Source organism: Panthera pardus, unplaced genomic scaffold, assembly GCF_024362965.1.
Source record: "Panthera pardus isolate Hobbes unplaced genomic scaffold, ASM2436296v1 HiC_scaffold_21, whole genome shotgun sequence".
Lineage (NCBI taxonomy): Eukaryota > Metazoa > Chordata > Mammalia > Carnivora > Felidae > Panthera > Panthera pardus.
Window position 1 is genome coordinate 2,029,896 of NW_026526777.1, and position 270,944 is coordinate 2,300,839.

General features: G+C 59.1%; 12 protein-coding genes, 2 long non-coding RNA genes and 1 pseudogene across 55 annotated transcripts in view; 8 read left to right on the forward strand and 7 right to left on the reverse strand.

Moving 5' to 3' along the window:
- Positions 1-5,461, reverse strand: part of CCT3 (chaperonin containing TCP1 subunit 3) — a 15,348-nt gene extending 9,887 nt beyond the window's left edge. Inside the window, exons 1-5 of one of the 2 annotated variants that reach the window (XM_019431493.2) lie at positions 5,310-5,461; positions 3,495-3,556; positions 2,411-2,461; positions 2,261-2,323; positions 1,403-1,499 (exon numbers count right to left, since the gene is read on the reverse strand). In XM_019431493.2, the coding sequence (XP_019287038.2) occupies positions 1,403-1,499; positions 2,261-2,323; positions 2,411-2,461; positions 3,495-3,556; positions 5,310-5,340 (304 nt within the window). In that variant the 5' untranslated portion in view covers positions 5,341-5,461. Of the gene's footprint in view, positions 1-1,402; positions 1,500-2,260; positions 2,324-2,410; positions 2,462-3,494; positions 3,557-4,930; positions 5,015-5,309 lie in introns of those variants that run through there. The other variant, XM_019431494.2, reaches the window with a different exon arrangement.
- Positions 5,462-5,596: 135 nt separating this feature from the next.
- On the forward strand, positions 5,597-16,437 carry TSACC (TSSK6 activating cochaperone). 10 transcript variants are annotated; one of them, XR_002075593.2, is made up of 7 exons: positions 5,705-5,761; positions 6,482-6,532; positions 10,700-10,822; positions 12,116-12,547; positions 13,726-13,778; positions 15,938-16,028; positions 16,125-16,437. XR_002075593.2 is itself a non-coding variant. In XM_053908820.1 (4 exons), exons 1-4 carry the CDS (start codon positions 5,705-5,707, stop codon positions 12,294-12,296), a joined length of 504 nt encoding a protein of 167 aa, XP_053764795.1. In that variant the 5' UTR covers positions 5,679-5,704; the 3' UTR covers positions 12,297-12,344. The 10 variants fall into 10 exon arrangements, 3 of the variants coding, with proteins under 3 accessions (XP_053764795.1, XP_053764796.1, XP_053764797.1); XR_002075594.2 differs by lacking the exon at positions 5,705-5,761 and adding an exon at positions 5,821-5,998; XR_002075595.2 differs by lacking the exon at positions 6,482-6,532 and having other exon boundaries at positions 5,597-5,723.
- Positions 8,055-8,150, forward strand: LOC128778920 (U6 spliceosomal RNA; annotated as a pseudogene).
- A 4,735-nt stretch (positions 16,438-21,172) lies between the features above and the next one.
- RHBG (Rh family B glycoprotein) lies at positions 21,173-31,830 on the forward strand. Its single transcript, XM_053908810.1, has 10 exons — positions 21,173-21,448; positions 26,758-26,944; positions 27,265-27,415; positions 27,546-27,693; positions 29,101-29,267; positions 29,536-29,673; positions 29,795-29,928; positions 30,249-30,370; positions 31,188-31,261; positions 31,455-31,830. The coding sequence occupies exons 1-10, from the start codon at positions 21,262-21,264 to the stop codon at positions 31,521-31,523; spliced, it is 1,377 nt and encodes a 458-aa protein (XP_053764785.1). The 5' UTR covers positions 21,173-21,261; the 3' UTR covers positions 31,524-31,830.
- Positions 31,831-45,508: 13,678 nt separating this feature from the next.
- Positions 45,509-68,547, reverse strand: LOC109256341 (synapsin-1-like). 18 transcript variants are annotated; one of them, XR_008424505.1, is made up of 10 exons: positions 68,283-68,547; positions 67,816-68,026; positions 65,460-65,531; positions 54,143-54,241; positions 53,683-53,821; positions 49,270-49,445; positions 48,759-48,907; positions 48,028-48,144; positions 46,287-46,487; positions 45,509-45,772 (listed from the first exon to the last, which is right to left on the reverse strand). XR_008424505.1 is itself a non-coding variant. In XM_019431551.2 (8 exons), exons 1-6 carry the CDS (start codon positions 68,209-68,211, stop codon positions 48,092-48,094), a joined length of 594 nt encoding a protein of 197 aa, XP_019287096.2. In that variant the 5' UTR covers positions 68,212-68,229; the 3' UTR covers positions 45,509-45,772; positions 46,287-46,487; positions 48,028-48,091. The 18 variants fall into 18 exon arrangements, 3 of the variants coding, with proteins under 3 accessions (XP_019287096.2, XP_053764793.1, XP_019287093.2); XR_008424504.1 differs by lacking the exon at positions 49,270-49,445 and having other exon boundaries at positions 68,283-68,527; XR_008424506.1 differs by lacking the exons at positions 49,270-49,445; positions 53,683-53,821 and adding an exon at positions 57,429-57,538 and having other exon boundaries at positions 68,283-68,522.
- A 15,263-nt stretch (positions 68,548-83,810) lies between these two features.
- On the reverse strand, positions 83,811-87,882 carry LOC128778802 (uncharacterized). The gene is made up of 2 exons (XR_008424513.1): positions 86,824-87,882; positions 83,811-86,155 (listed from the first exon to the last, which is right to left on the reverse strand). It is a non-coding gene; the product is annotated as an uncharacterized LOC128778802 (long non-coding RNA).
- Positions 87,883-93,896: 6,014 nt separating this feature from the next.
- Positions 93,897-125,348, reverse strand: MEF2D (myocyte enhancer factor 2D). 6 transcript variants are annotated; one of them, XM_053908806.1, is made up of 12 exons: positions 125,006-125,348; positions 109,005-109,196; positions 108,224-108,427; positions 106,777-106,911; positions 105,837-106,047; positions 105,601-105,657; positions 103,955-104,145; positions 103,521-103,541; positions 102,351-102,480; positions 98,499-98,736; positions 97,822-98,128; positions 93,897-97,551 (listed from the first exon to the last, which is right to left on the reverse strand). In XM_053908806.1, exons 2-12 carry the CDS (start codon positions 109,056-109,058, stop codon positions 97,540-97,542), a joined length of 1,560 nt encoding a protein of 519 aa, XP_053764781.1. In that variant the 5' UTR covers positions 109,059-109,196; positions 125,006-125,348; the 3' UTR covers positions 93,897-97,539. The 6 variants fall into 6 exon arrangements, with proteins under 6 accessions (XP_053764781.1, XP_053764780.1, XP_053764778.1 ...); XM_053908805.1 differs by lacking the exon at positions 106,777-106,911 and adding an exon at positions 106,961-107,098 and having other exon boundaries at positions 109,005-109,079; positions 125,006-125,343; XM_053908803.1 differs by lacking the exon at positions 106,777-106,911 and adding an exon at positions 106,961-107,098 and having other exon boundaries at positions 125,006-125,343.
- Positions 125,349-129,680: 4,332 nt separating this feature from the next.
- Positions 129,681-137,441, forward strand: LOC109256377 (uncharacterized). Of its 2 annotated transcripts, XR_008424512.1 has the most exons (4): positions 129,681-129,855; positions 134,403-134,607; positions 136,934-137,022; positions 137,108-137,441. It is a non-coding gene; the product is annotated as an uncharacterized LOC109256377 (long non-coding RNA). The 2 variants fall into 2 exon arrangements; XR_002075627.2 differs by having other exon boundaries at positions 129,687-129,855; positions 136,934-137,441.
- A 9,578-nt stretch (positions 137,442-147,019) lies between these two features.
- IQGAP3 (IQ motif containing GTPase activating protein 3) lies at positions 147,020-182,025 on the reverse strand. Its single transcript, XM_019431537.2, has 38 exons — positions 181,853-182,025; positions 179,332-179,419; positions 174,806-174,962; positions 174,208-174,285; positions 172,844-172,920; positions 172,119-172,186; positions 171,917-172,030; positions 171,517-171,695; positions 170,807-170,885; positions 170,100-170,263; positions 169,592-169,679; positions 167,862-168,025; positions 166,322-166,479; positions 164,937-165,055; positions 164,695-164,858; positions 163,148-163,238; positions 162,192-162,359; positions 161,967-162,106; positions 161,698-161,868; positions 158,841-158,924; positions 158,611-158,682; positions 158,447-158,516; positions 157,012-157,220; positions 156,280-156,432; positions 155,860-156,023; positions 155,306-155,530; positions 154,369-154,509; positions 153,246-153,330; positions 152,668-152,900; positions 152,245-152,377; positions 152,027-152,129; positions 151,293-151,419; positions 150,304-150,391; positions 149,435-149,647; positions 148,892-149,058; positions 148,580-148,678; positions 148,139-148,247; positions 147,020-147,274 (listed from the first exon to the last, which is right to left on the reverse strand). The coding sequence occupies exons 1-38, from the start codon at positions 181,887-181,889 to the stop codon at positions 147,161-147,163; spliced, it is 4,893 nt and encodes a 1,630-aa protein (XP_019287082.2). The 5' UTR covers positions 181,890-182,025; the 3' UTR covers positions 147,020-147,160.
- On the forward strand, positions 168,923-222,899 carry HAPLN2 (hyaluronan and proteoglycan link protein 2). 2 transcript variants are annotated; one of them, XM_053908816.1, is made up of 6 exons: positions 168,923-168,933; positions 220,063-220,177; positions 220,394-220,747; positions 220,878-220,994; positions 221,122-221,304; positions 221,502-222,899. In XM_053908816.1, exons 2-6 carry the CDS (start codon positions 220,090-220,092, stop codon positions 221,780-221,782), a joined length of 1,023 nt encoding a protein of 340 aa, XP_053764791.1. In that variant the 5' UTR covers positions 168,923-168,933; positions 220,063-220,089; the 3' UTR covers positions 221,783-222,899. The 2 variants fall into 2 exon arrangements, with proteins under 2 accessions (XP_053764791.1, XP_053764790.1); XM_053908815.1 differs by lacking the exon at positions 168,923-168,933 and adding an exon at positions 218,220-218,285 and having other exon boundaries at positions 220,066-220,177.
- Positions 182,125-190,394, forward strand: TTC24 (tetratricopeptide repeat domain 24). The gene is made up of 7 exons (XM_019431594.2): positions 182,125-182,527; positions 186,971-187,689; positions 187,881-188,084; positions 188,684-188,812; positions 188,909-189,021; positions 189,341-189,439; positions 190,316-190,394. Exons 2-7 carry the CDS (start codon positions 186,981-186,983, stop codon positions 190,385-190,387), a joined length of 1,326 nt encoding a protein of 441 aa, XP_019287139.2. The 5' UTR covers positions 182,125-182,527; positions 186,971-186,980; the 3' UTR covers positions 190,388-190,394.
- Positions 196,491-198,765, forward strand: NAXE (NAD(P)HX epimerase). Its single transcript, XM_053908817.1, has 6 exons — positions 196,491-196,716; positions 196,839-196,947; positions 197,044-197,154; positions 197,230-197,343; positions 197,945-198,092; positions 198,458-198,765. The coding sequence occupies exons 1-6, from the start codon at positions 196,535-196,537 to the stop codon at positions 198,658-198,660; spliced, it is 867 nt and encodes a 288-aa protein (XP_053764792.1). The 5' UTR covers positions 196,491-196,534; the 3' UTR covers positions 198,661-198,765.
- LOC109256325 (G patch domain-containing protein 4) lies at positions 198,967-205,083 on the reverse strand. 2 transcript variants are annotated; one of them, XM_019431500.2, is made up of 8 exons: positions 204,963-205,083; positions 203,132-203,267; positions 202,600-202,673; positions 202,404-202,496; positions 202,235-202,321; positions 200,792-200,883; positions 200,486-200,536; positions 198,967-200,072 (listed from the first exon to the last, which is right to left on the reverse strand). In XM_019431500.2, the coding sequence occupies exons 2-8, from the start codon at positions 203,208-203,210 to the stop codon at positions 199,343-199,345; spliced, it is 1,206 nt and encodes a 401-aa protein (XP_019287045.2). In that variant the 5' UTR covers positions 203,211-203,267; positions 204,963-205,083; the 3' UTR covers positions 198,967-199,342. The 2 variants fall into 2 exon arrangements, with proteins under 2 accessions (XP_019287045.2, XP_019287046.2); XM_019431501.2 differs by lacking the exon at positions 204,963-205,083 and adding an exon at positions 204,063-204,805.
- An 11,753-nt stretch (positions 222,900-234,652) lies between the features above and the next one.
- BCAN (brevican) lies at positions 234,653-250,699 on the forward strand. 7 transcript variants are annotated; one of them, XM_053908828.1, is made up of 15 exons: positions 234,653-234,820; positions 238,006-238,129; positions 238,222-238,331; positions 238,914-239,288; positions 239,616-239,790; positions 240,046-240,173; positions 240,673-240,966; positions 242,880-243,101; positions 243,575-244,198; positions 247,346-247,453; positions 247,941-248,099; positions 248,670-248,752; positions 249,148-249,292; positions 249,770-249,960; positions 250,265-250,699. In XM_053908828.1, exons 3-15 carry the CDS (start codon positions 238,241-238,243, stop codon positions 250,367-250,369), a joined length of 2,700 nt encoding a protein of 899 aa, XP_053764803.1. In that variant the 5' UTR covers positions 234,653-234,820; positions 238,006-238,129; positions 238,222-238,240; the 3' UTR covers positions 250,370-250,699. The 7 variants fall into 7 exon arrangements, with proteins under 7 accessions (XP_053764803.1, XP_053764804.1, XP_053764800.1 ...); XM_053908825.1 differs by lacking the exon at positions 238,006-238,129 and adding an exon at positions 236,674-236,841 and having other exon boundaries at positions 234,654-234,820; XM_053908824.1 differs by lacking the exon at positions 238,006-238,129 and adding an exon at positions 236,725-236,841 and having other exon boundaries at positions 234,654-234,820.
- A 7,424-nt stretch (positions 250,700-258,123) lies between these two features.
- Positions 258,124-267,306, reverse strand: NES (nestin). The gene is made up of 4 exons (XM_053908830.1): positions 266,369-267,306; positions 265,281-265,405; positions 263,463-263,536; positions 258,124-263,223 (listed from the first exon to the last, which is right to left on the reverse strand). Exons 1-4 carry the CDS (start codon positions 267,146-267,148, stop codon positions 258,605-258,607), a joined length of 5,598 nt encoding a protein of 1,865 aa, XP_053764805.1. The 5' UTR covers positions 267,149-267,306; the 3' UTR covers positions 258,124-258,604.
- Between the last annotated feature and the right edge of the window lie 3,638 nt (positions 267,307-270,944).

Here is a 270,944-nt window from a genome sequence, read left to right on the forward strand (position 1 = left end):
TGAACCTTGAGACCATGACCTGGGCCACAATCAAGAGTTGGATGCTTGAACTGACTGAGCCACCCAGGCAGCCCCGAACACCTCTATCAGAAACTTCTACCATCAACATAAAGTGTTCACGGCAAATAAAGGCAGCATATCAAGTTTTCAGAAGTGATCTTTTACAATCCTATAGAAAGGTAAAGATTGACCATTACCAACTTGTATGGTCAAGACGTGTTGTCAAAGTTCTGCATTTGTCAACCTAACCACTGGCTACAATGTTACCTGCAAGATGCAAATCAGCACTCACTTGGGGCACTTTCCTGGTCACTCACACACAGGTGCACAGGTGAAAAATTTTTGTCACCTGACTCATTAATTTTCAGATTAAGGTCAACCAAGGCAACGCTCTGCCTTGTTTCAGCTCTCATACTTCATGTGGTACATTTAATTTCACATTTTTACACATTTTGTTGGTGACTTCACTGTTTAAAATGACCCCTAGGTATGGCACTGAAGTACAGCCTAGTTTTCCTAAGCGCAGGAAGGCTGTGATGGGCCTTACAGAGAAAACACATTAGACAAGCTCCATTCTGGCCGGAGTTAATAATGCTACTTGCTGTGAATTCAACGGTAAGGAATCAGCAACACGTACCACATAAGGTGTCTTTAAAACAAACAGAAAGGAGGCACCTGGACAGCTCAGCTGATTGTGCATGCAAGTGCTGATCTCGGGGTCGTGAATTCCAGCCCCATGCTGGGGGTGGAGATTACTTGAAAAATAAACGAATAAAACAGGGGCTCCTGGGCGGCTCAGTCGGTTAAGCATCGGACTTTGGCTCAAGTCACGATGTCATGGCTCGTGAGTTTGAGTCCCACATGGGGCTCTGTGCTGATAGCTCAGAGCCCGGAGCCTGCTTCGGATTCTGTGTCTCCCTCTCTCTGCCCCTCCGCTGCTTGTGCTGTCTCCCTCTCCCAAAAGTAAATAACGAACGTTAAAAAATATATATATTAAAAAAAGACAAATGAATAACACAAAAAGCCTCATATAACAAGATATATTCATCAACTGAAGAGTATCTGGACAGAGGCTCACAGCAGCCTAACCTGTTTCCCCCAGGAGTAATGGCATTTGCTAATTCAGTGTCTGTGGTGACTTTATGGAATACAACCTACCGCGAATGACAAGAACCTGCTCTGTATCTTGTTCAAGCAGATCTTTACAGTTCACCCTATACTATGATGAGTGTTTTACACTCAATTGGAGAAAACACATAGAAAATCAGCAACAAATTATTTAAATATTTATAACCAGTGGATTGGTACCAGTTTCCTTAAAATAGGACACAAATACTATTCTGGGCAAAAATCTTCATGTTTCACTCCAGCTTTCCTTATGAACCTTCTGTTCTCCTCTTACCAAGAATAATCACTGATGTGGTCCCATCTCCAACCTCTTCATCCTGTGTCCGGCTGATTTCAATCATGGATTTGGCTGCTGGATGCTGGACTTGAATCTAAAAATAAAAATGTAGGTTGCCACTGAATCAACACTACTCAAAGACCTCTTAACCCACTTGCTTGGTCCTCTCGGGCTTCTTACTCCCATACCTCCTCCCTTATCTTTTATCTACTACAGCTTGAAAGAGTACAAGTGGCCCCCAAAATATCTAAGTAAATCCTCTTCCCAAGTCCCTTTCTTTTTGGGGAAAAACGCATTTGCCAGCTTGACTATTAAAGTTTCTTGAAGACACGGAGTGGTATTCTTTCAGCTTATTTACCGGGAGCACCACTGTTGTGGCTGGATTGTTTTCCAAAAGGATGTGTTGGTCCTACCCTCTGAAACTGTGAACATGGATGTTTTTGAAACTAGGTCTTTGCAAATATAATCAAGTTAAGACTAGATCACACAGGATATGAAAATAGGTCCTGTATCTGACCACCAGTGTCCTTATAACAAGAGACACAGAGGACAATGGCATGTAACAACTGAGGAGACAAGAGTCTAGCGAGCCAAGGAATGCCAGGGGTTGTGGTCAACCACCAGATGCCAGGAGCAGCAAAGATTCTTCCCGAGAGCCTTCAGAAGGAGTAGGGCCCTGATGACAAGTTGATTTTGGACTTCTAGTCTCCAGTTTACGAGAGAACAAATTTCTGTTCTTCACGGACACCCGCTTTGTGGTAACTTGTTATACCAGCCCTAAGAAACTAATCATCGTGTATATATGACTTACGGGCCCCTTATAAAATTATCAGAAAGCAAAACGAAAAGTCAAACCTCTCGAAGGATGGCATTGCCATCGTTGGTCATCACAATGCCTCCCATTGGGTCCAAAAGCATCTAGGAGAAAAGCAAAAGTTTTACCTAATTGTTCCAGATTACGGAAAAGGAAAATCTGTAGTCACAAAGTTTCAATGAGAGGCCTACCTTCATCATGGATTTGGGTCCCAGACATGTTCGGATGATATCTGCAATGGTCTGTCGACAGGAAAACATAAAACATGCAACCACCAATCAGGAGATGGTGCAAACACGTGTGTGAGAAGGGACACGAGGAACCTGCAGAGCCAGTGTTTAACCCTCTAAAGCCAGGCTGATAACCACATTAGACACAGGGCACCGTGTGGCTCCATTCTGCTGTCTCTCCCCTTAAGAAATGACTTCAGCATGGTGTATACAGAAATAATTTTTCCCAGGAAAAGAGGGGGACATGCCTTCCAGAATTTCAGTTTCTCAGTAGCTCAGGTAACTGGAAATCTACCCGTGAATACTTCTTTCCATGATGTTGGCCTCCACGCCACTGACTCAGGTCTAGGGCTGTTGCGTTCCTTCATCCCAAGATATTTACTGACTACCTAACCAGGCTCTACAGTGGGCACTAGGAATACAAACGGGAACACGGTCCTTCCCCTCAAGTAACTCAGTCTAGCATGCAAGACAAACACAAAAAGACTCTAAAACTTATACACGATAACAGAATTATGCACAAGTGAATATGGGAAGACTGTTAGGTCTCCCTCATTGAGGGAGGGCTTCCTTCCACCTACCACCATCAGAGACATGTACTGAAAGGGAAGTCAACATTTCCTCTGCGTATTTGCGAATAGATACAGAAATCCTAAGGAAGGCAGCTAGAGACAAAATAATACTCTAAACTACTTAAAAGACAAGCTACTTTAGGGGCACCTGGCTGGCTCAGTCAGAAGAGCATGAGACACTTGATCTTGGGGTCATGAGTTTGAGCCCCACATTGGGTGTGGAGATTTTTTTTTTCTTTAAATTTGTAACATTTATTTATTTTTGAAAGACAGCGTGAGCAGCAGAGGGGCAGAGAAAGAGGGAGACACAGAATCTGAAGCAGGTTCCAGGCTCTGAGCTGTTAGCACAGAGCCTGACTCGGGGCGTGAACTCACGAACCGCGAGATCATGACCTGAGCTGAAGTTGTCCGCTTAACCAACTAAGCCACCCAGGCGCCCCTGGGTGTAGAGATTTTAAACAAAGATATCCTACCTTGGCGGCATTGATGTTTCCAGATTGAACTTTTCTTCCAGATTCACGCTTTGTGTTCTGGCCTGGAATAGAGAAAATAAAATGCAATAGACCAGGAGTGGCCCGTTGTATAGATACTATTTATCCCCTGACCTTTGAAAGCAAACCACACACACACACACACACACACACACACCTCACAGATGTAACATACCTTCAAACCGCATCAAATTGTACACTCCAAATATGTGTAGCTTATTATATACCAATATGCCTTAAAAAACTGTTAACACAAAAAAGTACACGTACTTACAGCTATTTCTTTACGCCAACTTGATACACGTACGACCCATGACAATCCCTGGTCATCACTTTCCCACTAATCAAACATTCACGTATTTACAGAGGGACTCATAACCTGAGATCCATGAATGGGCCTCGGTGGAATGGTGAACTCGCAGAGATTATACGAGAAAATGGGAGATACTGCAGTTCTGTCTGGAAAGAAGATCTACAGATGCTCAGTGGGCTGGTGACCCTCAAAAAAAATACCCGAGGAAGGAGTTTGGGCTCCCATTTTCCTACTCGGACAGGGGGAATCACAGGAGGCAGTCCCAGCGGAATTACTGCCAGCGCCCCCACAGCGTGCTGTGCAGTGAGAAGATCCTCTCAGAGGGTCTCCGTTCTCCAGATACGGTCACTCCATGCTTGGACATAACAATGCTCGGTCAGAGCCGACCACGTATTTTAACACGCGGCCTAATGGGTTACATCCAATCAGTGCCAGGGATTAATGCAGACCTAAAAAGGGTTTCACAGTGCACAACTCACCCCTGGGGGCCTCTCGGTGAGACCGGCCCGTGGCTATAACCAAACCGACACGATGCTTATTCCGCTCCTCTCTCTGAATCACACACTCCGTACAACTTAAATCGGCAAAGTTTTCAATGCAGTCCCACCAAGTCTACACTCACAACCCTCGGAATTTAGATTCCTGTGTCGGGCAGTGGTAACTCAAATCCTGCACCGGAAGGAACGGCGCCTTTTCTCCCTTAAGTGCATTTTTTTTTTTTTTTTTTTTTTTTGGTAATAGTTATTTCCCAGGTATGAAGAAAATGGATCAAATCGCTTTACTGCATTTCGTATACAGAAAACGGTAAGGGAGGGAGAAAGGCGCCCAGGGCGGGCTCGCACATGCGGTCCAGAAGTTAAAACGGAAACAAGCCAGGGGAGGACACGGGAGGTGGTACTCCTTAGCCAGAAACCAGGGGCAACTCCGTGGGAAAGACCACCACGCGGGGGACACGGAGGGGCTCGCTGCATCTAAGCCAGGCCAGCGAGGGAACGGGGCTGCTTCACCAACCGGGGTCGCTCAAGGGAAATCCTGGAGGGCTGCTTCTGAAAAGCGACCAAGGACCCCACTGGCTGTCTGCCAGGCCCCCGTCTCAGCAGCTTACCTACTTGGGCCACTGAACCCTCCCAATCCTCCGGGGAACACTGTCAACCCCGGTACTAAAGACGGAAGCGCCATGATCCACCCCGTCGGCCGGGGACACACCGCTCCGCGACGGGCCAAACGGAAAAGCTGCTCCTCCGCACCCTGAAGCCACGCGAGGAGGGGGCGGGGCGGCGCCGCGTCCCCGCACACCAGGGGCTCGGCGGGGGCAAGGGAAGGGCTCAGGCGCACAGAGAAAAGGGGCAGAAGGGGCTTCCGAAAGGGACGAGGACTGGAAGCCTCCGCGGCCGACCAGGACGGGGCTGGGCTGGGGCAACACGGCCAAGTGTGGAGGGAAGGGGCGAGAAGGGGGCCCCTGCCTCGGCTTCCCCCCAACTCACTGAGCACGAGCACCGGACGATGGCCCATCATGGCGGCGCGATGAGGAGCCGGGTACCCACAGCTGCGGGAACCGGCAGAACCTTCTGGAGAGAGAGAACCAGAGAGAAGCCCAGAAAACGCTGCCTCCTCAGGGCTGACACCTTAACCCGCTACCCTCCGGGTCGCCGCCAATCACCGCACCCAGCTCAGTGACCGGCACCAAAACTGGCCAATCGACATTCTTAGCCCCGCTCCCTACGCAGGAACGGCAGGGCAAGCTAGATAGAGAGCGCGCGATGTTGGCAATGGGAGGGCGCCGGCGCTTGCGCAGTAGAGAGGCCGCTCCCGGCCGCGTGCGGCGCGCACGTCGGCGCAAGCGCGGAGGCTGGGGCGGTTGGCCGGCCCGCCACTGCGCATGTGTATCGACTACACGGGTGGGTGCCGGCCAGGAGGCGTTCGAGTAACAGAGAGGGTGAGGTCGCTGAGCTGGCCGGCGCCTCGGGTCTTCTGGGGCCGCGAAGGTCAGGAGAAGCGTGACCGTCTCCACCCTTTCCAGCCTGAGCTGCGGGAGGAATAGCGGCGCGGGCCGACTCGGGAGCTTGGTCCCAGGAGCTGGCCGGCTGGCCGAGCCCTCCTTGGGGCGCACTGCGAGTCGTGCTTAGCTGCCCCTGGGCTCCTGGCCGAGCGTGCCCTCTCCCTTCTCACGCAGGTGCTTTCTGCTGAGGCAGGCTGCGGCTTCCGGGTCTCCCACCCAAAGCGTGGTCCCAGGGGCTCCCCGTGGAGCCTTGCGACTTCTGTCCCCGCCCTCCGTCTAGGCCACGGTGGCCCTTTAGACGTGATGGGAGTCAGGTTTCCAACCTGCCTCCTAGGACAGGATAGGGGCTGATGCTGCCGAAGGAGACCGTGGAGAGGACGCAGACAGGAGTCGCCCGTTAGTGCGGGACTCTTTTAAGGTCTGGGTTTGGTTAAATTACTATTTTGTCCAGAAAAAAAAAAAGCAGTGATAATAATAGAACTGATTTCCACACTACTGAAGGGACCTGTAACCCAAGCGCTTATGTTGGGCCGTGAACTGGAACCATACATTTTTTCACACTTTTTCCTCCCCAAACTGGAACAGCCGGAGACGTGCCGTCAATAGTAACATAATAGCATGGGTTGTTGATCATGTAACGCTATGATTCTTCCCCAGGCGCCACACCTGTTCAGATGGAGAAGCGTGCTAGTCACCCTAACAGAAAAGGTGTGTGTCGGAGGCCTTGCTCCCCTTCCCTTAAACAGCAGACCTCCTAAATTACTCAGAAATTTGGGAAGTGATTCTAGTTGTATGTATGGTTTTGTTTTGTTTTTTCCTTTTTCTCGGTTAATTGGAAAAGATTTGTATCTGCCCTGCACTTGCCCATCAAATGGAAACATTGCTGGGACGGTGCCCGGCTGGCTCAGTCGGTGGAGCATGTGACTCTCCATCTCAGGGTCGTGAGTTCGAGCCCCATGTTCAGAGTTGAGCTTGCATAAAAAATAAATGGGAACATTGCTGTGTTCCCAGTGCCAAGAACCGGGTCTGTTAGATAATAGATGCTCAGTGACTGTATGCTGAATGAATATATTATTCTTCCTTTGTTTCCCCTCTTAATACTTAGAACAGGACTTGAAGTGCAGGGATCCCAGGAGACATCGTGTTAACTAGAGTAAACAGATACTCTGTTTAAGTGGGACGGTCCAACTAGTGGCCAGGGAAATGGCCTGGGGCCATCTGACTCCAGAGCCCATCCACTTGGCTGTGAGTGGAGTAGATGACCCTATCCGAGAGGCCTACTACGTCATAGCTTACATGTAACGGACCAGCTCTTTTCACAGAGTATGTTGTGCATTGGTGAAGAGCACGACTTTGAGCCCACAGGCCTGGATTTAACCCCAGCACTGCCACACGGCTAGTTGTGGGATGTTAAGCAAATTTCCTAACTTAGGTTTTCTCAAATAAAATGTGGCTAACGCTACCTACTTCTTAGGGTCATTGTGAGAACGACACAATGTAGGTAACACTTTTTACTATGATTTTCTATGTTCTGCTTCCTTTTACTGCTCCCCAACCTCATTCTCCGTTACTGTGTAGTCAGAAATCTGGTTCCTGTGGTATGGATTGTAAGTGCTCTCCAAACCTCACAGCCTGGTAGAAAATTTGTCCTCATGTACCTAGGAAGGGCCTGAATTATTGGGAAGTGTATTTGCATGGAAGCTGAAGTTATATTTTTCCAATGGTGAGAATAATCTTTTTTTTAACTTTTTTTTTTTTAGTTTTTATTTATTTATTTTGAGAGAGAGAGAGAGAGAGGAGAGAGAATCCCAAGCAGGCTCTGCACTGTCAATGCAGAGCCCGATGTGGGGCTCAAACCCATGAACTGTGAAATCAACACCTGAGCCAAAGTCAAGAGTCAGATGCTTAACCGACTGAGCCACCCAGGCACCCCTAAACTATTTTTTTTTAATGTTTACTCATTTTTGAGGGCATGAGCAGGGGGCAGGCAGAGAGAGAGGAGGACAAAGGATCGGAAATGAGCACTGTGCTGACAAGCCCGACGCGGGGCTCTAACTCAGAACCGTGAGATCGTGACCTGAGCCAAAGTCAGACGTTTAACCCGACTGAGCCACCAGGTGCCCCGTGGTGAGAATAATTTTGAGACCTGAATTTCAGCTTCTGTCTCCTTACCGTTCTGCATGAGCCGTCAAAGGGCTGAGGAGACCAAGGGAAAAGGAAGTGGAGGGTCATGCTCCTCAGGCAGCACATACACTAAAGCTGGAATGATACAGACTAGCATGGCCCCTGCATGAGATGACACATGAATTCATTGTTGCATATTTTTACTTCTCTTAAAAAAAAGGAGGAGAAGGAGGACCTTCAGTGGGGCTTGGAAAATCCACAAACCCAGCATCAAAAACAAAAACAAACCCCGATTTCCCTCGCCAGGAGTAATCGGGAATAAAACAGATTTCAATTTCGATAGGCTCAGTGAGCTTCCAAATAGCCTCGGCCCGGCCCCCACATGTGTGACTACCTCTTCCCCTTAGCAGGCCATTGCTCTGTTGCAGTCAGAGTTCAGGACAAGAATACATCTTCCTTCATACGACCTGCTTGCCACACCTCTGCCCCCAGGTCTGTTGTCCATGAAGAGGTCCCGTACCCTCCTCCTTCGGATCCCAGCCTAGACAGGATCGTCTCTGGGGAACACGTTCCCCAGCTGCACAGACGAGGTTATAGGTTAGGCGCCCTTCTAGCACTTACGGGATGCGATAAGGTGCGTGCTCGATCACTTAGTGACTGTCTACACTGCAATACCGTCAGTTGCGTGAGGGTCGCGAGCACGTGTGTGTTTAGCTTGCTGTGGGGTCAGCGGTGGGCGCTTCACAGGCACTCGGCTGTCTCGTAAGTATAAATGAGCGAGTGGGTGAACTTTCTCTGTCCTTTTTGACCTCAGTCTGGCGGTGAATCCTGGGCTCCTTTGGAGGGCTGGCCGCTCGCCTCCGCCTGTCGCTTCTCTGCTTTGCCGTTTCCTTCTCATCTCCCAAACTGCCGAGGAGGGGCTCCCCAGCGTCCAGTTTTCCCTCTCAGTCTTTTACTTTGGAGAGCTAATTTAGTTTTGCAGCTGCTTTATCGCCGCTTTGTGGCTAGCTTGGCAGTTTCACCTTTCACCTGGGCTCGGTGCCACCTCCGACTGTTTCTCCAGGCGTTTCTGTCTGGACTGTGTGTCCACAGTGTGGGTTGTGTTAGTCGGATGGGACCCAACTCAGACTCCCTTGAGTAAAAAAGGAAATTCAGAGGCTCGTGCAGTTGGGAGGGGTGTCGAGATGGTCACAGAATAGGAAGACGGCCTGTAAAAGCCAGAGCCTCAGGGACCGAACTGCGGAATTCTGTGCCGAGCGGTGTCCGTCCATCCACCTCCCTCCTGTACTCTTTTCTCCTGTCTTGCTTGTGTCTGCTCCTTACGGCATGCCGGCCGAATTCAGTAGCTCTCACCTGCCCCAGCTTTGCATTTTCCCAGCGTAGCAAATCACAAGAAAGCAAGCTTCTTTGACTACAGAATGCATATGTTGACCCCAGAGAATGAGCCTGGCCCAACTTGCCCATTGCACTTACCCCCGGCATCAATCACAGTTGCCACGGAGGATGAGATACCGTGGTTGGCCTGGATTGGGTCACACCGTTTTCCATTGGGCAACAGGGCCTGATGTGGTCCCACCTGTGTGGCCTGGGGTCTGGGGAAGGAATAGTTTCCCAGAGGAAGCGTTGCTCACTAGACAAAGATAACGTCCGTCCGTATAGGACTCATTACCTTCTCCCTACAAATCAATTTTTCCTTCTAACTTAACTGTTTTTGCCAAAGCTTATTTATTTATTTTCCCATTCAGAAACTTCTTTCACGTCCAGCCCATTTTAATACCTATGCATTAATAAGATACAGTTTTGGGGCGCCTGGGTGGCTTGGTTGGTTAAGCGTCCGACTTCGGCTCAGGTCATGATCTCACGGTCTGTGAGTTCAAGCCCCGCGTCGGGCTCTGTGCTGACTGCTCAGAGCCTGGAGCCTGTTTCAGATTCTGTGTCTCCCTCTCTCTCTGCCTGTCCCCTGTTCATGCTCTGTCTCTGTCTCAAAAATAAATAAACGTTAAAAAAAAAATTAAAAAAAAAAATAAGATACAGTTTTTATACAATTTTCTAATCCTAAAAGGCTCAATGGCGTTGTCCTATTCAAGAGAAAGCCTAAAGTCTCAGATTCGCTAGTGTGAAGGGTCTTCTGTGGCCCACCGTGTGCTCCTGCGCTCCTGCCCTCTTTTTTCCCATTCGAAGCATCTTTTCCACTCACCGAAAGCATCCTGTGTTCAAGGTCCAATAAGCATCCTCTACCTGCCTGGAGTTTTCTCTGACTACAGTGCTCCTACTGAGCTCTTGCACTTTTCCAGAAACATCCATTTCGACATTAATCACACACTCGGTATAGCCACGAGATGAAAGGCCTCATTTTCACCCAGACTGTCTGACGCATTGTTTACGTCCTTCGGTTGTTATGTCACATTTCATCAGTGCCCCAGTTGTCTCCCAACGAGGTAGTAAGTACCCGAGAAACCGTGTGTTAGGTATCTCATGATGCCCTGTCGCCTAGCACACTAGTAAGCGTGCGGCACGGGGCCATGAGAACTTGTCAAATGGAAGCAAACTAGATTTTAGCTGAACCCATCCCTGCTTGCTTTCCCTTAGTCCACTGTGGTTTCTTTTTTGTTTGTCTCACCTGACTTTCTCCAGAGCTATTCAGGGCAGGGCCTCGGCACTTGTGTTCATAGACCAACTGCAGGGATCTAGCTAGAAAGGCCATCCCTTGTTGGAAATAGCTCTGATTAGTTCCCTCTGATTTTGTTTCAGCCAAAGAGGAAAGTAATGCTGTGCCTCTTTGTCGAGCCAAACCCTCCCCTAGCTTTATTAATCTTCAAGCAAGTTCCCCACTGGCCACATTCCTGAACGTCCGGACAGCAAAGCTGCCCTCAGGTAAGGCTACAGGCCAGGCTTCCCAAGTGGGCTCAGTGCGGGAGGGGTTGCACGGAGGAAGGGGCCCCAGCCTTCTCCCCTGGATCTGGTGCCAGCTCTGGCTCAAGCCACTTCTAGGTTTTTCGCCCGTAGCTTGTCTACTGGTGTCATTTTCTTCCCTATTCTACAAGTTGTGTGGTTTCCTTGCATACGAGCACCTTTACTAGGGCTAGGGAGGACCGAGAGGAAAATGTTATTGCTTGCTAGGAATGTTCGTTCAAAAGGGGCCAGGGAAGGAAATGGTAGTTATTAGCTCAGTTTCTTTCTCTCTCTCTTTTTAAATGTTTATTTTTGAGAGACAGTGAGAGAGAGAGAGAGAGCACATACACAAGAAGGGGAGGGGCTGAGAGAGAGGGAGACACGGAATCCGATGCAGGATCCAGGCTGTCAGCACAGAGCCTGACATGGGGCTCGAACCCACAAACCATGAGATCATGACCTGAGCCAAAGTCAGACACTCAACCGACTGAGCCACCCAGGCGCCCGTTTCTTGAATTTCAGTTATATTCATCCTCCCATGGGGGAGATTGGTGGGTACTTAGGGTGCCTGTGGGGAGCCTACCCGGGCACTAGACAGTCATGACACCAATTTTTGAGGACCTCAGAGTTTAGCAAAGAAGTCAAGACCAATAAATACATGAACAATAGGTAAATAACCACCAAGGTTACCTAGGAGCCGACTGCATGTAACATAGTTGAAAACATTAGAAAAAACTGGGCCAATGCAGCAAGGCTGGAGGAAATGATACCACCGGAGGACCGCAGGTCACTGCTGATGAGATGCTGTGTCAGGCAAGAGAAGGAGGCTGAAAGGGGAGTTAGGCCTCACTCTCAGGTCATTTCATTCACCCATCAAATATTTTTTCATACTTATGCACCAGGTGCTGGGGATACAATAGTGAGCAAATCAGGACAAAAACCCCTGCCTTCCCGGAGCTTACGTTCTAGAGGGGAACTTAGCAATTAAATAAGTAATTACCAAATATGCTGTATGATCCTAAATATTATGGAAAAAATAAGGCAAGGGAGGAGGTTAACAAAGTCCTGTGATTGTCTGCAAATTAAAATAGGGTAGCCAGGTAGCCACACCCCCCCCCCACCCCCAGCCCTGAGAAGGTGACAGCCAAGCAAAGGTGTGTGTGGGTCGAGTTGTGCCTGGAAAGATTAGATGGTCATCCTGCTAGAGCCCTTCCTACCTCGTACAATTACAGGATCTCTTCTGTGCCCCTTGCACCTCTGTTGCTCTCCCTTCAGGAGTCGACCCCAAGCCCAAGGAATGCCTGGGACTTCTGGAACGTATGTATGCCAATCTCCATCTTCAGACCCAGCTCGCCCAACAACAGATGGCTATTTTGGAAAATTTACAAGCATCTATGACACATCTGGCTCCTGGGAGGGGAAGAAAGAACTCTGCCCTCCCGGCCTTACCCCGTAATCTGTTGCAAAATCGCTTGCCCCCATCCAGTAAATGACTTGTGGAACAAAGTTCTTGTGCATGTTTTTTCCTTTATCCCCAGCAAACTCCTGGTGGAACCTGGGCATATGCATCCCGTCCACGGTTGGTTAGTTCACATGTTCACAATAAGGGCTCACCGGGTACAAAGTGCTGGACAAGGCACTTGGGGATACATCTCACAGAAGAGTCAGTCTCGGGGGATTTACTGTCCAACAAAGCAATGAAGACAGGTAATCCATTGCAAAATGTAGTGGTACCGAAACGGGGACTGGAAGTGGGGTGAGGCCTCGAGGAGGATGCCGCTGGGTCATCCTTGGACTCTGGCTGCAGGAGGTGAGCTTATGATGGCCTGCGATGGAGGGGTGGGGTGGGTGCCATAGATAGATGAAGTCAGCTGGTTTCATGTCACTTGGGAGGCTTGGACAAAGACCTAGGCGTAGGAGAATAAGTCATTAGAAATTGAGAGAAGAGGGGCGCCTGAGTGGCTCATTCCGTTGAGCGTCCGACTTCAGCTCAGGTCATGATCTCACAGTCTGTGAGTTCGAGCCCCGCGTCGGGCTCTGTGCTGATAGCTCAGAGCCTGGAGCCTGCTTCAGATTCTTTGTCTCCCTCTCTCTCTGCCCCTCCCCTGCTCATGCTCTGTCTCTGTCTCAAAAATAAATAAAATTATTAAAAAAAAAAAAAAGAAATTGTGAGAAGAGACTCCCCCCTCCCCAAATAGGATGTGAGGTTGAATATAGAGCAGCTGAGAACTCACAAGACAGTTTTCCCTGGGCAGTTGTACAAATGTCAGCCATTAGAAGCCCTGATTTTATTTGAGGCACTAGAGAGCCATTGGAAGCTTTCAAATAGGAGCGGGGCACGCAGAAGTTCACTTACCCAAAGGAAATGAAAACAAGATTTTGAAGAGAGATCTACACTCCCATGTTGACTGCAGCACATTCACTGTAGCTAGTGCAGGGAAACAACCTAAGCGCGCCTCAAATGACAAATGGATAAAAAAGTTATGGTACATATACACCGTGGAGTTTAGCCACGAGGAGGAAGGATATCCGGCCATTTGCAAAGACATGGATGGACTTTGAGCACATTATGCCAAGTGAGGTAAGTCAGAGAAAGACAAGTACTATATATTATCACTTAATGCAGAACCTAAAAAAACAAAACAAGACAGTAAGATAGTGGTTACCAGCGGACGGGGAGTTGGGGGCAAACGTGTGTTAAATAAGCCACAGTTATCTAATCACAGTGTAATGAATATAGACAATAATATCACACTATAAGTTTGTAATGAGACATAGTTACAAAGACACTCATAATGCAGTATATAAATGTACCAAAGTAACATTGTTCGCCTTAAATTTAGACAATATTATTTGTCTAATATATTCAATAAATTTGTTTTTAGGTCATGCTCGATGGAAGATATTCCAGGTCCATGGATAGGAAGACTCAATATTGGTAAGATGTCACCAACCTGATCTAGAGGTTAAATGTAATGTCAGTCAAAATCCCAGCAAATTATTTTGTTGATATTGACAGACTGATTCTAAAGTTTCCATGGACCCAGAATAATCAACACGATATTGAAGAACGGAGTTGGAGGACTGATGCTCCCTGACTTCAAGACTTACTAATATAAAGCTACACTAGTCAAGACAGTGTGGTATCCGTGAAAGGCTAGACAAATAGACCGATGGAACAGAATGGAGAGCCCAGAAATAGACCCATATAAACATAGGCAACTCCTCTTTGACAAAGGAGTAAAGGCAATCCAACGGAGAAAGGATAGTCTTTCCTTTTTTTTTTCTTTTTTAATGTTTATTTATTTTTGACAGAGAGGGAAACAGAGCACGAGCAGGGGAGGGGCAGAGAGAGAAGGAGACACAGAATCCAAAGCAGGCTCCAGGCTCCAGGCTCCAAGCTGTCAGCACAGAGCCTGACATGGGGCTCGAACTCATGAGCCATGAGATCATGACCTGGGCCGAAGTCAACTGACTGAGCCACCCAGGCACCCCAAGGATAGTCTTTTCAACAGTGTTGGGACAACCGGACATTCACAAGCAAAAATGTGAATCTAGGCTCCTTTCTTTCTCACCACCTGTCCAATCCATCAGTAAACCCAATCAGTTCTAGCTTCCAGACAGATCCAGAGCCCGATTGCTTCTGCCTTCTCCTCTGGGACCACTACCACCGGCTCTTGCCTGGATTGTTGTGGTGGCCTCTCAACTGGCTGCCTGCTTCCACTGATCCCTACAGCTCATGCCTCCCAGGCAGCCAGAAGGATCCTTTAAAATAATAAATCAGATCATATTACTTCTCTGTTTTTAACTCCTCAGCTTTTCCCCATTATCCTCACAACAAAGCCACACTCCTTCCCAGGGCCTTGATCCCTACGTGTGCCGCCCGCCCTTCCCTGCCCTGCCCCCTTGCTCACCACCCTACCCACCCTGCCCTCCATGCTGTTCCACCTCGGAGGAATGCGAGTCTCCTGAGGCGTACCCCAGCCAGCCAGTCTCATGCCCACCCCACCCCCTTCCGTCACTCTGTCCTCTCTCTCAGCCTTGTTTACATCAAACCTCTCACGGCATTCTATATAGCTACGTGTGTGTGTTTATTGAGACACCCCCACTAGAAAAGCATCTCCTTGAGGGCAAAGTCGGTGTCTATTTGTTCACTGCCAGTGTCCTCAGGGTCAAAGCAGGGCCTGCTTGACCTTGCAATGTGCGGCTCAATCAACAACTATGAAATGAGGGGCTGAGTGGCTATGACTTTGCTTAGCAACAGTAAGAGCCGCAGATTTCACGGCCCCCCTGTGAGTCAGGGGCTCAGTACGTGGCTGGGGCTGCAGGAGGGAGACCCAGAGCACGCAGTCCTTGTCCTCAATGTGTCCTAGATGGGGCCAAGTTCTCCTGTGCCCCTGGCCCCATCCAGCCCCATCCAGCCCCTCTCTGGCCACGAGCCCTTGTCGAGACTGTAGCGCCCACCTCCCCACGTTCTCCAGGCTGCCCCCTGCCCTGGGTCAGGCGTCTCACCAGGCCCGGGGCAGAAACCTGCTTTATTACTGTTCTTTCCTGGGCCATATGCAAAGAATATTTCTACTCAGTTGCTCCCTATCCAGAGAAGAGAGGTGTTCATCCGACAGCCTCACGTTGGGGAAGACAGGCCGGGAGGATGGGGCCGGCCCAGGAGTGGGGAGCGAGGGTACGGTCCCCGGAACGGCTCCTGGCAGAGGGAAGCGGTGGGACCCGAGCCAGCTTTCCTGGCTGGTCCAGGGTGGAGTGCGGTTCTGGTTGGTTCCGTGGCGCTGGTGGAGTCCTTGGGCCAACTGAGGAAGAGCAACTGGGGTGGGGATGATGTTCTGCCCCCCGCCCCCTTTCGCTGCGGTCACATCCCCGTGAGCCGCCGCCCCGAGTGAGCCCCCTGCACCCCACGTTCCTTCTGGCTTTTCTCTTAAGAGGCCCCACCCAGGCACGTGAGAGTTCACAGAACAGCCCTCCTTTTATGTTCATCCTGTCCTTTGTAACGGGACTGAGGGCCAGTTTCCCATAAACAAATCTCCCCTAGGCCGCTAGCCTGGGGAAAAGAAATGGCCGAATGGTTTATTTACGTTTCCTTAGTAACAGCGGTAAGGACACGACTCCCGCTGCTGCAGACATACTGGGTGTCACGTGCTTTGTGGACGTCAATCCTCACCATAACCCCGGTGAGGTGAGTCCTCTCCCTGTAACGGGAGGATGCGGAGGTTCGAGGCTTGGTAAGCAGCTCGGACAGAGCCCTTTCCTTCTGCATTTTGTTGTCTTCCAGAACTTTCACTGATGGGGGGTTGACCTACAGACCTGCAACAGCACAGGCAAGGATTAAACTTCAGAATCAGGGCTGCCGTGAGGCCTTAGCAGCTGGGACAGCATCTCCTCTGACTTGGCGGAGAACAGAGTGCCGTTCTGTCCCATGCGGTGGCGATGGAGTGTGGAGGACAGTCCCCGGAGCCCGGCACAGCCCCTGGCACACAGCAGGAACGCGGAGAGAGTTTCGTGAATGAAAAAAACTGGGGGTTTGAGATCGTTGCCTCTTGACAAACTTCCAAGTACTGTCGCTTTAATTTTTTTTATATTTTTAATGCTTCTGTATTTATTTTGATAGAGAGCGCACATGTGCATGAGCAGGGGGAGGGGCACAGAGAGAGAGGGAGAGTGAGAAGCCCAAGCAGGCTCCACGCTGTCAGCGCAGAGCCCCACGTGGGGCACGAACTCACAGTGAGATCACGACCTGAGCCAAAATCCAGAGTCGGTCACTTAACTGACTGAGCCACCCAGGTGTCCCTAAAAAATCTGTCTTAAGTACACATTTTGTAAAGTTTACTTATTTTGAGAGAGAGAGAGAGAGAGAGAGCGTGCACACGTGAGAGCAGGGCAGGGGCAGAGAGAGAGGAGAGGGCAAATCCCATGCAGGCTCTGTGCTGATAGGGCAGAGCCAGACTCCGGGCTCAAACCCACTAACTATGAGGTCATGACCTGAGCCAAAATCAAGAGCGGGAGACTGAGCCACCAGGCGCCCCTGATGTTTATTTTACAAACGAAGTAACCTTAAACACGAGTGATCTGACCATCTTTCGTGTGGACACCAACACGGCGAAGTCCCGGGGGGAGAAAGCCCTGACTGTGAGCACAGTGTTCTGCATGGTGCCCACGGCGCCTGTGGCTTCAGGAGAGACTGAGGCCTGGGGCTTGCGCAGCCCCAGAACAAGGGCATCGAGGGGCCCTCTAGCACAGCCCCTTTTCTCTTCGCACCAGAGGGCTGGCCAGAAAGGGATCCTCCTCCACCCAAGCTGTGAAATCAGGCCAAATCTCAGAGAGAGCATTGCTTCCTCCGGGAAGCCCTCTCTGACCACCGCCACCACGGGTGAGCCCAGGCTCTGTCCCCATCACAGCCCTCTGCAGCCTGACCACCTATGCATATACATCCTCCTGAGGGCAGGGGCTGTCTTGTTCCGCTGGCTGTCTGGCCCAAGCACAGTGCCCAGTAGGCAGCAGGCGCTCGGCATGTCTGCTGAATGAAGGAAGGCTCTGCCTTTCCCCAAATCTCCTCGGTTCGAGAGCTGTTGTGTCGCTGGGGCTGCTGGTCTCATGGCCCTTCCCCGGTGTGCTTGTCCCAGGCCCCTGGCCCCTCCAGCTATGACAGGAGAATGCATGGAGACTATCTGCCCCTCTGCCTGGTCCTGTCCTCAGAGGCACCACGTGCCCCACAGTGTGCCAGACACGGTCATTTCTTCTCTGTGCTCAGCCATTCAGAACCATAACAATCATCACATCTGTTGACGGCTTAGAAGCTCCCAGCACTCTCTACAATCACTGTGCAGAATCCTTAAAACAGTTCATAGAGGTGAGGAAACGAACTCAAAGAGGGCTCAGTAACTTGCCCGAAGTCCCTCCATGAAGATGTAGTGAACGAACGAACGAACGAACGAACGAGAGTCTTAAAGACTCTGGCGCTTTGTCACTTCTCTCCTTTGTTCCCATAACCCTGGGGATAGCTCAGTGGAACTAAAGGAACCAGGTGGCTCTTTTGGGGATTCCTGAGGCAAGAGAGCAGGGAATAGGGAGGAGGTGACCCAGGGCCGAGCAGCTTCCAGCAACCCTGAGTTACTCAGTAACCCGAACCCCGGTCCCCACGGACAGCCTGACCACGCCGGGCCAGTGCAGGCGGCAGACTGCCGTTCCCCGTGGCCACCCTTCAGGCGGCCTGCTGATCCCAGCTGGAGACTGGACAAGGAAGGTCAGGGATTGGGCAGACCCCAAGCCAGCAGGATGGGAGCTGGTAACAGAGTCAGGAGCCTCTTGGGGGAGTCTGGGGCAGAGGGAGGAGGAAGAAAGCACCCCATTCCACCAGAGTCAGAGCCAGAGGAGGAAGAGGGAACAGACAAGGGCCCTGACATCACTTGGAGTTCCAGAAGAAAACCATGGATGGAGCCTCTTCATTCTAGGTGGTGGGCCAGAGGAGTCCTCACAGGTGGAGGCCCGCCAGGAGAGCTCTTGGAAGAGGGGGTGGGCTGGGGGGGTACCTTCAGAAGGGGAGGACTGTCAGGGTCGTGCCCTCTGCCAGACGAGGGGTGACATGAGCTGGTACCACGAAGTTGTTGAAATAGAACAATCTTTCCATGCAGGTTGGTAAATAGATGTTGCCCAAATACCTACCCTCCAGAAACTGGCCCAGGTATTCTGGCCTTTCCAGGGGCCCCCTCTCGACTTCTTGACATCCAGTAGATAAAGGGTTAACCCCTGCCTGGCCCAGGGGCCTCCAGGACCCAACTGTGTTAACACATTTTGATGAGAATCTCAGGTCACGGCCCCAGGACCTGGCCCAGAGTTGGTACTAAACAAACAGTTGTTGAATGAATGAATGAACAACAGAGGAGCAAGAAATCAGAGATCCAGAGGCATTCAGAGACTAAGAGAGACAACAGGTGAGACAGAGGTCAAAGAGGCTCCTCCTTCAGCGAGGAGGCTCCCAGAAGACGCTCTCTCTGGTTCTGCAGCTTGTGAAGGCTCTTCCCCTGGCAGAGCCTGTCCAGACCCTGCCTCCCCCTCCCAGACGGGGCCCGGGAAGCAAGCTGTGTCCTGGGGCAGAAGGCTGGGCCTAGGATACCCCAGATGAATTGTCCAAGAATCATTATCCAGAGGCTGCTGACCAGACATCTCCCACCCCCACCCCCTGCCCCTGCAGAAGGAGCTAAAAAACAGCCTTCTTGCTGACCAAGTAGTGACAGCCTCTGGGCCAGGGGCCACTGAGGGCCAGAGAGCCTGCTTCGTCGGCTGGGAGCAGTGCTATCGAGGTGACCCCTGCCCTCCCGGGCCCGCTTGGCTGGTCGCTTACTTAGGTCAGGAAGCTGGACACCTAGAATCCAGCTGTCCCGCAGGGTTCGCACTGGGCTGGAGCCTCCAGCCGACTGCGGGAGGGGAGGAGGAGGGGAGGGGCTGCAGAAAGGGCAGCCGGGGAAGCAAGGAGGAGGGTCAGGGATTCCACCATCACCCCCCACCCCCCGCCCCTTCGTGAGACCCCGGCAAGCGCCATTCCCAGGAGGAGCTCACTTCGAATCTGCTCTGGGGGAGAGGCTGGCCCCTCTGAGCCTAGACCACGTCTTCTGGGAACGGCAGGGGTCCGGGACTCCTTTGCTAACACAGACAAGCCCCTCCCACACAGTAGCCCCCTCATACTGGGCTGGGCAGCAGGGTGGACGGAGAGCCTCCCCTTCCACCAGCTCCACAGAGACCGGCCTTCGGCTTTTCTTCCTTGAAGCCCCTGTGGCACGCAGGTGTCAGAACTCATAGCAGTGGGGTCGCCCCCCTGTGAGAGTCCTCCAGCCCCCCGGCCCCCACGGGGTAGAGGCCGCGTGCCTCAGCAGGGCCTTCGAGGCCTTTCTAGACTCCCCACCCCCAGCTCCAGTCCCTGAACACACTGGACACTCACAGGGCCAGGCTTCTGTCTCCACAGGTCCCTTCTAGAAATATCCCCTCTTTCTTCTTCACTTGCCCCATTTCTAGGCGGTCCTTCTAGACCACCTGCAGACATACCTCCCAGGAAGCAGTTCTCCACGTCTGTGCCTGCGCTCACCCTCACCACAGTGGGCTCTCCTCCTGGGCCCCCAGGGCCTCTGCAACTGCTAGGGTCACACATTCACGCCGGTGGGCGTTCAGTTTCCTCCCAGGTGTCTGTCTCCCCACAGGACGGTGGCTCCTGGAGGGAGGGGTTGTGTGGTTCATCTCCAAAGCCTGGCTCACAGTAGATGTCAGTGAGTCTGTCTCCTTACTGTCTCCCAGGACCCCCACCCCCTCCGTGGATGTAGGCCTTGCCTGTGTTACCAGTGGCTCCTGACTCCTGGGGGAGAAGACCCTCCTCCATCTAGCTGTTCAGGCTGCCCCGGGCCCCTTATCCCCGTGCAAGTGTGCAGGGAACCTAGCTGTCAGCGTGGCCAGCTGCTGCTTGGCTGGGGTGCCGACCCAGCTGGGAGGCTCAGGAGGCTTGGGGCGAGGTGAGGGCTCAGAAACCCCCTCCCCCCAGTCAGGTTAATCATCGATGCCTGGACGGCACCTCCGTTTTGCATCTGGCTTGGGAAAAGATTGAGTAACCGCTCAACTCTCTGTCTCTGGTGTTTACGCTGGACGGCCAGGCCGGGGGTCTTAAAGAGCCTCTTATTTCTTGGGACACATTCTGTAAACTAACACTACGTTTGAGGGGGAGGGGGCCTCTCCTTTCCCCAACCCCGCCACCCCGGGTCCCTCGGTTGTGCCCCATCAGGGCAGAACACAGGGAGACTTTCCAGGGCCATTTCCACGGACCTGTCCCAACCCGAAGACAGCCGGGGCAGCCAGGTGAAGGGAGACAGAACAAGGGGGTCCGGACGCCCCCTCTCCGCCGGCTCTTGCCCCGCCTCAGGCCACGGGCCCACGCCCTCGGCGCCCCTGTTCCACACCCTCGGGACCGGGTTGGGGCTCCCAGCTGCGCGGGGCTGAGGGGCTGGGGGGGGTTGAGCCTCGGCGTGGGCGGGCCCTGGCGCCGGTGGGCGGGCCCTGGCGCCGGTGGGCGGGCCCTGGCGCCGGTGGGCGGGCCCTGGCGCCGGTGGGCGGGCCCTGGCGCCGGTGGGCGGGCCCTGGCGCCGGTGGGCGGGCCCTGGCGCCGGTGGGCGGGCCCTGGCGCCGGTGGGCGGGCCCTGGCGCCGGTGGGCGGGCCCTGGCGCCGGTGGGCGGGCCCTGGCGCCGGTGGGCGGGCCCTGGCGCCGGTGGGCGGGCCCTGGCGCCGGTGGGCGGGCCCTGGCGCCGGTGGGCGGGCCCTGGCGCCGGTGGGCGGGCCCTGGCGCCGGTGGAACCTGCCGACCCCGCCCGGGGGCGTGTGTCCCGCGCGCCCGGAGCCGGAGCCGGACGGAGCCAGGGAATCGAAGCCCTCGTCCATGGCCGGGTCTCCCCGCCGCGCCGCGGGCCGGCGACTGCAGCTGCCCCTGCTGTGCCTCCTCCTCCAGGGCGCCACCGCCATCCTCTTTGCGGTCTTTGTCCGCTACAACCCCGAAACCGACGCCGCCGTCTGGCACTCGGGCAACCGCAGTAGCTCGGACAATGAATTTTACTTTCGCTACCCAAGTGAGTGCGGGTGAGGGCGCGGGGAGCGAAGAGCCCAGGCTCCGCGGTGTCTTGGGTGTCCACGTTTGCTCCTAGGAGAGCAACCCTCTGGCTTTGAGAGGAAGGTGCCCCAGATTTATAATAACACCCTGTCGCTGGTGTCCGCGGTGTCCCAGGTCTCATCTCGTCTATCAGGCAGACAAAGATGGGGAAACTGAGACTCGAAGTGGCTGGTTCAGGTTCGAGCTGTCAGAATCGAGGGAGCTGGGACTCAAGCCCAGATCTGAGCTTTAATTGCTTCCTTTGTCTCACCCCCCCAGTTGGCCTCATTGGGCTTCGTAGGGCGACTGCCTTTCCTAGGGGCTCCACCCTGATCACGGCAAAGACAGTCCTCCTGGGCAGGGGAGGTAGGGAGGGCTGTGCAGGAGTGGTAGTGCAGGTATCAGCTATGAAGGCAGCCAAGGCGGGTGGGGCTCAGGCATTCCTGCCCCAGTCACTCAAAACTGGCCCTTCCAGAGTCTGAGAGAGGATCACACAACCACCCACCACAGCCCAGAGCAGCTGCCCCCAGCTCTGAGCAGGAAGCATGGCAGGGTCATTGGCCCATTTCATAGGGGAGGAAGCTGAGGCTCAGAACGCTTGTGACTTGCTCACGATCGCCCATCGGGTAAGTGGCAGAGAAGGAACTAGGACTCAGACATCCCAAGCAACACAGCTCTCCTGTCTGCTGGTGAGGCCCAGGAAGGAGAGGGCCGAGCCCCTGCCGCCTGCTGGGGGACCTTAGGCTCTCCCTCTGAGGTTGGGGGCCTACCTTGGTACTCAGGCCCTGAGCAGCTGGGACCCAGGATACTACAGCTCCTCATTTCATCACCACGGCTTGGGTAGGGCTTATGTCAGCCTCAGTTTTTCCCATCTGGGCAATGGGGAGAAGGATGCTTCAGTCTGAAGGGTGCACATTCCAACAAGACCTACAGTGTGAGAGTCTCCTATAAAATCCCAGGCTGTTATTACCCTGCTTTTCCTATACCGAGCTGGCAGCAGGCTGTCCCCAACCGACCGTCTCCCAGTCCCAACTCCAACACAGTGCTGAGGACACAGGGAGTGAGATGCAGGCTTGGGCCTGAGCAAGAAATGCTCGACCCCCAGCCCCCCAGCTGTCCTCGGCAGAGGGGCTCCAGCTCCTCCCTCTTGTGTTCCACCTCAGCCCTGTCTGCACAAGGTGAGCCCCGGGAGCTGGGACAGCAGGCCCCCGGGTCCTGCATTTGCCCAGAGAGCCAGGGAGTTGAGAGGGAATAGCCCAGAGGCTGAGGGAAGCAAGCTCTTGTCCACGGTGTGACCCGGCTGCCTGCCACGTCCTCCGTTTGCTTCTTCCAAGGGCCCCACTCAAGCCTCCGCGCCCTGCTCGTCTCCCCGCAACGCCCCCACCTGTCGCCCCTCTGCTGCGGGGGGGGGGGGGCTCTCCTTGGGCATTCAGCTCTCCCTGGGCTGTGGTAAGGGGAGGGGAGTGGGGATCCTGCCTCTCCGCTGCCCTAGGTTTCTATCCCCGTGGACTTGGGACCCTGGTGTGGGGGAAGGTTGGGGTGGAGGGAAGCGTGAGGTCTCTGGAGTCTGGGGCTTTGATGAGCCGGGTCTTCCCCTGCCCTTGTGTCCAGGGAAGGGGTCAGGGTCAGAGGGAGGCGTAGCCACTGCCCTTTGGTTTGGGAGATGAAAGGGAGCGCAGCTGGTGCCCGGGACACGGCTGCTCCCGGGGTCGGTCTGTCGTCGCTGCAGGCAGGGCCCTCAGAGCCGCTCAGATGTGGAGAGAGAGAGAGCCAGAGGGGCCACGGGGCTGCCCAAGAGCACACAGCAAGTTAGCCAGGTCTCTTGGCTGCCCAGCTGTGGCCTTTCCCCACATTACAAGCCTCCCGAGGCAAGTCATGGAAAGAAAGAAAGAGGAGAAAAGACAGGGTGACAGGGGACACAGAAGCAAGCATGAGAAAGGGTTCTAAGAAAACAGTGTGGACAGGTCCTGGGTCACATACCTCTGAGACCTTACTTTTGGTGAGAGGGATTTAGGATAGCTGGAATCAGGATCTTCTTGGAAGAAGCAGGGAAGGGGGACGTGACAGGGACCAGAGTGGTCGGTGACCTCCTCTGGGAGAATGTGGCCCACCTCCCTCATAAGGCGGGGGTGGGTAGAGTGTGGTGGGGGAGGGGGGAGGGGGGAGGGGGCCTCCTCAGCTCACCACTCTCTGCTCCTTACGTTTTATAGCCCCACTTTACAGATGAGGAAACCGAGGCTCACAGAGGCGAAATGGCTTGTCAGCCGTCACACAATCCAGCCTTAACTGTCCGCTTGCCCCGTGTTATCTTGTTCGGGAGCTAGCCAGGGGGGTTGGGGAGGCAGTAGGCGTCGCTAGAGGGCTGTTGTCTTCTCTTCAACCGAGGCTGCATGGTCGGTGGCCACAGCCAATGGAGAGTCTGTGGAATGCTCCCCAGTGAAGGAGATTTCTTAATGTTTAGCCTCCATTTGAAAGGTCAAGGGACTGAGTTGTGATGCCAAACAAACCCGGGGTGGGAGACGTAAATGTTACTGCCAGTTATGACCAGCTCTGGAGCAGTTGTGCATGTCCGGGACAGGGAGCCCTGCCACCCAGCCCCCTCTGCCACCCTGCTGCCCTTGGACAAAAGGACAGACGCGGCATCCCCTTTACTGTTGGCACGAGGAGGAAAGAAGCCAGGCAGAGAGGTCTCGAGGAACTGAGGCCGCGGGCTGAGTTAGAAGTGCTCCTCCTCCTTTTCTGTTGGGTGTTAGGATCTGAGGGAAGGGAGATCTGGGTGATTTGGGAGTGCCCAGGGCTGGAGAAATGGCACAGTGTCGGGACACTGAGCAAAGCCAGTGGACCTTTAGACCCTTACCCCCCTTTGGCAGCTGGGGCCGGCAGCTGAGGTGCCGACCCACAGTCCCAGTACCCACCCAAGCCTCTGCCAGGGGCTTGCAAACTCACCTCCTGTCAGCCAGTACCCAGCACAAAAAGGGCAAAAAACGTTTGGTCCTCTCAAAATTACTGACGGCATTCTAAAGTTCAAGAATAAATTTTTGGCTTGCTAGGTGCTTCTTCAGATTAAACAAAAAAGGCACCGTGACCTTTTTCTTTATGATCTGCCCCTTTCTACAAGAGATTTGAGGTGTGTGTGTGCAACAAGAACATGAGTCTGCAAAAATAAAAGCAGGAGGGCGGGATAGAGATAATGGACACTGGGAGTGCCTCCCCAGTTGTTTCGGTTGCGATGCCAGGGTAGCTCTGAGCTTCCAGGCAGCCAAGAAGAAAAGGGAAATGCGGCCGGTTACATGTTCTCATCAGAGGCAAGGAAGGCTCACATGAGTGATTCTCCGATTCTTTGCCGTCTGCCCGCCAGGCTCCGTGAGGGCAGGCGTGTGGCTGCTGTGGTGCCGGCACCCTCCCCAGAGCCTGGTGCCTGAGCTCTTAGTAAACCTCAGATGGGTTCCCTGGGAGAAGTGACACATGCTAGCATTAAGCTCCGAGAGAAATTTCTCACGTGGAGCTGTAAAAGGGGAGTGAATTTAGGGTCAGAGTTGACCCTGTTTCCCAATAACTTATTTGCCCTGCCCGATTTCTAACAGCACTCACGATACTCTTTCTCCAGCATTTCTGAATTAAAGCCAAAGACAGAGCATGGACTTACTCTATACATAGACCCGAGGCTGAGAGAACAGGGCCAGATGCGCTGGCTGAATTGTCACACTAGGTTATGTTTCAAGCCTTTTTTGCGAGATGGGGGGAGGCGGGGAGGCGTGTGGAACAAACTGATACTGAAGCAGGTATTTGTATGTGTCTCACTGTCAATATTACTATGTATCGTTTGTATGAGCATTAGCTTGGTCTTTTATGCATACACAATAGAAAGCAAACAGAAAGGCTCCAATCTCCCTGCCCAGAAACCTCACTGACACACAAAAAACTTCAAATAATGCATCTATAAAATTAACATATTCAAATTATAGAAAGAAACAAATGCAAAAGCGAAATCCCCCTTCCCAGAGCCGCCTTAGCGCGCAACTCCAGGGGGCGTGGTTTGCGGCTCAGCTGTGCCCCTGCAGCCCTGCGCCTCCCTTCGGCTCCTTTCCCGGAGGTAATCTCTGTTAACAATTAAAGCTATTTAAGACAAAATTAGGGGCGTCTGGGTGGCTCAGTGGGTTGAATGGCCGACTCTTGATTTAGGCTCAGGTCATGATCCCAGGATCATGGGATGGAGCCCCACATTGGGCCTTGTGCTGGGCGTGGAGCCTGCTTAAGATTCTGTCTCTCGGGACTCCTGGGTGGCTCAGTCGGTTAAACTTCTGACTTCTGCTCAGGTCATGATCTCCCGGTTCGTGGGTTTGAGCCCCGCATCCGGCTCTGTGCTGACAGCTCAGAGCCTGGATCCTGCTTCGGATTCTGTGTCTCCCTCTCTCTCTGCCCCTCCCCTGCTCATGTTCTGTCTCTCTGTCTCTGTCTCTCTCTCTCAAAAATAAATAAATGTTAAAAAAAAAAGATTCTCTCTCCTTCTACCCCTCTCCTAGTTTGTGTGCTCACTCTCTCTCCCTTTCTAAAAATAAAGAAAAAGTTTTGATAAAAAAATTAAGGCTATTTCATAAATTATTTTTAAAAACCTTAAAATTCTCGGGGCACCTGGGCGGCTCAATTGGTTAAGCGTCTGACTTCCGCTCAGCTCATGATCTCGCGGTTCGTGAGTTCGAGCCCCACATCAGACTCTGTGCTGACAGCTTGGAGCCTGGAGTCTGCTTTGGATTCTCTCTCTCTCTCTCTCTCTCTCTCTCTCTCTCTCTCTCTCTCCTGCCCCTCTCCTGCTCATGCACTGTTTCTTTCTCTCTCAAAAATAAACATAACAAAAAAAAAACCCAAACCCTTAAAATCCTCAAAACGGAGAGGTGTAGATTCTGAAGTATGAGGGATGGAGGTTAGACATCAGGAAGGACTTCCCAGCAGAAAGGGAAACTGGAAAGGAGCCCGAAGAAGATGATTTTGAGCACGGAGGGGCAGGGACTGCAGCCGGAGGGAGCGCGGGCAGGACGTCCCGCCGATTGGTTGTAGGAGACCCAAGGACAGGGCGGGAGACACGGGGACAGCGGGACCGGCGTGGGTCCCGCTGCCCCCAGCCGGCCAGCTCTGCCCGGGCGCCCCAGGCTGGGGGGCCCCGCCACACCTGGGGAGTTTCCCAGGCCCGGCTCCAGCCCGGAGGCGGCGGCCCTGGCTGGCGAGAACCAGGGGCACCGGCCGGACGGCTGCTTGGACGGCGGTGGCCGAGCGGCCCGGATGCCCCTGCAGGTTTCCAGGACGTGCATGTCATGGTGTGTGTGGGCTTCGGCTTCCTCATGGCCTTCCTGCAGCGGTACGGCTTCAGCAGCGTCGGCTTCACCTTCCTCCTGGCCGCCTTTGCCCTGCAGTGGTCCACACTCATCCAGGGCTTCTTTCACTCCTTGCACGGCGGCCACATCCATGTTGGCGTGCAGAGGTGGGCAGCGGCGGCCTCCCCGCTCCCCCCTCCCCGCCCCATCCCCTGCCCCCGGGGGAGCCAGCCCTCCAGCCCCGGGCCTGCCTCCCGTCTGCTGCCTGACCCGCAGTAGACTCGCGTCCAGCGCCCTGCCCGTCCGCACTGCCACCCCCAGGGCAGGGCTCGGGATCTGGTTCTTGCACCCCTCGCGGGCCGTGCGGTCCACGGCACAGAACCTCCCCAGGCTGCGTCGAGACCCCTTCCCCCCCCAACACCCCGCCCCGGCCGTGGGGCTGCCCTCCCCACCCCTCTCACCCTTGCATCACACCCCCGGTCCCCAGCATGATCAACGCGGACTTCTGTGCCGCTGCCGTGCTCATCTCCTTCGGTGCCGTCCTGGGCAAGACGGGACCGGCCCAGCTGCTGCTCATGGCCCTGCTGGAGGTGCTGCTATTTGGCGTCAACGAGTTTGTGCTCCTTAGTCTCCTGGGGGTGAGTCGGGTGGGGCAGGGGTGAGGGGTGGCGAGGGCCAGGGCCAGGCCCCGGGCAGGGAGAGCGCGGGTCAGTGGGGGGGGCGGGGGGCGCAGAGGGCCGGCCGCCCACCTCCGCGTCCCCTCCCCAGGTGAAGGATGCAGGAGGGTCCATGACCATCCACACCTTTGGGGCCTACTTCGGGCTGGTCCTGTCCCGGGTCCTCTACAGGCCCCAGCTGGAGAAGAGCCAGCATCGTCTGGGCTCCGTCTACCATTCGGACCTCTTTGCCATGATTGGTGAGGTCTGCCGGGGTGGGCCGGGGTGGGGGGCCAGGGAGGACCCCGGGCAAGATGTCAGGCCGCCTACGGTCCTTGGGGTCCCTGCTGGGAAGTCCCTGGCGAGAGCCCGGGATCTGGGCTCATCATTCCCAACAGTTTCTTTGACAGGTTCTTAGAACTCAGCCCCGGAGTACGCGCCTGCCCCAGACCCATTCCCGGGGGCCTTTCTAAATCGAGTCTGACTGCACGGATCCCTGCTTAAAACTCTGGGGCCGCCCCCTTCCCCCTTCAGAAGCCAGGCCAGCCTGGCACAGCAAGGTCTTGCCCCCCTGCAGTCTCTCCACCTGCTGCCTCCAAGACTCTGCCCTTCACATGCCTCCCAGGCGATTTCCCAGAGGCCCCTGCACGCCCAGGAGCAGGGGGAGAGGTAGCGGGTCAGCCCTGGGCGCCGTAGGGTCTGACTTTCGAGCACCATCACCACCACCTGTTTCCTCCAAGCACCTACCTCTACCTTGGCCTCAGCTCCTCTCTCTGCCTTCGCAAATGAGGCAGGAAAGGAGATTGATACCTTCTTTTGCCGTGGGTCCATGCCTCTTCCCACGCTAAAAAGAGAGGCTGGCTTTGTATTGTATTTGTATTGCTCACCTCTGTGATTGTTGTGAAATGAGGTGGATGCTTTGGCTAGAAGTCCAGGGGCTTCCCCAAGAAGGCGTGCTTCCCCGGGAGCCTGACACACCAGCTCTCCTCTGTCCCCTCCTTCCAGGCAGGGAGCCCTGCCTCTTCCTGGGTCCCCCTGCTCTGCCCTCTGAGGACACACGTGTGAGCGTGCTGGGTTCCACAGCAGACTGCGGGGTTGCAGGGAGAAGTCACAACGCACCCTGAGACCGCTCAGGACGAGGGGCAGTCCCTCAAGCCTCCTTGCCTTGGTGGCCCGAGCCTACAGGGTCCCCAGCCTTCCCCTCACCTTGTCCCTCTGCCCCTCCCCACCCTCCAGGACTGGCCGGGAGCCCATCAGGTGCCCGGGAGGCGGAGGCCTCACCTGCACCTTGCAGGGCCCAGGTCTCCAGGAGGCGGTTGAGGTTTTAAAGCATATTGTTTCCCTGATGCAAATACCGAGCTCAGTTCAGTGCCTGACATGCAGGGCCCTTTGCCTGTTTTTCTTTCCTTTTCTGATGCTTAAAAATACCCCGATCTGAACCGTCTGTGGTTCTCAGTCGAGTGGCTCTGTGTCCGTGCCCTTTGGTAGCCGGCCCTTGGCTGTGCACCACCCAGTGGCTGCTAGGCCTGGGCTGCCCGCTCCTTCCGAGCCACCACGCACGGCCCGCGCTCTGGAGGTGCTCTGGCCCCCGCTTTGTGAGCGAGGACACCCAGGCTACCCAGGGGCTACTTGCTTCCTCTCACTCTGCCGGCCTGCCCGTCATTTAGGGACCATCTTCCTGTGGACCTTCTGGCCCAGCTTCAACTCTGCGCCCACGATGCTGGGGGATGGGCAGCACCGAACAACCCTGAACACGTACTACTCCCTGACCGCGAGCACCCTCAGCACCTTTGCCTTGTCAGCCCTCGTCGGGGAGCACGGCCGGCTGGACATGGTGCGGGAGAGGGCGCTGGGGGGGCAGAGGGACGGGCGGGGGGAGGAAGGGGCCGAGACCCTTCGAGGCCCGGTCTGCAGGGGAACAGGACAGGGCGCAGGCACGGGGCAGGGGCAAGAGGCGACCACACAACAGCAGGAGAGTTTGCCATCAGACGGCAGAGGGACTTCCAGAAGCCCTAGATGCCACCGCGGTGGACGGGGTGGGGTTGGATGGGGGCGTCGACCTGGACCGGCCCCCGATGCCCCGCTCCCCTGTGCTTCCCCAGGTTCACATCCAGAACGCAGCGCTGGCCGGAGGGGTCGTAGTGGGGACATCAGGTGAAATGATGCTGACGCCCTTTGGGGCCCTGGCAGCCGGCTTCCTGGCTGGGACGGTCTCCACGCTGGGGTACAAGTTCTTCACGGTATAGATGCTTCTCGGGCCCCGGGCAGAACAGGGGGTCCCCCAGCACCTGTTCCCCCGTGTCTCCAGCAGCCTGGCGGGGGGGGGTGCACAGGACTCATTATTGGTGTCCCATCCTCCAGCCCGTCCTCGAGGCGAAATTCAAACTCCAAGACACGTGTGGCGTCCACAACCTCCACGGGATGCCTGGGGTCCTGGGAGCCCTCCTGGGGGTCCTTGTGGCCGGGCTGGCCACCCACGAAGCTTATGGAGATGGGTGAGTCCTCCCCACCCCTGACCCTCACCCAGGTCATTACCCCCCTGGGGTGACCTCCCTCACTCTCTTCCTCCTCCTGTGGACCAGCACAAAAAGCTGTGTCTATTTTCATGCATTCATTCGTGAATAACGACAGAAGGATGTAATGACCCTTAGGCTCAATTCTTGCACCGTCAGGGGTCAGAGGACAGAGCAAGCAAAAGTGATCCTAAACTGAGTCTTGAAAAGTGTGTGGGTGTCCCAGGCTCCCGCGAGGCCCTTTTGGCCGCTGCGTGACGCACTGAGGAGCCCTGTCTCCCCCCGACCTCCTCTCCCTGCAGCCTAGGCAGTGTGTTTCCGCTCGTAGCCGAGGGCCAGCGCTCCGCCACGTCTCAGGCCATGTACCAACTCTTCGGGCTGCTTGTCACACTGACGTTTGCCTCTGTGGGCGGGGGCCTTGGAGGTGAGTGACCTTGGCTGGGGGTGGGGGGTGTGGTTGCAGAATTCAAGGGTAACCTTCCCCAGAAGTGGGTACTTGCTCCCTCCTGGGGCTAAGAGAAGATGGGGAGTGGGCTAGGGGCAGAGGGAGGTCCCTCTCCAGTTTTCTGGCTTCCCTGTACTGCTTATTCTACCCACCAGAGGGCAGCCCGACCTCAGGCTGAGGCCCTGAAGGGGGAAGCTGAGCAGTCTTTCCTGGGCAGGGGCAGGGGCAGGGGCAGGGGCAGGGGCAGGGGCAGGTCCTGGAGCAGAGGCAGGGGCAGGGAGGGGCCGGAACACCAAACCTCCACAGAGAACGACTGCCCGCCGATGCCCATCAGACAGTCCTCCCTGATGTCTGGCTTTACTCCTTCTGATTCAGTATCATCTTGAGATTTTCATTCTCGAACTGGTTCGATTCCGTCCCCTCGTTTATTTACTTATTTGCTCAATAAACTCGTGCAGCACCCCTCCCGGACTGGGGGCCCCAGGAAGCTCAGGAGCCGTGTTCGGGACAGAATCACGATCCGGCCCATTGCCAACTGTCCGAACGAGTGAGGTGCCCAGGACTTCTCTGAGGCTCGCTGCCTTCACTGTACCGTGAGGGTCGCGCCCAGCAGGGCTGCTGTGGTGACGAGCACCCGTGGGGGCCTGGCTACAGTAGGGGCTCCCCAAATATAGCTGCAGTTCGTCTGGGACAGGCGTGTCAGGCCGCTCAGCCCCCCGGTGCCCTCGGGCCTGGGGTGGCCACCTCCCCCACAGGAGTGCCAGGAACCCCACCCACCCTCCCCTCCCACCACCAGGGCTCCTGCTGAGGCTGCCCTTCCTGGACCCCCCTCCAGACTCCCAGTGCTACGAGGACCGGATTTACTGGGAGGTGAGCGTGTCCCCAGCCCCTTGGACCGATGGCCATCTCATCCTCCAAAGCTCCCACCCTGCCGCACCTCCTATGATCCCACCTGCCTCTTTCCTTCTTGGCTGGCTCTTCTCTGCTGGGGGACACCCTCCCCCCAGCTCCGGTCTCCAGCCCCCTGGAGCTTCCCCTTCACCTGCCCCCCCCAACCCCTCAGGTGCCTGGGGAACGCGAGGACGAAGCCCAGGGATCTCTGAGGGCAGAGGAGACAGACACCCGGGCCTAACTTGCTTCCAGCCCATGAGAGGACACTCTCCTTTTAGAAGATGGTGACCGCAGGGAAGGTCTTTTCTGGGTCCATTCTCCTGCTGCAGGAATGAAGCTGGCACTGGGGACAGGGCCGCGGAAGGTGGGGGTATGGGGGAGCCTGCTGCACCCGGCGGGGGGAGACCCCTCAGCACCCCCAGCCCCACCCCGTGGCCCGTGAGCGAGGTGCCCAACCCACTGCCAGCCCACCGCCCAAGGCCACACGGTCACAGAGAGGTGTGCGCCAGCCCGGCTGACCTGGTGATAAACACCACTGGCACCAAGGATTCAGACGCCTTGTTTTTGTGCGCTGGGAATGTGGGGAGCTCGTCTCTCGCTCTCTCGCTCTAACGCACCATGTTGGAGACTCGGGTGGGGAGGACCTCAGTGCCAGCAAGGTCCTGTCCCCCTGGGCCCACGGAGCCCCCTCTAGGATGCCAGCTTCTACGAGGTGGGTGCCCAGCCTGGGCTTGCCTGCCAGCAGGGACAGGCAGCTCGTTCTCTCCCAGAAAATCGGGCTGGAGAGGTCTTCCTGCTGAACGGCCGCCACTCCCATCCTGACTTGGGCGGTCTCTGAACGAAGGCAAACAGGGACTTCTTTGCCACCGAGTCTTCAGAAGCTGGAAGCAGCCAGCACCCAGGAACCCCTTCTTCCCCCACTCCCACCCCGCCCCCCCCCCAGAGTCTCAGGAGAGGGGCTGCAGAGAACAGGGAAAGCAGGCCGCGCCTCGGCCGCCTGAGGTCTTCTGGCCACCAGAGGGCGCTCCAGACCCAGCACAGGCCTCTGTGGCCTCCCAGCCTCCACCCTGCACCCTCCACCCTCCACGGATCCCACGTCCTTCCTGCAGCCTGACGGCCTTCCTGCCTTCCTGCCTTCCTGTCTGCTTCTGCTCTGTTCCTCACCGTTCTGGGAGACAGTGCTTCCCAGTTCTTAGTCCCCACTATATGTCAGGCTGGTTCTAGGGCTTTCTGATCTCACGCATCAGAGACACCACCCCTGCAGCAGACCGGAGGGCCTCTCCCCTCCCGGAAGAGCTGGGACCCCGTGGCCCTGTCCTGCCCTCCCTCCAGGCTTCTGGTGGGAGCCGGGCCTGTCTGTCCACGGACCTCTCCCTCAAGACCAAGCCCGTTGGGACCTAGGGAGCCAGCCACTGGGGAGAGGTTCCTGGGGCCTGACCCTGGAACAGGCTTCATCCTCACTGTGGTTGGAGGCCCTGAGTTTGGCTGGGGAAGGAGGCCAAGCACGGAGCTGAGGGGAAGGGGAGGAACGAAGAGGGCCACTAAGGCACAGGCGCTCCCTGGGACCCATCCCTGCCCCTAGGGCCCCACTATGCCCCAGCCCATCGGCTTCCTCCTCCTGCTGCGGCGCCCCCCCATTGCTGGCTGGGACGGGAGCGCTATGGGGAGACCCTGTGCCCAGCAGAGGATGACCGCCCAGATTGCAACAGGGCCCCCTGTCCTGTCAGCCCCTGTGGGGAGGGAGGGGGCTTGGGAGAGCCGAGGCTACCTCCCCCGCCCCCTCTGGGGCCTCAGCTCCCAGCCCCTGTGCTGAACTAGAGTCCCCAGCAGTCCTTACAGGGATCTGAAAGGCTGCCAGGAAAGGGAGACCCCGCGGTGGGAGGAGACCCTCCCTGCCCTGGCCAGGTCTGGGGAGTCATTGATGCCGGCTCCTCTCCTCTGCTTCCTGTTCCTCCTTGACTGACCACAGCCAGATCTCCTCCCGGCGCGAGCACATGAACAGCTCCAGCCCAGGCTGGCCACTGCTCCCACCTCAGCGGAGAGGGGACATGCTTCCAAGGGAGGAGACGTGGGACGCCCACCCCAGGCCCCTGAGAAAGGAGGGCAGGGCGTGGGCTGCCCCACAACACACGGCCTTACAGTTCCTGCAACTCGTTCCAAGCTCCATCATCCCCACAAAGTCCCCTGTGGCCTGGAGACTGTGCTGAGCTCTGCTACAGGACCCAACACCTAGGCTCAGGGGACTCTGTCCCGGGGCCGAGATTTCCTGAACCTGCTGTCTGGTTTGTCACACATTCCCTCCTCTCCCTTCCCCACCGGTGCCTGGGTGCCAGCAAGCTGGTGGGCACCCCAGAGACCACGCCCTGATTGAAGCAAGCCGTCCCTTGTGGTTTGGGGATGGGGGGACGGGGATCACGGTCTCATCACTGCTTTCAGGGAGGGAGCTCAGAGGGCCGGAAATACAGGTGTCCCTGGAGCCCCTCTGCTGAACCAACATGGAGCCCCTCCCCCATCTTCCCTACAGCCGGCTCAGCCCCATTGGTCCTCTGCACGGTGGCCCATCCATTCAGGCTGGGTCAACAGGGTGACAATGAGCAGGTCAAGGAGATGGCAGGGACAGGGGCCAAGGGGGCACCTTCCTTACCCCTTGAGGACAATGAGGCCCCTGCCCCTCAGGGACAGCCCCTCTGATCACCATCATTATTACTCTCAATGCAGGACAATCAGACACTTGTCCACTCATGAACTCTGTCCGGCCCCAGTGCCTGAGCTCTGGGGACAATGATGGACGAGGACACTGGGGCCTCGCTCTCCTCCAGGGCCCCACTGATGGGAGAGACGGGCCGCACTGGGGTCAGCGTGGAAGACAGCAGAGCCGGGGCATTGAGGGACGGGCTTTGGGAAGTGGCCACTGTTCTGGCTTCGGGTAACTGTGTGTCTGTGACAAAGGGGTCTGCAAGATCCCCCTCTGCCCCATGCTTCTGTGTCTGTGGGGCTGGAACCCTTTGGCCACAGTGGCTCCTCTGACCTCTGGAGGACCTGGCCTGAACCACGCAGCCTGGGAAAGGCCTGAGCTGCGCCATTGGGATTCACATCACGGCGCGAGGCACCGGCTCAGGGAGGAATTAGACACGGCCTGGGTGTCCAAAGTGGGGGCCGGTGGCCGTACCGGGGCAGACGGGCTCGGCGGGCGCCCCGCCTCACCCCGATATTTCTCTCCCACCGTCAGGACCCCTACCCGCCGCCTCCCGGCTCTGCGCCCCGGCCCCTTTGTCTGGCCCTGCCGCCCGCGCCCTGCGCGTCCCGGGCCCGTGCGCCACCACCGCCGGTGGGAACAATGCGGGCCAATGTCTCCGGCAGGCGGGCGAGCCGGCTATGCAAATGCCACCGGCCTGTGAGAATTCCCCTCCGCCGCCGGCTTCCACCGCCTGAAAGGGGCCGGCAGTCACTGCATAGGGATGAGCTGGCGTCCCCAGCGCCCTGGGACAGAGCGCCATTGTCTCCACGGCACTGTCTGATCACCAGCCTTGGCCAAAACGGTCCCGTCCATACCTACCCCTTGCCCCAAAGAGGCTTGACTTAGGGGTCAGACCGCGGTGGGCACCTAGCTGACCTCCCCCTCTCACTAGCTCCGCGGTCTGCAGGAGTCCGTCCCTGTCTCTGAACCTGTCTCTGGGGGGTTAACCTGGCTGCGGTCGCTGTCCTTCCTACCCTCCCTACGTGTTAGCCAAACCCCAGTCCCCATCTGCGTCCATTTCCTCACACTGAATTGACCCAGTGGACTCTTACAGGTGTTCCTGGAGCCCGTTCCCGTCCAGAGCCATGGGGGAAGTGCTCATGGTTTCCCCAAAGCAGCTTACTGGACAGAGACGCCCCAAGGGATCCTCTCTGCCCAGGGAGCCCCAGGCCTAGTGCAGGCCTCCCTTCCTGCCTCTTTCTGCTGTCTGTCGCCACAGTTAGGGGCCCCGCCTCTGCCTGGGAGAAGGGCTCACCAAGGCAGGACTAAAATAGCTTCTCCAGGGATGTAGGCATAGGGGTCCCACATAAAGTCCCCTCCTACAAGTGAAAGCGGTACGACCCTCCACCCCAGCCCAGGGGCCTGTGTCGGGCTAACAGATGGAACCGGTCAAACCCTGGACTGAAATGCTCAGTGAGGATGGCTGGCTGGCTTTGACGGTAGAGCATGTGACTCCTGATCACAGGGTCCTGCGTTCGAGCCCCATGATGGGTACAGAGTTCACTTAAAAAAAAAAAAATAGTGGGCACGGGAGCTCTGTTAGGAGCAGAGTCCATCCTGGCGAGGAGCCTGGAGCCCTGCTCTTGGGCGCGCGCAGTACCTGGGCTTGAGCCTGGCAAGGTGCAGGGCCTCCTGAGTTCGTCTTCCCCAAACTTCTACGAAGATTCCTGACCAGGGGCTGACGCCGCTCAGGTGAGAAGCTGTATAGAGATGGTGTTTGGGCCCTTGAAACAGCGACGCTTCCGCGACTCATCATGTTCTCAGGGCACGATCTATCGGGCAACACCCAAAAGAACTGTCCCAGGAAGCCCAGATCCCCGTCCCAGTAAGGAGGAGGAGGGAGAGGAGGCTGGTGGAAACGCTGGTATTCCTGGAGGCGGGGGTCCTACCGCCATGTCATAGGCCTGTTCCTCTGGGGGTGGGGGCGGCCCCCCATCTCAGATGGAGCTCTTCCCTTCCAGCCCCCTGGCTCCCCTGGGGATGCAGGTGCAGTAACCCCGTCGTGAGGGGGGAGGGAGGGAGCCTGGCCTCTGGAAAGTCAGGCTCGGGGGACCAGGGCTGGGAGCCGAGGTGCCTGCCCCCAGACCCCCACCTCTGGACATGGGCCCTGCTGCAACTCCTCAGCCAGCCGCTCTTCCGTCCAGGCCTCCGGCCCCCCCCAGAACCCCTCTAGAATATTCTGACCCGGGCTGCCCAGCCCCAGGGAAACTCCTCTGGCCCCACATCCTCAACACAAGTCCACACGTGGCCGGAGCGTCCACCCCCCGAACCCCGGGTACACCCTCCCTCCGCGTGGGCACCTGCAGGAGGCACCCTTGGGGCGGGCGGTCCCCGGAAGAGGCGTGACCGGAGCTCCTCGCCCCCCCAAGCGGCCCTCTCTCTTTGGCTTGGGCCTCCAGGGCTCTCGGGGCCGCTCGCTGGTCTTTGGGGCCCCAAGCGGGCCCAGCTTGGCTCGGGGGCTGAGAGAGGAAGTGGCCTTGTTGTGCCAGGACATCGTCTAGATTCTTCAACTCGCCTTTCCCACCCTGCTCCTCTTGGCAGGAGAGGGCTCAGCTGGAGAGGCGGCCCCCCCAGTGTCCCTGCTCGCATCAACCATCTCCGCCTCCCCAGAGCGAGGAATGTGGCTCCAGGACACTGTGGGGCTTGTTCCCAATCGCCTTCTAGCTCATTTCACTCAGGCTTTTATAGACTTGCCTTCATCCCACGGGCTGTTGTCTGGTTCTGGCCCTGGAGGCGCAGACAGAGGTCTCCCCTCCCCCCACCCCCATTCCTCACGCTTCATTTTGTCCCAACACCATCTGAGGAGGCTCCGCCACGGGGGGCTACGGACCCCTGGTGTGGGAGGTGGTGGGGGGCAGGGTCCCCCTTCCTCCCCGTCCCTCTCGCCTCTCAGGCAGGCTCCGCCGTAGCCGGACCGACCGTACGCGGTGGCCGCCTGCCATCCATCCTGCACCCGCCCTTCTGTCCACGCCCCGCGAGCCTAGATTATTGGTGGAATTAGCACCGGGCTTCTTGTCGGCAGTTGCTAATTAAGACCATTAATAAACGCGATTATTGATGTTGCGGCAGGCTACAGCCGCCAGCGTCTACCCCCCGCACCCCTGGCAAGGCGCTGGCTGCGGGAGGCTTCTGGCCGCCCCCGTCTTGGGCCGCTCGGCTTCGCGGCCGCCCTGCCTGGCCCCAGGCCCTTCCAGGCAAGTGTCAGTGGGCACAGAGGCTGGGGGTGGGGGGGAGGGCGGGTAGCTTCCTGAGAAGTGGAGGGAGCCCCAGAACTGGAACCAGGGAGGCCGCTGTGTGTATCGGGGGAGGGAGCTGTGGGAGCCACGTGAGGCCTGTATCTTTCTTCTCTGGAACATTCTGGGGGGGGGGATGGCTTGGGTTGGAGGCAGAAAGACTCTAGCGAGCTTGGGTGTCCACCTGACACGTGCCTCCGCACCCCAGCAACCCTTAGGCCTCAGCGTCCCTGTTTGCCTTAAGCCAGGTGGTGTGGGATTTGAATTCCTCCTCCTGTGGCCGGGGGACACAGGGACCCTTTCAGGCAGACAGTGACACACGGTGAAAGCGGATGATGTGTTCGAGTAGAACACCTACCTCACAGTGACCGAATGCCCATAAATAAATACAGCCACCTCTTCCAGGGGATTGTCCCTAACCCCTCCAGACTGCACGGGGTCTGCCTCCTCTGTAGACCCCCCGCCCCCCTTTACATCTCAGTCCCCCTCACAGCGTGCTGTAAGGAGCCGTCTATCTGCTGGCCCCAACTGGATCGTGGGCCGCCCGAGGATAGCGCTGCGTGGTGCTTACAGCCCGATCTTCCTGCCTCACTGTCTCCCCCTGGACCTCCAGCCTCAGGCCACCAGAGCAGGACGGACCCAGTGGGGGGCAGGGGGGCCTGCTGAACCCTCAGCCAGCACTCGGGGCAGGTGGAAGGTGGCCCACAGGCAGGGCTGGGCGCTCCTCCATGGGGGGTGGCGCTGAGAGGCAGACCCGCAAACATGACCTCAGCACCCCCTCCCCGACCACTCAGGCCCTGAGAAGGGGCCCAAGGCGGCCCAGGAGAGCTTGGGGAGGACCCTTCCCCAGACACCTGCCTCCCCCATTCTTCCCCCCCGGGACTTCAATGTCTTGACTTTTTCCTATGGCTTTTGAAGGAAGGGTCCACCGAGACTCCAGTCTGCCCCAACTCAGAAGAAAAGAGGAAAAAGAAAGTCCTGAAAACAAAACCCCTACAACAACCTTAAAGTAGGAGAGATTGGCTGCAAGGCTTTTAATCCCTTAATCCCTCTCAGATGGGCCTTGAGACGCTAATGATTTTCCTAATTATTCCCTCCCATTTTCCCATCACTCTGTAAGGGCTTTCGAGAGCAGTGAAATTCCGAGTGGGGGGGGTGTGATGAATGGCAGGCCCACCTCCCCCAAATCGAGCCCAGAGTCCAGGCGGCTGGAGAGGTGGGGGAAGGGCCAGGGTGGCTCCAGCTGGGGACTCGGGCTCCCCCTGCCACTGACGCCCATGTGTGCGTGCGAGGCAGCCGGGGACAATGGGGCGGTCGAGGAGGGCTGCCCGAGAGGGCCAGGTGTGGGGCTGGGGTCCCCTCTGAGTGAATGGCCCATTATCCTGCCTAACCGATGGGAGTTGAGGGTCTCTTTATGTCCCCTAGGAAAGGCCCCTCTGGGTGATAATCACCCTGGGAGGGAGGTGGAGGTGGTGATAAGGGTCTTTAAAGGGGACGAAGCCTCTTCAGAGAACAGTGGCCATTCAGGCCTTCCGGCCCTCCTTGTCTCCAGCAGCCTGGAATCCTGTGGCCCATCCATGGGGGGTGGGGCTGAAAGGCAGACCAGCACACATGGCCAAGCTTGGGCTCAGCCCCCTCCCCTTCACCCTTCGCGGAGGCCTGCTGAACTGAGTTCCCTTCAGGGGTAACCTCCTGCAGAAGACTTCCCAGCCCCCACCTGGTCTTGGGTACCCTGGGGCCTTGTCTCACCTCCAAGTCACTGAGTCTCTCTGGGGCCAGACCCTGGCTCTGCCGTGTTGCTGTACTTTTATGAAACACACACGGGGATACTCATTCCCCTCCTACAAACTCCCTGTGGGATAAAGGATCAGCCTCATTTCACAGACGGCAAGCCTGAGGTTCAGAGCAGTTAGGAGACTCGTGAAATGTCACACGGCCAGTTATAAAGATGAGACTAGAGGCCACCCGTCCACATACCGTAGCAGTCTGTCTGCCTGGGAGCCCGCCTCCCAAGTGACCAAGTGCTGCCTTGCCCGTCTGTCCCTCTGTCCCCGCTCAGACCGCACCCTCTGCCAAAGGAGAGGTGTGGGATTTGCTGAAAACAACTCTGGGCCTACCAAAGGAGGCAGGTGGCGGGGAGGGAGTAGGGGAGGCTGTGGCCAGGAGCCTCCAGGAGCCATGGAGGCCGAGGCTCGCTCTACTGTCCTGACCGGTGTTGTGTCTATTTACAATTTTTCACAAGAAGCCGTTGAACAAAATCTGGCTGTCCCTAAGCACCTTATCTGATACTGCAACTCACTTTTTTTTTAAATTTTTTTAACATTTATTTATTTTTGAGAGACAGAGTGTGAGCAGGGGTGGGGGGGATGCGGGAAGCAGAGAGAGAGGGAGACACAGACTGTGAAGCAGGCTCCAGGCTCCGAGCTGTCGGCACAGAGCCCGACGCGGGGCTCGAACTCATGAACCGTGAGATCGTGACCTGAGCCGAAGTCAGATGCTCCACCGACTGAGCCACCCAGGCGCCCCTGCAACTCACCTTCTGACCCCTGCCCTTCCTGTCCGCTTTTCCTGTTCTATTTCTCTCCAGATCACTCGTGACCAGCTGACCTCAGGTGCACTTCACTTATTCGTTTGGGTTCTTGTCGGTCTCCCAGGCTAGCCTCGAGAGGTCAGGGGTGCTGGGGTGCACACCCCGCTCAGCCAAGGCCCCGATGGTGAGCCGACCTGGGTCAGAGAAGGGGCGGCCTGTCGGCAGGGTCTCTGGCCTGCGGGGTTCTTCGGCACCTGGAGGTGCAGCCAGAGGGTCCTTCCCGACGCCCCCCAGCCCTGGGCGGAGCCCCCAAGGGTCCCATTAGGCATTCACTTCCCACTTTGTTGGGCCTTTTGTCAGTGGGCCTGGGAGTGTGAGGGGCCATTACCACAGGCCTCATTACCCCCAGCCAGAGCAGTAATGAGGAGCCCTTGCCGCAGGCTCGGGCCGTTTGCGGGGCCCTCCCATTTAATAACTGTAAGAACAGCTACCATTTATGAGCCCCGCTTCACGCCCGTGGGGTGCCAGGCACCCCACAGACGTCATCGCAGCCGATCCCCCCGCAGCTCCGGCAAATCGTTACCGTTTGTAGCCCCATGTCCCAGGTGAGATGCTAAGACCCCACCGCCAGACCTCCTTTACGCTCAGCGCGGACGTGCAGGGGGAGGACGGGCAGGGAGGCACCCGGGGCCCGATGCACAGAGAGGGCAAGTGGGCACACAGCAGGTTGGCAGACCCACGCGGGCCGGGCAGCAAGAGTCCCTTGGGCACGTGCCCTCAGTAGGGGAGCGACCAGGCCACCATTGGCCCCTCACAGGGGCGGCAGCCGGCCCGCGTGCGCGGAGACGCTGCTTCTGCTCCGGGCCGGTCTCGAAAGGCCTGGGCAGAGCGTGGGGCACAAGGACCAGACCCAGATGGCCTGGGTGGGGAAGCAAGGGCGGGCCAAAGGAAGGAAGAGGGGGACAGGAGGAACTGAAATCCCAGTCTTTCCTGCCAAATGAGGAGTCTTGAGGTTTGCTCTTGCCCTGGCCTTTGGGGTAAAAGACGCCAAAACGTTTTTCCCCAGCCTTGAAAAACGATGCAATAGTTGGGGTGCCTGGTGGCTCAGTCGGCTAAGGGTCCGGCTCCTGAGTGTGGCTCGGGTCATGATCTCGAGGTTCCGTGAGTTCGAGCCCCGCGTCGGGCTCCACACTGATGGCGCGGCGTGTGCTTGGGATCCTGTCTCTCCTCCTCTCTGCCCCTCCCCTCTTGTGCTCTCTCTCTGTCTCAAAATAAATAAACCTTTTAAAAAGCTGCAATCATTACTATTTTAAATTAAATGTAATTGTTTCTGAATAAGTAATCTCTTCACCACACTCGGGAGCCACGGCGCACAGTAGGCAGTCCCCCCTCGTGCCTCAGGGTCCAGGTCCCTGCCAGAGACAGTTCACATCCCGGTTGCTTGGGGATCCCCCCCAGAGCTGCTCTCCATCAGGGCCTTTAGTGTCTAAAGGTGAAGGGCCGCCGGCCTGCGGGCCACTCATGTAATTCCTAAATGCGTGCTAGGCACCCCCTCGCCAGAGATAACCCTCAAGAGCGGGGAGCCCCGGATGGCGGGGAGCAGAAGGCTTCTCCGAGGGGCAGGACAGGAGCGGAAGGGGTGGCCCTCGCGGAACCGGGCGTGCTTGGAGCCTCAGCCCGGGGCCTTTCAGAGTCTGGGGAGGGTTTGTCCATCTGTCCCTTCCTGGCAAGGGTGGGTGTGAAGGAAGCCGCCCCTGGCCAGCGGGACCCCCGCAGAGGCGCAGACAGGCTCTACTGTGGTCGCGGGGATTACCTACGCTTACAGAGTATTTAGCACAGTGCTTGACAGAGTCCGCCCTAACCATCCCCCGTGTTAAGGGCGCCTCTGGTCGGGAGCTCAGCACCCTCTTTGCTCATTTCTGGCCCGAAAACCCTTCTCCAGCCCGGGAAGCCCCGTCAGGCTGCTTCCTCTTGAGTCCTCAGGGAGGGCAGCAGGGGAGCCTGTGGGCGTGACCCCCGTGAGCCGAGGTGTGTTCGAGGTGAGGCCCCACCCCCCAGGCCCCGCCCTCCCCTCCCCGAAAAGCCCACCCCCACTCATTAGAGCCCAGGCCCAGCAATTGCGCAATTAGATCGTTAGCACAGCCCCAACCCACCTGCTCGTCTGCAAACGCCTTTTAATTGTAATCCCTTAATCTCCCTCAGATGGCTAGCGGGGCGGCTCTAGGGGCGTTTGCCCCAGCAGCCCTTCCCTCCCCCTCGTCCCCCAATTAAGGGGTCCCGTAGGCAGAGAGAGCGCCTTTCCCAGGCCTCGGAGAGCAACACCACGCCCTACCTCCCTCTCTGTGACAAGTGGCCCCAGATGGCCCTAGGCCCACCTGAAGTTCCCATGGATGCGGCTGAGCCCCCTTGGGCTGCGTGCCTCCTGCTTCAGCCTCCTCTTGTCCTGGTGTCTCTGTGCTCAGGGAAGATCCCCCCCCACCCCCGCCGCCTTTTCACAATGACGTCCACTTTCCTGTCAACCCACCCACGTCACCCTGTCCAGGCAGGTGGACCCTGACAGGACGCCTCCCTGCGGCAGCCCTCGAGTGACCTCCAGCTGCCCTCCAGCCTCCTGCCCACTTGGGCTCTGGCACCCTCGGCCGCAGAGGGGCGGCCTCTCTCCCTGAGCTTTGAGCAGGGCAGAGACAGGAGGAGGGACAAGATGACCCAGCATGTGGCCCTGTCTGAAGCTGAGCCTGGACGAAACTCTTTCCTGGGAAAGTTCTGTCACTAATTGACTTGCAAATGCCTTGTTTGTCCCCAGATTCATAATTAGTGCGAAGGATTTCTAGGGCCCGTCCTGAAGGGGCTGTTTGGGGCAGCCTGCCTGCCGCTCTGCTCTCCCCTCTCCGAGGTCGGCTGGGCTGGGGGTGGGCAGAGCTGGGCACCGGTGCCCAGCTGCCGCCCGGCGTTCCCACGGCTCTGGTGCCAGCGTGTGAAAGGGGAGACGCGGGAGGCGCTGGGGCCGGGGCACCCGCCATCCTTCAGCCGGGCCCGGGGCCAAAGCCCTGAGGCTCCAGGAAACGGCAGGGCTGGGGAGCGGGCAGTGGCAGCGGGCGGGGGGCGGCTGGCACCCCCAGGAAGGAGAGCCCAGCGGTGCCGGGGGGCTGGCATCGGCGGAACCTCCGGCGAGATGAAGGGCCGACAAGGGGCCTCTCTTCCCTGCCGCTTCCCCACAAAGGCCTTGGCTACCCTGTTGGGTGGGAGTGGAGGGGCCGGGGGCCGCCGGAGGAAGAGGAGAGGCCGTTCTCAAAGACACCCCCACTCTGGGCCTCTGCACCCCCAGGAAGGGGCCCTGGGTCCAGGCCCAGCTCGGGCTTGGATCTGCTTGCTCAGTGAGGAGGGCAACCCTCCCAATCTCTCTGGCCTCAGTTTCCCCCACTGGGTTATCCCTGGCATCTTTCCTCAACCTGCTGTCCCCTTCCTGGTATCTGCCCTCAGCTACCCCCTCCAGACCCCCACAGGCCCTCCCTGGGCCCGAGACCCAGCCAGCGCCCCTGGGCTGGGCCGGGCACAGCCCCCTAACCCTGAGCACTGTCCCCTTCCCCTGGGGCAGAGGGAACCGTCCGAGTGCCTGCCTGCCAGCCCGGAAGGAGTAGGAGGGTTCCAGGCTGTGGCTGCCCGCCACGGAGCTGGACGGGCCAGGGCCCCGCCATTGCAAACTGTGTCCTAGACGCGTCCGTCAGCCTGTCGGGGCCTCTCTGTCTGTGAAAGGCTCACAGGAGCATCGCCAGGACCCCAGGAGACCCAGCGGACCTGGCATGGAGTGGAAGATCAGCCCAGGGTCCTTCCTTCCTGTCCTGCTCGCAGCTGTCTGCCGGGTTCTGTCATGGCTTGCCCCATCATCTCAGCCCGGCTCTCCCAGCCGTCCCTCTTGCATTCTCAGTTCTATCACCAGCTCCTTCCCCAGAACAGCCCATTTTCCTTGGGTCAGTCCTTCCCGAAGTCTAACCTACCACAGGTTGTCTCTCCCCAGCCTGGCCTCTTCCCAGGCTGCCCTGCAGCTGGGGCCCGGAGGGCCGGGGGTGGGCTGGGCTCTATGGTAACCCTGAGAAGAGAATGCCCTTTCTCCTCATCTGCATACAGACGGTCTCATCTGCATACAGACAGGCCTCATCTGCATAGCTCGGTGGGACTCTGAGAGCACATTCCAAAGTGTCCCGCCTGGACCCTCCCACCCCAGTGCTGGCATCCCTGTCGAAGGAGAGCCCCCACCCACTCTGCCCCTGTCTGGGTCTGGGTCTTTCTGTTTCCAAAAGGCAGCCCACCCGGTCTGTCCCAGCGCCTTGCCTTCACCGGGAACCTCCTTTGCGAGCCGGGAAGCCACTGGCTGCCTCTCCCCGCACAGGGTCCCCAATACCCAGAGGAGAAGGAGGCTGTGAAGACTGGTGCTCAGGCCGGAACTGGGCACATCATGCTGACCCCAGGCCAAACTCTGTCCCTGTTCACCCCTCCTCCCCAGAGACTGACCCGGTGCGGGGTGGGGGTGGGGGGCTGCAGGGGATCCTTGCAAGGCTGGACAGCATGGAGGGTCTCAAAGGGAGGGTTGGGAGCCTCAGAAGCACTAGCCAGGCCTGGGGGGCCCAAGCTCAGTCTCTTAAATAAGCCACATTTATGATACAAATGGAAATGCCTCTTCCTGGCTGCATCCTGGGCCTGAGTCAGCCCTCAGAGACCCTGTCCTGGCAGGAGACCCTGGGGCTCTTAGGTGCGCAGGTGCAGGGAGCCTGGCATTCTTCCGACGGGCCCCCACCATGCTGAGGACCCTGGACGTAGCCCTTCTCCTCCCCGACGTCAGTTTCCTCTGTAAAATGGAGAGCTGGACTAGACCAGGTGGCTTTAATGTGTCCCTTCTTCCAAGAAACAGGGTACAGGTGCCTAGCCAGCATTCTGGATGCAATTTCAGCAGATGCCAGCCTCCTCTGAGGTTCACCTTGACCTCAGGCTAGGAGTCCTGGCCTAGGGGGCTAAAAATGCTGTGGTCAGTGTTTAAATGAAAGCGGTGGGGGAGGTTGTAGACATATGTGCTTAGATGCATATGGACTGTCTCCGGGAGGACAGGGGACCAGTGGTTGCTTCTGGGGACAGGAGGTGGGTGGCCGGGGACGGGGGTGGGAAGGAGACATACTTTCCCTTTTGTGCTGTTGAGAGTGTGCCATGCACACGGTCTTAAGCCTTTTTATTTAGAAAAATTCCAGGTTTGGGGGCGCCTGCCTGGCTCAGTCGGTTAAGCATTCAACTCCTGATTCTGGCTCAGATCATGATCTTACGGTTTGTGAATTCGGGCCACACGTAGGACTCCGCTCACAGCACGGAGCCCGCTTGGGATTCTCTCTCTCCCTCTCTCTCTGTCCCTCCCTCCCCCAAAAATAAATAAATAAGCTTTAAAAAAAAAATCCAGGTTTCAAACTGCAATTTGGGGAGCTGCTGGGAGCATCTGCCCAGCACTCTGAGCTGGGACTGACCAGAGCCTCGATGGCATTGCCAGGAGCCCTGGGACGGCTGAGAGAGGTGGAAGGAGCTGAGGAGGTCTTCACTCCCCCCGCCCACACCCACAGCGGGGAGTTCTGTCTTAGTGAGGCTCCCCTCCCCCTTCTGCTGCAACAGGGGCTCCCCCAGCAAGGGTCTCTCCGAGGGAGCCCTCCCCTCCCAACCCTGCCCAGGTACATCACCACCACCCGGACTGGTTCAACATTCAGGAGTCTTTATTAGATCTGAGACGGGACCGCCATCTCAGAGGACTCTCAGCTCGGACGCCACAGGAACTGGGATGGACCAGGGTGGAGAGCGGTGGCCACGGGAGCAAGGGTGGGACGAAGTCCTCTCCCGGGTGGCTCCGGGTGTAACGGGCAGCCCAGGCTGGAGCTGGGGTCTTGCCACTTCGATCAATCCAGGAGGGCTTCTCAGAGGGAACCCATGCCAGCTGGGTACAATAAGTCCTTCTTTTCGGTCTGAAAAGAAAAAAATGGCAAGAGTGAAAAAGGTTCTCTTTGGATGGAGACCTTAGCAGGAAGCAGAGGACAGAATTCCAGGGAGAGTGTCCAGCGGCCCTCGGGGCTCCCCTCCACCAGAAAGGCAGGGGGCTGGGGAGGGCTGAGCCTGGGCATGTCTTCCAGGAGCTCTGCCCAAGGCCATGACAGGGCGAGGGACTCAGGTCCCCAGCAGGGGAGAGGTAAAGGCCCAAGGGACTCGGCACCAGGTGGGGAACATGCTTCTGTTGGCCAAGGACAAACCTGGGAAGGTTTGGGTGATTTCTGCAGCAACTGTGGTCTCTTCTCCAGTCCCGTCTTCACCCCCAAAGACAGCCGTAGCATCCTGTGGCTTCCCACCTGCCGCGGGGTCCCTGCCCACAGGCTCTGCCCCTCAGTCACTCAGAGTGTGTTAGGAGGTGTTCTGCTGGAGGCACAGGGGAGGGACGCAGCCTGTGCGGGGGACCCACCAGGCCCCATCTGAAGCCCAACTTACCAGCCCCGTGACGCGGGGTGACCCACACATCCTTCGTGGGGCCCTGACTGCAGCTTTGCCAAGCAGGGGACAGAGCCACTCCAGGCCTGTCAGCAGATTGACAGAGAAGACGGCTGCGAGAGGGCTCGCGTGAGCAAGTGGTTGTGGAATCGAGGTCAGCCCCTTCCTTCCTGGGGTGGGGAGACCTAGGAGCCTCAGCACCTAGGAATGAACAGGACGAGCAGGGGCCACACAGAAACCTGCGTTAGGGACACAACCGTGGCCACGGCCTCCCTCCCCTGCCCCGGCCGGAGTCAGGAGCCAGCAGCTTCGGGAGTCCCTGGGGTGCACCCCATCTGACTTCTCCAAGGGCTTTAAAATCTGAAAAGAGAATCTCCAGAAGAGGAGGGGGGTCCGAGCCCCTGCGCTGCCCAGCTCCGCTCAGACCAGAAGGCCCAGCCTTACGTCCCTGCCTGCCCTACCTCCATTCTCGCTCCCACCCCTGCCCCTAAACATGGTCTTTACAGGCCCCCGACCTTGACTGGGGCGGTACCGTGGAGGGGTGTGGATGGGGTCTGCCTCACCCATTGTACTGGTAGCTCCCCAAAGGGAAAGACTTGTCTCCCTCGAACTTGGGCTCCTCGAGGCCTCCGACTTCTCCTGGCGCTCGTCCTGACCCGGGCTGGCTCCCAGAGGCCCTGACGTGAGCCGGCCAGTCCTAAGCACCCCCGCTGAGTCTACCAGCCTCCCCCTCCACTGCTCACTGTCCCATTCCTTGCCCCAGATCCTCAGGCCGCCCGGGGGGCCCCACGAGCCCCACGAGCCCCAGGCTGGCTAGATTTGGGGGACAACAGAAGAGAAGGTGCGTGTGGGGGCCTGGGGAGGGGTGGTGGGTGAAGCTCAGAGCAGGCCCTCCCCCGCAGGGGGGGAGGAGGAGTCCAGACGGAGCAGGGTCTGTCGGCTCCGCCCTCCCAGCCCAGACACGGACAGCCAGCATCTCCTAGCAACAGTACAGTAGCAGGGGGCTGGGAAGGGGGGCTGGGAAAGCGGGGCGGGGAAACAATGATATCATAAATTATCCCCAGCCCCTCCCTGCCAGCCCACCCTGCCTCAGTTGAGAATGGCCTCCTTTCTCTCCCCACCTGCCCCTCATTGGAGATTCCCTCAGCAAAGCTGGCCCCTGCTCAGTGCCCCTTAGAGATGCCCCTCTAGGTCAAGGTGACCATTCTCTGCCTTGTGCTGGAGCTCCAGAGGGAGGGAATTCTCACCATCTCAGGATCTCTCAGGGACCCTGTTGGAACCTCCCCAGTGGCAGGAGCAGGGAGCCTGCCTTCCTAGGGGACTCCCCCCCTGCTGAGGGCCTGAGAGACCAGCCCTTTCCGATGGCCTCTGGTTCTGGCTTTTCTCTTTGGGTGGGGATGGGGGCAAGGAAGGGAAATTTCGAAGCGTTTTGTGACACTGACTCCCCTTCTCTCAACAAGATTTTATTCATTCATTCATTATTATTATCATTGTTTTATTGTAAGTAGCCTCCACACCCAATGTGGGGCTTGAACTCATGATCCTGAGATCAAGAGTCGCATGCTCTACTGACTGGGCCAGCCAGGTGCCCCTCTGAACAAAAGATTGCAGACTTGTGTCTCCAAGTCTTTAAGGGGCACTCAGACCTCACCAAGGTACCCATGTGTGTTTCCCTAGGCCATCAGTTGGAGTCCACGAAGCCCAATAAAGTGACTAAAGCAGGTGACAGTCCATTCCTTACCTCTCAAATTCGCCACGTCAAGCCCAGGGTCAGAGAACTGGTACTTCAGCAGAACAGGTCTCATTTAGACACTGGGAAGGACCTTGCAAGACAGAATAAGCAAGATCGTGGTGTTTCCTGGTTGGAGAGAGGAAAGGTCTGTCATAGAAACGAGAAACTGGGAACCTTTTAAATTGATCACATGGATGCTTTCTCTGCCGTATTAAATAACACACAGGGAGTACTTAGCATAGAGCCTGACATGTCGTTGGCCCCCATCGTGGCCATTCTTATTGGATGGCTATCAGGAGGAAGGGATACATCGCTGGAGACCTACGTCCCATCCTCCAGGAACCCCATGGGAAAATCCAGATAGGAGATAGTGCCCTGAGTACAAGATGGCAGCCAGTTGCTATGGCAACAGAAGCAGAAGGAGTCCGGTTGGCTGTGGGGGCCGCGCTGGAAAGCCAGCTGGTGCCAGATGGACAAACCCGGCAGAAGGTAGCCCTGGCCGGGTGAGGCTCATGCCCCTGTGCCCAGGGCTCTCCCTCCATATGCCAGCCTCAGCCTGGTCCTTCCCTGCAGGCCTACAGGCTCCACTGCTACCAGTGGGGGATGATGCCCAAACCATCCTTCCTCCCAGCTCTTGCTTGTACAACAAGGAATGACCGCTTGGAGACAAAAGCCCCTGTTGCTCAAAGTCTCCCTGGCCCATAGGCTGAGGGACCTCAGTAAGTCTGAATTCAGCTCACTCCTGACAATGCTGAGGAGCATAAGATCATCGGGGACTTGAGAGAGTCCTGGGCTGGACGGCAGGGCTTGGAGGGACCACTTTGGGCTCATTCCCTGCAGCGTCACGATGTCCGGCTAGCGCTCCCTCTGGAGAACGACGAGATGCGGGCTGCGGGGAGCAAGCAGGGTTAGGACACTGTGGGGGACCCTCACCCCACCCTCGCTCTTCCCAGGGCTGCTGGACGGTGTCTACACCGGCCCTAAGGGGAAGCTCTTCCTGAGGAGGATGGCCACCAAGACACCTGCCTGCTTGAGCCCACGAGAGCCCTGGGCAGCGCCCAGAGCCCAGCCCCGCCCTCAGACAGGCCTTCATCACGGACTGCACCGAGTCCCTCCTGGCCCCCTCCTCCCCAGCGATCCGTGCCCTCATTTCCAAGCCGCGGAAGCCCTTCCAGACTGTCCCCACCTCAGTGGCCCCTCTAACTCTGTGTCCCTCTAGAATTAGCACTGTCCACCTGCACATGGCCTCACCCTCATTCACACCGACCCAACTGATCCCTCGGAGTAACCGTGGAAGGAAGTTAGGGTCCAAAGACAGTAAGTGACTTGCCTAAGGTCACCTAGCTGGCAAGGGAGGGAAGCCAGGGTCTCCTGACCGGCCTGTCTGATTCAGAGTCGACAACCAAAACCTCCTTCTGTCGTCCGTCCTGTGGACGGAGCCCCGCTATCCAATCTGTGAGCAGCCTGCAGCCCGACGAGGTGCCCGCTGCCCTTCTGCTGCTCCCGGGGCCCAAAGCCACACACTTATTACAAGGAACAGTGTATGCAACAAGGCTTTGGGGGTGGGGCAGGGGTCTATCCACATGCTGGTTGACAGCAGGCAGCACTCAGGTCAGGCGACGAGAGAAACCTTCCCGGGGGAGGACGAGACTGGGTGTGGAGTCTAAGGCAGCCTCGAGCCTCTTTTTGGGCCCTGGCTTCTCTCTACCTTCCCAACACAGCCCTCCCGGAGCGAGCGAGCGAGCGAGCGAGCGAGCGAGCGGGAAGCCCCGTGCAGGAGCTGGGGAGCCCCGTGAAAGGGCGGGAAGGGAGGTAGAGGGGCCGGGGTGGAGGGAGTTACAGCAAGGAAGGAGGCGGGCAGCAGGACCCTGCTGCTGGGGGCCCTCGGGGCCTGACAGGACCGTGGAGAGGAGCCTGTCCTGGGAAGGTTCGGACAGGGCCTCACTGTGAGGCTCTGGCTAGGTGTCAGCTTCTCCATTTCCTTCCCAGATCTGGTTAAAGCCTGAGGCTGCCCCTCAGCCCTCCCCTCCTCCAATCCCCTTCCACCCACCCCTTAGCCCCGGGAGCTAAGCCCCCTCACCTGACAAGGCCACTTCCGTGGCCACTCACAGAGAAGCCTTTGTGCAAAGGCTGGGCCTGGGGGAGGGGCGGGGGCCGGCCCCCCCACTTCCCTCTCCCCCTCCCCCCCCCCCCCCCCCCCCCGGTGGCCACAGCAGCTCCTCAGATGCCTCTCCAGCCTTCCGCCACCTTCCCCAGGAAGGATCTCCCCGCCTGATAGCCCGCACCCCTTCCCGCACCCAGTCTCCCAGGGACTTTCCAGGGCTGAGCCCCCTCTCTGATCTTCATTCCCCAGCTGCCCATCTCCTGTGCTGCTCTCGGGGCACCCGTGCTTCTCCCAGGGAGCCCCCACTGGCCTACCCACTGTGTAAGCGGGGGCACGCATGTGGACGGTGGGGTGAGTCTGGGGGAGGGGCAGAGACTCTTCCTGGGGGGCTCCCAGGCCTCCGTTCCCTCATTTGCAGAACTAAGCAGGAGCCAGTGAAACCTCCGGCTGGGCACTGGGCTAAGCAGGCAGCTGGATGCCGTGTCCTTGTCCCTCCTGGGAGGGGCTGTGTGCTGCTCGCCGTCCAACCCCCCCCCCCCCCCATACATGGCATCTCTGAGGCTGTCAGCTAAGCACTCTGCAAGTCCAGCCCCCCTGCTGGGGCACATGAGGCTCTCTCGGTAACCAACTTCAGCCTCCGTGCCCCATCTCCTCCCAGCCCAGAGTCCCTGTGATGACAGCCCCGTCCCCTATCTTTCCTCCCTCCCCTCACATCAGCTGGCCCCGCACCACTGCCCACTCCCTCACACCTTGGACTTGACGACCTCCTGCTCACCTGTCACCACTTCCATCCGATTGATTGCCATACCACTTGCCCCTTGGCCCCTCCAGGAGGCCCTCCCTGCCTGCCCAGCCCCATGCTCCCCGGAGCCTGGCTCAGGTCTTCAGGACAACGGTCCTCCCGGTATCCCGTGGTGCCTGTCTGCCCTCCCTGCCAGACTGCTGGTTCCGCAGAGCAGCCCCGAACCCCACCTCCGCCTTCACCCAGCGGCACTCGGCACACGCCTGTTGACGGAATGAGCCACGGAGGCAGGAGCCAAGCGAAAGGAAGGTGTGGGTGCGAGAGGCGCTGCCCGGGAGGAAGGGATGGTCCTCACGTGGGTGATGTGGAGGGGGAGGGACCCGAGGGCCTAGCAGTTTGGTGACACCGCAGGTGGAGGGGGGAGGCGGGAGCACATGCTGAGCCAGTGAGCACCGGGACCCTGTACCGCATCTGGGGAGTGGCCACCTTGCAGTTTGGGAGGGAGGCTGGCTTCTTCGCCACCAGGGAAGCCAAAAGCACAGGATGCTCCCCGCCCTCCTTGCTGCTCGGGCCTGGGTGGAACCCAAGCAGGGGCACCTCTCCAGCCTCTGCCCCAGGAGCTAAGGGCAGGAGCACACACAGATCTGGAGTTCAGAGAGGCCAGAACCTGTGAAGCGGGCAGGTTTCTAGAAGTCTAGAGCCCACGATGGCTGACGCGATAAACGTAGCAGGACCGTGGAGCCCTGGGGAGCACTCACAAATGAAGACCTAGAAGACTGAATGAGCAGAACCCAGGACGCATGAGCGAGGATGTAACAGGAGGGCCAAAGGCCACAGGAGGAGGCAGGACCGGGGCCAGCGGGGACTGCTCTGCAGAGGTCTCCTGGCCTGAGGTGGGGGTGGGCGGTGGGCCCTTGGCGGGGCCGTGGGTGGTCTCCCAAGGGCCAAGCTTCACAAGGGCCGTGAGGAGGGAAGCCAGACCGCCAGGCTGAGCACGGAAAACCTGGAGCTCCACCTCGAGGACACGACAGTCCTTCAAGGCCCCAGAGAGACCCTCAAACTGACAGGAGGTCCTGCCTGCCTACACCTTACCCTCCCCCCAGTTCTCACCCCCCCCCAGTCTTTGTGCATCACCCACAGTCCATAAGATCCCCCGTCAAGTCCTCTGACCACCGGGTGCTCACGGGGTCTGTGAGTGAACGGGAGGCCGCCCCATCGGCCCTGCTCCTGTGCCAGCCTCACTCTCCTCTGGGACTGCCATGCCTCATCCCTCCCGTCCGCTCTCCCCAGTTCTACTAGCAAGGAGACTCAGCCATGTTCCCGGCCAGCCAGCAAGTCCTTCCTGGGTTCCCGGGGCCTCAGCCCCCGCCACGTCCATCCACCTGTCAGAGGCCGCCATCGTAGGGGTGCCAGCTGCCTAACATGGCGCCCTCACCCGCCCTCCGCTTCCGTTCCCACAGCATTGCCTCCTACCCCTGCCTCTCTCTCTCTCTCTCTCTGAAGCCCGAGCCCAACAAGGTGGGGGGCCAGGCTGGGGAGCCAAGGCCGGAGGAAGCAAGACAAAAAAGGACAGAAAAGCCGGCCCCTTGGCATCTCTCTTTGGCATCTGAGTCCAGCTCAGGGAGGGACGGCAGAAGGGAAGAAAGAAAGTAGTGTGAGTTTTTATTTCTGTCCTCTTCCTGCCACCTCCCCCCCCACACACACTTTGATGAAAACAAAATCTCTCCCCTTTTCTCTCTTCTCCAACCCCCTCCCCTTTTTTTCTGGCTCCTACCATGAGCCTCCTGGAATGCAAATGAGTTGTATTATGCAAATGTATGCAAATCAGGTTTAACGAGCGGAAGGAGGGGGCAGAATGCCTAATGAGTAATGGCGGAGGGTGGCAGGAATGACCCCCCCTCCTCTTCTCCCGTTCCCACAGCCTGGAGGCTGGCTGGGGGTAGCAGGGTGTCCCTCGCTTCTGGGAAAGAGCAGAAGGTCAAGGCCCCATCACCTTAGAAGGCTGAGGATGGCCTCGGCTGTAGGTGAGGGACAGGAGAGCTTGAGGGTGGAGAGGGTTAAGTACAGGGGACTCCGGCTCCCTCGCACAACCTTCTCAGAGTCTCTGGATGCACCAGCCTCCCTGCCTGTGCGGCTCCAGTGCTGAAAGGAGGCTGATGCTCATGCATGCCAAGGCTTGTGATTCAGAAAGGAGGATTCCCAAGGGAAGATTCCCAACCAGACCCAGGTTCTTCCTGGGGGTGGGGGTGAAAGCTGTCTCTCTTTGTGCTTTGGAAGGTGGGGGCTGGGGCGGTTGCCATGGCAACATAGCATGGAACACCCACCTCCCCAACATCCAGCCCCAGAGGACCTAAGAGTTGGGGGGGGGCATAATAGACTGACACCCCCTGATGCCCCCACCACCTGGCACTGCCAGCCGGAGATGGCGGCATCACATCCTAGCGAGAATAGCCCCTTTGTTTCTGGGCTCCCGGTGTCGGAGGAGCAGGCCTGGGCACACAGAAGGGCCTTTCCCAGGCCCCGTTCCAGTTTGCGTGGCTCTTGCTGGCCTCTGGAGACTCCTTGTGGCCATCCGCTGGCCTCTGTGCCCTGGCAGATGGCTGCCCCTTTCCCCGTGGGCTTGCCAGCCACTGCTAGGTATGCCTTCCCCTGTGCTTCTCTCTGAGGCCTCCCCTGCAAACCTCTGACAGAGAGAGCAGTTGGGCCCACCTCTTCCCGGCCTGTGTGGACACCTCACACGCCCAGACACGTGCTCTGTCCCCTTCCGTGCAAGGACAACCTGTGACCCTCCCGACCAGCATTAGGCCTGCGCACGCACGCGAGTCAGGCAGGGAGGTTCCTACAGGACACATCAGACACAGTGGGCAGGGCCGGGCTGGACTTGAGGAGGCTGCCTCTTGGCATTTCCACCACCCAGCTGAGTGACCTTGGGCATGACTCTTCCACTCTCTTGGGATCTGTAAAATGAGGGATATAGGGCGGAGGCTCATCCTGGCTCTGCCTGACCTTACATGAGTTTAGGGTACACACTTCCCGCATCCACCTCTCATCCTTCCCACCGCTGCAACAGCACCCCACCCCCACACCGTTCAGTTCCCACTCCCCGAAGAGGACAGACCCAATTTCCTGGAGATGGAATGCCAACTGCCCTCAGCTTTTCCCTCTTCCTGAGACCCCGCAGCTGCCTGCAAACAGTCCCCACAGATTACAAAATCTAGAGACCGAGAGAAGACCCCCTCGTAAGCCTCCCAAAGGGGGCCTGCAGGCCGGCTACTCACCGCCCGGGAGCTGTCCGTGGTGCTGGACGCGGCTCTGGCCCAGGAATGGAGGAAAGCGGGCGGGAGGGTGACGAGCACCCACCCGCCCCAGGTGAGAAGCTAAAAGGAAGAGAAGAAGCGGAAACATTGGGAAACAGTAAGCAAGGGCGCAGACACCCCCGAGGAAAGTCTCTCCTCTGGGAAGATGTCCAAATTGCCAGTGCTGCTTGGGGGGAGGAGGAGCCCAAGGGTCCCTGCAACTCTGAACCTCACACCCCTTCATCCCTAACGACTTAAGGGTCATAGGTTAACTCAGTCTCCATCTGGATCCTATTTGGAAATCCACAGGGAGATACAGTCATCGTTCCTGCTCTTGGGGAAGAGCTCGGGTTGAGGTAGTTGACAGGGTACCGACCTCTAAATTCCATCCTAAATTCTAAGGTTCCTACAAGGAGTTTAGAAATAAGGTTGGGAAAGATGCATAGTTGAAGATACACAATCTGCTCAGTTGTATTATAACCATCAAGAGCTCGAGAGGAAAGGCAGGGAAATAGGAAAGGGCATGTGTGTGCCTGTGTATGTGTGCACAGGTGCGTGCGTGCGTGTGTGTGTGTGTGTGTGTGTGTGTGTGTGTCCCAGGGCAGAGAGGTAAGCCTACATCAGTGGTTCTTAACCCTAGCTGCACATTAGAAACACGGAGAGAACTTTTAAATGATACCAATGTCTAGGCCTCAGTCCCAGAAACTCTGATTTCATTGGCCTGGAGCTGGACCCCAACATGTTTTTTTTTTTCTAACGCTCCCCAGGTGGTTTTAGTGCATAACCAAGTTGAGAATCACTGGCCTGGAAGAAAGCACATACGAAAAAGTACAGGGGTTAAGCCTGATGAGCCGGAGGGAGAGGGAAAGCCAGGGCCCCTGAAGAGGAAGGAAATAAGCAGGAAGGAAAGATCTCCTGGGACCTCCTGGTGGCCCCAGGCCTGATCTGGATTGGAGACCGACTAAGGCATCGAGCTTGTCTCTTTGGTGCTGTGGAAGCTCAAACCGTCCCAATGAGACGAGGCAGGGAGACGAACTGTGTCCCCATCCCAGGCCCTTGTGCAGAGACAGGGCATGGGTGCAATGACCCTGGGGGCATGCTGCTCCCCTTCACCCAGAAGGTCCCCAGGGAGGCAGTTGTAGAAGGTAAACAGCAACAATGGTCTCTTTCAGTGTCCAGATTCCAACCCTTCAGTCCAATTAGCAGACACAGCAAACAGCAATTCAGCTGCCTTCAGCCGCTGTCATAACAAACTCAGAGCAGCCTTAATGGGGGGATTAGGGCAGGAGGAGGGGGGTGTCACTCAGAGCCTTGGGAGAGCCTGGGTGGCAATGAAGGGCTCCCCTGTTTCTCCCAGCTCTCTCCCACCTGAATATGCAGCTACTCACCTTTACCTTCTATAACCCTGCTTCTCATTTTCCTCAAAGCTCCAAGAATGGTTTTCATACTTTTGTCTACTCTTTCCCTCCAATGATTTTTAAAACGTTAACCTAAATTCATTTATCCTGCAGGGAAGTTGGCACACCTGCCCCTGGATGAGCCAGTGCCATAACCCCCCATGATCTCTGAGGTCTTGATGGCAAAGGAAGGAAGGCGGAAAGGTCAATCTGTCCCCAGAGCATTGGGGTGGGAAGGTGGGGAAGAAATAAATATCAGAATATTCCAATTCCCAAACCTTGGGTATTGCAGACTTCAAGAAGGACTTCCAGACCCAGAAGAACACAGAGGGGCCTATGCTTCTCTGGTGGGTTACTAGCCTTGGGAATTGACTTGGGGGTTGGGGTAGGGGTGGGGGCTGGGAGGCAAGAGGAGAGAAAACACCTCTTCTTAAAGTTGCTCAGTCTGTATGCTGGTAGGCGGGTCTCTATTTGGTTGGTTAATTCTACCCACTACCTAACCGGTCCTTCAATTTAACACCTGTGTTTTTTGTCACTCTGGAAACTTAATGGAATACACTTGGAGTTATCATTTACCCGTGCCACATTCTCTATCTCCATAACTCAGTTTACCAGTTGTAAGTTCTCTACGTGGTAAGATCCGTAAAGAACAGAAAACACAATGGCCCTTCTGCCGTTGTGGACTCTAGCCTCTTGACAGGCTTCTCGAAGGCTGTTCCTTCTCCCCACGCTTCAGACACTGCCTACCCAGGTCCCCAGGAGTCCCTCCTCAACTCCGAAGCTGGAAAAGGAGGAACTTCCTCAAGTTTAAATGTTGTGAGACCCTCGGTCAAGAACATACTGAAGAGCTACCCTGTTTGCATTCTGAGATCAACCGTATGCTTTCCAATCCTTGTTCCAAACTGTGGCCTTTAACCCTGCTGTACCCTGAGAATTACTCTCTGCGCATGGACACCATAACATATTACAAGATCTTTTACACACAATTCCTTGTCTGCTCCACGTAACAATCCCGAGCGCACATCTTCTTCTCCCCCTTCTGTGAACATCCCACTGAAGCTCAGAGATATCAGCTGGTGAATGACACACAGAAGCACAGACCCCCATTCAGTCACATAGGCTGTTTCCATTTCTGTCCCTCCCGAGGCTTGCTGATGGTGATGATGCTTATGACTGGAGAGACCTTGCAATGCCTCGAATTGGGGAAAAATTGACCCAGGTGAGGGTGTGAGTGATGAGGTAAAACTTGAGTCAGATACTGAGGAGAAAATTGCCTTTGAACTCTGGGACTCAGAATTCAATAGGAGGGTGCTGGAATGAGGGCAGGGGACCGAAATGGGTAAAGAAACCAGCCTAGAACTTGGTTCCCAGTAGGAATGGGTGGATGTTGCAAGATCTGAAGAATAAAACTAAAAACTCATGGACACAGACAGAAGTGTGTTGATAGCCAGAAAGAAATTTTCTAACCGGTAACCGGTGAGGCCCTTGTGAACCCCTTTCAAGCGAGGCCCCTGCACCCCCACTCCACCAGTGCTCCTAGCGGGTTCAGCTGCCATAAAGGTTGGGGGAGGCAGGCAGCAGGACTCCGTGGTGTCACGGCGATGTCTGCATTTCGAGGAGCCTCCCGGATCCCAGAGTGTCTGTTCCTCCGGTGGACGTAAACCTATGTGCAGCCAGGCATCCGTGATCTGACAGCCCAGCCTCCTGCCCACGGGGGTCGCACACACCCAGCCTCACAGCAGTTACTGAGTTTGTCACCCTCGTGAGCAGACACAGCCCCCGGCACAGCCACCCACCCCTCTCCCGAAGCCCTGCCCACACACCCACGCGCACCACCACATGTACCCGTAAGGCAGGCAGCACGCACTCACCCCCACGTCCCTCCCAGCCTCTGTCCCCTCTCCCCGGAGATCCTTGTTCTGCAGGGTGTAAGCCCTCCACCCGCCAGCTTCCTCAGGCCTCCCGTCCTCCTTCGGAGACCCTGTGGTCAGACGTGCTAATGAGGCCCTACGATAACAATATAAACCCACTGTGGTTAGAACAGAAGTTGGAAGTCTTGTGCGCATGAGTCTCAGCAGATCCAAATACGCATTTCCAACCAGCTGCAAGAAGAGTTTAAAAAAAAAAAAAAAAGCACCTGTCTTTCTCGTGCTTCACCTTCCTCCTCTTCCTCCTTCCCCTCCTCCCCCGGTCACAACCAGGCCCGAGGCTCTCTCCTTTCTCCTCTCTCCCTGGCCTTCCCTTTCCCTGCCGCGCTAATCCCCTCTCTTCTGATACATCCCCACCTTACCTTCCAGTCCTTCCCCCGGGGTTTGAAACTACGGAGCGACATTAGCAACGCACGGGGGTCTATGGTTCCTCATCTGTGAAATGGGGTTAGTGACAGCTACCTTACGGCATCTGAGGGTCCAAGAGAGGCTCGTAGACGGAGGCTGTTACCGGGAGGTGCGGTGTGGTGTTAGGGACTCCCGGTCCCTGCCTGAACCCGCTCTCTTCTCCCTAATCCTGTCTCCGCTGCCCCCCTCCGAAAACACCAAATTTCAAACAGCTGAAAAAGGGAGAGGCGAGAGGCGGTTCATCTCTCCTTCCTCCAGATCTCTGAAGGGAGGAAACGTGTGCCCAGGCTCTCTGAAGCCTGACTGTTTCCGTTCGGATTCCCCAATATTTCTCCCACATAATATGTAATTGAATCATAATCTCCGAGCTGTAAAATCATTTCCTGGAGGAAGCTGTAAATTTACACCGGGAACTGGACAGTACAAGGTCATTTTGTCCAGTTGTCCCGCGTTCTGGAAGGCCAGGTGGTGGGGGGTGGAAGGGGGGGATAAATGCAGCAAGGCATTTATCTAGTTTTATCTAGTTTTGTTTGTTCACTTTTGTTCTACCAAGTCACTCTGGACCACTCTCCTCTCAGCTGCACCAAAACACTTTTGCTTAAAATATTTAGGTCAGGCCAGATAAATGGATTCTTTGAGGAAAGGCCCTGATTAATCTCTCTAATTCTTTGCTTTCTCTGGGCAGCATAAATACTAAGCTACAAATTCCTTTGTGTTCGAGCTCCTCCAGGCTATGTGCTCTTGGAGATGATTTCTAAGAGCCAGGATGGCGTGGGAAGGTGGGGTGTCCTGAAAGACCCCAACTCAAGCCATTTGGTCAGTGAAGACAATGCTGGCACGAGAAGCTTTTCAAGACACCAGACTCAGGTCCTGGGTGGGAAGGAGTAACGAATGCAGAAACGAGGAGGCTGAGACACAGCGTGCACCCCACCGGACCAGAACCCAGGCTGTACCTCCCGTTCAACCTCCCCTGGTCTCCACCTCGCCATTCTCAGCTCCCAGCCCAGCTGGGTAGACCTATGTGGCTTCAAGGAACCGATTTAAGCAAAGACCCTGTTCTTTCCTTTTCTCCTTGAGGGGGGGCGCTCCCCCAAAGCTCCCACCCCAGCAAGAGCTGTGGATAAGCCAGCGCCCCCGGGAGAGGCCTGGGCCCGGAGCCTGAGGCACTGTCCCAAATAACCCTGCAACCAGATTTCAACAGATCCCTCCCTTGGAGCGGCTTCCCCCCTCCCCCCCCCCCCCCCCCCGCACTGACCCACTCCGCAGACGGCTGGCCGGGCGTGGGGGGGAGACGCCCCATCCTGAGTAACCACCCCGCCCCTTTCTCGCCTTCCCCCCCCCCAGAGCACCCGGCTAACGTGAGATCGCGCGGCGCCTCTGCGCCGCCCGGGGTTGGGGTGCGGTCTTGAGGCCCGCGGGCCACCGGTTCCTCCTCTCGCCCGCGCGGCCCGGGGGTCCTCGCGCCCCCAGCCCCTCGTTTAGCCCGCCCCCCGCCCGTCCGTGCGGCCAGCTTTCCCGGGGCCCTCTGCGCAGTGTATGGGGTTATTTTTACTTTCGGTTATCTAGCTTTATGAAGACTCCACACCACTCATACAGCTAGATAACCAAAGATAACAACCAACCCCGCCTCCTGGCTGCTGCCGCCGCCTCTTCCACGCAGCCTCCCGGCCGCCGCCGCCGCCGCCGCCGCCGCCCCCGCCCCCGGACGCCCGCCGGTGGAGGTGGGAGAGGGCACTGGGGTGGAGGTGGGGGCGGAGAGAGAAACGGAGCCCAAGACGGAAAGGGACCCGGAGTACAGGACACAGGCACCACGGACTCCGAAAAGGGCGTGGGAAGGACGCGGCGCCGGCGGCGTGGAGGCCCAGGGATCGCCCCCGGACCCGAGAAGCTTCGAACGCCCGATTTCCCCAGCCGAGCCAGAAGCGCGAGTTCGGCGGGTCCTTCCGCACGAAGAGGGACTCGCGGGCTTTCGCGCCACCCGGGAAGACCGCAGGGACCGCGGCGGAGGCCTCGGCCAGCCCACGGGGTCCCCGCCGCCCTCCCTTGGAGGCTGCGGGGCGCGCCCCACAGCCCAAGTCTCTGCGTGGGAGCCGCGGGGACCCCCAGCTCGCCAAGGGCTGGAACCCCGCTGCCCGCTGAAACGGGGGGGGGGGGGAGTGGGGAGAGCAGCGAATCATGGGGGAAGCCCCGGCAGCGTCCCGGCAGGGAACAGGAAATCCCGGCAACCGGGAGGGAGGCAGGCTGGTGCGGGGTGGGCGCCCCCAGAGCCTCCCAAGCGCGCCTCGGGGAGAGAAGAAAAGGGCAGAGACCCCACCCGGGAGGGGTTCCGGGAGAGCACCCACGAGATGGGGCAGGCGGTGCAGGTGAGCGAGCCCCAGGCCCCACCTCACCCCCACCCCCCCGAGAAATGGCTTTGCACAAAGAGGTCCACAAAGCCCCCAAGGCTGTGAAAATGGCCGGGGGCCCGAGGCGGGAGGTGCCCCTGGGGCTTGGCGGGGATTCCGATCGAGAACGGGAATCGTCACGGAGGTCCCGGCGGGCAGCCCGGAGGAGGGTGTGGGGCTCGGCCGGCCCCTCGGGGCGGGCGCGCCGGCACGCTGGACGCTGGCGCTCGCCCACCTGCGGCCCCGAGCCGGCCAGGCCACTTACATGGAGCCCAGGGCGCCCATCGAGCTCTCCCGCGCCGTCCTCCCGGCGCGTTCCCGCCACGGAGAGCCGCGGCCCGGGTCCGGGGCGCCAGGGCTCATCGGGCGCGGGGTGCAGGCTCCCGCGGGTCTCAGCCTCCGCCGAGCCGCGGCCGGCACGGCCGGGCGGGCCTCGCCTCCCCAGCTCCCGCCTCCTCGGCGGCCGCTGCTCTGGCCCGGGCGCGCTCCGGCTCCGGACTTTTCATTCATCCTTTCACGCTCCCTCCCCAGGCCAGCCTCCGATTGGCTCCGCCACGTCTGACGTCACCACCTCGTCTCCCCGCCGGCCCCGCCCCTCCCCTGCCTTGGAAGAGCTGGAGCGCGCAATTGGGGCGCCCCTCCCCCCCCAGAACGGGGTGGGGGAGGAACTACTACCTCTGTGTGCGGATTCCCAGCCTCCTGCGGCCTCACCCACCCCGAGACCCGCCTGCCGTCTCCCATCCGCTGCCATTTGGGGCTTTGATCTCAATCCTCCCTCTTTCTGGAGGTCCTACATTTTCCACTCGGGCCCCAGACACGTTGCACCAGGTCCGGGGGTGGGGGTGGGGGCAGAGACGGGAAAAGAGATCGGTGAAATGTCAAAAGGAGCCAGATAACTGGAGATTCTACCCCCACCTGCCGCCTCCGCTCAGGATATCCTTTGTGCTTGTGTTCTGATCCCTTCCAGACTGGGATCCTAACCTTTTAGGACGGGCGGAAACCTGTCTTGTTGGTTTTCGACCCCAAACAGGGAGGGAGAGATTCTGGAAGTTAGTCTGAGCGAGACCGGGCCTCCCTCTTTGCTGTGCGGGGACGGGCATCTCTCGGAACCTGCTCGCTGCACCAAGGTTCCGGGTGGAGGAGGCTGGAGGGTCCCAGCTGGCATTAACCCGGGCAGCACCCACAGATCTGACCCAGCCACGGAGGCCCTTGCCACCGCCTTCTCTCCCTTGCCCTTCCTGGTGCGCCTCCAACGGCGAGCCCCGCGCCCCCACCTCCGCTCCAGCTCCGGGTGTCTGGAGAGCTGGGGTTTGAAGTTCCGGGCTTCCCTGACCTGGCTCCCCATCTGGCCCAGAGAATCAGAAAACGCAGCGTCCCAACCCCGGGCAGCTCTCGTCTCCCCGCAGGGGGAGTCCGGATTCTCCCTGCCTGGCGGAGCTCTCTGGGGCTGCGGGGCCCTAGCTGAGTCGCGTTGGTCCTCGGCTCTGCGAACTCCCTTCCGGAGTTGTCACGCCCCTCCAACCACGTTACTCTCGGTCCCTTTGCTAAAAACTCCTACGACTTACATACCTAGAGCCTGTGTGTCTGCTTGGTAAGGGCCGATCCCTATCACCTGCCGTCCTTGAACACTATGCCAACAGAGGAGCGCTCCAGGGGACCTGGGGTCTCCCCAGCAGGCCCAGCCAGACTGTTTTATCCACTCTAGGGCCTCGCCTCTCTGCACAGTCTAGGACAAAGCCGAGCCTGAACACCTTTCGCCTTGGTTAGATGCAAGCCAGTGGCCAATGGGTTTCATTTTATGCACCCCTCAAAGGTTGGAGAATGTCTGAATAATCACTACATTACTGTGAGGTGGGGGACATTTCGAAATAGGATAAAGGCCAGGGGCCTGAGTTTCCCTACCCAAGCGGCAGTATGGGGCTGAAGCAGACGGCCTGACTTCCCCAGGTCTCGGGACTGTGCTTGGCACAGCTTTTTTTTTTTTTTTTTTTTTTTTTTTTCCCCTCTGTCAGCCTCCAGAGGGTCTCAGGACCCTTACCTAAGGGAAAGGCTTTCTAGAAGCTTCCACAGCATCAATTCTTTACCCTCTCAGAACTGGGAGCACAGCAGCCAACAGTGGGGAAAGAAGAAAAGAGATCAAGTGCCCACTGCCTGCTTTCTTTCTGCCTGCCCCTCCCAGGTGCCCCTCGAACTCAAAATGGAGCATGGGGGGGGGGGCGTGCACTGGGGTCTCTGTTGCCCCAGTTCAGTGGCAGAAAAGTGGAACCTTCCCCAAACACTCACAGATAAACCTACCCTACTGGCGTGCTGCTAGACGCACTCCTTAAATGCACCCTCCAAAACAGGCCCCAGAGAAACTATAGGCCCCTCCAGCCTTCCAGCTTCCCACCTACAGACCTCCCCCAATATTTCTAGGTACCCGACCTCACACCCCCTTATAAGATACCCAATACCCTCCAGACGTTCCAGTAACCCTAAATAGGGCCTACACTTCGCACACACACACCAGCTTGCCCTACAGATATTTCCGCATTTGCCCCCACCCTCCCCGCAAGGTCCCTTAAAAGCACCTTAGGGCGAACTTTCTCAGCCTCCCAGCCCCCTCGCCCAGTGCCTGCGAGGCCGGGCGGCAGGTGGGAAAGAGCTGGCTCTCCCGCTAGCCAACAGGCTCTGCTCCCTTCTCTTCTGTCACCAATGCCAGCGGGGCCCCTCCCCTCCGTGGGCCCAGGCTTAGCCCCACCCCACCCCCCACCCCAGAGCCACCCAGCAGCGCTGTGAGCTCAGAGTGGGGATCAGCACGAACCTTCCTTCTCTTTCAGCCACTGCTATAATTTTGTGGGGGTGGGGGAGGTAGACACAGAAAGGTTTCTTTGCCCCGTGGAGAGCCCCCACCCCCACCCCTACTGGCCAACATCAGACTCAGCTGGACCTTCTGAAAAACTGAGGTCTGGGAAGAAATGGGTACGTTTCCCAATCTCCCCCCAAATAGCTAGATAAAGAGCTAGGTCCTCTGCCTCTTGCCGTGGGTTCTACAGAAGCACCTCAACCCCGACAGCGTCCACATTTAAGGAGTCCCCCACAAAAGAAAATGGAGATTAGTTTAAGTCGGAATCACCCTATCTGTCCAGATTCCGGATGAAGCAACATTCTGTTCGGTTTTGTGTGGGCAGACTCGAACTCCCAGGGCTCCCGCTCAGGGGTGGCGGCGAGTGGGGTCCCCTCGGGCTCATTCCCAGGGACACGGGGCTGTAAGCCTTGAGGGAAGCAGAGACACCCCCCCCCCCACCTCCACTGGCACCTTAGCCGGGCTTGGTTTGCACAGCCAGCGCCCGCATTCCAGCTTCCGAAAGGAAACCACTTGAAGGGGAGCAGAGGAGACCGCCCTCTGGGACAGAGGCGACGTCACACCCATTCATTGGGGTCTCGGGGGTCTGACACGGGGTGGGCGCCCAGGAGTGACGGCCTGCACCTGTGGGTGCGCCTGCCAGTCTGGGTTTGCTCTCATGCGCTGTGGGTGGAGAGGGAGGGTGCTGCCAAAATGCGTGTCCCGAGTGGGATCCGCGTGGGAGGGGAGGGGTGGGGCCACCTCGCTGCGTGTGTCGGCTCCTCTGGCCGCAGGGGACCCTTCCGCCATCTCGGACCGGATGCAGCAGGCCTGAGGGAGACGGCCGCTAGGGCAAGAGGGGGCCTGAGGTCCCCTTTTGCTTGGCCTGTCAGCCTCAGTGTCCCCAAAAAGGCCTCCACCCGACCCCACAGCACTCTCCGCGGCGGTCGCTCTTCTCTAGAGCCATGGCCTGCAGACCCCATCCCCGTCCTTCCAGGGAGATTCTGGGGGTGCTGCGGGGAGAGTCCCCCAAGTCCCCGGCGTTGATCTGAGTCTGGAAGTGTCTCAGTCAGCTTGGAGCCTGTCCCTTGCCAGTGCCTGCCCCACCCCCATCGCCACGGTCCCCATCCTGATGCCCACCCATTGTCTGTGCCTGAAGAGCCCACGTAGAGAAAAACATGGCCTCAATTGTGCTCTCTGGATGCAGCTTTGGGACAGATTTTTGTACTTTGGGTCCAGAATACATTTTGGCGTTAGGCCACGCTCGTGAAATATTCAGGTAATTAAATAAAAAGCATATTTTTTCTTTGTCTCGGTCACCAGAGGAGTTTGCCTTGAGGACACAGATAGAAGCGGCGGTTGGAGGAGGTGGGTTCAGGTATTTATTTCTGCCTTTTAAGTGCATCCTTATTATGAACATTGTCGCCCATTATCCTTTTGCTATGGAATATTTGCATTGTCTGTGGGATAGCGACTCGGAAAGCAAGAATTGGCAGGAAAAGAAATGCTGATGCTCTGGGGGACACCAATCCGTCTACCTCCATAAGGGCAGAGGAGGTTTGAGGGCTTGGGGACACAATCTGCAGGATCCTGTCGCTGGGGCTGCCGCCCTTCCCTGCCCCCAAGACAGTGTTTTTCTCGTGGTGAGAGCCCAGCCTGAGAATTCCTCCGGCCTCTGTGAGGGCTGCCCCCTCCTGCCCCCGGTCCCCCCTTAAACCCACAGGCGGTGCGCTCGCCCGCTCGCCTCCGAGCCCTATGGAGCCGGGGAGGTGAGGACAAGGAGACAGAGGTGGCAGAGGGTCCAACATCAGCAAATGGCCTCCTTGAGGGGCAAAAGTGTGGGTGTGTAAGGGCGCTGTGCCTGCACACACACGCACAGAAGCCTGTGCACACGCACAGGCAAATGCCAGGGTATGTCCTCGGCCCTCCCAGCAGGAGCGTCGGATGCTCCCAGAGGCTTACACCCTCACGTGCCTGCTTCCCGGATCCCGCTCAGCAAAACCCACACCGCTCTCCTCTCTCACCTGTCACCAGGTACAGACATCTCCGGGCCTCCCCGGGGTCCCCCGGCTGCCGCCCTTAGGAGCCGCTGAGAGAAGGGGAAGGGCCCCCTGAATCCCCAGGGCCTCTCCTCCCTCTCGCGGAACTGGGCGCAGGGGGGCCCCTCATTCCCTCGCTCCCACCCATCATCAAGGCTCCACAGGTCTTACTGCCATCAGAGTGGAGCAAAGTCAGAGCCCACAGCTGGAAGAGGCAGGGTGACCTGACGAGGTGGGGAGAACGAGAGGACACAGAGGCCATACAGGGCCAGCTCCCCCGCCTGCCCCTCCATTGAAAGCAAACAAATAAGATAAATACCCTAAAAGCCAAGGTGGTCGCCCACGACGATGATGACACAGGACCGAGGCCGCTGCTTCCGGACGCCCAGCCCTGTCAAGGAGGAGAATGCGAAGGTTACAGTCCCGGAGTGGCTCGGTTCTCTCCGTCCCCCCCCCCCCCATCTCCCTGCCACCCTCCCCCCTCCCATCTCTCCCTCCTCCACAGTCCTGCCCTCGTCCATCACCAGCCCTCCGGGCAGCACAGGGCGGCAGCTGGGAGAGAAATGCCTAGATGTGCAGGAGGGCAGGGCCCTGGGCAGCCCGGGGACCCTCCAGCCCCAAGCTGCCTGGACCCCGTGTCCTCAGCCCCCACTCACAGCCTGCTGTGCCTCGGTCCGAAGCGAAGCAAGGGCCCTCGCTTGCTCGCTCGTCCCGGAGGAGGAGCCCCTCGCCCAGCCGGACACTCTCTCCTCGCAGCCCCCTCTGCTCAGGACAGAAGGGAAGACCCAGGGGCAAGCCTCTGTTTTTCCATCCAGATCCGACTGCATTGCAAGCTGTAAAGCGCCCTGCCCTCAGGATATCGCGGGGGAGCTTTCTAGAGCTCCTATCCGCAGGAGCAGATCCTGGAGCTGGCCTCCCCTCTCCTCCTCTGCTCCCCCCGGCTCACACACACAAGAGGTGAGAATACAAAGCAGCTTTTTCATTTCGATGTTGGGTGTGGAACCTACTCTCCCGGCCCAGTATTTTGCTTTCAGGCTGAATTTTTATTTAGGGGAATGACTTGGGTGACCCGGCTCCTAAAACACTAAGGGAAGTGTATTTGTGTGTACGTGTGGGTGTGTGTGCGCGCATGTGTGTGTGTGTGTGTGGGGGGGGGGGGTAAGGTGGTGAATCCTTCTGCCTCAAACTCAATTCCACAACTTCCTCACCTTCCTTTTTTTAATCAGGAAGATAATCTACCTTAATGCAGAGGAAATCATAAAAAGGAAGGCAAGGGGTCAGGAGTAAGTCTTACCTCCAAGCCTGATTTCTAGAAGGAGTGCTTGGAATGCCCCCCCCACCTTGCTCCCAGCCTCAGCTCTGCCAGCCCACCCATGCATAAAGGGATGTTTCCTCTGAAATGATCCTCAAGCCAAAGAGGCGCCAACCCTCCAGCTTGCAGACCCCCTGGAAAATGGACACAGACACAGCTGGGGGCCTCCGGCTCCTTCCGCCCTCATCAGAGAGAGTCGTGGGGTCCCTGTGTGTGCCTCTCCCTGCTGCGCCCTGCCCTGCACCCCACCCCACCCCCAAAACATACACACAGTGCCCAGGGAAACACGGTGACAAGGTCCGTGCTCGGGGGTCATGGAGCGTGTGTATGTTTGGTGACCCACAGCCTCGGCTTCTCCCAGAAATCTGGCCTCTGGGGGACCAGAAGTGGTCTGGGGGCCTCCCGCCCCCACTGCCACACAGTGGTCCCGGCCTGCCCCCAGGAAGCCCCGTGCAGGTGGGGACACCAGTGCCTTCTGTCTACATCCCCTGGCCCTTCTGAAAAAAACAAGAGATTACGGATGGCATCAGATGGGCAGGGGAGGGGAGGGGGAGGGCTGTTACCCCTTCCTTCCCCACAGCTCGGGCCCCAACACCTCACTTGCCTTTCAGCTCCCCTCAGCCCCTTTCCCACCTGCCAGCTCTTGGGAAAAGCGGGGACGAAGGGGGAATTGAATTAATCTAAATCCTACAAAACGCTCTTGGATTTTTTTCCTAATTCTGGTCTCCCCCTGTGTGGGAACGTGGCTCCTTTTCCCCCTCGTGCCCCCAGCCCCTCAGACTTTGTCCTTTCCTAAGAGCTGAGGTCTGTAAGGGCGGAGAGGCCCAGAGTCAGGAAAGGAAAGGTCAGGAGTCCAGATACAGAACCATTTTCTCTTCCCTCCCATCCGCACTCCTCTCCCCTCCCGCCCCTCCTCTGGTACCAGCATTAAGATGTTGGCCGTCTGCTGGAGAGAGGGAGGGGCAGATTAATGGGATCAGTAGCACCGTGACCCTAAAGCTCCCCTGAATCCCATTGACAAACTTGGTGAGCTGTCTCGTGGTCGCCCGGGGCGAGCGGAAGGAGGGCCCCCCCCCACCCCAGGCTCTGGAGGCGGGGCAGGGCCGCTGCCTCGGCTCGCTGCCCTGGGCGCCCCGGACCCAAGAGGGGAGACCCCGCTCTGCCAACCACCCCTGCACGCACCCGCCCCACCCCTTCTGGTCCCCCCCTTAAATCTTTCATCAGCCTTTCCTTTCTCTGATGATCGCGCCCGCCTCCATTAGCCATTGGGCCAGGTGGGGCGCCCCGACTGATTTCAGGGGATCCCATCCCACCCCAGCCCGCATGGCCGAGGCAGCAAGGACCCTCTCCCATGGCCACTCACCCGGCTTCTGGGAGGAGGAGAGGCGGCTCGGTGGCCCCTGCCGCCCGCCCGACTGCCTCTCTCGCGGCTCCCAGCCTCCCGTGGCGCGGGGGTGCGGCCCGGTGACGGTGACGTAGCATCGGTCCGTCCATTCAGGAATTCCGCTCGCCTCGCTCTTTCTTTCTCCTGCTGCTCTCCCTGGAAGGCAGCAAAGAGGGGGTGCTGCCCCTGTCTGGAGACACCACGGCCACCGAAATGACAGCCCGCCCGGAGGACGCCCCCTCCTCTCCGGCTCCCATGCCTGTGTGGGAAGGGGTCTTTGTCACTCGTCCGTCCCCACCTCCTCCCGCCGCCTTTTCTAACCTGAGGCAGGAAGAAGGGGCGAGGGAAGCTATTGTTCCTCCCGGCCACCCTCATCCCCAGAGGAAGAGAGAGACAAGCTGGGACAGGAGCGCGCGGTCCCCAGTCTCCCGCCAGGTCGAACTGACCTCCGGACTCGGGAGCGTCCCGGATTGGGGGGTGAGGAGTGACGGCAGAAGGACACTTTGCCGTTTCAGGGTGTCCCCCGACCCCCGTCTCCGTCAGCTGGACGAATCACAAGTCCACATCTTAGTTGTGAAGGACAAAGTGACACTTGGGGGCTGAGGGAGGGGGAGCAGGGTGGGGGCGGCGAAGGCCAGCGCTCGGAAGTCTAGACGGGAGACGGGAGGGGTGGGACCACAGATTCAAAGTGGGAGATAAATTATCTTGTTCTCAGAGCAGGGAGAGCCACTCGAGGGCTGGTTTCCAGGGCCGGGGTCCCAATATCTGCTGGACGCGGAGGGGGGGCGCCCAGGATGGCACAATGGCCGCGTCTTCTCTGTCACCCCCACCCCGCCCCTCCCTCCCCTCCCTCCCACTCTCCCGGCCCGGCCTGGGAACTCAGTCTGAGCTCGACGTGACAGACAGCAGGCCTGCATGCTAATGAAGTTTGTCTCAAGTTCATTGTCAAAACCCCCCCTTCCCCAAGGCCCCCTCCCCTCCTCTCTCATACACAAATCTCCCTCCAACTTTTGTCCCACAGACCTGGAGGCCACTCGAGTCCCTGCCCGCTCCCCTCTCTCACCCTCCCCCACTGCTTTCAGTGTCCCCCCTGCCCACTGCCTCCCTGAGCCGGGGCGGGGGCCTCTCTCCTGCCCGGTGCCTTCCCAGCCACCTTCCGGCCTGCGTCCCTGAGCTCTGAAGGCGGGATTCCGAGGGCTTAGGTCAGAGCCCGCAGGCCCGGAGCTTCCTTCCGCGCCCCGAGCAGGGAGCAGGGAGACCGAGCGGGCGGGTGGGGGAAGGCCAGACTGCCCCCCACTCCAGCCTCGGCCCCCCTCCCCCCATTCCTCCCATTATGATTATTTTGCTCTCCCCTTGATTACATCTGCTTCACTAGCTCAGAAATAAAGATCCTTTGAGACTAATTTTGCGCCCCCAGCTCCCCACCCCTTCCCTCCTCCTTCCCTCCAGGCCTGGGCTCCCTTCAGCTCCTTTCTCACCGGCTGGAAGACATTGAGTTCCTTGTCTAGGGGGCTGGGGGGCTGGCGGGAGGGTGCCAGTGGGGCGGAGGGGGTCTCTCCAACTCAGGGACGTGTCCAGCAATCCAAACCTGTCCTCCCTTTGTTCCGCAAATCTCTTCACACTATCCCCACGCTCTGGAGTCTGCCTTTCTCCCAGTAAGCAGGGGGGGGGGGGCTGGGGGGCGGGGAGGAGGACCCTGAACTCACTCCACCCCTCAATTCCAGGAAAAGGAGGGAGGGGGAGAAAAGGGAGAAAAAGATCGAATCCCCCCCCTCATTAGCCAGAAAGGAAGCGAAAGGGGATAATTATAATTAAAAGCAGACAGCTGTGGATCTCGTCGTTTATGTTCCCCACGCCTCCTCCCACCTCTGCCGTCCCCCAAACATCTGCACGGCTCCGTGAGCACCGTCCCCCTGACGTGCGGGGGGGGGGGGGGGATGGGGGTGGGGGGTGGGGTGGGGTGGGGGGGCTGAGGTGCGGGGGCACCCAGTAGCCGGCACTTTCCTAAACATCTCAACAGACCCAAGGGTAGGGAGGTGTCGTCTTCCTGTGCCCCAACCTGCACCCCAAAGTACGGCCCCCCCCCAGGAGGTGAGGGCATCCGGGTAATAAGGACTAATTCAACAACTGGGTGTGGGGGGGGGGGAGATCTTCGATATTCCTAAAACTGGTCACACCTGATTCATAACATCAGTACATACAAATCACATGTGATCTAGAATATTTTCTCATCCAGGCCGGTCTCCCCTCCTCCGAACACAGGAGGGGCCGGGAGCCAGGACCTCCGAGGGCTGTGTTGTAACAAAGAGAGGCTTGTGGATTTAGGGGACACATACTTTATAATTTGGGGTGGTGTTGCTGGGCCTAACTCTGCTACCCATGTATTTATAGAACTTGATCCTAGGCCAGAACAGCAGGGTAATTATAGCATTATTAGCATATATGCAAATCAAGTAACCTATATACGCTGAATGGAAGCAAATTATTATTTATTTCTCTCCCCCCTCTCCTTCCAGCTCTGGCATCAGAGCCGCACGCCAGCAATTATCTGACACTGGGAGAGGGGCCGCAGGCCTGGAGGAGGGGGCTGAGGGAGGGGGACATTTTGCTCAGCTTTCTTCTGGGAAGAGTAGGGAGGGGCTGGGAAGAAGTCTTTGAATTAACAAAGGTAGGGTGGGGTGAGGGTGGAGAGACAGAGACCTGGGACCGAGGGGGGCGGACGAAGCCAGGGAAGCTGTGAAGAGTGACAGAGGTGGAGAGACGGACGCACGGCTCAAGGGAGTGGGGGAGCGGGGACACATTCGGGAGGGCACACGGAGGGGGCGTCCTGACTGGGGGAGAAAACGAGGGCCTGCCTATCTGGAGGGGGGGGGCATGGGCTCATCCCGGACGTTCTGGTCGTAGGCCTGGGGCTGGGCGCTCTCGCAGCTGCTGCCAAAGCCCACCCCATTCCCAGGCCCTGTGCCCGCCCTGTTTGCCCCACCTAGTAAATAGTCAAGGGCACTAAGCACGGGGTGTTGGCACCTGCTTCGGTCCAGCTGCTGGGTGAGCGCCCACGGGGAGGATAGAGTCCCACTGGAGCCCCTCCCCTCCCCCAGGGTGTCCGGCCTCCGTGGGGCTCCCCACCTAGATGTCCCCTGCTGCCTCGGGTTCTAAAGACCCACATCAGTGTCTCCCTTCCCCAGCTCCGGCCCTGTCTCACTCAGGCCTCCTGTACACCGCCTCTCGGGCTGGGAAGCGGGACCGGAGGGGTTTCTCCTTTTTCTACAATTGTTCCCAGGACTCGCCCCACCGACTCGGGGTCCCCCTTCCTCTGCCTGGCCGGGCAGGAGCCACGGACTTCATAGCCTCACCGACGTCCTTTCCTCCGTTCCCCTCGGAAGAGCCCTTCCACCCCCGAGTGGATCAAGGGGACTTCTCCATTTGAGTGGCCACAAAGGCCTTTTCACGTCCCCAGAGATACCCGCAGCCCCAGCAATTCCAAATGTCCCCCTCTAGGTACTGCTAAAGTGGCCATCTAGCTCCCCCCCGTCTCAACAGAACCTTTGCCCACCTGAGGCCGACTTCAAAGAAGGCCATACTGGGGAGATGACCTAAGCTGTGGTGGAATGAAGAAGGGGAAGGATCTTTGAAAGAAGCGGGCAGAGACAGACACCCAAAGAGACAGTAGCCAGAAGCCTGCAGGGAAACAAGATGTCGAGGCTGCACTTAGATTTTTACACAAACACGAAAATGTGTGATCACATCAAGTATATAGAGACCAGCACGATGGACGGGCTTTATGGCCAATGACCTCCACGTCTACGAAATGCATTTGTCTCTGTGTGTCCTCCTGGGTCTGTTTGCTCTTCTGGCGTATAATACACAACAGTGAAGGAGCCGAAGAGGGACTGAAAGAAAGACACACACACACACACACACACACACACACACCCAGCAGAGAGAGGAGCCCAGAGAGGCAGAGACCAACACCTACAAGAAAGGCACCAAGGAGCTAGTCAAAGGCAGGGCAGACCAGGAGGCTGACAGCCAGCCGGCCCCAGGGGCCCAGCTTGCCTTTCTCTGTCCCACGTTAGCGACCTGGGACGTGGCCCTTACATCTGCCTGTTCAGGCTCAGTCCAGAAACTGGCGAATGGATCGGCGGCTTCAGCAGGCATATCCCCCTGCCTGGATCTGGAGTCTTTGGACGGTGGCTGGACCCCCTCCCAGGGCTGTCCCGTGGAGACCCGGCCTCCAGCCACCCAGCATTCCAGACAGGGACTCACTAGCATTTCCCTTTTGAGCTATGCACTTGCCCACGTCTGTGGCTCTCACATACAATGACTGACCTCCAAACCTATGGAGTTGTGTGTGTGCACGTGAACATCTCTTCTCTCCTCTTCTCTCCTGCAAAATGCATGTCCCTGGCAATCCAGTTGGACATCTGTAACCTTGCCTGCCCCTTGCCTGGTATGGTTCTCAGGGGCCATGGGTGGAGCAGGTCTGGAGAGGGCACGCACAGCTTTGTGTTTTCGCCCAGCAGGGTCTGTGTGTCCCGACGCCTGCCTGGGGTCAGGGTCCGCCATCGCCATTGGCCACATATCTGGCCACCACTCGTGTGCTGCTATACCCGAGGGTCCCTTCCAGACCAGGACTTCTGGGACCCGGTCCAGCTGGTCTTTTACCCCACAGTTCATCCCCGAGGCTGCCAAAATATCCCTTTTTGTTGATTTGATAATGTATTGTCAAACACAGTTGATAATTGTGGGTTTTCCCCACAAACCAGCCTTTCCCCACGCAGCTCCCAAGGCACCAGTCACCCCAGACCTCGCCACAGAGGTCCGGCTAGCGTGCCCGCTTGGTCACAACACCCATGGGCTGGAGAGAGATTTTCTGTTGACATCTCCCTGGGTGTCTACTTGGTAACTATATCTGTACTTTTATTCCTAGAACCGCACACATCTTTTCTGCTCCTTTTCACGGAAATCACGGTCCCTCTGTGGGCACCTGACCAAACGGCAGCACCGTGATCCGCGAGGCGGGAATACGAACGAACGGGCACACGGGTCCCACGCCCGCCACTCTAACACAGTGCCTTTTCCGGATGCCGTGCTGGCCCCTGTCTGCTTCACAGAAGGGTCTCCAGGTCCGATGCTCACCTCTGGGGCTGGGGCTCCCGGATTTGGGCCGGAACCCTGGGCCAAACAGGCGGCCAGTATTCCCCACCTTTGGAGCCCCTACCACCTCAGTCGAGGCAGAGGTAATGAACTCTGGGCGGCTGTGTATGCGGCCGCGGTGCCTGCGCGGAGACCGGCAGGTTCCCTCTGCACCCCGAGGCTGCGGGGGGGTCACACTGTGATGGTTTGTTAGCGCTGAAACCCCCCTGGGCTGCCCAGGGTGTGCACGCAGGTTTAAGTGCGTCTGAGTCCTGTCTCCACGGCGCGCAGTGATGTGTGTGCTGTGTCCATTTCGCCCCGGCTCCGGCTCTGCTTCTGCCAGGGCGGCTTGTTTGCGTGGCTTGAGGCTGCGTGTCTGACATTTGTCGATCTCGGTGTTTGCGGGTGTGTCTGGGGGTCCCTGAGTCCCAGGGTGAACCGTGCGCCTGTGCCTCTGTCTGCCTGGGGCCAGGCCCCGCGCCCCCTGCCCTCCGACTCCAGCCGTGCTTTCCAGGTGGCTGGCTGCCCGCTTCCCACAAAGTCCCCGCTGGGGGCGGGGGTCCTTCTAGGCTCTGCCAGCTCCGGGGACGCGACGGCCCAGGCGACCAGTAAACAGAGAAAGAAAGAAAAAGAAAACAGGGAAAGGGAAACAGAGGAGGAGGAGGAGAACAAAAACTATGTGAAATGAGGTAAAACGTTAAAACCAAAGGGATAAAATGACCCTAAATGAAATAAAAGGGAAACATAACAAGGATATTAAAAACGTTAAATTAAATGATAAAGGCAAGGTAACAAAATGGAAAAGAAAAGGCTCCAAGGCGCCCGAGGGGAGGGGCGGAGACGGGGCGATGTGGCGTTGGAGTTGGGGGTCCGTGGGAATGTGGGGGACGGGTCCTGGCGGGGGGGGGGGCGTGCTGCAGGATCCAGGGGGCGCGGGAACTGCCGCGGGAAGCGGGGGAGGGGGGCACGGGATGGGAAGACTGCAGGAAAGGGGGGGCTCGGGAAGTCTGGGGGGACTGCAGGATCCGGGCGGGCCCAGGCTTTCAGGGGTGCGGGGAGCGGGGGTCGGGTGCTGCGGGAAGCAGGCAACACTGGAACCGAGGGGCTGCAGGATGGGGGGGGTTGCCCGCGGGATCCGGGGCCGCGGGGAGGGGGCGGCGCAGGATGGGGGGCCGAGGGAAGCAGGAGGCGCGGGATCCAAGGGGCTGCAGGAACCAGAGCCGCGGGGTCTCCGGAGCGGGGAAGCGGGGGCCGCGGGGTCTCCTCTGGCCGCCCGCTCCCCCGACCCGGGTCAGGCGAAAAGCGGGCTCGAGGCTGTGCGGGTCCCCACCCCCCTCCCCCCATTGCCGCCGCGGAGCCCGTCCCGGGGGAATAAAGCCGAGAACTACCTCCCCCCCGCCGCCCCCCCCCCCCCCCCGCCACCGCCGTCCCCCCGGTCTTCCCTCGAGTCTGAGTTTTTGGCCGCCAGGCCTTTGCAGACGCCGTCTCGGGATTCGCGGCGCCAGGCTTTGGCTCGCGAAGCCAGAACCGTGGAGAGCGTAGGGACCCGGGTCCGCGGCCGCCGCGCTCCCCGCTCGTCCCCGCTCGTCCCGGCCTCGGGGTCCGGAGAAGCTGGGGCAACGGGGGCAGCCTGGGGAGCCCCGGGAGCCCGGGACGAGGAAGATGAGACACACAGAGGCTGGGGACAAGAGGGGCCAAGACCGAGGGGACAGGAGGGGAAGAGATACGGAGGCGAGAGAGATACGGAGAAATAACGGAGGACACAGGGACCGGACAGGGCGCTGGAAGGGAGGGGGGGGCTCACGGAGTTTGGCGGAGGCCTTGCTACCCTCCCTTCCTCCCGCGGCGCCGGGTGTCCCTTCCCGTCCCTTCCCTTCCGAAGCTGCGTAGTTCCTAGACCCAGGTTTCCAGGGGCTGAGGGAGCCCGGCTCCAGAGAGTTAGGGCCGTGTAGACCTCGCGGACCTTGTCTGTGCTTCTCCCGGGCAGGGAAAGGGGATGGAGAGCCGCGCTCCCCGGGGAGCTCTAACATTCCAGGGCACAGAGCAGATAGCCAAGAGGGGGACCCAGCCTGCCCAAGCCCTCCAGATCCAGGTGGGATCCTGGCATCACTGCCACCTGAGAGCAAGTCCCGGCCGCCTGGGGGAGGGGGGCATTTCACTCTCAGAACACCTGAATAGACGCCCCCCGCCAGCCTCTTCCACCCCCGTGTCTGTGGCCACCACCAACCTTGGGGCCTTGGCCTCGTCGTTTCCTCCACCCCTTCCGTCCTCCATAAAAGAAGCGTCCTTCCAGTGCGAAGGTGACCAGAGCCGGGAGGGAACCAGACCGACCCGGATTTGGTGGCTCAATCTCACCCCAGAACGTGTTGGACTTGGTCAGTAAGTGTCTCCGGCATTAATCCGGGGCAGGGTGCGCACAGACTTGAGAGGACACCACGAGCTGTGGGAATGAGGCTGAAGAGCGGGTACTTCCGCGAGAACCCAGGAGAACGGGGAGCAGGACGGCTGCCCAGGAGGGTCCCTGCCCCGAGGTGAATGTCCAGGCGGGCTGTTCCTGGCAGAGGGTTGATGTGAAGGCCCGAGGGCCCGTGGAGGGTGCGGGTGCTGGGAAGGACACAGTCTACAATGGTCGCCCCACCACTTAACTGGCTGTGTGAGTCTAAGCCAGTTGCCTACCCTCTCTGAGCCTCTCTTCTGAACAGGGAAAATGGACGAGAGGAAACTTACTTCCTGGGGCCGTGAACTCAGTAAATTAACGTGCCCAGTGTGTGCCTGTGTGCCAGCTTGGCCATCCACAGAAATTCACGAGATTGTACTTTCTTCCCATTCAGGGTTGTCCGGTCAACTTTGTGAGTTTTTCACTGGGGGGGGGGGGGGCAGTGGGAAAGGTGGTTGGGGGGGGGGGGCTGTAGCTCGATGGGCCTCCACTCTGCCTTCCTGTGTCAGCCAGTCTGCAAATCCCCGTCGGCTCAAGCTATCTCAAAAAAATACATACATTAGGGGCTCCCGCCTGGCTCAGTGGTCGGAGCGGGTGACTCTTGGTCTACTCTTGATCTCAGGGTCCTGAGTTCGAGCTCCAGGTGGGGCATAGAGATTATTAAAAAAAAAAAAAAAAGTAAAGTAAAAAAAAGAATATTTAAAAAATACATACATTACAAAGTGTCCCTCTTTCAAAAAATGCTAAAATAAAGTAAACTATATCTTAATACATTGAAATAGCCTGAAACAAAATATTGTACAAGTGTAATTCCTCCTGGAACCCCCACCAGTCACCTGCTACACCTCTTGCAGCTAAAGTTAATACACTGAGAAACGTTGCATTTCTATTCTGTTCCAGGTAACTCCTGCTGCCTCTCTGTCTGTCCCCCTCCAGCTTCCCTTATCTGTGTATTTAGTTTTAAAGAATTGTGGAGATTCTACGTGCGGAAAACTGCGTACTTTGGTTGTTTCTGCTTTGGCTTTTAATTCCCCCAAATTAAATGCATACATGTGATACGATTACGACCAGACACCCGTTCAAGGATGGCTGTAACCAGGCGAGGTCTCGGACAAGACTCCCCAAAAACAGATCGCGCGGCGGGTTAACAGACCCATTGCGCGCGTTGACCGACACCGACGGGTCTGCTAGTGAAGCGAAGGCAGCCGGGACCCCCGGAGCGGGGCCCGTCTCGCAAGCCGCCGGCCCCCTCCCGACCTGCCTCCCAAGTTTTCCGATGCCCTCCTCATTCCGCGGTGAGGAGATCCACATGACTTTCCGAACGTCCAAGTTTCTCTATAAACTACAGGCTACTGCGCAGATGCACACCGCAGAGAGCTCCGGGACCTACTGCGCCGCACCTGACGCGGAGCGGTCCCCCAGGCGCCCCGCCCCCGCCCAGGTCCCCCAGACGCAGGGGCTCCCGCTCCTGGAGGCGCCGGGGCTCTGGGGGACGGAGGTGAGCGAAGAGGGCGGAGGGCTGGGCGGAGTGGTTCATTAGCACCTCATCTCCCCTTCCGCATGCCTTCCCCGCCCCCGTCCCTCCTGGGGGAGGGGGGAGGGTCTGCCCCTCCCCCTCTCCCTGGCCCAGCCTCTGCCCCGCTTCCCGCGGCGTGGCGCGGCGGGGGTCCTCTGGGCCAGTCCCGTCCGGTCGGGAGCGGGGTGGGGGACAGACTGGGAAGTACAGTTCGAGGGTTACAAATTGGAGCCTGAGAAGGATGTTCTGCCCCTCCAAGGCGAGAGACCCAATACCATTCTCTCCACAAAGAAGAGTCCCCGGACACCCTGGGAATGGAAAGGGTTGGGGGCAGGGGCGGTGGTGCGGACACCTCAACACTCTCAAAAGAGGGGGGAGGGCGACGGGGAAGGAGGAGGCTCTGAGAGCCCTGGGAGGAGAGGGGCCGGGGTGGCGCAGCTAACGAGCCCCTTCCCAAATTCTCTGGGCGGGACTGGGCTGCTCCCAGAGGGGGGTCTTTTCTAACAAGGTGCCCCTGGGCCCTGCCCCTCCCTCCCCAGGAGCCCAAGCCGCCAAAGGTTCGTGGAATATAATGGATCATTTTCCAATTTACCAGGGTCTTAGAGATTACGCCGCTAATCCCATCAAAGACCATCTGCTTACATTGTCCCTCCTGAGCCAAAATAAATAGATCCTTTACTCCCTCCACTTCAACCCCTCTGGGGTATTGTAGCGGGAGAAAGTTCGACAAGGCCCAGCCCGTTCCCCCCTCCCTCCTGCTGTGGGCTGGACAGAAAAGGAGAAAACAAACTTGGCTTGTCTGAGGTGTGAAAGGTCACTTATGCTCCTGAGCCGTATTCTTCTCGGGAGCCCGCGGCGCTGGGAATCGGGGAGAGGGGCGGCCGGCCCCGTGGAGGTGTGGGGCTGGCTGCCCGGGGGCACCCCCAGCCCCGGCCCGCCGGGCCCTGGCCTGGCCTCTTTGAGTCTCTCCCACCTGGGTCCCTGGGGAGATCTAGCTTCCGAGCCGACCCGGCACATGAAAATGCACAGGAGCACCAACTTGTTTCCATCTAAGTCATTTGTTTTATAGACTTTTATTCTCTTCTTTGTGATTGCTCTGTCGACGACAGGGGCCTCATACTTGGGGGGAGAGGGGCTTCAGGGGAGCCTGGAGGGGGTTTCATGGCTGGAACCCGTGGGGGGGGGGGGTGGGCAGGTGCAACCCAGGCCCCAGGAGTCACACGGGAAGGGAAGTACATGAGGCCTGAAACGGGGCGGGGGGAGCTCCTTGAAAAGGTGGCTTGTGAACAAGGACTTCTAGGTGAGAGGGGTACTCAGGGGTATTCCACAGGTTTGTCCATGTGCCGACTTCTTCCCCACCCTGGCCCTCAACCAACCTTTTAGCTGTTTTCTAACCCACTCAAGAAACTAAAGGGGCTATTACTTGAAAAAAAATTTGTTTCTTTTTTATTCTCTCCTTTTTGGGGCCCAGTCTCCTTTTTGGGGCTCAGTCAGTAGAGCCTACGGCTCTTGATCTCAGGGTGGCGAATTCAAGCCCCACGATGGGTGTAGAGCTTACCTGAAAAAAATAAAAAGAGCTGAAGTGACTCCCAGCAGCCTGTCCCAACCACCGCAAGACAGCCTGCCTGTCTGGGGCAGTCGCCCCAGACACACTTGGTCCCCCAAAAGGCACATGTTTTGCTTCTGAAAAGCAGCAGGCGGCAGAAACAAGTCACGGGAGTCGGGAGGACCTCAGCCTGAACCAGCCCCAGCGCGTCGGCTTCTCACTGGCAGGGTGACCCCGGGTGCGGATCCTCCACCCCCTCCCTGTAAAAGGTCATGCCCGCCTCGCAGGGCGGCTGTGGACATTCAGTGAGGTACCACACAGTGTGCTAGTCCCAGGACCGCAGGAAGCTTTGAAAGCATTTGCTCAAGAAGTTCCACAGGGATGGGCAAAGTATTGGCACATGTTGGGACGGAATATCAATTCCCGAGTTATAAGATTTGCCCGTTTGGCAGACGTGTGCTCAGGACCTGGATGCACAAAGCTCTGAGGGCCACCAAGAGCACTGAGGCACGTGCCCCGATTAAAGAGGGCAGACGAGGACACGAACTGCTGGCGTACGTTGTGGGACATGACGTGTGCGCAGAAAATAAGACCGCAATTCTCTGGAGAGAGAAAGAGAGCACCGCGTATGGGGTACTGTGGGATCGGGAAAGCTTTCCTCAGGGAAGCGTGGAGGGCCGGTCCTTGAAGGATGCTAGGCCCCGGAGGTGCAGCATGTGGGGAAGACATCGCCTGGCAATGATGTGTACCAGTAAGCCCTGGACGTTCGGGTAAACACGAGCTCGTTATGAGCCAGCAACATCACGGACCTGGGAAGCCGATGCCAGGGGGAATCCCTGAGGAAGCCCTCTGTTAGGGGGGAATCACATCCGGATCAAGAAAGATGAAAAACCCGTCACGATACTTTGGAGCAGGCTCACCTCAAGTGAGCTGCTGGCATACAAGCCGCGAGAAGAGGGTCAGCCAGAGCCTGGAGGGTCCGCCTGAGTGAGCGGTGCGACCTTGGGAGTCGTTCTCCTGCTCAGTGGAGTGCGGGGGTGGGGTGGGGGGTGGGGGGATGCTCACCTGTTTCCGCACAGCAAGCCAGGGGCAGGTCAGATGATATGTAAGCATCTGCGGAAGCGGGAGACACCCCACGTGATTCCTGAAAAAGAGGATCTAACTCCTCAAAAGAGAAGCTTCACGAAGAAACTGCTGGAGACGGGCTGTGGTCTCTCGCTGCTCGCCCTGGGGGTCCCCGCCGAAGGGGGGCAACTTAGTTAAGGGTGCAGGAAGGATCAGAGATGCCAGGGAGGAAGCCAATTAGGTTTGGCATGAGGAAGACTGTCCAAATAGCTGGAAAAGACCAAATCTAGAGAATGATTGGTCAAGAATGGCCACCCGTGAATGATGTGGAAGGAATTTCTGTCCGGGGCAAGTGACTGGATTAGCCAGTTTCTAACATTCTTCCCAACTCCGCCAATACTCTGCAGGTGTCAGCTGACGTTGAAAACCACAAGCTTCCTTGGAGGTTCCGTGAAGGCAGGGATCATGCCCATTGGGTTCTTTTCTCTCTCGAGCGCCCAGAAGAGCGACAGGCATTTAGCGGGTGTTTGATAAAATTTGTTGAATGGATGCACGAGTGGACGGGTGAGTTCGACAGTGCATGTGGAAGTTCTTATAAACCGAGTTCTTGTAAAGTTAGAATTAGCAATGACAATCATTGACATTTGCTGAATGGCGTCTCAGGTGCTTTCTGTGCATTACTGTAGAGACAGTAAGTGTTACAGGGGTTCAGTCACAGGAAGAGCATGGGAAGAAGCAGGGGGTCATAGCCCGTAGGCAAAGGAGACAGGATGAGAGGCGGGGCTGGGTCTGCGTGTCCGAGGCTGGCTGCTAAAACAGGAGGTTGAACTGGGCAAGCAGGGGAGGGGAAATGATCCAGAAAGGGAGATTTTGTCTCACAATTACAAACGCAAGCAGAGTGAGGCCACGGCGGAGGCGGCATCTTCCGCTGGGGCCATATTCGAGACACAGGACACCTGCATGGTGGTGGCTCGGCGGCCAACCCGCAGCTCTGTGCCACGCTGAGCTTTTCAGGGCTTCCTGGCTGAGGGGGGGTGTCCTCAGTGGTCCCTGGGTTCGGGCGGAGCCTTCTATCCTGTAGCAAAGAACCCAAACTCGATGGAAAGGTAGGATGGAGAGCTTCTGTGAGCTACATGCCTGATTTCTGTTTTGCTTTTGCTCTGCGGAGAAAGGTTAGGGGCTCTCCGTCTATGAGGAAACTGGAGGAGAGGGGTCTGAGGTGTCCGAGGGCAGGAATGGATGAGGTAGGACCATTCCTACATTAAAAAGAAAAGAAAAGAAAAGATTCCTGCAACAGTTCTTTTCCCAGCCAGTTGGGTCGGGGAATCCTATCCCAACCCCCTGACCCTAATCCAGATTCCCCATACCTTGTTCCAAACTCCCCCTCTTTTTGGTATCCTTTTGAAAGTTGGGAACTCTAATCCTCGGGGGCCCTTTGAAAACAACCCCAGACGACAGACGAACACCTGGCTCCCCCCGGGGCCTCTCCTCCCCGCCCGCCTCGGTGTCCTCGCCACGGAGGGTGTCCTCATTCGCAAGAACACCTGTGGAGAAGGGGCCGCGGTGCCTAAAGTGGGGAGCTCCGGCTCCCGCGGCCGGAAGGCACTCGCCCCTGGTTTGCTGCCCTGTGCTGCCACCTAGTGTCCCCAAGCCTTCCAATCCCTCCCCCGGGGGGAGGGGCATTTCATTCACTTGCTCAGATTCGTGCATACGTTCCCTTTAATTCACTTAGTGTTTTAGCAAAACTACGAGGAGCCTTCCCTCTGGCTCTGGACCTGGCCACCGCCTCCCCAGCTCCTTTCCGCGCCTGTCCTTTCCTGCGGCTCCCGCTCTGCCCCTTTCTCCAGATGTTCCGGGTCACGTCCATTCCAGCCCCCTCGCTGCGCCTCCTCCAGCTCATCCCTTTCTGTTAGCAGAGGTGGGAGGGAGGCGGGAACCCCTCACGGATGCTGAGCTCCCAGCCGGAGGCCCAGGGTGCCCGGGAGGGGGGAATGACACCATCTGAGATCAGACGAAGGTATAACCTTGGAGCACTTGGTAGCTGGTAAATAGCGTCAGGCCGGTTCTTGTTAGGCTCACAGGGCGGGGCTTAGCGCCCCTGATTCACAGGTGACAAAAGTCGAGCTGTTAGCCAACCGGTGGCCAAGCTGGGCCGGCGGTCTTGGGCCCCCTGGCTCCCATCCAGGGTCCGCTCGTCTAGAGCAGGCTGTCTGGAAGAAGAGCATGGAAACGGAGACGCAGAGGGCCCCGTGCTTGCTGGGCGGGGAGGGACGGGGACGGTGGTGGCCTCGCCAGACAGTAGCACGCAGTCGCACAGCTCTGTCCTGCGGGCGCGCCTGTGGCACAAGGGCTCCTCCCAGTGGCCATGCTGGGCAGTGTCCTCCTCACCGGAGGGTGAGGACAGGATGGGAAGGAGAGGGTCGGAGGGGCTGGGCTGGGCGGCAGGGTGGGGGGCACGTCCAGGGCTCGCGCTCTCGGCCGGGCGGAGCACACGCGCACGACGGGCCCCCAGAGGGCGAAAAGCTGGCACGGGAGTGGGGGCCTTGCAGGCGAGAACCGTGTCCGGCACCAAAACTATTTAGGCTCTTTGCTTGTGGCGGTTTATTTAAAATTGTGCTTTAGAATGAAGTCTGTCAGGGACAGTGGAAGAGGGTTTTGCTGGTTTCAGGCAAAAGGGAGGCACATTTGCGTGGAGTGGGTCGGCATGTACTGGGTGGGCACACAGGGAACACTCCCAGGGACGGTGGCGGGGGGGGACTGGAGAGCGGCCGCCGCTGGCACAGGGGAGCAGGAAGAGATTACGTGGGCAAACACCACACCGTGGCTCTAGCACGAGCCAGGCTCATTGAACACCACCACCGTCTACTAGAGACCTCACAGCCGGGACGGGAATAGTCAGGCAGCCTCGCGTGGTTGTGGGAGAGCCTGATTCGATGCCTACGGAAAGCACCTGGCACGCTGCAGGGATGTGCCACAGGGCAGCTCTCGGATGGCGGGGGAGCAGTGGGCAGGGCCTGGTGGCTAACCTGTGGGATCCTTGCAGTCACATCCAGGTGGAGCGGCCTAGCAGGTGACTATAAAACCCGGGGTCTGGCATCCCGGAGAGCCTGTGAGTCATCGGTGCAAAGGAGACCCCTGGTACCCCAGAAAGAGGCGAGAAAACCCAAAAGAGAAGGAGAGCGAGGGAGGGGAGACGGGGTGAGGGCCTGCAGACCTCTGGAGGGCACGCAGCATCACAGGCACTGTCCCGAGAGGGGAGAGCGGGGACAGGGGAGACAGCCTCCCAGGGCATCGAGGGCGTGGCCTGTGTCACCAGCTGACTGAAGGGAGGGGGGCGACTTGGCCTTCCAGCCAGCTTTGAGGTCACTGGGGACCCTGAAGACTGCGGTTTCAGCAGAGAAGAAGGGGCTGGAACCGAGAGAGGCAAATGAGGACGAACACTCTTCCTAATTACTCTCGGGACCTCGGGAGAAGTTTGATGGCAAAGGAAGGCGGAGGCAAAGTGGCAGTTTGAGAGGGTAACGGGGTGACGGAACTGTCTTCCCCTGTACAGGACAGATTTGAGTAGGTTTGCTGGCTGGGCAATGGAAGGCAGAAACACTGTTCCTGGGAGCCGGTGCTGATGGGAGACGAAGCTTCCAGAGATGGGGGGAGGACAGCTGTGCCCCTGGGGGATCAGCCCCAACGCGCAGGGAGAAAACCACCACCTCCGGAGGCAGGAAGTTAGGAAAAGAGGGAGATTAGGGAAGATACTGAAGGGTGGCCGGAAAGCTAGCTCTGTGCACAAGAGCAGAAGAAGTGGGGCCAGAGCCTAAGACTGAGACCTGTCCCCGTGGGAAATCTGGCGTCACCTTCCCCTCCGCCTCCCAAGTGACGTGTGTCCCAAGTGACATGTGAGTTGGGGAGCTACCCAGAAGGACACGGGGTGGGGGTGGTTGGGGAGAGGGATGGGGGCTGGGCTCGGAGGCTCAGATGGCATTTATTAAATCGGCAAAAATGAAATCTATCATCCAATCCTAGCAAAGGCACAGGCAATGAGTGGACCGTATACTGCTGGTACGATTTTTCCGGAAGGCCAACGTGGCAATAGGTATTAAAAGCTTTTCAAATGTCCCACTCCTCGGTCCTCCTCTCAGTTCTGAGTGGTAAATCTAAGGAAATAAAAAGTATACGCACAGACATGTTCAGTGCTGTGCGCAACAGAAAGAAGGAAACGGTTTTCAACAAGGCGGCAGACCAGAGTGGGCGCGTACGAGGGAACACCAGGCGGCAGCTAAGAATGTAAAAAGGCATTTATTGACATGCACAAGTGATCATGACGGTAGTAAGTGAAAAAGAAAACCCAACACACGAAATATAAATATGTTCCTGTTCTTTTAAGTATCTACTATACACATGCACACTTGCGGGGGGAGGGGGGAGGGAGGGGAAACCTGGATCTGGCTTGACAACTGCAAAATGACTGCGACCATTAGCTAGGATATGGAACCGGGGCGCCTGGGCGGCTCAGTCGGTTGAGCGTCCGACTTCGGCTCAGGTCATGATCTCACGGCTTGTGAGTTTGAGCCCCGCCTCAAGCTCTGTACTAACGGCTCAGAACCCGGATCCTGCTTCCGATTCTGTGTCTCCCTCTCTCTCTCTCTGCCCCTCCCCTGCTCGTGTTCAGTGGCTCCTGTCTCAAAAATAAACATCAAAAAAAAATTTTTTTTAATCAAATAAAAAATTAGAATAAAGCATTAAGGAGAAATGACCAGTTCTAGTCATAAAGATACTGGGCACATAGATGGGAGGCTCAGGAGAGAGATCTAGGTCACAGGAGAGAAATCTATGTCACAGACACAGATTGGGAGTCACTAGCATTGAGGTGGCTGCTTAAACCTCAGGTGTGGGGACGACACTTCCCTGACGAGGAGAGGGGGGCAGCCAAGGCCCGAGCCCCCCGGAATCAGTGCAGAGGGAGCGGAAGGGACACAGCCAGTGCAGAGTGATGTCGCTAAGGCGGCCAACAATCCTGGATCCGCTACGCCTCCCTCTGACTGGAGACGGGACGTCGCTTCCGTGTCATGGATGAAACGCACACCGGGGCTCTCCTGCGTCACCGCTGCCCCCACGAGAGTCCGGATAGAATGACGACTCATGCCTTTAACCGTTCTGCCTACTTCAGAGACTCCTCGCTTCCTCGTCGAGGCGGACCAGTCCTTTCAACTGGCTGACTTCTCGATTCTTCCCGGCCCCTGGCGGCCGGCTCTCAGGTAGTCCTTCCCCAGCATTTCCAGTATCTCCCGTGCCACCGGCTTGCCCGCTTTACCTGCAGACATGCCGGGATTTCCTCAACCTCAGGGACTCTGACGGGCACGCGTGTCTCCAATACCTCCTGCTTGATGTCACTTCCCGTGGTGCCAAACTTGTCCAAGGCGCCACCTCTGGGCACCGTCTGTCATCACGTCACCACCCTTTTCTTCGCAGACTACAGCAGCGTACCTTCCAGCTGCCTCTGCCGAAACTGTCCTCTCAAAAGCTAGTGGCAATCTCCTTTTCTTACAACCCAGTGGGCTTCGTGTGGCCGACACAGACTTTGATCTGTCTGCAAATCCCATGGTGCCGACTGTCCTTCTTTCTCGAGGACACTTTCCCGTTTGGTTCCATAAACACCGATGCGACATTTCTCAGGTAATAGATTAAAGCAAAGGACACCACTTGGGTCTCTGAGTGTGAGTTTAGCCCAGTTGGAGCAGTCTCACGAATTCAGCAACAGAGACCTCTGCCCTGGTCAGAAAACCTTCAGTGGAATCACGGAGGCAGACCTTAAACTACAGCGAGCTGAGCAGCAAAGCCGGCTTACAATAGGAAGACAGGGAGAATGCAGTGGATTCTGCTAGGAAATCTGTGGAAGGGAAAAAGAAAGAACTTTCTAGAAAGGCCCTGGCAGGGACCGTAGGAGAACGAAGCAGCGTCTTCAGGATGTGGAAAGACGCTGGCATGTTTCGAGACTGAAGGAGACACAAGCACAAAGGGGGATGCTGAAAACAGAAGGCAGGGAGGGGATAAATGATCAAAGTCCAGGGAGTATCGGGAAGGGTTGGCCTATCGGAGAACCGGCGTGAACAGAAACGGGAAACTTCCAGCAACATCGTCCCGGGGCATGCGCGGATTGAGGGCACCATGCCAGCGAGGGTAGAGACCAGCAGGCCAAGAGGCGCGGAGGGCTTTTTTGTTCGTTTGTTGTTGTTTTTTAACCTGCGCGGGGTTTTAAAATAATCTGAGTTGGTTGTCAGTACTTAAAAATCACGGGATTTCAAATAAAACGCTGGGAGTCCAGCTTCATCTCAAAAACTGGAAGAGACCGGGGACTTCCTTGGGTGGGCACGGCCTCCCTCCCACGGCGGGGCCACGTCCCACATTCACATCCTCCGCCTGGCTCCTCTGGGCGTCTCAGTTTGACACTCTGCCATTCGTATTCCTCCTGCTTCCCAGCCTGGTCATTCTGTGCCACTCTGGTTGGGGACAACCGGGTGCTGTCTCTGTCCTCAACCTTCTCCACGCTTTCCCTCTGAGAACCCGCCCGACCGCGGCTTCTGTGAGATTACCTGCCACTCGGTATTACAACGGAACACTGGAGCTGGAAAGGAATTCAGCAATCAGCTAGTTCAACCCTCTCAATCAATAGAACGTGGTCGGATAACAGAAGTCCAGAACTCAAAAGAATTTTAAAGGGCAACTAGTCTCATTTACAAATAAGGAAACCTAGGTCTTGGGGAAATGAATGTTCTTTCTAGTTCACACAATTCTGTGCGGGGCAACACACATCTACCGAGCTCCGGCTCTGTGCCAGGCACGGTGGGGGGAACAGAAACTCGGGTAAGACGGCACTTCCAGCACAAATGTGGCAGTCCCAGAATGAAGGACGTAACATCATGGGACAACGGAGGCAAGCACAGTTCCAGGGGCGGGTATCTGCATATTTAAGTACAGGAGTCGATTTAACTGGATCTGGACAAGGGGCTCAGGCACATTCTTCTTTTCAGTTCTTGTTGCGCGTATACGTTCTGTACCAAACACTCAGATGAAGTGACGTGTCCCGGGTGACAGGCCTAGGGATCGGGTCTCCTAACTCAAACTGAGGTGCTGTTTCCCTGGCGCGTCGGCGTGTCGTCAGCCCTCACCCGTCCTGAGCGCTATCCTCAGTCGCAAACCACCTGCTAGGCACGAATCCACGTTCCTCTACGCCCTTGTGAAGTCAGCGGCACAGCATCCGGGAGCCACAGACAACACACAACAACACCACACCTCATACCCGTTCCGGCAACGAGTCCTATGAACTTTCCCTTCAACATGTCTCTTTTGCCCCGGCCCTTCTCTGGGGACCGCTGCAGGCGAGAACCTTATTATCGTAACATGGTCTTGTCTTCGGCCTCTGATATACAGACTCACATGAACAGTCACAGAGGGGGCTTCTCTCCGAAGTTTGCCCCAAGTGGCCTCTCTCGTCCTCCTGGTCCCCACGGTGGTCAGCCAGCTGCTGAGCAGGGCACCTGCCTTCGGGGCAGCTCCTGTCACTCCTGGACACCCACATGGTCAGAAAGTTCCGTCACTCACCCGCTGAACGAGTGCTTGCCGACCACGTTCTCTGTTCCAGGCACAGTGCTCGGCACCCTGGAGATTTAACTGCCCAGGGCTCCCGGCTGACCTTCTGCACGCTCACCTTTCCTGTCTTTGTGCCACCGGCCTCATGAATCTTTGGTCTCCTTTCTTCACCTTGCACATGGAGACAATACCTTGAAGGGCTGGCGTGAGAATCAACTGACAGAACATGTGCAGAAATGCTCTGGAAATCGAGTGCAATACAGGGAAGACCTTCTCCTTCTCCAACCGCGTCTTTTGTTTTGTTTTGGGAGGCGAGGTGATTCCACTTATTTCTAAATCATATTCTATACAAATGAGTAACGGTCCTATGCGTTATGTATAAACCATAAGGAAATACCCTTCCATGTACCATTTAGCCCGATAACTAGAACGTTACCACTAGCACCCGCCTGGTTTTCCGCATCCCACCCCCAACCCCTCTCCAACATAACTACTGATGAACTTTGTGTTTATCATTCCTCTGCCTTTTTAAAGTTTTACCACACACACCTAGACACTATACTGCTTCATTGTGCGTATTTTGCAGTTTAGGAACACGGTTCCGAATGTCTGCCGTGTTCCGGGGCTTCTCTGTTGGTCTGTCCAGTGCAGCAACGCCCCACGGGGCGGGCAGTCCTCTCAAGGGCCGGGGTCTCGGCCTCCAGGATTGAGGGTCTTGGCCTGCGCGGGTGGGGGTCGCGGCCTCCTGGATTGGGGGTCACGGTGTGCGCGGTCAGGGGTTGTGGTCTCCAGAGATCGGGGGCCCTCGGCTCCCAGGAGGGGGCCCCCGCCGAAGGCCGGGCGCGCGGGGCCAGCGGGGCGTCGTCCACCGGCGGCCTCGCGCGAGATCGCGGCCCGCGCGCACGCGTGGGGCCGAGGTCTCTCCCTGCGGGGCGCGCCCCCGGAGACCCCGGCCGGCCACGTTGCGTACGCTCGCGTCTCGCAGCGAGAGGGTGGTGTCGGGCTCACGCATGCGCACTCGCTGCCCCGGGCCCTGGCCAGACGCAGCCACAGCGGTGCGCCCGCGGCTTTTTTTCCCCATCTAGGGCTGAAGCTTCTGTGGACGCATGCGTCGTGCTCGGGCTGCGGTTGGCTGATGACCCCGTCCGTCACTGGAATAGCCAACGGGGGCGTGGGGGGATTCTCAAGATCCACTACCCCGCCCCACGGTGGGGGCGCTGGGCGTGGCCTCGGGTCTTTGTCCGCTCCCGCGCTGGGGGGAGAGCGAGTGACCTGCTGCTTAACCATTAACGTTTGCTTTATTTGCCGCGTCGCGGCGGAGAGGGGCAGTGGACGGCTGACGGGCCGACGTAAAGGGTCCTGGGCTCAGTGACGACGGGCAGTTGCCAGTCGGCCATTTATTGAGCGCTTGCTGTATGCCTGGCGCTGTCAGGTGTTCCTTTGCACCCCCCCCCCCTTTCGCCCTGCACGGAGTCGTCCTCCGGGCCGGCGGCGGGGGGGGGGCCGGGGTCGCCAGGGGTTGGGGCCTCCGGCTCCTGAGCGGCACGTGGCGGGGACGCAGCCAGGGCGGGGGCGGGGCGGCCCGGTCGTCGTGCGGGGCCGGAGAGCGGCGGCTGCGGGAAAGCGAGCCCACATCGCGGGAGGGCAAAATGCAGCCGAGTCCCAGCGGCCGTAAACTCTGGCCCCCAGGCTCCTCCGCGCTAGACCTCCCAGCCGGGACCTGCCAGACGCGCAGGGGACAGACCCGGGAGCCGCCGGTTGCTTGGGGCCCTCGGGTTTACCAGCTGTGGAGGAAGGCAGTGACACGGGGTGATGGAAGTCTGCAAACAAATAAGCCGTCTGTACCGACTCCAGCAGGAGCCACCTTGGAGCCTGGGGTGGGGTCGCCCGTGTCCTCTTCCCATCCGCTCGCTGTTCCTGAAACACGTTTCCACAATCACAAGGCTGGAAAAGTTACTCAGCCCATGGGACTGTGGAATGAGTCAGAAGAACATGAGCTACAGCGAACTGGCCTGGCCGCCTCCTCGGCTGGACGACCAGATACCACCCTTTGCTTCCCGTCTCCCCAGGGCCGCCTCTTTGGGGACAGGAGCCCAGTGGGTGCTCGTTCTCCAGTGGACCCAGGAAACTGGAAGCCACACCCCTCTTCCGCCCTGTTGGATCAGGAGCTGGAAAGTAGAGAAGCTGCAGAAAGTCGCCCCACCCTGGGGGGGAAAAAAAGCGTCGTCACGTTTGTAGGGCTCCGCAGTTTACAAAGCCCAGTGTCCCGTTTAGTCCGACGGAACACGCTGTGTGCCAGGCACTGAGCCAGACACGAAAAAGGGGAGCGCTTTCGGTCCAGTTGTAGAGAAAAAAAAATAGGAAACTAGGGCCCGCACTTCGGGGCAGGATGAGCTGGGCGCTATGAAGGAGGCCTCCCAAGACCCCTGGCATGAACCAGTGGGGCAAGACAGGAAAACCAGGACAAGTTTTTCTAGGAAGGGAGCCTTGAATGGCAGGAAAAGTTTCAAAGGTAGAAACAGGTGTAGAGCAGGTTGGGTGCACAGGCCTCTTCTTACCCTAGGAAGTCATCCATCCAGTTTCTTGTCTTTGACAAGTAGCAGTAACAAAATTAGTGACTCACACTGAGCCCATATTATGGATCAAGAATGGTTTTTGTTCCTCTGGAATATTCTTCAGGTGCCTGAGAAGTGTCTTCTTCCCTCATCAAAAGAAAACCAAGAGGGGCGCCTGGGTGGCTCCGTGGGTTAAGCGTCTGACTTCAGCTCAGGTCATGATCTCACGGTTCGTGGGTTCGAGCTCTGCATCGGGCTCTGTGCTGACAGCTCGGAGCCTGGAGCCTGCTTCGGATTCTGTGTCTCCCTGTCTCTCTGTTCCTCCCCTGCTCTCACTCTGTCTCTTTCTCTCTCAAAAATAAATAAAGATTTAAAAAAAATTAAAAAGTAAAAAACCAAGAACCTCTGAGGGTGCACTGGGTGTCCTTATGAAGAAGCAGTGGGGCCTTTGGAACCAGATCTTCCTGAGGTTCCCCCATTCTCCTACCACCCCTGATGTACCCCCCGCAGCCACCCCTGGGGAGCAGAGCACCTGTACCCACCCACCCCCCTTTGATGCCTCAAAGAATTCATCATTGAGTTTTCCCTTGTTTGAGATTAGCACAAGGCTAGTGAGTCAAGCAAGGCTTTAGTAAAGACAGGAGACCACAGATAGGAAATACATGTCTGGTTAATCGCACCTACACAACACTGCTACCCTTCGGTGGCTCAGGGCCTCTACATGACTCTTCTCGCCAGGCCCCCCAGCCTTCCTTCATGGTCCTTGGAGCTCCCGTGTCCTGAGGTTGATGTCTTCATGGGTGACCAACACCATGAATGGCTTCCCTCTTCAGAAAAACCTCCCTGCCCACATGGTGATCTCACCCTCCAGGCCTGAACAGCATGACCATCTATCAACAGTGGGCAATGGCTTCCACGTGTACCCGGGACTCGGTTCATCTGAAACAAAACTTCCCTTCTCCAGACACACCTGGGGCTGCAGCCCGACCACCCCGTCAGAATTCCAAGGCTCAGTTTGGGAGCCACTGGTGCTCCTCCGTTTCCTTCCTCCTGTACCTTCACCAGGCGGTTTCCAAGCCCTGTTATTCTCCCTTTTTAATATTTACTAAGGGGCACCTGGCCGGCCCAGTGGAATGTGTGACTCTTGATCTCAGGGTTGCGAGTTCAAGTGCCACTCTGAGTGTAGAGATTTCTTAAAAATAAAATCTTGAAAAATAGTATTTACTAAATTGACCCTCTCTCACTTGTAAAGGACCCCATCTGGGCCTCGGTTCTGCTGTCAGGAGGAGCTTACACAGGCTGGAGCTTTCTGAAATGCAAATCTGACCAAGTCCCTCTTTTACTTAAAACCCTTTGAGGAGGGCGCCTGGGTGGCTCAGTCGGTTGAACATCCGACTTCAGCTCGTTTCATGATCTCACGGCTCATGAGTTCGAGACCCGCGTCGGGCTCTGTGCTGACAGCTCAGAGCCTGGAGCCTGCTTCGGATTCTGGGTCTCCCTCTCTCTCTGCTCCTCTCCTGCTCATGCTCCGTCTCTCTGTGTCTCAAAAATAAATAAAACATTAAAAAAAAAATTAAACAAAAAAACCCTTTGATGGCCTGACCGGGGCACCTGCGTGGCTCAGTTGGTTAAGCATCTGGTCTGACTTCGGCTCAGGTCATGATCTCACGGTTCGTGGGTTCGAGCCCCACATCGGGCTCTGTTGACAGCTGGGAGCCTGGAGTCCACTTTGGATTCTGTGTCTCCCTCTCTCCCTGCCCCTCCCCCACCCTGCCCCTGCTTGTGCTCTCTTTCTCAAAAATAAACATTAAAAAAAAAACAACCTTCGATGATCACACATCTCCAGAATAAAGTGCAAATTTTGGCAATCACAGCCCTTCGCAGTGAGGCTTCAGCTTTATATGCTGTTCCCTCGACCTGCCCCACGCTCTTCCTGAGCACACCGCTCTCCTTCCCCACCCCACATGCTCTCCCTGCCAGCAGGAATGCCTTCCTTGTACATGTTTGCCCAGGAACTCCGGATGCCTTCAGACCCAGCCCGGACACCTCCAAAGAGACTCTCCTGATCTCTAACTGGCTTGGATTTGGGTGTGCCTCAAGTCTGACCCCACAGCCCACTCACACCCTTCCTATGTGACATTTAGTACAGACTGCTGAGTCAGGTGGTAAGTGTTGCGTCACTTGGCCCTTGTCCCCACTGAGCTGTGAGTTGCCTGGAATCGGGATCTCGATGCGTCTGGTCCGTCTCTCCGTCTCCGGGGCCTAACAGACGGGCTCACGCAGAGTAGGCGCTCAATACACGCTTGTCGCATTCCAGACGGAAAGATGGCGGGAGCAAAGATACGAACGATCTGTCAGGGCCCGGAGCGGGCCTCCTGGTCGGCCTCTACTCTGAGGGGTGTGCAGCTGGGACACACGGGGACTAAGCCTGAACAAGAGTTTGGGTTGGCTCTTTGAGGGGGCTGGGAGCCAAGCGGTGGGGTTTGGACTTGGCCCCAAAGCCCCCTGCGATGTTAGAGGACCGGAACGGCACAACGGGGGTGGGTGGGGGTGGCCGGGGAAGGGGAGGCAGGGGTTCGAGACAATAGGCGGCTATGAAATAGGCATCTTCCAGCTGATGAAACAGCAGCGTGGAGAGGGGGACCGCCCAAGGCCGCACGACCGCGAGGCGGTGGGACCAGCAGGCAAGCCAGCTGCGGACTGCGAGTTCAGAGACGTTTGGGCCCCGCCACAGGGGGTACCGCGGTCCGTGGGGCTTCGGGGCTGTGCAGGTGTGAGTGGATGCCCCATCAGTCAGGATAGGAGAGGTCATGGTGCAGACACGGCACTAACATCTCTGTGGCCCGACACGCTTATTTCCTAGTCACACAAAGTCCCTGTCCTACTGGACAGCACCGGAGACCCCTTAGCGACCCAGGCCACTCGGATGGCTCCCGCCGCTCCCCCAACAGGGACAGAGCGCTTGGAGCACAAGCGCCAGTGCCATTTCGGGAGCGACGCGGGTCTTGGCCAGAACCAGTCCGATGACCGCGCCTGACTTACGGTGACTGGGAAATACAGTCTTCTACACGTCCAGGAAGGAGAGCAGGGCGGGAGATGCCTGTGGGCTGTGGTGATGCAGGCCACACGGTCTGAGGAACAGAGGTGCCAGGGACAAAGGACAGGGGTTTTGCTCGGGGATCCGGGTGATACTTCAGGGCACCTCGCGGGCGCAGGTGGGTGTCCCCAGCAGCAGTGTCTGCGGAAGCTCGGACACGGTGAGGACAGGGGAGACAGGGACCGCTCGCAAAGGCTGTTGATGGGAGGCCCGGGTTCCCGGTCGCGGGGGCCTCTCCCCGGGGCTGCGGTCGTGCCCACAGCGTGGCATCTGGCTTCCCCAGGGGCAAAGGACGAGACGGAGAGAGAGACGGAAGTCACGACTTGGCCTCGGCAGTCTCAGGCCTTCCCCTCTGCGGCGTTCGCGGTCACGCACGCCCACCACGAGTCGGGGCGACGGGCCGGCTGCGCGAGGGCACGAGGGCCAGGTTGGGGCAGCTGGCGGCCAAGGGGAAGTGGAGTCACATCTGGAGGACAGCGGGCCCTTCCTGCTTGGCTCCTCCTTTTTGTCTGCCGCGGCAGGGGGGCCCAGTGAGGTGCGGCCCCACGGCGGCCCTGGGGAGGCAGGGCCAGAACGGATGAAGAACCCGAGGCCCAGAGCGTCAACCATGCGATGTGGACTCCCTCCACCTCCGTCTTCGCACCCAGGTGGGCCTCTGCGGACACTCAGCAGGTGTGGGGGCGGGAATAGGGGTCCCTGCCCCTGCTGGAGGGCACCAGCTTGGGGGGCCCGTGGGGACGCCCCAGGACCGCAGGGGGAGGCTCCCCGGCACTGTCAGAGGGAGAAGAGGGCAGACACGCCCGTGCACTGTGCCCGCGCACTGTGACCATGGGATCCACGGCAAGTTGTTGCCACAGAAAGGGTTTGCAGTAGTGAAGCCTCCCCCCGGCCACCCCCTTGTTCCTGACCTGGCCTTGGGTGCTCTTACGGGTGTTCCCGTGTCCCGAGATCCTTTGGGGGACTTCCTGCGGGACAACCCTCTCCTCCTGGGGCTGCCTCTGCTTTTGACCCCGCACCTGGAGGAAACTGTCACCGGAGAGCACCCCCTCCTGCTGAGGGGACACCCCCCACAGTCACCCTCTCCTCTGCCGGCCGCACCAAAGAAACCAGAACCCAAGCCCGAGTATCAGAAACGTGTATTCTTTTTCTTTTAATAGTAAACCTCTTTACAACAAATATAGTGAAAGAGTTTTCAAACAAAACTCATAAGAATCCCGAGGACTTTGTCTTCTTATTGTGTAGAATACTAAGAAAGCATCACCATACAGCACGAAAAGAAATATTGAAAACAAATCAACAGTCACACACTTGGACGCGCCCTGCCCGGGACCCAGGAGCGGCCCCAGGAGTGTGGGTGATTGTCGGGTTCCGGGGGCGGGGGGCGCCTCCATGCCTCCCCTCCCTCTCCCCCCTCCCCTCTGGGACCTGAATGGGGAAGACAAAGAGAATCCAGATTCTCCACAGAACATTCCAGCCCCCTGCCCCCACACAAACCCCACGCCTTCCACCACCGCTCAGGGGGTGGAGAGAGGCAGCGGAGGAGAGAACCAGAGTTCCCAGGCTGCAGGCCTCTCTCTTCCATGAAAGCCTAGACTCACCCCCACCCCTCCCCGGGAGATTCCAAAGAAGTCAGTTAAAAATATATAGATATAGATATTTCTAGATACACTTTTACAGCATTTCTGTCTCTCCAAACAAATAAATAATCATCAAGAGAAGGTGCTTTACTTCCTTCCTGTCCAAGGTGGGGAGGGCTGGGTCAGGGTCAGGGTCAGGGGTCGGTCTCGCCGTGCCGAGTGCATTGCTGGGCGGGAGGGAAAATGGCGTGCTCCAACGGCATGGGAGGCTCCTCTTGCCCACTGTCCCCGCGAGCTTGGGAAAGCTGGGGAGGGAGGGGCAGTGGGGGACTCCAGTGAGTACTTTGGCAAATGCCCAGTTCTTAGGAGGAAGGAGTAGGTGGAGGCAAATTTGGCTTGTGAGAGGAAGAAATGAAGTCCTCGCTTGAGGTCCGGGTTCCCAGGGACCCATTCATCTGGCCAGCCAGGAGCCCCTACCCCCAAGAGAAAGCCCGGGGTACCGCATCACAGAAATGTCACATAGCCATTCACGGACCAGCCCCCGCCCCCAGGGGGAGAGAAGACAGACAGACACACATCCACACGGGGGAATCGGAAGCCAGGTTTGCCATTACAAGGCAGAGGGCAAAACTGGTGAATATTGCACCGCGAGCCTCAGGGGCTCCCGTCCCCGCCCCGTGTCTGGTGGTGGCCAAGCCCGGCTTCCAAAGGTGGGCAGACTGGCGGCAGGAACAGCCTGAGGAGGGACGGCCAGGCACCCAAGGTTTACTGAGCGCCGATCATTCACCCATTCGGCATCTATTGAGCACTACCTACGGCAGACACGGGGCAGGGCTCTGGGAATGCATGCACAAGGCTACACCCTGAACTGTCTTTCCAGGCCCTGATCAAGTCTCGTCGACTGCTGAAAGTCCCTCTAGGAACCTGCAGGAAGACCGGACGCGCTGTGTGCCCAGCCAGCAGGTGGGGGTTAAACTCTGAGTAAGGAAGAAATCACTGCCCGGGCGAGGAAAATGCTTCCAGAAGGAAGGGGAACATGAGTGTCACCCTGAAGGCAGGGCCGGGGTGGGGGAAGAGTGTACAGCCGGAAAGAGAGCTGTGTGTATGCAAAGGGCCGGGGGCCAGGGGGGCCGCCTGTGCGTGGAGCCCAGGAGAGGTAGGGCCGCAAGGACAAGCAAATGGGGCGACTGTCGGATCCCCCCCCCAACTGCAGTGCAAGCCTGTCAGAGCTCAGGGTAGAACAGGGCCGGGAATGGGGATCGGGGTGGAGGGGCACGTGTGGCACACAGCCACCTGTCTCCCCCCTCTCCCCTCCCCTCCCAGGCACGTGCACCCCCAGAGATGCCCTCAGAGCTCAATCCACACAAATATCCGTGTATATGCCCAGACAGGCTCAGAGACACACAAAGGTACGCCCGTGCACACACAAATACCAGATGCCCTCGTGAACACGCTCAGGTGCTCGTGTGGTCACACACACCCCTTGATCTGGTTCCTTCCCTGCGTCAGGTGTCAGAATACTGCAAGCGGCTGGGTCACAGAGGCAGGCACAGTTTCCTGCCACAGATTGGGCCTTGTCTAGTCTACTTTCCCGCTGGGCTGGGATGAAACCCCCAGGGAGCGCTGCACCCCCAGGGCAGAGGAGCGAGGCTTCTGTGAGACATGGGGGCGCCCCCCCCCCCAGTCGCCTGCACACACTACCTCAGGCCAGGCCCCTTAGATGGGGCGGGGACGGGGGGGGGTGGATCGCAGGCTGGGGGCCTGCCCCCTCCGCTTCGATCTGTGATCGAGCCTGAGGTCTCAGGACCCCGTGCTGAGGCTGCCCCCACTGGGGCGGCAGCAGGGAGGGGTGGGCTGGGGGGGAGGGGGGCAAGAACAACAGCAGAAGAATCCCATCTGTACAGTACGGGCCGTTTGAGTCATTATTATTACAATATACTTTGACAAAAATAGAATCTCATTTCATATCAATACAACAACAACAGAAAAAAAACAGTTTCCTGGACTGTTACACTGCTAACGTTTTCCAAAGGTTGCTATTTACAATTACAGTAGCCAAGAGGGAAGGCGGGATGCGGCCTGGGGGTGGGGGGACAGGAGGTAGCAGACCAGGAGGACGCCCGGAGCGGGGGTGGCAGGGGCCCGGAGGGGGCCGGGGAGGGAGGGCCCAGGCGGGAAGGAGGGAGGCGGGCCTTCTGCGGGCCTCCTCCCCCATCTCCCTTCTCCCACCCTCTCGCCACCCCGGCGTCCCTCCTACGGGGGTGTGGGGACGTGTCCGTGCAAGGAAGAGCGAGCCCCACTCACACCTGCCGCTGGACGCGAGGGTTCCGACCCTGCTGAGCAGCCTCACTGCAGCTTCCCTCCCCTCCCTGCGCTCTGGGGCCGCTTCCTGGGGCTGGTGTCGGCTGAGGGATGGGGCTATTGCACTGTGTGTCTTAGAGAAACCGCTAGGGAAGGAAGGGGGCCCCGATCCGCCCCTCACCCCAGCTCTCTGCCCCCAGCCTCAGATTCCCGGGCGGCCTTCCCAGCCCACAAGCTCGGCCGGCGCTCCCACACCTGGGGGGTGCAGCTCGCTCGAGAATCAGTGAGAGTGTGTCGTGTGGGGGGGGGAGGGGCATGAAGGGGCTGGGCTTGGATACTCCGCCCCACGTGCCTGTGGCCGCAGGAACAGCCCAGAAGCAGAGACCCCTTCCAGAACCTCTGCCTCACCTCCCCCCCGAAACACAAACCCACCCGTCCAGCCGACTTTGGGGCTCAGTCTATTGTAAGGGGGTTTGCTGTTTGGTAGTTTTTTTGGTTATCTCCCTCTCTCTGGGGGACGGGGCGGGAGGGCTCGGCACCTGTCCTGTCCCAAAGGCCTATCGGGCTCCCCACCCCCTCCTGCAGCATATGTGAACAACGTGCAAAGTGTCCCCCCCCTTCCCGCAAAAACAGCACCCCTCGCCAGTAAAATGGTGGGGGTGCAGAAAGAGGGGACGGGAGCATCCCCTCTCCAAAGCGAGAATCCAAATTAAAAAAAATATAATAATAATAATAATAATATAATAATTATACACAAATGTAACCGTCAACAGGACACGGGGCACAAAAGGAAGTGGGGTCGAGCGGGAGGAGCCCGGGGCGGGGAGGGGTGGGCGGTGAGATTGTCAACTCTTCATCAGGGAGGCTGAGAGGAGGGGGGTGGGAATCGTCACTTTAATGTCTGCGAAGAGAGGAGATGGAGAAGGGGTGTGAGGGCCCAGGCTGTGGGGGTCTGCGCCCCCCACTCCCCTCTCCCTGCAGGGCCAGGGCACTGGAGGCAGCCGGCGGACACAGGTGCGGGCCTGGTGCTGGAGGGACGGACGGACGGGCCCGTGGGGGTGGGCAGAGGTGGCGGTGCTGCCCCACGAGGGCGACGCGGGGCGGGGGGGGGCGGGGAGGGGGCCCCGGGGTGCAGCGGACACTGGCGGGCAGGAGGGTGACGCTACAGTACCCAGGTGTCGAGCCGCATCCTCTTTACAGCAGAGCCGTCGGCCTCGGGCTCGGGGGCCGGGCGCAGCAGGCCCAGCGTGGGCCCGAAGTCCCCCCGGCCGTCGTCCCGGTCCCCGGTCTCGTAGGAGCCACCGGCGGGGCTGCTGAGGCCATCGCCAGGCTCAGGGCGGGTGGCCGGGAACACAGCTGGAGGGGGCGGCGCAGGGCTGCGCTCACGGCTGGGGGACACCGGCTCTGACTTGATGCTGATGTGCGGGTGGGTGGTGACCGTGAGGGCGGCCCCCACGTGGGGCAGGGGGCTGCCCGGGCTGGGCACCGGGGGGCAGAAGCAGAGGAGGTGCGGAACACAGGGTGATGGGGGGGCAAGGGAGGGAGAAGGAGGTGGTGGGGGTGGGGAGGGATGAGCGGACAGAGAGGAGACAAGAGAAGAGGGGCCACGGGAGGGAAAGAAGGAAGAAGCCACATTAGTTCTTTCTGGCCGGTGTCAGCCACGGCCCCTTGGTACTCTGGGCTGGCAGGGGAGGGGCTCCGGCTGGGTCTCCGGGGCCGCTCGGCGTTCAGTGTTCTGTGCTGTCCGCCGGTGACAGGGCCCTCGAAGGGGCCCCAGCTCCCCCAGAGGACCCCGTCTTCCCGCCCTCGGCTCTGTCCCCAACCCTCCCACGGAGCCCCGGGACTCACATCAGGCTGCTGAGAGACACGGGGACCAGGTGGGGCTGCGCCTGGGGTGGCTGCTGGGGCTGCTGGGGCTGCTGGGGCGGCTGGGGCGGCTGCGGCTGCTGCGGCGGCTGGGGCGGCTGCGGCTGGGGCGGCTGGGGCTGCTGCGGCTGCGGCCAGGCGGTGACGCTGCTGAGCGACAGCCCCCCTGGCGAGCTGAAGGCTGGGAGGGAGGAGAGCTCTGCGCTGGTCAGCTGGTAATCTGCAGGGGCGGGGGAGAAAGGGACAGGTCAGCGGGCACACCCCCGTGCGGCGTCCGTCACCGCGCCGGGCATCGGCACCCAAAGCTGAAGCGAATCGTAACCACCACCAGGGGCTGGGTTTTTAAAATGGCCTTGAAGACGTTTCTTTTTAACCCACCCGTAAGTATCGCTTTCAGAATGTTGACTGGAAAAGAAGAGGAAAACGTCAGGAAGGCCCAATATACGTCTAAGTGTCACCTCTTCCACTGCCAGGACTTCCGGGGCCTTTCCCAGACAGAGGGGCATCGCGGGGACACCCGGGGAATGGCGTTCTGGGGCAGACCACCGTCGCCGCCCTTCCACCCGCGGCCTCGAGACCGCCAACACCAGCCAGGGAGAGGAGGGCGGCGAGGCTCCGCTCGCCTGCCCTGATGGGCCCCTGCGGAACAGGGGGGCGGGGAGGGGAGCCTGCCCTCAGCATAGCCGGCCAAGCCTCCCCTGCTTCTCACTTTCTAAATTCCTGTCTTCGTGAAGAAGCTGCGGAATCTCCACCAGAGACTAAACCAACGCGAGGGGGTTCACAATTTACACGCGCTGGTGTATTTCACGCTGCAGCCTGTTTGGGGTGGTTTAGCAGCGTCCCCCTCGGGGCCCAAGGTGACAACGGCAGTGGCAGTGGGCACGGGCACACCCCGCGTGCTGTCGCCACCACATCACCATGCTCTTCCTCGAGGAGTCGCATACCGTGGCCCCAGCTCCGCGCAGGGAAGACACCGCCGGGCACAGAGCAAGGGGAAGGGCCAGAGCGACGTGGTCAGACGTCCCGGTGGCCTCCACGGAGGTCCGTGAGCGGGGACAAGTGCCTTGCTCCCTGTTCATGGACCGGACACATGAGAGCCAAACGCACCGCACGGCGGTTGTGAGGACCGAGCTCTCACACGTGGGGCGCACACAACAGACTCTGGCACTCAGGAAATATTCCAGAATCCACAAACGAGGCAACTGCAGCCTCTCATTTGGGGAGCCTCTATGAGAAGCGTGGGCTTCTCACAGAGAAAGCCAACGGCTGAGCTGAGGCAAGACCCCAGAGCTTCCGATTACCCGTAAATCCCCCCTAGGGATATCCGCTCCACACTTGCCTCTGATCTTCTAACATCAGCCAGCAGCTTCGAGACGCCTGCTTAAAAACCAGAGCCAGGGCAGGAGGAGCCCCTAGGACCAGCTCCTTGCCACACTCATCTTACAAAAAGGAAGCCCAGCCTAGAAAGGCGCACTGCGTCGTCGCCCGCCGCCCTGGGCAGGAGGAACACGGCCCACAGGCCCACTCGATCTGCTCCCGGAGCAAACAGAGCCAGACCTCCGCAGCCAGGGTCAACAAGGGGCCAGGCCTGTCCCTTACCCAGGACATTACCGGAGCCAGATCAACCTCAGCCGGAACTTGAACGGGGGGCCAAGGACTATGAACGGGGAATAACTAAACAGCGGTGTGTTTGCCGGGGTTTTGTTTAGATACCTAGGGTCACCTGAAAACACGTGCTGTTTAAACCGAGGCCTGCTCACCTATTCCTGCAGCAAGAGAGCCGGGGCCCCTGGTTTCTGGGACAACGTGAAGAAGCCCACACTTCCCGGCGGGGCCGCAGGGCCAGGCTCAGGGTCACAATCTGCCCTCACACCAGACTGACAAACGGAGTCTAAAGTCTGGCCCTGCTGGGCGCCTGTCCCTGGTTCATGGACACCCACTAAGCTCCCCTCCTGCTTGAGGAGACCTGCAAGGGCCACAGAAGGCGGCAGGAAGGCACCACCACGTGTTTCGGGAGCCCCCCGGACAACAGCTCCTGGAGAGTGGCCTGCACTGCCCTCTGCCAAACGCCCTGCCAGCCCCCAGGGAGCCTGAGAGACCCCTTGCGGGCCCACGACTCTTCCAGATGAGGAGACCGGGGCCCAGGAGGACGGCCGCCTGAGGCTGCCCCAGGACAGCGTAACCGGGCAGTGGGTCCACGTACAGGAACACACACAGGGACAGGGGACTCATTAGACACCTGGGTGATAAGATCTGGACACAGACACACGTCAGGGTCTGGCCCCTCAACATGAGGTGCTTCCCCAGGTCTCTTACCTGCCCCAAGGGACATCCCTATGGACGCTGCTGGGTTCTAGATTTTTGCCCAGGGGGAAGAGATAGGATCTTGTATTTGGTTTTGTTTTTTTTTAATTTTTGAGCAATCTCTACACCCAATGTGGGGCTCGAACTCACAACCCTGAGATTGAGAGTTGTACGTTCTACCAACGGAGCCAGCTGGACACCTCGATTCTGTATTTGTACAGGCGTCATGGTGTGATTCTGGAACCAGGATGTGGGGTGGCTGGAGAAGCGTAGGGGTCTTTTGGTCTAGTTTGATCTGATCACAAAACAGCCCTCACGCAAGCTGTTCCCGAGCGAGGGAACTGGCAGTGGGGGGTGGGGGCTGCAGAGGTCTCTTCGCGGGGAAACAAGTGCTCTGAAAGGAGGTGACAAGGAACGTCCCCACCGAGAAGTCCTTCCTGATGCAACAACAGAGTGCAGGCCAGGATGGCTGAGTGTCACAGGCTGTTGCTGGGAGGGGACAGTGGGTGACACAGGCCAGGACAGCCCCGGGGACCCAGCACAGCCTGGGCACTGGGTGGCCTGATTTCTTCTACCCAGAGGCCTCTCCTGCGCCCCCCAAGCGGCTCTCCACCTTCACACCCCTCTCTGACCTTCCCTTTGTCAGGGCCCTCCTCTCCCCTCCCCATCACCCCCCACAGCAGAGCCACCTCCTGGGTGAGAGGCCGTCTCCTCCCTCCTCCCCCTGCCCGAAGCCCCCAGCTGGCCTTCCCGACAGGCTGGGCAAACCCTCTTGATGGGCCTCCCTCTCTCTGGCCTCCTCCACCTGTGGCTTCTCCAGGAAGCCTGCCCTGCCTCCCCAAGGGCAGCCTGAGTCATGTGCTCAGCCCCCCACCCCCACCCCTGCCGCTGGCCTGGCCCCTCCTCAGACAAGGAGGTTCCTCAAGGACAGGAACTCCTCTTCCATTAGGTCCTGTATTAAAACGAGGAATCCGGGGCGCCTGGGTGGCTCAGTCAGTTAAGCGGCCGACTTCGGCCCAGGTCATGATCTCGCGGTCCGTGAGTTCGAGCCCCGCGTCGGGCTCTGTGCTGACGGCTCAGAGCCTGGAGCCTGTTTCGGATTCTATGTCTCCCTCTCTCTGACCCTCCCCTGTTCATGCTCTGTCTCTCCCTGTCTCAAAAATAAATAAAATGTTAAAAAAAAAAAAATAAATAAAATAAAATAAAATAAAATAAAACGAGGAATCCCCAGTTAGCAAATTTGAATTTCAGACAAAACAATGAACAGTTTTTTTAATACGAGTACGTCTTTGGGACATACTGTAGCAGAAAAAAGTCTTTGACACGTATTTATACTGCAAGATTACTCGCGGTTTCATCTGAAATTCAAATTTCAGGGGGCATCCTCTCTCTTTCTATTTGCTGAGTCTGGCACCGGCAGCCAGGTGGGGTCTCCCCGCTGGGGCTGGAGCACCCCCCTTCCCCCTCCCCACCCCCCTCCCCCCTCCGGGGAACAGTGCCCCAAGGCCAAGGGCACGCGCAGCCACTCACCTGTGTTGTAGGCAGTGGGCATGGAGGAGAAAGGGAGGCCCTGGCTGAGTAAACTCGGTGTTGCCACGGAAACCACCGGGGTGGTGAGCGAGTGGGTCGACTGGGAGGCCCCAAGGCGCTGGGCGTTGTTCTGCGGGAGAGAAGCGGGTGTCAACGGGTTGCGGGGGGCGGGCCCGCCTGGCGGGGACGCCTCGGCGCGGACACGCACGCCGACGCCGTCACGGGGACGCCGGGGCCCAGCGAGGGGCGCATGCACGCGTGCAGGGAGGAAGGCGCGCCCGCATCTGCCAGGCGTGGCGTGTGCCTGCGTGTGAGCACACACGCGTGTGGGGCTGTCAGCTCCATCTGCCGCTGAGTCACTTGTTTATTCCAGCTCCACGCTGGGGCCGAAACTGCCGCCGTGTTGGCCGCCAAAGCCCGCCTGCCTTTTCCAGCCTCTCTGGCCTCCCGTCAGGGAGCTGGGGAGGGAGGAGCCCCCGCCCCGCTCCTGGCTCGGGGCCGGGAGGGAAGCGTGAGCGCGCGTGCGCGGCTGCGAGCGCCTGGGAGCGCAGGTGAGGCGGGCTGCGAGCGGGCCTGAGCTCGAGGAGGCCGAGAGGAGGCAGGGAGTTACCAAGGACACCCCCGGCCTGGCCCTGGGCCGCAGCTGCCTCTGGGAAAGTGCTGCCACGGTCTGGCTGGCACCCCTCCCAAGGAGGTCCCTGTCCTGGGTTCCAAGAGTGCTCAGTGGGACTGAGTCAGAGGGCAAGTATGGTCCAGCCCCGCCAATGCAGGCGTCCTGGGGCACATCCAGACGGGCCCTCCAAGGCCAGAGGCCGCCCCACCCCATTGCGCGTGCGCGCGCGCGCGCGCGCGCGCACACACACACACACACACACACACACACACACACACACAGGATTAAGGGGTGTCTGTGTGAACGCATCACATAAAGACGTCCACGTCCACACAGGTACAAACACATGCATGCCTAACCCTGACCCCTGCCCCATTCACCTCTATACCCCGCTTGGCACTGAGCACAGCTCCTGGCAAACAACCGAGTAAACAAACAACACACACGACACACGCAGGCGGGAGGCAGGGGGCACACGCACACTCCATGCTGGGGCACGAGCCACGGGTGGACCCGGAGTTCAAAGCCACAGCACACACCTCACAGCCTCAACTTACCAGATCTAAATGGTCCTCAGTCTGGCAGCGGAAATAAAACCAAGGGGCTGGTTCAGTCTCTGACCTCTGCACACCCCCCAGACCCCTGTCCCCACGGCCACCCCATCTACCTCTTCACACAGGAGCGGGACGGCTCTCCAGCCTCGGACTCCGGAAAATGCTATATCCCAACGACCACCAGGTACGAAACCTTCACAATCCAGTCCTCATGCTTCCACAGGGATGTCAAATCCCTTCCTTCTCTCCCACCTCCTGTCCCTTACTGCCCTTGTGGGTGGCGCTTCCACATTCCAACCTCTCGCAGGGCCCTCGCGAGAGAAAGCTCAGGAGAAGTCCCGCCTCTACAGTCTCTCTCCGGAGGTCCCACCTGCTGGCTAGCCTCACGCTCTTCCCCCTTCCCCAGCCCCTACCCCTCGGTGCAGACACCCACTCACCAGGTGATGCATCAAGCCCTTTCCTCCCTGGGAAGTGATGACCCTCAGGTCGGGCTTGCGGCTGGGGGCTCCAAGCTGGGCGCTGTGGGCGGGCGGGGGCGGAGACTTGGCAGGGATGCCCTTGTTTAGACTGTTGCCATTGGCCACAGGGAGGAGGCCGGGGGAAGCCCGGGCACTGACGTAGCCATTCCCTGAGAGAAAGAGATGGGGGTAAAAGGAGAGACGCGGACCCAGCCCTCAGCCCCGCTAACTCCCCCCGCACCAGGACTCCACGCTCAGGCTGCCGGTGGGTGCCGAGCTCTCGGTTTTCCCCTAAAACCGCCCTGACTCCGGCATCGCCGGGCTCATTCCTCTGCCTCTAAGTGATGTGCGATGGAGCTCGCGGGGTCGGGAGCCCTAAGGCCGGTAGGAAGGAGCGGCCACGCCCTGCGCCAGCCCTTCCCACCTTTCCTCCTCTTGGTCTCAGACGGGAAGTCCTGCCAATCCCCCCACCTGCCCCGACTGGCTCACGGTGGCCCCAGCTGGAGAAGGGGTGGGCAGCCCGGAGCTGCCCTCGGTGAGGATCCCGGCCCCCGAGGCCAACTGACGCAAGACAGCGCCTCTGGCCAGGAGACGGGTGCCTTGATTTGGGTGGGTGCACGACAACACGCCCGCGGCTCTGGGGCACACGAGCCATCGCTGGCGGCGGTGGCGTCACTGGTAATGGGGAACGGACGACACGGCCACCACCATAATTACACTGGCAACAACAGGCATAATAACTACCTCTTACGTCTGCCCCACGCTCAACACCGCACGGGACTTTCACGTGCACACGATCTCATTTAATCCTCACGCCCGCCGTGCGAGGCAGACCGGACGTGGCCCATCACCCCTATTCACGAAAGACCAGACTCGAGGCCTGGTTGCCAGAGGTGTGAGGACTGGCCCGGGGCAGCACGGCCGGGCGGAGGCCAAGCCAGGGCTCGCACCCGCACCCCACACGCTGGGCCTGGGCACCTGCAAGGACCACCGGGGGTGCCCGGGAGTCTGCGGGCGCTTCTCTGGCCCTCTCCTCGAGAGGAAAAGGAAGTCACCATCCCCGCCTCTGACCCCAACACACAATCACTGCCACCAAGGTGTTTCTGTGGTGCCTGGGGCTAAGCTGGGGGATTCTAAGGCCCAGAGAAGTGGCGATGACCACAGTCAGACGTGTCACCTTGCTCTGTCCCCTGAGAGCACACTGTTCCCCAGGAAGTGTGGGGCTGCCTTCATCCCAATTCCCGGATCACTCTGGGAATGGCAAGAATGTCAGGGTGACGTCAATGGTGACATTCGAAGTCACAGTCACCAGTCGGACAACAGCACAGGGCGGGAGAGGCTGTCGGCTGCCGGGGGTCTGGGTGGGAGTCCATCGCCAACACCGTATGCTCCAGATCCCACCCAGGTGCCCCCACTCAACTGAAAGGACTTGGATATTCTCATCCAACTAGAAACTTGCCCAGAACGCCCCGGGCCTGCGTCTCTGATGATCGTCCACACCAGTCACTGCTACGGACAAAAGAGACCCACCCAACTCAGGCCCCGGCATCTTCCTCTCATCTAACGGGGGTCCCTCTTGGTCCCCGGGCCCGCGAGGCCGCGAGCAGGCAGGCAGCTGCACTCACCGACAGGGCTGGGGCAGGCTCCGTTAGCACTGGTGAGGTCTCCCCCCAGCATGGCCCCTGGGGGACAAGCAGAACCGTGATGAGTCGGCAGGACGCCCCCTTCCACGGTGTGTCCCGAGGGACCCCGCAAGCGGGAGGAGCCACACAAACGGCAGAATGCTGCACTGGGTGCAGGGAAATACCCAGTGCTAGAGACGGAATCCTGAGGTCCCCGGCACGGCTCGGTCCCACCTCACCTGCGCTGGCCGGCCGCTGGGGCAGGCCCGGAGACACGCTGTTCCTCTGCAGCGCTGGCTGCTGGGGGGACAGGAGCCGGGGGTCCGTGAGGGATGATGTCACCAGGGAGGGGGTGACCAAAGAGCCGCTGGGATTGCTGAACTGCAGTGAGCTCTGGTTGGACACGGGCACCGTGACGGGCATAGCAAAGTTGGGGGCCGGCACGGCTGACTAGACACAAAACGGAGAGGCAGGGTCAGGCCAGGTGACCCCTCGCCCCGGACCCACTCTGCCTGAGGGGGGCAGGCAAGGCTTCCTCTTGTCTCTGGGCTGTGTGTCCGAGGGCCAGCAGCTCGACCTCTCTGCCCTGGGCCCTCTCGGGGGAAGTACGCGGGCGGGGTGCCGTGGGGTGGAGCTGCGCTCACCACAGACAGGCCCAGGGATGCCCCGAGGCCCCCCGAGGAGGTGGTTAGTCCTCAGCCAGGCGGGACACACAGGGAGCAGGTTAGAGGCCCTGAGTACAGCCCCGAACGCACCCGCACAGCCGGGAAGGGCCCGCAACCACCGGCCAGGCCACCACGTCCCTTGTCGTCTCCCGGCACCCCGCTCGCCGCCCTCCCTGCTTGGAGGGGGTGTCGGCGCAGGCCCGACAGGGTCCCTGCCCTCCGGCGCCGTGGACAAGGAGCGCGGTCCCTACTTCCTGTCGGCTGAAGCCCTCACGTCATCTACACACGCCTCGCCGGGGAGAGGGACGCTCCAGGCCTCTCCCGCTTGTGCTGCGTCCGACACGACGCGCGTCTCGGCCAGGGTCACGGGGTTTTCACAAGCAAGGTCGGCGGCTGCTCGGGGGCGACCGACGCCCCCCACGGCGCAGGGCGGGCGTCCGTCGGGGGCAGCCGAGGGCCGGCGCGAAGCCACACCATGCAGCACGGGCAGGCGTTCCTCCACGCGACTACTCACGGCCAGTCTATAACTCTGCATCATTTTATCAAACTCCTCGTCTATCTTTTTATACTTCTCCTCCGTCTGGGGGGTCAGGGCAAACACCTCGTCCACCTCAGGGCTCTCACATTCCCTGTGTTTCTTGTGCAGCGCCTGGGGGGGGGCCGGAGGGGCCGACAGGGAGACAGTGAGTGGGGCTCACCCCGTAGCGCCGGAAGAGCCCGTCCAGCTCCTCGCTGGCGCGTCGGTACTTGTCCTCCAGCAGGGGGCTCTGCTCCAGCGAGTCCTCCCCGTCGGGCTCCGGGCTGTCACAGCCGTTGAAGCCCTTCTTCCTCAGGGTCTGCAAGCGCACCACTGTGTCAGCTGGGGGGAGGGGGGGCGGCCAACCCCACCCCGGGGTGGGGGGGGGGGGTGAACGCGTGCTGGGGGGGGGGCCCTACCCCAGAATTCGGCATGCACTTGGCACAGACCCCTCCCTCCAGGGTGGCAGGTGGGGAGGGGCCCTAAGGAAGCGCCACGGGGGGGGGGGGACGGCAGCCAGGGCTGGTGGTGCCCCGCGTGGCCCCTGGGCTCTGGGAGAGAAGCAGAGAGGGAGACGGAGGGAGAGGAAGGAGGGGGAGAAAGGCCAAGGGGACAGCAGCGTCTCTTGAGCCCCTACGACGCGACGCCCCGTGTGCTGTCCTTGCCCAGAGGCCGGGGGCTCCCCGCACATGCCCACACGAGGTCGGGGCACGCCCGGTAGGCCTGGAGTAGACCCCAGGGCTGCCGCCTTCCTGTCAGAACATCTTCACAGATGTGGTTTGTCTTTAAAGTCAATAGCGAGTGTAAATGTTCCATCCTAGACCAAACCTGTTTTCTCGAACAGAAAACTAAGGCAATTTCCTCCCCGTCTCGGAATTAAAGTCCCTCTCGGGGAAGGCAAGCCCGTGGCTTCCGGGCACCTCTTCACTGGCAGTTCTGTGCCCTGGGAGGGCACCTGAGCGGGGCAGGCTCCGAGGCCCTGGGAGGCTGACCCAGCCAAGGCCGTGTGGCCAGTCAGGGCCACAGCTGGATCCCAAAGCCCGTGTCCTTGGCCGGCTCGCAACACTGGCTCTTTGTGAAACGGAAAATTGCGCCACAGGGACCCACAAAGGGGCTGCGGCGGAGCAGGGGAGACAGAAACAAGGAAGGAGACAAAGGCAGAAGAGTGGGAAGCAGGAGTAGCCCAAAAGACGGAGCAGGAGAGAGCGAGCGAGCGAGAGAAGCCAGAGCAGAGACGTCAGGCGAGCCGAGCCGGCCGAGCATGAACTCGGCCGAGCATGAACTCGGAGAGGCCGGGCGGGCGACCCCCACCCGCCCTCGACCTCGACCTCCCGGTCCCGCCCGCCTCCCCCGGCCTGGGCTCGAGCGAGCGCGAGAGAGGATGTGGGTCCCTACGGCGTGCCCACGGGCGAGGGGCTGCCAGGGGCGGGACAGGCGGGCCCACCTCGATGATGTCGGCGTTGGTGCGGCTCTCGTGCGGCTCGTTGTACTCGGTGTACTTGAGCAGCACCTTGTCCATGTCGGTGCTGGCATACTGGAACAGCTTGTTGGAGTGGTTGAAGATGATGAGCGCGATCTCGCAGTCACAGAGCACGCTCAGCTCGTACGCCTTCTTCATCAGCCCGAACTTGCGCTTGGTGAACGTCACCTGCAGGTGGCGGGGAGGGGGTGGCCAGGTCTGGCTCAGTCAAAGCCCGCCCGGGAGCCCCTGGCCCCGGGGAAGAAACAGGCCAGCGCCTCTCTGCCCACACAGGGCCGAGACGGAGCCTAGAGCTGACTCGCTGAAGGGAGAGGGTGTGGACGCACAGAACGCCACACCTCTGTGCTGGGGGCTACAAGGAGGTCAGGGAAGGAGAAGAGAAGGGCTTCCCAGCTCCTCCCCTGGAGTAGGAAGAGGGGAAGAATTCCTCTGGGGGAAGAGAGGGTGTGTCCAGGGATGGCCTGAGGCGTGGGTATGGCTCCTGGGTGGGCAGCGGGGGGGGGGGGGGGGCACAGGTCCACGTGCTTGCAGCAACAGAGGAGCCTCAGAGTTCTGAGACACGGGGTTCCAAGAGCTGCGGGAGGTGGGGGCTCCTCTCCTCCTAACTCAGTCCTTCCCCTTCCATGATGGCCTCCAGAGGCCCCCTCCTCCAGGAAGCCCTCTTGGACTGGCGGGAAGGAGTGGAGGCAGAGGCCAGCTCCCTGCCCTCCTCATCCCACTCTACGTGGCTCCAAGACCTCCTCACCTGTCGGTTCCGCTCATCAGTGATTCGCTGGATCTGAATCTTTTTCCTCCCCATCTTCTCCGGGGATCCTCAGTGCTAGGGAGGGGAGGGGATCGCTGGGTGGCGGGTCTCGGCACGCCTTACACTGTGCTCATGAACGGCCTGGGACCAGGGCTCAGTTCATGGTCTGCAGGACACCTTCTGCACAGCCTCCTGGGAGAGGAGGGCCAGGAGACGGCTGTCAGCCCGGCGAGTGCCAGCACACAGGCGCGCAGGCCAGGCTCACAGCACCCCCGGGGGAGGCTGGGCAGCGCCCAGACCCATCCTCAGAATGAGGAAATGGTGATGTCCTGAGGGGACGACGGCAGGCCGCGGCCAGGCACCAGCTGGAACTCGCACCCAGGGCCCAGGCTCCGGTCCAGGCTCTGTCCACACCAGCCCTGCCACGCTCCGGTTCGAGATCACACAGAGCCGGTGTCCAGGGCTCTGGGTCTTGGAGGACGCCCCGCACCCCTTCCTCTCCCCGGACCCTGCCCAGAACAGAGACATCGGGGTTCGCCGGCTGCCCCTCTGGCCGAGAACGGCACTTGCAGTCCTGGAGCCCGGTGGGCAGAGGGCACCTGCTGAGGCCGTGAGCGGCTACCACGGTGCACCTGCCAAGATGGCAGGGCCCTGGGGCCCCCGGTCCGGAGCACAGCAGAGCTGGGCTAGAGCGCTGGTCCTCGCACCAGCCTCACGGAACCCCGGAGCCTGGAGTCCCCGACGGGGCTGGGGCGGCTGGGAGGGCTGTCTCCCCCCCGCCAGGGGTTGCTCCACACCCATCGGCACTACTCGGTGGGCCTCGGCCTACGGTTTCGTTAGAAGAAAGGGCTCTGCTGCTTAAAATGAGTCAATACGTGACCACCGCCCCCCGATTAGAGCAGAGGTCTGCAAACTTTTTCTGTAAAGGGACAGATAACAACTACTTTAGGCCTCACAGGCCACATGGCTCTGTTGTAACTACTTGACCGCCATTGTGGCGGGAAAGCAGCAGCAGACGACACATAAACAAGTAAGCGTGGCTGAGCTCCAGCAAAACCAGATTTATAACAACAGGCACGGGTCAGATAGGGCCCAGAGGTCACAGTGTGCCGAGTCCCGCTCTGGAGGAGCGGGCCACGTCTAGAACCCAGGTTCACAGCCGCGGGTGTGCATGGGGGAGGCCGGGGCAGGCACCGGGAAGAGGGCGCCCCATCTCACACACCCATAAACCAGTCATGGCCCACGGGCGAGGAGCCCCAGTTCCACAGCCAGGACGGAGGACGGGACACGGAGCCCTTCCAGAACGGGAGGGGGCGCGGGGATGGAAACCCAGCCTGACCCAGAAAAGCTACGTGCTCTCAGGTGTGGGAGAGGCTGGTGCCCTAACAGGCTGGGTGAGCCCTTGGGGCCTGGAAGGGCCCTGGGTGGGGTGGAGGCAGTTGACGACCCCTGGACCCCTTCAGCTCTGTGATTCCAGGAGAACTGGGGGCGGAGCCTTCCAGGACACCGAGCAAGCGGGCAGTGAGCACGAGGCCCGTGCGTCCTGAGGCCACTCTGATTAGGTCCTAGGAATCCAGGCCTCCCCTCCAGAGATTCCCCCCCATAGAGCCCCAGGCAGAGACCCCACTGCAGAGTCCAGGGAGGTGGGTTCTCAATTCCCCCCGGCCTGGGCACAGGTGATGGACATGCCTGTAGTTAGGAACCCCCTCCCCAACCCCCATTTCCAACGGCTGCTGAGTTTTCCTGGAGCCTTTCCAGCCCCTCTCAACCGTGGCCCCCAAGGTGCCAGAGCAGAAACCAAAGTTCACCCCTGCCGGCGTCTCGGCCACGGAGGGCAGAGAAGGAGGGGATCGGAGGACTCGGGAGGAGCCAGGGATACCTCTTCCCATCCTTCTCCAGCCCAGCCTCAAAGACAGTTTCTGCTCTGTCCTGAGACCTTCAGGAAACAGCTAGAGGGGTCCTGTACCCCTCTCTCGCCCCAGAGATGGATCCCAGAACCTCTTCCTCTCTTCCTTGCCCTCAAGGTGCTCCACGGGCCCTGGGCCTCCTACTGCCCCCCTTCTTGCCCCCCTTGGACAACACCCACACGGCCCAAGGGGCCCAACAGACACCCCATTCTTTGCCTCTGACGCCCATCTCAGCCAAAGCCCCACCTCAAAGGCCCCTGCCCAAGGGTTACAGCTAGGCTGCTTCCCCGTGCGACCCCGAGGCTGTGTCTTCCGGAGCCGGAGATCTGGGCTTGGCAGGAGGGTGGGGAGGGAACGCGGAGGACAAGGGGGCGAAGACGACGGCTTTTTCAACTGGATTCTGGGGCCTGGCCATGAAAACCCCAGTCTAGACTGGTTAATGCTGTCACTGCTGCACTTCTGTGGCTCAGAGCACCCACCTTCCCTCCAACACCCCTGTTCCCATCTCCCTCTCACCACCTTTTGTGCGTAAGCAGGTTCTCGCGGAGACGCGGCCTCTATCAGCTTATGGCCAATTCTGCCTCCTCCTCCAAGTGGAGAGAGAACCCTGTGTTTGCTCTCACGACCCCCTGCAGCCTGACCTTGTTCCCGTGGTCCTCGGGGCGCCCCGTTCCTTCCCTTCTAGCGCTCGTCACGACCGTCCGTTAGTTCCAAGTCTGAGCTTCCGTTTCATGCCTGGCTCCCAAGTTGCTGGGGCTTCGTGAGGGCAGGACCCACATCTGCCCTTTCCACTACTCCACCCCTGGAAGGAGCAGCTCAGGAAATGTCTGCTGAAAGGGCAGACTGTGTCACTGCTGTGACCCTGTGAGAAGTGCTCCTCGTGGTCTAACTTCGGTCAGTCCTATTGCGGGACCAGCTCCTTTCCCTCTGTCCTCCGTGGGGGCGGAACCCCTCTTCCCCCAACCGCCCCGAACTCGTCCATTTGGATACCATCTACCCTCCAACCACGCCGGCCTCTCCAGGCCTCAACTCTCCCGGCCCTCCGGCTGGTGCAGAGGGTGAGACTCTAAAGTCTTCTAAGAAGCAGCCCTGAGCACATGGATGGGGTTGCTTAGGCAACTGTCGCCTGGCAACCAGCTCCCTGGCTGATCTCCTACACCACCCCCCCACCCCCGCTTCATGCTGGGGGAGCTGGGATGTGAGAGGGATCAGGGCTGAGAAGACAGGGAAGCCAGAGACCCCCTGAGCATCCTCCGGCAGAGGGGAGTCAGGGATGAACAGACCAGGCTCCATCCATCCCCGGTCTCTGCCAAGGGACCCCAAGCACCTCTATAACCAACCGCCCATGTCCCCAGGGCCCCGTGCCCACTGCCGCCCCTACCTCTGTGCCAACAACACCTGCCAGAGCACGAGATGCCCCTGAATCGGCAGTCCTTCCTCCTATCTAACCAGGAGCCCTCCTACAGAGCAGGCTGTCTGTAATAATGTCTCTCCCCTTCCATCCTTTCTATCCCTTCTATGCTGCCGCAGTCTGAAAGCCCTGGGGCGAGGAGAGGAACTGGGCACACACTTTGGAAGAAGGGCGCTGGGGCCCGGGTGGGCACAAAGGACCCTATACAGACCCTTCCCGAGGTACGGAGACCCATCCTGTCCTGCTTCCCTCCTACTCAATTAGGAAGAGCCTAATGAACACCTGGACCTCCTTAATGAGCCCTCTGCCTGATTACCTCACCAACTGCCAGGAGCCAGAGGCCTGGGCATCTGTTCTCCAGATGTGTACCTTTTCTCCCTGGCCCGGCCTGCCCCCATTCCTCTTCTCCTCTCTGGCCTCCTCCTCTACGAAGCCCTCCCAGACCTGGCTTTTGGCTGTTTCTCCTGGAGCCCAGAGCTTGAGGGGGCTTAGCAAGACGCCAAGGAGACAAGAGGTTGGCCAGGGTGGCTTTCGGGCTCCAGCGGCCCCAGGGCCCGCCTGACCTCAGGCCACAGCTAGGACTCCTCAGGCTGGCAGCATCTGGGTCACCAAAAGCAGCCCTTGGAAGGCTCCGGCCGCTGCTGCTTCTGCTTCTCCCACTCGAGGCAGTGCTGGCAGGACCGAGCTGGGCAGGGTGGGCCTCCTGGGGGTGGGGAGCGAGGATGGAAAGAGCAGAGGGGGAGGATGGCAGCTGGGCTGATCCCTGGGGAGACAGGCACAGACCCACCTTCTTTGGGGAAGGGTGGCTGCAGAGAAGCCTTAGCAAATGGAGAACAGAGAGGGACGCAGGGCAGGAGCTCATCTGACAACACCCCAGACAAGAAGGAGGGGCTAAGGGAACCAGAGATGGTAGGAAATCCAGAAGGACCCCACAGACAGACATGTGTCCAGGCCCAAGCCGGGATCCAGACCCAATGGGAAGCCAGAGGGTTGTATCTACATGCAAACGAGGTGCGAACAATATGCAAAACGCACCCCAAAGGGGGTCTCAGTCTGGAAGGGGCAAGGGAGAAAAAACAGGCCCCTGCCTCCCCCAATTTAACACCTCTTGGTACCTGAGCAATGTTCAAACCATTCTCGGGTTTCAGAATGATGCTATCTCAGTTCCTGTGTGAGGGTGGCCTGGGGCCAGTGGGGAGAGTTGCGGGGAGTGGTCAGGGCAGCTGTGGCAGGGCTGGCCTTCCTGGGGAGCCCAGAAGTACCTTCCAGCAGACAGCCTCCAGCCCCTCTCCTGCCTCCTCGCGTCCCCCATAGCCTCCCGCCCACATCTGCCTGCCCTTGGCCCCTATCTGCCTCCAGAGCTGCCGTACCGGTGCAGGTCAAAACGGAGCAGAGGCCCAGAGAGGCTGAGCGAGCGGCCTCCCATCACAGAGCACTGGGCTTCGCACGGCAAGGAAGGCAGCTCTCATTAGGCAGGCCCTCCAACCCTTCCTCCCAGGCTGCTCCAGGCTGCAGGCTGTGGACTGGAAGGGAAGGCAGGAGGCGCTGGAGACAGCTGTCATCCCTCCTCCCGCCCCTTCCCCGTGGCTGGGCTGCAGGGCATGAAATAAGCAGCAGGCGCTGGGGGAGGGGGTGACAATCCAATCCACCTGTCACCCCCACAGTCAGGCGGCCTCAAGCAGCCTGCTCACTAACGAGGGAGGAGGCGTGGGTGAGGCAGACACAGAGGGGGGTGGGAGAAGGGGACAGACACACAGATGCGAAAAAAGAGGCAGAGAGGCCAAGAGGAAGGCCAAGTGTGGGGCAGAGGCAGGAGGCAGCGACAGGCCAGAGGGCCAGAGGACGGAGGGCGAGGCTGGAGCCCAGACTCAGAGAAGCGGGCAGACAACAGAAGCAGGCTCAACAGCGCCCCGGAGCTGCGCTGGGTGCGTGGGCACAAGGGGATGGGCCGCCAGGCCTGCCCTCCGAATACTTGCAGTCCAGCCAAGAGACAGGCCAGGGAAGGGCAGGTCCCACCCAGGGCAAGGGCAGGGCGAGGCAAGCAGGCCCTAGGGGCCTGGACTGGGCCCAGACCCCGCTGGGATGGGGCATCTGGGCTCCTGAGGGCGGGCAGGCCTCCACGGCGGGCAGAGGTGAACACGAGGCCCAGGAGCCCTGTGGGTCCCCCTGGGTGCCATCTCTGTTCCCACCCCAACCTGGAGCTTACAGCCCTCCTGGCCACCCTCTTGGCCCTGCAGCCCTCTTCCCCCCAAGCAGGGACATGTGGAAGTGCCCTCTGGAAGGTACGGTGGGCAGGTGAGCCCAGTGACGGCCCCAAACAGCGAGAGGGTGCAGGGGCTCGGGGCCCCTGGGGGACACACAGGGAGCCTTCCTCCGCAAACTCCAAAGTTGCCAGCAGCGGGGGGCAGTGCCCAGTTCTCACGCCCCCAGCCAGCTCCCCTACCGCTCCCCTGCTCCTCTCTGGTGTCCCTCTCCGGTCCCGCCCCTCCCCCAGCCAGGGCAGCCTCTTCGTCCAACCCAGGGCTCCAGCGTCTGCTTTCAAAGGCACAGGCGATGCCCGTCCAGTCCCTAGCCTCCTCCCCTCAAAGTTCTGTTTGGCAGGCTCGATTCCCAAACCCCGGGTTCCCACCATCTTCCCCTCCCTCGGGATCTCCCCTCCCCCAGCCCGGCAGCCTCAGGGTTGGGCAGGGGCTATTTTTAGCCTGGGCACTGAGCTAATTTTAACTCACCGACAGGGACCTGGGGGCGGGCTGGCAGGCTGGGGGGAGGGGGAGCAGCGGTCCGGGAAAGCTGGACCCCCGGCACGGGTGGTCTCGGGTCCTAGGCGCCCCAGGAGGGCAAGTGGAGGCAGGCTCTGCAGCTCGGGCCGAAGGGACAGGAATGGACTCGCCAGAGGAGCACCGACCGGAGTGGCCGCTCCCCGGGCGCCCTCCCCGCGGCTTCCGCTGGACACCTCTCCCGCGCCCCACCCCAGGCTTTCCCTCTGGGCAAATCTCCCGGGATGGGGTCATCCTGTTCTCTGCCCAGGAGATGCCTCTCCAGTGAGGGTCCGTCTCCCGAGCCTCCTCCGCTGCTCCCCCCAGCCTGTCCTTCCTGTAGTCTAGCTCCCATCCTTCCTGCGGCAGCTGTCGGTGTCCAGCTCCCACACAGGCAGCGGCCAGCCCACCCCCCAGGCTCCAGCACCGCCCACCGCAGCTCTGGCCTTCCCCGGAGGCCTCTGGGCTGGCTCCGAGGACCCAGTTCCTCACCAGTTTCTGGAGCCACCCAGTCCGATCTCAGGAAGAAGTTGGGGGTCACAGGAGACTGAATCTTAGCAGAACAGGGGTGGGTGCAGTTGGGCAATCAACAGCCCAGGGAGGCGTGGGGTCTCTGGACACAGGGATTCTGGATGCCTGGGTTCTAGTCCCTGCTCTGACCCTAAATCGCAGCGTGACCTTGAAGAAGTCACCGCCCCCTCCAGGCTTTATACCGCTGGCCAGTACAATGGGTGGGTGGCAGGGACTAGGCACCTGAGTGCCCTTCCAGCCAGGACATTTGGTTCCCGTGCCCTTTGGAGAGGCCCAAAAGGGAGGTCGGAGTGGCTTATTCCATGGGGAGGTAACAGAAGAGACGGCCCGGTTGGGTCCACTGTCCTCCAGCTTAGAGGGAAGGACAGCGTAGAGGCCAGAAGAGAGTAGGGATGGGGCTGATAAAGGGGGAAGGTGTTTTCTGAACAGTCATCCTCACAACAGATGGCGAGGGTCGATGGAGGCCCAGGGTCAGCCAGGGCGGGTACGAGGAGGGCACGCCAGGAGGGGACACCAGGGCCCTGGCAGCCGAGAGTCAGCTACCGCACTGCCCAAGCACACCTGGAATGCCTATCGGACCCAGGGCTTGGGGTCCTACTGCTGATTACTAAGTAATGACTGGCCCAAGGTCACGGTCATGGTCATAAGTGGGGTCAGTTCTGGAACCCGAGCCTGAGCCTTGCTTCACACTCTACCGGGCGGACTGATCAGGAATGACTCACTACCACTCATTTGCATGAGGATTTGCATAGTGTCTCTGACCTTATTCCATCTGGGCTCAACTTCCCATTCCAGGAACTGCCCCCCCCCCCCCCGCCCCCAGCATCCCTAGGCACTTCGGATGGCGTTCCTGGTACCTCAGACCTCCAGTGCCATCTTTCTCCTCCAGAAGGCACTCCTGGATTGATCAATAATCCTGGTGGTCCTGTCTAAGTTCTCAGGCAACAGGGTCCCCCACTTGTGCCCAGGTGCCTGTCCAGGTGAGGACAAGGGAGCAGGTGTAGTGAGGAGTGAGGGCTGCAGCAGGAGAGACTCGGGCAGTGAAGCGTGCCCGCCGCACGGCTGCCCGGGGCTCCCCAGGAGAAAAGCCCTGCCCCACGGCTGAGCACCAAGGCCCCAAGGCTGGGGCAGCAGAAGGATGCGGCGGGCTGTCCTTTACTTCCGCCCCTGTCCTTATTTCTAAAATCCATTTCCAACACTCCAAACGAGAGGGGGCGGCCCAGCGCAGCAGGCAAGACAGATGCAAAGCTACCGAGAGGACTTCCCAGGGCTGAAGTTTTGGCCTCAAAATAGTCTCTGGGGCTCAAGTTTGCTTTGTTAGAAGTCACCCAGGGGCACCTGGGTGGCTCAGTCGGTTAAACGTCTGGCTTTGGCTCGGGTCATGGTCTTACAGTTCATGGGTTTGAGCCCCACACTGTGCTCTGCACGGACAGCACTGAGCCTGCTTGGGACTCTCTCTCTCTCTCCCTCCCTCTCTCTGCCCTTCCCCACCTGTGTTCCCTCTCTCTCTCTCTCTCTCTCTCTCTCTCTCTCTCTCTCCTGCTCACTCGCTCAAAATAAATAAGCTTAAAAAAAAAAGTCATCCAGCCAAGCACGGGCAGTGGGTAAACGTACGGGAGAGCATGGGGACCTAGTACACCACTCCAACCGATGGGCACCCCAGGGCCACCGGTCCCCTGCCTGCCCTGAGGAGGTCGGACAAGCTGACCTCTGCCTGTCCAGTTACAGTGCCGACGCTTCCAGCCCTGCCCTCTGAAACACGGGAAGCCCAGCAGTGGCCTCCTATCCTGGGCCAGTCCTTCCTGCTATCTAACCTCCTTCCCTCCCACAGCGGCCGATCCTTCCACTGGAACCTAAAGCCGCTCCAGTCGCCTAGAGGAGAGTGGTGGACAAGGGCCCCTGGCCAGATGAAGCGGTTGGGACGGTTAGTGTGTCACCTTCCACCTCCCCACCCAACTTCCCTCTGGGGTCTCAGGAGACAGAAGTGAAAGTGGCAGCTGGGGCCTTGGGGGCGGGTCAGCTTGGGAGCCGTTGGGTGAGCATAACGCCACCGGTGCCGTGTCTGGGCCGCCTGCCATAGCAAACGGGTGGGCTGATGGTTAGACCAGGGGAGGGACTTCCCGTGGAAATGAGGGCATGGGGTAACTATGGACTGGAGGCCCCCGACCAAAGGGAGAGCAGGCTAAAAAGGAAACAATGGAGGAAAGCGAGCGGTGGACGGTCTCGGAAGGGCAGTCTCTTCCAGGGCGGCGCCTGGTCCCTTGTTTAAAGCGGTTAGATCTTTCCTTCCCAACCACAGGGCAGGGGCCCGGCTGAAGAAGACGGAGGGGGCCTGGGCCCTGACTGCCAGAACCCGGGGGCCAGAAGAGAGGAAGAGAAGGCCCGAGGCCTGGGCCCTCCCTCACACCGGGTGGGACCCATGCTGATGACGGGCGAGGTGGGGGGTCAGAATGTGACCGTCCACCCACAGTCACAGTACACACCGGGCCGAAAGAGGCCAATCCAATCAGAGAAGGCAAATCCTCCTAGAGACATCATGACCTCAGGGAGCCACAGGGGATTTAAAGGGGCCGCTCAGGGCGGCGGCTGGGTCTCCTCCGGACTGGAAGGACAGTCCTCTAAGCCCCTGGCAGGGGAGGGCGGGCAGTGCGGCTGCGTGGGCCTGCTGAGGCGGCCAGCCAGGCAGCTCTTACAGGATTAGCTTGCTGCTTTCAGGAAAGGTGCCAGGTGGGGCTAAGATGCCCAGCCAGATGGAGGGGGCCCGGCGGGTGGAGGGGGGTACCTCCACACAGCTATGCGAACACTTGACCCCACATTCAAGTCGCACCCCTCCTGCTACCCCGCATCCCGCCCTCGCGTGAAGGTTCTGGGCAAAGACCCTCTGCTCGCCGGCCGGGACCCCTGGCTGTCGACCAGCTTTCTCTGCCTGTGATCTGGTGCAATCCTTCCTCTGAGCGGGGGGAAGTCCGGCCAGTTGTCCACTCTCAACCCTTCTGCCACACTTTACCACTGGGACCCACCCCCACCCAGGGGGCAGAGGGGTTCCTACCCTCCCCTGCCGGCCAGCCCCTCACCCCTTCCCCCACCCCGGGCTGACAGGTGGGAGAAACAAGAGGGAACAGCTGGGCCAGGACACCTGTCTCCACCCAGTCAGTCCGGGCCCCACAGGCCTGCCATGGGGGGGTGCACCGGGGAGTCAGCAAAGGCGGGGTGGGGGGGGCGCAACTGTGCTGGCTGGAGGAAAGGGGCTCAAAGGTCAAGAAGAGATGTGAGGGGGGAGGCCAAAGTCCCCCCCCACCCCGTTCAAAATCAGCCCTTCCTCCTGGTCCACCCCAACCGTGACCCTTCACCAAACGCAGAACACAGACACGCTTTAAAGGAGAAAACTCGAGGTTTGAGGTCATCAGCTCCATTCTCTAGGCCTCCAGGTTACTTGATTGTCTGCAGCCTGGACCAGGAAGTCTCCAGAAAGGAGACAGACCCCTCTTCTCCCCCCCGACCCCCACCGACTGTTTCCTCTTGAGGTTGGGGATGAGCTCTCTTACGCCGTATTCTCCCAAACCCGAACCCCAAGTATCAGCTGGGAGGGGGCGGGGCGGGGGGCAATCCTGAGGACTGAGGGAGCATGCGGCCAGAGGGATCTGCTCGACTCACGGCGAGGTGGAGGTGGAGGGGCCGGTTCTGAGGCAGGGAGGCAGCTGGCTGGGGAGGCAGGGCTCCGCTCAGTGTCCCCAGCCCATCCCAGAGTCAGACTGAGCCCTAGGCCCGGAGGCCCCCGCAGGGCCCCCTCAGTACCTCCCACACAACCAAGCCCCTGCCAGGACACCGCCTGCCCCCACCCTGTCTTCAGGGCGGCCGCCCAGGGCCGGCAGGTCCAGGCCAGGCTGCAACTGGGGTCCAGAAGAAAAGAGGCACACCGTCTAAGCCCCCGCTCTCCGGACCGCCTCGCGTCTCCCCGCGGAAGTCAACTCAGAGCCGGGCAGGGACAGGCCCCCCGGTCAGCAGGTCAGCGGTGCAGCGGAGCGACAGAGGTGGGCCCACCGCACCTCCCTCCCCCTGGGGGTTCTAGCAACCCCTCCCAGGGCACAGGCCCCACCAGCCAGGCCTCCCGCCTTCCCACAAGCCAGAGCTCTGGCCCGGCCCGCCTTCCCGCACTGGTGTCTCGCTGTGCCCAGCTCGAGGGGGCACAAGCAGGGGGTCACTGGGGCCTGCCCTCACACTCCTTGCCTGGGGCCCTCCTCCCGTGGCACTCCATCGGGGGACAACACCTCCTCAGGGAACCGAAGCAACATGTCCCTCAGTGTGCCACCAAACGCACCTCTGACCTCTGCCAGGGAGTCCTTCCACTCGTCCTCTTCCTCCTCCCAGGCCTCCCCGGGTCCCCGGCTACATGGCCCCGGCTGCAGGGCAGGAACCCTTCCCTTCGCCTCAGACAAGACCCCTGACACTTGCCAACTGGGAAGAGGGGCCTGTGAGGTCTCCCTACTCCAGCTGGATCGAGTGATGTGGAGACAGGGGTGGAGCAGACGAGCCCCGAAGCAAGTGGCTTCAACCTCCAACTCGGCTCCCCAACTGGGAAGAAGTCGTGCAGACAAACGCAAGTCTCCGTGTCACCATGCCCAGCACAGAGCTTGGCACACAGGGACACGACAAATGGAAGTTTCCTTCCTCCAGTCCCCAGGGATCTCAAAACTTTCAGTTTTAGGTCTCCAAAGTATACTGGAAAGTAGAGCAAAGGGGTACTGCCGACGGTGAAGTTCCCTTGACCAGAGGACAAGAACGCCTCCTTTTCTATATGCTTCCCTGGTCTGCCCAACTCCTAGGGGAGTGGCCGGAGCACCCGGCCAGGGGCACCAAGCCAAGGTCAGTGACCAGGCCTAGAGCCCGGAGCCTCCCGGGAGGCTGACTTTAAATGAGTAAATATGGTCCCGCCTGGGTGTGGCCAGCAACAGGCCAAGCTCTGGACAAGTCCCTCCCTTCACAGCCTGCAGCAGAGGGAGACAGCCCAGACAGCAGGCACTTCCCATCCCTGCAAAGGCTGTTGGGGTCCCGCGCAGAGTCCGTGAACACGTCCTCAGGTCTCCACGCCAACCAGGACCAGCCAGAAGCATAGCTAGGCTCCCAGGAATGGGGGGGGGGGGGGGGGGGGGGCGGGGGGGGGTTGCGGCCACAGCCTCAGGAAAAGGAAAAATCAGACGCAAAGGGGCTTGGGGACCAGCCAGGCTGAGGATCTACCCCCACGATGCCTGAGGACTCAGACGCCACCCTGCTCATCAGAGTGAGTGGGGAGGGTGACAGGGACCACAGCCAGAGCAGGACTCCCGGGTGCTCTGATCCCAAGGCTAGTGACACTCCTGGATCCCTGGAGGGCTGACTTACCCCAGGGCACAGGTCAGCATGAGGGGCAGAGGCGGTGCGAGCCAGGGCCTCGGGGAGGGGCACGTGGGGATGCTGCAGGGGTGGTGACAGAGGTCAGCCAGGGGGGCTGCCCAGCTGTGGTCTAACCTCCGTGCCTCCTGCTCCGGTCAGCCCTCCCTCTTGCACGTTCTCGCCCCTCGTCCCCCACCCGTCCTGGGCCTCCGAGCCTTTAATCATCTTTCCATTTGCTGCCCTCCCCCGCCCCCCTCGGACCGGCAGCGGCTCCGTGGGTGTCCACACGCTCGTGTGCGCGCGTGTGTACTTGCACACCTTCATGCGTGTGCACCACTGAACTCTGGGGACGTGCCAGGTGCGTCTGGGCACAGCAGTCTGTAGGGGACCCTCCTTCCCCAGCACCCCTGCCGGGGGGAAGGGGCCGAAAGACTCCAGGACAAACTCTCCTCGGCTTCAGGCAGGGGAGCAGGAGAGAAAATGAATACCCCGTCCTCACAAGGCCGCCGTGCGAGGCCTTCCAGCAGAGCCGCCTAGAACCGCCCGAGAAGCAAGTGCTTGGAGATCCCCGTCTCTCCCAGGCCAGGCTAGAGCCACCTCTGTGCCCTGAGCCAGCTCCGCCCACGGGTCCCTCCCCGCATGCTGCCGGGGTGGACAGGCCGGGCAGCATCAGCCACAGCACGGCCAGGTGTCCTGCGTCCCGCGCACAGCGGCTAGCGCCTCACACCTCCCCCTCCCGCCATGAGTAAGCCACCAAACTGGGACAGAAGGACGGTCGGTTGGCCGGACTCCGGCCCCATGACTGGCTCATAAAAGCCACCAGCAATTACAGTGATGCTGAGGCTCTGCCGGCTCGCCACCTCCTCCTCCTCCTCCTCCTCCCTGTAAAAAGGGAGACAACTGCCTCAGACCAGGTGGCCTCAGAGAGCCCGGAGAGGCCCAGCCGTGGTCCCCAGGGATGGGGAGAACCCACCACCACCACCGTACCACAAGACCCAGGATCTGGCCCTCGACGGCGACTCCAGGCCCACGTCCGATCCTCACGTCCGCCACGGAAACTGAACGGACGCCAGCTACGACCCGTGCCCCGGAGGTCGGGCCTCCACGACCCACCCCCCATCAGCTCCCCTTCTCTGGTAAGGCCACGGCCGCCCGCACTAGAAGGGCAGAGAAACGGGGGCCTTGGCTCCAAAGGCAAGTAGGGAAATGCCGGCCCCACCCGTCTGTCCCTGCCTCCTCTTGCTCCCACACAGGCAGAGAAGGGGCTGGCAAGGTGTCCCGCACGGGGCCCACCCACGCCAGGCCAGCGTGAGCGCCGAGATTCTGGACGCAGTGCCAGCCTCGGGAAGGCTGATGAAGGTGGGCACAAGTGCAGGCCCAGGTGGCCAGGAGAAGGTCAGCAAGATGAGCGGAGGACCAGGCCTCTCTGGGGGCACGAGGGCTCAGGATGCTCAGAGACACCTTCCCAGGGCAGGCTCAGAGGAGGAACAGTGGGAAGGGTTAGGTCACAATCAGTGAGGGTCTAACCTCAGGCTTCCTCTCCCCGGGACCCCTAAGGGGCCAGTGGGCCTCCCCCCACCCCGCCTCCTTGCTCTGATACTCTAGACCCCACCTAAGTGTATCCTCCACGCACCCCCCCCACCCCAGCACACACCTCCCAGGAAAGACCAGGGAAGATTAAAAAAAAAAAAAAAAAAAAAACCTGCTGGAGAAAGATTATATAACAGCAGCCAGAAAGACTATCATATCTCCCAGCCTGTGAGAAGAGCCAGGAGCCAGGGCAGAGCTGGGAAGCCCAGGCCCCTCCAGCCCCGAAGCAGAAGGGACAGAGTGGGGTGGGCAATGGGCAGTAACAGCCACCCTTCTAAATCCCCCACCACTCTGCTCCAGCCAATGGGTCCAGGGCACAGAAGCCCCGGAGGAACCTCTCATGCCCATCCCCCAACACAAGGGTTATGATGCTCTCTGACCGGGTCCCACTTCTTCCCTTGGACCAGGGGTTCCAAGAGCAAGAATTGTGGCTTCCTTCTTATGGCCTCTCCCTACTACGAAGCCATGCCTGAAACAGCGCAGTGAGACTGAAGCTCTGACACAGACTTGCTGTGTGATCTCAGGCAAAAGGCTCAACCTCTCTGGTCTCAGAGGAGTGTGAGTGAAAACTCTTCTTTTTCCAGGGAAACCAGAGACCCCTCCCTTACAAATCTATACACACGAATACACACACACACAAGCACATACAGAGTAGGTGGGGGGTGGGGGAGAGACAACAAAGAGAATATGACCACTGACACCGAAGGGTCCAAACGCCTGTGCTAGGACAAAGTGGGAAAGAGCCACACATCAGCTCTAGTGTCCCCCCAGTCACCCCACATAAACGGGTCCTCAGCCACCCTCACGCTGATCCCACCCCGCCCCCACCTCCTGCCCAACACACTGGGAAACCACAGGAAGGAAATTCATTCCCAGGCAGGCCGTGGGAGCTGGGACAGCCAGGCTAAGTCCTGGGGCGGGTGTGACCCAGCGGCCACAGGCGGGCTGGACAGCTGTGAACACTGACATGTGCCTTTTCAATGCTCTCCTTGGCTACCAGGACCTCCCTGTCCGGGGTTTGAGGACAAGTGGGAGGCGGACAGCTCCCTAACTTCAATACACCCAATCTCCAGCTGGCCTGGGCTCCCCTCCTACTTTGAGGCCAGAGCAGCCCAAGGTCACCGCCCCAGACGGCAAACTTCCCATAGTCCAGGCTGGCCCCCGAATTGCCTAGGAGACCCGCGGAGGGGCTAAGGGAGGGGGGGAGGGCCACCCCCCAAACCAAAGAAACCAGGCCAACTGGGAACCCTCACAAAGGGGACTGGGCACAGGGAAGGGGGACACAGGATCCACCCACTGTACCCTCCCCCAACCCACCAACAATGCACCGTTTAGGAGGAGGTACAGAGAGCCTCCCACTCGGAAGGACAAACCCGAGGTAACCCAGTCGTGGTGCAAAGTGTGCCCCCAACCGGGACCCTCCCCGCACAGGGACAGACCTCCGGAGGCTGCTGAGAGGTCGGCTGGAATCACGAAGAAGGAGCCTTCTGCTCATCCCCCTAAGACCCCAACCTGACAGGAGGGGGCTGGCGTGGGCGCGAGACACAAGATGCATCCCAGTCTCCTTTGGCCCTCCCTCCCCGGAAGCCCCCCAAACTCTCCGTCGACCCCCACTCCCAGACCAGTCCAGCCTGCCATTGGTGGAGAGAGGGACTGGAGAACTCGTGCCCAGATGTTGAACAGCTGCAAACTTCTGGCCAGGGTTTCTCCGACTGGGGCTGCTGCCGAACCAGATCAGGGGTCTCGGAACGGGGGCAGGAGGTCCCCGGGAAGGGTCGAGCGTGCCCACGCCCGCGGCGGCCCCGCGTCCCAACTCCACAGGCACCCGGCAAACCCGGGCCCCGGACACACACACACTCACACACCCCAACCCACCACCCCGGTGTCATCTGAACGACGTCCCCCCTCCCTCCCCCGCTTCCCAAACAGCTGCGGCTCCCCCCGCCCCCACCCTCCCGCCGCCCTCCCAGGCCCCCTTCTGCACCATTTCGGGCCAAGGAGGAGTGAACAGGCGGCGCGAGGAGGGAGAGGGAGGGAGGGCCGCCTGTTAAAATGTCAGTCGCTCCCGGCTGTCACCGGAGACCCCCTCTGAGGATGGCGCCCCTTCGGCAGACCACTCGGAGGCCGTCGTAACCCCGGACACCCGCAGCCGGGCGCGTCCCCAAGCGCGGGTCCCCACCCCGACCCCGACGCGCAGGGGAATGAGCCCCCTGCACTTGTCCCCCGGCCGCGTCCCCCACACAAACAAGCAGCCCCCCACGTAGTCTCCCACCGGCGCCGCCCGGAAACAGCCAGCTCCGCGAGTTCCTCCCACCCGGGGGCCACCCCATCCCACCCCTCAGGGGGACGGTCCCGACCACCCTCCACCCCAAACCCAGGACGGGGTGGGGGAGGGGGCCTCTTAAAGCGGCAGGCGCATTATTTTCCCCTACTCACCGGCCCCGCTGGGGGAAGGGGGTGTCACGGCTGGGACGGGTGGCCCTCGCCCCCGGTCCGGGGGATCTTCAACACCGGGCAGCCGCAGCTCCGGGCGGGGGGAATAACAAATGAGGCCGGCGTCCGCGCGGGCCCTGGGCGGCGCCGGGGGGCCTGGGCCCCCGCCGGGGGCGCGGGGGCGGACAGGCGCGCGGCGGGCAGGGGGAACCGGGGCCGAGCGCCCGAGCCGCCTCGGCGTTGTTGATATTTTGCTTCCTTCCTCCTTTCGGGCTCCAAAGGTAACTCCTCCAGCCCCCGGGAGTCGAGGCCGACGTAGGCACAGCTCAGCCTAGCTTGAGGGGTGGGGCCCGGGGCTGACGGGCAGGCAGGGGGGCCAATGGGAGGAGCCCGCGGCGGCGGGGCGGGGCCGGAGGGGGCGGATCTGGCCGCGGCCCCGCCTCGCGCCTCCCGCGGCCGGCCGGGCGGGCCGGGCGCCCCACCCACCGCCCTCCAGGCTAGGCTGCGGCGCCGGGAGCGGCGGATCCCTCCGCCGGCCGCGAGGGGAGGGGAGGGGTGGCGAGGCGAGGCGAGGCGAGGCGAGGCGAAGGGAGGGATGGGGAGGGGGCCGGGCTGGCGGCGCGGGGAGGCGAGGCTAGCCGATCGCGGAGGGCCGGCCGGCGCGGGGCGCCCCTCGGCGCTGCTGCCCCCGTGCGCTTGCCGCGGTCCTCCCCGCAGGCGCGGCAGCCGCCGCGCACACGAGCGGCCCCCCTCGGCCCCCAAGCCCCGGGAGAGTTGGAGGTGGCGGTCTAAGTAGACAAATTCAGGGTGGACGCCAAATGGCGACAAGGTTCCGGCTCCCCCACTAAGTGTGCGCCGAAGCCGCGCGCAGAGGAGCACGTTCTCTGCCGGGGGTTACCTGGGGAGCTCGCCCGCCCCTCTACCTGTGACGGGCGCCTCCCTCCCCGGGCCCGGTTCGGCAGACGCCCAGCAATTTAAAGCGACAGCTCATAGTTCTTGGGTGACCTAATCCCCAGTGCCTGCGGTCCCAGAGCACTTACAGCCGAGGGGGGCAATTTAAAGGGGCGGGACCTTAATTTCCCCCAGCACAGGAAACGCCCGAAAGCATCTTATTAAAGAAGCAGTAGTAGCTCTTAAAAAAAAAATAAAATAAAATAAAAAAATCCCTAGTTGCCCCAGGGCGTGGTGAATCTTCACGTGCCCTACAACAGGAGTGTGGGTGCCATGCCTGCCTACCCCACTGACCCGGGCAGACTTCTTCTCCAGCAAACCTATTACCTCCAGATCCTGCTGCTTTCTACCTGCAGCCTTAGGAAATGATGGAATCCGGCTTCGATCTCTAAGAACCTTGCAGAACAGAGGGGCGCTCAGTTCTTCACACACCCTGATTTCTATCTGGCTGGGTCTGATTTACTGAACAAAGACGAGATTCTGCGTGAAGTGTTGGGTTAAGTTCTGGGTGAAGAGACTAATACATACGAGAGAGACAGCTAGTCGTGGTGATTGAAAGCATCAACAGTGGAGCAGTGGAGCTGCCTGGGTTCGAGTCCTCACCTTACCCTGCGTTACCTTCCCCTATGTATGTTACCTGTGAACACGGGTACATGGTTAACCTCCCTGAGCCTCGTGATCCTCATGGCTAAAATGGAGATGGTGATAACAGTGCCTAACTCCCACGTTTGGTGTGGAGATTAAGTGAGCGTATGCAAGCAGACTGCTTAGAACAGTGCCTCACGCTACATTATAATAACTTAAGGGTTGGACTCCCAAGACAACTTTAGGTCCATTATCCCATACGAGCCTCAAAGGAGGCAAGATCAGTGGAACTGCTTTGCCAATAGGTTGGAGGTTTATCTTGTATGTCCTAAAAATGTCCTAAAACAGGAAGCCAGCAGGCTCCTATTTCCTTGGCCTCAGTTTCCAACCCTTCCACCTGGCCCCTCCTTCGGGAAACCTGATTTAAACAGTGTCCTGCTTTGTCCCCAAATGTAGCTTCTCAGTTCTCCATCAGATCTGGGAGATGGGGCCCCAGCACCAGAAGATGTCAGTCTTCCCTGCGAGGCAGGGCTAGCTTGCCCCAAAGACCACACTCAGGGGAGGCTAGGGGAGCCCATCTGTCCCGTCCCAGAGGACCGTGAGAGGAGCAGAGCCTCGTGCCAGGGCTGGGGCTGTGGCAGTAGCAAGATGGGAAAGTGCCTCCCCCCTCAAGTGGGGAACCTCCCCTCACTTGTGGCCTCTATTTTTAGTGCTTCCCCAGGCTCTCGCTGGAGAAACCGTTTAGTCATCAGGGTGTTTATTTTCCGGCTGTTTCCGACGTCGGGAAAGCAGAATGTTGAGACTGGAGAGATCCAGGGCTGCTGGAAAAGACTTCTTAGGAACAGGCCTGGGAACTCAGCCTTCAGACCTTTGGGTCCCAAGATCGTAGTTAAAAACCAAAGTGGGCACGGGGCAGCCAAGCCCCCAGGAGACCGAGAGATGGGTTCTCAGCCTGCCTCCAGTTTGGAGTCTCTCCAAGCCAGAGACCCCTATGGCCCCAGCTCTACTTGAAGGATTTTCTCCAAGAACATAAGCAGCCCCCAGAACAAATTCTCCCTGACCGCTGATTCCCAGAAACCCCCTCCCCAACCTCTGATAGATCTGCGCGGTGAGCCTCCCGCCAACCACAGCTCCAGCCAATCTCAAGCCGGAGGCCGGCTTGCCAGGGCTGTGATTGGCTGGCTAGTCCTCCTGCCTTGGAATGTTGGGTCCTTAACAAAGGAATGAGGAAGGAAGGTGAGTCACCTGGGAGGGTGTTAAAGGGCCAGGAGCTGGAGAGAGAAAGGAGCGAGGGAACAGTTCAGTGACGGAGATGGAGTGTCCCGAACCCTGCGATGCTGAGTGATAATTCGCTAGAGAACAGAGTAGGAGAGAGTCGCAGAGACTGACGTTACAAGCGGGGTAGAATTTACATATATTTATTGGGAGAAATTCATGGAAAAGAACAGTAACAAATACAAGGTCTTCATTTCCGAGAAAGACTAAGAAAGGATCTAGGGAGAAATGTTGCTGGGAGTTAGATTATAATAAAGACTTCCTGAAACTGACTCACCGCATCTTTGCCTTCTAGCCCCTGCACTACCCATCCCAGGATCCTTTAGGGGGAAGAATACCCTGGCAGCCTCAGGGGCCTGGGTTTTCATTCTTCCTTCTCCCCCTCTGGCTCCCAACCCATCTTTTGTAGAGAAAAGTCATCTTACAGCCCAAAGTTGCTATAAAACCCCCGAGGAGGCAGACAAGTGCCCACCAAAGGCCTATAAAGTGTGTGACTCCTCTGTACAGCGTGGCCCTCGCAGTTTCTACAACAAAGGGACACCCTTTATTCACAACCGCCATCGTAATTGGGAAAGGTCTTCCCACCCCCAAGGGCTGCTTCCCTTCTTGCCTGTTGTTCCAGAACCCTAGGAAGCCACTGCTGCTGTTCCAGCCTTCTTCTGGCTGCTTGGTTTGACCCCTTTCTCCTTCCTCACTGCCATTTGGAGGATCCCCGCCCCCCACCTCCCTCCATTTCATCCCTTCTACTGGGCTGATCATTCTTCCTCCCCATTTTTCAATCTCTCCCCACACCTTCCACCTTGTTTGTGGGGGCAGGGGCCATCAGCGGGGGCCTGGGGGCCCTCCTGTGCGCACATTCTCCGCCAGGGCCTGTGTATCATCTGCTTGTGTAGAGTGCTCTGTAAGCCACGTGGCTACCTCGCCAGTACACATCGGGCTGGACTGACATTTTTGGTTTCCAATTTACTCTTCTGCACCAGGTCCTGATCTTGAGGGCAGCAGTTAAATAAGCTTTGGTTTTGCAGGGCCTGGAGTGGAACGCATTCAGCCAATGTCTGTTACATGAATCTGTGCATATCTGTGTACGTAGCCGTGTATCTCAGTTAAGATTACAAAAACTTTAATGGATATCTCCTCTATTTGTCCATTGATTACTCTGTGCTGGCCCAGGGATGGGGCTCTGATCTGGGGCCCAGACAAGTCCAGCTCTAGGCCAGAAAGGGGGGCGGGAGGGGGGGGGGAGGAGTTAAGCAGAGAGTTGTCCCAGGCTGTGCTGGCAAAGCTGTGCCCCAAGCTCAGTGCCAGGGTGCCCTGTCTGGGGCCAGGCCCGGGGCAAAGGGCAGAGGCCCCACCCTGGATCTGAAGGGGGCAGGAAAGGGGTGCCAAAGCCGGGTCCTCGGTCCGTGCCCCCCCTACAAGCGTTCCCTGCCCCGGGCTGGGCAGGATGTGGTGGCAGCTGCAAGAGGGTGGGCAGGATGTGGGGGTGGGGGCAGCTGAAACGAAGCCTGACATTCGCCTCCCCAGCTCCTCCCTCCTTCCCTCCCCCCCCAGCCCGCCCCCTCCAGGTCACGTGCTTCTAGCCCGGGCACCGACGGACTATTTCTCCCTTTCTGCGGAAGGACATAATTGACATGGCAAACTCAAGTCACCTTCGACTTCAGCGGTACCACGCCTTTTTCTTGCCTCGTAGCCCAGGACAGAAAGTTTGCCAGATACACATTTCTTTAAAGCCCTGCTCACCAATTCGGGAGTGGCCCCTTTAAATGCAAATGAACTGCCTTCTCGCTCTCGCCCCCCGCCCCCATCCCAACTTCGCTCCTCGTGCCCAGACTCCGCCAGCTGCCATTGACGTCACGCGTGCGTCAGCGTCGCCAGCCCAACCAGACGGCACGTGGGGGGAAGAAGGTGGCCTTAAAGGGCCAGCCGCCTTCGGACGGCAGGGTCGCAGCTGTGAGTTTGGCCTTGGAAAGGAGGCATGAAATGAGAGGTGGGGAAATCTATTGGAGCGAGAGGACATGCAGGATAGACGTTAGGAAGGACAGGTAGGAGTTGTGCTCCTTCCCAGAGTAGGAGGGCCAGGCGTTTCCTCTAGACTCCCCAGAAGGTTGGGGTTTGCGCCCGGGAGAGCAGCGCTGGAGGAGAACAGCTCTGAGGGTAGAGGAGGCTGGCACTTAAGACTCGCCCAGTTATAATGTCAGTCCTTCCTTCATCCCTGCCCCGCATGTCCGCAACGCAAGGAACTCGTTCTCCCCGGCATCTCCAGCACGGAGAGCAAAGCTCCTGGTAGGCAGGTATTCGGTATTTGTAGAACCAATGGGATCCAGTGCAAAGTCGCCTCCTTCAGGAGGCTCTCCCTGAATGCCCCACCGGCGGGCTAGCGCGTCCCAGCTGCTAAGGACGGACCGCCCACAGCATTCAACGAACCTGCGTCTTCCTTCCTTGCATTAGCGACCACGAGGCAGTGCTGAAGCGCTCAGATCTTGGAGTGATGTAGGCACGGGGGTTCGAATCCCCTTTATACTGTTTACTAGCTGAGGGACTTTGGAACAAGTGTGTTCATCTTACCTCTGCTAAGTGTGAAATGGGGCTAACGCTGCTTGGACCACATACTTGTCAGCGGGATTGAAGGAGGCCGCCCCTCTTGCATGGTATCTGTTTCATTGTAAGCCGCTCAGTGATGGTGGGGAGTGCGTTTTAGGATGCTTCCCTCCCCCACTAAACTGTGTGCTTATTGAGAGCGAGGACCGTGCCCACTAATTTATTCCCAGAACCCACACCATGCAGGGTTTAGGGTTGGTGATTTAAAAATGTTTGCTGAGTGAATAAACATGAGTGAATGAGTGATTTCAGTATTTCCTGAAATCTGACCTCCAAACCCACCCCTGAAGCTGTTACCCAAAGGGAGAAAACATTACAAATGCCCCCCCTCTGTGCCCCAGCTTTTCAGCTCTGTGGCAGAGGTTGGGGTGAGGCCCTCATCACTGTGGTTGAACCAAAAGTATTATGCAAACAAGCCAGAAATGATGGGTCTGCAGTGGAGAGTTGAGGGGGCCTCCCCACCCCAGCTCTGCTGCTTAGAACCCTGACCCGGGACCCCCAGGCTGGGCTGCCAGGGGCAGAGGACACTAAATGGAGCTGGACGAGGGGAGTTTCTTGCCCCTTCAGAGTCTCTTAGCCCAGACACGGGTCCATCTTTGGCCTCTCCTTCTCCGGAGCCCTGTCTGTCCTGTGCCCGGCTCTGCCTCCCATCCCCCACCCCCAACCTTCATTCCTTCTACAGCTTCCCTGCCGTTATAGTGGGGGGTGAGGGGGGCACAAGGCCTCCTACCACCTGATTCCAGCTCGCTGGCCACAGGAGCAAGAGCCACCTCATCCTGGTTCGGCCTGGCTCGTAGCTGCTTATCGATCTGATTTTCAATATCTGTCACCATCTCTGAAGTAGAAGGGCGTTCAGACAACAGAAGGAACTTCTTGCCAGGGGAGGAGCTCTGAGAGCCCTCTCCTTCCCTGAAGACCAGGAGGAAGTGGGGTGACCCTCCTCTGGGAGAGAGCAACCCTGTCAGCTCAGGAACCGCGAGGGGCACGGATGGGTCCCCACAGGACTCTCCCCGCTGCCTGGGTGCCGGCTCCACCCTCTGCCGGGGTAGGGTGCTGTCCAGGAGCATTCTGTGTTCCAGAAAACCCCAAAATAACCCAACTTGGCTGTCCAGCTGCTATTTCTGTCCATCTTGTTTAATTATTCAAACCCAAGTTGGGGAGTGAACTATAAAAAGCTCTCCTACTTGGGGACCCAGGAGAGCTGGGAGGCTCGCCAGGCTGCATTACCAACAGGGCCACATGGTTTGGGTGAGGTCACTTGGTCCGGTCTCCTGCCTGAAAGTTCCATCTGCTGTTTGCCTGCTTCCTCTGCTAGAAGGCAGAGGCCAGGCCTCCCTCCCTGCATCTCCGGCTCTGTGGCAGCCCGTCCTGCCGGGGAGCCGGGCTCCAGCCCGCACTCTGGAAGCGTGCGCTCACGGCTTCCTAGCCCCGGTTCTTATCCCACAGATCCTATTATCAGACCCAAGCATCCAGGACTGAGGGGGTGGGGTGGCAGGAAGTGCAGGTAAAGAGGTCAAGTCAGGTGGACAGTGGGCCCTTGGAGGGCACTCTGTCGGTGGGGGGGCAGGGGGACGCTTTTCTGGGTGGGGCAGGTTCCTGTCACAGGTGCTGAGCTTCTTCAGGGGCTTCTCTTGGGGACTCTGATATTGTAGCTGAAGGGACAGAGGGAAAGCCGCAGGGACTTTGTTTTTCTGGGCCTAATCCTCTTCTGGTCGCCCAGAAGTTCAATGTCAGTTTCCATTGAAACTGAAGCCCAGGTGGCAGGTGGCGGTGGGAGGTGCGGAAAGCAGGGTACCCCTGGGGGTCTGTTCTGGGATCCCCCCTCCCCCCTTAGGCCTTTCCTAGAGAGGTGATAACAAAGGGTGTGGCCACAGTTGCTATGGCAACTTGGGGAGCGTAGTGCGGGGGGGGGGGGGGGGGGGGCGGTGTTAGGAGTGGGCCTCCCTCCGTCTGAGCAGGAGGGGCCGAAGGAGAGGCCGGGCCTGCCCTTGGGACAGATGCAGTTGGAGGCAGACTTACAAGATGGACAAGAGGACTAGGGCTTTGAGCCCCAAGAGAGGAAGGGACCACAGGGACAGACCCGGAGACCCAGGACACAAGTTGGGGGGGGGGGGGCGGCGGGAGGTCCAGTGTGGGAGGGGAGGCGGCAGCCTGCCAGAAGCTGGGGGCGGGGGCGGCGGGGCCCGGCAGGACTTTCCAAGAGACCATGTGGGACCCAAGTGTTAAAGAGGGCCCTGGGCTTTACCCTCGGCCTGTCTGGGGGCTTGTTCCCACACATTCCCTGGCAGCGGTTCCTGTGAAGTCCAACCTGCCCCCACCCCTGCCTCGGCTCTACTGGAGCTGCAGGGGAAGGTGCTGAGGTAGGGGAAGAGGCTGGCCGTTGCTAAGCAACCAGAGGCTGTGTACCTGGAGGGCATGGGAGGGGGCCCCCCCCGGCAAGGATCGCGGGCGCCAGGGAGGTGGGGAGACCGCGGAAGGCCTGGGTGGGTGGACAAAGCTCAAGGCTCCCTCTGCCATCGTCCTCCTGACAGCGGCAGAGGAGGGACGCCCTTGTCACCCAGTAAGTGTGTTAATGAATGTGTGCGCGTGTGGCCCCTCTCCGGGGGGCTGCCGCTGCACATGGCCCCCGTGGGACTCTCTCTGAGGGCAGGCGGGGCCCGGGCTGGGGGTAGGGGCCGAAAGCCAGTGTAAGCCTCTCTCGCTGGTTAGGGGAGGGGGGAGGGCTTGCCTGTCTGTTGAAGGTAGCGGCCCTGTGGAGACGCTGCGGCTGGAGGGGGGCAGCTTGGGTGAGACAGGCTGCACAGGAGAGGCCGCCTGAAGTCCAAGTGCCCTCAAGGCCCGTGTGGTCCACCGTATTTCATCGTTTCTAATCTATCATTTTCAGCATATTTGGGGGCGGGCTGGAGACTGACAGAGGTAACCACCGAAGGGAGCCCTGTGGCCCACACACCTGCATCCCTGCCAGGCTAAGGAAGCCGCTCAGGCCATCCGCAGTGTGGACACACGACCGCCCCCCGCGCGTGGCTGGTGGCTCCCCACGGACTCAGCTCCCATCCAGAAAGCGCACCTTCATGGGGCGAGCATTCGCTGTGCACCTGTGCCGGGGTCCTGGGGAAGCGGCGAGAGGTGGGCCCGGTGGACTCTCCCCCCGCACCTGCGGTCTCTCCCGGGATGGTCCCCAAACCCCGCGGGGGACCGCCTGTGCTTCGCCCCCTCTGCATAAGTGCTGCCAAGTCGCGAGACCCCCTCCACCCCGCCATTGCACGTGCTCCGGACTGACCCCCGAGGGCCGTGTTGCTGGGAGGACACAGGGGCCTCCTGGTTGCTGACCCACGAGAAAGAGAAAAACCTGGGAATAAAAGGGTACAGGCTCATTTTGTTTTCATGCCCGCCTCACGGGGGCACCCCGGAAGGCATGAGGCGTATGTTCTCAGCATGGCACCACAAGCCCACGGATGTCTGAATCCTCATCCCCCTTGTACAGATGACCAAACAGAAGCTCAGAGAGGTTGAGGAGCCATGTTCATGGTCACACAGCAGGAAATGGCTCTGGGATTCCAAGCCAGGCCTGTCTGTTGCCCCGTAAATGATCAAGGGAGAAAACGCTTTCCCTGTTGCCCTGACTACGTGGTCACAGGGACACTGGAGGGGCCCAGGACCCCAGAGGGAGGGGAGACCTCAGAGCACAGTTAGGCAGTACCCCCATCAACTAATAAAGAAGCAGCGGGCACTCAGAAATCCTGCGTGGTCACACGGGGACCTCGGAATCGCTCAGGTTTAGAGAAAGCCAGTGCAGAAGGCTGGGTCGGGCAGACCGGAGATTGAGTTCCAGCTCGGCCGTTTCTAGCTGTGTGGCCTTAGGCACGCCACTGACCCTCTCTGAGCTTCACTTTCCTCAGCGTGAAGGTGACACTCCTGGAAAACTGCAGAGATTAGATAGGGCTATGTGTGGTGCCTTGCAATAATTCTCCTCTCCTTCCTTTCCCTGCAGGAGGAGATCGCGGGTGACCAAGGGCACATTGAAAGGCCCACGCAAACCTGGTGGCCGAGTGACAACAGTATTTTGGGGGAGCCTCGCAGAGGTTTGTGGAAGGTCTCTGAGATGTCTCCCCCTCTCGTGGCGGGGGCAGCAGGGAAGCGACGTATGAAGCAAGAGTTATCAAGAAAGGGCCCGAAAGCTGTCCTCTGCTGGAGGGGTGAGTAATGACCACAGGTGACAGAGGGGACACAATGTCCATTCCTGTTTCTCACCTTTAAGACAGATTTTTTTTAAGTTTATTTATTTTGAGAGAGAGTGAGAGAGCAGGGAAGGGGCAGAGAGAGAGGGAGAGAGAGAATCCCAAGCAGGCTCCACACTGTCAGCAGAGAGCCTGACGTGGGGCTCGAACTCATGCACCACAAGATCATGACCTGAGCTGAAGTCGGATGCTTAACCAATTGGGCCACCCAGGCGCCCCCCAAGACAGATATTTAAAGTGGAGACAAGAGGGGCGCCTGGGTGGCTCAGTGGGTTAGGCATCCGACTTCAGCTCAGGTCACGATCTCGCGGTCCGTGAGTTCGAGCCCCGCATCGGGCTCTGGGTTGATGGCTCAGAGCCTGGAGCCTGCTTCTGATTCTGTGTCTCCCTCTCTCTCTGCCCCTCCCCCGTTCATGCTCTGTCTCTCTCTGTCTCAAAAATAAATAAACTTAAAAAAAAAAAAAAAAGAAAGCCCATATGACTTTGGGCAAATCATTTAAAATAAATAAATAAATAAATAAATAAATAAATAAATAAAGTGGAGACAAGAGAATGGAAGTTCTAGAAAGGATGACAATAGACTCCCCAGCCCAGTCATCCGTGACTTCCTGTGTGCAGCATGGGGATCAGCCGCTGTGCCCCGAACCCACAGGCGGCCTCGCCTGGTCTGGGAGGCGTTTTGGAGAAAGATGTGCTAAGACTGGAGGGGAGAGGAGGCTCCAGGGAAACGGGGGAAGCCAGACCCTCGCAGCTGCAGGCCTGAGCCACAGGTTGGGAAGGTCAGAGAAGAAATCAGAGCGGGCCGGGCTTCTCCAGCCCCCGGACCGACCGGCCGACCGCTCAGGCCTGTGGACGCCAGCTGGCAGGTGCGGGAACCACCCGGAAACAAAGCCCTCCGCTCACCCGCCAGTCGCTGCTCGCATCTCACGAGTGCACAGGTGAGTGGAGCGTGTGTCTGAGACTGAGAAACACTTCTCGCCACAAGAAGAACAGTTAGCGACTGTGCGGTAACGGGCGTTCGCTGGGCAGTCGCGGTGGTCATGCCACGGCACGTGCAGACACCCGGTCCTTCCGTCGTGCGCCTGAAGCAGATGTACCGTTATAGGGTAGTGGACTCGCAGGGAAAGAGGAAAGACGGAGCATCACTGCTGTGCCCGGGGCTTGGACTCTGTGCACAGGGCAGGGGTCTTTAAGGGTGGCCTCGAAGGCTCGGGGCTCGTCAAGGGCCCTCCCGGAGCTCCACGCAGGGCCCAGCGGCTTCCTTCGTTCGTTTGGCACAGCGGGCCCCCAAGTAGGCCTTCCTTTGAAGCCCCCTCCCCAGACCAAAGCAACCCCCCTTCCCCGCCGTGCTGCGTTGTGGAATGTCTCTGCCGCGGAAGGAAGGCCGCACGGCCGCACGGGGCGAGGAGCCGAGCCGGACCCGCTGAATGGCAACTGTCGTTACAGTGACTTACGGTTTCCGGGATCGATTGGGTTCAGCTGGGTGGTTTTCACTCAGCGGCTCGTGTTCTGACCGGGTTGCGGGTGAAGGCGTCCTCTTGGCCTCACGTGTCTGGACTCGGGCTGGGAACACTGAGACGGGCGGGCTCCAGAAAAGCTCTGCTGATTTCTCAGTCTAGCCCGTCCTTGTGGTCTTTCCAGCACGGGGCCTTCAGAATCCTTCCAGGGGGGGCTCAGGGCTCCAGAATTGACGTGTCTGAGCACAGAGAGCCACGGCGGCGGGGGGGGGGGGGGGGGGGGGGGGGGTCGGTCCTGCTTCTTAGGACCTGGCCTTGGGAGTGACCTAGTGTCACTTCTGGGCCACGGTAGTGAGGCGGTCACGGGCCCCTCCCGGGTGGGGACAGAGCCTCCACCGGTGGACAGGGCAAGGTTTTGGAAGAGCGGTGGGATAGGAAGTGGCCTGCCCGTTTCTGGAAACCGCACTCTGCCACAGTATGTTTGCACACGTGGATGCAAATATATAGAAAAAAGGCCCCAGAGGGTCTGTACGAAAATATCAGCAAGGCTTACCTGTGGAGGGGGTGGGGTGCTGGTGTCTTCTGTCTACCTTCGTATGCATTACTCGAGTTTTTTACTTTGAGATGATATGTACGTTATTTTGTTGAATGGAAAGGGAAGAAAAAAGGGAGAGACACCAGGTAAAAGTTGGCTGTAAGCCCTTCATCATAACAGGTTTGATAGATTGGTGTTTCTGGAGACTGTGGCACCAGGCATCTGAATTTCATGAACGCATTTCATTAGGTTGGTTATGTTTTATTTATTTTTTTAAGTTTATTTTTGTTAGTAATCTCCGCACCCGATGTGGGGCTCAAACTCACGACCCCGAGATCAAGGGCTGGAGGCTCTTCCGACCGAGCCGGCCAGTAGCCTCAGGTTGGTTATATTTTATTTTGTTTTGTTTGTTATTTATTATATTTTATTTTAATTTTTTAAATGTTTATTTATTTTGGGGAGACAGAGAGACAGAGCGTGAGCAGGGGAGGGGCAGAGAGAGAGGGAGACACAGAATCCGAAGCAAGCTCCAGGCTCCGAGCCGTCAGTGCAGAGCCCGAGGCGGGATTTGAACTCACTGACTGCGAGATCGTGACCTGAGCTGAAGTGGGACACTTAACCGACTGAGCCACCCCGGAGCCCCAGGTTGGTTACATTTTAAGTAAGATGCAGAAATGCGGACAGAGTTATTATTATTTTTCAGCGTTATTGAGATATCATTGACATATAATACATTATATCAATTTCAGGTGTGCGATGTAGCAATTCGATGCGAATTCCTATTGAGAAAGGATCACCACAGAAGGTTAGTTAATACTCCACCACCATCGTGTGCCCACGGGTGTGCGTGGGGAGGACATTTAGGACCTGTTCTCAGCAACTATCACGTGTCGCTAACTGTAGTCACCACGCTGTGAGTTACACGCTCAGCACTGGCTCCTCTCCTGACCGGAAGGTTGTGCCCTTTGACTAACATCCGCCGTTTCTACCCCTGCCCCCGAGAACAGTGTGATTCAGTCCTTTAACATTTATTGCTTGCTGCAGCCGTACCCGGGACATCTTGTTAGCAGGTCTGAGTTAGCTTTGAGGGACATCTCTCTAGGTCCCTCCGTGGCCGGGTCCCGCTCCCCACGTTTACGTGGAAAGAGAAAAGCGTGTCCTGTCGAGGAGATGGTGTCAGGATGTAAAAAGACTTCAACGTATTAGATAAAAATCGGGGCGCCTGGCTGGCGGTGGAGCGAGCGACTCTCGATCTCCGGTTGTGAGTTCGAGCCCCACGCCGGGGGCACAGACTACTTTAAAAAATCTTTAAACGTGTGTCCGTACATATGAGATAAAAGGAGTGAAGATATTCCTCTCCACCCTTGGCGATCGTGTATTGCTATGTAACGAACCGCCTTAAAACGTAGTGGCTCAGAACAACAATAACAGCGTGATGGGTATGATTATGGTTCTGGGCCTGACCGAGCTCAGCCGGGCGGCTCTCTCCCAGGGCCGCTCCGGTGGCTGGAGGGCCCCCAGAGGCTTCCGCTCACGCTCAGTTGCCAGCTGGGGCGTCCACCGCCAACGTCCCTGGACACTGACGCTTCTGCACGAGACCTCGGCTTCTTCACCGCGTGACCGGAGGCTTCCAAAAGAGGATGTCCCCCAGGACCAGACGGAAGTCACCACATTTCTTACGACGTTGCCGTAGAAGTCAACAACCTCGCTCTCAGGGTGAATATAGATTCGAGGGGAGGGAGCACCGATGTCGCCTCTCCGTGGCAGCCGTGCTGCTGTCACAGCAAGAGCACGGGCACGGGGATTCTGTCCTGTCCACCTTAGAAGATACAGTCCGTTGGAGCGCCCGGGTGGCTCAGTCGGTTGAGCGTCCGAATTCGGCTCAGGTCATGATCTCACGGTCCATGAGTTCGAGCCCCGCGTCGGGCTCTGGGCTGATGGCTCAGAGCCCGGAGCCTGCTTCGGATTCTGTGTCTCCCTCTCTCTCTGCCCCTCCCCGACTCATGCTCTGTCTCTCTCTGTCTCAGAAATAAATAAACATTAAAAAAAAAAATTTTTTTTTTTAAAGACAGAAAATACAGTCTCTTACGTTCAGTAATTATCAAGGAAATTAAAGGTAAACAGCGATGCTTGTGTTTTTCAAACGAACAGTGGACTCAGTTAATGCAGTAAAAGCTGGGCCTTCTGTGTCAGGCCATGAGCTAAGCTGTGCTCCGGTGAGAGGCGCCCGAATCCCAGAGCAAGAGCCTCAGTGCCCGGGGGCACCCGGCTGACCCAGGCAGGGGACTGTGCGACTCTTTTTTTTTTTTTTTTTTAATGTTTTTGTTATATTTTTGAGAGAGAGAGAGAGACCATGTGATCAGGGGAGGGGCAGAGAGAGAGGGAGACACAGAATCCGAAGCGGGCTCCGGGCTCCGAGCTGTCCACACACAGCCCGACGCCGGGCTTGAACTCACAGACCGTGAGATCATGACCGGAGCCGAAGTCGGATGCTTAACCTGCTGAGCGCCCCGGGAGTGTGCGACTCTTAATCTCAGGGTCGTGGGTTTGAGCCAGAGATTACTGGGCACAGAGATTACTATTAATTAATTAGTTGATTAATTAATACACAAACGAAAAGAAAAAAAAGTCTCAGTGCCAGACAGTGGCTGTCTCTGTAGGGTGCTATCGGCCGGTGACTGGGCTCAGGACACAGGTCACAAGGCGGGTCCCAGGCTGATGGAGGCTCCAGGGCTGTCGTCGCTGCTCCCCCTGGAGCACAGATCCCACACCAGGGAAAGGAAGGCTAGAGAATCACAAGCGGGACTTTTATTCCTGAGCCCGAAGGTAACTTGCTGCGTTTCCACTCCCGTTTCCGTGGCCGGGCCGGTGGCACGGCCCCACCTAACTGCACCAGGCTGGGAGACGAAGCAGAGTAGGCGGGGGGAGGGGGGGCCTCTGCCCCAACCTGTTTGGCACCTGGAAGGCCACACGTGGTCTGTGTCACCACCTTTCCTCCAGGCGTCCCCACGGCTTACCTCTCCCTCCTTGTCAGTGCTGAGATGTCTTTTCCGCGGGGAAGCCCCTCCTGATCACGCTATTTCAAATTGCAGCCCCCCCCCATTCCCGTGCGTCACCCGGGATGTCCCTTGTTCTGCTCTTTCCGTTTTCCTAAGCACTTACTGCTTTGGACATACCGGAGTACCTGTCCCCCCCCCGCCCCCCCCCGCCACCGTCCGCCCCGTGAGGACACTGATTCAGGTTGGCTTTGTTTACTGTGCGTCCCAAGTGCCTGAGATCGCGAGGCCACGGAGCGCGTGGCAGTGTAGCGTGCTACGTGGCCTCGCCGTCTCAGGCACTTACTAAATATTTGTTGAAGGACTGAATTTCTTAAACATGCTTGCCGCTGGCAAGGCTGCGGTAAGACTAGCACTTCTGTGCCCTTTCGGCAGGACTACAAATCGGTGCAAACTGTCGTTTTAAGTCAACTTTCAATTTGGGCGCGGCGTCACATTTACAGAAAGGTTGCAAAAGCAGGACAGAGAGTTCCCGGACAGCGCTCCCCGGTCTCCCCGAGGTTAGCGCCCGCGTTCCTGCGGTCCGTCTGTCCACACGAAGAAACCAGTATTGACCAACTCAACTCCAGTGCTCGGTGTCACCGGTGTTCCCGTTAACGGCCCTTTTTTCCGTCCCAGGATCCAGTCCAGGGTCCCACAGTGCATCTGGCAAGCCGCCCTTCTTAGACGTGTGTGTCCCCCGCAGAGAAAGGAGTCCTCTTATGCCTCCCTGGCGGAAAGGCAGTGGACGGGTTTCACAAGACCCGGCGAGGGCGGGTTCTGTCGATTCGCGGGAGTCAGGCTGGGCTCCTTTCCGGACTCTGGACAGCTGACCGCGGCGCGCACCCCTTCCTCTCACCTCCTGTGCCCTCTTTCCGTGAGTTGGTGCAGGTTTTCTGGACGCTTGGCCGCAGGTAAGAAGATCCTTTATAAAGCGCACACCCTGCGAAGCAGAAACAGTCCAAGGAGATACGCACGGGCACGCGGATCTAGGTGCCAGGACGAATCGGGAAAGCAGTCTCGGTTAGCAGCAAGAGAGGAACGTCAAGCAAGAGGTGACGACAGGCTTCCAGGCTTGTCTGGAGCGGAGCGACTTGACCCGGGAGAGGGGACGGTCTGACCCCCCGCCCCCCGCCGGGGACCCCGGTGCCAGAAGCTGGTGGCCGTCTCTGCAGGGTGCTGCCAGCGGGTGACTCAGCCCCATCCGGCTTCGCTTCCTGGGTGCCGCCCTCAGAGTTCAGAATTCAAGTTCCCACGGCCGAGGGGAAGGAAGTCTGAGTGTCTGCTCTGGAGTCCTGAGCCCAACGTCCTGGTGGGAGGCAGTTCCGCTGACTGTTAGCCCCACGGCTGCGTGGAGGGAGGGGGATCAGCTCCCCGAAGGAGGAGACCCAGAGAGACTGACGCCGACAGGCAAAGGGTTTGTAACACAGCGTTCGTCTGCCAGAACAGAAAGCATCTAGATAGTTGTTTCTTTTTAAGTAATCTCTGCACCCAGTGTGGGGCTTGAACGCACGACCCTGAGATACAGAGTCACACGCTCCACCTAGTGAACCAGCCGGGCACCCCTGGTTTGTCTCAGTTAATGTGGGAGGCGCGGGGGCACCTGGCTGGCTCCGTGGGTTAAGTGCCCGACTTCGGCTCAGGTCATGATCTCTCGGTTCGTGGGTTCGAGCCCCGCGTCAGGCTCTGTGCAGACAGCTCGGAGCCTGGAGCCTGTTTCAGATTCTGTGCCTCCCTCTCTCTCTGCCCCTCCCCTGCTTGCGCTCTGTCTCTCTCTCTGTCTCAAAAATAAACATTAAAAAAAATATATGGGAGGCTGTTTACAATGTAAATAGAAAAAGCAGGTTATAAAATGAGATGCATGGCGTGGTTCTAACTGCAAATACGATTGGGAGAAAAGACATCAAAATGTTACGAGTGGTTATCATTTTGTGACAGTGTCATGAATTGTTATGGCCCCTTTTTTGCTTTGTAAATATTTCCCAAACTTTCTACAGTGAATATGTAATTGGGAAAAAGCGACAATCATTTTATTTATTTATTTTTAAATGTTTATTTCTTTTCGAGACAGAGAGACACAGAGCGTGAGCAGGGGAGGGGCAGAGAGAGAGGGAGACACAGAATCCGAAGCAGGCTCTCCAGGCTCCGAGCTGTCCGCACAGAGCCCGACGCGGGGCTCGACCTCAGGAACCGTGAGATCCTGACCTGAGCCTCTAGATCTGAAGTCGGAGGCCCCACCGACTGAGCCCCTCAGGCGCCCATATATTTTTTTTTTTAACTTTTTGATTTATTTTTATTTTTCTTATTTAAGCAGGCTCCACACCCACGTGGGGCTCAAACTCACAACCCCGAGACCAAGAGCCGCCCCTCCACCGGCTGAGCCAGCCCGGCGCCGCCGGGCCGACATTTTTGTGAAATACCACAAACGCTAGTTACTAGAAAAATGCAGCGAAGAAGTCCTGTGAAATACAAGCTCCATCTTCTCTCTGTAGATTCGGGGGTTAGGCCCCTGCCAGCTGGCTGTGAGTTTCCGAGCGCTCGGTCTCAGGTTCCGCGTGCGGCTGGGGGCCAAGAAGGAACGGCTCGTGGGGCCCGCGGGGAGCTGCCGCTCTGGAACGAGGGACGCTCGTCCTCAGCGTGTGCTGGCTCTCCCCTTCCTGAGAGTGACGGAAGCTCATCAAAGTAGCGGCACAGACACTCCCCCCCCCCCCCCCATTCTAGTCCCCGAAGGCGGCCGCCGCCGAGTCCCCGGGCATCGTCCGGAACAGCACACACGGCGGGCCGCTTTTCACACCAGTCCGCTCGTGTGTGCTCATCGTCGCCGTTGGCCGTGCCATGTCCCATCGTGGGGCTGCTCTGCCCCCACGCACAATCCTTGCCCCATCCAGGTGCGTTCACAGGAAGCATCCCCTGCTGGGCGTGTGCAATTACAGCCTTAAAAAGTAACCGCTTGGGGGCGCCTGGGTGCCTCCATTGGTTCAGTGACGTTAGCTCAGGCCGGCTCACGGTTGAGGGGTTCGAGCCCCACATCAGGCTTTGCGCTGTCAGCTCAGAGCCTGCTTTGGATTCTCTGTCTCCTTCTCTCTCTGCCCCTCCCCTACTCCTGCTCTCTCTCTCTCTCTCTCTCAAAAATAAGTAAACATTAAAAAAAAAAAGTACAGCGTTATTGAAATATAACTCACATACCATAAAATGTACCCTTTGAAGATATGAAATCGAGCGGTTTCACCATGGTCAGAATTGCAGCCTTTAGGGGCGTCTGGGTGGCTCAGTCAGTTGAGCGTCCGACTTTGGCTCAGGTCACGATCTCACGGTTCGTGAGTTCGAGCCCTGCGTCAGGCTCTGTGCTGACAGCTCAGAGCCTGGATCCTGCTTCGGATTCTGTGTCTCCCTCTCTCTGCCCCTCCCCTGCTCATGCTCTCTCTCTGTCTTTCAAAAATGAATAAATGTAAAAAAAAAAAAAAAAAGAAAAAGGAATTTCAGCCTTACTACTTAATTACGGAGCATTTTCACCACCCCTAAAAGAAACCCCACACCCACCAGCACTCGCTCTGTTCTCCCTTTTCGCCAGACCCTGGCGCATGGATCGACTTTCTGTTCCTGTGGATTGGCCTGTCCTGGACCCTCATACAAATGGAGTCAGACATACGCGACCTTTCGTGTCTTTCACCTTGCGTGTTCTCAAGTGCCCTCTGTGCGGTAGCGTGTGTCGTGACTTCATCCCCTTCGACGGCCAAACGGTACTCCCTTCGTATATATCACCCTCTCTTCATCCGCTCATCAGCTGGTGAGCATTTGTGCCCAGACTTTCCCGGACACGTCGGCTTCCAGTTCTCTCGGGTACGTGCTCAGGAGGGCGAGTTGCTGGCTGGTATGTTTGACATTTCGAGGAAACGCCAAATTGTTTTCCAAAGTGGCTCCACCGTTTTCCAACCACCCGGGCCCTATAGCAATCAGTTTCTCCCCATCCTCAGCAACCCTTGTTGTTAGCTGTTTTACTTCAGCCATCCTAGTTGGGGATGAAGTGGCATCTCATTAAGATTTCATTTGCGGGGGCGCCTGGGTGGCTCAGTCGGTGGAGTGTCCCTCTTGGGCTCAGGTCATGATCTCGTGGTCCGTGGGTTCGAGCCCCGCGTCGGGCTCTGTGCTGACGGCTTGGAGCCTGGAGCCCGCTTCGCGTTCTGTGTGTCTCTCTCTGCTCCTTCCCTGCTCAGCTCACACACTGTCTTTCTCTCGAGGATAAATAATAAAAGATTAAAAAAAATCCATTTGCATTATGCTAATACTAACGATGCTGAGCATCTTTTCAGGTGCTTATTAACTAATTGTGTATCTTTTTTAGAGAAATGGCCACCAAAATTGCCCATGTAATTGGGTTGTCTTTTTATTTTTGAAATAAGTCCTTTACAAGATAACACAATCTGTGGGGTGCCTGGGTGGCTGCCGGTGAAGCGTCTGACTTTGGCTCAGGTCGTGATATCGTGGTTTGTGGGTTGGAGCCCCGTGTCAGGTTCTCTGCTGTCAGCACAGAGCCTGGAGCCTGCTTCAGATTCTGTGTCTCCCCTTCTCTCTGCCCCTCCCCCACCGGTGCTTCTATCAAAAATACGCATTAAAAAAAAAAAGACAAATGATTTGCAAACATCTCTCCCTTTCTGTGGGTTGTCCTTTCATTTTTTTCAACTTTTTTAAAGTTTATTTTACTATTTTTTAGCGTTTATGTTTTTTTGAGAGACACAGTGTGAGTGGGGGAGGGGCAGAGAGAGAGGGAGACACGGAATCCGAAGCAGGCTCCAGGCTCCGAGCTGTCAGCGTAGGGCCCCAACGCAGGGCTCGAACTCACAAACTGCATGATCATCACCTGAGCCGGAGTCTGATGCTTAACCGAATGAGTCACCCAGGCACCCCTAAGATAATTTATTTTGAGAGCAAGAGAAAGCATAAGCAGGGGAGGGGTAGAGAGAGAATCCCAAGCGGGCTCAGTGCTGTCCGCACAGAGCGCAACGCGGGGTTCCATGCCACGAACCGTGAGATCATGACCTGAACCGATCTCAACCAACTGAGCCACCCAGGTGCCCCTGTCTGCATTTTCCCGAAGGTGTCCTTTACAGCACAAGTTTTTGACTTTGCCGAGGCTCCAGTGTATCTAATTCTTGCCGCTGGTGCTGGTGGTTCTGGTGTCTTCAGAAACCATCGCCCGATCAATGTCATGCAAATTTACGTTTCCTTCTAAGAATGCTATAGTTTTAGCTGTTAGTTTTGGTTTATGATCTGTTTCAATGTTGGTATACGGTATGAGGTAGGGGTCCGGCTTCATTCTTTTGTACGTGGATATTCAGCTGCCCCAACAACATTTGGTAGAAAGACCTCTCTTTCCCCATTTCTGATGTTGTCAAATTGTCCCTGAAGAGAGTGCCCTCCCCCATAGGACCTACGTGCCTCTGTGTCACATTGGCCATTGACAGGAAGACAGTGATGAACCGGGGCGTGTCAGGGGCCACCGGGAGGGTTGAGCAGTGGGCTCGAAAGAGGGCGGCACGAGAGGGTGGGCTGAAGGAAGTGGAAATGTTTCTCTCAGATAAGACACGAGGTGGGGGAAGGTGAGCCCGGAGGGGGTGGGCCCGAGTTTAGAGCCCTGCTCTGCCCCTTGCCGGCTGTGACCCAGAGCTCCGAGCCTCGCCCGCCTCGGTTCTGTCACCTGCCCTGCAGAGGGCGGGGGTGGGGCGCTCCCCTCTGCGGAGTTGCCGTGAGAAGTGCCTGCAAAGAGCCCAGCCACACAGGCCCTAGTGACAGTAGCCACGGTGACGAGCCAGCGCGTGCTCCACGTGGCTGAGCCCACGCGGCTGCCGGGGAGCATCACGGTGGTACCCGGTGCTGGAGCCGTCGGGCGAGTGTGAGCTTTTCAGCGACGGCTGATGGTGTGTGGGACCCCGAATCCACTGTGTGTGTCACTGTCACTCAGAGTGAGGCAGTACCGTAAGTCTCTGCTGTGACATGTTATGGGAAGGAGACGATGTGACAGCGAGACAGATCCTGAGTGACGGAGCGGAAGACAGACCCGCCAGGCAAACCGGGGGTGCCCAGCGGGGGCTTCTGGGCGGGATGTCAGGGCGGGTGCCTCTGTACCGTTCCCTCGTCCCCAGGCTTTGTCCCTGTTCCCGGACAGCAGGGAGGAAAGGAGGGGGGCTCTTGTCGCGGAAAGGGGGTTTTGCTCAGAGCACAGAGGCCGCAACACACCTAAGCAGCTGTGGCCAGAGCACACGAGGAGAAGCTGCTGGAAGTGTGTGCGGAGCGGGTGGGGCGCAACTGGGCCTGGTCCCTCCTCCTCTTGGCTTTAGCCTCCAGAGCTGCGATAAAAACAGCACCAAAACCTAAGCACTCCTTCCCCGTCCCCGTGCCCGTGCCCCGGGGCAGGCGGGAGAGGAACCAACCCTCGTCTAATTAAGCTTTTACGAGCTCGGCCAGGCGGGCGCTTCGGGGGCTGCAGCAAGGACCCCCCCCCCCCCCCCCCCGGCTCTCCTCTCCCGGGCAAGAGCCGTCTCAGAAGCCGGAGACCTGCTCTGCAGGAAATGAAGCCGGGGTGAACTGCACATGTGCGGGTGACGGCTGCTTTTATTCAAGTGACATCAGGGGCAGACGGACAGGAAGTTGGGTGGACGTGGGGGAGAGACAGTGTCAGGGACAAGAATGCAGGGACTGGGACTGCCCGGAAGGGTGAGCGAACAGAGGGAAAGACGCTCTTCGTGCCGTAGGAAGGGGACAGGACGAGTCTGAAACACGAACGGGGACCTTCCTGCCCCCCCCCCCCCCCAAGGCGTCCTGCGCACACGGCGGGAGGGGCGGGCGGGACTGTTGGGACATGGGAGATGGCAACGCCTTCTCTGAGCTCAAAGAGATGAAGGGGTACACCCAGGGGGAGGGCCACACGGTGACCCCCAGTGCCGGGGGGGGGAGAATAAATATCCTCGGAGCGGGACTTGAGGTAACGGGGGGGGGGGGGTGGGGGGTGGGGGGGGGGTGGTTTTCACCCGCTGCTGCCGAAGAGGGAGGAGGGAGCGGGAGCCTGGCTTTGGGGCCTGCAGGGAGCAGGGAGGCAGAGGCGGCGGGGCAGTGCTTGCAAATATCGGGGTGACCGCGGGAGGGCAGCAGCGGGCAAAGAGCAAGGGCCTCGGTGGGCCAGGGTGCAGGGCCCAGGTCCCCGCGCTGCGGTCCGGTAGGGACACCGAGGGGCTCTGGGGCTTATCGGCCACACGGCCAGCCTCTGGGCAAGGCTCACTGTCGCCAGGGAGACTTCGTGTGGCCCGGTGGGCCAGCTGCTCCAGCCGGGGCGGGGGCGGGGGCGGGGGCGGGGGGGTGGTGGTGGTGATGCTCCCGGAGCTCGGCCCAGCCCTGAGCCCTGGGCGTCCGCAGGGCTGTGAGCTAGTGTTAGTGTTGAGACCCCGCAACCTGGCAGGGAAGAGGGGCTCGCGGAGCGGCCCCTGCCTCCGTCACTTCCGCAGCAGTTTCTTGTTGAGGAGGAAGATGAGAAGGTTGACGTTGACCTTGGCCTTGTTGAAGAGCTTCATAACAGCTACACCTTCGTACTGGAGCTGCAGGAGGTCCTGGGGAGAGGGCAGGGGTGGGGTGCGCGAGGGCTCCTGGTGGTGGCCCGGCCAGTCTACACAACGCTCATGCCCCCGAGCCTCCCTCGCCCACCCAGGGGCACTGGCCGTCAAAACCCCAGTCACAGATGAGGACATCAAGGCCAAGAGAGGCACAGGGACTTGACCAAATGTCAATTCGAGCAGAGTCAGGGCTTCAAACCCCTTCTCTCATTCAAAAGGCCAAAGGGCAGAACAAAAAGACGTGGGTTTAAAGTCACTGCTTCCTGGGGCGCCTGGGTGGCTCAGTCGGTTGAGCGTCCGACTTCGGCACAGGTCATGATCTCACGGCTTGTGAGTTCAAGCCCCACGTTGGGCTCTGTGCTGACAGCGCGGAGGCTGCTTGGGATCCCCCCCCCCCCCCCCACACCTCTGCCCCTCTACAGCTCGTGCTCTCTCTCTCAAAATAAATAAACCTAAACAAACAAAATCACAGCTGTCCTGAACACTGGCCTGTGTCTCAGGCTGCGTCTTGAGTCAGCCTCAGAGCCCGGAGAACAGGGGTCACGCTTCAGGGCTGTGCAGAGGGCCGCAGGGCGGCGTGTGCGAGGTCCCAGACACGTGCTGGGACATCAGGACTCATCCGCTCTGACAGTGCCCGCCAGCTGCACGCTCTGTGCTTGGCGGTGGGGTCTGGGCCAGGGCCTGGGGACAGAGGCGCTCGGGCTGCAAGACCCTCACCCTTCTGTTCAGGAACGGACGGTGCTGACGGGCGGGGTGGGGAGCTGACGTCCCCCACGGCTGAGAGGAGCGAGGCGGGCCCACTGTCCTCAGGCGGGCACCCGAGCCAGGCCGGCGGCTTGGGGCCCCTGGGGGGCCTCTCACCTGGTAGTGAAGCTGGAACCACTCCACGTCCACACCCAGGAACCGGGCATTGACTTCGAACTTCCCTGCCTCGTCTCCAGGGCTGATGTCAAAGATCACATTTCTGAAGCTTTCAGGGACAGGATTCAAAACGCGGACTCAGTGCCTCCTTCCAGGGCCCCGGCCCCCCTCCTCCGGAGCCCAGACTTCCCGTCAGGGCTCGCGGGGCCCCGGCTGCCTCTGTCTTCGGCGTGCCTGGCCCTTACGGCCGTCCCCTCCTCCAGGACGGGTCCCCGGTGCCCTCCCCCTTGGGTGTGTCCGGGGCTGTGCCGGACCACGTGCGCTGCCCTCGGCTTTCTGTCTGGAGGTGTCCCGTCTCCCCATCACCCCGCAGCCCCTCCAAGGCGGGGCCACGCTGGGGCCCGGTGGGGGTCTGACACTGTGCCCTCCGAAGACACGTACTGAGAGGTGGGAAGGCCCTCGATCTCCAGCAGGACCCCCTTGTCCAGGAGCTGGGCAGCAGTGTAACGGAGCGACGGCTTCTTCCCTTTCCCGGAGCTCCTGGTTTAAAAAAGGGCCCAGGGAATTCATGGAGCCGGGTCTTCAACACCAAAGACCCCAGTTCTCCCTGTGGCGGCCGACTCGGACCCCGAGGTTCTGTGAGGGGACCGAAGGCCAGAATCGGAAAGGGACCCTGCCGTCCCGGGCGACCTCCCTTTCAGGGGTCACGTGGGCAGAGGTGAGAGGTCACGGGGAGCGGGAGGGGGCACCCACTTGGGGCGGGGGGCCAGCTGGTCCAGGCAGGCCCGGATGTACTGGCTGTAGTAGTCGCCCTGCTCCTCGAAGAAGGTGGCCTTACTGTCCAGGCCGCGGAGCGTGGCCCCCAGCCTCACCAGCTCTGCCTTCCGCCTCTGCCGGCAACGGCGCTGGTTGCGGATGTCCTGGGGTTGGGGGACAAGGGAGGGGGAGTTGCCCCCTGCGACGGGAGCGCCTTGGGGCCAGGCCGGGCCCACAACAACTCCCTGTGAGGGTCTCCGGGAAAAGCAGGAAGAGGGAGGTTTCCCAGCTGCTTTTCCGACGAGGAGGAGGGTCTCGAGGATTCCAGCCCGAACCCTCAGGGCCGGGGCCTCGCCCCCACCGAGGAGTCACGGTTTCAAGGCTCCTGGTCTTTCAGTACAAGAGCGCCCTGAGTAACGTTCAGACCTCGCCTTCAAAACGGACCCTCTGGCCGTGCCTTGGCCTCCCCCGGCTGGTGAGGATCTGGGCGGACACGTGCCGGTGGGGGGGGGCATGTCCCGAGGCGCCCCGGGTCGCTACCTTGGCCAGTTCGTCCACCAGCCCCTGGTAGCCGTCGCTGGCGCTGACCAGCCCCAGGCCCTCCAGCCGGCGCAGGTTGCGCAGGACGCGCCGACGCTTGTCCGCCAGCGGCAGGAGGGAGTGCGCGGTCAGCGAGCGGTGCCGTCGCAGGGGCTCCGGGGTCTGGCTCTCACGGGCCCGGCGCCAGCTCATCAGCCGCTCGTGGGCCGCTTCCTGAGGGACAAAAGAGCTGCAGGGATCCGTCGGCCCCGCGCCACTCCGCCCCCAGGCCGGGGCGGACCCCGGCTCATCTGGGGCAGGGGTGGGTGCGGTGGGGAGGTCAGAGACGGGCGAGGGCCTCGGGGGTCCCCACAGTGGGGCAGTGGCCCAAGGAGACCGGGGCGGAAGCCGCAGCGGAAGGGGTTCTGGACACACACCTCCCAACACCGCGATGTCTCCAGGGTATCTGGGGCGCCCCTCTCCTCCATCCTGTGCTTTGGGACCTGCCCCTACGGGCCATCCTCACCTTCTCTGCAAGGCCCTCGGCTTAGTCTTTGCTGCCGGGGGCCCAACTGAACCTCCACCCAGTACCTTCTCTGCCTCCAGGCCTCAGGCGGCCTCTCTCCCTGCAGGATGCCTGCCCTCCAGCGCCCATTGGGGTAGCTGCGCGATGCCCCTGAGCCGCCCTCCCCACAGCACGGACATCAGGGGCTTTGGGGTCCCTACAGAGCTCACTCTCGCTGCAAGGGGAGCCGGGACGGGGGTGCTGTTCTCATTCCTGGGGGGCACATCTGTCTGCTTGTGGAGCCTGGGTGGGTCTAGGGGAGGAAATGGGCGGTGCCAGGAGGGGGGGATGAACAGACCAGACTCGGAGCTACCCGGCCACTCACCTGCTCTCTAGACGCCGGGAGGGACAGCATCTCCTCGAGGGAGTCCCCAGGCTGGAACTGCATGATGTCCACCAGCATCTGCTTGGTGCTGCAGGAGGAGGGGAGGGACAGGGAAGGGTCTGGGCCCGGGGCTGGCCAGGAGCTGAGGGTGGGTGCACCCTGCCCCACGTCATGGCTGCCAGGGACCTCGGGAGGTCAGGAGAACAAACAAGGAGGGAGACCCCAGGGTGAGATGCAGGGCCTGAGTACAGAACCCCCTGTGTGCACACACACCGGGCCGCCTCACCTCTGCCCTCACCCCCGGCCCCCTGCCAACAATGCCCTCCCACAAACTGTCGTCCTGAGTCCACGAGCTAAAGGATGTGCCTCCTCCTGTGGGAGACCTTCCCCAGCTCAGGTGTCCCTTCTCTGAGCTCTCAGGGTGCCTGACGGCCACCTTCCTCTTGGTGGCTCTGGCTGTGTGCTCACGCCTGGCCCCGCCCTGCTAGAAGTGCGATGGCAAGACAAGGCCAAGGGCCCAGCTCACTGGTTCACTGGGCAAGTGGGTGGGGAGGGGCCGCCCTGCCAGCGCGGGACCGAGGCGGCGACTTGGCTTCTCTTCTGCCCAGATGGCCAGCCAGCCCTGCGGGGCGCCCCCCTCGCTTTCACAGGATCGGGGGCGGAAAGCTCCTGACCTTCTCTCTCAGCAGGACACCCACCCCGGGTCTCTACACTAAAGCAGGGAGACCATCCCCGACCTCACGGTTGTCCCTCGGGTCAAACGGTAACAGCGCAGAAACACACAAACGTCAGGTGTTACCAACACCCCCGCTCTCCCTCGGCCTCAGCTCGGCACAGAACAGAGGCCGAGGTGGACAGCGGAGGCCCGGCGAGGGCAGTGCCGGTGAGCCTCAGGGGGACCCGCCCGAAGGACAGGAGCCCAGGAAGACAGTGGAATGGCCTCGCCCCCCATCTGAGCAGGGGCCGGGGCTGGGGCCACCTTCACCCACCTCAGAAGCAGGCTCCGGGCACTGGCATCGCCGGGGTCCGTCTCCAGCCCTTCAAACTTGTTGGCGAGCGTCAGGGACACCTCTAGCTTGCTCGGGTCCAGGCTCCTGTCCGCGGCCACGCCCTCCCCTGAAGTGGGGGGAGGGATGAGACGAGCGTGCCCCACGTGCAGACAGCCGTGCTACGTGCCCGCTCCAGGCACCTCTATGCCAGGAGAGGCGGGTCCACCGGGGGCAGCACCCACAGGACGGCTCTCGTCCATAGAGCTCAGCCTCCCGGTTCCTGCGGATGAACCTCTGACCGACGCCCTCTGCCCAGGCGTTGGGGCTCCCAGCTTTCGATGTGTCACCACCCCCACCCTGAACTTCCACCCCTGCAGGGCCACATCCTGTCACTCCATGGACTCAAGGCCCTGTCAGAGAAACCCTTGGAGACTCCAAACGGACCCGTATTCATCCACACCGCTCTCCCACGATTCGATTGGCCGTTCGCACGCTGGCACTGGGTCCCTCTACTGTCTGTCCCCTTTCTTCCTATCAGTCCAGGTCCCTGTGTCCATCTTGGACCAGAGGGAAAGGAGAGGTGCTGTGCGGACTGGCTTTCCGGCACGCGTCCCTGACTATGTAACTCCGGAGAGAGCCTGCCGGCCCGCCATTCAGTCTGTCCGTCCCTCCCTCCCTGCAGGCCCCCCCTCCCCCCTCCGCTGCGGGGCCCCCTCGCCAAGGACGGCGCGCACCGATGAGGTCAGGGATGGTGGGCAGCTCCCCCAGGTCCTCCAGGAGCTCGTGCAGGGGGTCGCAGTGATCGGGGGCGACCGAGTCCTGGTGCTCCAGCAACAGCTGCAGGTGGGAGGAGAGAGCAGCTACAGATCAAGCCAGACCTTCCTCCGAGGGCCGCCCACGCCGCCCCCCCCCGCCCCCCCGCCCCGCTGCGACCCCCGGCCGCGCCCCTCACCCTGTGCGTGTTGACCAGCTCCCCCACGGTGATGTACACCACGGGTTTGGCCACAGCCACCATGTCCGAGTACTCGTCCATCGCAAAGCGCTCTTCCGGCTCCGGCACCTGGCAGGCTCGGCAGACGAACCTCCTGTCTCCAGAGGAAGGGTGTAGGAGAGGGCGGGCGGCACCCCCACCTGTTCCGTGCGCCCCCGCGGGGCCGCCCGGCCCCCCTCCCGGAGTCCCCTCAAGCCCACTGCCCTGGACGGCCCTCCTTTGCCTCCGCCGGGCGATGCTTCCAACAACCCACGCTCCGGCTCCCTGACCGCCGCGCCCCGGCCGTGCCGCGCTTCCCCCATGGCCCAGAGGGGGGAGGGGGGGCACGGCAGAGGACGAGAGCAGGAGAAGGGGACAGGAGGGACAGGGTGCTGGGACGGAGACCTGAACTTGAGGTGCGTCTCCTCCAGGTAGTCGTTCAAGACCCGCAGGTGTCGGCTCTCCCCGCGGAAGGCCTTGCCGGCAGCGGCCTGCTGCAGGACTTGGGCCACGGCCCCGAGCGCGTGGCGCTGGGGGGCGGCCAGGGCACCGCCCGCCGCCACGGCCACGATGTCGAAGGCGTCAGGGGCCACGATGGCCGGGTTCAGGAAGCGGTAGTACAGGAGGTTCCCTACCACCTGAGGGGCAGAGGAAACCGTCCCAGAAGCGTCCGGGGGTCCGCCCTGGCAGCCCCTGCCCCGCCCCCCAGCTCCCAGGCTGGCGACCCGCTCGAGGTCACGCGGCGAAAGCTGGGCAGGGGCTGGGACCGGAACCCAGATCCCCTGGGCCCGTGCGGGGCTGTCCGGCCTCTTAGCTCACGACCATGCGCCTTTCCGCCCGCCGGCAGAGGCCCTGCTGGTGAGCCAGCGTGGAGATTTCCCCGCTTGATTTTTACAGCGTCGGGTCTTCTCTCCATTTGTCTCAGTCGGGGGTTCACCAGCAGGGCAAAAGGGAGCTCGCGAGTCTGGGGAGGGGACACTCGCCTTGTAGACCTCGTTCTCTGGGGCGTCGGGGAACTTCTCCGCCAGGGTTGTCTTCAGGACCTTAGCAACGTACCGCATCCCATACCTGCGGATGAAGTGTGCGTGAGCCGCGGTCCGCCCGTCTCTGCCGGAGCTCCAGGCAGTGACCCCTGCTACTCACGGCCCGCTCCCTGCCGCCCCCTCCCCTGCCCTAGTGTCAGTGCCCAGGACCAGGGCCCTGCCGCCCCCTCCCCTGCCCTAGTGTCAGTGCCCAAGGATCAGGGCCCTGCCGCCCCCTCCCCTGCCTCAGTGTCAGTGCCCAAGGACCAGGGCCCTGCCGCCCCCTCCCCTGCCTCAGTGTCAGTGCCCAAGGACCAGGGCCCTGCCGCCCCCTCCCCTGCCCTAGTGTCAGTGCCCAGGACCAGGGCCCTGCTGCCCCCTCCCCTGCCTTAGTGTCAGTGCCCAAGGACCAGGGCCCTGCCGCCCCCTCCCCTGCCTTAGTGTCAGTGCCCAAGGACCAGGGTCCTGCCGCCCCCTCCCCTGCCCCAGTGTCAGTGCCCAGCCGCCCACTCAGTTTGCATGTGGCCTTCAGCCTGGCCCGAGACCCTCTTCTTTGCTCCAGTCTCCCCTGGGGAGCAGCCCAGGTCCCGATATTCACTTTGCCTCCCCCCACAGAAGCACCTTCAGCGTGGACCTGGGGTGTGGGGCACTCCCAGCCAGAACCCTGTCCCAGGACAGCCTGGGAGGCTCTGGGAAGGCCAACCTTGTCTGTCATCACCGAGCACCCGGGAGGGGCTGGATTGGAGGCGGGGCCCGAGGAGAACAACAGATGGGGGCTTACACCACCCCCTCCCCCTCGCCGACTCCTTCCCTGGTCTGGAAGATGGAGATGGCCATTCGTGCCCTCCCTCTAGCTCAGGGATTTTGTGAGGATCAAGTGAAACTATGTCGTGGAAGTAACGTACGATGACAGAACAGTGTTCAAATGTGTTAGATTCTGTTATCGTCACTGTTCCTACCACAGATGTGCCACCTACTGATTTAACCTATTCCCGCCTCCTAGAGCGCTGGACAGAGGTTTACAGCTCGCCTGGCCTGGCCCTCTTGAGGTCCCGTGCCCGGGCTGGGGCGCGGCTGATCTTACGGAATCTGGTCCACAGAGGAGATGATGGCTGCAAGGAACTTGTCCGTCACGGCGAGGAGGCTGCGGAGGGAGATGTCCAGCCGTCTCTGGACCTCGGGGTGGCTCAAGGCCTGCTCCGGAGTGACGTCATAGGGGAGGCGGCTGTGGGCAGAGAGAGACAAGGTATCGGCCAGAGCCCCTCCCCCACGGCCTCCCCTCCCGAGTTCCACCCTTTGAACCCTCCATCTAAGGGCGGCCCCGCGTGCTGGAGGGGACCAGGCCGGAATAAGAGAAAGGACTCAGAGGAAAGGGAGCGAGGTGGGTGGAAGGCGAAGGAGGAGAAGCTGAGGGCCCACGGGGTGGACGCGGAGGGACGAGCGGACGACCACGGTCTGCGTGGACTCCTCAGCGGGGCTGGAGGCAGGGTCATCCCTCAGCTAGTCTTTGGCGGTTGGGGCGATCGGGAAGACGGCCTCGGCCTTGCAGCCCCAACACGCAGGCCCGTGTGCCACCGGAGAGGCCGCCAGCGCGGGCGGCTCCTCGGCGGCCCCCTTCCCAAGGACCGTGCCCCCGAGTAGCACCCCCAGTCTACAAGGCCGACCCAGCTCTCCTGCCACCTCACTTGTCTATCCGCCTGCAAATCTGGGTGCTCAGCTATCCCCCATCAAGGAGGCGTCCGTATCCCGACTCCCGGCAGGTCGGACGGGCCACTCTCAAGCAAGCACCGACCCGCCAATTAAACACGTTTGCACGTTCACCTGTGTTCCTTCTACACCCAGGTCCGCGTCATTGACATCAGTTCCACGTTAACCACCAGAGGGGGCGCTAAAAGCTACTTTATTTCATCCCGCAGGGCCGGGGTCGTATCCGCATAAATCAGCAGCTCATTTCTATGCCACCTTCGGAGCTGGTCAAAGGAGATCTCCCTCTGCTGCTGCTCACCTGCACCGCCCCTCACCTGCGCTGGCCGGTCTGGGCCTCGCTCTGGTTGATCCAGCTCTTGTAGAGGTGAATGGGGTCGATGTGGACACTCAGCGTCTTGTCCTCCAGCACGTCCTGGACGACTCTGCCCAGGATCTCGCGCAGGGCGCTCTGGCCCCGCCCATTGCGGTAGAACCTCACCACGAGCCCCACTACCGCGGGGTTGCCTGTCACCATGTCCTGGGGCTGCTCCACCTTTGACCTGTAGTTCGAGAGGTCACCGGAGCTGGTCTCCTGTCTCTGTGTAGGACAAAGAGCTGCTCCTCTCCGAGACTGTGGCCCTTCACAGCCTGCTCTGCTATGGCCCCTCTCAAGGCCTGTCCCGACAGCCTGTGCGCTAACTTGCCCGCCCACACCCTCCCTCCGTACTGTCCCCGGAGGCTCTTACAGACGCTCCACGTGAGGCTGAGAAGAGGTCTCGTGATTCCATTTGTGCCCTCAAACCTCAACAAACCGCCCCCTTGTGAAGGGGCCGACGGTGGCGTCTCTCAGCCCGTTCCCTTCCCGCTCGTCTGGGCGCGGGAAGCCTACCTGATCTCCTCCCGGAGCGCTGTCTTGAAGAGCTGGAGCAGGAGGTAGGCCTCGCGGCGGTTGGAGGCATAGTTGTACAGGCTGAAAATCACGGACTCCATGAACTTGGTGGTTCTGTTCTGTGGCATGCGAAGGATCAGCTTGGCCAGGTAGAGAGGCTGAGTCTGCAAGCAACGGGGGAAACAGGAAGCGTGTGATGTGCCTCGAGGGCCGGCGGTGCATTAGAGGCTCTCCCGGTGGGGCCCGGAGAGGAGGCGGCGGCGGCCCGCTGCCTGGGAGGCGCGAGGAACCTTCCAGACAAGCAGCAGTGGGGGGCAGTCTCCGGGGTCAAGGCATTAGGGTTACAGGCACAGAGAGGCCTCCAGGCCCCAGGCCCTTAGGGGACGGTGGGGTCCTCTCGTCCCAAAGGCTCCTGCTCACCTGGAGCAGGTACAGGAGGTGCTGGTAAGCCTCTAGTTTCTGCCTTTTCTCTTTGCTCAGCGACTTCAGGCCCTTCTGCTGGTCCAGAACCATCATACCCGACAGCTGTTCTTTGTTCTTATTGGTCAGCTTCTTGCAGTGGGAGATCACCTCCTGCAGGTGCCGGGGGGCACGGCGCAGGGTCAGAATCAGGCCTCGAGGAACCGGGCCTTTCTGCGGTTCCAGGCGCCCCCGCACACGGTTCTAGGGTGCGCGCCCCCCCCCGCCCCCCGCCCCGCCACTCCGTCTGGCACCTCTGCTTCCACAGGGTGCGTCCCTCCCCCAGGGAGGGCCGGCTAGCAGCCCGGGCGTCGCGTCTGTGGGATTCTGCTCATTTCTCACGGCGCGCGCCCGGGCTGGGGCCACCACTGCCGCTTCTACCCACACGGCGCGGCCTCGTAATTTGCGGTTTGAGGAAATTTCCTGTCTGTCTACACGGGCCTGGTGAGGTGGGCGCCCTGATTATTCCCGCCTCCGAGGAGGAAACAGACTCAGAGATTAAAGAGGCGGCTGGCGGCCCCCTCACTGGGGAGCGGCAGAAGCAGGCATTCTAATTCCACCGTCACCTGCCCCCCGAAGCGCCGCGGGAGCGAGGACCTGAGCCAGCTGACGAAATCCGACACGTAACACGTACTCGGGTAGCCACCTCCCTGGAAGCAGCTGGGTCTGGCGGTGGGCGGCCCGGCCCCTCACCTGCAGGGTGATCTGGTTCTTCACCAGCAGGCCGATCTTGATGTCCATGAGGTTGAGGTCCTGCTGCAGCTGCTGGTTGGACCGGATCTTCCTGACCACCTCTTCCTGAAGCTTCAGCAGCTCTGCCTCGGCCAGGAAGTCCTCCTGGCTTTGATTCAAGAGGTGGGCAAATCTGCACACCACGCTGAGAGGGGGATGGGGCACGTGCACTGGCGGGAAGGGAAGAGGCGTCAGGACGAGCCGGGCCCTCGCGGGGGCTTCCTCAGCAGCTCCCTGCCTCTTACCACCTCCTGGTCGCCAGCCTGCTTGAGGCCAGCAGGCCGCCTCCAGGCCCGCCCTGTCCCCGAGCTGCTTGTCTCTTATGGGCGGCTATGACAGAAGAACCGTCCTTCCCTTGCTCTCCTCGCCCCTGGGCCCAGGCCAGGGACCTCTCCCGCCCCCAAGTCAGAGCCCTAGCTGCCTCCACGAACCCCCTACTCCAATTTGTTCTTCTCATCGGCTGAGTGCCCAGAGTCAGAGATGGGCAGGCGGCACCCCTGCGGGCAGGACGGGCAGAGTGGGGTAAGAGGGATGTCCCAGGGCAGTGCAGGCCACCTGATGCCCAGGAATGCTGCCTCAGGCCTGGAAGGGAAAGGGGCCCACCTGTTCCAGAACCTAAGGACTGGAGGAAACTTGGAAATGGACCCTGGGTCTACTTCCCAAAGAGCAGGGCATCCAAGGCTGGGCTTCTGGACTTTCAGGACAGGAGCCAAGAACGGCCCAGAAGGACCCCTTTGAGGCTTTAGGTGCGTGCCCCGCTGAGGGGACAAGGGGCAGGATGACAGAGCACCCCTAGGTGCTGGCACTCAGTCCTGACACTGCAGAAGGCTTCATGCACGGCCCAGAAGCCAGAGCTGGGGGAGCCACGGGTCACGCAAGAGTGTGGGGAGAAGCCCTTTCCCTTGATTACTTTGCTGGTAGCGACGGGGAGATAGTGGAGGCCTGGTACAGAAAGAACATGCTCGAGGGAGTCCTCCAGGGGACCGGGCCATGTTACCTGGCGGGCAGGAGCTTCTGCTACAACCCCTATCGGACGTTCTGCACAGACGTCTCCTATTCTCTCCCTGCTGTGTGGCCCCAGGAGGGACATCTGGACCTGTCTGAGCCTGGGGGATTTCCTGTCTCTACCACCAGACTGGGGGATCCCCAAAGGCAGAGCACATGTCTTCACTCCCACACGCACCCCGGGTCCTGAGCCATATGCTCAAGGTCGGGGACATCAGCTGTCGACGAGGGCAGGGGCTCAAGAAGGGCCAACGACGTCTCCAGAGCCCAGGCTGCAAGCTTGGGGGGGGGCGTGACCCTCTGCCTTGCTGACTCTCGGGGGCCATGGGCTCGCGCGGACAGGGGAGGGCAGGCCGTGTACTCACGACAGAGAGGAGACCAAGCCGCGTACCTAGCATTCTGTAGTCATCCCGGGCTTTCCGGGCTCGGAAAAACGCCTGGATCTTCACAATGGAGTTAACCTGCGGTGAACACAGGTGTGAAAGGGCTGCTGGCCGCCCCTGCCCTGGTCTCATGCATGAAGGCCGGGCACGGGGACAGCAGGAGGACACTCACATTCTTCTGGAAGTATCCCAGACGCCTCCGGTACCGCCTCCGAGCTGCCCACATCCGGACCCAGGCCTGGATCTGAGGACGCGCACTGCGTCAGAGCTCCAGGCTCGGGGGCCACCCTCCGGCCCGGGGCCAGTCCAGCTGTCCCCAGAGGCCACGAGGCAAGAGGACTAAACAATTGTTCTCAGAGGGCCCTTCAAGAGACAGGAACCCACCCAAACCGTGACAGCTACCTTGATTACGGCGTCCGAGTTTGCTTTTAAATACTGCAGCCGTCCCAGGTAGGTCTTCCGCTGCCTGTAACCCCGCCAGTGAGCCTGGGCGTCAGGACGGGAAAGGAGAAGAGCCCGGCTGGTCCCCGCTAGCCTGAGAGGCCCTCCAGGGAAGCAGGAGGGAGGCAGGCAAGGGGAGGGGGAGGGGGAGGGGGGGGAGGGAAAGCCAGCCCTGGTGTCAGAGAACTTCCATCCACACGGGGAGACCAGACACCTGCCGCCCTCCCTGGTCCCGGCACACGCGTATGCACACACACGCACCCAGGCCAACCAACACCTCCTCGCAGGGACTCTACTGTAAGGCAACGAGCTTAAAAGACAGTAGTCATACAGTCTACACCCTGTCACCAGAGCATGCGCCGTGTCCCCCCAAACACACGCACGTGCTCCGCCATCCCCCACGCCCAGTCTGGGGAGGCGCACAGAGACACAGGCAGAGCCGTGGGGGCCGCGGGCCGCCCACGCTCCCCTAGTCACACTCCTGTTCCAACGACCCCACCCCGCTCGCGCCCAACCCTGTGCCAGCCTCCCCTGCACAGAGCACAGCGATTCAGGGCACCCGGCCCTCTTTGGTCTCTAAAACCAAACCTCACGGCCCCCTTCCCTCTCAGGGGCCTCTCCCCTTTCGTGCCAAGCCTGTGTAGATTAGTTTCCTAACGTACTTCTCGGACTGTGTCTCTCTCCGCCTCAAATTTCCAGAAGTTCTCGACCATCTGACACACACACGTCCCCCCACCGGCTCCTTCCTCCGTGATTGCAGCCACACCAGACGATTCACTTTCCTCTCAACGTGCCTGCTGACTTTCTGCCCGACCCTTCGTTTACGCCCCCGATCCCGACCCCCAGCCCCACCTGCCCCCAAAACCCTTCGTGTCTTTTAGGGCCTACATGGAGCACGCCCTGGGCGCTCAGGCCCTGGGCGACACCCCGGCGCTGACACTGGGGCTGGTGCGTTTGGAGTATCCCTTCTCGACCAACTGCCCTCCCAGCCCTCCCCAGAGCCAGTCCTCCGGGCCGGGCTCCCTCCTGAGGCTGACCGTGTCACCCTGTTGGGACGGGGTGTAAAAGAGGCAGGGCGGCCCCAGGACGGCAGCCGTCCACCCTGGAGCCTGCGGGCCCAGGAAGCCCCCAGCCCAGGCCTTTTCCAGGTGCTACATCCTCTCCTTCTGCAGGTACAGACTGTCCCTCTGGATACCTGCTGCGGTGAAAAGCAGAGGGGACCCCTCTCCTCTCTTCCTCCACCCACCCACACACAGCTCCTTCCTAAAGAGCCCCCCCCCCCCCCCCCAGTCTGGATTGGTCGAAAGACAGGACAGGGACTGGCTCTCAGCCAGGCTCAGAGCCTTCGGGAGACAGGGAGGTCTCCGTACGCCCCACCAACACCATTGCTGACCCTTGCTACTTCTCTACGGCTGGAGGACAGGTGGCCCGAGAGGCTCTGGGCCACCTCTCCCTTCCCCCGCCTCCCAGGACCTAGGCCGGAACCCGCACAGCTCCAGGGCTGGTGGCAAATGCGCCCTGACCCCATCCCCTCTGCCACTGCTGCCGTGGCTTCTCAGCTCTGTAGTTTTGGGGTCAAATTCCAGTCCAGGCTCAGGCGGGGGGAATCCCTGCGATCAGACCACTCGGTGCTAACTGCTAAGTCATCTGCATTGACTTCTGGGACCAGCGCCCTGCCAGGTAACCTGGTATCACGGCCAGCACCTGTGGAGTGCTCACCAGCTCAGCGCTACGTGAAACTGTCCTGCTCAACCCTCACAATCCACACGTGAGGTCAGGACCATCGTCGTGAATGAGGGGACGGTGCCGGAGAGGGCTTAGGGAAGGCGCCCAAGGTCCTCGTACGACCCAGAAATGGCAGGACCAGGAGGCGAACTCCAGCCTCTAACTCTAAAGCCCAAGCCCTCCGTTACCAGCCCCTACACGGGCTAGCGCATACTCAGGGACCACTCGCCCCCCCCTGCCCCGGGGGACTCTTCTGGGTTGCTCTGCGTCCCTATCAGCACAGCATCTAATGTCAGCTGTGTTCCTGGCCCCGCCAGGGGAGATGTGGTCGCTCCTCTGTGTGTCTCCCGTCCGTCTCCTGCCCTTGCCCCGGGCCAGCGGGCATCCTTGCAGATACCGGGTGTGCACACGTTCGTTACGTAAAGTATCTTCACGGTGCACACGTGCCCGTGACACCTACAGGTCACATCTACCTGGGGAGTCTCTGTGTGCTCGACTCCCATCTTTCCTGGCTCGTAGGGTGGTCGGGCCCGAGGCCCACCTTCCGAGTTGCCCCTGCCCCCAGTTACTCGTGGGACCATCTGCAGGTCGGAAGGATACAAGCAGAAAGGGCTGGCTGGAGACAAAAGTTCCCCTTGGGGCTGGTCCACCCTTTCCTGTTTACCCCCGACCCGGGACGCCCCCCTCACGTCCGAACCCCAATGGCTCACTAAACCTCACTCCCTCTTCCCCACGGGAAGGCAACGAAGCAGCTCATGCCCTGGGGACAGTGACGGTGATGACAGTGACTGGCACTGTTCAGATGCCCGTTGGATGTCACCTCGCTTAGCCCTCACGACAGCCCTGCTACGACATTCACGTTTCCATTCTGCAGACGGGGAAGCTGGTCCAGAGTACGTGCCTGGCAGGGTCACGTGGTGACTAAGTGGCGGAGACGGGACCCAAACCCAGGCTCTGGAACACATGCTCCTCTCAAACCCCACCGCTCGGGGGCCGGAAGATCATCCCCCTCCCACTCAGCAGAGAGCAGGCAGGAAGGAAACCCCAAAGCCCAGACCCCAGGCCCTGGACTTCCAAGGCCAGTGCCCGCCACCTGGATCTTGATGACCGCTGGCAGCCAGGTCCTCAGAAAGCGGGAGCGCTCAGCGAACTTCTGCCGAACCAGGAAGCCGCGCATGCGGGCCTGGAGCTGGATGACTAAGCCGACGTTGGCCTTCCAGAGCTGTTGGCGGTCACGGGCAGCCGTGACCTTGGTGATGGCGGACTGTGGAGGCAGGAGAGAGCCTGTGGTACCCTGGCAGGCGGAGCCTCAGCTACAGGGAAGGCCCTCCCCGGCCCCTCCTGCACAGGGGCTCTGCCGACCTGGATCTCCTCCCGAGTCAGGTGGGACGTGTTCAGGCGGCAGCCGGTGGGCGGCTCCCAAGTTCCCCGGAAGGTCTGCAGGTGCAAGTAGTAGGCGGAGCCATCCTTCATGTCGTGTTGGACCCAGAGAGCCGCGTCCCCTGAGCAGAAGCCAGGTAAGGACGAGAGGCTCCGAGGAGGCGGCGGGCGGCTGGGACAGGCGGAGGGAGGGGCTGGGGCCATTACCTGGGCGCCGCTTCTTTGCCATGGCTCCTTCCAGGACTCGCTGGTAGCTGTCGGCGCAGTTGGGAACCACCCCTCGGAGGGCCACGGAGGGGTTCCTTAACACCCGCTCTGTCTGGGCCGCCTTGCCCTCCTTGATGGCCTGGTTGATGGCGGCCACACCGAGAGCCACTGACAGGGGCATCAGGAGGCAGGGGTTGGTCCTTACCCCTCCCCCAAGTCCCTCCCAAGCGCCCTGTCCTGCCTACGGGGGTGGGATTCACAGGACACAAAAGGCCCATCTAAAGGAGGGGACAGGGAACCTCCCAGCATGGATGCAGACATAGATGAAAACAGAGCATGCAGCTGTGCCTGGAGGAAAAGGTAGCAGTCAAGGAAGGCTTCCTGGAGGGAGGCAGCATGGGGCTGGCTGGGGCGGGGTAAGAAGACAGCTCCAATCTCTCTCGTACAGAAGCTCAAGGGCAGGATACGGGCAGAGAAGCTCAGGACAGTTTCTTAGGGAGAGAATAAAGTCCGAGAAGTGCAGCACCTGCCTTCCGTCACGCAGACAGACAGACAGACAGACAGAGGGACTCCAGACAGTACAGACCGACACCACCAGCACGCGCTCTGCAACGCAAGTGTCTCTGTGTACTGACCCCCGCCGCCCACGCCTGAACACCCCCCAGCCAGAGCGGGCGGTATGGGACGGACCTTCAGCCACCATCCAATTTCACACGCTCAGGCTTCGGGGTCAAGTACCCACTGGAAGGCATGGACGGAGGCACGGGTGGGCTGTGGGCTCTCAACCCTGAGACTTGCCAGCCCGGCTGCTGGAAGCCCACCCTCTAGTCCAAGCAGCAAGGCCCTGCTGTGGTTCTGGTCCATCTCCCTGGGTGGGGAGCCACACCTCTTTCCCTCCCCCAGCCCCCACCCCACCCCAGCCACCAGACTCCTGCAGGGCCCCCAGGCCCACGTACTCTGCTGTGCGGCGTTCGTGTCCTGGTTGGCTCGAACCACCTCCCGGCGGATCTCTTCCAGCCACAGCACCGCTCCGGGGTCCCCCGTTGCCTGGGATGTCAAGAGATGTGGGAGAGACGAGAGCCGGGCCAGGCAGGCCCCAAGCTCAGCTGTGCGAGGACCCGCGTGCAGGCATGGCCTTGTCACCTGCTCCGGTGGGCTGCTGCCAGGCTCAGAAGGCTCGGTCCGGGCCTGTTCTCAGCTTGGCCGCAGCACCCCCAGAGCCTCCGCCCTCCGGGCAGCTCACCTCCCTGCCCTTGTGCCTCAGCCACGTCCCAGGAGAGCCCGGACCAAAGTCTCCCTGCACCTGCCCTGCTCCTGCGCCCCTGTGCCTCATCGCGCACCTTCTCGGGCCGATCCTGACCCTGGCCTCCCCTCTGTCCTTCCCATCCCTGCTCCGAACCTTCTACGCCACCAGGCGTGGCAGGCTACGTGTGACCACAGGCTGAGAGAGTCTGTGCAGGCCACAGGGTCAGGCTGGTTCCCCGCTGCCCCACCCCCCTTCACCCAGCCCCAACCCCAGACTCCGCTCCCTGCCAACCCTCCTCACAGACAGGAGGAACTTTCTTTTTTTTTTTTTTTTAAATTTTTTAATGTGTTTATTTTTGAGAGAGAGACGGAGCGTGAGCGGGGGAGGGGCGGGGTGGGGTGGGGTGGACACAGAATCCGAAGCAGGCTCCAGGTTCTGAGCTGTCAGCACAGAGCCCGATGCGGGGCTCGAACCCACGAACTGTGGGATCATGACCTGAGGCGAAGTCGGATGCTTAACCGACTGAGCCACCCAGACGCCCCACGGGACAAACTTTCTAAACAAAACGTGACGGGCCGCTGTGCTCCAGGCAGCGCTCTAAAGCACTTTCTTTGGAACCGGCTTTTGCAAAGCCCACAAACGATGCTCAGCCCAGGAAGAACCCAGGCAGCTTTACCAGCACGCCATGTCACCGAACCCCTGACCGCGAGACACGTCGACTGTCATGTCGTGTCTGCAGGTGAGGAAACAGCAGGACGTGGGCAGGGTCAGCCCACCAGGATGCACACTGAGGCGTCTGGCCCAGCAGGTCTAGCCCTCAACCCCCCGCGCCACCGTGGGCTCAGGGCGCTACAGGCTTAGGACCCCACCACGCTCTCCGATCGTGTGATTTCCCCCATTCCAGAAGGCACGTAGAACCAGCGCGTGCAGTACGTTACGGACGCGTTGGCAGAGCTCAGAGACACGGGATTTGCTGGAGGTCACAACGTCGCCGAGTGTCAGAGCAGGAAGTGCGGCCCCGTTCTCTGGCCCCCAGGCCTGGGCTCTACCCACGCACAAGCCCCCACCACCCTCTGCATGCTGGCATCCGGAGCTCGGTCCAGCGCCCTGGCCGGGGGCCACCTCCCCCCACGGCCCCTCCTGCCCTCCACCCCCAGAGCGGACTCTCATCAGACTGGGCTGGCCCCAGGTGCATCCTGGGACAGCCCTGCCCACGGCGGACGCTCTTTCTGCTCCAGCGACCGACGCAGACCTCACCTGGGCCTTCCGCCTTTTGGCCGCCACAAGGAGGAAATGGTACCGAGGGGCCACAGGCAGGTGGACGTCGTCCAGGCCAGCCGAGGGGAGCAGGAGGGCCGACAGGGTCTTCTCGGGGCTGCCCTGGTCCAGAGCCTCGTTGATGAGGCTGACCGCCAGCACCTCTGGGCAAGACACACGTCGGTGGGCAGAGGGACCGGGTAAGGGATGGGCTGCCTCCGCCCGCCCTGGACTCCACTCACGATCGGTTTCTTCCTGCACCTGAGCGTTGACCTGGTTCACGGTGGCCTGCAGGTCATTCCAGCTCAAGACGCCGTCTGGCGCACGCCCCCGCCGCAGCGCCACCAGCGCATCAAAGTAACTGGCAGCAGAGGGAGAGAGGGCGGGCAGCGGGGGCCCCGCCAGCGGGAAGTCAGGGGGCTCGCCGCGCTCTCCTCCTTCTCTTCTCCCTTGTCCACTGTTCTTCCGAGGCCCCTGTGCTGGCTCCCCACCCGGCCCGAGCCCTGCGTGCCCCAGCCTCCCACCGCTCGGTCTCCGGACTCGTTCCCCGACCCCACGGCTCGGGACGCCGAAACCTTAAGGTCTCCCCAACCCGCCACCCGTGCGTGAACGCCAGCGGCCTCCTCGCTCATTCCACGGATGCCGGATGTGATCCCACGCCTGCCGCTCACGCCTGAGCTCTGCACCTCCGTTTGGCCTGTGTGCCCCAGTCCTTCCCACTCCTGTCAACACACACTCCAATCTCTAAGGGAGGAAATCTTGGAGCCACAGGTGACCACGCTCTCCCCCTCACAGCCACATCCACACGCAACCAGGTCCCGTCAGGTCCACTTGGGGAACGGACCCAGGACCAGACTCCCCTCCGCCACCATCCACGTCTGCTGCCCTCGGCCATGACTTCCTCGCGCCTGGCCTGGAGGCTGCCTGCCCGTCCTGATCAACCCTGGAGCCATCCCCAGTGCAGCAGCCACAGAGAGCCTGGCAAAAGGTCACATCACCCCCTCCTCACCGAAACCCTCCTGTGGCTCCCTTCCCAAGCTATGGCGTGGCCCCCACTGCTTCACAGCCACCACTCTGCCCTCTCTGCCTGGCCACGCCGGCTTCCTGGCACTCCCTGCACACACCAAGCAATGTCCTGCTCTGCGCCTGTGCCCCACGCAGCTCCCCGCAACCACAGATGCCCCGAGGTCCCTCTCAACGCCCCCTTACGGACGGGGCCTTCCCTAACCCCCCGCCTGTCCCCAGCCTTTACCCCCTCGGCCCCTTCTGGTTCTGCCATGGCTCTTCCTCCCTGCCAGTCATCCGGCACGTTGGCTTTGCCTGTCCCCTCTACGAGCACGTGGGTTGGATGAGAGCCGGAACTTGGCTTTGTTCACTGCCATTTCCCACCACCCAGGATAGTATCTGGCACGGGGCGGGACTCAAACCTCTACGAAAGCACAAGGAATGGAGGAAGGGGGGATGCTTGAGCCCCACTCCCAGGACGAGTCACGGGCCAGGGGCTGCGAACAGCCCCAGAGAGGGGCCTGGGCCCAGGAGCAGGGAACCGCGCAGAAGGCTGGGTCCCTAGCAGAGGGTGGAGTCCTGGCTCCGCCCCCTCCCACTCACACCTGCTAAACCTTCTCACCGCTGAGCGTTCTCTCCTTGCACCTCGGCCAGGCCCGTGGCGGGGTTCACCAGACTGCTCCAGAAGCCGCCGACATCCCTGGCCTCCAGGGCCTGGTCAATCAGGACCACGGCCGACAGCATCTCCACGGCCACAAAGAGCTCCTCGTGGCCGAGCTCCTACAACAGGGGAGCACCGATTCCGTGGGGCGGGTCAAGGGCTTGGGGCCACTGCTATCCTGCCCCCAAGGCCCTCCCACATCCCAGTCTCTATCCCAAGCCCCAACTCATTCGCTAATTCACTGTGCCCAACACTGAGTGTGCTCACCGTGTGCTCAGGGGGTAAATGCCCCCCACACACTCACTCTGTTCTCGTAACAAACCAGCGAGGGAGGTACCATTAATGTCCCCACTTTGCAGATGAGCACACCGCACAAGTTGAAGCTAGCCGCCTGGTTCCAGAGCCCACGCTCAACCAGAGACTCCTTTCTGATTCCTGGCACACGCCAGGGAGGGCGCAAGGCCCCGGGAGACAGAGAGGGGGACACAGGGCCCCTGCACACGGCACCACACGGCACCACACGCCCCACTTCCCGGCCCAGCTTTCTCCTCCCTTCCAAACACCTGCGCGTACTGTTCCCTCCTTCTAGAGCACCTCCCTGTCCCGTACAGAAGGAGTACCGCAGATAAGGGTCACAGCAGCGGAGCTCACATACCGGGCCCACTTCTAAGCGCGCGCGGTGACGCGTGTAGCCCTCACAACAATCCTGTAGGGAATTATGTTCTTGTTCCCGTTTCACACATGAACCGAGGGGCAGACAAGGAACTAACGCCCAAGGTCGCACAGTGAGGACACAGCAGAGCCAGAAGCTGACTCCCGCTCTGCCGTCCGTGGCCCGGGTCACCGTGCGTCACCTCCTAGGGCTCGTCTTCTCCGCCTCGTACTGCAGTCACCGGTATGGAGACCGTGCCCTTCCTGAAGGCCATGACTGGGGTCATGCTCTAAACTTCCCTCTGTGGGTATGATTGTCCACGGGGCTCCTCTCTTCCAGGAAGCCTTCCCGGACTTCCCCCAGCTCTGCTCCCTCCATTTCCTCGTCTGAAGTCCTCTGCCACTGACACCATCCGTTTCTCCCTCCCTGTGACTATCTGGACCCTCAGGTGTGTTCCACCTCCTGCAGGGACTGGGACTTCCCTGCAGGGGGGCTCTGTCACCTCCACATCTCGGGAGCCGTCTGGACAGGGGTGAGGGGGCACACAGAGAGGTGACGGGCACAGACTTCCACGCAGCCGGCTTAGCATGCCCTCTCAGCACTGCCGGCCACGGCCGTCAGGGACCGTATCCACCTCTGCGCCTCAGTTCCCTCACCTCTACATGGAAATCTTCCTCACCCGCCAGGGTTCTAGCAAGGATCAATGACCGCGTAGAGCAGCGTCCGCTCAAGAGTGCTAGCTACTATGAGAGCTCAGGATCCCTCCGAGGGTGCTCTGCACAGACCACCCCGGGCCCCCCCCCCCACTGCTTAGGACGTGGGGGCAGGACCCTCATTTCTGGGGCTCACCCCTCCCTGCTGCTGCTGGAGCACTGCCAGCTCCTGCTGGTACACAGCCGGGGCGCGGGGGCACACTGGAGGCAGCCGGGCTTCTGGGCACATCAGCTCCGCCACCGTGTCAGCCGCCACTCCCCTCCGGATGGCTCCGTTGATCCTGCACACGGCCTGGAGCACTGCAGGGGAGGAGGGAGAGGGCTGTACGGGCCGGGCGTCCAGGGCCCGTCCTAGTCTCCTGGCTAACTGGCTTCTGCTGGGGTATCCGAGGGGGAAACGCCTCTTCAAAACCGTTCTGCCTTCTGCTAGGTCCAGAATGAGCTTCTAAGTGTTTGTGAGGGAGGGGTGCTGAGTCACTTTGCGGGGCACTGAAAGAAGCAGTGCGTCAGGCCCAGAGATGGAGCAGCTTGGCCGGTGGCAGAGCGGCCGCCTTGGCGGGGGGAGGTGCAGGGGCGGTGGACGCAGGACTGGCAGGAGGCTACGGGGCACGGCTAAGAAGAGGTCAGTCAAGGGCTCTAGGGGCCACATCTCGCCGACAGCACAGAGGGGTAAGTGGAGCCGCTTGGGCCACAAGGGGCAGGAGCGAGCTTGGAGGGGCCACGGGGCCCCAGGGGGGTTTCCGATTTCAAACCCCGGGGCTTGGGAAGTGCCGAGCAGATGCGGGCCCTGGTGTCAGGATGCATCCCCTGGGGAGAAGTAAGGGTCCAAAGACACCGGCCACTCCATGCCAGCGCTGCCTCCCGCCCCCAGAGCTCTGGCAGCCGGGGAAGGAGGGGTCCTGGTGGGAGACGGGGGACGGAAGGGGCAGAGGCGGCGCTGACGGATGCCACCACCCGCTTTCCCCGGGTGAAAGTGCACAAGGAAAGCAGCCCGGACGACCGAAGGGCTGGCAGCGGGAGAGCGAGGGAAGGACAGGCTGTCCGGCCGGGCGGAATGGGCGTGTGACAAGAGGAGGGGGCACCGGAGGCCTCATCTGCCTCACGGAGCATATGGGACCGAAGTCCAGGCCGAGTCAGGGAAGAGGCCAGGAAGCCCCGAAGACACGCGACACAGAGGTGAGCGTCTCACACCCGTACGCGACTTCTAACGGCAGGTCAGGACGGAGTTACACGGCTGAAACGGGGCTGGTGGCCACAGGCTGTGGCACCCCCCCCCCCCCCCAACTCTGCTTCACTTCACTCCTGCCACACGCTGACCTCCCGGGAGGGACACAATCACCAGGCCACACTCCTCTAATAAAAAATTGTGTTTGTATATGATGTTTTGTTTTTCAGTTGGCTTCACGCCCAGCGTGGGGCCCAGTGGGGGGCTTGAACTCACGACCCCAAGATCAAGACCTGAGCTGAGATCAGGAGCTGGACACTTAACCGACTGAGTCACCTAGGTGTCCCTGTAGATAATGTTTTTAAGGGAAAGTGAGCTGATCATGAGTTTCTCACTACAGTCGAGAGGCAAGGACTCAAGCAGGTTGAAACCGTCCAGATACAGGGCAAGTGCCCTGAAGAAAACTGTCTGCCCCAGGAGCCGGCCTGATGTGACTGTCGTTACCCCTAAGGCCTTAAGGAACCCGTCTGTAGTGTGCACGCAGGCAGCCTGGGCCCGGGCACACCAGGGAGGGGAGAGGTCCCGCTGGAAACGTGGGCAGCAGTTTGCATCGCCCTACACACTCCTACACAGAAGCCAGGCGAGGGTTAGATGCCGCAGTGATGGGCCCGGGGCCAGGCCTCGGCCTGGAAGTGACTTACTGGCTTGCTCCTGATAACCCTTCACGTTGGCTGCAGCCACACCAGCTTGGACCTCCTCCTTTTCCAGAAGATCCACCAGGCCCAACTCCTGGGGAGGGGAAGAGGTGACGTAGGAGAGAGCTCTCACGGGAGCTGCCCTCACGGGCTCCCAGGCCCACCCACCCCCACCTCCCTGCCTCTAAGTCTGGCTCTTTCTTACGCAGCAGGCACTGAACTAACAACACAGGCAGCATGAAGAGAGTGTCATGGAGAAAGCCAATGGCAACGAGGACGAGATCTCTTGTCGCTGAGGTCCCCATTCAGCCATGGGGGAGCACGTCACTGCTCGCCGGCTGCCCCCGGGGACCCCTTGGTCAGTCTGGGCCATTAGGCTTTGGGGTGATGTAACCATTTACACACATAGTCAGCACTTACTGAATACAAGGAGGGGACGGAGGGGATGCCTAAGGAAGAGGCGGTCCCCATCCCACAGCAGACAGACAGAGCAGGGAGCAGGTAATCAGCTGACCTGTGCCTTCTGTTCTCTGTCTGAGCTCAGCTGTTCCAGGTACCAGTCAGCAAAGTCTCTCCTCACTCCGCGCAGGGCCAGGGCAGGGTCATGAAGGGCCTCGAGCAAGGCCCCAGGGCTCTGTCTCTCCAGGGCATCATCAACAACTTCTAGAGCCCCATGGACTGCAAAGACCAAGACCCCCCAATGAACGATGTGCAGAAGCCCAGCCGGTACCACCCCAGACCTGCCCTGTTCTTCCTGCCCAGCATGACCCCCCGCCCTAAACCTTGATCTTGGCAGCCTCCCCTCCTCCCCATCCCAGACCGGGAGGACATCCTGACCCCAACAGGCAGCTGCCCACTCCATCCTGGGTCTCCAAACAGCCCCTCCTGCCCTCGTGTCCGCCCCACCCCGTCCATTCCTCGCAGCTCCTTCTCCCAGGACCCCGGGCCAGCTGCCCTTCTAGCAGCAAGAGCTGCAAGGCCTATCCTTTGCCTCTGCCCTGTCCATGGATCTCCATTCAAACAGAAACCCCCCGGACAGGGTCACTTCTCTGGACAGCGAGAGCCGAAAAGCAGCACACACCCTGCTGTTTGACTTTGGTCTTTCCCTGAGACCAGGGTTGGCCCAAGTGAGGCTACAGGGCCTCTGGCCTGAGAGCTATCCCTGAACCTCCCGGCTTGCCCTGGGAGCACCCCGAAGCCCTCCTGGCCCAGGTCTCTTACCGTTGACGTGGTTGATGTGCCCCTGGATTTCAGCCTGAGTCAGGTAGCAGTCATATATGTCCCAGCTTTCTCCACCATCCTGCAAAGACCATGCCGAAAGGGAGACCCGGGAAACAAGCTCAGTCCTCTCCTGCTCCCCCCTCCCTGTCTCTAATTCTTCCCTCCCCTGGGCGCCTTCCCAGGCCAAAGGTCAGTCTGGTCAGGAGGAATCTGGGGCTGCCTGGAGGGCTCAGGTCATGATCTCACAGTTCATGAGTTCGAGCCCCATGTCGGGCTCTGTGCTGACAGCTCAGAGCCTGGAGCCTGCTTCGGATTCGGTGTCTCCCTCTCTCTCTGTCCCTCCCCTGCTTGCACTCTGTCTCTCAAAAATATATAAACATTAAAAAAAAAAAGAAGAAGAAGGAATCTGGAGAACCCCTGGGTTCACGCCCTCGGCATGGACACGGTTAAGTCAAATCTCCTGTCCAGTCTCGGCCAGTTCTACGTCCCCACCTCAGCCCGGCCAGAAGATCGAGTCCCCAGAACCCGTCTCCCGCCTTCTCTCCTGAATCCTCATCCCTGGGTGCCTCCTCTGCTTCTCTACAACAACCAACAAGCGTTTCTCTCAGCAACTCTGGGCCGTGGAGACAGGATGTGCCGGAGTCCTGTCCGCCGGAGGCCTTCTGGGCCACCCCACTCTCCACGCCTGCACAGCAAAGGCTCCTCCTTACTCGGGTCTGGGCGCTGGCAGTCTTCTCTGCCTTGGCCTGGGCCAGCAGCTCCTGGTAGATGGCTGCCAGAGGCTCTCGAAGATTCTCCAGCAGAGCGCTGGGATTCCGCAAGGCAGCCAGGGTGTCCTCGACCACCCCTCGCTCCACCGCCTCATTGATGGCGAGGACCGCCGCGTGGACTGGGAGGGGCGTGGAGACAAGGTCAGAGGCCGGAACAAACCCCAGACCGCCGCAGCGCGACCAGCCACAGGCCACCCTGACACCATTCCCTTTTTCCATCCAGAGGGCCAGGCAAACCAGGTCACCTCACAGATGACAGGTCACCAGAATGCATTGGAGGCTTGGAGTCTGCCCTTTCACACGGAGCCCACCCCCCAGCAGGGCAGAGCCACACCCCTACCTGCGGCTTCATCCACTGACAGCTCATTGGCCAGAATGCCCCCGATCTTGCTGAAGGCCGGCAGCTGGAGGCCGTATTTGGCCAGTTCAGAGGCCATGTTGCTAAGTTCCTCGGCTGCAATGACACCACAGGTGCCTTTCCTCAGGGCCAGAGCCCCCAAGACCCTGCCCGCACGAGCGGCTGGGGAAGGAGCTGGGCTCACCTGAGAATTTCACTTTCCCGTAGAGATCGTGTATCTGAGGGGCCAGTCCCAGCCGGAAGAGGAAGAGACTGGAAAAGAATGGAAGGCGTTGGGGCCTATTTGTTTTGACACGGTCTGCAGGAGATGCCACAGGGACCTGGACAGGGAGCCCACCACACCTGCTCCCAAGTCCCCCCAGTCCACGGGGAGCGATGTTACTGGAAGTCAGGCCGAGGCAAGCGCTACAGAAGGTAAGTACGATGCTCGAGAGGCCAGGGGGCATCGGGACTTCACAGAGAAGGGCACACTGCGGTTACCAGGTGGACACAGAGGGTAAGGCAAGCAGAGACCCGCAGAGCCGGGCGGGCCTGAAAGGACGTGGGAAATGAAGTCCGGACGAGACGACGCGGCAGACGCGGGAACTGGTCGGCCACTTTAAGCTCTAGCCAGCTGGATGCTGATGGCCGGTTCTGAGAAGAACCAAACAGCCTGAACGTTCCCGCTAGGTGAGCCGCATGGGACGCTCTTGAGGGCTCGTTTTGATTGCTTTGGGCCCCAGGCACAAACGGAAGACCCTTCCCTCCTGCCCTTTTCCTTCACCCCTGCAGGTCACACACAAACGTGCGCATAAATCTACGCACGACGGCAAAACTCTGAAGTCTCACGCTCCTGAGAAGTGCCTGCCTTCCTTCCTGCTGCCATGTTTCCCGTATCCACCCGGAGGACGGAAGTCTGGGGCCTCTCACCTGAGGGCATGGATGCAGTAGACCACCCGGGGCATGTTCTTCTTGTCGTAGATGTCTGTGGTCTCCGGGAAGAAGGTCTGGAGGGGAAAGCAGCTGGTTACTGCCGCTGGAAACGTGAAGCAGCACCAGCTACGGAGAGAGGGGCTGAGGAATGGGTCTTCCTCTCTGACCCGGGGAGATACTCCTTTGTTGCCTGGGGCTTCGAAGTCAGCCTCCCCAACCTCTGACAGCCAGCACTGTGGCCACACACACCAAGTGTTAAAGAAAGTGAGCCGAGGCCCAGGCGCAGACGCACATCGCCAGATTCACGGGACACAGGCAAGACTGTTGCGGTTAGAGGATGCAGGCCGTGTCCTCCAGGAGAAAGAGGCCCCCTATGCATCCCGTAGACACAGCGAGCCTGTGCCCCTGTGGACTCTCGCCAGGCAGGCGGCATGCTGGGGGGCCGGCCGTGCTCCTTCGGAAGGCCCAAAGAGGCACACGCTGTCCAGGACCACCGAGGGCACAGGGCGTTCATCCCTGTCTCTGGGCCACAGGCCTCTGATCAGTGGGGTCCCCTCGAAGAACCGAGTCCTCCCTCCAAGACACGGCGTCCCATTCCGCCTGGCGACTCCCATGAGGTCGAAGCTCAAAACCTCTTGGTTACTTCAGATTCACAGGAAGGACCCAATCTAGAGACTTGACAGCGTTCCAGCCTCACTGAGGACAGCTGGCCCCTATTACTCCTGCCTCCCACCAAAGTCCCCTTACTGCTGCTTCCTTGTTGCACAGTTGCCTGTAGGAAGAACCCTGCAGAGTCCTATCATGCCTTAACTGGTACAGTTCCTTAGGATTCATAAAGGCAACTCACGCACATCATCCGGTCCTCCTGACAGCCTCACGGGGTACACAGGGCAGGGATCACCATCCCCATTTTACAGTCAAGTAACACGCTGAGATCCAAAGGGCAAGGGGACGTGCCATGTACGGCCAACAGGGGACCCGGGCCCGGGCCTCCAAGTCCACCACCAAGGGATATGGCCCGTAGCAAGCCCACATCACGCCACGAAATTCTGGTGGAAGGCTGGCTAAATATGCATCCACTGCGTTGCACGGGGGCCTCGCTCACTAATGGGGACAGTGCAGCTTAGGTCAGGGGGCCTTCACCTCCCTCCACTTCCCTCACCCACAGGAAGTAGAGGCAGAGACCAAGCAACGTGGTTCAAAGACAGACACCTGCAGGCAATTTAAACCCTCAGGTTACGTTAGCTAAGGAGACACATTTTGACGAGGGCTGAAGGATCCGGGGAGACAAAGTGTGCGTGGTGGGGGTGGGGGGCCGGTGGAGAGTAAAGATGCTCCCCAGTCTCGAGGCCCAGCGTTACCGAAGGCAGGCCGATGTGGGCTATGGCCGACAGCCAGAAGTTGATGTTGTCTGTGTGGCGGAAATGCAAGCCAGTTGCCTGAAAGGGAAGGAAAGAGAAGAGAATCTATTTCTACAGTTCTCAGAGCTCCCCATGGGCACAGCCCAGACCGCGGCTTGGAGATCTGAAGGGCGGGGTGGGGGGTGGGGAGCCAGCGGACCCTGCCCTGCAGATTTCCCATACTCCGTCCCCTGACCCTCCAGGAGAGAGTCACAGACGGAAGTCACCAGGAATGGATGACCCAGCAGGACATTTGGGAAGGACGGCAGATGGGAGATCGACAACCTAGTAAGGCTTCCTAGTAAAGGGGAGTCCAGAGGTGAGGCGGGAAGGAGACAGGGCTGTGCCGGCCAGAGCGTGGCGAAGGGGCAGCGCGTCCAGGAAGTAGCTTCACGGCGGCAAAGCCCCCAGGCCTCTGAGCGTAGACTTGGGTAGACCCGTTTGCTCAGAAGCCTCATAGCAGGGGCAGCCCAGGGCCCACCTAGCAAGAGTCCCTTGTTGCTAAGGAGAAGGGCAAGCTAAGAGGAAGCAGGTAGAAGGGAGAGGCCTCCCGCCCCACCTGGTACCGCAGCTGCTCCGCATCATAGATCTTCTTCAAGGGGACCACGGCGGGTGCAAAACAGTGGCCCAGCTTGGCCAGCAGCACCCCGTTCCGGAGGCTCTCCTCCAGCTCCACGGGGGAAGGAAGCTCCTCCTTCAGGCAGGCCTCCATCCAGCTGAAAGCACCAGAGCCGGACTGTGCCTGCCACCCACCCTGGCCCAGCTCCCGCCCCTCCCCCAGCTCCCCTCTCTGCCCACTGTCTGGGTGCTCCCACCTCACCCCAAGCCGCCCCAGACACTGGGATGGCCAGTCCTCAGCCCCCTCCACCCCTGAAACTCCTCCCGGTCAGATCCTGAACCCGCGCATCCCCGGTGTGGTTCAAACGGGCCAGAACCTCCCACTCGGTCCGGTCACGCAGGCCTGCTGGCCACACCGAACCTGCTCGCATCTGTCATTCTGCATGTTTTCTGGGAACCCAGGTACTGAAGGGTTCTGTCCGCCCCAGTGACCTACACAGCTCATAGCCCAGCTTGGAGGACGATGAGGGTAGTGGGGAACCCCCAGGCTTGGTGGGAGGGGAGCAGCACACAGGGCCAGGAAGGCCACAGCCCTCCGAGTCAGAAGTCCTGCTTTCCACACCATCCCCCACTTCGCCTTCGGAGCCTCACTCGTACAACTTGCAAAATGAAGAGAACGCGACCTGTACTGTCTCTGCCTCGGCAGCAAGTGAGCTAACGAGAGCGAACGTGCTGGGGACAGAAACGTAAAGCATCATTATCACTGATGGTCGCGCGACGGGCACAAGGGAGAGCGTAAGCGTTCTTCAGATGGGCTTTCCAGGCTTCTCCCTGTACGACGTCTACAGGAAAGTGTCTGTTTCCAGAGCGAGCCAGTCACACTGCGCTGCACTCCGTGCCTTCCCTGCCACAGACGCCTGCTTTCCTGTCCACTCATGCTATCTGTTTTCCTGGAGAAGATTAAAAATACGCTATTGATCAAAAGGACAGAATGAAGCATTTTCTGCCGCCTTAGAGCCCACATCCATTTACAGGAAACACAGGTACAGAGGAACAAGCTGGCTGAAGCAAGGAAGAAAACAGACAAATCCGGGAGGGGAGATGAGCTACGGGGCACATGAGCCGGTTTCTTCACCAAGTCCGTGACGTAAAGAACTGAAAAGGGGAGGTGGGTCATCCTGGATTAAAGAAGATGTAAGAGACACCAACGTCGGATACAATATGTGAGCGTTTTCAGATCCTTATTTGAATAAGCCAGCTGAAAAATAGGCTATTTTTTTCAGACCATCAGGAAAATTTGAAAATGGCCTGGGTATGGACCTTCCCAGGATCGATGGATGACTTATTTGGCTATTATAATGGCATCGTGGTTAGTATGTAAGCAGATGTCCACACACTTTAGAGATAGGCAAGGACGTGTGTAGGGGGATAAGAGGACGGGGTGTTGTCTTTGTCCGCAGTGTGACCGTCTCCGTGGAAAATCGGAAAGAAGGCGACACAAAGCCTCCGGGACCCAGTAAGGAGCGCAGCAAAGCTGCGGGACGCGGGCTTAATACGCCGAAGTCAACCACTGTCCCATATACTGCAGCGAACAGTGGGATTTGAAAAACACACACGGTTCCCATTCGCACCCCCAAAATGAAATACTTAGGTCTAAGTCTAACAAAATACGTACAAGATCTCTGAGGAAAACTACGAAACCCTGATGAACAAAATCAACGGAAAACCAAACTACGTGGAAGACGCCCCACGCCCTGCACTGTAAGGACGCCAGCTCTTCCCAGCTGGATCCACAGGCTCGGAGCCATCCCGAACGAACTGCCAGAAAGTTACGCTGCGGATAGCAAGACCCTGATCCTAAAGCCTGTATGCGGAGCCTGAAGGACCAGGAGAGCCAACACGACATTGCAGCAGAAGAACAGAGTTGGAAGACTGACGAGACCCAACTTAGCCACAGGAATCAAGGCAGTGTGAAAGAACAGACAGACCAACGGGACAGGATGCAGAGCCCAGAAACAGACCCACATAAACACAGCCAGCCGATCTTTGACAGAGGAGCAAAGGCGATCCGATGGAGCAGAGATCATCTCCTCAACAAATGGCACTGGAACAGCGGGACGTCCACACGCAAAAGAAATCCATCCAGAGGCTGACTTCACACCCTTCACAAAAATCAACTCAAAAGGGATCATCAGCTTAAATGTAAAATGCAGAACTATAAAACCCCTCGAAGATAACACGGGGGAAACCTAGGTGACCTTGGGTGTGGCGATAACTTTTTTTTTTTTAAGTAATCTTCGTACCCGACGTGGGGCTCAAACTCACGACCCCGAGATCAAAGGTCGCATGCTCCACCGACTGAGCCAGCCAGGCACCCCTGGCAATGACTTCTTAAATATAATGCCAAAGGCACAGTCGTTGAAAAAAAAAATTGGCCAGCTGGACTTAATTAAAATGAAAAACTTCTGCTCCAGAAAAGACAATGTCAAGAGAATAAGACGAGACACACTCTGGGAGAAAATATTTGCAAAACACACATCTGATAAAAGACCAGTGTCCGAAATACACAAAGAACGGGACGCCTGGCTGGCTCAGTCAGTAGAACATGGGGCTCTTGATCTCAGGGTTGTGAGTTTGAGCCCTGTGTTGGATGTGGAGCTTATTAAGAATGAATGAATGAATGAATGAAAGGAAGGAAGGAAGGAAGGACTCTTAAAACTCAACAATAAAAGAACAGCTGATTAAAATATGGGCCACAGATACCCATTAACGAACACCTCACCAAAGACACACAGATGGGAAAAAAGCACAGGAGAGTTGCCCCACACCGTATGTCATCCGGGAAAAAATGAAATAGAAGCAATGAGACACCACTGCACCTGTTGGAATGACCACAGTCTGCACACCGTCTACACCCGGTGCCGCAAGGAGGTGCAGCACCAGGAGCCCTCGCTCACTGCTGCTGGGAAAGCAAAATGGTGCAGCCGCCTTGGAACACGGCTTGGTGCTTTCTTACAAACCCAGAATTTTCCTACCATGCAACCCAGCTCCCTCACCCTGGGTAATTGCCCACAGGAGTTGAAACATATGACCACAGAACAACCTGCATGCAGGGGTGCCTAGGTGGCTCAGTTGGTTGAGCATCCAACTCTCAATCTTGGCTCAGGTCATGATCCCAGGGGTCCTGGGGTCAAACCCTGCGTTGGGCTCCGTGCTGAGCATGGAGCCTGCTTAAGATTCTCTATCTTCCTCTGCCCCTCCCCTGCTTGTGCTCTCTATAGAGGGATGGATGGATGGATGGATGGATAGATAGATAAAAACCCTGCAGGCAGATGTTTATAGCAGCTTTGATGGTAAATGGCATAGCTTGGAACCAACCAAGAATTCCTTCAGTAGGTGATCCCTCTCTGCCTTTCCCCTGATCACGCTTTCTCTGTGTCTCTCTTGCTCTCAAAAATAAACTTAAAGGGGCGCCTGGGTGGCTCAGTCGGTTAAGCGTCTGACTTCAGCTCAGGTCATGATCTCACGGTCCGTGAGTTCGAGCCCCACGTCGGGCTCTGTGCTGACAGCTCAGAGCCTGGAGCCTGCTTCGGATTCTGTGTCTCCCTCTTTCTCTGCCCCTCCCCTGCTCGTGCTCTGTCTCTCTCTGTGTCAAAAATAAATAAAAACATTAAAAAAAAAAAAAAGGAATGAGCAGTCAAGCCCTGAAAAGACACGGAGGAATCTCAAACGCACATCACTAAGTGAAAGAAGCTAGTCTGCAAAGGCCATGTACCTTATGGTTCCAACTATGGAGAAACGATGGAGACCGTAAAAAAGATAAGTGGTTGCCAGGGGGCGGGATGCGGGGACACAGAGGCAAAGCACAGAGGATGTTTAGGGCAGTGAACTTACTCCAACACACCACACTGACGGATAACGTCATTCTACGTTTGTGACGCACTTCACAGGGTGTGCGATACCAAGAGTGAACTCCGAGGTAAGCTGCGGGCTTTGGGGGATCATGTGTCAAGGTGAGTTCATCACGTGCAACAAACGTACCACTCTTGGAGATGCCGATAGTGGAGGAGGCTGTGTATGTGTGGGAGCAGGGGGCATATGGGAAATCTCTATCCCCCTCTTAACTTTGAGCCTGAAACTGCTCTAGCAAGATAAAGTCTTAAAACAAGAAGAAAAAAAAAAAAAAGATGGGGTGCCTGGGGGGCTCGTCCATGAAGCATCTGACTCTTGATCTTGGCTCAGGTCATGATCTCACGGGTTTGTGAAGTCAATCCCTGTGTCGGGCTGCGAACTGTCAGTGAGTAGCCTGCTTGAGATCCTCTCTCTCTGTTCCTCCCCCGCTAACCTGCTCTCTCTCTAAATAAAAAAATAAACTTAAAAAAAAAAGAGAGAGAGAGAGAGAGAGAGGTGCTATGTCAACTCTCCCTCTCCCACAGAATGGACTCCTTTTGCATTGGCTAGGGGGCAGGTGCCTGGGGCGGGCAGGGAGGGGATGGGGCTCCAGAAGGAGGCAGCCCCTCCGCTTACCGCTTGGCTTCCTCCAGCCGGCACAGGTACTGATAGGCCACGTTCTGCCGCCTCTGCTCGTCCATTTCCTCGGCTGTGAGGCGTTCATCTGAGGAGTCAGGGGGATAAGGTCAAGGCGGGGAGTATAGGACAAAGGGCCATAGCACTGAAGCTGCTTCTTAACAGACTTTCTTAGGCAACTCTGCCCAGTGACCTGGAGAACCTCACACGTCGGTGCCCCTCTTCCCGACAGCCCTGGCTCCCGTCTCCAGCCCCCTCCCCGTAAAGCCGCTCTGGTCAGCACCTGCAACAGGGGGCTCCCCTGTGTCAGAGGTGTTCCCTCCTGTTCCTCTCCAGCCGGCTCCTGACCCCTCCTTCCCCTCCATTTCAAGGCCTTCCCTCGAGGTCTCCCCACACGGATGTCCAGACCCCTCCGTGGCTGGGAACTTAGCTCCTTATTCTATCCCTAATAGCCTCTGAGTTCTCTAAGACCTGGGCCCGTGTCATCCTCCCCAAGGCCCCTCCCAGAGACTTAGGCTAACAGGACCAACGGGGCTCACCATCCCACAGCCACTCATTCACGCCCTACCTTCTGCACGTCAGGCCCTGGGCTAGCAGACCCTCACTCTCAAGAAACAGATTCTCAGGGTGCCTGGGTGGCTCAGTAGGTTAAGAGTCCCACTCTTGATTTCGGCTCAGGTCATGATCTCACTGTTTGTGAGATCGAGGCCCTCCAGGCTGATAGTGAGGAGCCTGCTTGGGATTCTCTCTCTTCCTCTCTCCTACCCCTCCCCTGCTCATATACATGCATGCTCACATGCTCTCTCTCTCTCTCTCTCTCTCTCAAAATAAATAAATAAACTGAAAAAAAAAAACCACAAAGAAACAGGGGCACCTGGATGGCTCAGTCGGTTAAGTGTCCAACTTCGACTCAGCTCATGATCTCATGCTTCATGAGTTCAAGCCCCACATCAGGCTCTGTGCTGACAGCTGGGAGCCTGGAGCCTGCTTCGGATTCTGTGTGTCCCTCTCTCTCTGCCCCTCCTCTGCTCTCTCTCTCTCTCTCTCAAAAAATAAACATTAAAAAAAAATTTTTAAGAACAAACAGGCAGAAAGGGGCAGAGGGGGAGGTAGTTCAACAAAGGGAATCATGTGGAAAAGGGCAATCACTTAGGATTAAGTGGAAAGAGAGAGAGTCTTAAAAGATCACAAAGCTATCTCTACTCTCCTTTTTGCTTTAAGTCACTTGAGGAGGAGAATAATCTCCAAGCTCAATAAAATGTAGACAATACTCTGACCCCAAACTTGAGAACTGGGGTCCCTTAAGTGAGAGAGCACACGTATTGTGCCCTCCCACAGCCCCCCTCCTCCTGTCCCCCACCTCTGGAGTCTCCTTAGGGAAGACAATACAAAACCAGACGCGGTGAGACAAAGTTGCACGCACACACACACAAGAAATAAACACAGAGGGCCTGAAAAGAGACAGAGCTGGATCAGTCTGTCTTTGACTCAACACTTCATGCCAATCCTACTCTTTACCTCATTTCCTTATCGTGCATATCCTGCAACTTGATTTGGAGGAGGGACAGGGCTTATTGGAATCGACAGTTGAGCAAGTTAAAACACACACACGCACGCACGCACAAAACCTCCACGTTCAGATCCGAAAGGCCCAGCCAATCATAGGAAATCCATCGGTTCCCTCCAGGGAGTGTACAAGGAACAAGTGTTGGCTGCTAAGCACGGAAAATCAACCAGTAAGCGAATGACATCACCTCAGAGCCCCGAGCTGAGGGCTGTGTGAGATGGGCGGGGTTTTGTACACTCATGGGTCTTAAAAACAGTCTTCCTGCCCTTCCAAGGTCTGAAACTAGCTTCCCTTCAACAGAACGGAGAACGGGGACTTTGTTTTTTAAACGCTAACGGCAAGGAAGGGGAAGAGGCGGAAGAAGGAGATTTCGCCTTTCATTCGGAAGGTCAAACAGAAACCTTTCTGCCACCAAACCTCCTGACCCCGGTCTCTTTCTCAAGCAGTGTTATTTGCAAGCGCGGCCCACGGACTACCTGCCTGATTACGTGGGGTGCGGGAAGCAGCGCAGCGGGCTTGCTACAAACGCAGGGAAGGGCCCCAGTCCAGACCTGCTGGAGCTGAAGCTCTGGGAGAGGGCTGCGGAATGCGGATTCGAAACAAGCCTCCTGGGTAATTCTGACCCTAACCTTTGAGAGGCCTGATCTCAAAGCGGCATCAAAAGCCGAGGTCTCTGGGCGTCCCGCCCCCCCTTCCCCGCGTAGCGCTGGGCGTGCAAGCCTGCCATCCGTAACTGCTGCCTTTCTACGCGGCCACCCAGGCCACCTACACCCGCTCAGCCCCAGGGCCCCGGAACGTGGGGATGCGGCAGAAAGGTCGGTAAGCTTGGAAGCGCGGCGGGGTCCGGCGTTTCGCCGCTCCCGGTGCCACTGCGGCCCGCCGGAGACGCGACTGGGGGCTCCCTCCCCGCGCAGCGCAGGCCCGCCGCCCTCCTCGGTCCCCCTCCGCACTCACACGGCGCCGGGCCCGCGCCCGCTCTCCGCCGCTCCATGTTCCTCCTCTTTCCAGGTTTGAATCTCCCGCCGCCCGGCCACCGCCCTCACCGACGCCGCGGCCGGAGCGCACTTCCGGCCAGGCCGCGGGGGGCGCTGGGATTTGTAGTTCCAGGCCGCGCGCGCGCAGGCGCAGGAGCGCCGCCAGGTGCGGAGGCGGAGGCCGCCGCGGGTGGGGGCAGGGCGGGGGGAGCTGCCCTCCCTTCTCCGCCCGGCCGTGGGCGCCTTGTTCCTCTAGGGCTCCTCCGCTGTTAAGGTAGCCTCCGCCCTTGCCGCCGTCATTTCTCCCCGGTGTCCCCACGGACCCCGCTCCGCTTCCTGTAGCATTCTTGGTTCCCGCCAACTTGCGGGCCAGCTTGTACTGAACTGGATGGTGCGGATGCAGAGGTAAATCAACATGATTAATGCCTTAAAAGCCGCTGTTCTGGAATCGGTGACAGACCTAAAGTCAAATAAATTAGAGGTCAGTGATACGCAGAGGGACGAGGTCACTGCTGCCGCGAAGCTAAGGGCAGGGAAGGTCAGGAAGACTTCCTAGTGGAGGCGGCAGCTGATCTGGGTTGGAAAGGGAACAAGAATTCATCAGGCTGAAAGAGGAATTTCAGTCCGTGGAAACAGCATGTGCAAGAGCCCGGAGGTGAGTTCAGGAAATAAGAAGCGGTTCGGTTTTATCGGAGAACGACGCTCGGTCCGGGAGACGCGGGAAGAGAGCCTGGAGGGGCACGGCGGGCGCTGACGTGCCTGGAGGTGCTCTGGGGGGCGGTCACGAGCCGAGGAACACCTCGGACCCAGGGCAGCGCCAGATTCCGAGTTTATAAAGACTCCTTCTGCAGCAGGGCGTGGAGCCGGGGAGGCTCGGGGCAGAGGCCAGTGGAGACTGCAAGGCAGTAGCACAGGTGGGAGATAGTCAAGTCTGAACTCATAAAAATAATTCTGACACCTGTCCTGAATTTTATTTTATTTTTTTACTATATTAACTAGCAGGCTTCCCCATCTGGTGTTTCTCCTTTTGCCCCCCCCCCCCCCACTCCCATGCCTCATTCAAGCAAGGAGGCAGCCTAGGATCGTAGCCTCAGGGGAGGGATTTGAAGGGGTAGGAAACAGGAAACATCCAAACCTTCAGAGGGACAGAAGAGACTCAGGGCGGAGACAAAACTGGGAGATGTGGGGTTTGAAGACAGGGGGTGCTCCCTGAGATCAGAAGGGATCCCCTTTGCTCTCCACCAGCAGGAAAGCACAGAGAATCTAGGCTCCTGGGGATGGAGGTCGCACTCCCTGCTTTCCGGGCAGCACAGGACCCTGACCAGGAGCAGTTGCATAATGAGGTTGTGCAGAAACTCCCCAGCTGAGCCAGAAAGGAAGTACCCGGGTGGGTTACCCTCACTTCTGCTTTGGGACGAGGGCCCCTGGCCCCGTCAGGGCCAGGTCCGTGAGATGAAAGGAGGTGTCGGTGGATAGTAAGTAAATGGCTGAGGACCCAACGGGCCTTCCCTCTCGAGTCTTAGCGTCCCCTACTCCCTGCATCCTGGGAGAAAGGAGGGGACAGAGATCCCGACTCATATTGTCTCCACCATCCCAGTGCAACAGGGGCTTGAAACAGGGGCTGAGCAGAGAGGTATTTCTCGCATACCAGGGTTAGGGACCAACACACAAGAATGACACGCATCCGGTGTTCTTGCCTACTGGTACTGTATTTAGCATTATCTTGTTGAATCTTCACAAGAGGGACGAGGGAACCGAGGCTTAGAAATGTCACACAGCTAAAAACTGGTGGCACCAAGACACGAGTGCAGCCCCAAGCTTGACTTCTCCACCGCTGTGCGCTAAGCCGCCTCCACGGCCGTGGCTATGAAACAGCGGAGGAGGGCGCGCTGGGGAGAGGTTTCAGAGGTAGAACCGTATGACCCAGAGCGGAGGAGAGGGGTCACGGATGCCCCCCGCGTTTCCAGCTCACGGACTGGGTTGGTGGTGGAACATGGGGTCAGTAGATGGGAGGAAACAGGAATTTTGCTTGGACGAAGTAAGTCTGGAGATGTGCATGTAGAAATTATTGGCGGGGGGCGGGGGCACGCCTGGGTGGCTCAGTCGGTTAAGCTTAAGCGGCTGAGTCTTGATTTCCCCTCAGGTCATGATCTCATAGTGATGAGATCAAGCCCTGCATGGGGCTTTGCGCTGACATTGCAAAGTCTGCCTGGGATTCTCTCTCTCCTCTCTCTCTGCCCCTCCCCAGCTGATGCGCTCGCTCTCTCTCTCTCTCTCTCTCTCTCTCTCAAAATAAATAAATAAACAATAAAAGAAATTATTGGCTTACCAGTGGTGTGAAAATCAGAGGCGTGGATGCAGTGTTCGTGGAAGTGTGCGTAAGGTAAGAAAAGGGCAGAGGGCAGAGCACTGGGGACCGTTAACATTTAAGGGGTGGACAGAGGGCCCAGCAAAGGAGACAGAGAAGGAACTGTCCGAAGAAGAGAAAGAGCCAGGACACGCGTCCTGGAAGCCCTAGTGAGGAGACGGAGTTGCAAGGGGATGTCGGATAAAGTGGGGGATCAAACAAGAAAATGATTCGGAAATGATCGCTGGGTCATTGAGAGGTCGTTGGAACCTCGGTGAGAGTAGTTTGAGTCCCCGTACCTCCCTAAAACCTCTCCCCTTAAGGGAAGGCTGCTGACTGGGCACAGAGGAGCTGCCTGGCAGGCCCTGGCCGGGCTGTGGGAGCGTCCTGGAGGCCGGCCCACGGGTGGGAGCTGCAGGCAGCTGGGAAAGCCTGCGGGCACGGGCCCCGTCTGTGGCACGAGGCGCTGTGTCTGCACACCGCAGGCGTTCAGCAAACACTGTCCAGCCGTTTCGGGGGAGCCCGACTACTTCCTGGTAACTTGGTTTCTGGCGAAGGCCTCTCTACTTTAAAAGAGGGTTCTGGGGGCGCCTGGGTGGCTCAGTCGGTTAAGCGTCCGACTTCGGCTCAGGTCACGATCTCACTGTCCGTGAGTTCGAGCCCCGCGTCGGGCTCTGTGCTGACAGCTCAGAGCCTGAAGCCTGCTTCGGATTCTGTGTCTCCCTCCCTCTGCCCCTTCCCTGCTCATGCTCTTTCTCTCTCAAAAATAAATAAGCATTAAAAATTTAAAAAAATATATAAAATACAAATAAAAAGTCTTCTGCCCCAGGTAAATGAGGACACTTGCCTTCTAATGCCAGCCACCCTCAGCGAGTTAGCACAGTAGGGGCCGCTGTCACAGGCCTGCTGTCCTCTCATTAAGCAGAACATGGATGTTGCAGATCAGAGCGGGGGCAGAGAGACTCTTCTGATCTCCAGGCCTTTCCTGACCATCACCTTTCCCCTCGTTCCCAAATGTGGAATATACCCACACAGGAGCACGGTGTGTGTGTGTGTGTGTGTGTGTGTGTGTGTGTGTGTGTGTGAAAGGGCTCACTTCTAGGACAGCCCAGGCCTCATTAAAGCTTGCAATCCCAGTGCAGTGGAAGGGACCCTGGGCTAATCAGCCCAGAATCAGAAAACCTGGGCTCTAACCCCAGCTGCATGGTTCTGTGACCTCAGGCACGTCCTACCTGCTTTCTGAGCCTGGTCCCCTCCTCTGCGGAATGAGAGTTTGGCACAGATGATCTCTGAGGTTGTAACCAGGCACAGGCCCGTCATGCTTTGGCTCCTTGCTTAAAGTGAGGGACTTGAGGAGTGTGTGCAGAGGTGGGCAGTGGTGGGGCAGGAAGGGCGATGGGATCCAGGTAACTGCCCAAGTGCCATCAGTGATCCAGCACTGGGATAGGTCGTCTGAACTGTCCATCAAAAAATTCCCTAGGAGTGGAGGGCGGTGCCTGGTTGTCTGGTAACCCCGGGGCTTTGAGCTAAGGGCTTGGGGAGGTAACCCAAGCCAGAGGGACCATTCCAGAAAGCCGGCCGCAGAGAGGATCGAGGGAGGTAAGGTATCCTGTGGCTGGGGCCCCGAGACCTGGTGGGGTTAGCGCGGAATGTCCCAGGGATGAGGGCCTTGAAGGCAGGATTCCTAGGTGTTCTTAGTTGCAGGGGGAATTTCTTTGAAAAGAGAGACATCTCTGCCTGCCTCTTCCAAGAAAGAGGGGAAACAAGGAAAGAAATGGGGGGGAGAGGGCGCTGAGCGTGCAGGCCCCAGTCTTTACCACCCTGGGAAGAGAGTTCAGGAAAAGGCTTTGCCTTTCTAGGAGAGAGATCCTAACAGGGAAGCACATGTGATGACTGGAGCAGGGGGCTGGGGGCCCAGAACCAGCCAGTTGTGGAACAAGAGGCCCCAAAGTGGGGCGTGGGCTTGAATGGCCGGCCGGCACCCTCCGTCCTGAAAGCTGACTCCTTGCCGATTCAATAGCCCTCTCAGCTCCACGTCCCCGGCGCCCTGTATGGCTCCCGGGGTGTAGCATCTGTTGAGCTGACCCGACCCACACCTAGGAGCCCCTAGATTGTGAGTGCGAGGGTGTCCGTGGGGAACAGTGATGGTGGAAGAAAACAGATGATGGAGGGGAGGCCCTGCGTGTGCTCCGTTCAGCTGCCCTTTCGTTTGCTCGTTCAGTGAATGTTTTTTGTGTTGTGGTAAGGTACACATACCTTTTTATCCCATCAAGCCGTTTCTAAGCGCACAGCCCAGTGGCAGCGGGTACACACGCATTAATGCATTAAACATCGCCTCCAGCCACCTCCATCTCATTCGATGGACGTTTATTGAGGACCTACTACGTGCCAGACCCTAACGTCATTCCGAATCTGGTAGGAGAGGTAGACAAGAAAGTCAGCAACTTTCACCCGGTGTGATAAACGCTGGAAAAGACACGGGCACAAGGTGCCGTGGGGTCCGGAAGGACCCACATGGCTGAGGGAGGAGGCTTTCTGTTACTTGAACTGGGTCCTGAAGGAGGACAGAGAACGAGTTGGGACGTTGGAGTAAGGGCTGATGTGGCGCCCAGGAGGGGTGCGGAAGCGGAGTGCGGTGGTGGCAGTGAGAAGTCCTTACGGCCCTGGGGGCGGGGTTAGAGCTGAATCACCCGAGAGGGAGCCTGCTTTGGAGGAAGCCCAGGGTGACATATTGACCCCCCTGCTCCCCAGTGTCAGCACGATGTCTTCCTCCAACCCTGAGGATACCCCCCGAGAGCCTGAGTCTGAGCCTGAACCCTCAACCTCCAAGCAGAAACAGAGGGGAAAGCGGCCACAGCAAGAGACCAGCGTCCACGCCCTCACCAGGGCTGGCCACGGGGCGCTCCTGGCTGGCCGGAACCACGAAGCCCTGACCAGCTTCCAGAGGGCCTTCGTCCTGGCCTCGGAGGCCCCGCAAACTCGCGACACCCCTGTTCTCCGGGCCTGTGCCTTCAACCTGGGGGCTGCCTACGTGGAGACCGGGGACCCAGCCCGGGGCCTCGAGCTGCTCCTGAGAGCCCGACCTGAGGAGAAGGCGCAGGGCAGGTGTCATGGCGACCAGTGTTTCAATGTGGCTTTGGCCTACCACGCCCTGGGCGACCTGCCTCAAGCTTTGGCCTGGTACCACAGGGCCCTGGGTCACTACCAGCCACTAGGCGACCACGGGCAAGTCCAGGCAAAAATGGGAGCCTGCTACCAGGCTCTGGGACAGCCTGAGCTGGCAGCCCACTGTCTGCAGGAGGCAAGCCGGGCCTATGCCCAAGCAGGGCAGCCCCAGGCTGCGGCCTTGGCCTTGGGGGCTGCGGCGGGGTGTATGCTGAAGAGCGGGCGGCATGGGGTGGGCGCGGTGACGCGGGTGCTGGAGGAGAGCCGGAGGCTTGCTGAGAGGAGCCCTGAGCACAGACTGCTGGGTGAGGCCTGCGGGCAGAGAAGTGGGGTCTGGGGAGATCAGACCAGGCGATGCTCTGAGACGTGGGGTGCAAGCGGAGGCTTTTCCGAGGGCTGGGGAAAGGGCCGGAGGACCCCAGGAGAGGGGGACAGGGGCCGCACCAGGACAGCTGCAGCTGACCTGGCTGCCCGTGACCCTGGCCACGCCCTCCAGGGCATCTCTATAACGACCTAGGCCTGAGCTACTGCCAGCTCCAGCTGTTTCCGCTTGCAGCGGAGGCCTTCCTGCGGGCCCTGCCCCTGTGTCGCGGGCCGGGAGAGGAGGCCACGGTGCTGAGGAACCTCGGGACGGCCCACAGTGCCCTCGGCAACTACCGGCAAGCCCGGGAGTGTCACCAGAAGGCTGCTGACCTGCATGGTGGGCACCAGGGGCTGGGGGCTGCGTTGGGACCGAAGGACTAAAGGGGGGGGGGGCTCCAGCCGGGGCCCGAGGCTGGAGCGTGGACGGACCTTTGGGACTGGTTATGGGGCCAGGAAGTCCAGAGCCAGGAGGTGAGGGTTGGGGGAGCAGGAGATGGGATGGCCAGACAGGACAGTGGGTTGAGGGCCCGGAGACGAGGCCTGGGGCTGGGGGGACACGGTGGGGGGTGGGCAGAGGGCAGAGCCCCGGGCGGGAGAGGAGCCTGATGTGGAAGCCAGTGCCTCTCTGGTTAAGTGGTTGTGTGCAAGTGAGTCCCTGTCGCTCTCCGAGCTTCGGTTGCTGCACGTGCAGGAAGGGAACTTTGCCGCTTCGCAGGGTCAGGTCGCCGGGTCGTTGCCCAGCTCAAGGTGGCCAGCGGGGGTGGGGGGTGGGGTGCGTTCAGGCCGAAAAGCAGGCCTGAGGAGAGGCCTCCGCGGTGCAGCTGGAGGCGCGCTGGGGCTGAGCGCCGGGACTCCCGGGGGCCCGGCCTTGGCCGCCAGGGGATACGCCTCAGAGGCCAAGGCCCCCCGCTTACGACGGGGTGGCTCTGTCGTCAGGCTCTGGGGGGCAGCGGCGGGAGCAGGGCCGGAGCTTTGGCAGCCTGGCATTTGTACTGAGCCAGCTGGGGGACCACAGGGCAGCCAGAGACAACTACCTACACGCCCTGCAGGCGGCCCGGGACACTGGTGAGTGGCAGGGGGACGGGCGGAGGGTCCCCGGGGCAGGTGGGGAGGGTCCGTCGCGTGGGGAGCCGCCAGAGGACCCCCGGGCTCTCTCCCCAGGGGACACGAAGGGCCAATGGCAGGCCTGCGAGGGGCTGGGGGCTGCCGCAGCCAGACTGGGGCAGCACGACCAGGCCTTGACGTACTATAAGGAGGCGCTGGCTCGGAGTCAGGTGAGACCCCGCGCCCCAGAATCTAACTCTCCCTGCTCCCCTCCTCTGCTGACACTCCTGCCTTCGCCTTGTCTCCCCCACCACTCGTCACCCACCAGACAGACACACTGGGCACAGTGTGCTGGGCCCCGGGACACTGCTGGCACGAGGGGTTCGTCTGTCCACAACTGTGCACAGGCGGTGACAGGATCCTGGCAAAGGCCCGGGGCTGCGGTAGAAGAGAAGCAAGACGAAGCCCCCTTCCCTCCTCCGCCTCCTGTCTCTTTCCTCCCGATCCCCAGAGGACCCCCACCACCCCCGTTATCCACCCTCCCTCCAGAAGGAGCCAGACTCTGTGCGGGACCGGCTGGTGGCCAAGCTGGCGGACGCCATGAGGACCCACCTGGCCCGGGCCGGGCTCGTCCCCACGCACGCCCTGGTGAGGTGACACCTGAGACAAGGAGTGGGGGTGGGGACAGGTGGCCCAGAGAAGGGGTGGTGGCAAAGCAGGGCTGCTGCCCCGGGCTGCTCGTGTGTGTTCACCTGCCCCAGAGCCCGAAGAGTGGACACGTGTCGCTTTTCCGAGGACACCTGCTGGTAGGGAGTTGGGCGGGGGGGGGGGGTGGCCCGTCTCCCAGCGCTGGGCAGTGCCAGGCCTTTGCCCGGGTGGTCACTAGCCCGGAGGCTGAGCCCTACCCAGAGGAGCTGGAAACCAAGTCCCGGGCTGCAGTTCTCCAACAGGCCACACGGTGGGGGCGGTGCTGCGGTTCCCAGTCGGGGCGGCTCTCCCTGCGTCTCCACCACCCCCTGGCTCTCTGGCTCCCCCGACCCTCTCTCGGCCTCCCTGCCTCTCACCCCTCCAGATAACCTCGGGGAACCTCCCACCCAGGAATTAAAATTATACTCGACTATTTATTATATTTATTTAATGGGATTCATGTCTTCTCTTAAAGACTAGGACACTGTATTTATAATTTGCAAGTGAAACTAAATTAGCCTGGTCCGGGCAGAGGACTGGACTGGGGAAGAGCTGGGGTCCGTCTGAAGGCAGCCACCGACTTCCTGTGACTTTGCCCCTGGAGGCCCCAGGCAGGATGAGGTGGAGGCCAGGCTCTGGCCATGTCTGATCGTCCGTGAGCCCGAGTTCTAACTTGAGCGTTACTAGCACGGACCTCATCGCGGATTTCCGCTCTCAGAGGCATGGCCCATCCCAGTTAGCGTCTAGCACCGCTCTGTGTGGGGCCGCTGCGTGTGGAGGGAACATACGCTCGCGGCTATGTCACAGCGGGTTCCCTTTACTCCCCGCCATCCCCAGACTTGGGCTCCAGGGAGGCCCCAGGCTCCAGGAGGGCCGGGAAGGGGCAGAGTGGAAGTGAGGCACAGGTGAGTGGGGTGGGGCCGGGGCTCCGGGGCTCCACGGGGGTGCGGACGCTGGTGGGGTTGGGGCCGCGGCCACGCAGGCACCCCAGGGAGGGGTGGGGGACGTGTCCCTGGTGCTGCTCTGCCTCCTGTTCCCCACCCCTCCAGGTCTTCGGGTGGGTGGGAGGAAGAGGAATTGGAGGAGGGCCAGGAGGAGAGAGAGGACCAGGCCCCACCGGATGTCCCCCCGGCGTCTTGGGCGCAGAGGCTGGAGTGTGAGTGGCAGCAGGCTGTCCCTAGCTGTGCATCTCCTACCTGGACACGGGAGCACTCTCTCCCCCACGTTGGTTTCCTGGATGCCCCGCCTCCCCCTGGGTCTGCCGCTGACGCCTGACCAGCCCCCTCCCCTTCCTGCTCACCTCTCAAGGCCCCGTACGGAGGGTAGTCTTTCGTGCGCCCCGTGCCAGCGCCCGGTGAACGCACCCCGACACGCACCCTCCTTGTTCTTCTCCCAAAGTTTTCTCTTTGCACCATGTGGTTCTTGGCGCAGAGAGGCCTGTGATGAGTGTGCCCGTCCCTCTCCATCCAGGTCCAGGATCCGGGGCCCATCTCCCGCTTGGAGGCCAAGGCCCCCTCCGAATGGAGCATCCTGGCATTCTGGTCCCCAGTGGCCCCCAAGTCAATAGGTGGGTCCCTGGGGGAGGGGAAGAGGCCTGGGGAACGGATGAAAGGAGTAGGAGAGGATGTGGCTTTGGATGGTTTTAAGGGGGGTGGGGGAGATACGGCCCAGTACTTGGGGGCATAGTGCTTGGACCCTCTCTGTCTGCCCTCGAGCAATCTTTTTTTTGTTTTTTTAAATATAATTTACTGTCGAATTGGCTAACATACAGTCTTGGTTTTGGGGGTAGATTCCCATGGTTCATCACCTACATACAACACCCAGTGCTCATCCCAACAGGTGCCCTCCTCCATGCCCATCACCCGCTTTCCCCTCTCCCCCACCCCACCCCGTCCACCCTCAGTTTGTTCTCTGTAAGCCCTCGAACACTCTTAACAACACTCACCCAACTCTGGAGCCCTGGGGGTCCCCTGTCTCCTGCACAGCCTGACCGTAGGCCTCCCAGAGAGGGAGAGTCCCACTGAATGGGGGGGCGTGCAGCTCCAGCTTGCCCCCTCCTGCCCTGGGGCCCAGTGGCCAAGGTGAAGGCTGCCCTCTGCTCTGTCCCCGGCCGCTGCCCCTGGCAAGCCCTCCCTGACTCCCGCAGGTCGCCCGGATGGCCCAGGGAAACCCCAAGCAGGAACCCTCAGAGGAGACTCGCCAAGTCTGGGTTCTGTACGATCATGTGACTCCACTCTGCTGGCCCGGAACGCGGCCTCTGTGCTTCCTCCGCAACACTCAAACGTTCCGGGTTTCTGGGACCAAGCCTCTTCCCGGGGGTTCAGCGCTGCATGGACACGTGATGTGCCACCAACGACAGATGGGCCGTTGTGCGCATTGAACAAGGGCTTGGCGGTCTCGGCACTGAGATGTTCAGTTTGCTCTTCGCTGGAAGTTTGGGGCTCAGGGAGCTAAAGGAAAGAGGAACATGGACAGTGAATTTCCTTCTGGATCCAAACCTCATGATTGCTAAGGCCCTTGCCAGTTCCAAAAGCTGTGACATGTTGGCCAAGAGGCTTTGCAGTCACTGACGTCACCAGACGTCTATTTTCTCGAATGGGAAACGGGGATATAGCCCGAGAGAGGACACCTCTGAACGCACTGCTGTACCGTTGGGGGTTTGGGAGGCAGCCCCGCAGGCCTGTGGGACAGCCGCGATGAGCGGTCACACGGCGGTCACACAGGGCACAAACCACACGGTGCTTCCTCCTGCAGTCCTCACAGTGGATGACCCCCTTTCCCAGATGCGGAAAAGACAGCACCAGGGTTAATGAGTTTGTGCTCTCAGGCTACACCACTAGGCAGTGGGGAAGCCGGGACTCAAACCCAGGCCGTCAACACCTTCTAGAACGCGGGGCAGTTCCGCGCCTCCACCCCCGCCCCGGTCATGCTGGTGCTTACCAAGAGCTGACCGTGTCGGTACCAAATGTGCTTACGCTGGCGTATGTGTTATTGCAATTTGTCATTTAATTAAATATCATGCAAACTGGTAAACCAAGTGTGAAAACAAGCACCGTTTCTATGAAAACTAAGTCGAATCCTTAGAAGTCTTGATTAAGGTGACTCAATTCAAAAACTACTATTGAATTAGATGGGACCAAGACAATTATCACGTTTGGCTGCAAAATAATAAAAGTCTAGATGAATTTTGCTCTTAGATTGCTTCAACCACGCCACTCGCTGTTCGCCCCCCCGTGAGCAAACTGGAAATCGCAGGTGGTCCATTTATGTGCGAAGGATGAAGAAGTCAGTCGCGGCCTGTTCTCCAAGAAGAGACCCTGGCCACACTTTGACAGATGGCAGGTGAATGTATTTTTTTTTGTTTTAAGTTGAAATAAAAGAACCCATTCCAGGTCGTGTCCGAGAAGAGGGTTTCCACTACACCGGGAACTCCTCACCGTGAGATTTTGAGGATTCATTAAAATCTCTGCCGAGGGCCTACCATATGCCCGGCATGCCACGAGCGGCTGAGGACACTGGGGACACGGCCGCTCACCTTTCTTATTCCCTCGTCAGGTGTTGGGGGTGTCTTGATTTGGATGCAGGTTCACCAGCTGTAACAGAGTCCAATGTAATCTACCATTTATTTATTTATTTATTTATTTTCTTTAAAGTTTATTTATTTGGAGAGAGAGGGAGGGGCAGAGAGAGATGGGGGGGGGGGGAGAGAGAAGAGAGAGAGAGAGAGAGAGAGAGAATCCCAAGCAGGCTCTGCAAGGCCAGCCACGGGGCTCGACCCACGAACGGTGAGATCGTGACCTGAGCTGAAATCGAGAGCGGGACGCTTAACCGACCGAGCCACCCAGGAGCCCCGTAACTGTGCCTTTAAACAGAGAGAACTTTGCTCCTGTCTCACGTGAGCAGTCCCCATGGAGGCGGTGGCTTCCTGGAGCTCAGGGAGTCAGGCAGGACGCGCTGCCGTCCCCAACACAGCATTCCCATGCCATGTCCTAACCTGGCTGCCCCACCTGCGGCATAGCACCTTCATTCCTGCCGGTGAGAAGGAAAAAGGAAGTGGAGGAAAACCTGCGTTTTTTAGAAGGTGCCATCTGGCAGTTTGAAGTCATTTCTGCTCGGACCTCATTGGTCAGAGTTTAGTCACGTGTACGTGCCCGGCTGCTGCAAGGGAGACTGGAAAATGTAGTGTGAAGCCGGGCAGCCGTGTGGCCACATAAAACTCCGGGGTTCTGTTGCCGAAGGAAGAAAGGAGAGTGGATTTTGAGGGACAAGCAGCGGCAGCGGCCACACGGGAGTATACCACGGGGTCAGGCCAACCCCGTGTCAACCGTCACTGACTCTACTACTGAATAGCTGTATTATCTTAGGCAAATGACTTCTCTCTGTGCTAGTCAATGTCCTCATCTATAACACGAGGATAAAAATGCATCGTAGGATCGACAGGGTGAAATGTGTAAGCATCCGGAACTCAGGAGTGCTCGATCCATGAGCCTTTAATAAATTGGTTTTGAAGGCATTTCTCAAAGAAAACTCTAGAAGCCTGGAAGCAGAAATAGGATGGAGTAGGTCTTCGGCTCCACTTCCTGGGGACATGTGGTGAGATATGCTTGTGTCACTGTCCTGTACTTAACATCTCATCAGAATGAAGACAGCAATGACAACCCTTTCATTGTCATTCAGGCTGTTTGGACCCTAGCTCCCCCTCCACCAACAGCTACCGCTGTGTCATCGGGCATGTGGTTCAACACCTTGAAGCCTCAGTTTGCTCTTCTGTAAAATGGGAACGATAACAGGGTTGCTGCAAGGGTAAAATGAGCTGATTCGTGTTAGCGTGTGGCACATGTAAGTATTCAAATGTTATCTGTCAAAAAAGCACGCTTCATATTGTGTTTTAGAAATAAATCTTCAGGGGGCACCTGGCTGGCTCAGTTGGTGGAGCGTGTGACTCTTGATCTCGGGGTCATGAGCTCGAGCCCCATGTTGGGTGTAGAGATTACTTAAAAACAAAAAAAGAGAGCCTAACAAAAAGGGGAAGGACTTATACATACTGGTGATGGTATAAAATGAATGAGGTCTTGGATAAGATTATCCAATTGTAAGGGACATTACAATTTAGATGTACAATTTCCAGCCACAAACACAGTCTAACAAAAACAATTTTCCACCACAAATGCAGTCTGATAAATTCTATTTCTTTTAAATTTTTTTTTTCAACATTTTTTATTTATTTTTGGGACAGAGAGAGACAGAGCATGAACGGGGGAGGGGCAGAGAGAGAGGGAGACACAGAAAATTCTATTTCATACAACAAACATGTAAAACAAGCATGGCTGGGGGACAAGGGTACATCTTACAGGAGACGATAAATCTTTTATAATTCAAAAGGAGAATAGCAGGAGAGTAATTAAAAGCAGGGGGAGTTCTTGCCTTTCTCAGTGAACTAGCCAGGATACAATTCATGGCACAGAAAAATAACATAAAAACAGGACCTTCACCTGGTTAATTACTTTATCGTAGTGTCTTAGTGGTAACTGGTGTGTTATTCCCAAGACTTCCCCCCCCACACTCCGCCGCTTAAGTATGTGAGAGTGTGTGTTTGCATTCTATTTATTTAGTTATTTTATTTATTATTTTTGAGGGGGGGTGCAGAGAGAGAGGGGAACAGAGGATCTGAAGAGGACAGCGGCAAACTCACCAAATTTGAGATCACAATCTGAGCCGAAGGCATATGCTTAACTGACTCAGCCACCCTGGCACCCCTCTTTTTAGTTTTTATTTTTGTATTTTTGTATTTGCGTTCTTAAAACCTCTTGGGTAAAAATTGCAGTCTTCCCCTCCAGGTGTTTCTTGATATGTTTTTGGAATCTGGAGCCTATGGTTTCAACTACATTTTTAACCATGACACTCTCAACCTATTTAAGGTTTATAACTTTGTATTTCCATAGCTATTATGTTGATGACAGGGAACAAGTATTATGTATGATTAGAGAAATGAAGCATGCTATCCTGGTAAGCAGAGGTAGGGGCAGCTAATGTATTTGGGGGAGGGGTCTTAAATTATACTGTAAACAGCACTGCAACCACTCTTAAGGGTTAACTTACTTCAAGTTTAGGGGCTCCTTGCTTGCTTGACCTAAGTCCCTTGGTCTGTAGCAGAACACCTACTTTCCTAGGGATTAGACCACTGGCCTTGAGAAATGAGGGATCAGGCTCTCCGGGAGGTAAGGCCTGCCCAAGATCATGACCACAAACGACTAAGGGCCCAGGCACCAGCTTCCCTTGCACAAGCCCCCACGTTTCTGGCACCGCCCTCCCGTTTAAAACCCTCTGGCTTGGGGGCGCCTGGGTGGCTCAGTCGGTTAAGCCTCCGACCTCAGCTCAGGTCATGATCTCATGGTTTGTGGGTTCGAGCCCCGTGTTGGGCTCTGTGCTCACAGCTTGGAGCCTGGAGCCTGCTCCGGATTCTGCGTCTCCCTCTCTCTCTGTTCCTCCCCTGCTCTCACTCTGTCTCTCTCTCAAAAATAAAAGATTTAAAAAAAAATTTTTTTTTTAAACCCTCAGCTTGGCCGGATGGGGAAGATGGCCTTTGGGGTGTTAGTGCATTCTCTCCCTGAATAAAGGAAACTTTCGTTTCCCCCCATCACTTGTCTCTCGAGTACTGCTCTTCCAGCCTGAGCAGTCCATCCCGCGTTGGGAACCGCTTGCAGTGTAAGCGACAACATTAGCCCGATTTACCGAGCGCCGCGTCGCGGGCGCGGTGGCCGGCTCTGCAAGCGCTGGCGCCCGTGGAGCGCGTACTCGCAGGGCACTGACACCAGGGGTGCCACATGCACTCGCAGCTGGTACGTGCCCGGGCCGCCCTCTGGGCAGGACCCGCAAGGCGACCAGCCACCGCCCACGCCGCTGCGAGCGAGGCGCTCCGCCCCCAGGGAACGCGAGGCCAGGCGGCCGCGCCCTCGCGAGGGGGCGGGACGAGCCGAGGCCCCGCCTCCAGGGGGGGCGGGACGAGGGCCGCGCCTGCGCCGGACGAGGGGGGGAGGGGCGCGCGCCGCGAGCTCCATGAGGGCCCTGCGGGCGCTGCTGGGGTTTGGTCTGCTGGCCGCCGGTTCGCACCTGCAGCGCGTCCGGGGCCCGGCCGGGGTCTGCCGCGCGAGGCCAGCCTGGTGGGGGACGCGGCGGCCGCAGTCGGGCGGCCGCGGGGACCCGGCGCTCATGGCGAGCCCGGCGGTGAAGTACTTGAGGTAGGCGAGGCTCGGGCGGGCTCGCTCCGGGGCGGGGGCGGGGGCGGGGGCCGGGACTGGGGCGGCAGCGCGCCCGCGCTCCGAGCGCCCTGGGGCGGGACTCAGGCGGTGGGTGTCCGCAGCCAGGAGGAGGCCCAGGCCGTGGACGAGGAGCTGTTCAACGAGTACCAGTTCAGCGTGGACCAGCTGATGGAGCTGGCGGGGCTGAGCTGTGCCACAGCCATAGCCAAGGTCGGTGGCGCCGGTCAAGCCCGGGGGGTGGGGGTGGGGCCGGGGCGGCCTGGGGCCGCCCAGGGCCCCTGTGACGCCCCCTGACTCCGCCTCCAGGCCTATCCCCCCAAGTCTATGTCCCGGAGCCCCCCCACGGTCCTGGTCATCTGCGGGCCCGGGAATAACGGAGGAGACGGCCTGGTCTGTGCCCGGCACCTCAAGCTCTTTGTGAGTATCGGGGAAGGGCTGGGCGGCGGGGGGCTCCGAGGTCTGGCCTTGAATGACCCCTCTCCTTCCCCCTAGGGCTACCAGCCAACCATCTATTACCCCAAAAGGCCTAACAAGCCACTCTTCGGTGCACTGGTGACCCAGTGCCAGAAAATGGACATCCCCTTCCTTGGTGAAATGCCCCCGGAGGTAGGTGGCTGAGCTCCCCCGCCCATCTCTCTGGAGGACAGACTCCGGGCAGGTGGGGAAGTGCCCCGCACAGGTGCCTAAGTGTACCGTTTGACCAGGAACAGTGTGAAGAGCCTGCCCCCGCTCCAGCAGTGCCCGAGGCCGCCTCTCACATCCATGGCCACACCTTTCCCTCTGACTTCTGAGGTCAGGGCCTGCTCGGCAGGCAGTAACCCCCTGAGAAGGGGCTGATGTGACTGCCTCATCCTAAGCCCTTTCTGCAGGGACATGGACCTAAGGATGGGAAATAAGAACTTTGCTTTTTAAGTTTCTTAACGCATTTCACAGGTGAAGAGACTGAGGTGTTGCAGAGAAAGCAAGGGGTCTGTCCTGCCTCCAGCTGCAGGTGGCCTCACCCTGTACCCGCCCCAACGGCAGGCAGGCAGACAGGCACTCAGAACAGAAACCACGTGTGGACTCCGCTTGGTCTAAATCACTGACCAGTTTGCACTGAAGTCTCTGAGGGAGATAAAATGACCCGTGTGCCCGAGTGGTGTGTGCCGGGGACAGCCCTGTCCGGTCAGGGGCTCCCACACCCTCTCCTCTCCCTACTCCACCACAGCCCATGCTGATCGACGAACTGTACGAGCTGGTAGTGGATGCAATCTTCGGCTTCAGCTTCAAAGGGGACGTCCGGGAGCCATTCCGAAGCATCCTGAGCGTCCTGAGCGGGCTCACCGTGCCCATCGCGAGTATCGACATTCCCTCAGGTGCCGGGTCCGAGGAGCCTGGGTGGGATGGGGGCCTGGGTCCTGCCCTGTCTTAAGATAGGTACCCAGGAGTCCTCATTCTTCCAAGGCTCAGACCAAGCTCTAAACAAGCTGAGTGTAAAGGGGCAGAACACAGCTTTTGGGAGTCCACAAAAGGGCCAGGGGGCAGGCCGGGAGCACCTTTTGTGTGCTGGACCCAAGAGACCAAAGCCTAGGAGGCCATGGCCATGGCCATGGAGCTCCAAGGATGCGGGTTCCCCAGGCAGAGACACGGGGCCCCCGCTCGTTCAGGACAGGGGCAGAACAAGGTATGGAAGAATGGACACCTGCTCTCTTCTCTCTCCCTGAATACACCCTCTTTTCAGGATGGGATGTGGAGAAGGGAAATTCTGGAGGGATCCAGCCAGACTTGCTCATCTCCCTGACTGCACCCAAAAAGTCTGCGAGCCACTTCACCGGTCGCTATCACTACCTGGGAGGTCGTTTCGTGCCTCCTGCTCTGGAAAAGAAGTACCAGCTGAACTTGCCGCCCTACCCTGACACGGAGTGTGTCTACCGTCTGCAGTGAGGGAAGACGGGCGGGCGTCCTTCCCAATAAAGACTTAGCGCCCCCCTCCTACCGCCATGGGGTCCTGGGAGCTGTTCTGGCAATAAAAGTTACTGGGTGGCAGGAGCTGGACAGCAAACTGAATGAGACATGGCGCCCCCTTTCTGGGAGAACAGAGCAGGCAAGGGAGGTGGCCGTGGCATTTGAGGGCAATGAAAATGGACTTTCAGATGCTGAAAAAAAACCCAAGTGAGGTTCTCTGAGCTTTCTCCGTCCACTAACAGGGTAGCAAGACGGAGGTGAACAGAAGAAATCCCTTCAGAGGCATCCCAGGAAACGAATTTGTATTTAGGATGTTAGCAGGCGGGGCGTGGAGAGGCCAGTCAGGACTTCCACCCGGCCTGGAGCCCAAGCTAACCATTTTTTCTAGTGCTGACACTGGCAGGCTATGGGCTGGAGTCCATTCTGCCTACACCTGCATCTGCCTTCAGCAAGGGTGCCCCTCCAGAGGGCCTCTGCCTTCCTGTCCCCACAGTCCCCAGCGCTGTGCCCACACTGTCCTGTGAGCAGCTGGCGCTCTGGCACTCGGCTTCCTCCTTGGGAGGGACTCCTCACGGGGAGGGCGCAGGAGCCCTTGTCCACTGGGGGTCTCAGACTTCAAGTCCTGAAAAGGAATCTGTAGAGCCCCGCCTTGACCTGCCCTTCAGTCTTTCTTCTGTTTCTCCTTCCTTGTTCTCCCATCGGGGCTGACTCCAGCTCTGCCCCCCTCCCCCTCCCCCACATCCTCCTCCTCCTGGGGCCGCTGCCTTTTCTTCTTCCTTCTCCTGCTTTTCCCGTCACCGTGCCTTCTGCTCGCTGCCTCCTGGGCCCCACCGTCTTCGGCAGCTCGGGCTGTGGCTTCTGCGCCCAAGTCTTGCTGCCGCCGCCTCTGCTCGCGTCTGCTGCCCGGCTCCGCGTGTGCCCCGCTCTCCGCCTGCTCCGGCCCAATGCCTCCTGTTCCACCCGACACCCCCACCTTCTCTGCTCGGTGCCGCCGCTTCTTCCTTTTCCCGAAGGGCTCATCCGTTTGCTCCCCGTTCTTCCACTCTCCCAGCTCACTCGTTCCTGTGGCCTCCCCGTCCCCGCCTCCGACAGCTGTGCCCCCTGTCTCGTCTGCAACCGCCTTTTCTCGCCGTTGCCCTTTCTTCTTCTGGCTTCTCCTGGTGCTCTGGCCTGGGTCCTCTGGGCACTCCTCTTCTGCATCCCCATCAGTTGCCGTAGCCTCTTCCTCCCCTTCCTGCTTTCTTTTCTTTTTCTTCTTTTTGCGGGGCTTGCTCTCAGACTGTAGTTGAGAGGTCCCGGGGTCCTGGCCTTTGAGATGAGCCAGGAAGGCCTGTTCTTGGGCCTCCAACCGAGCGAGCTTAGCCTTCATCGTGATCCCAAGACGAGCAGCCCTGGAACACATGGAGGCCCGGGTCGGAGTGAGGTATGGGGGAGCAGGCCTAGTCCCGAGATTGTGTGCAGAACTGGCAGGGGAGGACCTGCCTCTGTCTCTTTCCAACGTTTATTGTTTTGAGAGAAGGCGCACGTGAGCAGGGGAAGGACAGAGAGAGAATGAGGTTCCACACTGTTGGCACAGAGCCCGACGTGAGACTCGATCTCATGAACCGTGAGATCGTGACCTGAGCCACGATGAAGAGCTGGACACTTAAGCGACTGAGCCCCCCAGGTGCCGCGGAGCTGCCTGCGGGCAGCTGGAACCCTTCCCCCTGGGGTGGGAAGAGTACAGGGTGGCGCAGACCATCCTCTAGGGTGGGCTTGCGACAGGGAGGAAGGCAGGGAGCCCGGGGAGCCGAACGCTACTCACTTGTGTGCTGTTCGCCCCTCACAGGCTTGGAGCAGCATCTCATCGGTCAGACTGTGGGGTGGGGGGATCAAGAATTACACACAGAGCTCGTGGAAAGGCCTGCCCTCTCCTGCCCTCTAAGGCATTCCTTCAACACTGACTTCCTGTTCGGGACCTGGCACTTTCTAGGTGCCGGCGATGCAAAGATCAGTACAACGCGGCTCCACCCGAAGCAGCCCAGTCAGGCACGAGACTTGGTGCCTTCTCTGGAGGTTCAAAGGTCTCTCCTCCCGCACCCCCCCCACCACCACTGAAATGAGGTCTCACATCTTTGGAGGCTTGGACCCCTGGCTGTCATCATCACTGTGGCTCTCCACGTCTTTGTCTGGCTGTTCACCACCTGACGTCAGCGTGGCCGTCTAGAAGGAGTGATCATGGGGGTGGACAGAGCCCGCTCAACACTACTGCCAATCCCTCTCCCCTCCTGGAACCCCCCAGGAATTGGTAGCCATAGGCACAAACCTGCCAGTCCCCGATACGGCTCCCTGAGACCCCCAGGGAGGTGTGCCGAGCTGCGTACTTCCAACTCGGGCAGGGGGTGGGCTGCAGCTGTGGGGGGTGGGGGGCAGTGGGCACAAGGGAGGAGGGAGTGCTCCGGACCAGCAGGTCCTCATGGTGCTGACTGTAAAGAGGGTGCTTCTCACCCCTCCCCCACACCTACACACAGGGCTTTATTTAACCGGACTGAAAACCTACCACGGGCCAAGGGTTGGGGTACACAGTGGAACAGGATCGAGCGATCCAGCCCACGTGAAATCTACGTGTGGGGCGAAGGGAGGATGGCAGAACACAGGCCATCGTGGTGAAAGCGCTGCCTGTGCCAGAGGAGGGGTACCCAAGCTGACTTCAGGGTTTAGGGAAGCTTCAGGACCTTGGTGAGCTCCGGAAGACAAACAAAAGTTGGCAGGCAGAGGGGGAAAGGCAGCGGGAGGAGCGCGTGCAAAGCCCTGAAGGTGAAAGAAGATGGAACATTCCTGAGAACTGATTCTATCCGCCTAACAGTGCAGAGGTCTCAACAAGGGTGAGTACAGGACCAGGCTGCAGGGGCACACGAGCCAGTGTGACACATCAGGACTGTCGTCCTAGGTCAGGGACGAGCCAGAGCCCCAGTGAACTCTGTTACAGAGAGCACTCTGGACGCTCTGTGGCACTGAACTAACGGGGTGAGGAGTCTGCGTGTAAGGCTGAGACAAAACCCAGCAGAAAGGACAATGGCCACAGTGATGAGGACCAGGGGAAAGGGCTGCTACATGACACAGAGCCCACAGCACATAACAGATGCTCCCTTCTATCAGTATGCTGGAAAGCAGGAGTCTGCAGACCTGGGTTCTAGTCCTGTCTACAAGCCACTGTCCCCACTCTGGGCCACAACTGCACAATACAGAGGATGGGTCAGATCCTCTCTCAGGTCCCCTCTGGATTTGGAGTCCTTCGCACTGGACATCCCCTCTCACCCTGCTCTGGCAGCATCTCTGTCCCCCCACCCTCTATCGCCGCCCCTCAGCAGATGGTAGGATCCACGGGACCTGCAGACCTCAGTCCTGGCCGAGGGCCAGGCGGTCTAGACAAGCAATGGCAAGGTTGGTCACAGAATGCGACGTTAGGGTGGTCCCCAGAACAGGTAAGGCATGCAAAGCAACTGTTCAGGCCCCGGGGGAGGCCAGGGACGGGGGAAAAAGGATGGACCCTCTCACACCCACCCCCTGGTACCTTTACAAACTTCTGATACAGCAAGTTGGGCTTGGGACGATTACGACGGGTAGTCTCCTTAGAAAGATGCCTTATCCGGACTCCATCCTGGGGGAAGGTGTCAGTCAATGGGTGGCACAGGCGTGTCCCAGGCCCCCACGGTCCAATGGCCATCTGTCAGCACTCCTACCTGCCCAGTCTCCACAACCAAGCCGGCTGCAGTCTTGTTGAAGAGCTCATTCCACCAGTGGTCCGTGAACTCCTTGGCAGGGTCATGTCCCACCTGCCAGAGGAAGAAGTGTGAACCCTGAGGACCTGTCCCCGCCCTGTCCCCAGAGTCCCCCTCTCCCATCCACACTGCCCTCCCTCAGCCTGCCCAGTCTTACCCCATGAGTGTCCTGCTTCAGCGTCACCCTGAGGGCCTGGGTGATGCCATTCTCCTTCCGGCCCAGACCTTTGCCTGCAGGACGGGGAGCGACCCGTTTATTCTGCCGCCTGCCCTGAGCCCCCACTGGGAGGGCCACTCTGCCCTCCCACACGGAGCGCTGGGTACACTCCGTCCCGGGCGGATGCCCTCCAGTCCCGCTGTTCCTGGCATTTCTGCACACAGTGTCCCTGCCTTTGTCTGAGCTCAAGCTGTCTTTTCCTTCATGCTTCCTCCAGGACAGAGGTTGTGCCCCTTCCCCCCTCTCCCAGTCCTCCCAACCACTTCTTTCTCACGGACCCACTGTAAAATTTCTTCCACTCTTCCATTTTTTGGAAAAGCTGGGAATTTTCACCTGTAAATTTCCCTTTAAACTAGCTTTTCCTCCTCCAGCTGCACGGATTACAAATGGGTAGCCCAGGACGCCGCCGCTCCCCTGGGCAGAAAGTGGCCAGAAAGTTGGGAGGATGTGGAAGGGGCGCCACGGAGATGACCTTGGGTCCATCCATGCTTCAGCAGCTGCTCCTCGGCAAACTTCATCCCACGGCTCTTGATCTCTGGCGTGACACTCATGGTGACGGGAGGGTCACTAAGCTCAGGCCCTCAGCAGAGTAGACATCATTCTCATCCCTTCAAGAGAAAAGGGGAAAGTGCTCAAATCACCCATCAAATCCATCCCGGCTGCTCTCATAAAAATTCTTTTCCGAACCTGGGGCAGAGACAGAGAAAGGAGGCCCAGTCTTTGGGGAGCTAGCTCCCTGTCTGACCACAGAGAGGTCAGCAAGTCGAAAAGTCAAATCCTAGTGTCAATAATAATACCGAAATGTACCGAGAGCTCGCCACATGATGAGTTCACTCAATCTTCCCAGCCCGGGAAGAGTACTCTGCATTCAGAAAGGTATTACTCTCCCTACTTTAGAAATGAGGAGATTAAGGCCTAAGGAGGTTAGACAACTTGCTCCAGGTTACAGAGCTGATGTGTAGACGGCCACCAGACATCTTGTCTGCAGACTCCCTGCTCTTCACCACTGCCCGACAACATCCCCCGCCGTTTATTACCATGTAAAAACAAAGCTGAGAGGCTTTTAACCTGAGCTATAAGAATACTCAACAAAGGGACGCCTGGATGGCTCAGTTGGTTGAGCGTCCGGCTTCAGCTTGGGTCATGATCTCGCAGTTCACGGGCTCGAGGCCCGCTCTGTGCCGACAGCTCGGAACCTGGAGCCTGCTTCAGATTCTAGATCTCCCACTCTCTCTGCCCCTCCCCCGCTCGCTCTCTGTCTCTCAAAAAATAAAATAAACATTAAAAAAAAACAACAAAAAAAAAACAATGATGACCAGTCTGGTTAGGTATGAAAACAAACCCAGAATGACTTCCATTTCTGTTCACGTTCTTACCCTGAAGGACGATTAAAGGACGATTACCTGAAAACCTGATACTCCGAGAATCCCAACAAAAAAGCGCTGAATGAAGAAATGGCTCTCTGTTGCTTCTTGAATTTTTAAGAATGGTAAAAAAACACTGGGGCCTTTAAGGCTACCTCAAAACTCTGCCTCCTCCCAGAAGTTATCGCTGATGTATCAGCCCCCAAATTTCAATAATAAAAACATCTAACACTAACACATTTACTCGATGCCAGCATGCTGCTAATTGCTTTACACAGATTATCCTATTTCCTCCTCCCAACAATCCTACTAGCAAGTGTTGCCATCATTTGCAAACGAAGAAATGGCACTGAGGAGTTTAGCTACCCGCCCAAATCAGAGAGCTGGCAAGTCGTGGATCCGGGATCTCAGACATCCCAGAACTGGTGTTAATACCCTCTCGGTCTCTTACGGCTCTCTGTGCTTCCCGACGAAAGGTTTACCGCAGCCTCTCCCTCGTGGCAGAAACCATTCGCCCTGGAAATCGGAGTCGGACTTTGTTCTCCAACCCCAGTGCACTTAACGCAGCGCCCGGAGTGAGAATGCGTCCAGCCGGTATGGCACAGGTGGGGGCTGCTTTAGCCCGCTGCCCATGGATAACCGTGGACAGAAGCAACCAGATCCCAGGCTGCGCGCCGCAGGCTCTGAGAAGTCTGCGAGCGCGCCTTCACGAACTATCTCCTCTCCTGTCAACCTGAGTTTTTTGGGAAAGTGGCCTAGGCCAGTCTCCTGACAGCAGTTCCAAAGGGCCGCTACCCTCTCCCTAGCCTCCTTCCTCGTGAGGTTTAAATCCCAGCCCTCCCGCCGCGGTCCCGCCGGGCAAAGCTACTCTCCTGCTCTAGCCTTTGTCCCGAGCCCGGGCTCCGAATGCCACCGTCGCGGAGGGCGGTAGCCCCTTACCGTCACCGCGGGGCCCTCTCCGCAGGAACACGTGCCTCCTCCGACCAGGGCGCCGCCATCTTCCCGGAAGTGCCGGGGGGCTCGGCCCCTCTAGGCTGCCGAAACCATAGAGACCATCACGGGCCCCGGAAGCCCGGGTCCTTGGGGCCTTGTGGGTGTTGCGGAGGCGCCCTGGCGGGTATGGTTGCCATGGAAACTCGCGCGCCCGTTTCCGGAGGTTCGGGGGTGTTCTACTCGCCGCCAGCCTACAGCCCCGGAGCGGCCGAGGGACTTGTCCTAACTGGCCCCGGGAACGCCGAGAACAGCTTTGGCTGCGACGCTGAGCTAGTCCCGCCACAGACGTGGGGAAGGAGTCTCCGGGGAGCGCGCAGGGGTCGGGAGGGGGCCCGTCGGGAGTGGTTTCGGCGGGACCAGTGCTCAGCTTGCGGGAACAGGCGTTTGGAGGTTTGAGTAGGCTCATCAAACGCTGTGCCGGGACCTGCCTCTTTGGTACTGGTGATGCCCTGACTCGGGAGCCTCTGGCCTGGCCGGGGTCGTTGACACCGTGAGTGGGGCTGGAGGAGGTGGGGGTGGGGCCCGGAGCGAGACGTCGGGCCCCGGGGTCCCGGAATGCGCGCCAAGCTGGGGACTCTGCACTTGCAAGGTGGCTCCACTGAGCGAACTGTGCAGTTCGCTGCACTTGGCTAACAAGTTAGCAGGAGAAGTTGCACATGCCCCCAGCCACAGCCACTGTGCCCGGGCCCCGCCAAGCCCCCCGCAGAACTAAAACCTGAAAAAATCCGCCCATCGGCCTCCCTATATCAGTATTTACGGGAAGTTAAGGGTGCACCTGCTCCAGAAACTGGAAGAGAAAAAACCGGCGGTAAGGTTTGTCAAAATTGCTCACTTTGTCACACTCCTCTTCATCACATTTTCTCCGTAAAATTAACTTTACTTTTAAAATATGCTAAATGTGGTGCGGAGGTGGGGGGGCGCCTGGGTGGCTCAGTCAGTTAAACGTTGGACTCTTGGTTTCAGCTCAGATCATGATGTCACGGTTAGTGAGTTCGAGCCCCACGTTGGGCTCTGCACTGACAGGGCAGAGCTTGCTTGGGATTCTCTGTCTCCCCCTCTCTCTGCCTCTCCCTCTCTCTCTCAAAAATAAATACACATTTTTTTTTTTTTTTTTTTTTTAAACATGCTACATGGAGGGGCGCCTGGGTGGCTCAGTCAGTTACGCCTCTGACTTCGGCTCAGGTCATGATCTCAGGGTTGGTGGGTTGGAGCCCCGCATCTGGCTCTGTGCTGACAGCTCGGAGCCTGGAGCCTGCTTCCGAGTCTGTGTCTCCTTCTCTCTGCCCCTTCCCCGTTAGCGCTCTGTCTCCTCCTCTCTCAAAAATAAACATTTTTAAAAATGCTACATGGGAACACTAGTTTAAACAATGGCGCTCGGTTAGTGGAATTCTAGATGCTTGCCTAGTGAAATTCTTCGTGATTGCTACGAAGATGCTCCTCAGACACTGGATTCAGTTTTGGAATCTTCTGTGAATGGGAGTCACTTCTGAGTCCTTTTCTCTGCCACTAACTGTGGGACCTCGAACAAGCCACTTCTGCTCAAGAGCACCCTTTCCCTGTCTGGAAAATTAGAATGTTGGACTAGCTAAATCACCTTTACAGACTTGGTTCTTTTGTGGTCTCTCGGGGACCACTGAGGGAATCCCCAGACCGGGCTTCAGCTTCCACCACCTCCCTCTCCATTTCTTCTCTCTCCTCTCCCTATCCAATGTCTTACATCATATTGTGGTGATAAAAGAGGTTTGAAAACTCCGGAATGAGGGAACCGCAGGGGCCCTTCCCAGCCCACAATACTCTGTGGGTCACTCTAAAAACCGAGTGGCCCTAATTCCCTGACCCAGGGCCCCTATTCTGGTCTAAGGCCTTGAGCTCTGTGTTCTGCCTGACTCATTTATTCAATAAACATTTATTAAGGGTCTTTTTTTTTTTAATACTTTTAAACATATTTTTTAGTTTATTTATTTTGAGAGAGAGAAAGCATGGGAGGGGCAGAAAGAGAGAGAGAGAGAGAGAGAGATTGAGAGAGAGAGAGAATCCCAAGCAGGCTCCATGCTGTCAGCACAGAACACGATGCGGGGCTCAAACTCACTAACTGTGAGATCATGACCTGAGCCAAAAGCAAGTCGGACCCTCAACTGATGAGCTACCCAGGTGCCCCCATTAAGGGCTTTCTAGAGACCAAGGGCTGGAGGTATAAAAGTGTCCAGCCCTGTCTTGTTGGCCCTCACGGTCTTGCTGAGATACAACAAGTTGCCAAGCATTTATATCACAGGAACAAGAGCTCTGGTGAGGTTAGGACACAGTACTGGGGTGGGGGTGGGGAGTAAGATGGCTGCACCTGCCCGTGTTCGGGGGCCCCCGGGCGAAGCTTTCTGAAGGAGCCTCCCTTGAAGGTGCAGGCCTGGCCCTGGGGACGGTGTGGGATTGCAAGGGAAGTGGGCCTCAAGGAGTTCCAAGTGACGTGGAGTCTCACGCCTCCTCACAAGAGTAGAAACAAAGGCTGTTAGAACAAGAATACGCGAGTACTTTGAAGGAGGAAATCTGGCTTGCAGACATAGCACGGTACATAGAAATACTTATTACGGTAATATCTAAAAATGGAAAAATTGTAAAGAACCTAAATAGCCCACAACAGAATGGCCAAATAAGTTAGTGTGACCACACGGTGGGCTAACATGCAGCCTTAAAATATGATGTTGAAGAAGGATTCTTAATAACTTGGGGGAAGTGTCTATGATGTAATTGAAGTGAAAAGAGCAGATACAAGATGGCGCCCATAGTAAGGGCTCATCCTTGTTAAACATCCATAGGTAAGGGCTCATTCCTGTTGTTGTTTTTTTTAACATAATTTATTGTCAAATTGGTTTCCATACAACACCCAGTGCTCATCCCAACAGGTGCCCTCTTCAATGCCCATCACCCACTTTCCCCTCTCCCCCACCCCCCATCAACCCTCAGTTTGGTCTTAGTATCCAAGAGTCTCTTATGGTTTGCCTCCCTCCCTCTCTGTAACTTTTTTCCCCCTTCCCCTCCCCCATGGTCTTCTGTTACGTTTCTCAAGATCCACGTAGGTTTTCACTCATATGTGGATCTTGAGGAACTTAACAGAAGGGCTCATTCTTGTTAGGCATCCATAGGTAAGGGCTCCTCCTTGTTAAACATCCATAAGTAACGGCATCAGAAGGAATAAGACAGTTAAGCATTAAAGTAATATAGCAAAAGAAGTACAAGACTTGTACCTGAAAACAAAATGTTACTGAAAGAAAATAAGGAAGATCTAAATAAATGGAAAGATGCCCATGTTCATGAATGGGAAGACTTAATGTCACAATCCTCTCCAAATTCAACACAATGAATCTGCAGATTCAACACAGTCTCTATCAAAATCCCAGTCAGCTTTTTGGCATGAATTGACAAGCTGATCCAAACATTCATATGGAAATCCAAGGAGCCCAGAATAGCCAAAACATTCTCGAGAAGGAACAAAGTTGAAGGACTAATGCTTTTCTATTTCAAAATTTACTACAAAGCTACAGCAATCAAGAGTGTTGTTCTGGTATAGGATAGATGTACAGGTCAATGGAATAGAATCCAGAGTCCGGGAATAAACCCATAAATTTATGGACAATTTTTTGGCAACAAGAATGCCAGGATTCAACGGGGAGAGAATAGTCTTTTCAACAATGGTGATGAAACAATGGATAGCCAGATGCAAAAAAAAAAAAAGAAAAAAAAAGAATTTGGACCCTTCCCTCATATCATGCAAAAACTAACTCCAAATGGATCAGAGAACTCAATGTAGGAGCTAAATCTCTAAGGCTCTTTTTTTTTTTAATTAAAAATGTTTTTTTTATTTATTTATTTTGAGAGAGACAGAGAGGGCACAAGCCTGGGAAAGGCAGAGAAGGGGAGTACAGAGGATCCAAAGCAGGCTCTGTGCTGACAGCAGAGAGCCCAACGCCAGGCTTGAACTCACAAACGGTGAGATCGTGACCTAAGCCAAAGTCAGACGCTTAGCCAACTAAGCCACCCAGGCACCCCTCTCTAAATCTCTTAAAATTAAAACTTTTGTGGTCCAAAGGACATTATCGGGAAATTCAAGAGACAATCCACAGAATGGGAGAAAATATTTGCAAATCATGTATCGGTTGAGGTTCTAATATCCAGAATATATAAAGAATTCTTACAACTCAACAATAAAAAGACAACAGAATTTTACAGTGGACAGAGGATCTGAATGCACATTTCTCCAAAGAAGATCTACGCGTGGCAAATAAGCTCATGAAAAGATGCCCAACTTTATTAGTCATCAGGGAAATGCAAATGAAAATCATAAGGGATACCATTTCACACCTACTGAGATAACTAATTTTTTTTTTTTTTTTTTTTTTTTTAAGGATAACAACATGGAGAGGATGTGGAAAAATTGGAGCCCTCGTGTAATTGCTGGTGGGAATGTAAAATGGGGCAGCTGCCTTGGAAAACAGTTTGAAAGTTCCTGAGAAAGTTAAACATAGAATTACCATAGGACACGACCGTCCCACATCCTGGGTGTGCGCCCAAGAGAACTGAAAGCCTATGTCTGTATGGAAACTTGTATGTGAATGTTAATAGAAGCATCATTTATAATATTCAAGAAGTGAAAACAGCCCAAACATCTATCAACTGCTGGATGGATAAATGAAACATGATAGACCCACGCAGTGCAATATTACTTGACCATCAAAAGGAGTGAAGGGCCGGTGCTCCCCACAATGTGGAGAAACCTTGGCAATGTGCCAGGCGAAAGAAACCGGAGACAGAGGCCCCATCCTGTGTGGTTCCGTCTACACACAATGTCCAGAACAGGCAAATCTGTAGACACAAGTCAGTTTGGGAGAGGGCAATGAAGAGTGACTGATCTGGGTACAGGGCTTCTTTTTAGATTGGTGAATTGTTCTGGAATTACATAGTGGCGGCAGCTAAACTCGTGAATATCCTAAAAACAACTGAATTGCATTTTACAGCATGTGAATTATACCTTTAAAAAATGCACAGGCACACTAGAACAAAGGAAGAACACGAACATGTTATAAGCAGCCGTTCCTAGGTGAAGGGATTATGGGTAAGAGTTTCCTCCTCTTTGTACCTTTTCCCCGAATTTCAAATTTTCTGGAGTTAGCATATATTATTTTATCAGAACATAACTTAAAAAATTTTGTTTAATGTTTATTCATTTTTTGATAGAGACAGAGCGTGAGTGCGGGAGGGGCAGAGAGAGAGGGAGACACAGAATCCGAAGCAGGTTCCAGGCTCTGAACTGACAGCACAGAGCCCAACGCGGGGCTCAAACTCACAGACTATGAGATCATGACCTGAGCTGAAGTCGGACGCCTAACTGACTGAGCCACCCAGGCGCCCCTTGGAAAATAACTTTAAAGCAGCAAATGGGTACAGCCCAGAGTCAGTGCTGAGGGATTTGGCACAGAGAAGAGAAACATAGAGGAAGTGAGCGTGACGCTGGGATTACCGACTCGAATTCCTTTCTGCGTTTCTGGACTCGAGTGAAATCCTCAAGGTATTGGGTTAATTTTCTGTACTGCGTTTAAAGCCCCCCCCCCCAACAAAGCCCAAGGGCCCATGAACGCCTGAGTCACTTCTCTTCCCCAGCTCTTGTCGCCCCCCCCCCCTTTTTTTCCCCTGCAGATAAAACCTGAAACTGGGGTGTCTGGGTGGCTCAGCAGGCTAAGCGTCCAACTCTTGGTTTCGGCTCAGGTCATGATCTCAGGGTTCGTTTGCAGAACCTGCTTGGGATTCTCTCCTCCTCCTCTTTCTGCCCCTCCCTGCTTGCGTTCTTGCTCTCTCTCAAAAATGAGTAAGTAAATAAATAAATGAAACAAAACCTGAGAGCGAGCTTAGACAAAACAGCTTGCGGTCGCAAGTACAATGCGGGGCTTTGAAAAGCCTGTATCACAAGAACTGGCATGTTTACAGAACAGCCTGTGTTTACTTTTGTTTCCGGGTGGAAAAGAAGGCGCCCAGGTCTCGGTTTTCCTTAGACCGAGATGACTTCCTAATCCCTCGCCTAGGCAGTCTCTCGTTTTTCTACCTCATTGACCCAGTTCGCGATAATAAACACATTACAACCCTCTTCGTACAGTGCTTTGTTATTGAAAACTAATGGTTTTTATAATGGTGGTTTACAGTTTAAAATGCCATTTTCCCAAACATTATCATATTTGATCCCCACCGTGACCCCGCGTTGGATGTAGTTGTCCCTATTTGCAGGCAAGTCAGCGGAAGGCCAGAGGGCACACAAAACGGGGATGAAGAGAGAGGACCGCGGTCTCAAGGGGAGACAGGTGTGTCCCAGAAACGCCACTGCCACCTGCGCTTGGTACCATCCTCCTGTCCCTTCGGGGTCAAGGCCTGAACTCCAATCGCAGTCTCCCCAAGTGCTTCTGTGGACCTATTCCTGGCCTCATGTCCCCCCTGAAGGGGCCTGAACCCCGAAAGCAGAAATGCTGGCCTTGGGGTGGGGTGAGCCCGGAGGGCGGGAGGGGGCAGGCGCCAAGGGGGCCTCTGTCCTCCGCAGCTCTGGGCCACCTCTAGAGTCACCCTGGAGAAGCACAGTGTTCAGGGGAGCGGATGCATCCACATTTGGGTTGCTTGTTTCCTATTTGTTTTATTTATTTTTAGGTGCAAAAGGTGATTTTATTAAAGCACAGGGAGGACCCTGGGCAGGGAGAGCTGCCCTTTTTTCTATTTTTAAAGTGCAGTCCTTCCAGAGACCTCAGTGGAAAAGCAGTGGGACCGGTCCTGCAACGGATGGCGTGGGCGACCCCGCAAGCCCCCACCCCCAACTCCCCACCTCGGAACCAGACTTTGAGAAATCGGGACTCCGCCCCCTGCGCCCCGGGCTCGCGAGAGGGCGAGGGTCGTCCCAAGGGCGAGCGGACACCTGCGCGCGCCCCCTGCTGGCCCTCGGGCGCCCTGCACGCCAGCACCGCAGCCCAGACTCCCGACTCAACTCACGTGATCCCGGTCCTGGAAGTTGGGAAGGACAAACAAGAAAATGTTCAATTTACTCTATGTGGTGGGATTGAGGGAGATTTTCATTTTTAATGTTTTGATGTTAAGTTGTATACAATTAAGTGTATCATCGCGTGATCGTGTTTTTAAAAAGCAATAAAAGTTGCCTTCCAATGGAAAAATTGATTAGTCTGGGATTCATTTTGGCTTCACCGTTACATTTAAGTCTCTAAGATTCCTGGAATTGATTTCGTTTATGGAGAGGGTTGTGGCTCATATACATCTATATTTTTTCCCTCACGACGTCTAACTAGTTGTCCCAACCTGTGGCACCGTGAATGTCCACCAGGGGGCGTCAGGGTAAATATGCTGCAGTCTCCCACTGGGACACCATTCAGACCCAGAACCAGAGGAAGCTTTATGTCCCATGTTGATGGGACACATGCCATACACTATTAGGCGAAAAGAGCAAGGCAGGGAACAGCTCCTAGGATATGATCTCAAGTAGATTTAAAAAGAACATGCAGGGCACCTGGGTGGCTCAGCAGGTTAAGCATCCGACTTCTGCTCAGGTCATGATCTCACGGTTGGTGGGTTCGAGCCCCCCGTCGGGCTCTGTGCTGAGGGCTCAGAGCCTGGAGACAGCCTGCTTCCGCTTCTGATTCTGTCTCCCTCTCTCTGCCCCTCCCCCACTCACACTCCATCTCTCTCAAAAATAAAAAAAGAAAAATAAGAACATGCAGGGGCACCGGGGTGGCTCAGTCGCTTGAGGGTCCAACTCTTGGTTTTGGCTCAGGTCAGGTCTTGATCTCACTGTTTGTGAGTTCAAGCCCTGCATTGGGCTCTATGCTGGCAGCATGGAGCCTGCTTGGGATTCTCTCTCTCCCTCTCTGCCCCTTCCCTGCTCTCTCTCTCTCTCTCTCTCTCAAATAAACTTAAAAATAACTTTAAAAACAAACATTGATTTAACTCATGAATGAGGGAACAAGGCAAAAAAGGAATCTCAAAGTAAGATTACTAATTTACATACGAGACTGGTCGACTTTCTAAGGCAACCAAACTGAAACACTTTTATGGTTAACTTCTGTATTGGGCAACAACAGCCGATTACTTTATCCGCTTCTGCGGGTTAACCACCAATAGGACGGAACTGTAAATGTCTGGTTGTGGACTATTTATCAAGTAGACTAACAACAAAGGTACATTCTCCAGGCGAGTCCGGTGGCTGTCAAGCAAGCTTTTGACGATGCTCCAGAGTGATACCAAAAAACCACCCGGAACAAGCACTTGTCCGTTTACCTTTTCCAAGTTTGGAGGAATTATTCTGTCACAGAAGGGAGGAACTCCTCTAGCTTTGGACATAAGCTACCTGGGTTACCTAGTGGCTAGATGACCTTGAACAAGTTACTAACCTTCTCTGGACACTGGTTTTTGTGTCCACGAGACGGGAATGATGCTGTGACAGTATCTCTCCCGTGGGAAAAGATGGGAGCTCTGGGATGGGGCTCACTCTGCAAATTATCCAAATTCTGGTCTGAGAATGGTAGATGGGTACGTCCTTCTGGGTTTCAGTTTGATCCACGGGAGCCTGGGAGTGGGGGTCTGCACACAGTGCGGTGGGACCTAGCCTCGACCAGCTGGGCGGAGAGCACAAGCAGGGGTGTGGGAGAGCCCCAGGCCCCGCCCCATGAGAACGGCTGATGAATTGGGAGTCGGGGTCTCAAGGTACTTGCAGGAGGTAGTTGAACAGAAATACAGTTTCAATGGTCCACTCGTGGGGCGCCTGGGTGGCTCAGTCGGCTGAGCGTTTGACTCTTGATGTCGGCTCGGGTCATGATCTCACGGTTCGTGGGATCGAGCCCTGTGTCGGGCTCTGTGATGACAGCGTGGAGCCTGCTTGGGATTCTCCCTCTCTCTGCCCCTCCCCCTCTCAAAAATAAACAAATAAACATAATAAATAAATAAATGCCCCCCTTGAACACAATGGCGAACAGACTATTAACAAACAGAATGACAGGTGACATGACTATTAAAAAGTAAAATATAATTGTAGGGGGCACCTGGGTGGCTCAGCCAGTTAAGCGTCCGACTTCGGCTCAGGTCACGGCCTCATGGTTTGTGAGTTCAAGCTCCGTGTCGGGCTCTGCTGACAGCTCGGAGCCTGGAGCCTGGAGCCTGCTTTGGAGTCTGTGTCTCCCTCCCTCTCTGCCCCTCCCCAACTTGTGCTCTGTCTCTCTATGTCTCTCAAAAAATAAAAACTAAATGTAAAAATAAAAAGTAAAATATAATTGTCAAATCTTTGCCACCAAGAAAATAGCTTCTAGATGTTTGTCTCTTACTGTTCTCTGTGCTTCCTGCCATTTGACCTTACCCTCACCTCCACCAAACATCACCCCCAGACTGGGAACTTCCATCCGTTAGCGTTCTCTGCACACCGAGGCCCTTCAGAAAATTGTCATTTTATTTTTAACGTTTGTTTATTCGTTTTGAGAGAAAGACACAGAGAGAGAGAGAGAGCTGGGGAGGAGCAGAGAGAGAGGAAGGGAGAGAATCCCAAGCAGGTTCCACGCTGTGAGCTTGAAGCCCGACACGGGGCTCGATCCCACAAACCATGAGATCGTGACCTGAGCCGAAATCGAGTCAGACGCTGAACCGACTGAGCCCCCCGGGCGCCCCCAGAAAATAGTTTAAATGGATCGCAGTCCCGTTGTTCAGGTGAGGACACAGGCCCAGTGAAGAGGCTGCGCCCCGGGGACACACAGCCTGCAGCAGAATCACGACCGGTACCCAAGGCCGGCTCAGAGGCAGGCTCAACCATGCCCCGCGGCTGTAACGTTCGGACCCTGGAGCTCTGTCCTGCACACACAGGGCAGGTGTCTGTCTAGCTGGTGGGTACATCCGTGGCCAGGAGCGGAATCCAGGTGAGGGGCCGAATTGAGCAGAATGCTGAGTTGAGCACTGCTGCCTTTCGTCCCTCAGGGAAAGGCCAGGGACAGCCATGCCTTCTAAGGCTCTGTCCGCTCTCCTCTGACAGCCCTCTGGTGCCGTGAGAAGGTTCCCGCACAGGAGGAGCTCCCCCTGCCCCCCAGCAGGCCCTCAGAATAGACAGGGTTGATGGACCGGAACACTGGCCAGGTTGGGTGAGCAGCAGGTGACACCCCCATTCCATTCCCTTGAGACTTTGCCGAGCCAGGCAGGAGCTGGCCACGCGGCCAGCCAAGTCCTCCCCCTGGACACGGTCAGTCCCAGTTTCGAGGTCCCGGTCCTACTGAAGTGGGCACCGGGACGCCCACTTCTCAGGAGCCCCAAGCTTTAAAAGGGCTCAAGAGACTGAGCTCCGTCCAGGACGTCCAGGTGGGGCCGGGCCACCGAGATGAGGAACAGTCTCCTGCCCAGGCTCCGTGGGGCCTCTGAGGCACGGAGGTGACGTCCTCACGCTCCGCAGACAGACAGAAGTATAGAGAGTGGGAGGCAGCGGTCCTGAGTGGAAAAAGCGCCTTTTCCTGAAGACTGATGCGTCCCCAGCCTCCCCCCTACGTCCTCCCACGGGGATGCAGGGATCCAGCCCCCCAGGAGGCTCCGCCTGGGCCAGAGAGAAGCGTGGCCTGGGGCTCGCAGGGTGGAGGAGGGAGGCGGCTGTGTGTGAACCTCGCTGGAAGGAGAGGGGGTCCTGCCAGTCACCCACAGCCTCTCCCTGCAACCGCCTAAAGGCCTGCCTTGCCAACTGTCCTCATCCCTCATGCCACAGTCCAGCGGGACCTGCTCGTGCGCAGCAGGGATCAAGAAGCCGGTCGGCCGGCTGCCTGACGCCAGGTGTGGGCGCTCGAGGAAGAGAAGTCAGGGCTTGTGCGGGCTCGTTCCCGTCACCTTGCTGAGTCTGCAGCAGCGGGTGGCAAAGACCTCCACCCAGAAGAGCGAGCCCAGCAGCCAACCCTCCCGGTCTGCTGAGTGTCTGGCAGACTGAGGACCGGGGGTGAGAGGACCTCGGGCAAAGGGAGTGCAGTCTGGCTCACCGCACATTTCTTCCTGGGCCCTCCCTTCCCCAGCTCCGTCCTCAAAGGGCTCTTTCCGCCTCCATCAACTGTTTCCAGGCCTTCCTCCCTGCCAAATTCAGCCTCTCGTGGGTCCACACACCTGAGACTTCCAAACCACGGTTCAGAAGCGATCTGGAGAGGCGGGAGGGCAGGCCGGGGGGCCCGGGCGGTGGCAGAGCCGCCGTGTCCCCCTCCGAGCCGCTGCAGGGGGCTGTTTGTCTGAGTTGGGTGTTGGCCAGCCAGATGCGCGGGATCGGATCCGGGTGTCCTCGGCCCGAGACAGGGGCCGTTTGTCCTTTTCCTCTGGGAGGAGGAGGGAAGGGCTCGGGACGGGGATGGTGATGCAGGACGGTGGAGACTGTCCTCCAAAGCCCTGAAGGGAGCAGGTGGCGTGGGCTCCCTGTTAGGAGACGCGGCCCCAGCGGAAAAGCCCGCAGCCCGCGGACTCGGAGAATCCGACTGAGGCTCCGAAGAGGGATTGGCGGGAACAGCAAGTCCCAGGCTCCACAGCTGCCTTCCGTGCGGGCTTGGGCAAGGCCCTCTCTCACCAGGTCCTCTTGGTCGGTGGCTGAAGAAGCTGGGCGTCCTGAGGTCCCCTCCGGTTCCAAAAAGCGCACGATCTCAATAACCCAAAGCTACTGATGTGGGGTTGCCGGACAGACAGAAAGTAAGGCTAAGAGGGACCGGAAGCTGGAACCTTCCTAAATGGCTATTTCCGGAGAGAGTCCTCCCTCTGCCCTGACAGCAAACAAAAAAGAAACAGGCTTATCCTGGGCGTTGAAACGTTCTATGTGCTGATCCGGGGGTTAGTTCCGTGGCGTGTATACTGGTAAGTGCAGTGAGCTGTCCACTGGAGGTCTCTGCGGCTTGTCGGAGGCAGATTGTACCTCGACAGAAAGGTCCGGACTGGGCGCGTGAACTCCAGCCGCTTAGACTCTAGGGGGCGCTGTGGAGAAGCGTATGTCCTCCCAGGGAGGTCGAGGACCTCCCTTCTCCGGAGCACTGGCACTAGGAGGAGGCGGGACAAATAAACCGACCCCTCTTTTGGAGAGCTCTCCGAAGTCCTTCTCGGAAACTCCCGTTGCCCTCCCGGGCCCAGAAAGCCCTCCTGCCTTCGCTCCCCGTGCTATTCCCACCACGCGTTCTGCCCTCCACGGGGCCCCGCCACCCCTGGCCTCACACCACATCTCTCCCGAGGCTTGAAGCCTGGCGTGGAGGGGACCCCCCCCCCTCTCAACCTTCTCACCAACCGCTCTCCCCGCCCCCACTCCCCTCTCCCTGGGGATGTCCAGTCCTGTTCTGAGCCTGCCCCTACCCCGGCCCTTTTTCCGGTGCTGTGTGCCAGCCGGTCCCGCATCCCACATCCCCAGCTGTTGACATTTCGTTGCCCTTGCCCACAGGATAAAGAAAGGGCCCCTGTTATTCAACAATAGGGGGAAAGACAGAGACAATGGGAACTTGTGCTTCCGATGGGGTGGGGACGGAGCGGGAAAGAACAGACAGACGGACAGACAGGGGGCTGGACAGAAGGGGTCAGGTTTCTTGAAGCAGCTGGAGGTCCTGGAAGTCTGGGTCCCACCCCGAGAGCCTCCTCCCACAGGCAATGCGCACCCAGGCTCCGGAGGACAGAGGTGAGGACTGGTTGGGGGAGGGGAGGGTGCTGCTTGGAGGAGGCCCTCGGGGGGAAAACCCGAGACAGCGGGGGCTTGGCCACAGGTCCTCGAGCTCACCTGTAGCTCCTCCGCACACCCAGCGGCCAGCATCATACCCATCAGGCAGTCTGCTCCTTCTCCGGCCCTCGAGCATCAGGAAGAAACGAGGCGCCACCCCCTCCACGTTCTTCCAGGTAATCCTTCCCGAGTGCCTCCTTTACTGCATCCCTTTGGGGGTCCCCACCCCTGGCCCCAAGCGCCGCAGCTTCCCCAGGCCCAGGACAGTGAGCAGTGCGCATACAGTGCCGGGTCACGGGCTGGACACAGGTCACTTAGCCTGGCCTAGTGGAGTGGCGAGGGGGAAAAAAGCTCTCGGCACCTTGGCTGCTTCTGCGAGCTCAGGGCAGAAGCCTTTCCTCAAAGGTGCAAGAGGAGGGACCCCGCTGATCAGGCGCCCAAGTCCCAGGGCCCTGAAGTGCTTGGATCTCGCAGGGGCCCAGGCAGCGCCTTCACCGGAACCCGCCGCCAGTCCCTGTCGCTCCCGTCCCTGAGAAGAGAGCGGCTTCTAACAGGTAGGCAACTGGGGCTGTCGGCTCTCTGGTTCTCTGTAAGGGCTACGAAGAGGGTATGTGTGCGCCTGCTTTCAAGGACAGAAGTACAGACCGGTGGGCTTGAGCCTGACCTCAAATCCGCGTTCAAATCCCAGCAAACCCTCCTCTTACCAGCTGTGCGACCTCCCTCAAGTCTCCTAGAATTTGTGCCCTTTGTCTGAGCATGCGTAAAAGGGGATTCGTACGTACGAGGGGAGGGCCGGGCGCGCTCTCACGCAGGTGCGTCGGCGTGGCTTCCCACCCGCCCTCGGCCCACGCGGCCCTCCCGCCCTGGGCGCGTCCCCGGCCCACGCACTTGCCCTCCAACCACCGCGAGGCCCTGCGTGCCCGGCCCCCCGTTTCTCCCGCGGCCCAGGCCTTCGTTTGCGGGAGGAGGAGGGGCTCGGCTCCACCTCTTCCGACTCCAGCTCTGTCTCCTCCTTCTCCCTCCCCGGCCGGCTCTCCTTCCCAGAATCCTTCGTGTGGGCTCATTCACAAACACACACACTTATTTAGCACCCACTGTGTGCCAGAAGCGATGCTGGATGCTGCGGATAATAGCTAACACATACATGGCGCTTACTGCATACCAGACACGATTTTGAGCACTGTGCACGTTACTTCAGTGAGGTCGATGGGAATTACTACCCGCATTTTACTGATGAGGACTTTGAGGCCGAGAGAAGTTAAAGAACTCGTTCAGAGTCACGCAGTCAGCACTTAGAGGAATCAGGTTTAGAAAATGAGTGAAGCTAGGCTAAGGGGTCCTTAGTCCAACTTCTAAAAAATGGTCAAGGTGATAAAGAACAGATAGAATAAGGCAGGGGGAAAACTGGGGCGCCTGGCTGGCTCAGTTGGCCGAGCATTAACACTTGGTCTCAGGGTCGTGAGGGCTAGCCCCATGTTGGGGGTAAAGCCTACTTACTAAAGTCAAATAAATTTTTTTTAAAAAGAAGGGGAAAATCAACTATTGAAATAGACAATTGTGTTTGGAATTAGTTTTTATAATTTTGTAATTGCCAGAAACCTCACTGATACGGCCTACACGCGCATATGTATTAAAATTCACACTGTTAATTCAGTGGCTAATCAAAGTCCTTCTAAGAACAAGTGTCCAGGCCAGTGTGGTAGGCCACAGTGCACTGCCGCGGGCCGGGGAAGAGGAAGGTTTTCCCAGAGGCGGTTTGGCCCGCAGTGACGCCTGGGAGAACCAGGTGAGAGTGAATCTGGACACTTTTGGAGCCAGAAGTGCAACGTGTCTGGAAGACTGTGCAGAGGGCACAGCGGGTGGGAGGCGACATTGAAGGCACGGTGAGAGGCTCGATCCCAGAGGGCCTTGGAAGCCCTGGCTAGGAGACCAAACTTTATCCTTAGGGCAAAGGGAGCGACTGCTTTAAGCAGGAGAGTGACAAGGTTTCGTTGGTCACTCTGGCTCCGCTGGCGGGTAGCGTTGGGAGAGGAGAGAGACGGCGGCCGGCGGCAATCCGGCCAGGCAATCTGGGTTTCGGGACCCAGATGGGATGGCCCCTGGGATGGGAGGGGGAAGGGAGGCGGCGCCAAGTCTGGCCCTGCGGTCTGAGAGGGGCGGCCCAGCAGGCCTGGGGGAAGGGAGTGTGTTACTGCCCCTTCCCCCCATCACCTTTTGCCCCCAACAGCCCCCTTCTCTGCCCTCACGCCTTCCAGCTGGACAGTCCCCTCAGGGATCCCTGATAGATGGGAGCTCATCTCCAACCCCACTGCCTCCCCGCTTTGTGCCCCGCAGACGGCGCTGGGCTGACTCTCCATCATGCCAGGCCTGCTTAGTCTCCCAACATTCTGCCACTTCCTTCTCCCCTGGGCCCTCGCCATCTTCCACAAAGCGCTGGGGGACCTAGGTAAGACCTCAGCCCCGCCCAGACTCTGGGGAAGGTGGGGGAGCGGCTCCAGGGGTGGGTAAAGTGGATAGGGCAGCCGTCGGAGGTGTTCAGGGAGTGAGAGCCTTTGCTGAGTGCGCAGTGGAGGGGGGGGGGGGGGGTCTGGGGAGCAGCGTCTGGACGGGCACCTGCAGTGGGGGTCAGGGGGTTCCTGCCACTGTGGCCCCCTCTGCTCAGCACCCCACCCCGGCCCCCACTACCTCCTGCCCCCCATCCACGAGGTCATTCACTCTCGTCGTGGGGCCACGGCCACGCTGCCTTGCGTCCTGGGCGCCCCGCCTCCCAGCTACAAGGTCCGCTGGAGCAAAGTGGAACCGGGGGAGCTCCGGGAAACGCTGATCCTCATCACCAACGGCCTGCACGCCCGGGGCTACGGGCCCCTGGGGGGGCGCGCCAGGATGCGGAGGGGGCATCGGCTGGACGCCTCCCTGGTCATCGCGGACGTGCGTCTGGAGGACGAGGGCAGGTACCGCTGTGAACTCATCAACGGCATCGAGGACGAGAGCGTGGCGCTGACCCTGCGCCTGGAGGGTGAGGCCCTTGGGTTCCCGCCCCCCTCTTCTCCTGTGGGGCTTTGGCCGCCCCAGCTCGGGTCTCCCGGGGTCCCCCAGCCCTCTCCCCCGTCTGCCGGCCCTCCTCAGGCTGTCGGCGTCCCCCCCAGGTGTGGTGTTCCCGTACCAGCCCAGCCGGGGCCGGTACCAGTTCAATTACTACGAGGCGAAACAGGCGTGCGAGGAGCAGGACGGGCGTCTGGCCACCTACGCCCAGCTGTACCAGGGTGAGCGCCCGACCTGGGCACCGCCCGGGCCTGTCGGGGCTGTCACCCGGCTCCGCGGGGGGCGAGCTCGGGTCAGGTTCCTGCCGGGACCCCTCTGACCCCCGCCCCGTCTCCCCCTGCCCGCCAGCGTGGACCGAGGGCCTGGACTGGTGCAACGCGGGCTGGCTGCTCGAGGGCTCCGTGCGCTACCCCGTGCTCACCGCGCGCGCCCCGTGCGGTGGCCCGGGGCGGCCCGGGATCCGCAGCTACGGGCCCCGCGACCGGAAGCGCGACCGCTACGACGCCTTCTGCTTCACTTCGGTGACTGCAGGTGAGCGCGCGGGCGGGGGGGGGGGGGGGGGGAGTGACGGGGGGCGGGACCTGGACCCGCGTGGTCCCTGCGTCACTGCGCGGGCCAGGCTCCCGCCCCCGCCTCCCGCGCGCCTGCCTCGGCACCCCCACCGCTGCCCGGCCTCGGTCCCGGGGAGGCTTCGGCCGCGGCGGGGGGTGACGCGCCCCGCTCCCCAGGCCACGTGTTCTTCGTGCCCGGGCGGCTGACGCTGTCTGAAGCGCACGCGGCGTGCCGGCGGCGCGGGGCCACGGTGGCCAAGGTCGGGCACCTCTACGCCGCCTGGAAGTTCTCGGGGCTGGACCAGTGCGACGGCGGCTGGCTGGCGGACGGCAGCGTGCGCTTCCCCATCACTTCGCCGCGGCCGCGCTGCGGGGGCCTCCCCGACCCCGGCGTGCGCAGCTTCGGCTTCCCGCGGGCGCAGCAGGCGGCCTTCGGGACGTACTGCTACTCGGAGTAGGGCCGCCGCGGCCCCCGTCCCGCAGCCTGCCACGGTCGGGGTCCCGGGGTCCCAGGGTCCCGCCCGGGTGGGGGAGGGGAGGTGGCGGCGCCCTGCGAGAGGGGGGACACCCCCCCCCCCGGACGCTCGCACCCGGACCGGCGGCCGTTCGCGCGCTCCCGCGGCCGCTGCTGGGGGAGGGCGAGCGCCCGGGGCATTAACCCACTTCTGTACACAGCAGTTAAGTAACTTGAGGACTTTGTGTGTCGAGGCGGGGCGGGGGTGGGGGTGGGCACGGGGTGGCCTTGGGCCCATCCGGCCGACCACGCTCCCGGGGAGACGGTCAGAGGTGGGGCCCCTGCCGCTGGGAGCGAGCCTGCCGGACGGCGGGGGTCGCGAGGAGGGGGCCCCAGAGGTCGAGGGGGACTGCGAGCACCGCGGGCGGCAGAACCCGGGGACGACGCGGGAGAACGCGGGGTGCTGTTGCGCCGGGCGCCACGCGGGGGCGCCACGCACCCACCGGAGACTGTGGTTCAGCTCGGCCCGAGCGCTCCAAACCCTCAGGCCTGCCCGCTGGGCACCACGGAACGAGCAAAGATGAGCCTACGCATATTTCACAATGTGTTTGTATCCTGCCAGTCTCCTACCCTGTGTAGGAAACTCGTAGCGTTGTTCCGCCGACGGGAAGCTGACCCGTGCTCGGGGAGGAGGCGGCCAACACCAGCACCAGCTAAGGCCACCAGCCACCTGCCGGGCTGAGCCTTGAGGGGACTGTGTGTCCGGCAGCCGCGAGGCGAAGCGGGGAGCTGGACCGGGAGCATTCTTAACATCCGGCTGCGGGAAACAGACCGGGAACTCAAGACACAAGCTCAATTCTCATTAATTCGTTTTTCTTTAATATGTATACTATTTTAATTAATTGACTAATTGGTTTGTTTATTCATTTTACTGTTCAAGCAATCTAACTGCACCGCAACAAGCTTGGGCTAGTGACTAACCACTGGAGCAAAGGGTATGAACTTTCTCATGGTGCTTGATATATATGTTGTAAAACTGCTTTCCGTGAGGGTTCTTGGCTGTAATTGTTAAAGGGAAGTCATCTCATGGGGTTTTATATAAAGGACAACGAATGATCAAATGAACGGCATCTTCGATGACTCTCAGACAGCAAGTGGAATGTTTGTGGCAGTTCCTAAGCTTTGCTTTTCTGATCTTGGTCACGGGGCAGGAAGATCTGCCTCCAGGGCCTGCCGGGATCGGTAATTGAGACGATGGGTGGCACGTCCTGGGGGCACATAGAGGTGCTCAGTAAATGGTACCTGTGATGATGGACGGTTGTTATTACAAGAATACTAACAGTAACAGAACAACCGCAGCAATTATTCAGGTTCTTACCAGGTAGCCTGTAGGACTGGTTGCTGTATGGTGCTGTGTTCACCAGGAGGAGCTCGGTTATGCTGCGGTAACAAACGACCTCCGAGTATCAGGGACTTAAGACAAGATCATTTCTCCCTTAGGCTACCTGTGCATGGTGGTCAAACAAGGGGGCCCTTCTCATTTTCTTATTCAGGGACCCAGGCTGCTAGAGCCGCCGCTATCTCAAATGCCGCCAGTCCCCACACCAGGAGGAGAAGATAAAAAGAGCTCTGGAGGGTCTTGTCTCTGCAATTAGCCACCGCCGCCCAGAGAGACACCTGTCTCTTTCTGTTCACAGCTGTTTGTCTAGAACTAGTTACAGACCTCGCTCAACCACAAGGGGGCAGGAGAGAGCAACCCTACTCGGGCCTAGAAGTAACATTGCAACTAATTAATCGTTCAGCACCTGGCAGCAGCCTCACCACAGGCACCCGGGAGGGCAGCCTAGATTCTGGAACATGCTAGCAGTCATCCACTCCTCCAGGGCCCTTCTGGCTTTTCTAAGTTCTGGCCTGTCATGGAGTCAGAAAGCCAAGACGCTGGGCCCAGCACCGCTTTGTTCTTTCCCGCGCGGAAAACGCATGCACATGACCGCTCATTTCTACAACCACTCTCCGTGCCGCTGTTACTTTTTTTTTTTTTTTTTTTGAGAACTTCAAACAGACACACAAAATAGAACATTGGAACCCTTCATCATCTGGCTTGACCATCCCCAAATTCTTTCCTGTTCCATGAATTCCCTCACTTGTGTTCATGTCTGCTGGAGTATTTCAAAGCAAATCACCTGTACGTGTTCACTATGTATTTCTAACGTATGATGACTTTGAAAAAGAACCATACTTAGGACACTGGGGTGGCTCGGTTAGTTAAGCGTCCGACTTCGGCTCAGGTCAGGATCTCACAGTTCATAAGTTCGAGCCCGCGTCAGGCTCTGTGCTGACAGCTCGGAGCCTGGAACCTGCTTCGGATTCTGTGTCTCTCTCTCTCTCTGCCCCTCCCCCACTCATGCTCTGTCTCTCTCTCTCTCTCTCTCTCTCTCTCTCAAAAATAAATAAATATTAAACAAAATAAAAATAACCATAATGCCATTATCACACTCCACCCCCCCAATTGATGTTCTCTAATACAGATTTCATGATTGATTTCCCCTGAACGTCTAAAAAATATCATTTTATTGTTGACTTGCCCAAACCAGGATCCAAGTAAGGTCTATACATTGCATGTGGTTAATTTTTCTTGGTTAGTTTTTTAAAAAATATCTTTTAGATGGTGATATTTCTTCCTCCTTCATTTCTTCTATGCCATTTTGTTTATTTGTTTAAAAGAAACTGGGTTGGGACGCCTGGGTGGCTCAGTCAGTTGGGCGTCCGACTTTGGCTCAGGTCATGATCTCGTGGTCTGTGGGTTCGAGCCCCGAGTCAGGCTCTGTGCCGACAGCTCGGAGCCCGGAGCCTGCTTCGGATTCTGTGTCTCCCTCTCTCTCTGCCCCTCCCCCACTCATGCTCTGTCTCTCTCTCTCTCTCTGTCAAAAAAATAAATAAGCATTAAAAAAATATATATTAAAAGAAACTGGGTTATTTCCCTGTCAGGTTTCCCATGTTCTAGATTCAGTTGAGTGTGTCCCTGTAGTGACAATTCATGTGGTCCTCTGTCCCCTCTAATTATATTTAGAAGTTTGATTAAACATACATTTATTTTTAGGGGCACCTGGGTGGCTCAGTTAGTTGAGCATATGACTCTTGGTTCCGATTCAGATCATGATCTCACGGTTTCGTGGGTTTGGGCCCCGCATGGGGCTCTGCACTGACAGTGTAGAGCCTGCTTGGGGTTCTCTCTCTCTCTCTCTCTCTCTCTCTCTCTCTGCCCCTCCCCCCCCTTGTGCTGTCTCTGTCTCTCTCAAACAAAATATTCTTTAAAAATATTTAAACATACATTCTTTTTTTCCCCAGGAATATTTCATAAGTAGTACCGTGTATCCCATCAGGAGGCACGCGGTGTCTGATTGTCGATGCCGTGGTTGATCAGGAAGTTCTAGTAATTTCAGCCTGGTCCATTCATTATAAAGCTCCTTGCTGTGTTAGGTGCCTACGGCCGCTGTAACAAATTACCACAAACGTGGTGGCTTAAGACAACAGAAATGTATTCTTTATTTTTTAATATTTATTTTGAGAGAAAGAGAGAATGTGCAGGGGAGGGGCAGAGAAAGAGGGAGACAGAATCCCAAGAGGGTTCCACAATGCCAGTGCAGAACCTGATGTGGGGCTCGAACCCACACACCGTGAGATCATGACCTGAGCCGAGATTAAGAGTCGGACACTTAACGGACTGAGCCACCCAAGCGCCCCAGGAATATGTTCTACGGTTCTGGAGGCCGGACGTCCACACCGGAGGAGACGTCCTCCCTCTGCAGACTCTGGGGAGAATTTTCTTGCTCCTTCCATCTCCTGGTGGCAGGCGACCCTCGTTGGCTTCTCCGGCTGCACGACTCCAGTCTCTGCCCCTGAGGTCACGTTGCCTCATCCTTCTCAAGTGTCTGTCTCCTCTTCATCTGTCTCTCACGAGGACACTTGTCACTGGATTTACCCCACCTGCTAATCCAGGGTGATCTCATCTCAAAACCGTCAACTGAATTTCGGGAATGAATTCATGTAATGAGTTACATCCACACAGACCCGTTTCCAAACAAGTTAACATTCTTGGGGCTTCAGGGGTTAGGATGCGGACATATCTTTTCGTGGCCGCCATGCAGCCCTCTAGGTCCATCGCCTTCTAATCTAATGGCTGCTGATGACCATTGTCTAGACCTATCAATCGATAGGAGCCCCAAACAGACCCTCCAGTTGTGTCATTTCTCCTTCCTTTATTATTAGCTGTGAATTGTCTCTAAAGAAAAGTTTCCCTTGTTGATTATTGTTACCCTGGCTTAGAAGCACTCAGGGAAGGTAGGATTAATGGGACAGGTGCTACGGCGTGAATGTTTGCACCCCCTCCCCGAGTCCTGTGTTAAAGCCCAGTCCCCAGGGTGATGGTTTTGGACACGGCGCCTTTAGGAGGTAGTCCCAGGATGAACCTGGTGCCCTTATCAGAGAGGTCTGGGGCAGCTGGCTTCTCTCCTGGCACCACCCCGCCCCCCCAGCCCCTCCCCCCGCCAAAACAATGAGGAAGTGAGGGACCCTCACCAGACACAGATCTGCCGGCCTCCAGTGCTGACAGGAGCAAAATGTTTGTTGTTGAAACCATCCAGTCTGTGGTGATTGGTTTATTTTATGTTTTTATTTTAGAGAGAGAGCACGAGCCGGGGAGAAGGGCAGAGGGAGAGAGAGACAGAATCCTGAGCAGACTCCACACTCAGCACGGAGCCCGAGGCGGGACTCGATCCCACGACCCTGGGATCATGACCTGAGCTGAAATCAAGAGTCGGATGCTCAACCGACTGGGCCACCCAGGTGCCCCTGTGGTGACGTGTTACAGCAGCCTGAACTAAGACCAGAGGGCTTCCCCAAGCCAGATGTTGAGGCAAGGCTTTGAGTAGGAGCAGTTTATTGGGGGGAGGGTCATGCTGAGAGGTAGAGAACTGGAGAGGAGGGGGGGGGGGGAGGCAGGGAAGGGTGTGAAGGAGAACAGGGCAAAGACAGTAGGGTCATACTCGTCACCGTCCTGTCTGAAAGTCAATGGCCGCTTCTGGGAGCCCTGAGCACAGACACGCCCTCGGGCAGAGTCGCAGAGGCTATGGAGAAGCCTCCTGGCTGTGGAGATGACAGCGGAGGATGGGGTCACAGCCTCTGTCCACCCTGTGTCCCCATATTCGCTCTGTCCTGTCACCGACTCTTCAAGGCGGTGGCTGGGCGCAATTTCTAGTTCTAGGAAGGAAAGTCACGGCAGGAGGGTGAGCGGGGCATCTTGGGGAGGCCGCAGCTGGCGTCGGCTCCGGGGCTGTCCCCAGCAGCCCGCCTCGACTTCCTCCACGGTTGTCCGTTGGTCTGTGGGGCTTTCACAGGAGAACCCAGACCCTCACCCCCCAGGGCCTTTCATCACCACGCCCCTGACGGGCCAACGTTGTGGCAACTGCCTGCTCACGATGACCACCGGACAGGGGACGGTCAGGAGCAAATGTCGTTGGCACTAGAATTCTCTTCTTGGCCCGTTGGTCAGTTGGCAGTGAGCTGCCCAAAGGGACCAGAGGCTGCTGGCAGACCCACCTCCCACCCTAGGACCTAGGGCTTCTGATCCCTCAGGGCCTAAATGTACGGGAACAGAAGCACAGACCCCCCCCCCCCCCCGCCGGGCCACCGGGGCTGATGCTGACAGGATTGTTCCTGCTTCCTTCTCGTTTCCCACGATTCCCAGCTGTCTGGCATATGGCGCCATAGAATGGCCATTGGCTCAAAACGGATACTGCGTGTCGACGTCCGGGACCCAATCCCAGAGGATGTCTTCCCGGAGCTGGTACTTCGACGTGCTGTAAAGAGGCCATACGGACGTCCCCTGCCACCTCACCTGGCTGGTACGCTGAGGGGCAAACGGATGCCGTGCTCTTGTGTCCTTGTCACTTTTCCTTCACTATAAAGTGGATCCCCCTGGTTAGAGGTGATACTATGGGATCTCATAGGGATAAATCGTTTCCTTTATGTCCTTGGATACAGGTGCTGGCCAAGGCACTTGGGCAGGGAGGCAAATCCGTATCCAGGATGTGCATAATCCGGGGCGCCTGGGGGGCTCAGTCGGTCAAGTATTCGACTTCGGATCAGGTGCTGATCTCACAGCTCCTGAGTTCAAGCCCCACATCGGGCTCTGTGCTGACAGCTAGGAGCCTGGAGCCTGCTTTGGATTCTGTGTCTCCCTCTCTCTGCCCCTCCCCTGAGCCACCTCTCCCCCCTGCAAACCAGCGTGGCCAGCGTGCGGAGCCTCCTCCCTATCAGCTCCCATCAGGGCATCAAAGCGACCCATCCAGGAAGCAGGCCTGGACTTCTTCCCCCTCTGAAGCCTGGTCACAGAGATGCCCCGCGACGCTCTGGGTGAGCTGAGAGAGAGTCACGGGTACGACACAGACCGGGCACGTGGGAGGCGGGCTTGCTTGTGCTCTCTGAATGCACTCACGCCCCAGCACAAACGTTCACCCACGCGTGCTCACGACTTGGTGGCTCTGAATTCCCAGATCTTTTTTTTTTCTTTTCATGTGTATTTACTTTTTGAAAGGCAGCTATGCTCACCACTATACCACCAACGCTGGCTGTATTTACTTTTTGAGAGAGAGAGAGCAAAAGAGACAAAGTGCGAGCGGGCAAGGGACACACAGGATCCGAAGCAGGTTCCAGGCTCCGAGCTGTCAGCACAGAGCCGGACGCGGAGCTTGAACCAATGAACTGTGAGATCGTGACCTGAGCCGAGGTCGGACGCTTCACCGACTGAGCCACCCGGGCGCCCTGAATTCCCAGATCTAATAGGACAGTGAGACAGGGAAGGGAAGGAATCCCATAAATTGAGTAAATGACCCAAAAAACAGGAGCAGGTGATGACTGTGGACAGCTGGAGCCCAAAGCTGCTGGGAGTGAGGGGGGACGGGGGGACTTGCCTCACGGTGTCCCCACCTGAGGGGGACCAGGGTTCTAGTCTACCAACTCTCTCTCTGTCACTGGCTGAGGCCTGTTTCCAGGGCACCAACTCCCACGCACGCATGACTTGGACCAAACGTACCCGCACGCTCAGAAAAAGTCCTCGGGCAATCAGCAGCCTTTGTCTTGTCAGGGTGGCCAGTAAGGGGACACAGGTGGACACTGACAGGACCCACTAGACCCTATTAATTCTCACAACTGTGAGTTGCTGCCCCATCAATGCCCAGGGGTGACCAGGGATTTTATTTTGTTTATTTCATGTTTATTTTTTTTTATTTTAGAGTGAGAGAGGGTGCACACAAGCAGGGGAGGGGCAGAGAGAGAGAGAATCCCAAGCAGGCTTCATGCTCAGCACAGAGCCCAATGTGGGGCTCAATCCCATGACCCTGGGATCATGACTTGAGCCAAAATCAACAGTCGGACGGACGCTCAACCGACCGAGGCCACCCAGGTGCCCATGGATTTTTTAAAAAATGTTTATTCATTTTTGAGAGAGAGAGAGAGAGACAGAGCATGAGCAGGGGAGGGGCAGAGAGAGAGGGAGACACAGAATCCAAAGCAAGCTCCAGGCTCTGAGCTGTCAGCACAGAGCCTGACGCGGGGCTCGAACTCACAGACTGTGAGATCATGACCTGAGCTGAAGTCAGACGCTCAACTGACTGATCCACCCACGTGCCCCTTAAAAATTAAAAAAAAAAAAAAAAATTGTTTTAATGTTTATTTATTTATGAGAGAGAGAGAGACAAGGTGCAAGCGGGGGAGGGGCAGAGAGAAAGGGAGACACAGAATCCAAAGCAGGCTCCAGGCTCCGAGCTGTCAGCACAGAGCCCGACGCGGGGCTCGAACTCACGGACCGCGAGATCGTGACCTGAGCCGAAGTCAGACGCTTAACCGACTGAGCCACCCAGGCGCCCCTCGATATTCATTTTAAAGCTGACATTTCATCGTGGCTAACAGGAATCTTCACAAATTGGCTCATGGGTCCCTTTGACATGAGCCTGGCCTGAGTCTCAAAACTTCCTTTATTCTCAAGTACGACAAGCTATCCTGTCCCTGACTGGAATGCGTCCAGGAGGCCTGGTTCCTGTGAGTGGAGAGTACTCTTTAGAGACCACAGTCTGGCCACCGGGGCCACGCAGTGTTACTGGGTGGTCACTGTTGCTCAGCCTTTTCAGCAGACGGGAGCTGTCCGTACAAATCGCGAGTTCATGCTGTTATTTCCAATTCACAGAAAACACTGGCAGTTTTGCTTGACTTTCCTCTTCTCGCACTGAAACTCCTAGTTCCGAACACCGTTACCATAATTACTTATTTGCTTTCTTAAAAGAAATAATGCATTTTGAAACAACAATGCCAACATTATGATTTCTTCGTGGTTCTTTTTGTCCCGAGGGATGAATAGTCAAAATGGTGCGTTTTATAATCACTTGAAAGAAAAGTCCCCCATGTGGCTTTGCCTCCAATGTCATCTTTTATGCACAATTATGCACACTTGTTTCACTTTGTTTTCTTTATTTTTTAAGTTTATTTATTTGTTTTGGGGCAGGGAGGGGCAGAAAGAAGGAGAGAGAATCCGAAGCAGGCTCCACGCTGTCAGCACCGGACTGGATCCCATGAGCCATGAGATCATAACCTGAGTCAAACCAGCTTGGGTCCGACAAGAGTCGGACGCTTAACCAACTGAGTCACCCAGGCGCCCCCACTTTGTTTCAGATTTATAGGGATTGCATCCCTGTGTTCCTTTTAATTTAATCCAAAATTAATTTAATTATTTCAAATTTAATTTTATGTGTTTTTAAAGTTTATTTATTTTGACAGACTGTGGGGCCGGGGAGGGGGGGGAAACACAGAGAGAGAGGGAGAGAGAATCCCAAGCAGGTTCCATGCTGTCAGCACAGAGCCCAGATCGGGGCTCGATCCCAACACACCATGAGATCATGACATGAGCCAAAATCACGAGTCAGATGCTTAACTGACTGCGCCACCCAGGTGCCCTGCTTTTATGTTTTGATTGTATAAACTGTTTATGTGGCACCAATGTCAAAACCACAAACAGGATGCTGTTACCATTTTACAGGTGAAGAAACTGAGGCCCACAGACACGAGCGTTGCCCCAGCACCACAGAAAAGTGAACAATCTCTCGCCTGCAGGAGCAGGGAGAGGGGCTACGAGGACTCTCCCTACGGGACCCCTTTCTCTAGAAGGAGCTCTGGATGGTCTCAGGGTCCAACTCTCCAGTCCCTTCCGCTGCTCTTTGGGGAACAGTCTGGTGGTCCCCTCTGAACACAGGACTTTGCTCCCCTCCAGGCGGAGATCTGTCCGCTCCTGCTCAAGGGCTCTCCCAAGATGCTGTTCAGCCTGTAGGTCCCACTGCTGCCCCCTCGCCACCCGGCCTGCCCTGGCACCCCGCCCCCCGGCCCTCAGCTGCAGGAACCATCAGAACATTGCTGGCCGCTCCCCCGTCTGGGCTGGGGTCCCGTGCTTCCTGGCCCCTTTCAGAAGTTATCAAAGCCCCCATTCTCCTAGCACAGCTGTGCCAGCGTCCGGAGTGCGTGTGCACAGCCCCTGTCCCGCGTCCCCACGGCAGAGGGCCCAGGTGCCTCTAAGACTTGCAGGGCCTGGGGAGGAACTGAGCTGCCCGGGCCCCACCTCCAAGTCTGGGAAAGTGGGGCCAGGTGCCCAAGGGGCTGCAGGGGCCACCGTGGCCGGGAGTCCACTGAGGAAGGCTGGGGGCTAATACTGGGGGGAACCAGGCTGCAAGAACCTGGGAGGGGGCTCTGTTTCTTCAACTTGGGTCAGGGCTTCAGCATTGGCCTGGGGGGGGGGGAGGGGAGGGGATGTCAGGGGAGGGGGAGGGGGAGAGGCAGGAGATGGATTGTTCTCATCCAGAGAGACTGGAAAAGTCCCCAGGGCCCAGGAGGCTGGGAGGCCGGCCAGCTGGGCTGCCCTCGCTCTCCCTCCCTCTCTCTTTCTGTCTCTCTGCCTGCACCATTTCTGTCCCCTGAGAGACAGCTGGGGCCCGGGCGAGAACCCTGGCCTGGACGTCCGTCAGAAGACTTGCATTTGGCCATGGTCAGCCAATCGCATGCTGTGTGACCCGAGGCAGTCGCTTCACCTCTGGGTGTGTTTCCTTGTCCAGAAGGTACGAGGACTTCTGACACCTTCTCCTTCTGTTACTGGGGCAGGAAGTTCTCCCTGAAATCTCACTTTAATTCCTCCTGCCTCTGTCGACCCTCCTGCTCTCAGCCGGTCCCTGAGGGTCCCTTTCGGAGACCTCGAGGGGGTCTTGGTTCTTGCCTCTTCTCAGAAAGGGACAGAAGTCCGGGGGTGGGGGGGATCGTGTGGCCAGGGACAAGATGCTAGTTAAGATAGTAAAGAAAGCCCCTGATCAGCAGGTGCTGGTTAGACTTCAGCGCAGATCTTCAGCGCTGGAAATGTGGGGAGGCCTTCATCTCCTCCCCTGGGCAATCCTCAGGAAGGACTCCTTTCTCAGATAACGATGAGCCCTCCGTCCCATCCACAGGGGAGTGGCCTGCCGACCTCCTGGCCAGTAGATCGGTGCAGATTACGGGGTGTGTGTGTGTGTGTGTGTGCATGCACGTGTGTGGCTAGCAAAGGAAAGGAACTAGATTTTGCTGAGCTCACCCGTGGCCAGGGGCGGTAGTCTTTACCGAGTGCCATAGATGCGGCCCGTTCAGAACAGGAAACGGTTTGAGGAACGAAGCCCATCCCGAGGTCTGGCCGCCGCAGATGGCCAGCCAGGGGTCTGACCTCAGTGCCCACGCCTGCGGAGGCCTGGCCCTCGTCAGTCTGCTCAGCAGCGGCTGCCTGTTCTCGCACCGCGTCTGGTTTCCCACCAGGGCTCTGCCTCTTGGAACAGACTGTCTGCTACCAGCCCTGGTCCAGACCCAGAGGCTGCTGGCCTCGGTCAAGGTTGGACTCCCCCAGGAGACACCAAAACGTGTGTCCACACTTCTAGTCATGAGGGGAGATGGCAAGAAAGGTCACTTTCTCTCTTCCTCCATCACAGCCAGGTTTCCCCGCGGCAAAGAGCTGTAGTTACGGGCAAACCACCACTGAGATTGAATTTCAGCCCCTTGGCTGCCTGGCCCTGGCCCCGCCCGGCTGGACTCAAGCCCCATGTGGAGCTGAGCAGGCACTTGTGGGGACAGGCTGGATGCGTGCCCCCGTGCTGAGGCTGCCCTGGGGGAGGCGGGATATCTTTCGGCTCGGGCTTGCAAGGCCTGAGGGGGGCAGAGGGAGCCTAGGGCTGCCTGGCGCTGCCCGGATCTGCCCCAAGGCCAGATCCCCCCTCTCCACTGGAGGACTTGGTCCTAAAATGGTACGTGGTCCATAGTGGACATTCAGTTAACATTTATTTAATGAAATGAATAAACGGAGGTCTCTCCCTCCCCAGACTCTGTCAGGCACCTATTCTGTCCTCTCCAGACCCACATCCCTGCCTGGGTCATTTCTCTTCCTAAAGGACCCTCCCACTCACCACCCCCAGGTGTTCCTGTCCTGTCTCTACAGTAGATGGGCGTCCAGGGAGGGGCCCGGATTCTACCTTTAGATCCTCAAGGATTCAGGGAGCAGTTTTTTGTGAGCTTCTCGAAAGCCCTTTGGAACCAAGTCTACGGCACTGGGCGTAGAATCCAGGCGGTGGTGACTGGGGCAGCTGGGGCATCAGCAGAGGGCAGTCCAGATTCCAGCACAGGAAGGAGGGACTTGGGTGCAGTCTAATGGAAGGACAGACACCTGTCCTGAGGCTGATTCGCATTGCAAGCACCCCACGTTACTGGGGATATTTTGGGGGTGCTGCTGGAGATGATGGGGATAAACCCCTCCCCCCCCCCCCAACAAGCTATCCCTGGTGCCACCACCGGTGTCCAGGAGAAGGAATCCAGGCATCTGGCTGTCCTGCCCACGGTCCGTGCCAGGGGCTCTGCTTCTAGTCCCGGGAGGGAGGGGGCAAGAGAGAGGGAGGAGCAGAGAGAGCCTGGGAAAGCAGAGGAAAGAGGAGGCCCTGGAGACGGGGAGGGGGCATCATTGGTATTCCGAGGAGTCCCCCACGGCTGGCTGGGCAGCACTCGAGGCCCACCCCCTGGCACCAGGCTGCACATTCATCAGCCACAGCCCCGCTCAGGGGGCCCTGTGGGCTCCCGGCAACGCCGGGGGTTCGCACATTGGTTGGCATGACCTGTATGTCCACGCACCGTGCTGTCGCTCCCCCACAGCCCGTCTAGAGAGCCCCTGACTTGCCCGGCTTAACCCACGAGTCTGCTGTCTAACCTCCGTCCCTCCAGCTGCAAAGTCAGCCCCTCCTCCGCGCAGGCAGTGGGAGCACCCCGTAGACGGGACCCAATCAGAGCTTCCGACAGGGAGGTGGCCTTGGTCGTGGTCGTTTGCACCCTCTTCCTGCCTCCGAATGGGCGCCCCTCCCCCTTTTACGCTCCCGTCATCCTTTCCCTTACTGTGCAGGTCTGAGTCCCTCCTCCTCGCCCCTTGCCCGCGGGAAGTCCCGCCGGCAGTCTAACGCCCATCCCTCCCGCTGCAACATCCTGCTCCAGCTCCGCGAGCCCTCCCTCCCCGCCCCTCTGCCCTCCCCCCCCCCCCCCCCCCCGACTCCAAGTCCCCGGCCTCTCCTCCCCAGAACCATGTCCTACTTCGCACGTCCTTGCTCTCGCTGCCGCCGCCGGGAACGGACGCAGAGGAAGCAGCGGGTCGCGTGACCTGCCCGAGCCCCCCGCGTCCCCGGCCAGGGGGCGGGGGCGGCCCCGGGGAGGGGAGGGGAGGGGCGGGACGGGGGCGGGGGGAAGAAAGGGGGTTTTGTGCGGCGCCCGGCGGCCCGGCGCCCTCTCCCGAGCGCCCTGCGGGCCCGGCCTCTCCTCGCGCCCGCGCAGTCCCCGCCGCAGTCGGCTGCAGCCGCAGGACCGAGCGTGGACCCGGAGGAGAGCCCGGAGGAGAGCCCGGAGGAGGCGGCAAACTTGGCGGTGCCGCACCCTAGCCCCGGCCCTCGGCCGCCTGCCGGTAGGTGAGCGCGAGCGCCGCCGGGCCGCCCGGACCCTGGAGGGGAGGCGGCGGGTCCGCGCCCCCAGCCCCGCCGCCCTTGCCTCCCGAGGCTCCGGCGCCCCCGGCCCGCTGACCCCGCCGCCCCCCCCCCCCGCCCCCACCCCCCACCGGGGTCCGCCGCGGGCCAGCCCCCGAGCGCCTGCTGCCAGCCCCAGCCCTGCGGCCCGCGGCCCCCCGACTCTGATGGGAACGCCCCCCCTCCCCGGGTCCCCGCCGCCTCCCTACGGCGCGCCCCGCTGCCAGCGCCCCCGCCCAGATTTCCGACCTTGTCCGGGGCGGGCGGGCGGCGGGAGGAGCCGGGAATCGGCCCTCCTTCTGGGGGCCCCCCTCCCCAGAGCCGTAGCTGGGGGTCCGGGCGCCCGCCGGAGCTGGAGTCCCAACTCTGCCACTTACTTGCTGTGTGACCTTGGACAAGTTAGTTGACCTCCCTGAACCTGGGGTTCCTCATCGGTGTAACAGCATTTTTCTCAAAGTTAAGGCTGTGCACCGGAAGCCTTTTTAAGAGGCCTGGCTCAGGTGGACGGAATTCTGTTTACCACTCCTGCTTTCCTTTCTAGCACTGCCTTGGGCTGGGGGACCCCACCCCCCGTCCTTTCACGTCCCTCTCCGCTTGGAATAGCTCTGCCCACGTGCTTCCAGTGGGACCCAGAGATTTGCCATCAGTTTTGTTAGTGCTGTTAGTATCTGCGTGATTTCTATTCCAGATAACAGCAGTGAGGTCAAGGGACACTGTTACCCACGGACCCCCCCCCCCACACTGCCCCCCACACCCCCCGGAGCATTACCAGCGCCTGTGTTTTCGTGGCTGACTTAGCACCGTCCACCTTTCGGATTCTGAACTACGAGCAGCTGCGGTGGCTGGGCAGTGATGTTCCTAACAGTGTCTGTCACTCGCTGCTTATGTGACTTCTCTAGCTGGTCCCGCGGGGCCTGCGAACGCCCGGCCGCCGTTGTGCACTCGGGTTGCTGCTCACACCGTGGCTAAGGGGACAGTTCGGAGCTTCCCTCCTGCTGACCCCGCTGAGAACTGGAACCTAGTTCCTATGGGGCCGACCTTGGACTGCCAGCGGGGGGCAGGCGGGCAGCACCCCCTCACCACTCAGCACGGAGGTGGTGGGTGTCGGGCGTGTGTACGCATGAACACACACACACACACACACACACACACACACACACACAGGCTGGTCTTGGGAAACTCAAGGCAAGGGCCGAAATCCCAGAGCTGGAGCAGGAAAGAATGAGCTGGAGAGAGGGATGGTGTGGCACGAGGGGAAGGGACAGGAAGACGGCTGAGCTCTCGGGGACAGAAACAGAGGACAGCAGAGGGGGTGCAGAGGCCAATGCCCGCACCGAGGCTGGCGCCCGAAGAGGGGATAGCTAAGTTTTCTCAGGACTCCTAGCTGCACAGGATGGGGCTGAAGCCCAAGCTTGGGGCGGATTGGCAGTGGGGTGGGGACAGTGCAGAGGTCGCCAACTGTGACAACCACAGAATCCAGGCCTCTCTGGTCAGTGACCCCCGTTCCCGGAGGTGGGGGTGGGCTCACCTCCATAGTCCGGGGTGGCCAGGTCTTTATCGGTCTCAGACCTTCTCCCTCTATCCCCTCACCTTCAAAACAGAGGTGAGAGGGGGGTCCAGGATGCCGGTCCCAGAGTGGCTCCAGATATATGGGTTTCTGGCCACCTGTCAGAGAGCTGGGACCCGGTCTGTGAGCAGTTCCGGCTCCAGCCCAGAGAGAGGGGAGGGAAGGCGCCAGAAAGGGGCCTGGCCCGGGGCCTGGCCCACTCAGATGGATGGCGAACCGTCTGCCCAGCACCCGGCAGGCACTGGCTGCTCACGCCAAACGGTCCGCCCTCATCCCCAGAAAGCAGTCCTCCCAAGTGCTCCCGCACCCAGAGCTGGTCTCCGCGTCCTCTGATCTGGCCCCATCGAGAGAGACCCTGGACATCTGGCTCCTGTCACTCCTTCCCCAAGTCTGACTGTGAGGAAATGAAGCCCACCGTAGTGGCAGAATGGAGGTTACAGTGGTGGTGGGGGGGCTTTGAGATTCCCTGGGGGGATTTGGGGGAGACATTTCCCAGCAGCTCAGGCTCAGGAAGGGGGAGACATGCGTGAGGGCAGAGCCTGAGAGGGCACAGAAGATGAAGGCTGAACAGTGGGCCTGGAGTGGGAATGAGCCTGATCGGTAGGAAGTCTTGCCTGGAGTCTAACCTGCATCCCTCCTACTGCAGGTCGACCTGCCCCATGGCGGGGTCTTCAAGGTCTCCTAAGTGTAGCCCGGCCCTTAAGGGTGACGTTGGACACTAGCCCTGCAGCCTTTGCTCCTGGAGGCTCATTGGGCTGGTACCTGACTTGGCCTGGCTGGGGACTCTGGGTCAGCCCTGTCCCTCTCTGCCTCTCTGGGTTCCATTTCTCAATGTCACCCCCCCTCCCCATCCCTCCATTATGAGAGTGTAAGTGCTTTGAGATCTTCAGAGGAATATTCCGGGTTGTCACAGTGTCTGATAGCCAAGAGAGCAAGAGGGAGATGGCCCCTCCCATTTATTCTCACCCTCCCTTAGCCCACCCCCCAGCCTGGGACTGGGCGGGGGGAAGGGAGAGGCTGGATGGAAGCCAGACTGGCAGAGACAGGGGCTTTGTCCCAGCTGGTTTCTGAGCCAGGGGATCCGGTGGGAAAGCCCGTGCCAGGCAGAAAGGAAGGCTGGGAAGAAGAAGGGAGAAGGCAGCCAAGGAGGGGGTGGAGGGTGCTAGGAGTAAAGAGAAGAGTTTCCTTATAAGTAACGGTGGGGTAGGGAGAGGTCAAGGAGGGGTTGGGCTACAGAGAAGTTGTGCAATGCCCAGGGTCAGTCTAGGAGGCCCTCCTGGAAGAGGCCAGGGGGGTGTGGTACTCAGGGAGGAAGGGACAGGAAGGGAATGTTCAAGGGGTGCTGGGGCAGGAGGAGGCTCTGGGTTCGAGGAAGGAGTCTGGCACTGGGAAAAGCAGAGGGAATTGTTAAGTATAACAGCACCCACCACTCATGCTGGGGGCATTTATTGAGCTCCTGCTGTATGCCTGCCACTGTGCATCTGTACAGGGGTCCTAGGGTGGAAAGCACATAGCCTCATTTCACCCTGCGAGGTGGTTATGATGCTGGTCTTTTACAAGGAAGAAAACAAAGGCCCTGAGAGCTTAAGGAACTTGCAGCAAGTTGACTAGCGCCCAGGTCTTGGTTCCGAGGAAGAATCCCTGGTGGGGAGACAGGATCGGAAACGAGGGTGTTAACAGTGAGGTGGGGACGCTGGGCTTCTTGGGCCAGGATATGCGTGCTCGGGTGCCGGGGGAAGTCCATCTTGAAGTCTAACCCCATCTCTCCTCCTCAAGTCCCTCCAGCAGCCTGAGCATGGCCCCACTGTTCCTGCCCCTGCTGATAGCCCTGGCCCTGGCCCCGGGCCCCACGGCCTCAACTGATGCCCTGGAAGGGGACAGCTCAGGTAAGCGACCCCACTCAGGGTCACTGTCTGTCTTCTCCATCTCCCCTATGGAAGGGAATGGCCTCGCTTTTCGTCCCACCAAAGTGTTCCAGCCTTGGGGGACCCAGGGAGGAGATAAGATGGGGGGGGGGGCACTGTGGGGAAAGGTCTGGCCTGGGACACTTGGAGATAAGGAAGGGATGAGCTGTGGGCTCTGGGGAGGGGAGGGGGAACTTGGGGGTAGGGCTGGGGAGGGGCAGGAGTGCCAGGCTGCCCGTCTCTAGGGTGCGGGAGGGATGAATAGAGCTGGGAGGCAGGACAGGGGGAGAAATCCTGCAGGTGACTCTGAGGGAAGCTCTGAGGACTGGAGGACCCAGGGGGTGAGGTTAGAAAGCTGGGGTGCAGCCTGGGAATCGTGGGGTGGCGCTGGCCACTCTGGGGGCGGAGCCAACCCGGAGACTTTGGGGGCAGATCTGGAGAGGGTGCGGGGGTGGCGATGCAGGACTCTGGGGGTGGGGGGGGGGGGGCGCATGGAAACCTGGGCGGGGGGACCCTTCGGACCCAGGCGCTGAGTCCCAGCCGGCCCCGCCCGCCCACCCGCAGAGGACCGGGCCTTCCGCGTGCGCATCTCGGGCGACGCGCCGCTGCAGGGCGTGCTGGGCGGCGCCCTCACCATCCCGTGCCACGTTCACTACCTGCGGCCGCCGCCGGGCCGCCGGGCCGTGCTGGGCTCCCCGCGGGTCAAGTGGACCTTCCTGTCCGGGGGCCGGGAGGCCGAGGTGCTGGTGGCGCGGGGGCTGCGCGTCAAGGTGAGCGAGGCCTACCGGTTCCGCGTGGCGCTGCCCGCCTACCCGGCGTCACTCACCGACGTCTCCCTGGCGCTGAGCGAGCTGCGGCCCAACGACTCTGGCATCTACCGCTGCGAGGTCCAGCACGGCATAGACGACAGCAGCGATGCCGTGGAGGTCAAGGTCAAAGGTGAGGGGCAGGGGGGAGGAGGGGAGGGGAGGGCAGGGTAGCACTCCCCGGCCCCCACCCCCACCCCGGAGCCCACAGTCTGAGGGGGAAGCAAACATACGTGGAAGGCACAGACTGAGCTGGAAAAGGAGTGCGTAGACACAGGCCTCTGTTACCTCCTTTCTGTCTTCAGGTGGAGGAAATCCTGCACAGTCTAACTTAAGCCCCTCGTGCTGTAGAGTGAGCGGGATGTGGACTTCCCCCCTTGTGTCCAGGGGAGTGGCAAGGAGGGCGAGGGGAGGCCGGTGTGGGGGTGACCACGCCTCACGGCTCCTGTCTGCCCCTCAGGGGTCGTCTTTCTCTACCGGGAGGGCTCTGCCCGCTACGCTTTCTCCTTCGCCCGGGCCCAGGAGGCCTGTGCCCGCATCGGAGCCCGCATCGCCACCCCGGAGCAGCTCTACGCCGCCTACCTCGGGGGCTATGAGCAGTGCGATGCTGGCTGGCTGTCCGACCAGACCGTGAGGTGGGCTGGGGCCGCGGACCGGGGGTTTCTAGTTGTGTCTGGGGTGGCGGGTGGCCCGGCCTCTGCGGGGGGCTGCCCACCGCCTCGGGCCAGCCACACGGCGCTCCCTGCCTCCTGGAAGGAGGGAGGTGAGGACCCTGCCCTGGGGGGTGTCCCTGCAGAACTGGGAAGACAGCTGGCTACCTTGAGGGCAGTGTGGTTCGGCGGGGGGGTTGGGGGGGCATCCCTGGTGAAGGCGTCTGTACTCGCTCCCAGGTATCCCATCCAGACCCCACGGGAGGCCTGTTATGGAGACATGGATGGCTTCCCTGGGGTCCGGAACTATGGCGTGGTGGACCCAGATGACCTCTATGATGTCTACTGCTACGCTGAAGACCTAAATGGTGATTGGGGGTGAGGCGTTCCCAGGCCTGAGCCCGTTCTCCGGTGCTGCCTGTAGGTCCTTCAGGGGCCTGTGCTGGACCCGTCGCCCCTCGTGTGTTCACTCGGGCATCCAGGGGGGTTGTTTCCAAGGAAATGACCGGTGTCCCTCCCGCCAAACACAGTCATAGACGCAAGTCTATGGCCGAGGCCTCCGCCAGGTGGGACGAGACTGAGTTTGAGTTTGACTCTGCAGCCACCCGCTGTGTATGTCTCTGCCTCTTAGCATCTCTGGGCCTCGCCTACCTTCTTTGCGGAATGAGGACGTCGAGCCGGGCTCCTCTGAGTAATAACATCTCTGCTGAGGCTCTACCCGAACTTTGACCTTGAAATAGGACGTTTGACTCCATGTCACAGATGAGGAGACTGAGGCCCAGAGAAGCCCGCCTAGGGTCTCTGCAGGAGCCCAGGGTCAAAGGGGCTCCCAACTTCCTGGTGACCCGGCCCCCTCTTCCCTACCAGGAGAGCTGTTCCTGGGCGCCCCTCCAGACAAGCTGACGCTGGAGGAGGCACGGGCATACTGCCGCGAGCGGGGTGCAGAGATCGCTACCACGGGCCAGCTGTATGCAGCCTGGGATGGCGGCCTGGACCGCTGCAGCCCCGGCTGGCTGGCCGATGGCAGCGTGCGCTACCCCATCGTCACGCCCAGCCAGCGCTGCGGTGGGGGCCTGCCTGGCGTCAAGACTCTCTTCCTCTTCCCCAACCAGACCGGCTTCCCCAACAAGTACAGCCGCTTCAACGTCTACTGCTTCCGAGGTGAGCCAGCCCCCCTGCAGACGCCGCGCCCCCCCCCTCTCTCTGTGGGTCAGACAGCCTTGAGCCCTCTGGTCCCACCCAGCTCGTCCGGGTTTGCTCAGGTCTTTGCCGCTCGCCTGGAGGAGCCTGGGCACCGAGGGTCCTCATTCTGGTTGTGCCCTCTGGCTTGGGTTGTGTGGCCCCGGGGAGCGCCTGTCTCTCCAGGGTCAAAGCTGCCTCTTCCCTACCGCGCGGCTGGATAGGTTTCCATTTCTGGTCAGCGCATGAGTGGAGAGAGATGATGGACATTCTCTGAACCCAACGAATGGTCTGTTCCAGTTAACCTGATGCCCTCAAGAGCCCTCGCGGGGCGGGGGGGGGGGGGGCGGATTCCAGAACCTTCAGCTTGAGGGTGTCAGATCTTTAACCACTGAGTATTGATGGACAGACACAATTCCCCCCCACAGGGAGCAGGTCCTCAAGGACAGTTGGGGGCAGAGATGGCTTCCTGATCACATCTTATATTGGGGGCTGAAGGGAAGGCAGTGCCTGGGACCCCCAGAGGCACCCCCAGTGACTGACAATCAGGGAGGCAGTGCCATGGGGTGCGTGGGTCCTGGCCTGAAGTGTGAGCCCGCGGGACTGCGACAAGGGCCGGAGGCAAAAATGAAGGGAGAATACACAGCCTCTCCCTTCAGGGAGCTCCTACTCTGAAGGGAGAAGGCCTGCTTCTGCCCTGGGAGCCCCCAGTCTGAGGGAGGACAAGATGCCTTGCTCCCAGCACGAAGAGAGACTAAGAGAAAAGCATCACTTCTATTGGACAGATCTCCAAGTATCTTCCGCCTGGGGCTAGGGAGCGGTGGGGAAGTGGAGTCTAGAGGAAGGCAGGTCCCTGTGGAAAGGCCAACCGAAAGGCGGATGATGATGATTATAGTAATTATGAACATGTCTATACACTGATCACGCGCCAAGCACTGTTCCAGGAAGCCACAGAAAGAGGGGCTGGATGGAGAGGTTGGGAACAGGTGGAGGACAGAGGCAGGCAAGGACACAGGTTTGCTTGTCTGGCATGAGTGAGGCTCACTGGAGCAGGTGACGCGGGGAGGGGAGGGGCAGGACTGTGCTGTGCTTGCACGTCTGGCTAAGCACAGACAGCCCTCGGGGCTTTTCTTAGCCCAGTTCCGCGGCCGCTTCATTGGTTTTCTGATCTTGGCTCTCTTCTCCAAAGACGAGGTAATCCATTCGAAAGCTCCTGTTGTTGGAAGGGAGCAGCTTTTGGAAGGATGGGGCGACCACTTCCTTTGCCCTCTTGCCCCGATGCTGAGACCCTCGGGTGGTGACTGTTGAATGTCCTTCCTGCACTCCAGCCATCAGCTCTCCTGGGCAATGCCCCCTGGCCCCTTCCATTTCAAAAGTCTCAGGAGCCCTGGGAGCCCTCACACCTTGCTCCCAAGGTGTCCCAAGGTCCTGAGGCCACCTGTCCATCCTTCTGCCTCCGTGTCCTTTCTCAAGGGAATCTCTCTCCCCGAGCCTTTCCTGACCACTGTATCTAAAGTAGTACTTCCCACCGTTCTGTTTCCTTATTCTACCCAAGTGTTCTTTATATGGTAACGTTATATGTGTGTTTGTTTATTACGTAGCTAAGTTATAAACTCCCTTAGGGCAGGAGGCTTGGTGCTTTTTTCTCTACTGTATCCTCAGTGCCCAGAAGAATGCTTGGCATGACACAGAGTGGGCACTTGATTAATGCCTGAGGAACAAGTGATAAAGTCCTGCAGTGCTTCCTGGGTCTTCATGGGTCCTCCGCAGGAAAGATGAGTGAGAACTGGGAGAATTTCATGGTCTCTGAGTCTAACCCAGAGCCCTCGAGTTCAGGCTGTGACTGAGTGCAAAGCCACCTGTTTAACCTCCCACTGACACTTTCCTCTTCACAGACTCTGGCCAGCCCTCCACCACGCCTGAGGCCTCTGACCCAGCCTCTGATGGGCTGGAGGCCATTGTCACAGTGACAGAGACCCTAGAGGAGCTCCAGCTGCCGCGGGAAGCCGTGGAGAGCGAGTCCCGGGGAGCCATCTACTCCGTCCCCATTGTGGAGGATGGGGGAGGTGCAAGGTCCCCTCCAGAAGACCCGGCGGAGGCCCCTAGGACCCTCCTCGGTAACTGGAGTCCCTTAGTAAGAGAAGCGGGGGTGAAGCCGCCTGTCCTGGGCTTACGGCCCCCTGACGGCCCTGACCCTTCTCAGCATCTCGGTGATGCAGGGCATCTCTCCAGTACGCTCCCACCCCTTGCCTTTCTGGCACATTCTACTCCAAACTCTCTGGGTCTGGGAAGCAGGGTGCTCCCTCCTTTGTTCCCTCCTCCTCCTTGCCTACCCAAAATAGACTAGAGAATTTTAAGACAAGGAGAGGGAGACGCGGTGACGATGTTTTTGTACCGGGCTAATGACAGTTCAGCTCAAGTTGAAGGTCTTCTGGTGGCAAGCAGGGGCAGCCTCCTCCCGGCCTCCCCCGACCCGCCGCGGGCCTCCCTTCCCATTCCCCCTCCCCAGCCCCGCCTTTCTTCCCCTCCGTTTCCGTCTTCCGTTCGGCCGGTGCTGTCCCTGGTGCTGAACCACCTATGCTTTGTCTAGAATTCGAAACCCAATCCATCGTCCCTCCCCCGGGGTCCTCAGAAGAGGAAGGCAAGGCTTTGGAGGAAGAAGATGAAGAGGAGGAAGAGGAGGAGGCAGAGGAGGAGGCCCTGTGGGCCTGGCCCAGCGAGCTCAGCAGCCCAGACCCAGAGGCCTCTCTCCCCACTGAGCCAACCCCAGAGGAGTCACTCTTGCATGCCTCCCCACCGCCAGCGAGGCCAGTGCTACAGCCTGGTGCCTCACCACCTCCCGATGGAGAGCCAGAGGCTCCCAGGCCTCCCAGGGTCCTTGGACCACCCACTGAGACTCTGCCCACTCCCACGAATGGGAAACTGGCCTCCCCACCACCTCCCACTCCGGTTGGGGAGAGAGAGGTGGGGGAGGAGGCCGGGGGTCCTGAGCTGTCTGGGGTCCCTCGAGGAGAGAGTGAGGAGACAGGGAGCTCTGAGGATACCCCTGCCCTGTTTCCAGCCACACGGGCCCCTGAGGGTGCCAGGGAACTGGAGGCCCCCTCTGAAGAGAATTCTGGAAGAACTGTCCCAGCAGGGACCTCAGTGCGGGTTCAGCCAGTGCTGCCCACTGACAGCGCCAGCCAAGGTGGAGTGGCCGTGGCCCCCTCATCAGGTAACTTCGCCCAAGGCTCAACCTCCCTCTTCCTCCTCCTCCCCTTTCTCCCCCTGAAGCTCTGGGTCACATGATCCATGATCCTTTAACCGCCATTGCCCCGGCCTCTCCTGTCCTTCGTCTTCATTCTCCTGTACACCTCTGCCTGTGGGTTTCCAACCTTGGACACCAGCTCTCTGATTTCTCACCTCACGACCCCCAGTGCCATGGCCCTACCCCGTGATTCCAGCCCCACCACTGACCACCTGGGACTCCTTCCTGCCTTTGGCTTTCCACTGGTGACTTACTGGCCCCACAGAGCACCCTCCTTCCTCTTGTGATAGGGGTTCCTGGGTCCCTATTCTACTCTTCGGGGCTCAGGCCCCTCCCCTACTGCCCCCTTCCCTCCCCTTCAGACACCCCACTGATGTCAGGAAGGCCTGGGGTCAGCTGCTGGGGTCTAGGAGAGCCCTTACCCCCACAGAGCCTTAAGCGACTACTTCTGTGAAGTATTTTTCGACTGTTTCACGGAAAACAAGCCTTGGAAATAAATCTCTATTAAACCACTTTATAACCAAAACTCTGGCACCCTCTGTCTGCACCCCAGCTGTCTGCCCTTTTCATTCCCTGGATTTGTGTTGGAGGCAGCTCTCTGATGCTTCCCTTTGTGCTGTGTCTCTCCCTTGCTCGCCCGTGTCCCTTGCTCTCCACGCCTCTCTGCCTCCTCCTTTTCATCCTCAGCCAGCGCCCTTTCCTGCCCTCCTGTCTAACATCGCTCCCTGTTCCCTTGTCCTCCCCTTAGCTCTCCTCTGCCTTTCTTCCCGGCTGCTGAGAGTCCAAAGCTGAAGTCGCTGTCCATCGGTCTATGGGACTGCGAGGGGTTGTCCCTCACTCCTGATGGGGAGAAACCCCCACCAGCCTGAATGTGTGTGTGTGTGTGTGTGTGTGTGCGTGCGTGCGCACACGTGCACACACACACACACACACACACACACGTGCTTGTATTCATTTCTGATCCATCTTGATGGCTCCCATCTAGAGCCATACATACAGACTCGTGATAGAGAAAGTCCATCTCAGCACAGAGGCCCAAACTGGCATCCAGGCACCCCAGCCCCCCGTCAGCACAACTCAGCAGGGAGACGGCATCTAACAAGCATCCCCCTGCCCACAGCCTCCCCCTTCTTCACTAACCCCTGCACTAAAGCCCACCTTACCCTTAGGAAGAATGGTCTCACCCTCCCTGAACCAAAGGATCTCCAAGTCCCTAATGCTGGCGAAGACACAAATCAGGAGGCGAGGAAGAAGGAATGTAGAGGTGGGGGGAGGAGTGGGGAGTTAGATTCTGGGGTCTGAGAGCCGCCCTACCCATTCAGGGAAGGCTGAGCTTCCCAGTGGGGATCCCTGGAGACGGCTGGGATCCGCCCAGTCCCAGGACCGACAGCCCTTCCTGCATGGTCCAGGGCTGGCTAGGGGCCCCTGCATCACGCCCAGCCTCCCCCATTTCAACTATTGGCTCCCTGCCCAGCTGGCCTTGGAGTTCAGTGCCGTGTGGGTTAGGAGGGGGTCTGGTGGGAAGAGATGCATCAGTGGAAGTCTCTGCAGGACCTTAGTTACCCCACCTCGTGGGTGAGGGATGTCCTCTGGCCCTGCTGTTACAGCAGGAGTGAAGAACTCTGTGGTTGTATGTAGCAGTTGGCCCCAAGAAGGGGGAGGAAGGAAGAGCAGAAAGTTCCTTCAAGAGGAGTTCCTTTGCCCCCACTCTGTCGGTCCTGGTTCAGGGGAGGGACCTCTGGCCTGGGGTGGACAACCAGGGACCGAGTGTGGAAGTCTCTGTTCCCCAGGGCTGGCTGGCTGAACGCAGAGGTGCAGGCAAGCGTGAGGAACAGAAGGGGCTGCAGGACTCCTGCCCTCCGCGGGGCCTGGTGCTAAATAAAACACCCCCCCTCCCCCTTTGCCCAGGGAGCTGGTGCTACCAGCCTGGAAGAAACTGTTGGCAGGAGGAGAGGTGACAGGGTGGTGGTGCTGGAACAGCTGATTCATTTCACCCCAAACAGCGAGGTCATCCCAGCAAAATTCTTGGAATCGACTCCAGCGTCTCCTCCCCCTGCCTCTGCTCTCACCCCCACCAGGCGGAGGGAAGCACAGTGGGCCTCGCCCTTGGCTGCTGGGGGTATGGCGTGGTCTGAAGAGTCCCGCCCAGGGGTGGTTTTACCTCCCAAGCTGAGAGCCCAGCCCTGCACTGTCAGTCTGTGGGGCCATCTTCCTCTTCCTGGACCGGAAGGAGTGGAATCTGCCCCGTCCAGCACCCACGCCTGGTCTAGGGCAGCCGCCTCCCACCCCAGGATCCAGAGGGAGAGAGTCCTGAGGAGAAGGCAGGAGACCCAGCCAGACAACAGATTGCAGGCCTTCAGGGCAGCGTGTCAGTCTAAGAGGACTGCCTGGAGGAGAGAGTGCCAGAAGAAGGGAGAGAGATGGATTGGGGAGGGGGGTAGGCTGACTGGCCTGCAGAGGGGGCCTGGGGAGGGGATTGGTTCTTCACTGTCAGCTTCTGGGGTTGTTGACTCTACCCAGAGAGTAAGAGGGAGAGCTAGCCCCCCACCCCCACCCCAGTATGGGGTCCCAGAAGCAGTCAAGGGCAGGCCACCCCTCACTGTTGCTGTGGCGATTCTCCTCTCCTCCCGCTTCATCCAGCCCCCACCGAAACCACACAAAACCGTGCGGGGACCCGGCACAAAGACAAGGCGGTGGGGGACCAAGCTCCAGGCCCAGAGAGCTAGAGTGACCTGTCCAATGTCACTCGGCAGAGCCAGGAGCCAGATAAGAGTCCAGCTCTCACGACTGACAGCCCAGCATCTTTCCCTTCAGTGGGGTGGGGTCCTGAGGGCCTTTCTGGCCACCTTCGCCCAGCCCCTGTTAGACTGGGCCCACGCCAAGGGGCACCGCAATGGCCAGCACGGGGCTGAGTCGACCCCGAAGTGGCAGGTGGTGAGGGGGGTCAGGGTGGGAGAGAAACCGGAACTGAGGGCTGGGCTGACTTCAAGATGCTGTGATAGCTCTCAGGACAAGGGCGTTGGGGCCGTGGACGCGCCGAACCCTCTCCTGGGGGGCAGAGGCTGCAGAGTTGTGCTCCCCTGCTCCTCCCACCTCACTTCTCTCCCCTCTCAGGTGACTGTGTCCCCAGCCCCTGCCACAATGGTGGGACATGCTTGGAGGAGGAGGAGGGGGTCCGCTGCCTGTGTTTGCCTGGCTATGGGGGGGACCTGTGTGATGTTGGTGAGTGTGGTGAGCGGCAGGGGTGGGGGCGGATCTGGAGCCTGGCCCCTGCCACAATGTGCTCGCTCTGGAGCCGGGAGGGAGGGCACGGGCCTTGTCCTGAATCTCCATTTTAGGCAAATCACACAACCTCTCCGAGCCCTACCAATTTCCTCATCTGTCAAGTGGACCAGAAATGCCTTTCCCGAGAGGCCCCTGTGGGAGGGATGCTCGGTACCCGCCAGTTCTCTCCTGGGAAGAGAGGAGGGCGCGGCCCTTCTCTGGGGTGGAGGACTGGGGGGACCCAGGCTGGGGCCGCAGCCCTCACCCTGGCAGTCCCTGTGGCCCAGAGGAGGAAGCCATCAAGGCCCCCTGCACAGGGCCCCTCCTGGCTCCCCCTCTCCCCTCATGCCCTCCTGTCTCCTTGGCACCTTAGTCCCGCCCCCTCAAGTCCCCTCCAGGGGACCTGGCCCTTCTGGCCTCAGTTGCCCGCCCTTCTGCGCCCCAGGCCTCCGCTTCTGCAGTCCGGGCTGGGACGCCTTCCAGGGCGCCTGCTACAAGCACTTTTCTACCCGGAGGAGCTGGGAGGAGGCCGAGACCCAGTGCCGGATGTACGGCGCGCACCTGGCCAGCATCAGCACGCCCGAGGAGCAGAACTTCATCAATAGTGGGCTGGGGACGGGGCTGGAGGGGACCCTCGTCACCTGCTCTCTCGCACTCACCCATTAACTCATCATGAATCATGCGTGAGTGTGTTAATTAATTAACTCCCTTACTCATTAACTCAGGTACCCATTACTTGGTTTACTTCATCCATCCATCCATCCATTCATTCCCTTTTCTGTCCTCGCTCCCTCCACACGTGGGTAGGGGGGCTTCAGGCCGAGAGGGCTGGGGTTGGCGCGGGGAGTACACCTGCATCGGCCGGACTGCACCCCCCCCCCCCCCCCCCCGCCTCCTTCTGCGGGTCCCGACTCTGACCTCAATGAAAACTTCTGCTCTTCCCCCAGAGTTTCCCCTTCCTGGCCCCGGTGACACTTCTCTTCTCCCCAACCCCTCCGCCCTCCTCTGCCTTCTACCCGTCCGCGGGCAGATGGGCCGATGGGAAAGCAGGGAAGCGCGGGGTGGGTCTGGCGGGAAGGACTCGCGCGCGCGGGCCGCCGGTAACGGGGAGCGGCGCCACCTGCTGGCAGCGGGGCTCACTGCGCACCTTCGTCCGCCCGCGCTTCCTCCGCAGGTCGATACCGCGAGTACCAGTGGATCGGGCTCAACGACCGGACCATCGAAGGCGACTTCCTGTGGTCAGATGGCGTCCCTCTGGTGAGAGGCTCCGGCCGCCCCTCTAGCTGGCTCGGTCGCTTCTTCCAAGCACTTCTGCCCTCCACCTCCAGTGACCCCATCCCTCCCCCTCCTTTTTCTGGCCCTTTCTCCGCTCTTCTCCAAGGGCCCCGCCTCCCTTCCGTGCGCTTCTCTCTCTTCCAGTCTGGCTCTCATTACCCCTCCCCGCCAAAGCCCGCGACCTGTCCTTTCTCCTCCTGGACCCCTACCCCCCATCCCCCTGTCTCCTCTCTCCTAGTGCTCCCCCCTCCCCCCCGCCTTGTCCTGCTCAGGTCCATCCTAGGTCCATCCCTAGGTCCATCTAGGGTCCATCCCTCCCCCCGCCCCCCCGCTGCGGTGCGGGAGCCCTCACCGCCTCCCCCACCCCGTCCCCCCAGCTCTATGAGAACTGGAACCCTGGGCAGCCTGACAGCTACTTCCTGTCCGGGGAGAACTGCGTGGTCATGGTGTGGCACGATCAGGGACAATGGAGTGATGTGCCCTGCAACTACCACCTGTCCTACACCTGCAAGATGGGTCTGGGTGAGGCCGGGCAAGGGGGAGGAGGGGGCCAGGGGGATCCGTCACTGCTGGGTGTATAGAAGGAGGGGGCGGGGCGCCTGGGTGGCTCAGTCGCTGGACAGGCCACTGACTCTTAATTTCCGCTCAGGTCAAGATCTCAGGGTTGGTGAGTTCCAGCCCCGCAGGGGGCTCCAAGCTGACAGTGGGGAACCTGCTTGGGATTCTCTCTCTCCCTCTCTTTCTGCCCCTCCCCTGCACTCTCTAAATAAATACATAAATAAACTCAAAATTAAAAGGAGGGCGCAAAGCTACAGAGGAGTCAGAAACGTGTCCCAGGCCATGGGCAAGGGGACGTCTAACAAACGAGGTGGTCCACCAGGAATCTCTGCTCTTTTTTGCATCACCCTGTGGCCCACCCCCTCCTCCTCCTCCTGCCGACTCTGGGAGCTGTCACCCGCAGACCCGGGCTCCCAGATCTTGACTGTGTCCCCCCTGCAGTGTCCTGTGGGCCTCCGCCAGAGCTGCCCCTGGCTCAAGTGTTTGGCCGCCCACGACGGCGCTATGAAGTCGACACCGTGCTTCGTTACCGGTGCCGCGAGGGGCTGACCCAGCGCAACCAGCCACTGATCCGCTGCCAGGAGAATGGTCGCTGGGAGCCCCCCCAGATCTCCTGTGTGCCCCGCAGGCCTGTGAGTGCCAGGGGAATGCAGGTGGGGGACACTAGCCAACAGTAGCTCTGGGCTCTAGTCCTAGCTCTGCCGGTCGCTGGCTGTGTGACCTTGGAGTAATCACTGCCCGTCTGTGAGGCAAAGAGGAGGAGCTGGGCTGGATGCCCCGGGGTCCCTTTCAGTGCCGATGTCTGAGAACAGTGGCTGAGCCAAGACGAGTGCTTTAACCGGGGCTCAGGGAGCAGTAACGCCCGGGGCGCAGGCTCTGAGAAGAGACGAGGAGGAGGGGCCCAGGGGAGAGCGTGAGTGTGTGTGTCTTTCCCAGGCTCGAGCTCTGCACCTGGCGAAGGCCCCAGGACATCAGGGGAGGCTACTGGGACGCTGGAAGGAACTTTTGACCCCTCCTTCCAGTCCCTCTCCAGGCCCCTAGGGAGCAAGGCCTTGCCCGGCACTGCCCTCTCCCCATCACCGGTTGACCACTTGGGAGGGTGCAGCTGCCCTCCAGGCGGCAGTGCCTCAAGGGGTTTGCGGGAAGCACCTGGGCGGCTCCAGCCTAGACTAGACCCTCTCCCCCCCTGCCTTGGCTCAGGTTCTCCCCTCAGGGCCTCGGGGAAGGCCCCTAAGTGCCTCAGCTGCCCCTCTCCTTGCCATCCCCTGGGGGGGGGGGGTACGTTGCCCACCGTCGGGCTTCCCAGGGGACTGGGCTTACAGGATGGGGTACCTGCCAACCAGCAGGAAATAAAGCTGCATTTCAGCACAAGCAAGGTTGATGTTTCTGTGTGAGAGAGAGAAAAAGGAAAGTGGGGTGGGGCTGGGCCTCCCAGGATAAACAGCCCTTCTGTGTTTATTAACTTCCGGAGGTCGGAGCGGTCCCCAAGATGCCAGTGGATAGGACAGTGCCTGGCACAGAATAGCTGGGAGCTCACGGGGATCGGGGGAGTGGGAGCGTGTTCGGAAGGAGCTGGAGTGCTCAGAGTGCGGGTCCAGCAGACCTAGACGAGCTCAGTCTGGGGAGGGAGAGAGACGAGGGCCATGGAGAAAGCAGAGACCCGGCTGCCTTGGTGTCTCAGTTCTGAGGCTCCCCCCGGGGGGGGGGGGTCACTCGAGGGAGTGCAGGTTTGGGGGTTAGACTGCAGGAGGGCTTGCTTCCAGCAGAGGAAGAAGAGAGGCGGGAAGGGAGAAGCGGAGGAGGGGTCCCCAGCCCTGCGGTGGCCTTGGGCTCGAGGAGTGACCTGGTAGGTCTCCCAGGCTGTGCCCGGCAGAGGGCGCTGTGGACTCAGGCACGTCGGCCTGAGGGTGCCGTGTGCGCGTGCGTGCGCCGGGCTCGGCGCCGGGAGTCGCAAGAGTCCCGGGGGACCGCCAGGGGGCGCCGCGACCTCTGGTTCGGAGCCGTCGGGCGGGGAAGCGGGTAGCGGGCTGCCGGGCGGAGGGTGACTTCCGGCCGTGCCGCGCTGGCCCCGGGGGCTGTGAGTCATCGGAGGTTGAGATGGTGAGGTCACTCAGAACCCGAGAGAATGAGCGGCCGCGGGTGTGCGTGTACAGGATTGTGCCTTACTGGGCCTCGTGGTCGTGTGCCTTCCGGACGGGGTAACTCCTGCCGCGGGTCCCGGCCCTCGCCCTGGCGCAGTCGCGCACATGCACACGCTGCCAGGTGTTCACACTTCTGCTTGTGCCGGCTCTTAACCGCCTTCGCCCACGTGGGCGATTCGTCCTTCCCTGCAAGTCGGGAAAACCTGATAAAAGTCAGAGACCGGGGGCAAATCACAGAGGCTGCGTGCGAGCCGCATAGAAAGACCCAGAGATAGTGAGGCCCGCAGGACAGGTGCTTGTTGGGAGGAGCTGGGGGCTTCTCCCCGCCATGCTGCCCACCGTGCACGGAGACCCCCAGACCAGCTGTGTCCGGGCATCCAGCACGACCTCCCAGACCCACCGACCACCAGGACCCCTCTCCTCCCGCAGGGCTCACCTGCCCCTCCCTCTGCCCTCCCCCTGCCCTCCCCACACAACCCAGCCTCCCAAGGCTCGCGAATGGGGCTGTTTCTCCGCGAGCCACAGGGAGGAAAATGGTCCTGAGGCCAGAGCAGACCCCCCTTTTATTCTGTACTTGGATTGCCTGTGACTGCCTAGTCCGTTTCCTGTTCGGATGTCAGGCGTTAGGTGGATTTGTGAGTTGAGGGAGACAAGATGGGTCTTTGAAGGCAGGGCCTGAAGAGGAGAAAGGAGGCTGAAGGGGGGGCGGCGTCTGTCCTTGGGCTCCTAAGGGAGGCTCTCTGGGAAACATCCTCACGGTGACGGGGTTGAGACGGCCAGCTGGCTTTCCCAGAGGGTTCCTGGGGGCGAGCCGGAGGGGGCTTGGGTTTCCCAGCCCTGCGGCTAACACTTCCTCACTGGATCTCCCCCACGGTGGCAGGCTGGGGGCCGCCGTCCGACCTGTGCAGAAGGGCAGTTCCACAGGTTGACACAGAGCCGGAACTCGAATCCTTTCCCCCTCCCGACACCTGCTGGCTGCTTCAGCAAGGCGGCCGGAAACGGAAGCCTTCTCCTGCTTTGTTGGGCTTCCTGGAGAAGGGGGAGCCGGTCCAGGGATGACTCAGCACCCTGAATAGAATCCAGTGCTGACCCGTGTGTGTGTGTGTGTGTGTGTGTGTGTGTGTGTGTGAGAGAGAGAGAGAGAGAGAGAGAGAGAGCGAGATGGCGGGGGATGGGGTTTTGGCACCTCATCTGGGAAGAGCCCGGAGCAGGGGACACCTTCCAGGGCACAGCACAGACCATGTGCCCACCCTGTCAAACCCCTGGATGTGTGGCTCAACTCGGCCTCTTTCCCGCATGTCTAGTGTGGGGTCCGCCTCAGGGTCTCCTGTTCTCTTGGGATGAGGTCAGCGCGTATGGATACGAGTAGAGAAGGGAGGTCCAGCCTTAGGTGCTTGGCCATCGGTCGCAGAGGGGCCTGGAGGCCGCTGAGATGGCCCTTCCAGAGGCCCTCCAATGACCGTGGTCCCCAGCAACCCCCCAGACTGCTCTGACCCTCACCCCACCTCCCCATTCCTCCCCCGGTCCCCACCTCCCCACCCCCAACTCCTACACAGTGCCCTGACCTCACTGGGGCCTTTGTCCCAGCCCCGAGGCCCTGTCTGTAGGCCTGTCTCCTGCACAGGGAGAGAAAGGGCCCCATTGTCCGGGCCATGCAAAGACTTCCAAAAATGCTCAGCCCGTCAGACCCCTGCGGGTGGGAGGCGCCCCCTGGGGGCTGCAGTCAGATCCCTGCCTGAAGTGAGGACCCAGGTTCTTTCATTACTCCTTCCTGAGATCTAGTAGCTTCCTGCCCCACCTGCTGCAAAGCAGCCCACTTCCTCCCAGGAAGGAAGAACCAAAAGATTTGGGGCAGAGCAGGAGGAAGGGGCTGGAAAGGGAGGAAAACCGAGAAAGAGGGAGAAGGAGGAAGAATGTGAGGCAACTCGCCCACCGAAGGACTCTGGACTCTATTTAATGGTCTGAGTGGGTGGATCTTGCGACCTCTGTGTTTATTTCCTGATGTTTTCTTTCCTTAGTCTTTGGATAGCTTGTTAGCCGAGGGAGGGCTGCTGACCCCTTGGGACTGGGACATTTAAGGGGAGCATCCCACAGCCCCTTGACCCGTGTTTATGGCCCCCAAGAGGCATCTAGGGACTCTTAGTAGCATTGGCAGGGGACATTTCTCCGTGCCTCAGTTTCCCCATCAAGGTGAGCTGACGTTCTCTGTGACATGTGGGGTGACTAGAAAAGGAAGGATCCCAGGAGAAACCAAGGGATTCGGGAGTTGTGGGGGGGGCCGGGGAGAAGGGGGAAGGGCAGGTAGAGGATAGGACAGAAGAAGGGAGAGCAGGGGGAAGGGTGGGCTTGTGACTGGTGAGGGAGGCTGACCGAGGGCCAGAGCTGGTGGGGCACCTCCCCACCCCGAAGCCCTCCGGCCACCTTTCCCCGGACCCTGGGGCACTGGCTTGTCAGCAGCTGAGCCCACAGCTGCTGGGAGGTGGTTCCTCGACGGTGGCCCCCTGGCATCTGCCTCCGTTTATTTCTGGAGCCACAGCTGAGTCATGGGGGTGGGCAGGGTGAATGGGGCTGGAGGAGGGGAGCTTGTGACACTGGGAGAGAAGACTGCAGGGGACAAGAGGGTTCCAGGACCTGGGTCCCTGGGGTCTGGGCTCTATCCCTGTCGTTAGGTTCCCGGAGGGGACCCTGGAATAATGGGGCCTGGGGAAGGCGTGGGGGAGCAGGAGCCAAAATAGGCTGCTCCTGGAATGTGGGAGAAGACACGAGTCTGATCGGGGTGTGGGGTGCTAGGTTGGGGAGGGGAGGGAAAGGGCCCCCGTGCAGACAGAGGAAACAGTTCTGTGTTTCCCCCTGCTTCCCACCGCAGACTCCATGGGCCCTGGCCTCAGGCCCTCACTTCGGTCCCTCTTCCGTCCCTGAGCCAGCGGCATCAGCCGCCTGAGGCTCCCTCTTTGTCTTTCCCGAACACCTGCGGACTCAGGGGTGGCACCTGGGTCCTGTGTGTCAGCACTCGCCACGTTCACAAAGAGCATGTCCTGCCCCAGCTTCGAAAAACACTCAGCCTGCTGTCGGATGCGTCCTGGACCGGAGCCTCCCTTGCAGGGTGGGAGTGGGCCCGGTGGGGACCCAGGAGCCTGTCCCCCAGTCCAGAATCCTCTTGGGTTTCTTGGGCTTGGGTGGGCCCAGTCCCCGTCCCCTCCCCCGCCGGCGGGCAGCCCAGAGGGCACATTCCAGCTGAAATTAAACCACATTCCTCCTTCCCTGGCTGCCAAGGACGGCAGAGCAGACGGCAGCTGAGACACCACAGGGTCAAGTGGCAGCAGCTGGTCCCCAAAGAGGGGCTGAGAGGGGGGCTGAGGGGGGGCTTCAGGGCCAGGGCCTTTGGAAGCAGTGAGTGAATCTGAGTGATTGTAAGAGGAAGAGGGGCGGCCTGCAGTGGGAGGAGTACGGGTGAGACTCTGGGAGCCACAGCAACTGCTGCACTGAGGGGAGACCCAGGAGCACCTTCTCAGGGGACCCTGGACGGCCGCCCTCCGCACCCCTGCACTGGGCTCGCACAGCAGGCAGGAAGGCCGCGGGGCCCTTTGAGAGGCCCCGTCTGAGCTCCCTGGGCCGGAGCCCAGAGCCCAGGCCTTTGATTTCCTCTGAGACCCCGGCGGGTGGCGGGCAGTGGGGCCCGTGGCAGCGACAGGGACAGCATCAGCCTGGCTGAATGGAGAGCTCAGCCCCTGACCTCACCCTCTGGCGCCTCAGCCGGCACAGCCTTATAAGGAAGTGCCCCAAACAAACCGAGGAAGCCACCTCCGGCCCCCCACCCCACCCCCACCCAGTTCAGAGGCTATATTTACTCAGTGGAGGCCCCAGAATAACCTCCCACTTGTCCTCGTGTTGGGAGGGGGGGGTGGCGGGGGGGGGGGGTGCTGCCTGATCATTCCCTTCTCTGGGGACTCCACCCTCCGAAGTGCTTCTGAGGTCTGACTCCATCACAGCCCTTAGTCTGTTCCTTCCTTCATCCATCCATCTGTCCGTCCATCCGTCCATCCGTCCATCCCTCCATCTCAAGGGCCCCCAGAGGCACTGTGTTGGCCAAAGCGGTGCTTTCCTGGAGCTGAGATGACGGGGTCCTCCTACTGCCTGGCCTCTCCTGCAGGCCCTGCACAAGTATGTCCTCTCTGCGGGGAGGTACCTGGGGACTCCGTCCCGGGCTCTCTCCAGGTGACCTCTAGGCCAACCACCCTCTAGCTCTTGTCTCCACCCTGGCCCTCTCTGCTGGAGGTCGCAACTTCCTGCCGGATGCTCCAGCTCAGAAGATGGGACGGCCCTCTCCTGCTGCCCAAGCCAAAACCCTGGGAGCCTCTGCGGCCACATCAGCCTCCATCCCCCACATCAGGTCACCTGCTTCCCTTTGTACACCCTCGTCGTGCCCACCGCCACCAGTGCCCCTCCCAGACCACTGCAGCAGTCTCCCTGGAGCACTCCTGCCCCCTCCTATCCACCCATCAGCAGCATTTGAAAATGCAAACCTGGTCATGCCCAACCTGATGACCCCAAGCCCTTCAGAGTCTCCTCGTTCCCCCAGGAAGAAGGGTGTACTTCCTGGCCACCTGGTGAGGCCTGGGCCCAGTGACTCAGACTCTTTAGTCTCACTGTGAGCCTTCTTCCCCCTCATTCTCCACCTCCAGCCACACACACCTTCCTTCTGCTCCTCATGCCCAGACTCTGTCACCTTGCACCAGGATTTTGCACATGCTATTCCCTCTAAGATCTTTTCCCTCCTCCTCCTCCTCCTCCTCCTCCTCCTCCTCCTCCTCCTCCACATCCTCCCCCCACTGGCCAGCTTCAGGTTCTTGGGGCAGGCTTCCCCCTCCACCTGTCCCCATACTCCCTCAGCCCAGATCAGGTGAGGTCCCCAGCTCTGTGCTCCCACAGCCTCCTAATCGTCTGTTTTCGAACATGACTTCCACTCAGAAGCCCTCGTTCAATTAGAAGGGAGCGAGGAACCCTGGGTTCCCAGGATCTGCGTGGGGCACAGCACGTAGATGCTCAGCAGATATTTATCGAAAAGTGACACTCACAGCTGTTATCCCCACCAGGAGTGTCCCTCCTACTGTCTAACCCTCGTTTGTCTGCTGCATAGACACACTGCCATTTCCAAAGAGAACACGCTTCCCGCTACGTACCCCCGTACCCCCTTTAGGAAGGTCCTCACTTCTAACTTGCATCCTTCCCCACTCCCACCCCCATTTAGGACCGTGTGGGTAGCTCTGTTGGGGACCAGGGATCCCAGTGTCAACGGGCAGGATGGGCACCGGGGACAGGGAAGGACTGTTTGGCGTGGCCTCTGTCCTTGGCCCCTCGCCCAGGCGGTGGTGCCCGAGGGCCTGGGGAAATCAAGCACAGTGCTCCTCTGTCCCTTTCGGAGGGGCAGGGAGTCGGCCTTACTGTCCTGGATGCCCAGCAGGGTCAGACGAGGCCTTGTCAGCAGTGGGAGCAGGAAGGAGAGAGGGGGCTTGGCCAGAAGGGTGGGGACACCCAAGATCCTGAACCCACGGGCAGGGGTGTGTGTGACATGGGGGCCTGGGGCCCCGAGACAGAGACTCCCAAGCGGAGAAGGAGAAAGGCGTGTGCAGAGAAGCAGACAGTACAATTCTATCAGGGCACCTCCTGTCTACCCCTCCTTGGCCAGAGGTCCTGAGTGGGGGCCAGCAGGGCTGGGACTTCCCCTCTCATTGTCCCCCTGCCCTTGGCCTTGGACCTGGGGAGGGGAAGACCCCGCTCCGGGACCTGGGCTTGCCTCCAAATGTGGAACGCTTGTTGGGCAGCCCCACCCCCGCCCCCACCGGGGACACTTAGAGGGACGGCCTGGGCCGGGCCTGCTCTCTATCTGGGCATCCAGGCTCCAGGGCCCCATCTCATCCAGGAACCCCTCGTCTCCCTCTGCCCCCACAGGGACCCAGAGGACTCCTGGGAAGAGAGATGGGGGCAGGAAGAAGCTATGGCTGGGGGTGGGGGGGACCCCAGGCCAAACCCCAGCTGACAGCATAGCCCCCTGGGTCCTTCGCACCTGCTGGCCTACCCCTCCCTCACATCAGCATCGCTCTTCGAGAGGCAAGTCCCGGGGAAGATCTAAACCGCGGCTCCCACTCCCCCCAGCCTCCTCCTGCCCCCCAGCCCAGCGCCCCTCACCGTGTGGCTGAATCTGAGGCTCAGAGAGGCCAAACACTGGCCAGAGGCCACGCAACCAGACTGAGGCAGAGCGAGCCTCCTGTTCCCCCATCCTGCTCTGACCCGGCCACTCGGAGGAGACATCACAGGCCAGGCCAGACAACTGTTTGGGTTTGGACGCAAGGGGCTCATTATACTGGCGGCACCGAGGGGCCGGGGTGGGGGTGGGGGGTGCACAAGGTGGGGCGGCCCTGGGCCTAATCCCCTGTCATCAGCGCTGTGGGTAGAGATGATGATGGGCCTGGCTTCTGCCAGCCCTGGGGTCACCCGGACTGCCACCCGGCCGGCCCCTGGTCCCACGAGGTCGTCCGGCTCCTCCTGTCCTCAGAGGGTGGCCGGGCCCTGGCACTAGCACACCCTGCTTCCTCCCCCAGTCACTCTGCCCGCCCTGCGGACCCCCAAATTAGGGAAGGAGGCGTCCAGACTTGGTAGGTGGAAGCATGACTTTATTCAGGCAGGGATGAGCCAGACACGAGGGGGCAGGAACACAGGGGGTCAGGACATGGGAACACACCCTCACGGGTGGCCAGACACCCCAAGAAGGTGCGATGAGGGGGCACATCACGGTGAAGGGTGCCACAGCCCCCTCTCCTGGGAGGAGCCCTCCCCCACTGGCAGGAGGGGGAGAAAGGGGGTGTCAGGAAAGGGCCTAGTCCTACAGCGGTTCAGCTGGCTTAAGCCTCGAGGGACAGTGCCGGCGGGGTGGCCCCTTCGCAGGGTCTGGGGGCCTCTGTTCTTGGAGCGTCTCCCTGTGCCACCCCTTGCTTCGCCCTGGCCAGTCAGGCCTCAGGGACAGAAACCACAGGTCAGGAGATCATAACTTAAGGGTGCTGCCTCTGAGCAGGGAGGGGGCTCGGGGCCCCCACCCCCACCCCACCAAGTCCTCAGTGAGGGGAGAGGGGCTCTCGCTCTAGTCCTCGCCCGAGGACCAGGACTCCACGTCTCCTTCCCTCTGACCGAACTTCAGGAACTGGCCTGGGCCCAGGTGAAGAGAAGGTCCTGCCCAAGGAGTCTTCAGGGCACCCCCCTCCTCCTCGTCCTCCAAGGGGCTCCTTTGGTCCCCCTGGGGGCCCCCTGGCTCTCCCTGCCCTCCTCCCTCTGACTGCTCCAGCCCATTTACCACCCCCCCATTCACATGCTCTAACTCCTCCTTCAAGCTGGGGACCCGGCCATTGACCCCAAGGGTGTCCCCTGCCCCCAGGCCCGTGTCTCCCACCCCACAGCGGCTCTCCAGAGGGCCAGGGACTGGGTCCTCCCTCTCCAAGGGAGCAGGGTCAGACTCTTCCTCTGAGCCCGAGGGCTCGGGCTCGGTGCTGTCCTGGGACTCCTCACCGGCATCGGCTGCTATGCCTCGCGAGCTGTCGTCCCAGGGAACGCTGACATCCACGGTCTCAGAGCCCGGGACGGTCCCTCTCTGAGGGCCACTCAGAGCGCGGAGGGTGCTGACAGAGGGCCCTGGGCCCCACAGGCCAGCCCCTGGCTCCCTCCCCTCTTCTTCCTCTTTGTCTTCCTCGCCCTCCTCCCCGCTCTCTTCCTCATCTGCAAACCCATCAGACTCCCCATCCCCTTCCCAGGCTGCAGGCTCCAGCAGCATCTGAGGCCTCTGGCCTGGAGGCTCCACAGCCTCCCCGGGGACCCCAGGAAGGAGAGAACCCTCAGCCTCCAGATCCTCAAATTCCTCTGACAAGTCAGAGTCCTGACCGCATTCCTCCTCCCTCCTCCCCTCCTCCTCCCCCTCCTCCTCTTCCCCTGGCTGGGCCCCACACTCTTCAGAGGCCAGCACACAAGGATCCCAGCCTTCCTTTCTGGTCTCCCCTTGAGGGGGGGGCCTCTGCTCCCCAAGCAGGTCCCACTTGGGGGAGGCGGGGGACCTGAGATAGAGGCCCAGGGGAGTGGAGTCAGGAAGAGTCTCCCCAAGCTCATCAGCCTCGCTGTCCTCTCGGTTCTCCTCCCCCTCCTCCTGGAGATCCTCGGGGCTCCCCTCAGAACCCAGCTCCTCTGGCTCCCCCTCCACCCCTCCCAGAGCCTCCGCTTGGCCCTCCAGCCCCCAGCCAGCCTCCTGGCTCCCCGCAGCCAGGGGCTGGGGCCCAGGGGCATCTCCAGGGATTGGGGTGGGCGACCGGGGCTCCGATGGCTTGGGCGGGGACGCTGGCTCTAACACTGCCTCTTCCCCTGCGTCCTCGGGCCCCTGGGGCCTGGGCTGAGGGGTACCACTTCCGCCGAGAGCGCGGCACAGGGTCTCGGCAGGGAACGCCCCCTCTGCCCCCCAGGGGGCCTCGGGCTCCGACTCCTCCCAGCCCGACTCCTCCCAGCCCCTGGGAGGCTCCGGGGGGTCTGTGCTCCTCCCAGCCGGGCTGGAAAGCTCTGGTTTCAGAGCAGCTGCCTCCTCTGGGTCTTTTTGGGGTTCTTCCAAGCCCTGCCTCCTCTCTGCCTCCAAACCTTCCTCACCCACGGGTGGCACCACCACCTCCCGCTCTGGTCCCTGCTGGCTGCCCGAAGCAGCCTCACCCACAGCCGTCGAGGCGACCTCTGAGACCTGGCCATCCCTTGGGGCCTCTTCTCCGCCTTCCAACACCAGGTCTCTCCCCTCCAATACTCCCTGGGGAGCTCGGAGGCCCGGGCCCCCCGCTTGCTCTGGCTGCCCTTCAGGGTCCTGGAAGCCCTCGGGGCCTCCCTCCCCCCTGGCTCCCTCAACCGGGACCCTCTGCTCCTCGGGCTCAGGGCCCCCTGGGCGCCCCTCCCCTGTGCTCCAGACCTCCCTTGCGGCCGCCAGCTGCAGCTCTCCGTGCCCCGCGGACTTCCCGGGGAGGCCACCCCACTCCCTCACGTCCAGCTCTGCCTCGGCCTCCTTGCCCCCTGCGGCCCCACCGGGGGGCGTTTCCTGATCCAGTTCCTGGTCCGCCACTCTCTCTTCCCTCCCCTGGTGTCGGGCAGACAGCGGGGACTCCTGCCTTTCCTCTTTCAAAGACCCCGGGGACTCCTGATTCCTCGCCTGCTCTGGGGTCTCTTCCTCTATCAGGCACCTTTGACTTTCCTGACCTCTCCCTTCTGGAGGTCTCGAATTGTCTAGGCCCCACTCTCCTGGAGATCTCCGGGACTCCTGGTTCTCCTGTTCTAGGAGCCTCAATGTCTCCTGGTTCTCTTCTACCGACTCCAGTGGTTCTTGACTTCCCCTTTCTAGAGGTTTCATTGTCTCCCGATTCACTTCTCCTGGAGACCACAGGGGCTCTTGAGTTCCTAGAGACTGGAATATTCCCAAGTCTTCTCTTGCTGACTGGAGTGATTCTAAATTCTCTGTTTCCGGAGATCTCATCACCTCTGCACTCTCTTCTTCTAGGAATCTTAACAACTGTTGATTCTCTTTTTCAAGAGGTCGAAATATCTCCTGGTCTTTTCCAAGAGACTTCAGTGGCTCTTGTTTCACCTTTTCTAGAAGTCTCAGTGTTGCCTGGTCTTCTTCTAAAGACTCCACTGGCTCCTGGCTCTCTTTTTCTAGAGGCCTCATTGTCTCCTGGTCATCTTCTTCTTCTAGAGACCTCTGGTTCTCTTTTTCTAGTGGTCTCAATGTCTCCTGGTTCTCATCTTCTAGAGACCCCACTGGCTCCTGGTCCTCTATTTCTAGAGGTCTCAATGTCTCCTGGTTCTTATCTAGAGATCCCACTGGCTTCTGGTTCTCTTTTTCTAGAAGTCTCAATGTTGCCTGGTCTTCTTCTAGAGACCACACTGGCTCTTGGTTCTCTTTTTCTAGAGGCTTCGTTGTCTCCTGGTCCTCTTCTTCTAAAGATCTCAAGGACCTCTGGTTGTCTTTTTCTGGTGGTCTCAATGTCTCCTTGTTCTCATCTTCTAGAGACTTCACTGGCTCTTGGTTTTCTTTTTCTAGAGGCTTCATTGTCTCCTGGTCCTCTTCTTCTAAAGACCTCAAGGACCTCTGGCTCTCTTTTTCTAGTGGTCTCAATGTCTCCTGGTTCTCATCTTCTAGAGGCTTCACTGGCTCTTGGTTTTCTTTTTCTAGAGGCTTCGTTGTCTCCTGGTCCTCTTCTTCTAAAGACCTCAAGGACCTCTGGCTCTCTTTTTCTAGTGGTCTCAATGTCTCCTGGTTCTCATCTTCTAGAGGCTTCACTGGCTCTTGGTTCTCTTTTTCTAGAGGCTTCCTTGTCTCCTGGTCCTCTTCTTCTAAAGATCTCAAGGACCTCTGGTTCTCTTTTTCTGGTGGTCTCAATGTCTCCTGGTTCTCATCTTCTAGAGACTTCACTGGCTCTTGGTTTTCTTTTTCTAGAGCCTTCGTTGTCTCCTGGTCCTCTTCTTCCAGAGACCTCAGTGGTTCCTGGTTCTCTTTTTCTAGAGTTCTCAAGGTCTTGTGCTTCTCATCTTCCGGAGAGTTCAGAAACTCCTGGTTCTCTCTTTCTTGTAGTCTCAAGTTCTCTCGATTCCCATCTTCTAGAGTTCTCAGTGGCTCTTGGTTCTCCTTTTCTAGATCTCTCATTGACTCAAAGTTCTCTTCTTGAGACCTCACTAATTCTTGACTTTCCTTCTCTGGATATACAAATGTCTCTAGAGTACCTTCAAGAGACCTCATTAGCTCTTGATTCTCCTCTTCTAGAGATCGCAATGTCTGTGAGTCCTCATTTCCTACAGGCTTAAGTAGTTCTAGAGTCTCTGTTTCTTGAGGTCTCACTACATCTGCATTCTTTTCTTCTAAAGACATCAATAGCTCTTGATTCTCCTTTTCTAGACCTTTAGATGTGTCTAAAGTCTCCTCTTCTGAAGACCGCAGAGATTCTGGATTCTCTTTCTCTAGAGATCTCAGTGTCTCGTGGGTCTGTTCTTCCAGAGACATCAGTGGCTCTTGAATTTCCTCTTCCAGAGACTTCAGAGTTTCTTTTTCCAAAGGACCCTGGGAGTCCTGGATTTTCTTCATGTTCAGACCCCCATCTCCTTGCCATGTTTCCTGCTGCAGACCGTTCACCATTTTGACCTCTATGGCTGTTTCTTTCTCTGCCAGCCCCCCAATTTGCCCTTCACCTTCCTCCTGAAATCTGCTGGACATTCCAGACCCATTGGGTTCTCCACCTTTGGCCTCTAAACTAGGGCGGTCAGGGTTGAGGGGTGGGGCTGAGGGGACATGATCCTCAGGGGACTGGCCTGTACTGGCCTCTTGTTGCTCACCCCCGGGTTCCTCTGGTCCTGGCAGGACGCTGGTAGTGATGGCCTCCTTGGCTTTAGCCCATATGGCCTCTGGAGCCCACTGCCTCCCAAGCTGCGGCTGGAGCAGGGAGAGGGGGGCATCCTGGGTTTTGATCTCTGCATCTGTAACAGCGCAGGGAGCCAGAAGGGTGGGCGGGATGGGGGTGCTGGCCAAGGTTGGGGTACGGGCCTGGAGGAATTCTTGGCTCTTCAGAAAGCCTGGCACAGGTGTCTCCAGGGTATCAGGCAAGGGTGAGGAGAGGGGAGTAGGGCTCAGGGCAGAGAGCAAAGGTCCCAGATGCCGGCCCTCTGGCGTCCCAGAGAAATGCAGCTCCAGCTTAGGGTCTGGAAAGGCAGAGGGCAAGAAACAGGGTCAGTAGGTACTGGCAGGGGCCCCCACTTCCAGCAAGAGTGCCGTGAGCCCTGCCCCCACCTTCCACTGGCTAGTGGAGCTGAGAGTACACACCCGGCTGATGAGGCCAAGGGGTCAAGACCTAGACCTGCCTCCCAGGAGAGGAATGGCTCCGGGGTATAAAGAGCAAAGAAGGAGAGAGTCTGGGGGAATCTGGCCCCCCTCCTCTTACCCTGGAAGCTGAGGGAAGCCTTGGAACCACTGCCGGGGGTCTGCAGCCGGGAGTTCTCAGCCTCTAGGAGGGTCCTGGGGATGAGGGAGGAAGAGTCAGTCAGTCCTCCTCTGCCCAAAGGCCTGCAGGCAAGCCAGCCCCGGAGAACTCGGCTGAGCTTGCGGTCCCTGGCCCCGCAGGCTTCCTCTCCATTGTCACCGCTGTCACACAAAAGCCACACGTGGGGTTATACTTGGCTGTACACGTGAAAGCACACGGACACAGACCCGCAGATATCACACACTTGGTTCACACGGCACCACACGCTTATTTGGGGCACAGGGCTAGACTCACAGACACAAGCAGATTCCCACAGTGTGTATACACACACACACACACACACACACACACACACACACACACACACACCCAGGCCAGTGATCTCATCCTCCCTGTGGGGCCGATTCTCATGCTAATTGCTGCCTTTGTCCGCAGTGCCTTCTGGAGGGTCTGAGTAGGGGGCTTCCTGGGGGAAATGGGAATTCTCAGGCCGTTCCCATGGGATATAGGCTCCCTCCTTCTCCCCCAGGGCCCCCAAAGCTGCTCACAGACAAAAGCAAATGAATTCTGCGCTCTCTCTCTAAATCCTTTTCATGCTTCAAAAACCAGTGGCTAAGCCTGCCCAGACCTTCCCCTCAGTGGTTTGATTGGGGGTCAAGGCCCTCATCCTGGGATCTCTAAGCACTCTGGATCCCAAGCCTTTCAGGGCAACGGAGGCCTTTGTGTCCATGACCCTGCCTCAGTGCCCCACGGGGAATGAGGAGGAGGGGGCTGATAGGGGAGGGGGAAGCTATGCTGAACATCTACTCTCTCTCTACTCTTCTTCAAGGGCTCTGAGTCTGATGAGTGTCTGCCATGGTCACACCTCTGTCCTGCTCTCTGGGCTCTGGGCTCCGTGGCCATACAACACTCTCTTCCCCGTCCCAAGACCCTCACTGGCCTTCCCTCTCTGGGCTCTGCCTCCCCTGCCCTCCTGAACCTGTCCCAGGCCCCCTGATTTTGTTGGCCTGTGAATTCTGGGGGCATTGTCCTCATAGCGTGTCTAGCCCTGCCCTCCCACCTCCGTGGCAAAGCCCCTTCCTCGGGCTCATCACCGGGTCCTCGGCCCAGCAGACCAGTTTCCCAGAAGAGACTGTGGCTTTGCCCAAGGCCACAGACTCAGGACCAGCCCTTCCTCGGTCTCAGCCTTTCTGGAGCCAACAGGAAATGTGATCAGCAGAAGGGCTAGGCAGGGCCGGGGCCCTGGGGCTTGAGGGGGAGTCAGTGTGGAAGGGGCCTTGGATGTCACCCGGCCCATGTCCCGTCTCCAGACAGGGAGACAGAGGCCCAGGTCAGGTGGTGAGTCAGCGCCACCCCGCCCCCCACACCTGCAATTCCTCCTTTCTGGGGCTGCCCGGAGACATCACCCCCTCCGCATGAGCACACACACACAGACTGGGCTTTTCAGCCCCTTGGGGGAGGGTCTGGATGGAGATGCCCCACACATGTCCAGCTGTCTCTCCTGAGGCCGTCCCCCTCGGCAACATCACCTCTCCCTGAGGGGTTTCCTGGCACTGGATGCTTCTATGGTCTGGACCACGGGGGAGCAGGTAGGCTCAGGGGGGACACAGCCTGGTATGGCAGGGATCAGTCTAGAATCACAGAATCTAGTGGTAGCACAGTTACCAGCACCCATGGCCCTGAGCCCCTTGGTGGGGGGGGGGGGTGTCTCTGCCTCGGGCGCGGGTGTGTGTGTGTGTGTGTGTGTGTGTGTGCCTGGGCGGGTGGGTCCACCCATACCTGTATGTGGCCACCTCCAGGCTGAGGGACATCTTGAGGTGTGCCAGCTGCTGCCGACCTTCGAGGACCTGGGCAATCTGGCTCTGCAGGCTCTCCTTCTCCTGCTCCAGGGCCTCCACGGCCAGCTGCAGGACAAGCCAGAGGCAGCCAGTGAAGGGGCGGTTGCCGTCCAACCTGCAGCCCCCTTGGCAGCCGGGCCTCCGGCCCCCTGCCTGACTTCTCTGGAGAGCGGATTCTGCCTGGGGCCGCCCGAATCCCTCCCAAGAGGAGGACGGTGGCCCCTCTTGCCCCTCTCCCGCTGTAAGGGGGAGGAGAAGGAGGAGAGGAGATGGGTTGGGGGGGGGGGAGTGGAAGCAGAAGCAGAAGGAAAAACCATTCATCAAGAGGCCTGGGGCCCCGCAGGGCTGGAGGCCAACCGCCGGTCCCAATCACGGTCTCCTGGTCCTCACACCAGCCCCCCCCCCTCCGCTTCCCACAAGTTCTGGAATCTTTCTTTTCAGAGAGACGGGGCGGGGGAGGGGGGGACCTCTGTCTGGCCCAGGCAGGAGGCTGTTTTCTCAGCTGCTGGTCCCATCGCACCGTGCGAGGGGGAGCAGCTGTCCCAGGCCTCTGGAATGTGCGAGGAGAGCTGAGAAGCCTAGACACGGGAGAAGGGCTGGTGGCCGCACACCCAGGGCCCCTGACCCCCCCCCCCCCCGTAGGAGGGAGGAGGGCAGTGGCCAGACCCGCCGACTCCGCGCTGCGGGGGCGCGGGCGGGGGCGGGTAGCGGTGTCGTGCGCATCTTCCGAGGGAGAGGCCCAGGGACCGTCCGGACAGTGAGGAGGAGGCCACCGCGAGCTTCCTGCGCCCCTCTGCCCTCCCGGGAGGCGAGGCGGGGCGGGGGGGGTGGGGGGCGCGCTGTGACGGGGCCCCGAACCCCCGCCGTTCCCGCCCTCCTCTAGACAAAGCTGGGAAAGTCAAGGGCCTCCGGCCCCAGGTCGGCCTCCCTGAGAAGCGGCCCCCGCATCGGCAGCACCTCCGCCCCCCGCTCCCATCCCCGGGCCACCCCCCCCGGGGCCCGCCCCGCTCGCCCGCACCCCGCGGTCACCTGAAACTGCTCGGTGGCCCGCAGCCGCTCCTGCCAGCGGCCCTCCAACCGGTGCTCCAGCGCGGCCCGGCGCTCCCGGAGGCCGCCGCGCTCCGCCCGCAGCTGCCGCAGCTCCAGGCGGCCCTCGCGGGCGCCCTGCACGGCGCGGCCCAGGCGCTCGCGGGCCTGGCCCAGCGACGCCTCCATGAGCGCCACGCGCTCCTGGTAGCCGCGCACCGCCCCGCGCCACGCCTCGCCCAGCCGCCGCGCCAGCTCGTGCAGCTCGGGGGCCGGCGCGGGGGGCCCGCGGGGCGCGGCGGGGCGGCGGGGGGCGCGCGGCCGGGCGCTCAGGGCGGCGCGCTCCTGCTCGTGCGCCGCGCACACGGCCTCCAGCTCCCGCTCCAGCTCCGCCGCCCGCGAGCTCAGCCGCGCCCGGGCGCCCTTCTCGGCCTCGGCCTCGCGCCGGCTGCGGGCCGCCTCGGCCGCCGCCCGCTCCCGCGCCCGCCGCTGCTGCTGGCACCGGGCCGCCACGCCCTCCACCTCCTCCGCCAGGTTGTCGCGCGCCACCTCGGCCGCGTGCTTCTCGCGCCAGCGCCGGTCGACGAGCGCCCGCAGGGCCGCCAGCTCGTCGTCGGCGCGGGCCCTCCACGAGGCGTCCCCGCTCTGCGCCCGGAGGCCCCCGAGCTCCGCGCCGAGCAGCTCGTTCTGCTCCTCCAGCGCCTTGACCCGCGCCACGTAGGCCTCCAGGCGCCGGTTGAGCTCCCACATCTGAAAAGATTCCTCCCCCAGGCAGCCCTCCATCTTGCTCGCAAGGCTGGCCCGCCGACGGTGGAGAGACGCGGGGCGGCGGGGGCAGCCAGCGACTCTCGGAGCTCGGAGGACGGACGGGGGACGGAAAGGGAGTCCGGCGGGGACAATGACGGGGCGGGGCGAGGAGCGGCCCGGCGACTGGACGTCCGCGGAGGGAACGGGGCTATTCATACTCCCGCCGGGCTGGCGGGAAAGGGGGCGGGACCCGGGCCTTAACCCCTGGAGTTCGGGAAGCGGGGCGGCCCGCGTCCCTGCGCCCCGCCCCGCCGTGCTGGAGTCGCGGGGAAAGACGCCACGCAGTGGCCTTCTGAGGGAGGAGGCCGCGAGGAAGGGTCATAGCCCCCCATAAAAGCGGACTGTGCGCGGAACGGGGCCGGTGGAAGGGGGGCCCGGGGCCCGGGGCGGCGGCGGGGCGCGTCTCAGGAGGGGCACCGCTTCTTGCGCTCCTCGGAGGCTCGGTTTCGTCATCCATACGATGGGGGCAGTGGTGGGAGTCTCACGGGGCTGCCGGACGTGTCCCTGCCCTTCAGGTAGCAAGTGCTCACCCTGCTGAAACGCAGACAGACGACAGAGGGACACTGCCCGGCACGTGCTCACGCCCCGGGAAACCGAGAGGTCCGGAGAAAGGTGCGCGCCCCGTGACTCACCTCCGGCCTTCCTACCGCTCTTCCGGGTGACCTGAGGATCGCAGACCCACTTTTCAGGGGGGGCGGAGCCCCCCCCCCCCATCCCCGTGCTCCGGACGGGGCGCCCCATCCTGCTCTCCCCCCCGTGTCAGGGGGTTTTTGGGCAGAGGGTGCCCCCTGGTGGCGAACAGATCAGGCCCGGAAGGGGCCGCTCTTTTTCACAAGCAGCCCCAATTCACTCAGCCTTTGTAATGTGCCAGATCCCGTTCCAACGTGTTACTGACAGTCTCTGCATCCTCAAAACGTTCCCTTGAGGGTTCTGCAGTTCTGGAAGCGCAGAGCTCACTGGGGTGGGAGCACTTGGGCGGGCCTTCTGGAGGAGGGGGCGTCCTGGGGCTGGGTAGTGAGGGGCAAGTAAGATGTGCAGTATGCAAAGGGGAGGCAGGGTCAAAAGGGGAGACTTGGGGATCTCCTGCTCACAGAAATCCAACTTAGGCTACGAAGTATGAACCGAGTACCTGCTATGTGTCAGCACCCCGCCCCAGCCCTGGAGGAGCCAGAGAGCTGGGGGAGCACCGAGAACGGAGAGGGCTTCTGGGTGGGCGGAGGAACAGGGTCAGTGACCAGAAGGCCCTGCCACCAATACCCCACCCCTGTCCCCAGGCCAACTGCGCTTTGGAATTGGCCCGGGAGGGGTGGGGAACAGAGGAACTGAGTCAGTGCAGACCGAGGCTGAGGCTTCTCCGTTCTCACATGACCTCACAAAGCCCGCTGTCTGGCTTGGGATGGCGGCTCCCAAGAGCTGTGTCCAGCAGAGCTAACTTCCGGTCTGTCCCCTTTCAGATCCTGGCTGCGGGGAGAGATGCCGCCTACTCGTGATCCCCTGGGGTCCTTGATGGGGCTCCCTGGAGGGATGGGGTGGGTGGCAGTGGGGTGGACAGGCCCTGGCACTCTCACCCAGGTGGGAGACACTTGACACTGTGTCATGCAGAGAGCGCCGGGTCTGACTTTTGTTACTTTCTGGCTAAAGGACCTTGGGCAAGCCACATAACTTCTCTAAGCGACCCTCAGTTTACCTGGTTGGTAAAGGAGGTTACTATGTATCCATTCCCCTAAGTTTGTTCTGAAGCTCAAACAAGACCAAGCGTCGGGAGGTCTGGGAGGGCCATCACCATGAACGCCATTACACTGGAGCAAACTCTCCCATGAACACTCTTGGTGAGTTTGGGGGTCGTGGGGAGCAGCGATGCTCTAGAATGCTGGCGAAGAGTGTGGTACTGATTTTCCTAAGGCAGGAGAAGGTGGGGGCAAGCACAGCCTAGCAGAGCTGCAGCAATGCTCAGCAGAATCTGAACAGATAACCGATCCCTGAAGCAATGACAAATTGGGGAGAAGAAGGCCCTTCGTGGAGGCCAGCAGGTGCTTAAGGGGCACAAGCAGAGCCACATGGCCTCCTCTCCTCCCCCTGGGGTTGCGTTGGATTACCCGGATTTTTGTGAGGTCCTTCGGCTGCACTCGCTCTATGCCCGGGCTCAGGACACGTGGGCCACATGGTACCACAGTGGGCAGACACACAGTTCAGTGGCCATCCCCAGAGATGTCAGAAAAGTGGGGAACGCTCCATGGGCCGCCGCTCAGAGCTCTGTCCTTGGTCTTGACTGTCACACGTTTTTGTTAAAGACCAGGATGAAAGCATAGAAGCTGTATTTGTGGAATCTACAGATTATGCAAGAACTGAAAGATTTTGACAGGATAGAAAAAAAAAATGAACCAGGTGACATTGAATAGGGATAAATGTAAAATTCTGTTTTTTTATTTCTTTTTTTTTAATTTTTAAAATGTTTATTTTATTATTTTATTTTATTTATTTTTTTTTTTTGAGAGAGAGACAGACAGAGTGTGAGTGGGGAAGGGGCAGAGAGAGAGGGAGACACAGAATCCAAAGCAGGTTCCAGGCTCCGAGCTGTCAGCACAGAGCCCGACATGGGGCTCGAACTCTCAAACCATGAGATCATGGCCTGGCCGAAGTTGGATGCCCAACGGACTGAGCCACCCAGGTGCCCCTGTTTTTTGATTTCTAAGTCAACAGCATAAGGAAGGAACAGTAAGCGGGAGGGGGCGGTGAGGAGATGGGGGGGTGGGGGGGTGAGAGACACCTGGGTGGCTCAGTTGGTTAAGCCTCCGACTTCAGCTCAGGGCATGATGTCACAGGTCTGTGAGTTCGAGCCCCTCTCGAGCCCCTGGTCGGGCTCTGTGCTAACAGCTTGAAGCCTGGAGCCTGCTTCAGATTCTGTCTCTGACTCTCTGCCCCTCCCCCTGCTCAAGTGCATGCGCTCTCAAATATAAAATAAAACACAATTAAAAAAAAAAAAAGGAACAATAAGGAGTAGAGTGTGCAGCGAAGACAGCCCGAGGGTCTTAGCAGACCACAGCTTGTCGTGAACCAACACTGTAAAGCGGGTGTCCACACAGGCAAGTGGTTAATGGATGCGAGGTGTCCACATCAGAGGTGCTGACATCCTCATTGCCCTCCACACCTGGAGTATAGTTCTAGATACTGTATTTTATTTTATTTTTAACTATTTATTTATTTTGGGGAGAGAGAGAGAGCGCAAGCAGGGAGGGGTGCAGAGAGAGGGGGGTACAGAGGATCCAAGCGGGCTCCATGGTGACAGCAGAAAGCCTGACGCGGGGCTCGAACTCGCAAACTCGCCCCTCTGGATACTGTATTTTAAGAGGGACCTTGATAGGTTGGAATTGATCCCAGAGAAAGAAGACTGAACGGCAAGAAAAGTTGGAGTCATGTTTGATGAAGACTTTCTGAATCTACCCATGTCCCAGCTCAGCTCCAGAACTAAAAGCGACAGCCTCTCAGCCTCTGAGCACCGCACACACCCTGAAGAGCTCCCCCAGAGCCACCCGGAAGGACTCTGTGCCTTGTCTACATGCACGGAGGCAGATGGGGCTGGAGGAGCCTGTGTGCAGGTGCCCTGGGGGTGCAGCCAGCCCTGGAGGGCGGCCCACGGCCTCTCCGTCCTCTGCTCAGAGAAGAGTGATGTCCCCCAAGGTGAGTGGGTGTGGGCCCCCAAGGGGATAGCTCCTCAGGGGTGGGGGTCTCCTGGGCAGGGGGCTTGCTCATCTGCCCTCTGGGCCTCACTGAA

Bases quoted from the DNA above. Each gene is read 5' to 3' on its own strand.
- LOC109256325 (XM_019431500.2), bottom strand. From the start codon at position 203,210: ATGAGTGTCACGCCAGAGATCAAGAGCCGTGGGATGAAGTTTGCCGAG. The intron at 202,322-202,403 runs GTAGGAGTGCTG...ACCTTCCCCCAG, and splicing joins TGGTTGTGGAGACTGGGCAG to GATGGAGTCCGGATAAGGCA. The intron at 200,537-200,791 runs GTGAGACCTCAT...CCCACCCCACAG, and splicing joins GGGTCCAAGCCTCCAAAGAT to TCTGACCGATGAGATGCTGC.
- IQGAP3 (XM_019431537.2), bottom strand. From the start codon at position 181,889: ATGGAGCGGCGGAGAGCGGGCGCGGGCCCGGCGCCGT. The intron at 148,679-148,891 runs GTGGGTGCCCCC...TTTTTAAACCAG, and splicing joins CAGCTGGCCCCCCGCCCCAA to GAGCTCCGGGAAAGGGAAGA. The intron at 147,275-148,138 runs GTGAGAGGCCCC...CCCTCTCCCCAG, and splicing joins GGTTCCAGCTTCACTACCAG to GACCTCCTGCAGCTCCAGTA.
- NES (XM_053908830.1), bottom strand. From the start codon at position 267,148: ATGGAGGGCTGCCTGGGGGAGGAATCTTTTCAGATGTGGGAGCTCAAC. The intron at 265,406-266,368 runs GTGACCGCGGGG...CTTGTCCTGCAG, and splicing joins GGGCCACCGAGCAGTTTCAG to CTGGCCGTGGAGGCCCTGGA. The intron at 263,537-265,280 runs GTATGGGTGGAC...CCTCATCCCCAG, and splicing joins CTGGAGGTGGCCACATACAG to GACCCTCCTAGAGGCTGAGA.
- TTC24 (XM_019431594.2), top strand. From the start codon at position 186,981: ATGTCTTCCTCCAACCCTGAGGATACCCCCCGAGAGCCTGAGTCTGAG. The intron at 188,085-188,683 runs GTGGGCACCAGG...CTCTGTCGTCAG, and splicing joins GAAGGCTGCTGACCTGCATG to GCTCTGGGGGGCAGCGGCGG. The intron at 189,022-189,340 runs GTGAGACCCCGC...CCCTCCCTCCAG, and splicing joins AGGCGCTGGCTCGGAGTCAG to AAGGAGCCAGACTCTGTGCG.
- MEF2D (XM_053908805.1), bottom strand. From the start codon at position 109,058: ATGGGGAGGAAAAAGATTCAGATCCAGCGAATCACTGATGAGCGGAAC. The intron at 106,048-106,960 runs GTGAGCCCCACT...TTTTGTGTCTAG, and splicing joins GGCTCTTCCGGCGCTACGGG to TCAGCCGTGCCGGCCCCCAA. The intron at 104,146-105,600 runs GTGAGTGCAGCT...TCTTTCTCTCAG, and splicing joins AGCCTGCCCCAGCCCTGTCG to GGAATGGCTACGTCAGTGCC.
- LOC109256341 (XM_019431548.2), bottom strand. From the start codon at position 68,211: ATGAGGGTGGCCGGGAGGAACAATAGCTTCCCTCGCCCCTTCTTCCTG. The intron at 67,993-68,157 runs GTTAGAAAAGGC...GCTGCCTTCCAG, and splicing joins GCCCCTTCTTCCTGCCTCAG to GGAGAGCAGCAGGAGAAAGA. The intron at 53,822-54,142 runs GTGAGTAGCCGG...CTCATTTTACAG, and splicing joins CCACGGACAGCTCCCGGGCG to ATCCCAAGAGAGTGGAAGAG.
- TSACC (XM_053908820.1), top strand. From the start codon at position 5,705: ATGTGTATCGACTACACGGGTGGGTGCCGGCCAGGAGGCGTTCGAGTA. The intron at 5,811-6,481 runs GTCAGGAGAAGC...ATTCTTCCCCAG, and splicing joins GGTCTTCTGGGGCCGCGAAG to GCGCCACACCTGTTCAGATG. The intron at 10,823-12,072 runs GTAAGGCTACAG...GTACAATTACAG, and splicing joins GACAGCAAAGCTGCCCTCAG to GATCTCTTCTGTGCCCCTTG.
- BCAN (XM_053908823.1), top strand. The intron at 239,289-239,615 runs GTGAGGGGCAGG...TCTGCCCCTCAG, and splicing joins CGTGGAGGTCAAGGTCAAAG to GGGTCGTCTTTCTCTACCGG. The intron at 244,199-247,345 runs GTAACTTCGCCC...CTCCCCTCTCAG, and splicing joins GGCCGTGGCCCCCTCATCAG to GTGACTGTGTCCCCAGCCCC.
- RHBG (XM_053908810.1), top strand. From the start codon at position 21,262: ATGGCCGGGTCTCCCCGCCGCGCCGCGGGCCGGCGACTGCAGCTGCCC. The intron at 21,449-26,757 runs GTGAGTGCGGGT...ATGCCCCTGCAG, and splicing joins ATTTTACTTTCGCTACCCAA to GTTTCCAGGACGTGCATGTC. The intron at 26,945-27,264 runs GTGGGCAGCGGC...CCCGGTCCCCAG, and splicing joins ATCCATGTTGGCGTGCAGAG to CATGATCAACGCGGACTTCT.
- HAPLN2 (XM_053908816.1), top strand. From the start codon at position 220,090: ATGCCAGGCCTGCTTAGTCTCCCAACATTCTGCCACTTCCTTCTCCCC. The intron at 220,748-220,877 runs GTGAGGCCCTTG...CGTCCCCCCCAG, and splicing joins GCTGACCCTGCGCCTGGAGG to GTGTGGTGTTCCCGTACCAG. The intron at 221,305-221,501 runs GTGAGCGCGCGG...CCCGCTCCCCAG, and splicing joins CTTCACTTCGGTGACTGCAG to GCCACGTGTTCTTCGTGCCC.
- NAXE (XM_053908817.1), top strand. From the start codon at position 196,535: ATGAGGGCCCTGCGGGCGCTGCTGGGGTTTGGTCTGCTGGCCGCCGGT. The intron at 196,717-196,838 runs GTAGGCGAGGCT...GGGTGTCCGCAG, and splicing joins CCGGCGGTGAAGTACTTGAG to CCAGGAGGAGGCCCAGGCCG. The intron at 198,093-198,457 runs GTGCCGGGTCCG...CCCTCTTTTCAG, and splicing joins GAGTATCGACATTCCCTCAG to GATGGGATGTGGAGAAGGGA.